The following is a 275,531-nucleotide window of genomic DNA, read 5'->3' on the forward strand; positions in this document are numbered from 1 at the left end:
TCAGATCCTGGGGCGGGAGCCCAAGACAGCACGGGTGCTCAGATCCTGCGTCAGGGACTGAGCGCCGGGACATAACCCCAGGTCAGGGACCCCAGGCCAGCACCCTGCGCCGAGACCCCAGGACAGGACCCTGCCTCAGGAACCAGGACTGGGGGCTCCAGCCTAGCCCTTCAGACCAGGACAGGAGGGCACTGGTGCCCCGACCCAGGACAGGCACCAGGTACCCACGCCCGGTGGCAGAGGTCCATCACCCATCCCCGCAGAGACCCGGCGGGGCTCACACTGCAGCCAGAAATGCACCGTTTCCGTCTCTGCATGGTCAGGTCGCTCCTGCCCGAGCCCCTGCCCTGCCCCACGGTGCGTGCAGAGCCGGAGAAGAGGCACGGCACTGAGGAGAACCCTCCAGTCCTGGTTTCGCCTGGTACTGATGCATTCATGGGCCATGAGCTCTGGTGCCAGGGGGAGTGAAAGCACAAGCAGCTCTCCCGTTTTTTCCCCACCTTGCTAATTAAACCGACCAGAAATAGGTCAGTCTATTTCCATCCAGAGGCTATAATGACTGCTCAGCAGAGTTGAGATTTCTTTTTTCTTTGTCTGCACTAACTCTCCACGTGCATTTCATCTACAGAGTGCTTCAGCTTCAAATACTGAAGTCCTAAACCCTTCACATTTTACAAGAAAAAAACCCTGCAGTTTTTATAGAAGAAACACACGTAGTACAACCCACTGATCTCCTGTTTATCATTGTGGTTTCTTCCATTTCCTACCCACTTTTGCATCTCCAATTGCCTGTCTTTTCCACTTTAAAATTTTATTTATATTGTGGGGTCATCCACAACGAGCTGAGAAGAAAGTCTTGGCAAAACGGCAGCCTGCACTTGAGCAAGAACCATTGCAAAAGAGGACACTGTACCAAATTGATACTGTACATTAATAAATCAGAGAGGCATACATGACAGATTTTTATGATCCTTGTACAGTTAGTAACTGTCACACTTCTGGGAACTAGCAGGTAATATCACAGTCTACTTAGCTAACAAACTCAATGACGTCTTGAAAAAAATGCTTTTGTTTGGTTTTATTGCTCTTGTGATGGTCCAATCCTCAGACAAAGGTCAGCACTGATGAACTCTTGTGGTGTCAGGAGCAACAAAAAACACAAGGAAATCACCATCACGATTTATGGTATTAAACAAAAGTAAATATAAATAGAAACAAGAGAAGAAATACGAGCAATTAGCAGGAAAGAAGAGCAGGAGGTCTCTTTTTGGTTGCCCGTGGGCAGAACACAGAAGTATTGAGCAAGATGTACGTTTATGGGAAGAGGAAGACGAGAACTAAATGGCAAAAGGGAGAGAAAGGAAGAGAAGCCCAAGCTGGAACAGACAGGAGGCAGGTAAAGCCAGGGAAGGACAGGAGCACCATCGCTTGGCAAAAGCTGGCTGGAAGGTGGTCAAGGCTGTGTGTGCCTTCCAGAGATGCAAAACACCGAGGAAGAGTTACAAATGCAGCAGTAGCTCAGGTGCAGTGAAGGTTAACAGTTTCCCAACAGCTTCATGTGTGCTACCAGGCAGAGAGGTCGATGAAGATCCCCAAAAGGGCTCCTCCAAGGCTGACCACGCATGAGGCATGGAGGCATTCCCACCCCAGAGGCATTGGGCAGGCCCAGGGCTGTGCCTGGCTGGAAGCCCCACATTGCTCTGACAAAGCCAGCACAAAGTTGCCTTCCTGCGACCTTCCTCCAGGGAACGGGACCCATGATCCACCTCAGTTCTTCCCCAGTAAAATAATCCCAAACCACTATTTATACCAAGAAAACCTTTTCTGCTATACTCTCCTTTCCATCCCTTCCGTATGGGGAAATTCCCCCTCCCCCCCCAACCACTACTTAATTCTTTTCTAATTCCTTGGATTTGCAATGTTCAATGTTTCACTGTTATTTATTAACTATTGGTGTCCTGATCCCTTTCTGCAAAGTGTGCAGTTATCCTCAGTGTGTCACTCTGCACACGTGAATCTTTTACTCCACTTTCAACAGCTTCTTCAAAAGGGACCTCAACAAACTCTGCTTCTACCCTCTCCCCACAAGCCTGATCATCAGGTCCTGAAATACAGGACACCAACAGATGTTTAAGCTAAAATAAAAAGGCCACTCCTTTCCAAGAGAGGGAGATGTGGCAAGTCTATAAGCAGGAACGTGATTACTCTCAGCATGCTCCAGATCAGCAGTAAAAACCTCCTGATTCAAGGGAAAGCCACTGTGGCCTATGAATTACAGGAAAAGGCAGAGCTAGCATGGTTAAAAGGCAATAAAAAAGAGAAGAGTTGGGGCTGAGGAACTGTCAGTTGGCTTCTTCCCATAAAGAAAAGAAGTTAGTCATCAGAATTGAACACTTCATGCGACTTCAGCACACATGGAAACGATGAAGCAGAGCAGCGTTAGATCTCCCTCTGCCCTGAGTTCTCGTTTGGCACGTTCCCACCTCCCTGCACCTCCAGAGCAATTACAGTCCTGGACCTCGCCACATGCAGGGGCTCAGCAGAGAGTGCTTGGGGAAGGGGCAGGAGAAGGAAGGGGCACTTTCTTGGTGCCAGCATTTCACATGGAGAGGAGGCACATTCAGAGTTCACACTGCCGCTGCGCGAGATCCCACCACTGGCTACGAGGCTGAGACATCCAGCTGTAAAGTGGGGGGAGCACTTGGGAACGCTGCGACGCTCACACAACCTCCCTAAGCACATCAAAGTGCCTCACTTTATTTCATTTATTGCGCCAAACTCACATTCCAAAGTGTTAGGTGGGCAAATGCCCCTTTTGCTGCTCCTGCCCCCTCCCCTGTCTTTGCATAGAGCAGCTGTTGTTTCCACTATAGGAAAAAAAGAAAAAAAAAAGGCAGATTAAGGGAAAACAGCATGGCTTAATTCTTCCATCTGAATTATAACCCTGCCATTACCGGCCTAGAGAATGTTTTTAATCTGGTTGGCAGAGAAAGGTCATACTGCATAATCACATTTGAGTGCCTTCCCCTATTAATACAGCTCAGTCTCAATAAATAGCTGGCACTATATATTATGTCTACTATATATTAAAAGGCATAGCATTTTTATCATATAACACTATACAGAAGCATTAAGACATTTTTATGCAGCATGTTTTCTATCCTACATGGGACTGCCTGAGGAAATATTCTGAGGGGTCTCCAAAACCTGAAGAGGATGCATGTCATGTGTGCTCCCAGCCCACTCACTCCAGTGAGATTAGCACCCAGACCAGCCGGCGAGAGCCCCCTTGACAGGCCCACACAGTTCAGATTCATAATCAGATTAACAAAACAGTAATCCTATTTTTAAATGATGAAAAAGCCAAATCCTTGAAGCGGCAAGCTGTTTTGTGCGCATACAGAATAGATGTCGTCCCTTTGGAGTAAAGAAGCTTAATACCAAAAGAAAAAAGTTTCTTCCACACAGGAGACTCTACCATATAGAGGAAAGAAGGACTATATTGCATTATAACCACTTCTTTTTCCCATCGATTTTGATCTCAAATTTTTCCACAGTGACAAACCCATTCTAATACAGAATGTACCTTCTACAATATATATTCTTTACCATATTTTAAAATAATAAAGTGAACTATTTCCCCAGTGCTCCAGAAACTTTAATTATGAATGTTCCAGTATTTAAACTGATACTTTAAAAACTACCCAGGCACTGGAAAATGAGCATACTTCATATATTCGAGGTAACAGACTCACGGTGGAAAAAATCTAGCTGGGCAACCAGCAGCATTTGTCTTTGTCACAGTATTTCCAGCACCGTTGCATTTTCCCAAATGATGCAGAAACTCCTTCCCCAGCTCCAGCACCCACTTTTTTTTTTTTTCCCCTCCCCATCCTCTTCTGGTCCTGCCACGGATCAGTCCCAACCTTTCCTCCCAGCTGAATCACTCAGAAGATGCCCGTTCAAAGGACAAAAAAAAAAAAAGAAAAAAAGTCACCGGTTGCTCCTTGCTGGAAAAGCCAGCCCAACATTGCCATCCTACGGCCCGGCCCTGCAATGCAGCTCCGGGGACGAGGGGCTGCCCTGGCGCCCCCTGCCCTTCCCAGCCAGACCACCCGATTTAGGGCTTTTTGGGGGGTGCGAGGGGATGGAAACCCCTCCTGCTCCCCGCACAGCTCCTCTGTTGCCTGCGCAGGGCTCCTGCTCACATCGGCTGGGTGGTGATAGCAGCGCTGCCGTAGGGCACCGGGGCGTTTGAGCCTGGCATCACGGAGGGGAAGGTGATATATTTTTAACATGCTGCCACCAGACTAGAGTCAACAAACCGTTGAAAAAGTCTAGAACATGTATTTAAAAAGTAAGTGGCGAGATGTAATATACCTAAGAAGCAGAACAGCTAATGGAGTGGCAATCACATTACCTAAGAAGCAGCAAACTGAATTTACAGGAACATTACCCTGTCTAGTATGTGATAAAGTAAAGCTTTGGGCTGGGTTTGGTTTTGTGGGGGGTTTTTTTGTTTGTTTTTTTCTGAAGGTACACCCCATAGGCCAGGCTAACAGTAACCCCCCCTTTTAATGCGTGCAACAGAGCACCAGGACTAGATTGAAAGGCCAGGTATTTCAGTATATCTATTTTCCTTCCATTCTCTTCAAACAGAATTTTCTAAGTTCTTTTCCCTGCCATCCCTACATTAATGTTGCCCACGATACGAGCTCCAAAGCCAAGCTCAGTAAGCAGCACACAAAGAATCTTGATTAGTAAACTGTGGTATGCAGAGGGAGGAATGAAATTAGTAACTGAACAGTAGAGATCTTGCTCCATGCTGAAAGTGCTTTTTAACAGGTATGGACTTCAAAACACAAACAGTCACAGAAAAGAATACTACACATCAGAGCAGAGGCTGCATACCTGCCAGCCCCTTGCAACAGAAATCTGCAATGAAAACGTGTACGTCCACCACCAAAACGGAGCTGAGGAGACCTATTGCACTACAGCCATTGGTTGCTTCATAAAAACTGATGGAAGTTTTTGAAGTCGCTGGCTCTGGAGCTGGGAATATGGGCAGGGTGTGTGTCAGGCTTGGAACAGCTGGCTTGGAAGCTCACACAAAAATCAGCTACAACAGTGCAACCGGGCCAGGACACCACCCAGCCAGCAGCCGTATGCTTTTCCTTTGTGGTTGCAGAGCTGTTCCAAAAGCTTAGTTTTCATTCCAGAAAAGAGGGGGAAGAAGAAAAAACAAACCCAAGTCTTCAGCCCATCTAAGTCTAGACCGGCTTTTCCTACAGTTGGAAATGATATAGTTTCAGTGTTCAGCGATAGCACGGACAGAAACATGCTGTGTCCCACTCTTGGCTAAGCTGATCCATGAAAAGGTGTCACTTTCAAGCCTGTAGGAGGGCAAAAATCGTCCAAAGGGATCTGATCTGATGTAGAGGTGTGCTGATATACAGCCAGACTTGAAAAAACACAATGGCCAGAGATGAGAACTGCCTGGTTGGGCAAAGGAGGCAGGAAGGAGGGCCTGAGGATGGTTTAACTGCAGCCATTAACTGTAGCACTTCTGGTAAAATGTACAGGGCACTGCCACACTGGACACCATCCTCACTCACTGAGTACTCCGAATGATAACGCTCACTAGTCATCTGCCTAGGGAGGGGAAAAAAGACACAAAATCCAAGAAAAAACACCCAAAACTAAACATCTGAGCTGAGTATCAGCACAGTCTAAGAAGGAAACCAGGCTGGGCATAGAGCAACTGCAGAACACAAGGTTTGAGTCAAAACAGTACAGAACTGCACAAAACACAGCAGATTAGATTTGTTAGTACTAACATCTCATGCCTGTATTCAGTCTCTGCAAGGAGAGCAGTTCCTTGCAGATACAGGCATAATTATCATTTTCATTCACACTGAGCTTTGATTAACACACAGGTAAACCCGGAACTCCAGGAACAGCTCTAACAGATTCCCCGTTTGCCCTCACTCCCCCAAGTCCATCTACTGTTGTTCGTTATTAAAAATTTCCAGTATAAGAAACATTTTTTTAAAACAACTAAGTATGGACTATCACTCTTAAAAGCCTTCTTTCATTTCACAATGTTTTTGAAAGGCATAAATAAAGCCAAATAAATATTATGAGAGTGACAACATGGGTTTTTTTGTTCAATTTTAATTCCAGTGCTCAGTACCTCCTGATGAATAGTTTAGAGAACTATGCATAAACTAGACCTCATCCGCAATTTAAAGAAAACAAAAAACTTTGTTCCTCCAGCATATAATTCATCTGAAAAGCAATGAAAAATACTTCTCTCCATTTATCAAGCAACTAACATCTTCAGAATTTTTTTGTGACTCTGAACACTTGCTTGACTTAGGATTTTTCAATACCACTCTTCAGTGGTTAAATAACATTATACAGCAGTTCAATAGCACTGCATTATCTCTTCATTTTTTAGCTAGCTTCTTTCAGATAGATATTTCCAGAACATCTGTATCAGTAGAGCAAGAGGCTTCTTGCATAACTGCTTTAAGTTGGGGAACAAAAAAAAAAAAATCTCCTGAAGGCTTTTTAATATGATCTTTCATAATTCAAGTTCTTGGGAATTCATACCAACGCAGGAACAATGGAGTCATTACGTAGTTCACTTTGACCTAATGCCTTCTGCATGCTCTGCTCTTAAGCTCTAAAGCAACAAGTAACCACCTTTCCATACTTGTTTGTGGTCAAGGGAGAGGTTTCTGTCTGAAGTCAGAAGAAAAACCCTTCCTTCAGCTTGTGCAGGCTGTGAGCCACTGAAGTTCTACAAACTTCTGTGATTCTTCTGAGAAGATTCTTCTTCCCACCCTGTTCAATAGCCTAGAAGTGTCTGATCAAGAAAAACTTAAGGACTTGAGGATTCAAATTATAAAGAGAGAATGTTGAAGTTTCCAGAAATATGTAAATCACTTCATTCTCACTGGATACATCTTAATAAATCTTAGAATTGGGCAAAAATCCATATCCCCACTCCCAGCCAGAAGCAAGTCTTGAGACACAGAGAAAGATTAGCATATGCTCAGTTCAGACCTGCTTATTTATTTCTTAAAATGTTTTTACTGAATTAAATCAACCCATCCTTACCGTTTCATCAACACATGGAATTCTGCTTAAGACAACAACCTCTCCCAGTTGTTTTTTTGAAGACAACACCTCAGTCTGCTTCCTGTTTCCCCAACACAAAGGCAAAATGTTCCCCAGAGGCATGAGTAAGGTAACAGCTTAGTCCTCTTTACTGATGAGGAATCCTCAGATCTTGAAAATATCCTAAATATCCTTCCCCACCTCTATTTTTTTTTCCTTATTAAAGATTAAAACCTGAAGTTACATATACCAGTCTATGTTACAACAATGGAAATTGAAGTTTACATACCCAAAATGCACAGAAGCCAGGAAATGAAAACTAGTTTCCATAGGAACATTAATAGCCTTCTCACTTCATCTTCTACATGCACTTGAACACACACTTCATGGGTCTAAAGCAAAAGGTTCTTTGCCTTTCCATTTCATGAGCTGGTAGCTTTAAAACTTACTAGTAACATGCTACTGTTACATTTATAGTTGAGAGAAGATCACGGATCTCTGTGGCACCCAACACAGAGAGCAGTATCTATATACATATAAACAGTGTATTCAAAGTTGGCACCCGTACCCATCAATGAACACAAATATTCCAAGTGCATTTAGAAACAAGCGTTCAAGCAGCCCTAAGCTATGCCTGTGAAATATTCAGATGTACTTTAATGTCAATGTACCAGCTCAACAACAGTACCCAGACACATTGCACACTGACAGCGACTATTTTACTCTTTATCAAGGACAGCCTGGATTTTACTCATCTGTCACATTTTGTGCTAGAGAACATATGAAGAGGGTGGGTCGTTTGAGAAGCTCATATACAATGACCAGCGCTAACTTTATTTTCTGTCCACAATGCTGGATGTACACCAGAAAGATGAAGACCACACACGCTTCAGTTCCTTACTCCCCACCTGCAAGTTTTACAGGTTTGGTAGCCGGAGGAGCTTTTCAACCCAAAGCCCCCTAAGCTTTCGTGCTGTGCAAGCTGGCAGCAGGGTCAGAACACACCTCAGCATCTAGCTGGGCTGTGCAGGGCAGCCACGCAGCCAGACTACGGGCTCCCACCCCAAGACACATCCAGAATAATTCATTTGATCTCTCATCTTGCTTTATACACATTTATTGCACTAGAACGTATGCCTTCTATATAAAAAGATGCTGTAGAAAACCACAAGATTGTAAATATTAGATTTACGATTTTTTTGCAATTATATTTAATATTATTTTGTTTTTACAAAGCAGTTGAAATTAAAAAAAAAAAAAAGGAATAGCAAGAAACCCCCCATCTACTGTCTAGCATCAGTAATCCTCACTGGTTTGCTTACCATTTATAAGGAAAACATCATTCAAGGTAGCCTGTCACAGAGACTCTTCTGCAATAACTGACCTTCAGTGCAAATCCGTGGCATTGTCAATTCACCTGTTTTTTCCCAAAGTGCCTCCACCTAAAATTCAAGGTACCTGCTGATGATAATATTCTTCCCCTCTAAAGTACCTTCCAGCCAAACAGAGTAAATCCGGTAACACATCTGATGATGTTAAATACCCTCATTTTAAAGAGGCAAACCGAGCGTAGATAATTAAATTCACCTGAGGCCAGACTTTTGAATAGCCAGACAGAGAACCCAGATCTCACAATCCCAGGTGATTAACCTTGGCTGAAGACTATGTGTTCCCTTAAGGAAGAGTGAAAATTAACTGGTTACACTGAAATTGTTTCTTTCTTCATCCTCTCTAAGAGGATCAGGTATTTTCTTGTGTGGTATCACCTTTTGCATTACTATTTGGAACTGGTGTAAATCCGTTTCCAAGTCAACACGTGCACTAAACCCAATCCAAAGGAGTCACTGTGACATGCAAACTTTAGGCAGTTAGACAGTGGGTAAGATCAAGCCTGCTAGTGACATGGGACACTAGGGAGGTTAGCCTCATCCACCTGCCGACGGGCCTCTCCGGCCTGGTCTCCAGGAACAAGTTCCACCTCCTTCTCCAGACAGGGGGTTATAGCCTAGAATTACAGAGAAATCATCCACCTTATTAATATTCATCCTCAACAGGCCTTCACCAACACACAAGGAACACAAAAAATTAATCTCACAATTATTTGCACCTTGTTCATGCTTACTACGCAGGCAGCTTTATAAGGAAAATGAAAGCAAAGAAAATATCCAGACTTGAAATGGTTTATTTTTGTAGTGCTAACAGTAAAAGCCATTGCAAAACACTTGGCTTTTAATTTGATCAATTTGGATTAAAGTCAATTGAAATTAATTATAATTTAATTTCTCTAAGTCTGTACTAAAACTTTAATGCTGCTCTGAAGAGTAAACAGAGCAGTAACAGTGACTCTTACAGTAAACTCTGTAAGAGTGTATCTGTTCTCCAAGAGCCCTAACAGTTAGGGACTTAAAATAATCTTTTATTCCAGTACTGCAAGGAATACTCTGAAGGTCAAAAGGTAGAGCTGCTCATTACTACTGTAAGATTTTTTTTTTAACTAATTTGAAAAGGCAAGCAGTAAGGCAAACAGGTATTTTAGTTGAACCTCCCAATGCCGTAACTACAGACAACTTCATTTTACGAGTATGTACTTGGAAAGATACAACTTGGCAAACGTCCTCAATTTGTTCGATACCAGGCAAAGAGAAAGACAACTGAAAACCTGTTAGCGCTGCTAACCAAGCAGGTTTCAAAGCAACCTGTTTCACTGAAACTTCAAGCATTACCTCCATCTTTGAAGTTTTTCTCAGACTAGCCAAGTTCTGCTTTCTAGCTTAATTCAGCAGCTGAACAGTGCAGATGGTTCTTTCACTTCATGCTCATCTACCTCATGAGAAGATCAGAGACCTCTAATTTTATAATCTGTTACTTAAGCAAAGATTTTTCTTCAGATGAAACTAGGACAACTGGGAGGGTGCCTCAATCCAGCTGCCCTGATCCTGGTTCTTAGCACTGCTATTACCCACACATTTCTCATCCCCTGTAGTGGTGAATATTCTGTGCAAGAGCCATAAAATGTTTGACAGTATCAGACATTAGGCTGCACTCCTATTAAACAACATAAGATGAATCAATCCATCGCTTCCTTCAGCTGTCGTCAACAGCTGTCAGTAAAAATATTCAAAGCAGAAATATCAGCACTGAACTATTACCAAGGTTTAAAATGTTTAAACAAGAATCTTCAGGTTTTGTACATTTAAGCAAGTGACTTAGGGCTGCACCTCAAGCAGGTTTCCCTTTTGGTCTGATATAACTGAGGCTCTCTAGGTCATCCTCTCCAGTACAGAAATTTTAATTAAAGTATTATACCCAAAATAGTGCTTGCAGGCAGGCACAGGCTGTATGACCAGCTAGAAGACTAGCTACATGGCCAATATACAGCAGCAATCCTAAAGGGGGCTATGTAAGGCCACAGAAAGCAGCTCATCCATCAAGATGATGGCAGCGTTGACAGCAAGTTTAATGACAAGACCCTCTGGGAGTTTGTAAGAGTTGGTAAGAGTTTATACATCTGCAGGATTTATATATTCAATAGATCATTACTGTGATATCTGATAAATAAGGTCACACTTTGCATAATGAAGTCTTTCATCTTCCTGAATCTACATAAGACAGAGTAAAATATCCTCTTCCTCCATTTAGTTAGTACTACAGGTGGTTGAAAGACAGACCAGATAATAAATTACATGACTTTTACAATAATGGGGGAGGGATCCCAGAAATATTGTAGGAATCTATAATTCTGAGTCACAAAAATGTTAGTAAACTATGGCAAAAGCATTTACAAAAAAACTGAAACACTTCCCCTGGGGAAAAGCACCACAGAATCTTCCTGCTAGGTTTCGCACAGAGCAGGTTGCACTGGTCAGAGGTAAAGAGCTCGTTCATAAGGCATATTTTGTTTCCTCCTTGAAGGAGAGAAAAATATGTACAATGACTATGTATGCAGCTGGATAAAGGCTCTGTTTCAAGCTCAGAACATCTTAAGGATTTTATACTTACCACCTCCTCGCAAGGGCTTTTTGTTTGGTTTAGATTTCGGGACTGCTGACGAGGTGGAGGCACCAGATTCTACTTCTTGCTGTTCACAAAAACGAAAGTTACCCAACATTTAATCACCATGACTTTCAGCTAATAATAATAATAATAATTTCACACAAATATAATTGTAATCCGATTAACACAGTTGTTACCTGATTCACTTTGAGGTTTCCTTTATAGCTTTTACCTTCTTGCATACTTTCCCACATTGCTATCTTCTGCCTTCGCTTCTCTTCTTCAAGCTAAGAAACAAATCCAGGATATGCAAGACTAAGATTTCAGAACTAACAGAATCGTCAGTGCTACAGAAACAGCTACAACAGACTCATCAAAACCCCAGGGATCTATCTTTATCTGACACAGTATCTCTGAGCTCATGGAAGCATTTACTTTAACACCCCTGTCTTCCCAATCACAGAACAATCACCCTTCCCTCAGTATATACAGACTCTGCAGTTTCTTTTGACTGCTTGATGCTATAAAACGTTTTGAAAGTAAACCAGAACCAAGTGGAAAGCTTGAATCCTAAATTTATAAAAAGTACTAAGTAAAGAATATTACATCATAGTAATGCAATGCAGGATTCTCCAGAAGAAAGTGTTTTTCAAGTGAACAAGACAGCCAGCTACATATTTACATCCCAATATACATTAACAACAGTTCTCCCAACTCTCTTCTAAAGCAATTTAACCACAAAACCAAATAAAGTAACGGTTAAGACTGACTGCCTTCATCTTAACAAACAGAAGGGGAACAAGGTAGCTACTCCCTCCAGTCAAAGAAAGCAAAGCTCTCTGAGTCCAGGCACACTAGACCTAGATTTTCTATACAGTAGCTATTTCCTTCCATAATATGACTTTTCATTTGTTTTTAACTGCCAATATTTCTTGAATTATCAGCTATAAACTGAAGTCTAATGTCTCTGACTGCAAAAGAAAAAACAGAAGAGCTGGGATTAACAAGCAGTATTATTGCTACGCTGCATCCACTTTTCTACGCTGCCTCACACAGCAATATGCTGTTCCTCATTAATTCAAGCTGTAGTTTAAACCATTAAATTACAGCAATGCTAAGCTACATTTCTAAGCACATGTATTTGCCATTAAGAACAGAAAATAGATGTATGTAGTAGTACAGTTGATCTAAATGCCAGTAAATCCCCTCCGGCCATTAATTGGGCATATAACTAAGTTTCTGTAGGTACAGATTTACCTGAAAAAAAAAAAAAAAAATATCGGGCTGACAGTGTCCCATGCACACAGTTACTTGTGGAGAAGCAAGTGACACAGAGGTGAATTACTTCAGGAAGGAGCAGAATGCTACACATATCAATCATTCTAATCAATGAAGAGCATGAAGACATCAGGTCAGACAGCATGTAACGTTGTGCTTGTGTTGCTGGCGGTGCATCGTGATACCCACGGCCCACTATGGCTTCAGATGTCAAACCATATCAAAGGTGGTCCAGGTGAGGGAGGGGGGACAAACCCAGCACCTACATTCTGGCAGAGAGCACAAGTCTCCTATTCTTCTGGTATGCATGGAATAAACCTTTCTATCACAGTAGCAAAGTACTTGATGACAAATTTATGAGTTGAAGAAAGAAACACTTTCTGGTTACCTGTCTTTGTTTTTCTTTGTATCTTTCTGCTTGTGCATTCAGCTCCTCTTGCATCCTGAGGCGAGCTGCCGCCAAAGCTTCCTGCCTTCTTACCACCACATCAGGTTCTAGGAAATTGGGAAAGAGTTTGCAAAGCTATTAAAAATACATTCTAGATGGTCTCCTCAAAGAATGGTAGTAAGGAAAAGTTCACATCTCTCCCTGCAGCTGTTTTGCAGAAAATCACAGTTTCCAGTTAATCTTTTACAGTAATTCATATGCCAATTTAAATTTCCTAACATTTTAATGTTTTTGGAGCAATTACTTTAATGGGATTTTAATGAGTAAGGACAACGAGGTAACAAACCCATAAAAAAAGTAGAATTCACACTTCTAGGACACTTGCTTCTATTTCTGAAGGATTTGTTTGATGCAAGTAATTTCAGAAATATCACCCATGTTTCGCAGGGATTCCATTTTTACCCAGAGAACTTCTTTTACGCAGAAGCATGAGGCAACCAGCCCACATTCACTCCTACTCCTTCTGGCAATTGGTCCTGCTCGTTTTCTTATGGCAGCAAAGCAGTAGCAGATTTAACATGCTCCATCAGCAGAGAAATTACTTGCAAATATCACACGTATCTCAAGAGAAAACTGGCAGCCTCAAAAAATCTACATTGAGTCACCAATTCCCTTCATGATTAGCCTTTAGGAGGAGTCAAAAGAAAAATTATAGCCAACCAAAGGCAAATATTGCACTCTTTTTTTTCCCAGTAGCTGAATTAGCTGCACATGTTTGTCTCCTTGTATGCTTGCTACCATCCAGTGACTAATATGTAAAAGCAATTTCAGTACTTTCAAGACTTCCACTTTATCCATAGTTTTGGCAATTAAATCAACATTTAGTTAGCATTACAAAAGAACACCAGTATGATAAGGGCACGTAAGTAATATTTTCTGGGGCTCCATGTGCTGCCATGCCAACATGCCACAGAAATCGGTGCCAGGCACTTACTGTTTTGGCAGATACATAAGCACAGCCTGTGCTTTACGGCACTGAGTCTCCAAATGAGGCAGGATCATGACTGTGTAAGATTTGCAATCTATGCTACACTTAAGAGGATAACACAGATGAGAGGCAGTTACACCCCAAATGTACACAGTCCTGTCAGAGTAGGAACTAGGAAGGAACAATTGAAAGGAAATACAATGAATATTAATTTAAAATTAATATTACTAAAATATTTTCCCCCAGCATTTAGATTTGGAGGTTTTGGGTTTGTTCAGTAAGTCTAAAAGTTATCAAATAACTGACCACAATTAATTTTAACAAGCATTCTCTCAGCTCCTGCACTATCAAAGACCAGCTATTCCCTTGCTCTGCAATGTCTCGCTCCTTCACTCCCAAACACTTTACTTTTGGACAGAATCCTTCTTTGACAGCCTTTTTAAAACGCTTCTCTTGCTTCAACTTTTTCCCAGCAATCTCTTCAGTGACGCTTTCGTGGGCCTGAACAGTTATCCAGAGTAACACTCGCCGTTAAAATCCCTCACAACAGAATCTCTTTTCTGGTTGTTATTAAATAAAGACTCTGCATGCGTGGATCTGAGCAGCTGTCAGACATCCCCTCACGGAGACACAAGCACCACCCCACACAGCTCTAGAGAGCCAGCGAAGATTTACTCACCCACAGCTGCGTCAGCTGCTCCCGGCTGTCTGCTCGGCCTGGCCGCCAGGCTCTGGGATATCTTCTGGATGAGAAGATAGATGGCGACACCGGCCAAGAGGATGTACCAGCCATAGCTGGACAGCAGGGAGCCCACTGGGACAGAGACAAGCCGGAGGTGAGAGCAGGTCGCTGGGGAAGGAGCCCACCCGGCCGGGAGGCGACAGGGGGGAGGCGGGGGGGGGGGGAGAGCGCGCCCGGGCCGGGCCCAGCTCCTCTCCTCAGCGGGTAGAGCGAGTCCGCTGGGCTCCCCTCGGCCCCGCCACCCCCCGCCCTCACCTCCCCTCAGCCCCGGCCGCCCCCCTCACCGCCGGCGGCCCCTCACCCGTGTGCTGCAGGAACTCGAGGCCCCCCGGCTCCATCGCCCGCCGCCGCCGCCTCACATCCGGGAACCGCCCCGCGCGCCCGCCGGCTGCGCCAATCACCGCCCCCCCCGTCCCCCGCCACCTCGAGGCCGGAGAACCAACCAGGAAGCGAGGCCTCCCCCGGCCGGCCAATGGGCGGAGAGGGCAAGGGCTCAAGGGAGCCAATCAGGGCCTTGCAGGGAGGGCTCCTCCCCCGGCCGCCGCCACGACCGTCCGGCCTCGTCCCCGCCCGCCGCCCTCTCCCGCCCCGGGCAAGGGGACGCCGCACCACGGCGGGGAAAAAGGAAACGTTCGTTTATTGAACCCCAATAGTGAACCCCGAAATGCGCAAGGACAGGGTACGGGCAGGGGGGCGGCTGCTCGCGGGGGCGCCGCCCTGAGCCACCCGGCAGGGAGAGAAGGGCCGCTGGGAAGAAGGGAGGGCCTGGGCCAGGCCCGGGCCTACGATCCGTTGGGCACCGTGTCTTCTTCCATTTCTTCTTCAGCGTCCTCCGAGGGGCCTGAAAGAGCACGTCAGAGTTTTAGAGCAGTCACTCCAAATGTCAAGTTTTCTTTCCCACAGAGACAGTATTAATTTCTGCCACCCAAAGAGGGGCATTAGTAATGTGGGCTCTCAGAAAACGACTACAAAACCAAAACTCTACATAGCACTAATGGAGAAAAAGGTAATACTGCCCATCTGCAGTTAAGTCCATGCAGAGACCTCTCAGAATACCCCTACCTAAGGCACTAACGCTCAAAACAGAGTCCAAATATACTCTGTAATTAATCCTTTTTTTTAAAAATAACACTTAGGGCTGATGTTTGGCACCTTGCTCTGGAGGGAGTCCGGTTAACAGCCCAGAACCGCACTCTAGAGGCCAGGCAGATGATCCACCAATTAAGAGTCTTATGGATGTAGTTCACAGTCATTCTAACTATTAATAAAAGTTATGCTCATTTTAAACAGTTTTTTCAACTCCCTACCTGACCCTTCCAACGTAACTCCCTACTGTAAGAACATAAAGCATCAGGAAGCAACAAAGAAACGAAGATTCTGTTTGGGGAAAAAAGAAATAGAAGTATAGAGTGACCTGATTTTCGCTCTCTGCCCGGAATTTGACCAGCCTGTAGTAAGCCTTTCAGTCGCTCCACTTCAGCTAAAGTCGTGGCATTTGCTATAGCAGTCTAAAAAACAGACAGACAAAAGAACAGGATGAATCTTCACATACAGTACATCACCCATCAGTCTGTTTAGAAAAAACATAAGAATGAGATTTTCTCCAGTTAAGTGATACTAAGCTTCTACAGAAAGTTCTACAAAACTCTAGAAAATTATACAATTGACAAAGTTCAATCTTACTTTCCCCCTTATTAAACAAACTGCTCTATCCTGGGAGAACTCTAAGCTCAGAGACCACTTAATTCTCAAAACCCAGGTATGTCATAACAGAAGAAAAACCACAGAAAAAAACACCTAAACCAAAGTTTATACACTGTTCTATTTGCCTGAACAGAAGCTGAGGTTGCCAGGAGGAAGGAAACATTTGTTCAGTTTGGTTCCACGACTGTTTTTCTCCCCTATTTTTGCCTACGTGTGCTGCCCTGACATATTTACCTTAATTGCCTCAACGTCCCCTGGGGAAGGCCCAGCTTTCTTCTTGTCAGTTGGCAGACCAGCACCTGGATTGAAGCTTCAAAGGAAAAATAAAGATCCATTACACCTTCTGAAGAGCACATGCTTCTCTTAGCTTCCAAACTAGGTTTGGAAGCGTTTAATTCAATCAAGTGTAGTATCTTATCTTTGTTAACAAACTGATACAGTGAAGAATTACCTCCTTCAGAAACACCAGCAACTTGTCCTCGCTGTCCCATTCCCCCCCACTTTTTCATCTGCCCAGAGGCAGCCCTTAACTTTATAAATTAAGCAGTTGACAAAAGCTGTTCGATTTGGATGTTGTTGAACACTCAGGTGGCCTGCCACCATTACAAAAGCAGGGTGGATAAATAAAAAGCAAATGAAATTGGGTTTCCTGTTCTTAAATGCCTAATACGTTATTGTAACAGCTTGTATGAAAGCCTACACTAGACTAGATGTAATATTAACACTCAAAAGAAAAAGGCTATCTGCTGCTGCTTTAAGAAAAAATAAAACCCTGTAGTTTGTGAAAATGGGTATTACAAACTAATCAGCTGGAAAGAATTTCCTTAAGTGCTGACCCATCATCAGACTGCTGGAACTGCTTTTGCAGTTTTGAAAGACCTTCTTCATGTTTATTGAGCTAATTAGTTCAATCATCTGCTTATTGTAAAACTATCGCAGAGCTGAACCCCTTTCCACACATAAACCAAAGTCCATCTATTACGGTTTTAAATGTTAAATATGTTCAAGATATTTTTTTATTTAACTATGAATTTGGAAATGCTGTTGCCAGACATGATTCAAAGTCTGATTTCCAAATCGATTGATAAAAGATAAAACAAAACATATGATGTACCACTTAAGAACTAAACTGAACAAACACATATTTGTAATAGCTTAACTAAAGATTTTCACCTGCATTTATCCTCCTAACTACAGCAGATTTTACAGTTCATATTCCCTGACAAAACAAAAAAAGTTAGTTACTAATCATCTAAGAAAAAAAAAAAAAAAAAAAAGGCAAAATAAACAATAACCACTTCTCCGCAGTTAAGTAACAAAAATTTTCAAATCAGATTAAGGTTTCCTGCTTGTTGACTTAAATCAATCCACCCTGACCAAATCTATCTTTCAAAATATTTCTGAGATGTATTCACCACCATCCAAAAATCGGGATATTTGGACAAGACACTTCTGGCTAGCAAAGCTTTTAAGGCATCCTGCCAGTAGCTGGTATTTCAGTTTACTGCCTAATACCGCACACAAAGAACGTGGTGTTTCTGAAGGAGAATGCCAGTGTAAATTTGGTTTTTTTATCTTACGTTTTTGTTCTCCTGGCAATATCCTTTGCAAGTTGTGCACCCCGTTTGCCCTTGAACATTTTCTCTGCCTCCTGTCGCTCCTACAGCGATATCACACATACAAAGTTAATTTAAGAACACTGCATTTTGCAAAGCTTCTGTCTTTGCAAAGAAAGACGCTTTGGCTCATCTTCATCAGTGAACATTGGCACGTGGAGAGCAGATGTAAGAACAAGCACATGAACATTACCCAAACGCTCAGACTCAAGATCTATCAACCTAGTGCTCTAAGAGTAAGAACTCTTTCCCACACTCCACTGAAAGCAAAGAACTCTATTGCAATCACTCATTTCTTTCTCTAGAGATCTGTCTTTCTACTAACCCCAGAGGGCCAGAAAAGAATCAGATTAAACAAACAAAGGTAGTAAAACTTAATTAGACACAATTAAACAGACTACATCCTTAACAGAATGAAACCATGAAAGAAGACAAAGAGCATGTTTTAGAGCCACTTAGGATATACAGTTTCAATAAAATCTATAACTACAGCATTACTGTTACCAATGAATTTGCAAGAACGTAACAAAAAAAAAAAATATCCATCTTGTGCAGAATCAAAAGACAGTAGACTTACTTTAAGTTTCACTTTTTGAAAATCCAGCACTCTGACCTGGGGAACTTTGTGGATTACATACAATCTGTAATGCTTCTTATTTGTTACAGGATTCCTTAAAACACTACAAAGTAAATAAAAGTTATAAGGAGTTTCTTAATAGAAAATATTTTAAAATACACTTATATTGAAACACATTAATATACTTAAAATGCATTCATGTACCTTCTGCTGTAACGGACAACAAATAACACCATTAAATAGCCTAGTGACAGTATTCTTTGATATTATGAAAACTATAGTAAAAACTTGCACTTTATTTTGTCAATTAAGTAGATTTTATTGAAGAACAACATAAAGAACAACTTCAAAATACTAAAAAAAAAAAAACCCTAATAACTAAAGCATAACATTTCCTACCTGGACACTGATCAACCGAAAAAATCACAGGACAAGTTGTTTTTCTTTTTTTTGGCCATTATACCAAACATAAACAATGCCTTTTCAGTAGTATTACATGTATTTCAAAGTATCTTGTAACAACAGTTTAAACCTTTAGTTTTTAGGTTTTTAAAAGTTAGGGTTACCTCAATGCTTGCATATTGGTTTATAGAGACATTACACCTCATTGGTCCAACAGCCTGGCAGTAATATAAAGCCTCAGCTATTAGATACCTGGTATTTCTGAAGTGTAGTGGAAATGTTTATCAATTCAATTTTTAGGCATAAAGAACATGTCACAGCTCATAAAAGGGAGAGCATTCCAGATCAAACCAAAGAGACAGGCTAGCAGCAGAGTTCAAACAGCAAAGAGTAGTTTTTCTTTTCAAGATTACATACCTCAGGTAAGTCAACGATTTAATAGTTGATAAGGGATCCAGTTCACCCTACGTAATAGGAACACATTAAGAAATCACCCATTTAGTGAAAAATCAAACATTTGAAAACAAAGCTCCTGAACTCATATCTATTTTAGAGACCAGTGAGAATTATTGATTGGTAGTAACTAGAATTACTGCAATTAGTTGAACAGGAAACCCACTAAGACTTTGTGACTGCTGTGCCACTGCATGCTGCAAATTATGCTCATTAAAATACGTACACCATTACCTATTACCAGAACCATACGATATTACTCTAAAGAATAAGAACCGTTGCCAAAAGCATATGACACTTACTCTCAGGAAAAACTTTCATTAGAAAGATGGCAAACACAAAATCTAAGCCTGTTTAGATTTATCTCCCATTGACAGCTTACCAATTCAGCAATGTTGTTGTTGGTAAGAATGAGCTCTGTCAGGTTGGGCAGAGCCTGTTCAAGGTTTTCACCAATCCGACTAAAGAAGAACAAAAAATAGGTTTAACTTATGCCCAAAATTAGCAATGGTGAAAAGACACACAAAGATACGATAACACAGCAGATCTCTCAGTAAAACAACCCAGTCTAACACTGGCAGAAGTTTGCGTTAGCATCCACTACAACACTTTTTCTATAAAGCTGGCAATAAATATCAGTCGTCACCATAAGATGCAATATGAAATTTATTATATTAATTCACTTGCAAGTGTCCCTGTTTTCTTGTCTATATGGGGGTGATTACTGAAATCCAAAGTTCCATCCAGATTCCAAATTCTGCACCTCACTGTCTTGTCTGAAAAATGAAGACTGACTTTTGTAGTGAACGAGTCAGGCAACTCAAAGAGGGCCTACATAGTCCTCAGTGACAATTTTTTTTTTTCCATAAAACAAGAACTTTTTACAGTGAAGGGCACACACACTTCTCTCCCAAGAGCATTTTCCTCTGCCGCAGGGTCCCATCTGGCCAAAATACAACTGCTTACCAAATCCTATTGTTATTCATCAGAAGAGTTTTCAGCCTTCTCAACAGAGGGAATCCATCCAGTTTACGGATCTCATTGTCAGAGAAATCAATTGCATCAAATTGGTCCAGAGTGGCACCCAAGTTCTCAATAACAGGGATTTTATAGCCTGGGGAGAGAGTGCAAGACAGGAATCAGATGATGCCCACAAGAGAGCTGAACAAAGCAAGAGACAGCATGTGTAGGAGGCATATCGGGATGCACCGAGAACGCAGAGAGTCTCAGTCAAAACACCCCCGGAACGACTCTCCTCCGCATCACTCACAGACCAAACTCTCCCCCTCAAAGCCAAAAGCCCCCGCAGCCTTTTCAAAGCATCCCTCTTCCTCCCCCTCAGCAAACACCCCAAGTCCCTCTCTATATGTGTCCCCTCAGCCCAAGCCCACCTTCCTGGGCACACCCCTCGTGTGTCCCACCCCCATCACTGCAGGTTCTTCCGACATTTCCCCCAACATCCCCTTTTATTCCCCACCCCCAGGTTGCCCTGACACTGGAACCTCTTTAACTCCCCTCCCCAAGCCCCCGGGCTACTGCAGGCCTCTCCAGCAACCGCCCCCATCCTACTGCAGCCCCTCCTCCCACTGAAGGCCCCAGGCCCCACAGGCCTCAGCCCTCCCCGGACAGGCCGCACCGCCCCCCCAAGCACAGCTCCCCCCCGCCCCGTCAGAGCCCCGCCGAGACCGCGCACCGCGCAGGTCGAGCTCGCGGTCGCGGACGGCGTTGGTGTATTGCGCCGCCTGCTCGATCAGCTCCGCCGTCAGCTTCACCATCCCGCCGGGCCCCGCCGCGCCGCGCCGCGCCGCTCCGCCACCAGGCCGCGCCGCGCCGCGCCAGGCCGAGCCGCCGAGCGCCGAGCCGCCGAGCGCCGAGCCGCCGAGCGCCGAGCCGCCGAGCGCCGAGCCGCCGAGCGCCGAGCCGCCGAGCGCCGAGCCGCCGAGCGCCGAGCCGCCGAGCGCCGAGCCGAGCCAGGCCAGGCAGCCCAGCCGAGCGCCGAGGCAAGCGAGGGGCAGGCACCGCCCCGCGGCCCGCCCTCTGCTCCCCGAGCTGACAGGAGCGGGGCCGCGGGCTCCCCCCAGCCCATCAGCCGCTGCTCCCCCACTGCCCCCGGGCTCCCCCACTGCCCCCGGGCCGTGCCCCCTCAGAGGGTCTCGATGCTGTTGCTCCCTGACAGGGGTAGTCCTGCACCACTACCCGACACTCCCCCCCCAAACCAGGCTGTTCTCCTCCGTCCGTGGTCCTCCCCTCAATCGCACCCCTTACAGGGCTGTTCACGGGCATTTTCCATGCAGTTGAAACCTCATGGCTGCAGTGAGGGCCGAGCCCCTGCGCCCCGGGCAGCCGCTCTCCTCCAGCCATGGCACCGGCAGCGCTGCAGCCGCTCGTCAGCAGAGGGACCCGGTGTCCTGCAAACGCCTCTTCCCTCAGCAAAAGCGGTCCCAAGGACCCTGAGGTGCCTCCCGGACACCCCAGTCCCCCAGAGTGGACTGGTCTGAAGGGCAGCGATACCTCCTGGGAGGTTGCTGGCAGCAAAACCTTCCCTTCCCCAGGAAGATGCGCTGCCCTCGGCCACCCCAGGCCTGCCTGCAGCCCACAGCCAGACGAGGGGAGCGCCCAAGGGCAGCACCCAGCCCTGTGCCTGAGCACATAGGCCAACAAACTCAGTAAGAGCTTGGCTTTGCGATCAACAGCACCCTACAGCAGCACAAAGATGTCACCTGAGCTTCCCTCTCAGCTTCTGGTGCTGCCAAGCACAGAGGAAGCCTGCAGAAAGGGAGGCAGAGCAGGCTGCTTTCCTCTGGACAGAGTTGGCTTCTGTGCGCTTAGCCGGTAGGACTGTGCTTTTCAAACACGTGCTACGCAGCCAGGACAGCCTCCCGCAACAGTTACTGCACCCCTGGTGCTTTGTCTCCTTCATCCAAGCAGAAGCTCAGTCTTTGCTCCTGGACATAGGGTTGCCCATAAACACCTTCCCCCAGCAGCATTTGAGACGGTTGCTCTGGCACTTCCACATGTGTTCCTGGTCTCAGAGAAGCTGTGATGAGCTGAGAACATGCCACAGGCTGTGGCGTGACGTTCACCCTTTGCCTGCAAGATATGACACCAAGCTGTGTGGTGTGGTCGATACACTGGAGGGAAGGGATGTGCCATCCAGAGCAGCCTGGACAGGCTGGAGAGGTGAGCCTGTGCAAACCTCATGAAGTTCAACAAGGCCAAGTGCACATGGGTCAGGACAGTCCTGAGCACAAATGGGCAGAGAATGGATTGAGAGCAGCCCTGAGGAGAAGGATTTGGGAGTGTTGGTTGATGAGCTCAGTATGACCTGGCAATGTGCACTCTCAGCCGAGAAAGCCAACTGTATCCTGGGTTGCATCAAAAGAGGCATGACCACAGGTCAAGGGAGGGGGATTCTCCCTCTTTACACCGCTCTTGTGAGACACCCCCTGCAGTGCTGGGTCCAACACTGGGGCCCCCAACATCAGGACACGGACCTGCTCAAATGAGTCCAGAGGAGGCTGTGAAGATGCTCATGGGGCTGGAGCACCTCCCTTATGAGGACAGGCTGAGAGAGTTGGGGGTGTTCAGCTGGAGAAGAGAAGGCTCTGGGGAGACCTTAGAGCAGCCTCCTAGGACTGAAAGGGGCTACAGGAAAGGTGGGGAGGGACTTTTTACAAGGTCCTGTAGTGATAGGAGAAGAGGTAATGGCTTTAAACTGAAAGAGTTAACTGAATGATTTAGATTAGAAGTGAGGAAGAAATTCTTCCTTGTGAGGGTGGCGAGACACTAGAACAGATTGCCCAGAGAGGTTGTGGCTGCCGCCTCCCTGGAAGGGTTCAAGGCCAGGTTGGACGGGGCTTTGGGCAACCTGGGCTAGTGGAAGGTGTCCCTGCCCCTGGCAGGGGGGTGGGACTGGATGATCTTTAAGGCCCCTTCCAACCTGAACCATTCTAGGATTCTACAAGTGTTACTACATCCCCTCTTACCTGCTTTAGGAATTTGAAAAACAGCAAGGAAGAGCTGGGGGTAGCACTGGGGAAGCTGAGCTAGCCTTGTCTGGCCAGGCAACTCCACTTCAAGGTAAAGCAGGTCATTAGGTCTGAGGCTGGCACTGCCCAGCACCAGTGCTGGGCTGCTGCGGCCGAGACGCTCGGCCCTGCTGGCAGGGCTGTGCGGATGATGTGGACTGAAGGTGCCACACAAAGGGAAGCAGTTGACCACCTGCAGGTACCAAATCCTGCTGAACGCCACCAAGCCACGGCTTCTGCAGCCCTGGAGAAATACTTCCCCCATCCTCAAGAGCTCCTGAGTGAAATGAGGCAGAATGATTTCTGGATCCACTGCTGTCGAGGGAAGGATTTTTTTTTTGTGAGCCATGACATTTCTATGAACCCAGAGGATGTGATAATAGGTTAAATACTGCAGCCACGTTTGGCACCGCACAGCGATGGCTCATACTTTTCTTTTGGGAGCATCTAGCAGCATCACCCTGAGAGTGACGCCTGGCTCATTCCCCAGGACTACAGCGTCAGAGCTGGCTCTGTTCTGCCTGGTGATCCCTGCGGAGGTGTCAGCTGGGGTCAGGCAGCTCCTGTGCTCCCTTACTTCAAAAACACCCTCACCAAAGCTGTATATGAAAGCACATAGTCAGGTTTTTAACATCTGCATTTGTTTAAAAGCAGTTAGGAGACCTCAAGAAAAAGAGAGCTGTCATAAGTAAAAATGAAGAATTAGCAGAGCTATTGTATGTGACTCAGGAATCATGTGGTGGTAACACAACAGAGTCTTTAGTCATTTCAAGCAGTCATTAAAAGGAGACCCTCTTCAGCCTCCTGGAAAGCAGGTCCTGCCTCTGACAAAGCCAAATAAAACACAGACCTTTCTCCCTTAGCACAATACAGCTGCATGCCTCAGCTCTACAGCCGTAATAGTATTGTAATTGGGAGCAGACAGATTCTTGGTTTCTGATGCTGTACACGAGCTCTTAAAAGCCCTTTCTTTGTAATGGAAAGTCAAAGCAACAATTTTTAAGATGTGTGCTCCCCACCTGCCAACTACAAAATGGCAGATGTCTGTGGATGCAACCTCACAGCCAAACAGCAAACAAGGAGTCAGGCTGCACTAAGATTTTCCAGAAAACAGCTATTATGGATTTGTCTTTGGTGCCAAAAGACAATAGAGAAATGGGCTTTAATAAATTGCCTAAATATGCATTTATCTTGAAGACACAGCCACTTTGATCCTCTGAGCATACCAGTGTCAGAGAGACTTTAATAGCTCCAAGCAAGCATTGCAATAGCTTGGATAAATAATCTGAATTTTATTACTTTCCAAGAATGATTTCTGAAGGAGTTAGTGCCCTGGGAAATGCTGGAAGCTGATGTTGTTGCGTGAACTTGACGTGTAGAATTTGTTTCTCTTTCCCTGTCAGGCTGGAGGGCAGCAGAAAGCAGGATAAAGCTGGGACTGCTGGGGATTGGTCATCTTAAATTGCATTGCTTCACCCAGTGTGTATTTTAAGTTATGCCAAGGATGTAAGGGTAAACATTATTTATTTTTTTTTTTAGCATTTCAGTACATCTAAATATACCAGTGAGCAGTATTTAGAGGCAGGCCGCTGTGAGCCAAAGAACTGAAAGGCAGAGCTGACGCAGTACTCCTGATTCACAGCTCCCAGTTTTTGACTGCAACAGAAATGAAAGTTGTTATTTTATAAATGAAAGTCTGACACATCAACAGAAGTGAAAGTTTGTTATTTTACAACCGAAGGAGCAGAAGCCAGGAGCATTTCACCCCAGTTTTGACCTCTGGTTTGGCCTGAGATCGAAAGGGGAATCCTGGAGCAACAGAAGGAATGACTGTATGTGATAAATCATCTGATTAATTCATATTTAACATCTGATAAATGTGAAGACCTATAAGATGCAGAAGCCCACAGCAACACAGCTCTGCGAGAGTATCTTCCCTCATACGAGGGCTCTCTTCTTTGCCTTTTTTCACACTTAAAAAGCTCCATTCCAGATATCCAGGCACTGTTCTGGGCACTTGGCCCGTGGTTAAACATTGCAAAACTAACACAACAAACAAAAGGCTTCACAGCTCCTTCACTCCCCGACACACCAGCAGCTACTCTCCTTCTCCAGCTAGTCAAAAGAAGGTGGCCCTTTGGTTCCCAGCTGCTGCAAACTGCAGTGGGGCACTGAGGGCTGCGGGATACTCCATGTTCAGGTGGGAAAGGGGAGCAAGCCCTCCTGCCAGCTCATCTGGGATCTCTCACAACAGGAGAATATGCCCAGCCATGCCCGAGCACAGCCCCAAACCCCAGCCAGATGGCCCTGGGTGCACCAGAGATGCCACCCCAGCCTGGCATGGGGCAGGTATTCAGGATATTAGTTTCCTCTGAAGGTAAAAGACCTTTATGAGAACAAAAGTGAGTTTTTTGCAGATGCAGCTCATGTTCCTAAGCCATTTCTCCCACAGGTGCTCTGGGCTGATCAGGAGATCCAGCCAGCACAGCTGCTTTGTCCAGCAAAATAAAGACGTGTGGTGCATCACTGCCCTGCCCTGCCTCTGATCAGGATGGCAGCTGCATGAATTTGGAAAAAGCACAGATTCATTTGTCAGGGGAGATCAACAGTTTATTAATTTAAAGTTCAGTTCACCAAAGCTCCATCTTTCCTTTTCCTTGGGTTTGGTCCAGGCAGGTGAGGACCAGTGACAGTTTGGCTCTCCCCTCTTCACCTGGCTGAGGTAAGCTCTAAGCAGGCATGCCCGGGCAGGACGTGTGTCATTGCAACCGAAACCAAGCAGGGATTATCCCAGCTCTGTCAGGAACTGGTGACAATTCATACTGTGAATGTCATTGGCAAAAGGTTTAACTCGTTAAAACTATTAACAATGAAAATCAGAACATGCAGCATAAGAAAGTGTTTACATACGTCTGGTGCAAAGAGCAGCTCTGCAAGGTCAGAGAGAAGAAAAGGAGGATGTAAGACACAAAAAGATTCCCCGCTCCCATATAAAAAATAGTCCAGAGAAAAAACAAGGATTGTATAAGTTATTTTTTAAAAATCTGTAAAACAACATAGCCAAGGATATTTTAAACACAATTATATAAACACCACATGACTTACTATTAAGAGAGAGCATGAAAAGGTTTGTTTCAGGGAAGGGTTTTGAAGAATTAAGTTTCCTGGCTGGATCCCTAGAATGTCTCTTTTGGAAACAGATGCCCAAGAAAAATCACTGCTGTGAATAGGAGGACTTCGTGAGAGAGGGGTATACCCAGAAACAGGGGAAGGATTGTAACGCAAAACACCAGAAAATATTAACTGGGACACCATCTTGTTTAGTGGAAGGATCTAGCTCATTCCAGAACTGAATTAATCAGCAACTTACTAGTAGTTCCAGGAGGGAAATACATTTTGTGGTAATGCTGTGACCCCACAGGCTGGACCATGCACATGAACCCCGCCAAGTCCCCAAGACTCCTTGTAGGCACAAGGGGTTTGCCTGCCCGCAGTTACCCACAGGGCAGAGCCCTGCCAGACTCGCTGGGCTGACCTGTCTGCAGAGCCATGTGGATCAGCTCTCGCTTTGGTCCTCAAATCTCCAGTTATTGCCACGGCCAGAGAGAAACAGCTACCGACCGAATCTGAACAGGAGTGCCAGAGCAGGCTTTAGGGCACTGCTCCAGAAACCACCTAATTCATCGTTTTATGTATGTACAGAGCATGGCACTGGCCATTTGCAATGCAGGTTTATATCAGCCGTCACCTAGCAGAAAAGGGTACCAAAAATTCAGCCAGAAACAGCTCTTTCTTCGCAGATGTGTGAAGTCCTGCATCCTTTGCAGCAAGGGCTCCCGCCAGCCGCTCAGAGCGGGCAGGTCAGTAGGATTTCTGCGAAGAACCAAGTGTGTGTACATGGATCATGCATCAGTCCCTGCTCACGAGGAGTGTTTGAGAGTATTAATATCACCGCTTGTCTGCTGCCTTTCAGGTCTTGATCATTCGGGGTACGATCCAATCTCTGCTTAACATATTGCTATAGAAACATACTGACAGTGATATTAAAGCTATCAAACTTACGAGCAAATGCTTGACAGCACCATGTAAACTCTCCCAAAGCTGAAAAAATAAACTTTTGTCCTAAACATTTGGCAAAACTGGGCTGGCAGTTGGTGGAAGTCCTGGATGGATGCAGCCGCTGAACTTTACCCGGCCATAAGACACGTCTGACAGCAGAACTGCACAAACAGCTTCTTTTCACAGAGCTTGTTTGATTTCACCATCTCACAGAAAGTCTTGTCAGCTGGGAGGCCGAGGCAAGGAACAAGAGAAAATGAGAGCAGATTAACATTTTAAATAAACAAACATTGCACGGAACAGGCAGTGCAATTCCTTCCAGTGTTGGAGGAGAGAGAATTGAAAAGGAGTCACTTTTTAAGGGCATCTTTCACATAACTTTAATGAAGGAATAAAGCAGCTTTGCAGCGAGTGGGAGAATTAGCCCCAAGACTAAACTGTAACAAAATACAAACGCTTGGATGTGTTTCAGCAACAGGCAGATATCCAGCAGCTCTGCCAGGTAACCTGCCTGCCCACCACAGCCAGAGCCCAGCTCGCTGCAGCCGTGCTCCAGCAAGCTCAGGAGCTTCAGCACTGTCTCAGCTTTACATTGTGAAGGGAATCCCCCAAACCCCTCATTGTTGCTACTGAGGAAGCATTACAGTGCCAGTGGTTCTGCCACAACTACTCACCATTGGTACAGGTTTCATTTGTTACACAAGATCCACCAAGGAGGCTGAAACCTTCTTTACACTTGAGGCAGTTTCCGCTAGAGCCCTCACAGGCTGAGCAGTGATCATCGCACCTGGGGACAGAGACCATGCCGTGGTCTGAACTCACACCCACACCGGACATCCAAAATGGGCTGTCAGCCAGAAAACGTGTCTGCTGGCATTGCGACCTCCAGACTGAACTGGAGGATATGGAAAACGGTGAATCTGAAGCTTGAAAAGTTATTGTAACCCTGGGAAAAACAGGCTCGTTGGTGCCAGCTCGATGCCCAGTGACAGCTAGACTTCCCTCGCCTGCTTTTAAGGCTCAGAGGGACATACACCTCTCCTCCCATCAATCCCAGTTAGAAAAAGGGCTGCAAAGGGAACCTGTGCTGCTCCCATCTGTTTCATCAGGAAAAATAGCCCAGCAGCTGTGCCTCCTGCCTGGGGACATTTGCTTGTGGAAACCATACCCAAAATCCCTGGAAAGGGATGCTGGTCCCTTGTTCCTCCCTGCTGGCAAGGCAGCACGGGTGAGTGAAACCCTGGGCAGGCAGGGACTGTGTTGTGTGTTCCCAAGTCACCTTTAATCCTTCCCTTTCATGTTTGTTTTAATGAGGCTGGATCCACTCCCTTCTTAAAGCCAGAGTGCCAGAGAGTGGGAGCAAATTGCTGCCTCCCAGCATCTCCCCAGTCTCCTGCATGCAATTTCCATGCTGGGCCAAGGAGCGGGAGAAAGCTCCTCCAACACGGCCACAGGGCAAATGGAGCAGGTTTGATTGAAAGCTAGAATATTTACCTAAACATTACCATTCCTCCCACTCCTCCTCCAAAGAGCCTGGGGCCAGGGCCGATTCCCTTCCACTGTAGCCTGAAGATATCTTGGCTGGCTGGCTTAGCGGGGGAGCATGCAACTTCACTGCTCTTAAATCTATAGGGCAGGGGCGTGTGGGGTCCAGCCCCACAGCTGCCCTGGCTCCCTCATCCCTATTTTAATTTCCCTAGTAAACAGCTCCAGCTGTGAGCTGTTTTCAGCATTTTTATTTTTTTTTTTATCAGCGCTGTCAGTGTTCCCCATCGGTCATGGCTTTGCTCAGGTCACGACTGGGGTGGCACCGTACCTCTTGCAGACTTTGTTTGGCAGCCCATGGCTGTCAGCGGGGTAGAAGCCTTCACGGCAGGAGGGGACACAGTGCCAGTGGGGTGCAGGACCCTCAGGGGTGCAGGGTGCACAGTCTTCCTCGCCTGGCCCTGCTGGGACAAGAGAGAATGCAGATGTGATTTTGGACAGTGCCAGTGGTGGCTGCAACCCTGTGTGAGATTGGTTCTGCCCCACTCATGACCAGGAGTGAACAAGCTGTTTGTTGTGCCACCAGGGTCCTGTGCTGTTGCTTGGCTCCCATGCCAAAAAGCCCAGTTCCCATCCCAAAAAATCCAGCCAGGACCCAGCATTCTGCCCCTCTGCAGAGCCAAGAACTGGCCACAGCAGCTCGGCATGGAACAGCACATCAAAATCCCCTCCAGGGCATCAGCCACCGCACCCAAGTGTGCACCAATTTGGCTTTCCCACCCTATGCAAAGTAAGGCGTGTAAAAAGAGATGCTAAATTGGGCTGCGGAGGAGCTGGAGGAGGGAAGGGCTCGGAGCTGGGAAAGCAGAGGGCCCCACTCTGATGCCAGCGTGTTGCGGCTGGACAGCAAACCTCAGTGATGGAGGTGGTATTATTAGAGGCCTTCCATGCACCGAGCTTGAGAAATGGTTATGCAGGAAAAGGAGACGAGAAAAGGCTTGAAAAATAATTGTGGTGAAGTACATTTACACTGACTGGAATAAGAATTAGAAGGGAAGTAATTTTCTTAAGGGATTAAGAGCCAGTTCCCTTCCATGCTTGCCAACAAGATCAATAAATATTTTGGATTTAGTCTTAGGAAATTGCCCATGTATGATAGATGAGATTCATGCCACTGAACATGAATTGTCTAGAGATCGTATTATCACCAGATCTATGATGATTTCAAGGGCAGATGCAAACATTAACAATGGAAAATAATTGGACTTTCAAGAAGTGAAAAAAGCAGTATTTAAAGGGAACGCCGAGTGACTTCGGGCAGCGGGGGGAAGCCGGCAGTGGCCAGTCCAGCCCCATGGGGCAGCCGGGATAATGTGCCTCAGCTGCCTGACATTTTTATATGCTGCAAAGCCATCTTCCATCACTCCGAGAGGGTTTTACGGCCTCCCCCGCAACCTTATTAAACCAAAGCACCTGGCTTCAGAGGGATCACAAAATAAAGAATGGCTCTAATAAAAATGTAAAAACTCTCTAAAAACCTTTCCAATATGAACATATTCCCAGCACCTCACAGGATGTGCTGGAGAGATGGGATTGCTTCTCCTCCGGCACACTCTGCCTGGGCTCGGGGTGGGTACGGTGGGCATTAGCTCTGGATGCACGAGGGTCTTGGGGTTTTGCATGGGGATGCTGCAGGGAGAAGGACATACCTGTGCTGGCGGGGCAGGTCTCACACTGCCGGGGCTCCCAGCTGAGGTACATGGTAGGCTGGCACTCTGGCACACAGCTCTCTCCTGCCAGGCTGCCAGGTAAGCAGAGAGGACGTTTGCACCCAAAGCTACAGGCTCTGGGGACACAACACAGCCCATCCCCATCTCTGCATCCCCCAGTGCCCTACAGCAGTCTCAGCCCACAGTGCAGGAGGTGTTGGAAAGCCAGCCAGCGCTTCAGGAGAAATTAAAGTCCTGTCTGGAACAAAGGGATGACTGCAGGTTCCTTAATTAAGTATCCAGTGGGAAATAAAATTGTTTTTTCCTGTGGGCAGACAGCCAGGCTCTCCCAAAGACCTTTAACACCATGAGGCTCACTGGAATAAAAGGAAATTGGTTCAGTGCTGTGGCTGGGCCGGTGCTGCTTCTCCATGGCAGGGATGATTTGAAGTCTCGGCTTAAAAGGATATTGGACAATAAAAAGCAAGCGCCGTGTGGATTATGTCTGACAAGTGCCTCCACTTTTGCTTTTCTGAGGGAGTAGATAATTTTTTGGCAGCAGCAATTTCCTTGTCTGAGAGCGCCCCGCTGCTACACCGTGGCTTTGGCCTGTGTAGAGCCCCTGAGCGAAGCAAAGCGCTACGGGATCATACTTCCATGTGAACTTGGGGATGGAAAACAGTTTCTCCCCAGTGCTGATGCTGCTTGCCCCTGTGGCTGGGCTCGGCATCCCGCAGGAGCCATGGGGCCAGCAGCAAGGGCACCTGGTGCTCCTCGCGGGACTGGGGCTGCCCCACCTGCACCTGCATTGCTGGAAAACCACTATCCTATACTAGCCCCACTCGACAAGTATATCAGATAAAATTTTCCTGCATGGATGAAGCTGAGGGAAGGGTTTCTGCACTTGTGGGGAGCATTTTCAGCCTGCCTGGAGCAGCTGAGCCCAGCACTGGCTCTGCCAGATGAGCAAACCCAAGCGACCTGTTTGGCTGGGACAGCTCTGATGGAGCTGCCTGAGACTCAGGAGGAAACATGCACTTTGCAACGTGCACTGTAAATGTTTTTGTTGCTTTTTTTTCCCCCATTTGAGACGCTGCGATGCTGGGAGCTGCTCTGCTCACAGGTCACCAAATTTGGATGAGCACTTCTGAGCTCACAGCAAAGCACCTACCCACCACCCTGGCAAAAGCTGGAGAAAAGGAAATTAAATTTAAATCATGCTTTTTAGCTAAGAAAGGGACACAAAGCACCACCTTTAAATTCCCAGCTCCATGCCACAGGATCTTGGGTCCTTAATTCACTCTCTAATTTCCCATCAGTTTTCCCAATTTTAAACCACAGGTACCCATGCTGCAGGTATAAACTCCTCCCATGCTGGTGTTTTACCTGAATCCATCTTTGCATGCAGTACATTTGTCAGCTTCGCCGACACATTTTTTACAGCTTTGATGACATTTCAGACAACGTTTCTGACCTTTCAAAAAACAAAGCAAGGCAGGGACAATAAAATCCGGACAGTGATTTGCAAGCACCATCGGAGCCGCAGAGTCCCACTGCAGCTCAGCACAAGCTCCCCAGGGAGGAGAGGCACATCCCCCACCGCGACGGGTCCCTGCTAGTGCAGATGACCTTATCTGTCATTGCTTGCTAAGAAGAAATATGCTTTGTAAGCAAGCTAGGATCATTAATTAGTCTTCTAATTAAGAGCTGAGTTGAGTGCCTCTGCTTTGCACCACCCTCTGAACGCCCAAAGGTTTTCCTCCTCCCTTCACTGTGCAAAGAGGGTTGAGGGGGGAAATTCAAAGCCAATACTCAAAAATCAAGGTGTTTTCTCCACTTATAGCACTTAAAATAGAAGCAACCCCTTCATATCCTCATACTACAGCTTGCAAGTGATAAACATCCTTACGTTCCTCGGCGTAAAACCCAGGTGGACACAGCACCACACAGGTGCTCATCTCCTGGTGGTGGTAGAGGCTCCGCTTGCACGCCGTGCACTGGGTCGGTCCCCTCCCAACACAGCGCTCACAGCCCTTGTAGCACCGCCGGCACCTCCTGGCACCTTTGTCGCCAAAAAACCCCGCGGGGCATGAGCTCACACACATCCTGGGGAAGGAACCAAGAGCATCCCAGCTTTGGTGACAACAGCCAGCCACATCCCGGTAGTCAGGCATCTGCGTTCATTTCTGTCTTAAGATTTAGGGTGTCTTGAATATTGTGGCTCTGTAATACAGAGCTGGGGACTCTCTTGAACAGCAGCCTCAATGGTGGGTAACTTTCCCCATGCCAGCCCAATAGATTGAGGAGTAGAACTCCAATTTTAGAAGTGATTTAGCACCTCAGCCAGCTGTTCATTGGGCATGGGTGACCCCGGCTGGTGGAGCCAATGCTTCTTCCCCAGCGCAATGACATGGCCAAGGCCTTTCAGGGCTCTCCAGCTCTGTGTCCCCCACACCATCACACCCTAGTCCAGGGATCCCCACGCTGCCTCCTCCCTCCATTTTCTCTCTCATATGCTTCTTCCTCTGTGCAAACATCTACAACCCACATCGCAGTGCCAGCCCCAGAGAAAGGTGCTGCCAGCGCCTGGGGACCCCATGGGGACACCCCACAACCCCTCACCTGCCGGTTTTCATGCTGCCCAGGCTGTAGTGGATGCAGTTCAAGCACTGGTCAGCGTTGGGGCCATCGCAGCCCTGGTCACCACACTCAGGGTGACACGGACCTGAGGAGGGAGAGACAGGCTCAGTGGGGAGAGAGACTGAGCCTCCCCCAGATCCCACTGCCAGGATGGTCTGAGCACACCTGCCCTGAACTGACAGACGCAGAGAAGGGGCTGGAGACCCTCCACTTATCCTATATCTATTATCTTATATATCTTATCCTATCTATCCCGTGGAGCTGCATGGTGCCGGGTGCTCGCCTCTCCTCCAGCTCATCCTCCCTGGCACAAATCCCACCCGACCATCCTCCGGCCGAACACCCTGGTGCAGGAGCAACTTTGAAAGAGGGGCCAGACCCACTCCTCAGGGACCAGCAGGGACACCCACCCATGCCCGCGCTGGGGCGGAAGGTGGGCAGAGGAGCTTTTTTTACTCCTCAGACAGCTGCACCACCAATTTGTGGTGGGAGCACTGGGACGGGGCGTTCTGCTACCTTCTAATTTCACCGTCCTGCTGCCCCATGCTGGCCACAGGCACTGCTCCTCCCAGCCTGCTTCAGCCCTAGGCAGAATCAGGCCTCATAGCTCCCTCAGTTTATCTGAGTCTGCATTTTCCTGGGTACTTTGGGGTGGACAATGCAGCGGCTCAGCTGGTGCTTACCCGCATACTCCTCCTCCTCCTCCACCACCTCCACCTGGCTCTGGAGGAAGGCAGCTCTTGACGGCTCCATCTCCAATGCCGGCACCTCCAGTGTCCTTCCACGGGACTGGGGGCTGCCCAGCGTGGTGTAGGGGTGCTCAGCCGTCCCATAGAAGAGGAGGCTCCACTCCTTCAGCTTCCCTGTGGGGTAGGCACAACATCATCCATCCCGCTCCCCATCCTGCCCCTCCCTGGGGGACCCGGATTTGGGGGAAGCAGGAGGAGAATGGACCACTGTCAGGGCTTCACCACTGGCTCAGCAATGCAGCAGCAAACAACAAGCACCCAGAAATGTTCACAAGCCCCTGAGCTGCCAGCCTGCACAAATGCAGCCGTTTAAACATCTACAAGGGATTTGTTATTCTATAACTCGTCTGATGAACCACAGCATCACCATAGCCTTCACGACTAACATGCGGAGAGAACCATTAACTTTAAAAGCTCCATAATGGAGGATTATATCTGTCTGATGAAAGCCGCCTGGCACACACTGGATTATTTCTTGCTGCTCTTGTTCCAGCCATCCCTCTATCTGACATGTCAGAGGTCTGAGCTCAGTGTCCCCTGAAACACTGCAGAAGCCACCAGAGCCTGAGCTGCACACAGGGGCTGGGGACCCCTCACAGCCTTACACCCACACTGGGGTCCTCCCCAACCCACACTGCTTTGGGGAGGGGGTCCAAAAAACTCAGCTTCTTCTTTCCAGCACTGTTTTCTTTCAATTCTCTATCAACACAAGTTGCTTCACACCGGCGGCATGCTCAGCCTTAACTACTAATGCCTGCATTTCCAGGAAGGGCTTAAAATTTCTAACACCTAAATCCCTTGGCTCTCCGAAGGGGCTGAGAGGACCCAACTGCTGCAAGCAAGCAACACCAGTGTGGAGCCTGCAAAGGGGAGAGCTTGGGTGGCATCGCCTGGGGAAGAGTCCATCCATGCATCTGGCAAAAGAATTAAATTTGCTTTAAATCTAAAATGTCCCAGCCTGGGCTGCAAGGGGCTGACGTTGGGGATGCCGCAAGGCTAGTGACAGGACACCCATAGTATTTAATTGGTGTTAAATTAATCTATGTAACTGGTTTAAACTAATGGTCTTAAATTAACATTTAATACCTGTTTCTGCCATGGGCTGGGAGCACTGTCCCTCTTTTCCCTTCTGCTTTGCCCTCTCTGCTTCAAACCCAGTGCAGACCCTTTGAGGGTGGTGACTTAACGTAACTCATTTTCATTTAGTATTGCAAAGCCAGGTAAAGCCAAGCCCTGACACCCGCAAGGGGCTCAGAAACACCCACCACAAACTGTAAATACAGGGAGAAAAGCAGCTCTGTGGGCGCTTCACCGCTGCTCTCCGAGTTCAAAAGATTTTGGGTGAAGGCAGCAAACAGAAACACTTTCTGCACAATGAACCCCCACGTGCGCCTCCCGCCAGAAAGTCGCGTGGGAGAGGTTTTTAATATACTCCTGGCTTCCTATCAATGAGCGTGTGGATTTTAACACCCCCGCAATGCACGCCAGCCCCAGGCAGGGAGCTTCATGCCCCACTGCCATCAGCCGGTGAGGCGGCTGCCCCTTCCCAGTGGGGCCGGATCCCGCCAGCCCGGCTCCTTTGCCGGGAAGGGGTCAGGGAACAGGCGGCCAAGTCAGGGAGGGAGGGACACAGCAGGGTTGGGGACACGCAGGGGGCCAGGCTGAGCCCAGCCACCCCCCGCCAGCATGGTGGCAGCCCAGGGAGGATGTCCATCCGTCTGCAGCCCGAGGGGCATCGTCCCCTTGCGCCGTTGCACAACCAGCCCACGCGCCAGATGTCCCAGCAGCGAAGCAAAACAAACAAACAACAATTACAGCTCTCGGGTTTCCTCGTTTTGCCTCATTACAGTTTAATTTTGGAAACCTGGCTCTCGGTTGCAACAAGTTTGTTGGTGAGAGAAAACCTGCTCCCAGCTCAGCCAGACCGGCAGCCTCCTGTGCTCAGGGCTCAACTTTTACTCCCATTTTTGAAAAATTTGAGCAATACCGTTTTGTTGAGGAACGTAAAACTTGCAGCAAATGATACAGCCAAGCGAAGCAGCTTTCAAAGAGCTTTGGGGGTGAGGAGGACTGGCAGGCACTGGGGGACTGGGATACTGGGGGACTCTTTACCTTGCACCGCAGGGTTGCGTACTTGGGATGGCGTGTCGTGGATCTCCAGAGTCCACTCCCCCGCCGCCCGCTCCCCCCAGCAGTGGACAGTCATGAACTCCCAGCCCTTGAACCCCTCATTGGAGTGGTCAAACACCCTGCAACAGTAAGGCCATGCATCAAGAAGTGTGACTTCGAATGTCTTATTTAATTAAAAAAGGTAGATAGGTAATTAAGGATTTTAGGGATCCTTGCATGCACCCACCCTTGCACAGAGCCCTCCTGCAGCTAAGACCCAAGCATGCCCCTGGCCTTCACAAAAAAACTGAGAAAACTTGCAGCAACCCCCTAAATGAGGATTACTGCCCAGCCCAGATGCGTGCTGGCTCAGGCTGCTCTCACCTCCTGGCAAGGAGCTGCGACCTCGTCCCTTTTGGAGAGATGAGGCTGATTTGGAGGTCGCCCCGGCGCGGGTGCGAGATGCTAAGCCGCACCACGACGTGCTCCAAGTAGAGCACGTGTTGGTCTCGGTGATCGGCGCAGGCGCTGCTGAGGGTGCTGGCACGCAGCACGTGGTCCGCACGGATGTACCTGCCAGGGATGGGCAGAGCATCACCAGTTACATTTGAACCCGGTCTCCTACTGCTTCACAGCAAAAATTATACTCCACCATTGCAACACAGTGTCCTAGCATGGGAATTTGCTGAATTGCTTGATGGTAACGAGATGGGTTTGAACTGCCTCTAAGATCTATGCCTTATGGGCTGCAAGGGCGCTGCTTTATTATAATTATCAGCACAACGCTCCTCTTTGGGTTGTAATTAGTGTCTGTATCAGATAAATAGTTTCATGAACACACTTGGCTCCAAATTCATTCCTGCTTTGCATGCACCACTCTTTCCAAAGGAACTGCTTTTCTGATGAACAACTCAACTTGCTCTACAGCCAGGCAGTGGTAATGGAAATTTGGGAACCCTTGCAACAGAGCACCAGCTTTTGGTGTCTTCCATCAAGACGAGGTGTTTGGTAGAAGAACGAGGAGAGCCCAATCAGTCACTGCTCATGTGGGACCCAGCAGGCCAGTTGATTTTGGTCTCTCACTGTCAGCCCTCAAAATTCCCTGCTGATCGCCCACCTGGGAAGCTAAATCACAGAAAGGGCAAAAATAAATCACCCGCTGTCAAAGCTGGTCCCAGAGAGCCCCCACAGGACCCACTCTGAGCCAAGCTATAGGCACAGAACCTGCATGGGCACTTCTGGGGCAATAAACAGACCTCGGGGCAATGGTGTGTGTCACTCTGACCATAAAATCAATGAACATCACCTCGCCTGCATATGGGGCTCATCTCGGCCACCCCAACTCCCAGTTTCCCTTTCCAAATGCTGGGAAAACAGCTGAGCCTTTGCATCGCAAGAGCTGGCTCCATCAAAACTCCTTCCAAGTATCTGCATGCCCTGGGAGAGCCCCCGTGCCCCACAACACTCACTTGGGCACTCTGTCCAGGCTTCCCACGCAGATGTGCTGGGGAGGGACTGCCTTCCACTTCTTGGCTTCCACCACAATAGCATCTGCATCCACCAGACCAAAGCCATATAGATGGCTAACTGGAAAGAGAGAAGACTCAGAAACCCACTGCCTTCCAAGCAGAGCCCAGCAGCTCCTCCTTGGAGCATTCTCCACCCACTGGGGAAGGCATGGAGTTGATCCTGTTGGATACAAGGTGCTCCAACACATGGAGATCATCCTCCTGCCCAAGTTACACCCCAAATCTGTGTTGGCACCACAGAAAACCTATTGATGGGAGCAGCCCACAGAAAGGTACAGTCAATGTTGCAGCTCAGGAGAGCCACCACCAAGGAAGGCTTCCAAGCATCCCGCAAAATTACTGCCCTCTCCTCCCTCTGCTCAACAGCCTGATAGAAGAAGCACCCAAGCCAGCTGAGAAAGGACATCCAGGATGAACGCTCCAACCAGAGAAGATCTGGTGACCTTTATTTTCCCTTTCATGGTCATTTTCACCACACTGCCTCTGCCCCTGCGGCCCCTCACCTTTATGCCCTGCACCATTGGTCTTCCAGTCGGCTGCTCGCAGGTGCACTGGCCGTGAGGTTTTGACCAGCAGATGCTGGACATCCCTCCAGGTGAGCAGGGGGCTGCAAGAAAACATGGCTCATGGGGATGGCTCTGCTGCTCCCAGTCTTCCCAGAAGCAGCAGGGACATCCAATTGGTTAAAAAGAGACCCCAAACCTCTTTCCTGCTCCAAACCAGCATGAATCAATGACTTAAATGCCGACGCACTGGAGGTTGGCCATCACCTGGGGTGCCGAGGCAGAGTGGGGTGCCCCAGGGAGGGATGCCACTGTCCATGGACATTGCAGCATTCCTGGCCAAAGGTACCTAGCTCTCATGCTCCGGGGTATAAATGGAGCAAATCAGGAAGGTTTTCCCCATTTTCTTGTAGGACATCAGGAACAAAGCACATCCTGAGGCAGGGTACCGGGGCTCAGCAGCTCGCTGATATACAGTGCTGAGCAAACTTTCCCTTTATTGGAATAACAGCAAAAGTTTCGGGGAAAAAAACCTGGGTTGTTCATTTAACAGAAAAATGAAGCCCAAAACGTTCCCTAGGCTGAGTTTGCATGAGGTTTGTGTTCAGGGTGCTGGACACTGAGCACTGTGTGCTTTTGAGCCCCCTCCAAGACCCCAGCCCAGGGATATTGCTGAAAAATTTTCCAGGCTTTTCTTACAGTCAGTTCTTCAGCATCTCAAGCTGGGATTTATATTGCTCTCAAGCAACATTTAAGAAAAGAAATTCAATTTATTTCTTCCCGTCATAATGGAGTGCCTGAGCACCAAGCTCTGGTACTTAATGTTGCATTTTACGCCTCAGCTAAACAATTCAAAAATTACATCTAAAGCTCATAATATATTTGTAATGAAAATGGCATCTCTGGAAACATGCTCACCCAACCCAGGCACTGGGATTAAACCAGAGGAGAGGGACTGGAGCCGACACACCATGATCGCTATCCATGGATGCAAGCGCAGCACTGCCCTGAGGCTTATTTGCAGCCTTATTTTTATTTTCACCCCATAAAAATAATATAAGTGATAAGCACGTGAGATGATGCTTCATGGAGGGGGAGCATCTGGGGATGCCCAAACTGGTCCTGTGCAGGGCTGCTCCTGGGCTGGGTATGGACCCGTGATGTGACCAGGATGGGACAAGAGGCAAAGACCAGCTTATTTGAACCAGGGAGTGTGTCACTGCCAGTACCCATGTGTGGGTTTTTGACATTATGCAAAAGTAGTCCTTTTCCCCCAGAAATGAAACACTTGCTTAAAACCATCACTTCTACAGACATTTTCCATTTTCTGTGATGTTTTCTGACATTATTTTTCCAGGAAGTATTTATAAAACTCCTGTTGGAGCCAGCTGCCAGTGGTTTCAATGCACCAAATGAAAAGCCTGACTTATCTCACCAACCTCAACTTTTCAACAGATGGCAACAAGTGAAGAATTAGATCAATAAAACACCTGCAGGAAGATTAGATGCAAAACAACAACGCTGTGTCAAACCTTGCCACAAAGGAGCAATTTAGAATAACTTTACCCTATTTTGAGTTGCTCCAGAGGAAAAAAAACATCTTTTTTCTTTCTGGTTTTGCTTCGCAGGTACTAAATGTGGGAACATTTCCCCTGCAAGCTGAGGGGAGGTTACACTTACTTTGCCTCCAAAGCCAAGGCGATGATGCCTGCGACCATGGGGGCAGACACGGAGGTGCCGGTGTGGCCGTCCGTGCAGCGGTGCCGGAGGTCCGTGGTGACCTGCGGAGAGAGGAGCTGCAGCCCCTGCACAGCCAGAGATGCTCCCAGCGTGGGTGCTACCCATCAAGCACCCCAGGTTCGCTTGGGGTGCTGCCAGTGGGGAGCAGAGCTTGCAGGTACCCAACCCCTGCCACAACTCCCATGCAATCGTGGTGCCCAGAGCCCCCCAAAATGGGCTGCATATACATTTGGCACATGAGTAAACACCCCTGCTTACATTTTCTTTTGCTCAAAGCTGCAAAAATTATTTGAAAAGGGAAAAAAAATTTTGCTGTGGGTCAGCTGGAGGAAAAGCTGTGGATGGAGTGGTGTGAGCAGGGTAGGGCTGGCATGGGTATGCACCCACAGGTGCATGTTGAGCTATGCCATATTAAAAGCTTTCCTTAAAAGCTCCAGTTCCTGGCATCAGGCAAGAATTTACATTTGCATGGGGAAAAAAAAAAAAAAAAAAAAAAAAAGGACAAAAAAAGCCATTTCCAGCTTTTTTGTTTCAGGGCAGAGCAGAGCATGATGCTTGGGTACTAAAAGCTGGAGGAAAGGAGGTAGGCAAAGAGATGCTCAGTTGGTTACATTTTTAAAAGACTCCTAGATTTTGAGCTAATCTTGTGATTTTTTTAGCAGGAGGAACATGTGCCACCCACTTTGTCCCCAGGGTACCCCTGGAAGCTGCTTTTTTGCCCAGCAATGCTTCAGCAGCACTGGACTGGTGCTGGCCTCAGCCATGCAAACACCCCTGAGTGCCACAGAAACGGCACTTGGAATCTGTTTTCTGGCTGGAAATTAATCTTTTAGGGGCCAAACAAATCAGTCCTGAATACAAAAAAACACCAAAACAAAACAAAAAAAAAGACTTGTAAAAACCCCACAGTTTTTGTCTAAAAATTAATTTGGGTGGAAAACTCCCTCCCAGCTCGGGTAAAGCACCTGCCAGTGGGTGATATTTTACTGCCTGAGGTTCAAATGATGCACAGGGATGTTGGTAATGAAATGCTTTGCTGTCACAAGAGTACAGCACTTGTTGGGACAGGGCAAATATAGCTTGGGCAGCAGGGAAAACCAGACTGCTCCACATGTGCACAGGTGTTCAGGCAATTCCTGGGCTCCGCAAAGTCTCTCCTCCCACTTGGGGTTGTCACATCCCTGCCAAACACCTCCATCCTTCCTTTTTTTCCTCTGTCTTATGTTAAAAATCCTCAAAATTCCCTTTTTATAAGCACAGGACATACGGCGAGCAGGCACTTTGTGGGACAGGTAAATATTTGCACTGGTATTTTTGCAAACCTCCAGCCCTTTCACCCATTTACATAGGGAAAATGCCACATCCCTGAGCTCTTCCCAAGGACCAGAGCAATTTTGGCCCCACCTTAAAAAAGCACGAACAAAACCCACTGCAGGGCTAAGGGCAAAGCCCGGCTCTTACAACCGAGCCACCATCCAGCTCAGCCACGCAGAAAACATCCAGGCAATGATGCCTCACTCAACGCTGGGGTAAAACTTACTATTTTCCGCTCATAAAAAGCCCCGCTGCTGTAGGTGGTGGCGAGGGTAGAGGCACACTCCTCTAGGTACCAGGGCTTGTAGCCATTCTCGGTGGTGCTGCTGATGGAGATGGTGTAGATGCTGTTGGTGTAGCCATCGCAGGAGCAGTAGTCGCCCTCTCTGCCACCGTTCCCCGATGCCCAGACAAAAATGGACCCCAAACCCCTGCGGCCCTGTGGGCAGAGAGAGGACAGGGGGTGAGAGGAAGTATTTGTCCAGGGTGAGAGACCGTCTCAGCACGGGGAGGAGGGGGCAGTCCTCCCCAGCGCTGGGATGCTGTCAGTTATCCTGATTTTTTCCATCTGGACATATTCTTTGGTTGGGGTGGAAGGACGGGTCCCATCCTGGCCAGCGCTAAGCCCTTGGATCAGCCCCTGCAAATGTGCCCCTCAGCTCAGCCAGCCCCAGTTTTACAGGCAGCGACTCCCCGTGAGGATGGGAGACCCTCGGCGAGGGGGATTTTGGCATCTACCACGGGGTCTCCTGGGGGAAAACATCTGGTATGCTCAGAGCCCTTGGACCAGGCAGTAACACCCGGGGCAGCGCTTTCTGGGGTGCAGGGATGGCTCTGTGGGAGGAGCCAAAAGGCAACACCCCGAAACCCATGTCTCCATCGCCTTGAGCCAGCAAAGCCTGTCACAAACCCACCCAAATCACCAGAAACCTTCCCTTGGCCTATCTTTCAGGTTCCTTTTGTTTGTTTTTTATTTTTTAATCCTGGCCTTTTCTTCCCTCCCCATTGCTTGGCAGGAACATCTGATGGAGCCGTCCCCACTGGGTACAGCTGCAAAAGCCCACCAGGAATTGGGGGGGCGGGAGGGGTGTGCCAGCCACCCGGACCTCCCCGGAGCTGGGGGAAAATCCCGCCCGGCAGCAGCGGCCATGGTGCCAACAAGGGGCCTTTAACAAAGCCGACGGCGCAGGGGCGAACCTCTCCATCCTCCATCCGAACCGCTGCCAGGATTTGCACCCCCAGGAATCACCCAGCCCCGTGGGTGTTCACAAACAGGGTGCTGCGGTCCCAAGGAAGGATTTTTGGTGACCCAGGAGGGTTCAGGGCAGGAAATGAAGTGGCTGGTTCGCTTCCCTGCCCCGTAAGGCAGGGCTCTCTGGGGAGGGTGGCGTGCTGCCGGGCTTGGCAGGCGATGGAAGCACACGGTGGCGGCGGTGGAGCAGCCCCATCCTCCCCACGGCTACTCCTGCCACGGAGAGATTTCGGCACTAGCCTGGGCAGATCTAGTGTTTACCTCCCTCCCACTGCTCTGCAGCGGCTTCCTCCACAAAAATAATAATAAACATAATAATAATAATAATAATAAAGCAGCTTTTCTCCAGAGGAATTCACTGGGATTTATTGTGGGTTTTAAGCACTGAGGGGAGAGGGATGGTTTATTACCTGTCTCGCCTTCCTCCTGGGGCAGAGGCTCTCTGAGCTGACCCTGCCTTTGGATACACAGGCTAAGTCAGGCTCTTTCCTTACTTTATGAAAGTTTTCATTATCTGGGCTGCCTCCCAGCCAAAATGGGTGGGTATTTCCCTAGCAAAGATTTAATAGACCTGTCTGGAGCTCTGCAAGAAAAAGTGTAATTGCAAAGGGAATTATTGCCCTCCCACATGTCACAGAGAGCTCAACCCAGTTTGCCAGCCCAAGTCTGCTACTGGCACCTCCAGTCCTGCTTTCCAGGGTTTCCTGGATCTCCAAGGCAGCAGCATCCCAGCCCATGTGCTTGGCACATGCAGTGATCATTCAGCTCTCCAACACAAAAATCCACCCATCTCCAAGGACCAGCCCTGCTGCATGCAACCCAGGCTTTCCTAAATCACTAATTGGAGGAGTAAAACCAGGCACTGATTGCCAAAGGCATGTGGAGATGTAGCAGAGATTTCAACTGGGATCAGCAGACAAGGGGCCCAGACCTCCCCTGCATCCCGCACCCTGAGCGTCGCAGCTGCGGGTGCTGAGAAAGGCTGCTCAGTCCTGGTCCAAACCCACGTCCCCGGGATGTCTGGGCAGGGCTGCACTGGAGGAAAGTGGGTTCGGAGCCAGCATGTCTGCACGAAGACATGAACAGGCACATAAATGACACTACAGCAATGCACATCTAACACCTGACAATGTTTCCTGGCAGAGTGAGAGATCACCACGTATTGCAACTCCTTCAGACTGGAAAAAAAAAATTCTTTTCCTTTGCTCTCAAATAAGCAACTACCGAGATTTCCGCAAGCAGACCCCGAACATCCAACTGCTTCATTTGCCATCCTCTAAAGCAACGTCATCCCAGCAAGGGGCTCCTGGCCACTATAAGATCTGGATCCAGGCATTATTTATACCAGAAAATCCCTCCCTGGCCAATGCTTGGGATGATCCTGCTCACCCCCGTAGCGCATCGGTGGGATGCGGGATGCACAGCACCTCCCTGCTTCTGTAGTGCTGCTGGGGCTTGGGTGTTTGCCCAACAGTACTCCATGAAAGCCCAGGATAAATATCCCCTCGTTAGCTCAGGAACTAATAAGGTGTGGCTGGAAGAGCGAGAAAGAAGATGATAAATTACCCCAATGCAGTCCTATCGCTAATAGATAAAGGTTATTTTAATGTTTCCATTAAAAACTCAATTTTAAGGATTTATAACTCAGTTACAGCTGTTTGCTTGGGCTAAAGGTGGCGGCTAACTATCTGCTTGCAGCTTTCCTCCTTATTTAAGGAAAAGTTGGCAATTAAGAGCTGTGCATGCAGGATAGTGGGTGCACAAACACGGGTGGCAGTGGGGGGATAGGGACAGGGGTGGCAGGGTCTGATGTCCCCGGGAAGACAGAAACAAGTATCCTGAAACAGTGGAGCTGTGCTGGGCAAGTACCCTGCTGCTGCCCATTTGCTCCTGCATGGAAAAATAAGGTCTGAAAAGCAGCTTGTTCGCCTGTATTTACATGGCGTGAACTCCCCGGTACTTCAATGGATTCCTCGGCAGGCTCACTGCCCCGGCAGGAAATCAAGTAAATAGTGGGAAAAACACTCCACCCTATTTTTAGATAACAGGCAGGCTGCGTCACCCTGGCCTGTGGCTGCCCCGAATCCCGGCATGCTGCGAGAAGAGGCAGCAGGGGCAGGAGTGGAGGCAGGGAGCAAAGCCGGGATTGGGGGTTCAAAGCCCTGCCTGGGGCTGTCGGTGGCAAAACCCCAACCCCAACTTTGCCGAAACACCCAGGGGACACCCACTGCAGAGCCTCAACCCGCAGCGCCCACCGAGCGGCCAAGAAAGGTCTTTTGCCCAATGCTTTTAGCCAATATTGGTCATTTTTTAAAAGTGCCCGAAGAGAAGAGGTGCAAAAAGGCCAGGGCATCCCCAGCAGGGATTGACAGCTGTCAAACATGAGTGATGCCAGCTGAACCCTCTCACTGGAGGACTTCAGAGACAATAATCTGAATTCTTCCTGTGCCCCCATGGCCAGATCCTGTGGCAGCACCCACATCCCACCCCAGTCACAACACAGCCACTCATTCTGGGTGGAAAACCAGGGAAATGCTTAATATGATGGAGGCCCCCAGGACAGGATACTGGGGGCCTGGGGAGGGTGAAGAAGAGGGGAGGGAGATGCTGGGGGGGTGGCTGCTCCTCTCTGCACTGTCACCCAGGGGGACATTTTGAGGTGCAAAGTCAACCCCTCAAGAACTGCTTTGGGTTTCTCAGCCCGGCAGAGCTTCGCAACTCAACCTGGGGCCTGACTGCTCTGCCGGAGCTCTGCCTGGCGCCCGGCGCTGCCGGATGCTCCCGCTGGGGCCGGCCATGCCGAGGAGTCCCGCCGGGGCCACGCCATCGCCGGGCACCTCCCGCCGTCAACACCCTCAGCCGCAAAATCCACTGGAGCTCTTAGGGATGCCGGGGAAAACTAGGAAAAATTAGAGATGATTCGCTCCCCCCCCCCCATCCCCGCCCCAGCCCTAGCATTGGCATCGCCTCAGGGGGCTGAGCCGCCCGTCCCCGCGCAAGACCCCAGGCTGGTTGTGGCCCCGGCACGCGTTCCCCACGGGGCACGCGTTCCCCACAGGGCAGGAGGAGGAGGGCGAGTGTGTCTGGGTGCTGTGGGATCCACACCTTTTTAATGCCATGCTCAAAAGCCTGTTTGGCCAATAGACCAGGTCCATCAACTGTCTTCCCATCATCATCTGGCCCCCAGCTCGCGCTGTAAATGTCAATGTAATCGGGTCTGATGCCAAGCGACTTCGCTTCAACAACATCTGTTACATCGCCATCTAACATACGAATGCCTAAAAGCACAAAAACATCAGACATTAGGGCTTAATGGCTTGGATGAAAGTGCGAGGATTGCAATCAAAGGGCTTTGTTAACTGCACGGCTCAGGCGCGCCTGGAATAGCTTCAACCCATGGCCCCGCGCGCTAACGAGCCCGGCAGCGAGATGCTGGGGAGCTATTTTGGAAAGTTTGCTGTGTTGCAGCTTCATGACAAGTGATGGAGAGGGGGGGTTAAAATTCACTTCCCCTCCATCAGCGAGGATTGGGCAGTGGGAGTGGTACTGCACTTCCCGGCGGCAAAATCCCCCCGCTAAAAACCTGGGTTTCCCCCATTTTAATTAATTGGCTAAATTATTTCTCCACCTGGAGGATATCAGTGTTTCCTGAATACTCACGGCCCCCCAGCTTTCGGCACACTGGTGGGATGAAGCCTCTCCCCACAAGTGGGGACAACTGTGACCGTCCCCAAACCCTGTCACTGCCCAGCTGATGCCAGCGGTGCTCGAGGTGGGGAGAAGCCCCAGGATAAGCCCCAGGCTGTGGGCTGCATGGCCAAAATCAGAGTCAGGACCCTAACCCATGGTGGGATGACAGTGCTGCCTGGGATAACCTCACTCACTGTGGCAGGCACCGGCCACAGCAGTTTGCAGGCAGAGCCCATCAGCTCTCACTGGGAAAGCTGCACATCTCCAGAAAACTGCTGCAGTATGAGGGTTACAACCCCCATCACTCCCCTTCACCCTTTCCCTGCTGGATTGCCCCCTCTGCACAGAGGGCAGAGGGTGCCAGGCACCCCAAAGGGCTGCCCAGAAACAGCCTCTGCAGGAAAAGAGATGCTGGAAATTTCAGCACCATATTTTGCCAGCCAGGAAGAGTCTGATTTATAAAAATGCATTTCCCCTTCCACAAGTATTTTTTCTTTAAGCAAACAAATGCAGGCAGATGTCCTTACAGCTGCAGCTGTGCTCTGGACACCAGTCAACTCAAATATCTCTTTTTGACACTGTCCCCTACAAGCCAAAAATAAGCTTAGAAACATAAAATGAGGGAGCAGAGCAGCTCACAAAAACTTCCTCTCTTTGCTGTGTACGAAGGGGCAAGAAGCTGAGCCCGGTGTCTGAGTTGCACTTGGTTGCAGTGCCGCAAGCAAAACCAGCTGAGAGATGTTTTTTTGTGCTTGCTAAATGTTGGCATGTTCATCGATGAGCCCAAAGTCAGCCCAAAGTTAGCTCAAAGTCAACCCAAAGCCAACCTAAATTTAGCTTAAAGTCAGCCCAAAGTTGGCCCAAAGCAGCCCAAAGACAGCTCAAAGCTAACCCAGAGTCAGCCCAAAGCCAACTCAAAACCAGCCCAAAGCCAACTCAAAACCAGCCCAAAGCCAACTCAAAACCAGCCCAGAGAAAACCACTTACGATGTGGGAACCCCCTGGTTAAATAATGGGGGGCAGGAGGGAGTGGGGAAGGATGCTGCAAAATAAATGAGCTCTTTGCCACACAGGGAGCAATACCGGCCTCCAAAGTGGGTGTTTGAGGAGAGGGGAAAGGAGGAGGAGGAATGGCAGGAGCCCTTTTTGTTTCTTGAGAAGCAATGTATTTTGCCCAGAGCAAATGAAAAGCAACGCAAGAGCGCTGAAGAGCAGCTGGTAAAATTAGATGGTAGCTCTCAGAGTGTGACAAATAGGCTTCCCCAACAACTCATGCTCATTAATCGCTGCTTTATTTGCGTAATCCATCTAAAATCACTCTCACTGCAGCTATAGCGTATTTTCCTCCACAATCCCAAACTTGATATGGCTACAGACTTTATTTTTCCCCTTTGCCTGTTCACATTGTGGGAAGCCCACGGCCCCCCAGCCCTCTGCCAGGTGCCTTGTCTCACTCAACACCTCCCCAGCACACCCCCAAGGCAAGGCACTTGTTAAAGGAAGCAAATTAAAATGAGACCCATAGGTCGTTATAAAGTCAACAAGTAAACTCGTCTCCATGGCTTCTGCAGAGAAATGGGCTTGAAAAGGAACATGAAGGCAATGGCCTGATCCTGTAGGGTGCAAAACTGCCTTAAACCCTGTAGAGAGCTTTGCCTTGCTCTGCTGCTGCTTGGTGTGTGCTTGGAGATGGGTTTTTAGAGGCAAGAAGTCTCTAAGAAGCATGAAGCTACCCCACTTGCACCAGAGGATGGGAGGGGATGGAGGGAAGTGCCACAGCCTTTACAGCCCCTGCCACTCCCCCATTCACCCTCCCCAGGGTTATTTTTTCCCTTGGGGGATTTTTCCAACACAGAGAACTGCTGATGGTGCTTGGCCAGGAGCAAGACTCCCTGCAGACACAACCCTAATGAAAGCTGCTTCTTGCATGGCCAGGATGAACATGCTGAGAGAAGGAATTAAGCCCAGAATCCATCCATGGGTGGTTGACAGTGAGGTCTCCCAGCGTGGGGTGGTAGGAAGGGGTTGCAGCAAAAGCCCCTCTCCTCATCCAGCCCTGCCAGGGATGGGGCTAAAAACCCGGGTGAGGGCCTGGCTCCAGGTGGTTTGTCCCCTACATGATCTCACCAGCCATGCAGACGGGACACCACGCTCCCACCCTCCCCAACACCCCCATCTCCCCAGCAGCTGCTATACCAGACTGGGCTGGCCAGACCAGCCCCGGCTCAACCCAGGCTCCAAAACCAGCTAGGCTAATGCAAATGAGCTCTGTGATACTAATTACCATCAGGCTCCCATTTGGTGATAAAGATTCCTTTGCTTCCCGCGCACCATGTTATTTGAGGGACTGGGCAAAGATCCTCCCACCCCGCACAGCCCCAGCCCCCCATCTCCTTGGTGCTTTCCGCACAAGGATATTTTGTGGATCCGCCCAGGTCCCCCCCCAGGCAGCTCACCTGCAGATGTTAACCTCACAAGTGAGCAATTTCAGCTCTGAAGCTAAACCGGCGCCACCAACCATAGCAAATGCAGCCACCCCAAGAAGGTCAGACCCCTGAGAGCAGCTGTGAACTTCTTGGGATGAAACTACCGTATCTTCTATCCACACACATCCTCACGGTGAGGATGCAGCCCCAGCAGCATGCTTCCACCCCAAAATATATGAAGCAGGAGTCCCCTGCACCCCATGTCACCCACCCTCCTCCAGGCTCCCTCAGGGCTCCCTGCAGCCAGGGCACCAAGGAGAAGACTTTTTCCTGGCAATATCTGGGGGAACAGCACCCCACCACCCACTCACCCCGGGAGCCCAGCGGCATGACCAGGGTGGCTGCGGTCCCTCAGGGGGACAGCGAAGGGCAGGGGAGCCGCAGGCAGGCGCCAGCCTCACCTCCGATGCGCGCGTTGTAGGCGATGCCCACGATGCAGTATGAGTTGTTTGCCGCCGCCGCCACTTCCCCCGCGCAGCGAGTGCCATGCCTGCAAAGAGAACCCCCCGCCCTGTGAGCTGATGTCCTGTAGCAAAGGATCCCCCCCCAGCTACCCAGCACCCAGAAACTGGCCCTGAGGCTGGAGCGGTGGAAGAAAGTGCCCCAAGAGCTGGAGAGCTCTTATCCAAAACCCACAGCAAGGGCTGGGGGACACAGGAAACTAATGCAGAAAGCAATTTGCTGTTCGCATTTTTGCACCTAGGTGCAATTTGCTTGTTGCTTTTTGCACCATGATACAACTTGCCCTTTGCATTTAGTACCTAAATGTAATTTGCTCTTTGCATCTAGCACCTAGGTGCAATTTGATCTCTGCTTTTTGCACCTAAATGCAATTTGCTCTTTGCATACCCATTTCCTTTCCACAGGTGCCACCATGTGCCCATCTCTCCTTAACTGAAGCCCAGAAAGTACGTCCAAGTTTTGCCATCTAAACCACCCAGCTCGACTCACGTGGTTTAATCCCTGACCGCTGCAAGGAACTCCCCACCCTGTGCCTCTATTCGATGGCTTGATGCTTTGTTAGCAATTAGCGTGGTTGCCACAGGCTGGATTGGTATTAAATGCAATGATTCTGTGCAAAGCCCATAACACTGCATCCTCTGCACCCCAGGGGGGACACCCAGCCCCAGGGACCCCCACACACCCCAGCCACGCAGACACCGGCTCCACGGCAATTAGCACCACGTACTTATTCTCATTGCTGGCATCGTAGCGCGGAGTCGGGTCGTGGTCATTCCCGTTGACGTCGTAGCTTGCAAGAGGGTCCTGAAAACATATTGCCACCATTAGATTCGATTTACCAGCACAGTGTGGGACAAAGCTGCCTCGGCAGCGGCGCAGTCCTGCTTCAGCTGCAGCTGACACAGTGGCCGACAGAACCAAGCCGAGCAGAAAATGCCATTTTCCCCTTATTTTCTAATTATCTGCTCAGGATGTATAGTTCAAGACTACAGCCCTGCATGTTTCCCAGGGGAAACATCCCACTACCTCAGGGACAACTCCTTCGAACCCCAAATCCTGCTGGGTCCTCCCCCCTCCCCACTCTGGCCGTCAGGTTTGAGCTGGGGCTGAGCGGGTTCATGCAGGTTTTTGGCTCTGCCCTGGTGAGCTAGAGGGAGGTGGCCACTTCCCAGGCAGCTGCAGAAAGGGAGTTTCCCCCAAACTCTCTTGTCTAAAAACTTTGTTTCCTTCTTAAAAACATCCTGAGCATTTTAAAAAAATTCCTTTTCTTCTAATCTGCCAATGCACAGACTTAAACTGTGTTTCTACACTGAAATTCTTCATAAATCATAATTCACCATGAGGACCAGTCCCAGCCCGTCCATCCCCAGCCCATCCAGTCCCCAGCTCACGTAATTTTGCAGGAGGTCGGGGTGGTTCCTCTCTATGCCGTCATCGAGGATGGTGACCACCACGTTTTTGCCGGTGTAGCCCCTCTGCCAGGCTGCCAGGACATTCATCTCTGACCTGCAGCGACTGCTTTTATCACCGCAGTGCTACGAGGGGGAAACACAGCTGCAAAAGGGCTGCAACCCCATTTCAGCCCATCTAAGTGAGCAGCCAGGCTGGGAGCCCATTTAATCAAGCTGAAAATATATTTACATCCCACGCCCTGTCATATAACTCCTAGATTTGTTATAACTTTACTCCACTGATCAAAGCCATCCAGCAGCAGTTAATCCAGGCAATGCTCTCTCCCTATTATTCTTTTCCTCTTCCATTTCAAATACTGCGGGCTCTTCAGTTTTGAAGTGCTCATTTCCTTTCTGCGCTTAATTTTCAATGAATTTCCCTGTCAAATACAGATCAATGAGGCAGTCAGGAGAAAAAATGATATTGTAAATAGATGGTTGCAGCTTTTGGATGGGTAAAATGCATCAGTGCTGCAGCCATGCTGCTCCCAAGCCTTCGCTGCACAGACCATTAACAAGGGGCTGCTAATGATGGTGCAACACTTCAAACTAGACTCTCCCATGTACTAATTTACAATTTAAAAATCCTGCTGCCAAGCACATTTGCTGATATTGAGGTGTTTCATTACTGGCCGGGCTGAACAAAGACCGATGATGCATTTGATTAAAAATAAATTAACCCCACAGTAAGGCAGTAGGCTCCTTGTGGGGTGGTGGTGGGGAGATACCCACCAGGTACCACATGTTGGGCCACACCGGGTCGTTGAAGGGCAGGGCATGTGGCTCGCCTCGGACCTGCCTCTTCACCCGCCGCTTCACCTCCTGCTGCTGCAGCCAGTCCACCTGCAAGCAGAGCCGTGGGTCAGCATTGCCCGTAGGCACAAAGATTGGCATCACCCACTGAAATGGGATGAAGGATGCAGAAACAGTGCAACCACAGCCTGGACACATCCCAGCATCACCCCACACTCTGGCAAACCCCTATTTCCTCTGCCAGAGCTGCTGCGGAGATAGCAGCTCCGTTTGGGGGGAGAAAGGATGGATGGACAGACAGACAGGCGAGTTCAGCTCTTTGTGGTCTCTGAGCCAGGGACCAGATTCCTCTCCCGGTCCAGCAAAACACTTGAGCATAAATAACGTTGCCTCTAAACGCGTGCCTAAACCCCCCTGGCTTAGCGAAGCACTGAAGCACGCGCTGAAGTCTCGCTGGAGGCGAGCCACATATTTCTGTGTTTAGTCAAAGTGTTGGAGAAGACTCAGGTGCTTGGCTTAATTTTGGGGCTTATCCTTCCCTGCCGGCCAGAAGGCAGCAGCAGCAGCTCAGCCTTGAGACTTTATCACGTGGTTCCAGGGCTGCTCATCCTTCGAGCTCCTCTCCTCCTGATAAAATAATAAAATTGGGGGCTTTAACCAAGTGCAATACACATTTCCCAAAACTATGGAAAGACCGCACAGGGCCGTGGCAGGTCTCGGGGGACGTGGCTGGCTCCAGAGAGATGTTTTGGTACTGGCTGTGGGCAAGGTGGCCTCGGGGCCGACCTCTCTGACATTTGTTTGCTTTTCAGTGGGGCATGACACGCAAAGAGATCAAACGGGAAATGAACCAGAAAAGGCCGGGATTGGGAAACGAAATGCCAGTGTTTGCCCACACCACTGCAGCAGGAGCTGCCTAAGGTGTCAGTTTGGGAGCAGCCACATCCCGTCCCTGGGAAGCGTTTTCCCCCCCCAGACCCTATATTGCCCACAAAAGGGGCTCTCCTGCCTTCAGCATGGAGGTGAAACCCAGGTTTATTGAAAATAGGTTGTAAAAATAATTTATAGGCCAAATCTTTATGCGTGCTCATGCTGGGAGGAGAAGGAAGGCACCGGCTGACCAGCTGAGCGGGCTCTGCAGCACATCCCTCCTCACCAGACACTTTCTTCCCAATGGCTCAGGGTCTTTTGGGAACAGCAGAGCTGCTCATGGGGTTGTCTCTACTCTTGTGACTGAGTCTGTAACAAAAAGAATAAAAATCCAAAATGCAAGTTTTTGTTGGGCTCATTTATGTGAAACTGTCAGCTGAACCGAGTTCTTCTTGCATGGTTTATAGCTCCCTGACTTGGATGGAGGTGGATGGGGAGCTGTGCATATCAGAAACCTGACAGTTTCCAGCCTAGAGCTTTGTTTTTAAACATATATATTTTAAAGAAAAAAACTGTTGAAAGGAAAAAAATATATATTTCATAGAAAAATTGAGTTTCCACGCTGCCTTGGCCGACAACAGCATGCTGCTTTGCTTATACGAGGATGGATTTAAGCATTGGAAGCAAACATACAACTTAATGGTCTAGTTAATAAAAAAAAATACGTTAGAGGATATGGCCAGAATACGCAACTTTTCCCCTTAAAGCAGAATTCCTCGTCAGTGTTACCATGGGTCTCACTGCCCGAGCCACAGCTATCGCTCTTCCCTGCAGCTTTGCTGGATGCAGGAAGGATGGGAAGATGTGGGATTTCACGGGCTTTTGCCAGGAGCTGTGCTGCCTTGCAGGGACATCTTCACTTTAAACATGCTCCCGATCAACCCCAGCACTGCCAGCCCGGAGTCAATGGAGAACTCTTGTGTGGACACAGAGAAATCAGCAGTTTAACGGCATCGATTTCCAGGGGGGTTTGCTAAATCGATGTGGCTGGTGTGGGAAGACAACGGGCAAGCAGGAAGGAGCCTGGGGCATCCCTGTAATGCTCCCACAACTTGTGAAACTTGGATCGACTTCCATCACTCATCCAGGGTGGGGGAAAAGCTTCTCGGAAATTTAAAAAACAACAACAACAACAAATCTTTTTGCTACTAGAAAAGGCCGAACTGTTACAACACAGTCCTGAGCCTGGGGGGTCTCAGCTCCATCCCTGCAAATCCTAGTTAGCAATAATGAGGTGACCCTGAGTGGCACCAAATGACCCTGCAAGGAGACACACGTATCACCAGGCCAAACCCTTCACCCTGCTGGAAACTGAGGGGCAGGTTTGATTTCCCCCTTACTCTGAGATTTTCAGTGGGTGATGCCCGGATCCAGCCACCCGGGTAGCTCCACCAAGCACAACCACCAGCACAGGCGAAGATTCAACTCCCTTTGCAGCTCCAGAAAAGCAATAGCTTGACTTACTCCAGCGGATGTACAGGAATTAAAGCAGAGATCCAGGACAAACAAGATGGCTCCAGCATGTGTTTGCCATAAAACACAGAAGAAATAATTTCAGTAGGGTTGATTTTGCTATGCTGCGTGGCCAGAGACACAGGGACTGAGGCTGTGACATCCTCTGGTGAGGATTAAGAGACTGAAGCAGTGAGGCTGAAGGCTCAAACACTGCGAGGACCAACAGGAGCATCCCAGCGAGCAGAAGTTTATGGTGACAAGAGCTGTAAGTGGAGCCTGTGAGAGGGGTGGCACAGCATGGTGTGACCCCACTCTGCGTCCCAGTGCCCCTGCACGACTCTTACTCTCACCACCACGACCTGACCCCAAAATTGCTGAATTTGCTACATCTCTCCACCCTTTCCATCACCTGCCATGTTGCTTGACTTATATCAGGCCCAAACAGAGCAGTCACCAGCCGCAGGGATCTCCTGGGGCAAGAGGGGAACTCGGCAGCAGCATGGTCCCACGGGGACCAGGACACTGGTCTCCCTGTCCCCAGCCACCCACGTCCTGGGGATGGAGGGCTTGGCCATGGTCCTCTTGCCAGGACCTGGCCCCTTGTGCCACCAACCCCCAGGGCAGAGCAAACCCGAACTGGAAACAATAGCCCCTGGAAGGCAGGAACCACCCAACATCTGCAAATGATTGGATTGGATTTGCTGGTTCTTCGGGATTTCTGCAAGATTTGTTTCCATCTTCCCTATTCCAGCTAGTGTTTCCTTGTGCCTCGAGGTGATGTTTTCCTGCATTGTGCATGCTAAGCCGGTGCCATCCAAATGCCAAGACATTCCCAAAACGATTTGCAAATGTGCATGGGAGATGGGGAGAAACAGCACCTGCCAAGAGGTCTTGAACTCGGAGTGATAAGGAAGGATTAAGAGAACAGGAGCTAATTGCTGTAGCTTGCAGTCCATAGAGCAAGGTAAGGTAAATGTTAATAAGACTAAAAGTCAATTGATCTGGTTTGCATTACAACTAGACTCATTTAAATGGAGGTATTTCAACTGCAGAGCTGAATTCATCATTTGCTGGGATGCCTGTGCACCTCCCCAAGGGTGAACAGCTTTAATTAGAGTTCAGCACACTTCCAGGGGCACCAAAACTCCCCTTGCTGAGGTTTTCCCTGCCGGCAACACACTCAGAAATGGGCTACAGACCCTGTCCAAATATTTAACAACAAATCTCTCGGAAAGCCGGCTGGCTGGGGAGAGCAGGGTGGCTGTGTGGGTCTGGAGAGAGGCGGGTGGGATGTGTTGTGCTGAGTGGGCTGGAAATGTCTCAGGGAAGAGCATCCCAAGGGAGGCCGGGAGCACCCCAAGGGTGGCCAGGCACTGGTGCAAGCACTAGCAGCTCGCTGCAGCATGGGTTTTTCACTGCAATGGCTTTTTTCTGCATTTATTTCTCCCCAAAACTCAGACCCTCCCCACCCACACATTAACGCTTCTCCTGCTCTGCAGAAGGAGCATCTCGCAGGGTTCAGGCACCGGGTGGAGCTGAGGAAGCAGAAAAGCCGAAAGAGAGCTGCAGCTCTTCCCCACCACCACAAGCCCAGCTCACCCAGGCCCTGCCTGTCGCTCCTTGCCTTCGCCCCCCGCCTCCCCATTACTTTCCTCAGTTCAGCTGTGCTGAAAATCCCTTTGGATGCTTGCTCTAGGAAAAGGCAATGCAGAGCTATTGCCAAGGATTTCACACATAGCAACCATTGAGGCAGCAAGTGTTGTGGCAACTGGATCAACACCCTGAGCATGCAACAGCCTTTCTATCCTGGAAAGACTTTTTCCCCCCTTTTTTTTTCCTTACAACTTTCAGGCAGATGTTAGCATTTAGTCACTTCTAAGTATTTTTCACCACCGATCGACGTACCCATGTCCAGTGAGTCACCCCGTGCATGCACAGGGCTGCGGTTCAAAGATAACATGTCGTCGCAAGATGCTTGGGCTCACACTATAACGCAGATAAAGCTAAGAGGCTTCTCTGGGGAAAGCGGGGACCCCTATCCCACCAGCCCCCACGGAGGCTGGGGGACCCCAGGCTGCCTGGCCCCATACCTTGGGGTCCATGCGGAGGAAGTTGTGCGGGCCCCGGCTGCTCAGCGTCGAGCGCTTAAACGTCCTGCTGTGGTGAAAGTGGTAGTAGTTTTCCAAGCTCCCGATCTGCAAAAAAGAGAGGGGTTTGTTGTTTTTTTTTTTAAATTAAGTTTTCCCATGGTTGCTCCCCATTTTAGTGCTGGCAGCATCCCTTCATGCATCGGTGCAGCTGTGCCTGGCACCACAAACCCCTTCAAGGAGGAGATGCAGGATGCTGGCACTAATCCCAGTGTCACCGCCATGGCAAACAGTGCTGGTGGCCAGATGCTGCACTGCCACAACAGAGCCTGGAAAATATTTTTATGAATTTTCACCCATTAAATGCATCTTTTCAAACTGTCTTCCATCAGCTCCCAAGCAGAAATGATGAGCTAAAAATGAGCTCAGCAGCTGCGATGGAGCCGGGGGAGCTGTGTCTCATCGTGCGGCCTTTCCCCACCCGACGCTCCGGCTTCGCCCTCACAGCAAGAACAGCCCCATAAGAAGAGGTGAACCCGATCCCTGCTAGCCCTGGGATGCTCCTGGGAACCACGGGATATAAATGTTTAGCCTGGAGTCAGCAACAGCAGCAGCAGGAGTCAAAAAAATATCTCCAAGCAAACCAACCATTCGTCCCAAGGGTTGTATAACACATGCCCCAGCCTAGAGTCCCTCCCCAGCAGTAAGTGCAGCCTGGGAGCCCCACCAGCTCCTTCAGCTTGGAGAAACCCCACACTCCCCTTTTACAAGTTTTTGCCCTTTTTTCCTTTGCATGGAGCTGAAACATCTTGCATTTGTGGGAAAACACTGTGCCAGCCACACCATCCTGCCAAGCCCCAGGGTGGCTGCACTGCCTCCAGCCCTCTCATCCCGGAGACACCACAGCTCCTCTTTTTCCATCCCAAAAGCATGGATAAAGTCCCGGGGCTATGCAACGAGCCCGGTGATCTCAGCCAGGCACCATGTGATGAGCATCCCACAGGGATTCAAAGCCATAGGAATGGGAATGACCCAAGAGCTGCACTCACTGGCATGCAGCTCCCAGGTCACACAACTTCAGTACAAATTTAGACTCCGCTGTAAATTCCCTTTTCCCTGCAGTTGGTTTTTATCCCCCCAAAAAACCTGTCCCATGGCCAGGAGCTGGATGCTGCAGGGACCCAGCAGCAGTCCCTGTGCCTGGCTCACAGGATCAGGGTGAGCCACGCTACGAGCCCCCATCTGCAACCCATGAGCCAGGGTGATGTCCCTGAGACCACGTGTGATCCAGGGACCAGGATGACATCCCTGAGGCCAGCCCAGGATTGGCTCCAACAGGACAGCGGGGAGCAAACAGGTTTGTCTGGACCAGATGCTGAAGCAGATGATGACAACTACTTGCATCTTTATTCACACTTAATACCTTGAGATGTGCCAGTGCCTCTTACGAGCATTAAATATTTAATTAGTTTTGCTCTGTCTTTTATGCCAGAATGTCATTGCACTGACTTTACTGCTGTTAGTGTGATTTCTGTTATTTGTTTCCACTCAAGTTCATTTAAACCCTCCCTCCCACCCCCTACCACTTTTTTCTTTGCATGAGAGCATAGCTGGGCATTTTCTTTAACATCTACAGGCAGAGCAGTTTCTCATTGCAATCTGCATTTGGCTTTAGGAATAAAATTGGCATTTATTCCTCAAATCCACTTGTACTTAGGATATGGAAAGAGGATGCTCCAACCATCCGGTATTTTAGGGAAACCTTGCGTGAGGCCACCCTGCCTCTTGTTCACTGTCTGGAAATCCTGATCCCACAGACTGGGCAGGTCAGCTCTGCATCCATTGGCTCAGCCTGCAGTTTCAGGTTTATAATATTCAGTTTATTCTCATCTCCAGTCCCTCTGGCACTCCTCGTAACAGGATCATGCTCTATAAACAAGCATCAGCTGAAGAAGTGCTTCTGTTCCCAACCAGAGCAGGCACAGGGCTTTTCAGAAATAAATGTGAAAGTACCACACAATGAAAAAGGATGGGTAGGGAGATGACCCCATCCCAGGCTCTGGGGATAAGTGGCCAGAGTGGCAGGAAAACCACTCTGTACCCCCGGTTCTTTATCCTCCTGGAATTTATGGAAGGAAAAAAAAAAAAAGGAAAACCATCTCATGTTGGGGCTAACTTGAAAGCCAGCTCCACTCTGAGCAGAGGTTGGACCCAGTGACCTCCAGAGGCCCCCTTCCACCTAAGCCATTCTAAGGAGAAAAATTTTTAAGTGCCATTTTTTTTAAATGGAAAAGTATTTGTTCTCTTCCTTGATGTTGGTCAGCTAGTGTGGGCTCTGCAGTGCAACCAAAACCAAAAGAGTTGGGTTTTCTCCTGCGTACAGCACCAGCAAGGCCACAGCCCCACGGCCACAGCGACGGCAACACTGGAAAACCCAGCGGAACACCCAAGAGGCACGCAGCAGGACTTTACCAAGGGCTGATCCTTCCTGGCTACATCGACAAGGAATCGTGCCCATCAGCTCCTGACCAGCCAGAAGACAGCTGCCCACGCTGAAAGGTCCCAGCTCCGCCACAGAGGAGGTAGTCCAGGTTGCCACCAACTGTGGTTACAAAGCCCACCCACCCGAAGCCCAGGAGACCACACCGAGCAGTTCCAGACACACTCCTTCCCTCCCCAGCGTGGTTACAACTATCAACCTTGACTTTTTAGACATCTAATTTATGCCAAGAACGTGCAGGGGAGATCGACCCCACAAGGGTTGATTTTAATTTTACCAATTGATTCGCAGTTTGGGTCTGAAGTTTCAGAGGGAACGTGAGATATTTTGAGGCAACTTAAATTTGTACCTCAACAAAAATGAGATGGTTTTCTTCCCCGCTGTTAATCGAGGCAGAGGAAGCCCTGGCTGGTGCTGCCCAGCTCAGCTGGGCTGCAGGTGGAGCAAACCAGAAGCAACATGAACACATTTTGCACCCTGCAATGCCACCGGCACTATGCCGAGGGTATCAGTGGCTCTGCTTTAAAAAAAAAACAACAAACAAACACAAAAAACCCACACACTTGCCAATGTCATCCAACCAAATGGTAAAGAGTTTGAAGCTGAAGGATCTACTCCTGGCCCCTATGGGATCCAGGCAGTCAGAGAGATGTGAAGATGCGTGGCAGAAGGATGAGAAGCAAGAAGTTGTAAGGGAAGAAATCCTAACTGGGTATAAAAAGAGTAATTTTTTGTGTAGGGTGATGACTCATGGGCCTGGGATCTCTATCCTTGGAGAGTTTTGAATCTCACCCAGCTGAGGCTCTTCACAGCCTAATTTAGCCTCAAAGTTAATTGGGGGGTTGGACCAGAGACCTCCAGAGTTCCCTGCCAACAGGAATTACTCTACAAATATGGTCCTTAACAGCATTAAAAAAGAGGTATAGTTGCAAGGGGTTTGGCCACATCCTGATCTCCTTTCACATTCCCCTTTTCCCCTTCTTCCCCAAATCCTGGTGTCACCTGCAAGCCCCCCACAAGTTGCCACTGGGGCAGGGAGAAGCACCCAGGAGATGCTCCTGCAGCAGCACCCGGCTCTCCCAAGGCACTGCCAGGCAGAGACGAGCCCAGTGCCTGCCCTGCTTCATTAATAGCCATTAGTATTTCGAGCAGGTTCGAGGTCACTTGTAGCTAATGAGACATGGCAAAGAAGAGCTTTTTGGGAGCTGGACACCACTGAGGGCAGACTAGAGGCAGTCAGGGCACTGCTGAGCCTGTTTCTTCCCTCCCTCCCCATCACAGCAAAGTCCTCCAGCATCTTGCCCAAACCAGCCCATATCTGCGAAATAGCTGCATTGGCACTGGTGTGCTCCAGGAGGACAGATCCACGTGGGGAGGCCATGCTTGCTCCTCTCCTGGGGACACCACCCATCCCCACTGGGGACACGGAGAGGACTCCAGCTGCTGAGCTCCTGCCATCAGGAATGTCATTCTGGGATGGTCACAGCCAGATTCAGCCCTGTAAGGACTGAGCCTAGGGCTGTGAGGACACCATTGCTCCAGCATCCCCCAGATGACAGGAATCTAAAAAAGCTCCAATTCCAGCCCAAAATTAATCTTGTCCACCTCCTGCACTGCAGGTGTGACCACTAAGGACCGCAAGCCCTCCAAAAACTTACAGCGTTGGACACTGCATAAGGAAAAATTCTTATCAATCCTGTTACTGGGATAGGAATAGGCTCATCACCACCCCCGGGAGAGCGGCAGAGGCACTACTGGGGCACCGGCACCGCACAGCCCTCGCAGCGCCCTCAGCCAGAGCCTGTCCTGGCTCGCCCCGGCACAGCGCCATGAACAAAGACCCGAACAAAGAGGGGAGGAATGAGCAGGCGTTTGGGGGTGTAAAAGCTTTTCCTTTTGTTTAGTTGTTTGCTCCACTTAAATGGAAGTTGATGCAAATCGTTTCCCAAGGGAAATGTCACTCTGCCATGACCCAGAAGGGTTTAAGGGTGTTTTGTGCACAGGTTGGGCACGGGCACAGCTGGGGCACGGGGCAGACACCTGTGTGTGCAAAGCCCAGCGATGCCCTTCCCAGCCAGCAGCATGCCAGGAGACTCTGAGGTTGCATCTCGGAGGAAAAGAGGTTACCAGCCACCAACGCAGGGCTGGCCGAGCCTTCCCGGCACCCAGCTGGGTCACTCCATGACAGTCAGCCCTCCTCCTCCTCCCTTGCCATGCTGGACTCCACTACCTGCCTCCACCTGATCATCTCCCCAGGGCAGGGTGATGTGCCCTCGCAGGCTTTTCCGGCAGGTTTTATGCAGGATCAGGCCCCCCGGGAGGGCACATCTCAGCGGGGACAGTGCCATCCCCAGCAGCTCCACAAGCAGAGGATGCAGCAGGGGAAGCTGGGGACACCCAGGCCCCGGCACACCATGAACCCCAAGCACAACTCAACGAACATCACCCACGAGCACACACACACAGGGAAAGCGGTTCCTCAGGGTTTGGCTGTGGATGAGCTCCCGTGGGAAAAGCCTGAGGGGCTCGGAGGAACGGGAGAGCTGAAGGCAGGGCGTTGTGAGCAGCTGGGGAAGCCCCAACGGTGCATGAGCTCCCAGCATCCGCGGGAAAGGCGGGAGCCAGGAACACCCTGATGCAACCACAGAAATATTTCCCCTGTTCTCCAGCCTGCGCCCGGCTGCCCCGGGAAAGGGCTTGGGGGGAAGGGATGGATGCTTTGGGGGGGCCATGTTGTGCCCATGGGCCAAATGCCTCAGCGTCGTGGAGGTGAGCTCGGGAAAGCCGGGATGCTGGTGGGGAAGCAGATGCTCCACAGGGAAGGGAGCAAAAGCCCGAACCAGGAGCTGACGTTAGGCTGATGCAAATCGGGAGAGTGGGAAGCTCGATCAAGATATTCTCTGGCTGAACAGGGACAAACACCGAAAAGCCCTTTGGGTTGCACAACTCTGTTCACCCAGCCCCGTGAGAGAGGCATGGGAATAATATAAGTGATTTTCCCCTTGGTGGGACGAAAGCCGAGCACGGCAGGTAGGAGACAGAGGGTGGGACGTGGGGGGTTATCCCCCACGGGAGGTCACGGACACCGGTGCAGGAGACAGTGCCCCCGATTCAGCCTCCCCCCTCCGCGACGATTTGTTTATGCAGCACCCCGTGACTTTAATTATACTTAAAAGCAGGGTTGGGATATAAAGGAAGGTTATAATTTATAGTCCAGGAGGTACCTTGGGCAGGAAGACAACCTGAAGTGCCACCCAGCCAGAAAAGCGCTGAGCAGCCGGGCGGCACGGGAGGCGATAGACTCCGGAGGAAACTCCGAGGACACCAGCCCACATTTGGATTTACAGAGAGGATGAAGAAATTGAGAGGAAAAAGAGCTGCCGTGCTGAAAGTCGCCTTTAAGCCATTCGTGTGCTGCGGGGGGATTGAAAGCAAAAGTTCTTCGTGTTCCCAAAATCTCCGATAAACCCCGGCCAGTGAGTCCCAAGTTCGTTAAATCCATAAATGTAACTTTCCGGGATGGAAGGAACTTGTGCAACGCCCCGGTCGGTGTGGGAGCGGGGTGCGCGGGGTGAGGACACCCCGAGGAGACCGGGAGGGAACGGCGCCGGGGCTGCCCGGCCGCCCCCCCCGGGCCAAAGCGCTCCGCCAGCATCGCTGCATCATCCTCATCCCGACCGCTGCGGGGGGCTGGGGGGGCCCATCGCCCGGTCCTGGGAACCCCGGCATCACCCCGCTCCCGGGAGACCCGGCACCTCCGCGGGACCCCCCCCGCAGCCTCCCGAAGCCGGGACCCACAGTGCGAGACCCCCGGCAGTTCCCCGGTGCTGAGACTCACGGTGCAAGACCCCCGGGCAGCTCCCCGCTCCCGGGATCCCCCACAGGCTCCCGCTGCCGGCACCCCCGGCAGCTCACCGGGACGCCCCCTGGCAGCTTCCCGGTGCCGAGACTCACAGTGAGAGTCCCCCGGCAGCTCCCCGTTGTCGGAACCCCCCCAGCACCTCCCCGGGACTCCGGGCGCCTCTCCGATTCCGGCACACCCCCCCCCCCCCCGGCAGCTCCCCGGGACCCCCGGCGCCTCTCCGTTCCCGGGACACCCCCTCAACCCCCCGCCGCAGACTCCCGGTTCAAGTCTCCCTGCAGGGACCCCCGACAGCTCCCCGGACCCTCGACAGCTCCGAGACCGTGGTGCAAGCCCCCCCTCTCCTTACAACCCCCACTCCCGGTCCCCCCACACCTGCCCCCACCCCCGCTTCCCCCTTACCTGCCCCAGGCTGATGTACCCGTAGGCAGCGGCGAGGCGGGCGGCCTCGGCGGGCCCCCCCCGTACCCGCACGGCCCAGTGGTTGGTATAGACGGTGCGGGAGGGCTCGGCGGCGGCCCCCCGCCCGCCCAGCGCCAGCGGCAGCGCCAGGACCAGCAGGCAGAGGCGGGCGGGGGGCGGCGGGGCGGCCGCGCTCCCCGGGCCGGGGCCGGCTGCGGCGGGCATGGTGCGCTCCGCGGTGCCGAGCTGGGCGGAGCGGGGAGCTGCGCCTTTTAAAGCGGCCCCGGAGCCCGGCGGGGGCGGGGGGATGCTCCGAGAGGGGGGGTGGATGGTGGGGGGGTGGGGGTGTAGTGGGGGAGGGCCCGGCCGTGCGGTAGCGCCGGGAAAACGGGCGTCCTGGGGACGGGGTGACTGCCGGGCACACGCACTCCCCCTGCCCCCCCTGCCCGCCGCTGGCACCCCCCTGCGACTCCTCCAACCCCCTCAGACTCCCTGAGACCCCTCCAGCCCCCTCCTGCGTGCCCAGGACTGTCCCCCGGAAACCCCCCCTGCACACCTCCGCAGCCCCCCCTGCGTGCAGCCCCCCCCTGCGTGCAGCTCCCCGGACAACACCCTGCACGTCCCTGGACAACCTCCTGCGTCCCCCTGCAGCCCCCCCCGGCATGTCTCCAGACAACCCCCTGTACCCCCCTGCATCCCCCTGCAGGTCCCAGTGCCGATCCCCAGACACCCCCCCTGCATGTCCCCGGGCTGCCCTCCGGGTTTCCCCCTGCACCCCCCTGCATTGTCTTTTCTGCCCGCACATCTCCCCTGCACCTCCCAAAGCAGCTCCTCATGTATCCTCCCAGCTCTGCCTCACTCCAGTAGTCCCCTGACCCGCCCCCCCCTACCGGACAGATCTCCCCACATCCCCCCTACATCACTTCAGCCAACCCCTCGTGCATCCCCCAGCTCCACTCCCTGCATAGCCCTGTGCACCCCGCGGGCAGCCAACCTGAACCCCCCTACCACTGCAACCCCTCTGGCACTGACCCCTCGGCATCCTGCCTGCATCCCTCTGCCTTTCCCCCTACATCCCCCCAGGCATCTCCCCATCCCTCTGCACTACTCCCACCAGCATCTCCCACCTGCATCCCTCCAGCACTGCCCCCCATATCCCCTGGGCATCTCCCCTGTACCCCCCCCTCCCAACTGGTCTCACACCCTGGGCATCCCCCTGCACCCCTGGGCCAATGACAGCCACATCCCCTGGGGCTCAGAGGAGAAGGGCCAGGACTCTTGGGGTGAAACCTGGCCACGGTGGGCACGAGGGGGGCACCATGGGGAGCCGTGGGCATGGGCAGAAGAGCTGGAGCACTGTCTTTGCCTCCCACAGATGCCACTGGGAGGATGGCAGAAAGCTCGTGGGATATTAGAAAACAGGCTTTGTTAGGGAGAAGGCGGCGGTGGATACAAAGGACAGGCTCAAGAGTGGGTCAATGATGCTCTGTTCCACAGCCCTCCCTGCCAGCACAGGCAGAGGCCGGCAGAAAGCTGACAACGGCCCAGAACGAAGCAGTGTTTAACTCACATCACATCAGAGCTTCACTTGCATCACATCAGAGCTTCAGAAATGCCCCTGTGCAGCCCCCGGGGCTTGCAGGGCCCCAGCGATGAGGCGATGAGCCTTGCCAGGCGCTGCAGCTGCAACCACAGGCTCGGGCTGGGACGGCCTCGGGGTGGCTGTGATTCCTGGAGTGGGTGTCATCTATTTTCCAGGCCCTGAAGAGATTTGAAGGGTATTTGGGGCACAAGCCCCAACCACCAACTAAAACTCTTACAAGATGCCCTTGCAGCTGCCCCCAGCCCTGTCTGTCTGAAGGCAAACACCTTCCCAAGCCCCAAACAGCTTTGCAAAACCCACCTAGGTGCAGCCCCCGGGTGAGGGGGCATCTGTAAAGCGATGCCAGCAGCAGGGAAAGGGCACAGGGTGGATAGAGGGGGGCACTGAGCACATACTGCATCCCATTGCTCAAGTTGTAGGGGAAAATCACAGTCTCATCACCATTGGTTTGTACTGGCCCTGCCAACGGGTAAGAGAGTTAGTGACAACCCGAGTTAACAGGGAAGCCCCCCCAGCTCAATGGTGAGATTAAACCAAGGGAAATTTATGGGGAGCCTGTTCTGCATCAGACAAGGCCAAAATCCTTCAGCAGCTCCTGCACTGGGCTGGGTCTGGTCCATCTGCAGGCAGCAAAGACACGGAGAGGAGCAGACGGAGGTGAGCCGCCATGCCAGCAGCAGGCTCATCCTGTGCAATTAGAAATATCAATAAAATGGGGATTTGGAGGGTTTCTGTGCACAAACAGAGGGCACCAGGGATGGGACAATTTGTTGCCACAAAGGAGAGTTTGGCAACTCTCTGCACCTGCCATAAGCTGTTGCCCGTGGAAATCACTGTGGATATCAGTCACGGCATGTGGGGATGCTGGAGCCACATGCTCGTGTCAGGGCTCCTCATCCCGTGCATCCTCGCAGGGCTGCCCCATGTGCTGCCCGGGCAGAAGCAATGGGTTTGTGCAGGGCCATTCTTCTGATGAAGCAATGAAGGATGGTTTCCATTAGTACAAGCACTCTGCAAATCCAGTCCTTGTTTCCCATCTGGTTTATGGGCTTTTCCTCAAGTTTCCCGTTGGTTAAGGTGTGTGAGATGGATGAGCAGGGCTGGTGGGTGCTGCATGTGAGAGATGCAGCAGGGCAGAGCCAGAGGAAGGGTGAGAACAGATGAAACAAAGCCCATCCCTTTGATCTCGCAACATCTGCCTTGCTCTGCCAGGGAAGGTTTGTGGGGGCTGCCCACTGTCGGTGGGGGCTGCCCACTGTCGGCAGGGGCTGCAAAAGAGGGAAGAGATATCGCTAGGGGGAGGAGAGAAGGAGGAATGGGCTCTGGCAGCAGCAGGGAGGTTTTAGGGTTCGATGGTGGTTAAAGCCTTCTGATGTCAAAGAGAGTGAAGATGGGAAAGGAGCTGTTGGGGGGGGGGGTGGGGATGCAAAGCGGCATCGCCTCTGTATTATGGGGTGAAAAAGGGGCAAATCCTAGGACAGCCAGGCCAAATCCATGCCCGGGAGCACTCTACATCCTGCTGCAAGCGCCCCATGGGCAACAAAACCCAGCAGCATCCTGCCTCCCAAACCTTCCAACCCGAGGCCATTGACTGCAACTCCCTATGTTTAACCCCGGGGGATAATTATCAATTATCAGTACCGGTAACACCTTGTGCACCCGTCGTGGGTCCAGCGGTGCCCAGCTCAGCCTGTAGTAGCAGGTGAGGGGGGTAGGAGCCTTGTCTGAGCACTGGCTGCCAGCAGGGACCCATGTGTTGGTGCCCCCCACGCCGCACACTCCTCCTGCCCTCTCTCCCTCTGGCATGATTTCAAAACTCAGAGTGGATTCCCTCATGTCCTGGATGGCAATTTTCCTGGCTGAGCCTGTGGGATTTACCAGGGGTGTCAGGAAAACCAGACTTTGCCCCCATGTGCTTTGTAATGAACATAGACTAAGGTAGAGGCTCCGTTTTAACTCTTTTCCTGGGATTATGTGAAAACCTGGAGAATTACTGTGAGACACTGGCGACGCAATAAATTTTGTGAGCCAAGCAGTTAAACAGAAGCCACTGCAAAGACAGCATGGAAAGAGGCGCTGCTGAACCAGTAACGTTCAAACCCTGCCAAATAAAATTTATAATAATCCTGGCATTTTTATATCTGTCCATGAATTACAGTTAAAATCCCACCACGTACCACGCACGCTCGTTGCTTCATACAGCAACGAGACTACAGCCAAGAGCTGGACGAGCAGGGGAGAACGTCATTTAAATGCTGTTTCTTTGAAAACCAAGCCCTTCTGCATCTTTTTAAGGCAAGTTCAGAAAAGGAAAGTGCAAATAAAGCACCCGAAAGCTGCTATTTTTTGCAGGGGTGGGTTGGCAGGGCTGGGCCTGGGCTTCCCGCCCCGGGCAGAGGGACTATCACCCCATCCCTGCCTGTGGCTGCGGGACAGGCAGAGGGAGCGGGGCAGTGGGAGCTGTGCCTCTGCGTGCTGAAGTGCAAGAAGTTAAGCAAACAAAAACTGTTTTGCAAACACACGTGGCCCAGAGGTGCCCCTGGGGTGCTGTGCTGGGACGGGGTGGCTGCTCGGCTCGGGGGCATGGGCCAGCCAGACCCCCAGCGTAGCCAGTGGGAGCTGCCTGGTGACACGCCGCAGGGCCCCGGCTGTGGGAGCTGGGTTTTATTGTTTGCGTGATGAGGGCCTGTCGACACAGAGATTACAGCAAAAATCAGGTTAAAACCCATTTATCTGACCAGAGCGGAGCCCGTGTGCATGTCCCAGGGACGTGCAGAGGCATGAGTGGGGCCATCACAACGCTGGTGGCTGCAGACCTGCCACGGCCAGAGAGCCCAGCAAGCGCCGGCCACGCAGTTGCAAGTGATCATTAACAAAGGGCATGCAGTAATTAAACCAGCACACCTGGAAATAGCTCTTTCTGTAGCTCCCAGGCTTAACCAAATGAGTGGAATTTGTGCTGGCATAATTAAAGCGATGTGGTTCACAATCTTGTCTGCACTGGGGAGTTACTCTGCAGCTTGACTCTTCGCTCTCCAGTGAAAGCCTACATGGAAAATCCAACTCTGGCCCTGACTCCAGTGCTGCCTATTCTGATTTCTCACCATCATGGTGCCCATTAACACCAGCCCATTAACATCAGTTCATTAACACCAGCCTTTAAACCAGTCTGGCAGCCCGATGCCTCCAGCATCCTCCCGCAGCCTCCCTGGCTCGCTCCCGGCACACACAGCGGTGGTGGTGATGTCAAAGAACGGGGCTCATCAGTCCCATCCAGGAAATCATAAATCTGAAGGAGAAATCAGTATTTTCGCATTTACATTCATGTCTCTCAAACAATCTCTTTTTTTCTCCGCTTGTCCTTTTAGGTGTTAACCCCAGACTCACTAGCGATCAGGTGGTTTGGTTTTGGTTGTATTAATGGTAAAATCCTTCACATGAGTGATCTGCTTGTGAAGCTCACCAGTGGAAAATAAGATTTGGAGCCACCGTGGAGTGGCACCCCCGTGGCTGATGTGTCACAGCAGCACATGGGTGCTGGCAGTGCCACTGCTACTGCCACTGCTCAGCAGCCACCTGCTTTGCAGCCAGGAAGCTCCGAGTGAATTCCCAGGAGATTCATGCTTGATGGAAAAACGTTGCCCCTGCCTTTTTCCTTCCCTTCCTAAATCTGGATTAAATTGTTTTCAGACCAAAGAGGTGACGTCAAATGTGTTGGAGAGGAAGGAGGGGATGTGGTGGAGGAAGGTCCAGGGAGGTGGGGGATGAGTGGCAGCTCTGTGCTGGTGGCCAGCCCTGCCCACAACAACCCAGGCATGGGGAAACTCATTTCAAAGTGTCTGAAACACTCATTTTAGCCATTTCTGATCCCTGACACTTCTCACTGAGAAATGGGCAGAATTATGGAGAAAAAAGGACTCCTGCCTGTGTGGAAGGGTTCAAAACCATGGGAATGACCAAGAACGGATGTGCTAATGGTTTTCTACCATCCAGCATCCCTCCAAGCAGCAAAAAGGATTTAAAATGGAGATTAGAGAAGCGGCCTGACTGCAATGATACACTCAGGGTATGGAGAGCAGAGCATCCCCAGCACCGGCCGGTTTTCGCTGTAATTACACCAACATCTGTCCGGCAACGGTCAGGACTTGCGCAGTCGCTGCGCTGCTCCAGGTTGGGTTGAAGATTTCCCGCAGGCTTCTTCTGCTCTGCTTTTCTGCAATTTCAGAGAAAACTAGATTTTTTTTTTTTTTTCTATCCAATACATTCTTCCTCTCTGTAAAGATTAAATCTTGATTGTCAGGAACCAGGGTAGTGGGCAAGAAGATTTCCCAGACTAGTCAAAATGTCATCCCAGTAAAAATACTAGTAATAAAAAAATAAAAAGAAAGGGCCCATGATGGACTCGGGCCTGTAAAAATATCTAAAAGATGGATCTAGATGTTTAGAAACAATTGAAGATCAGCAACAAAAGGACATTCTGGGGACTGCTGGGCCCAGCACAGACATTCACGGGGGGTGGGGTGGGGGTTGTGGAAATAAAAAAGTTTTAAAAAAAATTGCCTGTGTGCTTGGTCTTGAATTAAAAAGGAACAAACCCCATCTCAAATAGTTTTGGGGTTTATTGTTATTTTGGAAATTAGGGCAAGGAAAGAAAAGCCTAAGCAAGGGGTGGTGGGATGGGGAGATGCTCCAGCTCCTGCTGCATCCCTGTGAGCTGCATCAGGGGCTGTTGTGGTTCCAAATCCCCTCCCTGCCTACTGTGTTTTGGGATCCTGGTATGCAGGAGGGCTTATCCCCAAGGAGAGGGTGCTGGAACAGGGAGGGGATCCTGAGGATGAGTCCTGTTGGCACCCATCCCACACAACACTGCCGGCACATGGGTAGGAATCCTCTCCTGGTCCCTGCCGCCATCCTGCTCCATCCGAGAGCACCGTACCTGGGAAAAGCATTTGAGCCAAGAGGGAGCTTGTAATAAACCTGGGCCAACCCAACTCCACCCCTGGAATAACAGGTCTTGGAAAAGCCGGTTACGCCAGTGCCTCCTCGGGGCCATGTCGTCACCGTGCGGGGGGGAGGATATTTCGGGTTCCCCGCAAAGGAAGCACGACTGTTTCTGTTAGGATGGCAGCTCCAGGGCTGAAATTTGGCTCAATAATTGGAGTCTTGCAGGGGCTGGGGGTCATTGGGCTGTGATGGGTTCGTCAAATTGACTTACTTCCCTTACTTCATCCCCAGGTCGGGTGATGTTCCCAAGGACCTGGCTGTGACCAGCACAGGATGAGACCCCCCACTGTATTTTTGCTCCCCAGCAAATCCTGTTGCGCCAAGTGAACTCTGGGAGCAGGAACATGCAGGGAGAGAGACGAGCCTGGGGGTGGAGAGATGCAAAGATCAAACCAGCAGCAATTTCAAAATAAAATCCGACAGCCCAGGGAAAATATGGCGTGTCCCTGACGAGGCTATCATTTATGCCAATTAAAAAAAAAAAAAAAAAAAATTGGCATGGCACGAAGGAGAACTGCGTGGTATTTCCTGAAAAGGGCGTGGGGAGCATCCTTGGAAAGCCTTCCCTGCACAATGTGCTTGCTGTTTCCAGAAAAATAAAGTTTGCTGTGACCCACCTGTCCCCGAAAAGCAGCTATTTAGGGCTGTAACATGGTCAGCCCGGAGTCAGTGGCTGGGCCTGTCCGGCTGCAGAGCGGCTGGCACCTTTGCCAGGCTCTGGGGTTTGGCTCTTTACCTGCAGCTCTTTAATCGCTGCAGAATACCTCGGAAATAAATGCAGGGAAGCTGCACAAGCACCAAGCACTCCCAATCTGAGGTGTTTCCCCCACAGCTTTTGGCTTGTGGCCATTAAACGCCCCCTGCCAACCCCCGGAGCCGATCCTGGCAGTGCTAGGGCAGGAGGGGGCCAGGAGGAGTTTTTCTGTTTCACCATCTCAACTTTTGGGGGCATTTTGGCCCCAGCTGGGAATTTGCGGTTTCAGAGCCCGATGGGAAGCAGCTGCAGGAGCATCCCCAGGGGGGTGTGGAGGGGTCCTGCTACTTCTCCCTTGCAAAGGGACAGCTTTTTGCAGAGAAGAGGGCGTCCTGCGGGTTAGTGTCACACATGTCCCCGCGTCCCCTGGCAAGCCGAGGCCGGGACTCACCCCCTATCCAGCAGTAGGGCGTGCTTGGGGCTCACCAAGGGCGTTCCTGGTGGTTTTGGCAGTGTAACAGGCCTTGCCAAAGCCTAATCTCCAAGAGAGCTTACCTTTGGCATGGTATTTGAAAGGGGGAGCGTGGAAAACAAACATAAACCCACAGCTTGGGTGGGTTTTCTTTTGCCTGAGCTCTGCTCAGAAGCTGCAGCCAGGCGGTATTTGGGCGATCAGAGCAGATCCAGTGTTTTCTGGCCAGATGAGATGCTGAAGAGAAGCAGCTCCACCTAGGCAGGCGCTGGTGCTAAAGCAGAGCCGACCTCGACACCAGTTAAACCATCAACCATCGACCATCAACCACCATCTGTGCCGGGGACGCATCTGCTTCAACCTGCAGCTGGGCTTTGAACCAGTGCCAAGGTCCCAAGTCTTGGGGTCAGCCTGGGGCTGAGAATTCCAAGTTTCTCTTCTGTACATTCAAAAAAACTACAATGTTTATTTTCTTTCCCAAAAAGGCTGGAAAATCGGGGACAAACCCACCTATTTTCAGCAAATCACTACTTGCACCCTGCAAAGGCACCCCGAGACCCATGGAGGGGGGAAATCCTGCAAGAAACAAAACTCCACAGCAATAAAAACCCATCCCAGGTGGAAAAAGTCCCTTAAAAAAAAAGGCAGTCAAAGGCAAAGTGGAGTTTTATGGAGCCCTGGTTGTGTCTGGATTAGTCCCATAAAAATCAGCATCAGCCACTGGTGGGGAATATCAGTTTCCCCACAGGAGACAGCGGGAGAGACGCTAAACCCGGTCTCGTTTTGAAAGCTGCTTATTAGTCCTCATCACACATAATTATACTTCAAACCCAAGTGAGATGTCCAGCTGAATTTTGAACACACATTAATGTTTTTAAATGGAGGAGAAAAAAACCAAAAAACGTTTATTGAATCCCAGCCAGGCTCTGAGTGTTAAAATAGATGCTGCTAATGGCTCTGGGAAAGGGGGGCGGCAGCTTTGTTGCAGCTTTGCCAATTAAATGCTTATTACTGACCAATTAGGCAGAAATCAACCTGGTTTTAAGTGATATCTGATTAAGCAGGTCCTGCAGATCAGCCTCGGTTGTTAACCAGGGGAAAGAAACACCTCCTCTCTCCCCCCCCCCGCCAGATTCTCAGACTGTGCAGGGTTTCTGCTCACCCTGCCCATGAAAAATCCCATTTTCTTTCAGCACTGCCACTCTCCTGGGAGAAACACATCCCAAGGACCTACCCAGGTTTGGCAAAACCTTTTAGAGCTGGGAAGGAAATGGGAAGGAAATGAGGGAAAATGGGAAAATTAGCCACACACAGAGGGTGGCTTCTCCCCCCACTGCCTCAGCAGGTTGCTGCTGCCCAGCACACGCTGGGCCATGCCCATTCACAGGCTTTTCCAAATATTATCCCAATATTTTCTTTCAGTTACCCGATAAATGGGCCTCTTCAGCAGGCTTTAAGCCTGCTCTGTTCCAACATTTTCTTTAAGGCAGCAGAGGAAACGTTTGGGTTACGCCAAGCTGCTGAATCCTGCTTTCAGGGCTGAGCTGCAAGGGGTTTTCCAAGACAAAATAGGGGTAGTGTTGGGTTTTTTACTTGTTTCATCGGGAAATATGAAGAAGGCCACATCACCCCTTAATATTCCTTTCTTTCTACCTCCTCTCCCACACCATGGTCCATCTTTCCCATGCTTTCTTGTGGTTTTCACAGATTTCTGAGCATATTTCCAAATTTCTGACTCCATTCAGAGAGGGCACTTTGCAGTCTCTACCCAAAATGTGCTTCCTCCTTAGCTGTAATTGGTATCCGAAGTTAAATAACACAAATAAAACCCTCAAAACCCACCTTGAAACATTAATCCAGGGATCTTTCCTTGAGGTTGCTTTCGTTCTGGTGTCTCCAAAAAGCTCTGAAACTTCTGCTGACAGGACGAGACGGAGGAGGTTTTCAAGCCTGGTGGGACATGACCTGCAGCCACCAACCTGCTCCCAGCCCGGTTTGTCTTTGTGAGTGGCAGATCACGCCGCAATGGCCAGCACTGGTCAGAAGAGCACAGTTGGCTGTGATGCCCACAGCACCCCATGGGTGAACACCCCACTGCTGAGCATCTCCTGAGCCACGGGGAAGCCCCAGGGGGGACCCTGCATCCCCCTGTGGGGTTGGGGCAGCAAAGCCACAGCACCCAAGGGAGCTGAGAATAGTGCCCATGCAAGAGCCTGGGGGTGCTGGAGTCAGAAAAAAAAGGTAGGAAAGGACAAGAAAGAGCCAAATTTTGGAAAATTTCAGTGCAAATAGCCACTCCTCTCTGAGGATTGTGTGCAGCAACCTGCAGAGTCTCCATTCAACTGCAATTATTCTGGATGGAGGGTGTTGTAAGCCCAGAGAGCCTGGCGTGGGTGAGCAGGGGATGATTGATCACTGCCTTGTCCCAGGAGAGGAGTAGATGCCTCCAGATGCCCTGGGCCCTTGACTGCAGGGATGTGGTGGGTGAGAAGCTGCATGTGGCTCTGGGGAGCAACAGAGTGAAGGAGTGGAAGGAAAATTAAAAGACATTGTGGCTCTGGGAGTCCCCGATGGGCAGGAGGGCGGTAAGGGGAGACTTGCTGGGGGAGGGGGGCATTGCTGAAGGCTTTTCTTGGCCTCATTCTCTGTCCTAGACATCTACAAACTGGTGCTTCCTGGGTCTGGGGAGGAGTGATGCTCTCCAGGCACTGAGACACGTGGGGTCCATGGGGACACAGCCTCGGGAAATGCCACTGGTAAGGATCCCAAACCTGCCATGTGCAGAAGCATTCCCAGAGGGATGCCTGAGGGGGTCCAGTCCCTGTGCTGGGACAAGCTTCATGACTGGGGACAGGACGTGGCACTGTCCCTTGTCCCCAGCTGGGCTCCCGCTGCTGGAGGGGGGGGGGGGGGGGCGTCCCCTTTTCCACAGCTGTGGGATGGGGCATAAAGAGGCAAACGGCCCCAGGGGACGTGGTGGTCCCTGCCTGTACCCACCCTCGGGAGCGCTGTGGGCGTTGCATCAGCACGTTTCCTCCCACCATTCCTACTCCGGAGATCAGGACAGGAATGTCCCCCCCAGGGACGTGCCACGGGTGTCCGGGTGCAGCCGGGGGCGTCGAGGAGGTACGACGGCACCCTGATCCCGGGGATTTCGAGGGGGGCTGCAGCCCTGCCTGTACCCCGACACCCGCCGAGGCAGCCTGTGCGCCGGGCCGGCACTAGGTGGGGATGGCAGCCCGCAGCCGGGCTGGCCGGGGAGGAGGGCCGGGAGGAAGGCCAGGGAGAGGGCTGCAGGCAGGGCTGCCGCGGGCCCCTCTCCTCCCGGGGAGCAGCGGGGTCTCAGGGCTGCAGAGGACTGATGGGCTGGGCTGAGAGGGGCTGAAGGGAAAGGCTGCAGGGGAGGGATGAGGCGCGGGATGCGGGCAGCGGCGTGACAGGGATGCCGGCAGCAGCATGGCAGGGGGATGCTGGGGACAGAGTGGCGGGGATGCAGGCAGCAGCGTGGCAGGGATGCTGGAGATGGCATGACAGGGATGCAGGCAGCAGCGTGGCAGGGATGCTGGCAGCAGCATGGCAGGGGGATGCTGGGGACAGAGTGGCAGGGATCCCGGCAGCAGCGTGGCAGGGATACTGGAGGCAACAAGTGACCCAGTAGCACATCAGACTGCCGAGACAGGCATTACTGCAAAAGCTGCAACTTTCAGAAAGCCTGAGCCCCTCTCCTTGCTTCTCTCAGGCTCATAAATGCCCCAAGCTGGGGCAGAATTGCCCTCTACACCCGCTCCAGCCAGCATGGCCAAGAAAGGGCACAAGCACAGGCCAGGGGGGCTGCACTGAGCCCCCCAACCTGCCTGTGCAGGTAAATGCACCCCCAGCACATGCCTGCCAAGGACCGGTGTGCGGGGAGCACCAGGTGCTCAGATGGGCTCAGCCAAGTGTTGACAGATGCTGCAGCACACAGGTCCTGCAGGCAGCCGGGGGCTCTAAAAAGTATTTGAAATGTTGGTGTTTTGTCCTGCTGAATGGTACATTTTGCCCTCCCAAAGAGCCTTGTCACAGGGGGATGCTGCCCAACTTTTGGGTTCATTGGTGTTACACAGAGATCAGCCTCAAACAGCACTGGGAGGGATTCACACGCCCAAACAGGTTCCAGAGAGAAGCACCATAAAAAAAGGAAAATAATACTTTCTTCTGGACAGCAAGAGCCTCAACCAGGCTGCAGAAAGGCACTGGCAAGTGTCACTTCACTTACCAAGACAGTGTACTTGAGCCTGTACCTTGGAGGGATGCAAATGACCATAAACCACCTGAAAAGGGGGATGAAAAATTAAAATAGCCCAATTCTACATAGAGCAGAAATTTTCAAAGTTCACAGACTGGAGGAGTCGTATGCAAGCACATTTCAGTTTTTTCCCTGAAAAACAGGTGGAGCCAGCTGATGGCTCCTATGGGCCTGATCCTGCCCGAGGGCCCTGCTCTTCAGCTCCCCGCACCATGGGCCTCGTGGGCATTTTGGGACTGATTGAGGCAGACATGAACCCTTTGGTGTCACCTCACCGGTATCACCCGGGGCCAAGGTACTTCCCTGGAGGGAGGCTGAGGGAATTTGTTTTATATTTGATGGTATCAAGACTCTTTGAGGAGATACTGCCCACTGTGCCCCTTCCTCATCATCACAACCAAGGGATGAAGGCAGGGAATGGCCTTGTCCCACCACAATGGCCCTCATTTGGAAGAGACTGCAGCCTTGAGGCTGCTGTTAGCCAAGGAGAGCCCAGCCCTGCTGCAGAGCTAATGAGCTTCCATGTTTATGACCAGCATTAACTACATTTTGCAATTTCAGAAGGGAACTATTTCCCAAGGGTGCTTCTTGGCCAGACCTTCTCCCGGGCCCACAGCTTGTCTCATCCATGTGCCTGCATTGGATTACAACTAAGGTGGGCCACTGGCACAGCTGCAAGCCAAGCTCCTGGCCTTGGTGGAAAGGCTGTGAAGTCCAGGAGAGGGATCCGAAGCACTTGTGACCCCAGTGCTGCCTCACCATGGGGTTTAGAAGGGATCAACATGTGGCAGAAGGAAAACCCCATTGCAGGAGAGTGTTTCGCACTCCTTGCTTCACCTGGGCTGCTCAGCCACAGGCAGCACCTCTGAAACCTGTCTTGGACACAACACGCCAATGTGATAAGTCCTTCACATGAAAGGGTTTACTTGCTGTACGTCTCTCTGGAATCCACTTGATTCAACCCTACCGCCTGAGTCACCACCAAAACCAGAGCATGGCTGCAAATCTCACCCCCTCTCTGCTCATGCCAAGGCTCAGCTCATGTCCACCACCTCTGCACAAGGCATCTTCAGGGAGAGCATTGCCCCAAAGCCTGGATCCAGAGGCCAGAGGATTTTCCCAGCCCTCTCCTTCAGGGACCTGAGCACTGGCAGCAGGGACTGAGCATGCTCTTGGCCATCAGCATCCTCAGGGAAAGCCGGAGGCAGCTCTGACAAGGCATGGATGGGCAGATTGCACCCACATCCCACATTTCCCTGGATAATAACCTGCAGGTTGCCTCTCCATGCATTCACTGGGGATGCTGGGCTCCCCCACCGCAGCCTTTCTCCAGCAGCCGGACATGGGTTTCCAGCTCACTGTAGTTTTCAAAGCTCTTCACTCATTTCAGGCAAATTTGGAAAATACGTGGAGGTTAAAGAAGCTGGTTTGGAAATGTCACAACATTTCTTCTGGGGTTCCCAAAATGAAGTGCCCAGCCTCTGTCCCTGAAACTTTTCAGGAATGGTGGGGTTTGACTTTTTATTTGGAAATGGTGCTTTTTTAAAAAAAAAAAAAAAAAAATTAGAAAGGGGCTAATTGATTTGCAAACAAAAACTTTGCATTTCTTGACCAACTGACTGTTCTGGGGTGATCTAAAACCAGAATGTTTGGGGATTTTTTTTTTTTTATATCAGGTTGTTTCATTTTAAACTGAATTGAGTTTTTCTCCCTTCCCTCACTCTTATGTTTTCCAGATCTGCCACAAAATGAAAACCCCCTTTTTTCACCCTGCAGTGTGTGGCCTTCCCAAGCCATTCCATGTACTCAGCTACAGGACAAAACCAAACCTGAGCCAGACAAACTGCCCACAATGCTCCTTGCAAATCCAGCCACAAATAACCAATCGCATCTCTGCCAAATTCATATATCAGCATCAATTTCCAGCTAAATGCATGCACCAGCATCATCACCATCATCTGGGCAGGACACAGCAGCCAGACAATCTTCAAGCATCACCCTGGATTTGCTACTGCCTTTGAAATGCATCTGCCCTGATTTATTCCTGCAAATTTCTCAGACCTGGGGCATTGCTGCCCAAGCCCACTCCTGCCTTGGAGCTGACATACCGACTTAGTGGTCCAGCTAAAATTAAGCATCTTAAAGCCAGAGCTGGGATGCTGCGGCTCGGATTGTATATAACCATAGAATGAGAAAAAAAAATATGACAACCACAAACTATTTGCATTTCGAAACTGAAACATTTACTTCCTTTGAAGAGCGCTGAAGGCAGCACAGGCCAAGAAGGGCCATTGAGGCTCAAGTGGCTTGTGTGAAAATGCTTTTTGCCACAGAGGCTTCCCGTGAGATTTGTCGTGACACACGGCAGCTTAAACAATGGCATTTGGATGTTATCAGTGGAAGGGCTTCTGTATTTCCCTTCCAGCATGCAGGATTTTTGCATTGTTGGCCTCAGCTGACTCCACATGGAGTGGCACAAGATGGGGTCCCCCTGACTGACCATGCACCTTTCAAGCAACCCCAAAATCTATCCTATGTGAGAACAATCTCAAACATAAACTTACACAAATAGAGTGTTTCCATACATTTGACAGTTCTAAAGACCACGCATAGGGGTGAGCTGCAAGGATACGTCAGGGAACTGCAGTTGGGTGTGTGCCGGGAGCACCACATCCCTCCATGGCAGGGAGGTTTTGGACATGAGCAGGTTTCTTGGCTGACATTGGCCGTATTGAGACCCCTGGCAAAGGAATAAGAGGGTCCAGAGGGCTTCAGGGATGGAGAACTGCTCACTATGTGGGTCGATCTCCCAAAGGTGAAGGGTGAGCCTTAGACTGAGCTGGGGTCAGACCCAGGAGTCCAGATCCAGCCCCAGAAACTCACATTAGTTGCTGAAAGTATCTCTCCAGCCCCAGAGCAGCAGCTCTGCTCCCTCCCCATCCTGCTGCAGAGGGCTCTGAGGGATCAACTCCCTCCTGTGCCTGGGTGTCACTAGGGAGGGGACACAGACCCATCAGGTCAGTGAGCTCAGTCCATCCCAGCACCCAGGATCAAACTCCCTGAACCTCAGCCTCTCCCATTCCCACAATGCCTCCTGAGAAGCTGTGGCAGCACCTGCAGAGGATTAGCACCCTCCTCATTTCCAGTCTCCATTTATTCCTGTCTGATTTCACTCTCATTTCTTCTGGTGCCAACATTGTCTTTCAGCTGAAATAACTCTTCCCCTTTCCTGGTGCTTCCCGCCTCAAGGTACCAGTGAACATCTTCTCTCCCAGCCTTGGTCTCACCCCCAGAAGAGGGCATCTTCCTTTCCTTAGATGAGGATCTAAGGAAATACAGTACCTGCAGCTGCAACCACGCAGAGCCAGCTGGGCTGAGCAGCCCCAGCGCTGTGGAGCTCAAAACTTGCTGAAAGCACCAGTCAGGGCCAGATTCAGCTGCTCGGTGCAGCCACTCTGGCACCGCAGGGACCTCGACATGCTCCACCACCTGCTCACCTCTGTGGAAGTGGGGTGAGATTTTGGAAGCATGCATTCAGCTCACCAGAAAATGTGATTTTGGAACATCCCCAAAAAAGCAGCAGTGGGACATCAGCCTGTTTCAACCATCAGGCTTTCCTCTGAGCATGGGGCAGAGGACCAGGACCCCTACAGCAGCTGGTGGGAAGGTCGTGGTTCAGCTGGAGATTCCTGCCTGGACATGAGGAGCTGGCAGAACCGAGGTGATTTGAGGGCAAGGAGCAGGGACCAGGGATAGAGGAGGACCCTGCAGAAGGGAAAGGCAGGGAGGTGGCCCAGGGCTGTCTACTGTCCACTCATAGCATGGCTGGAGCACATCCTGCATCTCAGAGCCAAAGGCTGGCACTGAGGTCAGGCTGCACCCAAATGACCAAGGCTAGGAACTAAGGAGCCAAGATTAAGCCTTGGGCCCAAGTGATGCTGGGAAAGGCAAGAGCAAGAGGGGAAGCTGGGAAAGAACATCCTGCAACCCCAAAATAAGGTGAGCAGTCAGGAGCAACTGCCAACACTCCTTTTTACACCCGATTTTGGAGAGCTGGTCTCACCAGCTTGCTCAGTGTAGAGGCCACAGCCATGGTCAGGTTGTTGCTTCATTTTTGCCTTTTTTATTTTCCACCCACAAAAAAATCAGCCCAAATCCTACAGCATGTCAGCCAAAATCCACATTCACAACAGAAACGGTGGCTCAGACTCAGCCACTGAGGTCTGTGCCCTCAAACCGGGGTCAAAGGAGGGTGGCATCGCTAGGACAGGAGCATAAATCCAAATATTGATTTGAACATAAATATTGATTTAACCCCTTTTGCTGCTTCCCTGTGTTCCTCACATGCTCATTCAAATGACAGAAAACATTGTTTCAGACCACCTTCACGGTCATTCACTGTGCAAGTTATATGGTCCCCAAAATTTGCGGGTCCCTGCGTGCTCAGGGATGGCTGGCATGTCCCTGGCTTACACCTGTCTGAGGGCTTTTTTTTTTTCCGTAGCAAACAAAACCAGGTTCTGAGGATATTCTTGTATATATATCTATTATTTTTTTTTTAGAGAGAGATATATATCTCCCAGTAGCTCCAGGAGGACTCTGTTGACTGCATGCATTGCACAGAGGAAAGCTGGTGGCTGTGATGCACCCAGAGATGCTTCCCTACCTTAAACTCACGCAGAAAAATCCTTCCAGCACCTCCAGGGCTGCAGCCTTCCCATCTTGAAGTGGTGTGAGCAGGGCAGAGGTGTTTTGTGGAACTCCCCTGCCTAGATGAAGCAGGGAGCCAGCAAGAGATCAGAGCTGGGACACAGGATGCGATTTCCCCCCGGACTCATCCCAGCTTGAAGGCCCAGCAAGCACTAACACTAACAAACAGTCAGTGTGTTTATATCCCACCTTCCTGCCGGAGTATCCTTTTTTTGTCACTGCTGGAGATGTTGGTGAAGGCCAGGAATGGTGCAGAGCTGTGAGGAAAGCCCAAGGGTGACTGCCTTAGGCACGGGGCGATGGGGTGAGGGACATGGGAAGCTGCTCTGAGCACATTTACACAGGAATTGGGTTTAGTCTGCAGGACGTGGGGCACATCCCTGGCTTTGAAAGACCTAAAGATTAAAAGCATCATGGACAGGGGCAGCTTTTCCAAACCACCCCCTATTCCTGCCCCACGCTGTTCCCCTTCATCCCACGCAGCAGTGGATCAGCAGAGCCACGCTGAGCCTTGCCCACCAGGTGTTTCACCCCTTCCCACTCATCCTGTCCACGCATGGACATCACTGGGACATCAGCAGCAATGTTTTGGAATTGTCAGGGACGTCTTCCAGCTCTCACCCATTGCCTTTTGGCAGAGCTAACTGTTAACGGCCAGTTAAAACAGAAACGAAGAAGAAAGCACAAAGCGGCATTGCTCATTGTCCACTTGCCGTCATGCCACAGGGCTTGGCCATGTTACGCCAACTCACTGCTGGTTTTAAGATAATTAAAACCATCCACCTTCCCCATTTTGCCCCAGCAGGTAACCTCCTCACCCCCAGTTTTGGATCTGCTTTGTCCCCGCTATGAGCCCAGGCTGAGGTTGCTGGGCTGCAGTGGCATGTCCAGATGTTCTCTGCAGCAAGGACTTCTTTTCCTTGCAAAACCAGAAAGATCAGCAAAGAGAGCACATGAGTTCTTGCAAGTGCTCGCAGGCGGATGGCTTTGGCAGATAGCTGGGTCTTTTCTTTCAAGCATATAACTAAAATACAGAGCATGGGTGGCAGGAAAATCCAGGGTTGATTTGGACACAAGCTTGGTCTCATATCAGCCAAGAGGAAAATGGGTAAAACCAGGACCTCATCAGGTCAGGAGCTACTGGCCAAACCCCAAACCAGGTGTGCTAACTCCAACTGCCCCACTGCAGCAAGGACAATGGCTAGAAACACCATCCTTTCACGTGGCTTGTCCATAAAATGTAAGATTTAAGCCCAGAAAGCAGGTGGAGAGGTGAGGAGAGCCCTTCTTTCCACGCCAGCCCTGCATCTGCAGTCTCCCATCTCCTCCAGCCTTTGCTGCTGCTAATTCCCTGTGCTTCACCTGAGGATGGGGCCACCTCCCCATTTCTTGTCTGGCACAGGTAGTTTAGAGGACTTCACCTGAGAAGTGGTTTATCCCCACAAACACACTGCAGCTGTGAGGATAAGGTGCCATGGGCTCTACTTGGCATCAAAAGTTGGAATTCAGCCCTACCTTTGGACTCCATTCAGACCCAGTGCTTTCTCTGTGCCTCTTTATTTTAGCCTCAACTGGACAGATTAAATTAAGAACTTCCGCATTAATTTGCCGTGCACATGAAGGGGCTGAGGATTTCTCCTCTAGCTGAGGGCAGGAGCCCTGTGGCTGCTCCAAGCCCAGCATTGGCTCCCAGCCTCACTGGTGTGTCCACCTCCTCCTCCAGATAACAGGGCAGTTGCAGTAATGAGCCTCTGCCCTCCTAGCCCTGCTCAAAGCATTTAATGAAGCCAGGCACTAATGAATTTGGCTTCACAGAACCCAGGAGATGGATTATTGTCATTTGAGGTGGAGGGAAACCAAGGCAGGAGCAGGTGGAGTGGCTGACCCTGGTCACGAGGTACCTGGGGCTGGATGGAGGAGCTGGAGCTCCCTGCCTGGAGCAGGAAAGGATGGCAGGTAGACACGAGGACGACCCCAGCTTTTTCATGTGGTGCCTGTGGCTGGAGAGACAGGTTTTCCCATGTCTGGGAGGGCAGGGGGGGACTCTCCATCCTTCCTACTCCCAGCGCAGCCCCAAGGAGCTTTGAGGCAGCTGTGTCTCTGCGGCTGGAGCTCCCAACCCCCTGGCACTGCCGTCCTCCTCTGCATCCTGGCCCCCCAAGTTTTGCAAGACCCCAAATGCAGCCATCAAGGGGCAAAGCAGGAGGACTCACGGGTTTCCTTGCACACAAGCTTCCTCGGTTTTGTGAGTCACCAGCCCAACCTCCTCGGTGTCACTCGTGACTCTGTTTCACTTTGCTGGAGCAGCATAGTACCACCTCTCACCAATGAAGAAGACGACAGTCTGGCAGCACATCCCATGCCAAAGGGGCAGCCCTATCCTGGCTGCAGGTCCATGCCTGACACCTCTTCCCACAGCATTTTTGGACCAGCCTCCATGTTCTTGTGCAATGAGCATCCTCTTGCAGACAACAAGTCCCCCTGCAGTGGCTGCTCCTGAGTTCCTGTCGATAGGGTCACGGTGACTCTCTCCGGATCTGCCTGTAAGGGGGAGGACAGCTGATAAATCACAAGGATGCGGCCTCCGTGTCGCATGGTCTTACAGCACACACGTCCTCACATGCACATTGATGGCATGCTAAAAATATTCTTCACTTTTTCACCCGTTAAAATTTTCCAAGGGAGTCAGAACCACAGCCCACACACTATCTGTAAAGCCAGAAGTTTACTCTCACCTCTCCCAGCCTTGCTGGGAAAACAGAGAATACTGAACAACATTTCTGGTACTCTGGGAAGGTTTTTTGGTCATTTTAAAAGCCTGGCTAAAATATCACCTTTTTTCAATAGTTCATTTTGTGATGGCTGGCACCGTCCTGGAGCCAAGCTCAGCACTGCTGCACCTTGCCTTGCTCTCACGCACCCACCGGCGAAGGCTGTGGGTGAGCTGGGATGCTCCCACTCCCCACCTGAAGCCCCATTTTGATGGCTTGGAAAATTAAACAAAGAAAATACATTTTTAAACCAGCTCCCACCTGGTGTTAGGCAGCAGAGAGCTAACCCTGGCTTGGTGACAGCTCTGAAAGGCAACAGCCAACCATGATTTTCTGGTCAAATTTTTCAGAGGTGCCTGTTGTGCTAGGTAAAGGAGAAATCTGAAGAATCCTCACAACCCCCTGGCCACTGGCCAGGCCCCTCCGTGCCATTGCTGGCGCTCACAGCAGCATTTTCTTTGCCCAGTTTGGCTCTCGGCCACAGAGGAGGAGCAGGGGAGGCCACAAAAGGTGTTTACACAACAAGGAGATCATCTCCGTGAGCCTTTGCCAAACCTGGAGCTAAGCTGATACGAAGGAGACGCCATCAGCGTGTTTTTGCTAATTATCACTAATAATTATTTGTGCATAGTTGCTCTTAGGATCTCCAGTCCTGGCTCAGCCCCTGCTGCTCTTGCAGCCCTGTGCAAGTGAAACAAATAGCAGGGTCCTGCCCCAAAACCCTGCCGATGAGAGGAGAGGGAGTGCGAGTGCAGTGCTCGGGCAATGCCCTGACTGTGGCAGTGGCCCTGATGCATCCCCCCCTCCCCGTGCTGTCCTCTCCCCGCTCACACCATTGACAGCCAGTTATACTTCATCTGTCTTCCTTTCGCTTTTTCGAGTGCGTTCGGTGCTTCGGCCTCTTGTCAAAGTCCGGATTCATCGCAGCACATCTATTAGTGGCTTCCTCCCCCACCCCGTGCGGACTGTCTTTCTGCTGACATGGCAATCATTTCCCTGTCAGCGCGCCTTGACAGCGCCAGGATTTCTCATTTCAAATCCCGGTGTGTCCCAGGGTGGTTCCCAGCTCCTCCATTAACCCCTGGCCCTGCAGGATGGGGGCAGTCAGCCCTGATGGATGCTCTGGTATCTCTTCTACCTCTGGTTAGTGAAAGCTGTCTCCTCTTTTTCCTCCCAGCCCTTGCCATAGCTATGCAGAAGAGCATTTAACCTGGAGGTAACGGGTGTTGAGACTTCTTCTTTCCTGCTTGTCTTCTTTGCTGAGAACAATGGAGGCAAGGTTTGCAGAGGGAGGTAATATCTTTTTTTAGACTGACTGAAATAATTAGAAGAAAAACCAGGCAGGCTGTTGGGTACATGAGCCCTCCAGCAGGCCTGAAATAGAAGCAGAAGTCTGCAAAGCTGAATACCAGTGGAGAACAATAGCTCTGAGCGTGACTAGTTGTGTTAACCAGTTCTGCTACCAAAGACCATTCCCCAGCTGTTTCCACATCACCCCGCTGCCAAAACCCACTGTCCTGAGACCACCCCACTACCAGGACTCACCACTGGGGTCAAGGGAGCCACGCTGCCACGCGGACCTGAGCTTTGGGCGCTGCTCCAGACAGGCTTCATGATGCCCAGAGTGCCAAGACCAGCATCCCTCGCCTCTCTGCACCCTGTGCCCCGTCCTGCTGCTCCTGCGGCCTGACCTGACCCCAGCCCCAGGGACGCTGTCCCACCCTGGACCCTGTCTGACCCTGCAGACCCTGCCAGACCCTGAGGACCTTCCGATTCCAGAGACTCTGTCCTACCACGGGGGTCCAGCCTGATCCCTGGGGGCCCTCTCAGATCCCTGGGAACCCTCCAATTCCAGAGACTCTGTCCTACCACAGGGGTCCAACCTGATCCCTGATGACCCTGCCTGACCCTGGGGACCCTTCAATTCCAGAGACACTGTCCTAACACTGGGGTCCAGCCTGATCTCTGGGGACCCTCTCTGATCCCTGAGGACCCTCTCTGACCCTGGGGATCCTCCAATTCCAGAGACACTGTCCTACCACGGGGGTCCAGCCTGATCCCTGGGGACCATCTCTGATCCTGGGGACCTCCCCCACCCTCAAGCTCCTTGTCGCACGCCACAGACCCTGTCCCCCCTCCCCGGAGTACCCTGTCCCACCCCCAGTCCATGTCCCACCCCGCAGCCACCTTCTGTCCCCTGCTCATCCACGGCCCCCCTCCCTTGGGCTCAATCCCACCCCCCTTTTTCCGCAGCCCCAGCCAGTCCCGGGTGCTCCTAGCCCCACGCCCGCGGGGGGGTGTGGGGGAGCCGGGGCCGGGCCAGGCGGCGGGGGGGGGCCGGGCCAGGCGGCGGCGGGGCCGGGGCCGGCGGCGGGGGCATCCCCGCCTCCTCGCTCGCAGCGCCGGAGCCGCCGGAAACCCGGCGTTACCGCTGCTGCTCCCCGAGAAGTTGGTGCGGAGGCGAGAGCCGTTGGGCCCGGCTCTGCTAAGCTCTGCTAAGCTCGGCTCGGCTAGGCTTGGCTCGGCTAGGCTCGGCTCGGCATGCCCGCCCGTCCGGAGCCCAGCGGTGCAGCGGGGCGGCGGCGGAGCCCCTGAACGGGCGGCGAGGAGCGACCGGCCCCGGCCCGCCATGGAGCAAGTGAGTCCAACCGGGACCGGACCGGCCGGGACGGGGATGGAGAGGCGGGGGGGGACCCCCGCGGCGGGGACAGGAGCCCCTCGCTGCCGCTACCGGCCGAGAAGGGGGGCGGAGGATCGCACCGGCGACTTTGGGCTCTTTTTGGGTGTTTCCGCCGGCGTTGGAACATCCCCGGCCCCGCTCCGCCCGGGTCCGGCAGCGGGGGGGCAGGACGGGCGGGGCAGAAATGGAGACCCAGAGGATGGGGGTCCCTCCCACCGAGCAGCCCCCCGTTGTCTTCCCCCCACCCCGGGTGGGTTGGAGCTGCCGGCCGTCGCTGGGGCAGAGCATCCCCCGAGCTCTTCGGGTTTTAAACTTTCTAACCGGCCGGGTGAGGCTGATGGGCAAATTCTGGCGCTGCCGGAGGACGAGTGCTGGCAGACTTGGGCTTGTTCAAATGCCACGCTTGCTCAGGCCACCTTGTGCTGACTCTTGCTGGGGTGTTGTACTTCCGTACTGGAGCTGGGCCCTGGTCAGACCGCAAGCTTGGCCATGTCCACATACCTAGCAGCCTTCCCCCAAGTCTGTCCTCCTCCTCTGTCTCTGCCTGGGATGGGTTTAACTCGAAGGGCTGCGGTGCTTCTCCTTCACACGTAGGTTTTCTCGTCCCTGGGATCACACCCCAATAATCCATCCCTGTGCGGATTGATTAAGATGCCACAAATTTGTTAGCAAGTTAAACAGGTCGCTGTCTCCCTTCAGCTGGCTGCACAACTACTCCTGCTTCCTTTCCTTAAATGAGGTTCTGCTGCTCACGCACAAAGAAAGCTCCTGGTAGGGTGGACTGACAGAGGACTTGTGATGCCAGTAGCTGTGGCTTGTCTCCCCCCCCCCCCCCCCCCCCCCCCTTATTTCAGCTCCCAACGTTTTGTGGCAAGAATTAGAGCTTTTTTAAAACAGCAAGGAGATGGCAAAGCAGCCCAAGTTGGTAGCAACTGAGAGTTGTTATTATCCACCGGCATCCACGAAATTTATCCACAGCAGAGAAACTGCTTCCAGCTGGTGGCCGCTGGCCGAAGGGGCTTCACACCTACCCCAGCATCGACCAACCGTCTCACCGGCCGCTCTTCATTAATGATAAATGAATCCTTCAGTAATCGCTTGTGGGAGGGGGCATCAGATGCAGTTCCCCAAGTTTCATGTGGATCTGAGCTGTTTATTTCCAATAAGATGGTTTTGTTCTCGTGGGTCAGGGAGAAGTGGAAGTGCTGACAAGCTGGGCTTGGAAGATAGAACCTGAAAAGAAAGAAAAACTGTGGAGGTCTGGAGACACAGGTTGTCTCCTGGGATGTATTCATCTGTGCCAGTGTGCGATAAATGAGCTGCTTGCTTTAAACGAAGTTAACTGTAGCTGGGCAGGACACTTCTGTGCTACTATATGTAGTTTGTAAAAGCACCACTGTGATTCAGCTGTTGGTTTGCTTTTCTTTTTGTTGTTGAAAGACATGAAAAGTATGTGGGTTTGTGGGCCCTTAAAATACAGGGGCGGGGGAAGAGAGAAATAACTACCTGCTAAATAAAAAGCTGTCCTGTCCCCCTAATTTGGCACCTCTGCTGAGCTGCGAAACATGACTGTAAACCAGGCTGGAAGAGTGAAACTCATGTTTCACTTCTAATGGCACTGTGATATAAACTGCAAAAATGGCTTGTATGGATTGGTTTTGGGAGTGATGCCTTTGGCATGAGCCAGCGACGGGATAACTCAGTTCTTCCCTCATTTATGCTTGTTTGTTTGGCTGATGCGAGTGGGTTTCTTCTGATGGATCTACACCAGCACCAGGAATGAATCCAGCCCAAGAACATCCCGGAAAGACTATCTTAGTATTTCTTGCAGAAGGAATACCCGCATAAAGCTGAATTAACAACAGCAACTCATCTCTTTGTGCCATGCTCCAGATTTAATCATGAAATCACATGCAGAGAGTGCAGGGCAGGCAAAAAGTCCTGCTTTTGGTGCCTTTTCCTGGCCAACCCCCCCTTGCTGATTCGAGACAGGGGTGGCATAAAAATAATCTGCAAAAATGTCAGGCACCGTCTCCGAGACTCTTCTTGCTTTCACAGGAGCAAACAGTCAAGTTGCATCATCTGGTTTTTTACACCCTTAACCTGCAGGCGAGGGATGACAGAAATTGCAGCCCCATTTTGCGATGTGCTGTGTGGGGGGAGCTGCTGACCCAGAGCCTAGGCAGCTTGGGAGCCCCCAGCACCCGCAGAGTGCAGGATTGCACCCCTCACATCTATAGTGTAGTGGGGACCGGAGGAGGCAGCACCAGGCAGCTCAGGCTCAGGTGACTCCTGCGCAGTGCAGGGGGCAGAGCCCTTTGCTGGTGGTGCTGTCATCTGCTGAGACCAGCACTCTCCATCTCATCTCGCCTTCCCTCTCCTGGGCCGCTCGGAGTCATGGATCCTCCCTATGGATGCTCCCAGGTGCTGGCGCAGCCGGGAAGTCCTGCCTGGTGTGGAGGGAGCCCCACGCATGGCTCCTGCTCGCGAGGGGCCTGGGGAGAGGGGAGCTGGAAGGCCACTCTGTGATGCCACGGAGGGGAGGTACCATCCCTGAAAGGCTGGCGAGCCCACGGGGAGCAGGCAGGCAAGCAGGCAGCGCAGGCTGCCAGGCGAGCTCTGCCTTGTGCAGAAGTACAGGCATGAGCCCCAACTCCAACAAAAACGGTTACTGGGGCGGGTTGTTTTTTCAGAGGTCGATGTTAAGTGCTGCATCTTGACAGGGAGTACTTTTATATTAAAACCACAGGAGACAGGGTAGTTTTCACTCTGCAGAGCACTGGGAGAGGCCATGGATAGACGTATTTGCCATGTGATTTCAGAGAGCTTTTCTGCCAGGTAGGGTAAAAGAACAGCAAAAATTCATCTGCAAAGCAAAAAAAAAAAAAGCCTTAAAGAGTAAAACCATTTTGGCAGTTGTTGGTCTGGAGTCACTCAAATAAACTCTGCATACAGCTACATCCATGCAAAACTGCTACGAGGGAGGTTAAAGTCTCTACCCAGTTATCTAAAAATGACATCAAAAGGGTGCTCAATCAGGAAACCAGCAGGTCTATATTTGTGCAGCAATTGATGTTTGCTGAAGTCACAGATCACAACTGAATACAACTTCCTGGTAACCCAAAAAGTCAAGTTTAAAAAAAACACGCAGTCCTCCTCGTTTCCCGGAAAACTTTTTCATGCTCTGTCATCCTGTATTGTGGCTGTTTCAAATGTGCTTGGTACAACTGAAATAACTTCTACAAAGGGCGCCAAGGATGTTACAGGTTTCCGCCTGATTTTCTTTTATTTGAGATTTATTTGAGTTTCTCATTCCCTGTCTGCACCTGAGCCTACCTGCAAAGCCAAGCCTCTTCCTGACCTTAGTGGGGATCAGAATAAATGTGAGCACATGGGTATTTAATCTGTTTTTCCTCTTTTTATGGGTGTGAGTTCCCTCTTTAGAGTAACAGCTCACCCTGATGGCAGCTGCATGTTTGTTGGAGGCCTGCTGCATGAAAACAGATTTGTTAGAAAGGCTCTCCTCCGAATTTTTGGCGCTCGTCCGTACGCACTCGTTCTGTCCTGGCCATGGGAGTGTCCAGCTCTGACTCCTTTCCATGCACATGGGATTTCCTCATGTTATGAAACATGATGTCTGAGCTCCAGCCATGCCGGTTTGTTTTGCTTGGGGTTTTTTGCCTATGAGAAAAGGTTTCGTTCAGCAGCTAGTGAGGGCCATTTGGGGATGGTTGAGGCTCTACCTTTGTCACACATCTTTTTGTGAAAATGTGCTGCCTTTCTGCAGCAGGATTGCTGCTATTACAGATGGGGACATGGAGGAAACTGACTCAGGGGGGACAGTGGGGCTCTTGGGAGGAGGCTGGAGGATTTGGGGTTGGCCTCTCCTTACAAGTCACAAGGTTGGTGAGGTGCTTGGGTAAGGGGATTTGGCTCAGTGAGAGGTTCCCCTTGCCTTGGTCCAAGGAAAGAGGCTTATTGAGGGGTCCACGGGGTGTTGGGAGCAGCAGGGCACTCCAAGAGAGGGTAAACAGGGATCCTGCCATTGCAAAGGCTCTTCCAGCTCACCGGAGAGGAGGAAAACTCTCATCTGTAACCCAGTCTGTTGGTGAAGGCAGTCAACTAATAAGCCTGACTGCCCCTGCTCCCTGTCTTAGGTTTCCTCTCTCTCTTTGGTGAGAATATTGATATTGGATATTTTTTATGTTTTTTTCAAAGCAGGGAAGTTACGCAAGGCCTGGTAAAAACTAGGCCTGGAAAGCCAGCAGCCTCCCAGTGCAGGATGCTGGGGCTCCCCGTGTTGCTGTGGGTGGGTGAGAGCAAGCTGTGACAAACAGTGAGGAGCTAAAGGCAGAACAGAAAAAAAAACACTCTTGGTGCTGCCTCCTCTGCTGGTCCTTCCCTCTGCTTACAAACCACACAGGAGCCTGCAGTGAACATTTTAGTGTGGATGTAATGAAGTTCTGGCCCTCATGCCGTGGATTTGCCCACAGGAGTTGGTTTGGGGGCAATGACCAAATGTACAGACATAGAGAAGAAGCTTGCAGAAGTGGCTGTGGGCTAAAATATGAGTGTTTCTACTGATGTTAGCAGGATCCATCCTGCTGGGATTCATCAGAGAGCTGGAGGAACAAAACGGAGAGGAGGGTGCTTGTGTGCACAAGTGAGCAGGGAGTGCCTCACCTCCACAGGGAGGGGAGCAGAGGAGTCAGGTGGACTTGCTGCCACCCCAACAGTGTCCCCAGGGGTGGCCAGGGTCCATGCCCACGCCCTGGTCTTGGGGCAGCTCTGGGGTAGGAGCTGGTTGAGTTTCCTCTGGAACATGCCAGTCTTTTCCCTTGTGATGTGGTGGGACCATGTGTGGTGGGTGCTGAGGTCTTGTCTGGGCAGGCTTTCTGGTGACCTTCATTACATGGATGGAAAGTGCTTTTGGTGTAATTCCTTCTCCCTTTTCCCCTTGCAGGATACCAAGGAGGAGGTTTCAGAGAAACCAAAGTCTGCTCTGACTGCAGAGAAATACGGCTGGATTAAGAAAAGCAGTGGGGGGCTCCTGGGATTGTGGAAGGATCGTTACATCCAGCTACGGAAAACACAGCTCGTGGTCTTTGAGGATGAGGTACAGTTGCAGCTAATGGCCTTGAATGAGGGGCAGGATCAGGGTCTTAGTGACACACATTCCTGCGTTTTTCATTCTTCCCTCCAGCCCATTCCTTTCAAAAGGGCTTCTCCAGTTAGCTCTAGGAACGGTAAATTTTATAAAGAGACAGCTGCATTTTAGAGTATATTATGTATCATAAATGTCTTCACCAGTAAAGATTTTGACGGTGCCATTGCCAAAAAAAAAGGAAAAGGGGGCAGGACATCCTGTGAGAAGGCGAACAGAGCAAAGCTTTGGGCGGAAGCAGGATATGTGCTATGAGTTTTTGGCGTTTAAAGGATAAAACTGGATTGTAGCAGGCTGACTTCCCACCTGCCACTTGAGGGAATGCAAGCAACCCTGCAGCTGTTTGGCACCCCTCAAGCAGCTCAGATTGTTGCTAGCCATACTCTTCAGGGTTTTGTTTAGCCACTGATGGACACAGGGTGAGATTGTGAGGTTTGCTGTCCTCCTTAAGCAGGGACACCGTCTGGATTTGGCTCATCTTTTCCCTTTACTTGAGCCAGTACTGAGCAAAAAACCCCTGGGAGCCTTCTCCTGGACTTCCCTAGATAAATTGCATGCTTTAAGTTCATGGCCTCATTTAGAGCTGTTTCCAGTCAAATGAGAAATAAGAGCCAAGTCAAATCTGTCCTGCATCTTCATGTGAGAAGAATGAGAAGTTCAGGGCTGATCCTGCTGGGCTGCAAAGGTGGATCTTTCCTGAGTCGGGCCCTTGGTTCTTGGGCTGGAAAGGGCTTCTGCAAGAGCAGAGTTTGCCCTAGAGGCTGGAAATTACAGTGCAGAGCACAAGCTACAACCAAGAGAGGTCTGAGCCCCGCTGGTATAGGGTGGCTAGAAGTTTGTGTGTGATGGAGGATCCTCAGGATGGAGGATTTCTCACCGCATGGTCTGCGCAAGGACCGTGTGCCTGTACGGTGTCTGGCACAAGCGGATCTGGGCCATTCGTGGTTATCAGGATGCTACAAAGCCAAAGCCATGTAAAGCTTCATGTGCAATGTGTCAAGGGAAGAAAAATGGGGAAATGTTTCAGCAGCTGCATTGTTGCGATGGTTTCAGGAACAACAGGACTGACAAATGAGTTTGGTTCTCTTTTTTAAAAAACATACTATTGCCTAATAAAGAAGATTTGTTACAAACAGTTTAGGTTAAAGGGTATTACCTCCTCTGTATGCTTCTGGTCTTCCCGAATCCCAAATCTTTCTGGAGGCATTTGTTCTTAGTTTTGAAATGTCATGAAGAGGGCAAGAATCATGAAATGAGAAGTCAATGTCAGGTGATGAGCAGCTTGGAAAGCAGGCAAAGAGATGAGGGTTTCTCTTACACAGGGACATGCAGCCTGGTCCCACAAATAATTGACTCTCTGCAGATTGCTTCCCAGTGCCCTGGACACCTGTTGACTCCAGTTGAAGCTTCAAGAACTCACAGATTCAAAATCTATAAACATGACGTAGGTTTTTTTAAAGGGCATGTCTTTAAAAACGAGATATATGGAGGCTTTCATTACCACAAGGGAAGAGGAGGCTTTTAAAGTAAGATTAATTTTCACAGACGTTCAGAAGAAGGAAAAATCCCAATCATTTAAAGGGTTATTTTATTATCTCAACAAGGAAAATGGCATTTGTAACAACCAGGCATAATGTTTTCTGGTAGCCTGCCGATTGTGGTAACATCCTGTAATAAATTGCATCTGTAAGCTACAGTAGCTACAAGGTCCCATTATTGTAAATAAGGGATCATGTTAATATCTATAGGCTATTAAACTGGCTTACAGTGAAGTCAAATGTTTTAGGAGAGGAAATTGCTACAAAATTATCTGGGAGCACAATAGGATAGCATGTTATTGTGCAGACTCACTACAGGGCAACTAAAGGAAATGGCAATTTTCTGCACTCAGGAGGGGTCCTGTTGCACAGAATTGAGGCAGTTCATGTTTATTACTGTATTTATCTTCCTTTAAACGTGAGTTAGGGCAGTATTGCTGCCTCCATCTTACAACTGAGGAACTGAGTTTTTTGAGATGCGAAGGGCCTTGCCCAATGTTAAACGAGAGTCTGTAGTGCAGCTTGCTATGGTGGCTTTTATTTCTGGAGTTCCAGCTGCCATTTTCCTCACTGGACTTTCTCCATAAACCTGCCCTCCTTTGTGTGACACTGGAGACAGATCCAGCATCCCAGACTGTCCTCAGGCTGAAACATTTTACAATGGGATTGTTGAGTGCTTGTGGAATTGGGGCCCTAAAAAAAAAAAAAAAAGGCGATAAAGCCTCAGGTACGGAAATATAGGCATCTTTCTGTATGTATCCTAAGTTAGACCTACATGGGTTAAATGGGAGGGAGGTCAGCATCAGTGTGGGAGGGCAGGTTTAGAGGCTGAGTATTTCAACTGGTCTGAGCCCATCAGATTTCCAGGAACTGAGCTAGTGACTTGGACAAATTGTGCTTTTATCAGTCCCTCATGTGTTTGAGCCCTTCATGAAGAAGTGCTAATATTGCCTTTAGCAGTCCTGTCATAGGCAGGCTTGTTTATGCAATTGCATGAGGCTGGCTGCACTCTAGCTGAGGTCTGTGTGTGCAAAACAAAAGCAGAGGGGATGGCCAACTCAAGATGCAGGCAATAACATTGTACCGTGTCACTGGAAAGTACAGTCTGAGCAAAACACAAACACTGTATTTATCATCATCAATAGTAATCTTCTGGAATGTGCTCTTGACCTGGCCTGGGAGTGTGTTTCCTATGCTGCATCTGTTAGTCAGGCTTTTGGTTTGGTTTAAAGCAGAGCTGCCTCCTCCAAATACAAATTGCAAATGGTATTGTATTACCTGGAGCAGATGCGGGGTGAAAGTCATCCCACCGGGCTTCAGGTTTCTTTCAGCGGATGTAAAATGAAGGGAGATGGATTTCTTGTTATCTGCTGTGCCTCCATCTACAGCACCCTACATCTGTACCCTCACGTAAATGAAGACTCAGTTAAACAAGATGTTTATATGATATTACATGCCCAAATGTCAGGAAAGGAGGCACTGGTGCAAATACATACAGCTCTGGGGTGCTCAGATCCTGAGAAACTACCTGGAAATTTCAAGGCAGTCAGGTTGTGTGCAGGCCCATGTGGAACCAAGCAGGTTGTTTTCTAATGGGGTTTCTGTCTTCTTGTCTCTGCATATTCTTTCCAGAATAAAAATTAAGCCTTGCAAAACCATAGAGAGCATCTGAGGAACAGGCAATCCTATGCAGAGAGACTACACAGATCAGTATCATCACTCCATGAATTAGAGAGCAGCAGTCTTGGGTTTGGGGTTTTTTTTCCCCTAAACAGAGCAGCTAATGGTTAGAGGTGTTTTTCTGTTGTTTGGGGTTTTTTTTAAAGTGTATTATTTGATAGGGAAAAACCTACTAGACAAAGGATCTTCTAGAGACCAGAGGATCCACTCAGCATTTAACAATCATGCAGTTAACATCTGTGTTTTGCCCCTAGTAAAATGATGCCCAGAAGTGATTTATTAAAACGCTTTGAGGTCCTTAGAGAAGTAAATTATTATTTCAGACAGTCTAGATATTGTACACTGAATGGAGGGTTACACCCATGAATGTGTGTCAGTGAAGAGGTCTTTGTGGGAAATTCTACCTTCATATAAATAAAAATTTCAGTGGGTCTTTTTTCCCCTTTTTGCCAGCTTTTCATTAAGGAAATTGCCAAGCATGATTTTTTGGTTAAGTACATGCATTAATAGGTTTAGGTGTTTAGTATTTTTCTTCTTAAGGGCCAAGCTTACAGATGCATATGTGTTGAAGTCACAGCATCTGCTCCATGAATAGCTAATAGAATGGGTTAAACCATGAATGTAGGGGTTTCTGTACCAGGATTTTAAGAGTCTTGTTGATTGTCCCTTACAGCAAGCACAAAGGCAATTTAAAAAACAAGCCCTAAAATCTGTAGAGGAAAAGAGAAAGGTGGCCTGAAGGGAATTCCCTGCTTTGATCAAGGGCAGCACCATGGGACAACCCTTCGAGCTGTGTGCTGCAGGGAGGTTGTGACCACCGAGTGAGAACTCAACCTTTGTGTCTCGGGAGGATGTAAAAGGCTTGCTTTAACTTCTTTGGGACATTAGAGACCAAATGGAGTGGGAGTTTGTCGAGAACACGTGTCTGACACCTGTGTGTCGGGGCAGGACTTGCAAGCAATCTTGTCTCTGCATGATGCTGAGTATCCTCCAGGTCCCGGGAGGCTGAAGGGACCTGGAGACCTGTGACAGGGTCAGGTCTTTTGCTCTTTATCTTAGTGGTGCAGGACAAACATAAAGGATCTCTTTGTGACCCAGGTAGGCTCACAGAGGGAGGATGGCTGCTTGCCAAAGGTAAAACAGAGACAAAAGCCCATTCTGGCGCTCCCTGAACTCAGATGCTTTTTCTTTGCTCTCAGACATGTAGCTTTCTTATTTCTCTGGCTGCTTTCTTCTTCGCCTTCCCTAAAGAGGATAACTTACTCAAGAAGTTCAGGTCTTTGAGCTGAAGGAGCCATAGCTCACACAGTCAAGTCAGTGTCCCTGGGAGGCAGGGTCCTGCATGTCCCCATGTTTGCTGCCCTTGTTCCCTGGCCAGGCCAGAGTCCCCAAAGCCTCCCCAGGGAGGAGGGGGGCAGCAGGAAGTCAAGAGGCAATCTCATGGCAAAACAACAGCTCTCTGCCCTGCCAAGTCCTTCTTGTCCCCCAGCTCAGGGCTCCACTGTTCTTAGGAAGTGGAGGATGGCTTGCACGGGATTGGAGGGAAGGTTCCCCTCCAAGAGGCAGGAAGGATGGTGTGGACAAGGAGGGTGACACAGAGCCACTGGGCTCTGCTGGGGACAGAGTTGCTCTCGAGAGCAGGGAGGGTGGGCAGGAATCTTCATGCTGGTCTCCTGCCAGAGCACTGCCAAGCCACCTACGTCCTGAGCCCAGCAAGCTTTCACGTTGGAGCTGGTAACCGCAGCAGCCATGCGGCAGGGCTGTGATGTGGGCGGTCGTCCACTAAAGGCCGGGATGAGATCACCCATCCCCGAGGCATATATTCCTGACCTCACCCTTCTCTGTCATTTGTTGGCCGCTAAGGGGTTATTATTTCCATCCCTGTCCTTTTGCAGTGACATTGCGATACCAGGATTGCAGCAGGAGCCGTGTGCCTTCAAGGGGCTCAGTAATGTCAGCAGGATTTTATCTTCTAGGTTTTAGGTTTGGGCTGGATTAATCTCCTCATCCTCCTAGTATACATTTTCCCAGTTCTCTGGTCATGTTCACCTACTCAGTGTTAAATGAAATAAACAGTAATGTCATTAGAATAATAAACCTAAATTAGATTCAGACATCCCTCAGTGGCTCAGAACTTGCTCTGTGTACCAGCATCGGCTCTGCCGGGCCCCCATCCCCAGATAGGAGGTTAAAAAAACCTAAACACAGCCTGAACTCTGCACAGCGACTTAAATGTCAAGTGGTAAAGGGAGGAAATTCCCCTCAGCCCACTTCCCTCTGAACTCTCCATTCCCTGCCTCCAGCCACGCAGCGGCTTCCTGGCTACGACACATTTCCTCATCCCACAACCCCTCTCCGCTACAGGAATTGCTAAATACCAACTCATATGGGTACGAGGAGCTGCCTTGGGAGCGGAGCCTGAGCTGAGGATGATCACGGCCAGTAGTTTTGATTCAGGATGGTAATAGAGAGGTTCATGAGGTGTGCTGACTGAAGTACTTCACCAGCAAGAAGTGCTCTGCGATTCTCACTGCTTATTTGTGTAATGCTTAGCAAAAGAGAGCTCTGGTCTCTTCTGGGCTACTCAGACATGAAGAATATTATGTGCCCAGCGTTACGCTGCGTTTCCTATTAGGGATGGTGCTCTGCAGCTGAGCTGCGCCACGCACCACGTGTGGAATTTTAGTTATGTTACTGGGAGAAAGGAGCCAAGATCGTGGCCAGCAGTCATCGGTGGAGATACACCAGAGATAAATATTCCCCGCTGAGACGCTGGCCCTGACAGTTTTGCTGGCTGTATGGGACCGTATTTCCAATCCTAAGCATTTTGACAGCTCAGAGCTGGCTGCAAGAGCAGTGTGTCCCAGTCACACGTGGCTTCTGCTGACCTTTTTGATGTGAGGACCAGCCTGCCCCAGCTCAGCATGGTGGCAGGGCACCCCTCTTATCTCCCCTCTGCCTTAGGTGTCCTGGGGGGCTGCTTGGACCATCACGGTACTTGTGTCATCTTCCCTGTGAAAATGCAGAATAACGTCTCCTGTGTTCATTGTGGGGAGGAGGTAGAGGCGCTTCTGGCTGCAGATCCCTGGATGAGGCCAACCGAGATGTCAGAAGCTGGTGTTACTGTTCACAACATGTTATTTGCTCAGTCGCTGTGGACCACTAGCCACAAGTCGGCCTGTAGCTTAAAGACTAGGGTGTTTTCTTAGGGAGATGCCAGCCTGATTCATGGGGGTTTTCTGCCTGCATTCAGGCTATTTTTAAGGCTGAAGAGCTTTTAGACAGATGCAAGGGGAAGACATGCAGAGTTTGATGGTATATGATTGATTTCAATGCCTCCTATTCATAATAATGTTTCATTCCCTCTCTGCAGGATGAACAGAAGTGCATAGAAACAGTGGAACTGGAGAGTTATGACAAGTGCCAGGAACTGCGTGCGCTACTAAAAAAGAAAAACCGTTTCATTTTAATCCACTCCCCGGGTAAGAAGGTAGGACTGTCTTTCTCATCACCCTCAAGTCTGCTAACCCCAAAATGAGTTCCCAGGCAGCTGTGCCCAAAGTAGGTGCAAGGCTCTGAGATTTAGCTCTTTGGCAGTTGGAATAAGTGACCTATAGCTGTAAATGGTCTACAGTGTGTAAGGAGGAATGCTGCTGTGTTGTAGACTTTCTTTCTGTCACAGGGAAAGGGTCGTCCTGTGACTCCATCTTTTCCTCTTAATATTCTTCCTGCCTTATCTTTTTCTGTCTTCCAGTACTCCTTAGCAGTGGAGAATGACCATTCCCTGTGGTTCCCCCATGTGCTCTGGGCCAGGAAGTATCCCTGTCCCAGCTGTACATGCTGCAGCTTTGCCCAAGTTCCAGTGAAATCAATGACCCTGATCCATGTACTGAGACAGTTCCTGGAGCCGGAACCATTGATCTGAGAAACTCCAGTGCAAAGTTATTAGCAGCCAAACAGTTTCTAGGAGAAAAGATTTATTTTGCAGAATTTATGAAACTCTACATCTTTAGCTTCCTGCGCAGCATCTGGTTAGATTCAGAACCTAACAACCAGGCTGATGTTGCAAAGAAGCTATATATCCATCTGAGCACTGACTGTATGCAAGGACACTCTTCCCTTACTTCCTATGTAGGTCCATCATCACTACACATCTCTGGAAGTTCTCCTTAGTTCCTACTTACATGCTATCCATTTCAGCATCTTTATGGGCTAGGATGCATCTGTTGTTGCTTTGAGGCATCACGCCTTGACTTATTTCTAATTTCAACGTGATTTTATTGGCCTAAGAGATGTTATGAAATCTGCCCATGCAAATCTGATAGGTTGTGAGGGACAAAACATATTCTATTTCCATAAGAATGTGAACAGGCAAAAAACCCAACTTGTCTGCATTCCCCCATCACCATTTTGTTTAAATAAATGGAGATTGTTTAGTCCTTGTTGTCATTGTTGCTTATTCTTTCACTCCAGTCACTTAGTGTTTATTCGTATAATAAGACCCTAGCTGAGTTCAGAGCATCATTGTGCTGAACTTCATTCAGAACAACAAAACAAGGACTGTCCTGACCCAAAACACTCACATGGACCAAGGTGGGGGTGGAGAGAGAAGGTGAATCATGTTTTGCAAGTAGGCACAGTCTGTATTGGGGAGAAAAGTCATATTAAGCACCATGCACCAAAATGATGGTAGCCTGGAAATTTGTACCCTGGTAGCCTGGAAATTTGTGTTTAGTTTGTAATGGGATTAATCAGAAATAATGTCAATTTTAGATCAAAAGTGGCTAACTCTGACAGGCTTGGTGTGTTTTCTCGAGTCAATGACTACAAGTGCACACCTATTCCCAGGGAGGCAAATAAAAGCCTGTGTGCTGAGATGGGCAGCATGGTAGGAATTATTATCTGCAAGTGGAGAGAAGTATGTAATAGCTGCATACATCTCTGCATTGCTGCATGAATCAACACAGGGTATGAGACCTGTTCCTAAGATTTTAATTCCTTGTTACAAGAAAGATATGCCCAAACTGTGTCCCGAAAGGGTAACTTCATCCTTTTGGCATGCTGGCAAGTTTACAGCTCTGCTGTTTTTCATGCCACTGATTAAATGGCGACCTAGATAGAGGCTACTTTTTATAAGGCTCTTTTGGTGAAAGGAAGGGCTTTTATAAATGAAAAGTTCCCTGTTTGTAGCTCCCCTCCCACCCTCCTTTTGGCTGGGAATCTGGTGAGGGTGTTGACACACAACATACTTTGGCAGATGTTAGAACAGGCTTCAATTAGGACGCCAATGTACACAACTGTCCTTCTTCTGTTTTGAAATTGCAGCTGTGGCGATATATATCAGCTAAACATTTTCCATTTGGGAGGCTTGCTGCCATCCACAGTTTAAAATCACCCTGTGAGTTGCCTTGCCAAGCCCTGCCAGATCTTGTTAGGGGTTTTTTTTGCCCCCTCTCCTGAGCACAATGCTGAGGAATGCAGAAAAACAGTGAGTTTGTGGGAATTATGAATAAGCTCGGAAATATAATTTCTGTTTGTGGGAATTATGAATAAGCTCGGAAATATAATTTCTGTTTCAGTGCACAAATAGGAGTTTCCTTGTTGAAAACAGGGAGCCCAGTTTAGCTGTAGGGGAATCCCAGTTTAAATCTTGCTTCGGATATTACTGAAGAGCAGATGACATGAATCAGTCAGTTAAAACTACTCTGCAGCTAGAGTTTCACCCAAATAAATAAGTTGCCTTGCTAAACACTTGTCTTTGATGGATGTACCCCAGATTCTGCTTGCCCTGTTCATAAGGATGACATTTTTGTTAAGCTGTGACAATATGAGCATGTCACATGCCTGCACTGGTGCAGAGCTGAAACAAAGTGCTGCTGGAAGTGTGCAAAAGACCTCTTCTGCTTAGAAATCTCAAATACTTCATTCCACCCACATCAATTCAATGAAAACTGTTGGATGCAGAGAGCTGAGCTTGTAAGAAAGGGCAGCAGCCTTGGCCTGGAGACTTTAAAGTGTACTCATGATGCAAAAAGCAGTGTAAACGATGCTTGGTGTAAACTGCTTAGAGACTACAGAGATTGGCACAAGTCTGGTATTCAGTGGGTCTGAAAGCCTTCAGCTGCAGGGAAGTCTTAAGAATAGGAATAAAGAGGGTGGCAGTAAGGGAAAGAGTCCACGAGCAAGCACTGCGGCTCCCCACGCATCCTTCCTAGCATGGCCAGGCACAAACTCTGCACCTGTGGTCAGGGGTGGAAATTTCCATTGCTTATTCAACTCTGGAGGTACCTGCAGCTGCCTTCATGAGGTGCCCAGCCTGGAAGCTGCAGTAGATCACAGCAAGGCACGTTTGCCCTGTGCATGGAGGAGTCTGCTCCTGGGGTCTGCCAGTTTGGCAGCGATGCTGCATTATTCCCAGGGATGAGGTAGCTCTTGGTTCAGATGCAGAAAACCACAAGAATCCCCTAACTGACAGTGCCTTGGCTTCCACTTTTCCTCCATGATCTAACCTGACAAAGGCATGTAGAAGAAGGCAGGAGATGACCTCATATATCTGGCAGATAGACTCCTGGTAGTTTAAGATGATAGACCCGGATCTGCTCTGGCTTCTGCTGGAAGTGACCACCCCGTACCAAAAGTCAGCAGAAGGGAACACATTCCCATGCCTAAACCAGCAGTTCACCAGCGGTTCAGAGTCCAGTTTAGCCCTGCCCCACTAAACTGAAGCCAGCATCAGGCTTTGCCCTGAAACAGCTGAGGAGCAAGCACAGGTTTCTGTCACCCACCTCTGCTGCAGACCAGCAGCAGCTAGCAGAATTGCTCAGCAAAGAGCTAGTGTTGGTCAGGGTCTTAAGCTGCAGCTATACAGTTCTTCAGAGCTTGTCTGTTAAATCATTTAGAGCAGGTACCACAGACTGACCCCAGGAACACCTCTCTTTCCTAGAAAGCAGGGTCAGCATAGCTATAAGAGTGTCACTGCTTGAAGAGACTGATGTCTCCGAGAAGACATGGGGCAATCAGGGAGACTGTGCTCGCTGCCATCACGGACAGTGACCCCGTGTGTGAGCCTCTTGTTGCATGACATCTAGCCAGTGATTCAGCGGAGGCTGACTGGCCATGCTGTGCTCTGAGATAACTGACAGTAAATTGCATAGTCTGTATTCATGGCTTACAATGGTCACTATCACATTAGGTTTAGCCATGACAGCTTTTCCTGGCACACCAGCCTGTTGTTTATGGTATGATTCAGTCTCAGCTGGCTTAGCAAGAAGGAGAGCAAATGTGTTACCCTGCCTGCTGCCCTCTTATATTGGTGTCACTGACTCTATGTTAAATTGCTGCTGGAGAACAGACCCTGCTTAATGTTTGGTTGGGAGTATCCATCTTCAGGTGCATCCTCTGATACCTGTGAATACTCAAATGAGTAAAAATGCAGACAAGATAAATTCATTTGCTCCTTGTTTGTAGAGGACCTGGGGTGTCTCAGACTAGTGTACAGAGCCCCAGCACCAGGCAGGACTGAGACCAACTCCTCCAGCTTCTTCCTGCCTCTCTTCTGCAGCCGTCTGCTTTACAGAGAGCATGCACCCCGCTTTGAGTTAGCCTTCTCTCCCCAGTGCCATGGCTGAGGGCATGAGCCACAGATGGATACAGACAGACAAGGGACCGCACGGCAACAAAGAGCCTGGCTGGCAGCATCCCGAGCACCAGCCTCAGAGCCCCAGCAGCCTGACACTTCCTGGGTGTCTGTGGGTATTGTTCTAAAAGGAGAAAAAAGTTTTCAAAGAAAGATGACTGGGCATATTGGGAGGAACCTGCTGCAAGCCATGAGGCTGACTCTGTGTCACTGCCCCAGGGACATGCACAAGCAGGGAGCAGGGCTGCAGCAGCAAGACTCTGGCACTGCCTGTGCTGCCCCATCGCAGCAGGGAGCAGAGTCCCATGCAAGAGCTGCTTGTCCTCCCTCGCCCAGCCCTTTGGGGAACTAGAGGGGTCCTTCTGCTGATGCCTTGGGAGCATCTTTCCACAAGTCCCTTTCCCTCCCCATCCGCTTTGTCTGTGTTTGGTGGCCATGGCGGTTGGTCAGCGTTGCATTGTGTGGCAGAGGGTTGCATGCTGGAGGGACATCTTAGCTTCTCATTAACGATGAACCATCCCCCCAAGGCTTCGTTCTGCCCTGCCGCAGGGTTGCTGACACCAGCGCTTAGTCACAGTCTCAGTTCCAGAAGGCTGGAGGCTTTTGTTGAGAATGAGACACAGAAAGTGGCATTAGAAGAGGAAGCTTGAAGTGAGGCGGGAATCTTTCCCTTGAACAACATGTACGGAGATTTCTAAACCCTGGTGCAGGCTGCCAGGTCTTTGCCAGGCAGTGCAGCAGCTCAGCTGCTCACAAGTAGAGCTTTCTCATAAGCTTTTATAATCACAAAGCTTTGGGGCAAAATCGTTTCCAAACAAAAATGTTTTTAAGCACACACAAAAACTGGCCTGCTTGGACTAAACCAAAATCTGGCTGTCACTCTGTTTTGGAGCCTTGCCTTCCCTTAGGTTCCCTGGTTAGCGTGACCCTTCTGCACCCCAAACAAAGGGCTCTTTTTCCAGAGGCCTGTGGTTCAGGCCCTAACCTCTCAGAGCTCTGGGGAAGACATGTGGTCTCATCACCTTATGTGCAAACTAATCAAATAAATAATCTTTCCCCAAATTGCTTCTTAACTCCCTGCTTCCCGTGCTGATTGTGAGAGTCTCGCGCTTTGTTGCTGTCATGTGCAGATGTAAAATGATGGCACTGAAGAGAGGAATAAGTGCAGAAGGGAAGGGCAGTCGGTTTCTGGCTAAACAGCAGGAGTGGGTGTAAGGAGATGAGGCTTTAGTTCTGCAGAATTTCTGATGGTACCTCCAGAAGTTGCTGAGACTCAAAACTGCTTTGTTGTGCCGTAACCAAACCAGGGAGCTGCTAAGAGTATTTGACTGTCAGTCACCATTAGCTTTGTCATCCTCGTTTTATGTAGTCCCTATTTTATATAGACACTGCTGTGATTTCAGAGTGTGGGGCCTCATTTATAAAAAGGCTGAGACTACAACTGCTCTTGAATGGGAAGGTGCAGAATACCTATAGGATGTTAAATACCCAAAAAAACCTATTCTAAACAAGACCCCACTAGTATGTGTTTTAGATGAGCCTCTCTGTAGCTCACTTCCCCACCTGTAAGAGGTGGATAATTTCAGTTGCTCTGAAAAGCAATTTATGAAGCCCCCAGATACTGTAGGGATAAGCAGCAAAGAAAAGATTGTCAGGAGAATCAGTAATTCTGTTTTGAGGGCAGGGCTTGTGCAGAATGCAATCAGTAAGACATACTGACCCATGAGGATAAAATACACGATGGGATAGCTCAGTAAGAAGGCCTGCCCCTGTCATTAGGGATGGTGCTAAGAGGAACATGCACAGCAGGGTGAGTTAGGACTGTCCCGGCAATGTTGGGATTGTCTCAATTTTAAGTGCTTGGTTTCACAACTTTGATGATGTTCTTCAGCACAAGAGTATTATTTCTGTGTGCCTGTACAGTGCAGATTAGGGCACTGCATGGAGCTATCTGGATCCAAGCTGGTCTGCCATAGAGCCACCTCTAATGTGAAGATGACATTTTTCTCACCTGAAGTGTACATTGGGGAAAACCTACATAGTACTGGTGAGGCGCACAGAGAACACATCAGTGAAGGAAATAACATCCTACCTATTGCTCGTGCTGTGGTCAGAAAGAGATTTGAAACACTGAGCACAGCCATGGGACTGCTCTGGAGGAAGGGGAGAGCTGGCTGGCTGGAGGACAGGCCATACAATCACCCATCACCCCCTCATTTGTGTCCCGTTCTTCTTGCCAGCTCCCTCTTGTATGGCTGACTCTTTCCTTCTTAGGACAGCTGTTCAAACCCCAGAAAGTATAAGTCTGTAGCATTCACTGCTGTATTTCTTCATTTGCAAGCAGAAAAAGATATGGTTAATTTTTCGTTTTGTTGCCCTTATGCCTCATCACGTCGGTGCTCAGCTGAATCGGGGTTAGCGCAGCCAAGGCCAGAGCCCCAGATTCCCATCTCAGTTCTGTTCTGCAGAGCCACAGGAACAGGGAAGCAGGCAGAGCCCACTGCACACAGCCTTCCTGTTGCTTGCAGCCTGGGGGGAAGTTGGAGATAAAGTCCTTTATTGCATCTGGACCAGAATAAAATGTCTTGGACTTTCAGTCTGACTCTGTATACACAGTTTCTCTCTGGTGATGAGCGATAGGATGCAAGAAAATGGAATGAAGCTGCATCAAGGGAAGTTCCAAGTTGACATTATCAAAAGATTCTTCACTGAGAGGGTGATCCGCCACTGAAACAGGCTCCCTAGGGAAGTTGTCATGGCACCAAGCATATCAGAGTTCAAGGAGCGTCTGGACAATGCTCTGAGTCATATGGTTTCAGGTAGCCCTGAGAGGAGCAGGGAGTTGGACTTGATAATCCTTATGGGTCTCTTCCGCCTTGAAATGTTCTATGATTCTATGAACTCGCTGCTGCTTTAAGAGCTATTCTGAGTGTTTCACAGAAGGAAGAAACTCTTACTTTCTTACTACTTTAGTTACTAGTTTCAAAAATAAAACTAGAGCAACAAGCTGTTCAGCATAACAAAATCCTGGTCATGGGAGCTATGAAGTGAAGCACTTGACAAAGCACAAAGGAATCTGTAATTTAAACACAAGCTGGAACTGGAGGTTATATAGAAACTGAAGTGATACACAGAGAGCAGAGAGCTACCTCTCTGGTCCTGACAAGGAATGCTCAGGCAAAAATTGTCTCTCTGCTCTTGCAGGTTCATGATATCAAATTTCAAGCTCCAACTTTGGAAGAAAAGGAATCATGGATAAAAGCTCTTAATGAAGGGATCAATAGAGGCAAAAACAAAGTATTTGATGAGGTAAGAGAAACAGTCTTCAAAGTCCTGTATTTCTGTGTCAGTTCTCATCCACTGCTTTTTTAACTAAAAGCAGAACTTGCCCAGGCCCTCGTGCTCCCCGTCCTTCCTGCATGCCAGCCATGGTTGAAGGAAAGAGAAAAATAGTATTCAAGGCAAACCAGGTTGCATCTCTGCAGGCTGGGAGCTTGTAGCCACTTCAGTTCCCAGTCCAAGAAGGTAGAACATGTAGAGAGCCCTTTCCACATACCTTCATCTCGCTGCCTTTCCCTTTCTCCTGGCCAGGGTTAGATGCAGGGAGGCAGGGGCAGCTGGTTGAGTGTGCTGGAGGGATGGTCTTTGCTGCTGAGAGCTAACATCTCACCCAGAGGTGCAGGGGGGCACAAGAGCTCACCGAAATCAGTGGGTGTGGTGGCTTCAGCAGGTTTAGGATCAGCGAATGCAGCGGTGTTCCCCAATCCTGATGGAAACGGCTGGTGCAGAGAAGCAGCTGCAGCACTGAGTTGTGTGAAGCTGGGGCTTCCAGCCTGGAGAGACTTGTCTTCCCCACGTGGCTGTGATCCTCAGCACCAAGCAGCCTAGTAATGTAGGTATTTGGTTAGGACATAGCCCAGTCTTCAAGACTGGAAAAATCTGAAGTGACTCAGTCCACCAGCTATTCCGCCTGCAGACTGGAGAGAAGTCTGGTGGAAAGTTACTCCATGGCCCCGGCCAAACCTGCCTGGCTCTCAGCTGGCCCCAGCACACCTGCATTCTCAAATTCTTCTCCCATCCTGCTGCACAGAGAGAAGGATGAAAATTACACATCCTAGAGCCTGACTAACCTTGCCCTGCTCCCTGTTAGCTGGCAAATCAGCCCTGAACCAAACCAAAGGAGCAGCATCTATTCTGCAGTTGTTTCAGTAACTGAAAGGAAGTGCACAAAACCACCATCATGGGAATGAAACAAGAACAAGGGTTTGAAGCAATTGGCAAGATCTGTTTAGCAATGGAAGCCAAAGCAATAAGTTTTGAGAAAAAGGCTAAGTGCTTCAGATATGGTGCTAGAGATACAAACTCTGAGAGCTTGGGCTTTGCTTTTATTCAGCAGAGGGCAAAATCAGGAGAAGAGGCTGGAACATGCTCTTTTTTTGCCTTGGCAAATGGCACTCAGTGTCAGGTTTTTGCTGGCAGTGGGATGTAGCAGTTCCTCAGGCCTTTGGACCAAGTGCGAAGCAGCACGTGGAATTAAAGGGACCAGCTGGGACTAGCAGCAGCCTGAGAAGATAAAACCCAGCAGCAGAGAGTTTAGCAGCCAGATCTTCTCTCATGTTTCAGCGAGTGGGAGATGTGATGTCCTGTAATGCAGTGCTGCTCAACCCCTGCTGGAGGGACCCCACACCAGCTCAGAGCTGCCTGGAGGGGCCCGGATGTGGCTCACTGGTGGGCAGTGAGCTCTGCACACCCCCTCAGCAGCACAGCAAGGTGGGATCTCAGGTCACCTCCCTGCCCTGTGGCCTGGGGTTATCCTCCTTACAAGGATTCGGGTTCTCAGAGGGAGCCAGCCTCTAATTCTCATTCATTCCAGTAAGGATCAGACCTCAGATTTAAAGCATTTCCACACAAGCCAGGCACAAGCTAACGGGTCAAGCCCTCAGCTGGCTTGGATTAGCTGTTCTCCACGGAAAACTGTAAAACCACTCTGCCATATCAACCAGGGATTGGGACCCATTTTTCCCTTTAAATCCTATTTTACCCTCACCAGCTTTCCTATTGTACAAACTTGTGGTACGAAGGCCAGCAAACCAAGGACATGCTGATGTTTCACCATCCCTGGTCACTGGTGTTGCCCCTCTGCATGGAGCAGGCTCCAGCCCTCAGCCATTGCAGCATGTGTGGGCAAGTCACAGAGCCAGCACAGAGAAATACCTGCCAGGGGGCTGGGACCTCCCTCCCCACGTGTGGGAGACAGTGGATTTCTTATCTGATTCCAGGAAATAAATTTGTTAATTCAGCTAGAGTTGCTATTAATCCAGGTCACTGCTCACACCTTCTCTTCAGCATCCTGCAGTCATTAGAGCTGTAGAAGGGAAGGTCTGTAACAAAGCGCTGCTGATACAGTTCACAGTCAGGTCACAGTTATTAATGAGCTTTCACCTCTGAGATGGCAACAGCGATTTCAGTGCTGTGCTCTGCCACATGCAGGAGCTGGTCCAAGCCCAGGCCGCAGCGAGGACAACAAAGCTGCCTTGTGTCCTTCCTTCCCTGCCCCTTAGGTAGAGGGGAGGTTAGCCGTCACAAACCTCTGAAAGTTGGATGCTTTGCTTTGGAGTGTCTGTTAGATAAACATGGCTCTATATAGGACAGATACCTTAAATATCCATCACATACACGCAGGGCTTTGCAGGCATGCTGTAACTAAGGTCTGAGGCAAAGACTGTAGCGGTGAAATATTCATCCAAATGCTGAATCCCTTCATGTGTGACAGTGAGAACTTTGCAAACATATCTTGAGAAATTAATGACCCTCTTCCTCTTTTCTTTCCTGCCTCCTCCCCCTTTTAAAGGTGAAAGTAGACGAGAGCCTTTCCTTGGACCACGTAACTCGTGACAGAGTGAAAATGACCCATGGACGCAGGCCACCCACAAGAAGTCACCTCAAGGAGGTAAGTGCACCCCCCTGGGGTGAGCCATCTCCCCAGTTGGGATCACCAAGAGCTGCTCCTTCCACTTAGGTACAAAACCCCAGGGAAAACCCCAGGTACAGACAGCCCAGAGACAGCTGACACGGGAAACAGCTTCCTCTGGGAACGACTGCACCAGCACCTCTCTAGCGAAGCTCCAGGTTCCCATAGATCTGTAGCTGCTGCAACACGTTACAATATATTTAGCCTTCCATAACTCAGGAGCTTCTTCACCGTCTGGTGAGAGCCCTTATAGTTTCACTTTAATCAGAAGAGACTGAAGGTGCTATATTTATTTTCTAAGAAGTGATGATTTTGTAGCCACAGTGGTCTAAAGGTAGAAGAACTGCACGGCCTGTGGGGAGAAGCTGTATTTTTTATTAAGCTAACTGGAAAAAACAGACAAGCTTTCAAGCTTACAAGCCCTTCCTTAGGTCTGAAGCAGAATACATTATTCTCCCAGGCAGTTTTATGGACTAGCCTGTCTGCTCTTAACTGATTTTCTGGGTCTGTTACTTAAAAAAAAAAAAAAAAGAAAGAAAAACCACCACAAAATAAACCTGCAGTTCATTTCCATGGGAGAGGTTCTTACTAATGTTTGATTCCTGTGATTTATGAAAAAATTTCCCCAGACAGATTGATATTTTAGCAGAGCATTAATCTCAACCAAGGAAGGTTTTTAAATCAAATCTTCTTTCTTCAAACTTCCAAGACTCTGACTTATGTGCCTGCACAGCACTGAGATGACCCTCGTGCAGAAAATGAGATGCCCTGAGACTTTTTACTTTGCATAGAAATGGAGGGAGAGTGTATCTTCCAGAGAAATTCATGGGAATGAATCATAGATTCCCATCCACTCCTCCAGAAAACCGCAGAAGAAAACATGACAAAAGTCACAGCAGCAATAGTGTGGATTCTCTGTTGCCTAATATGGGTCTGGTAAGGTAGGAAGCACTTCCCTAGGCACTAAAAAGCTCTCTCTCCCCTACTTATCTCACTGTATTTACGAGATACCTCCAGTATTAACATCTATAAGACCTCTCACCTTCAGCCAAATTCAGGGGAAAATAGATTACAAATTCAGAAGGAGTAATGAGGGGAAAGGGAGGGGATAGAGCCTGCAGAAAGATGTGTATCACAGCTGCTGGCTGCAGTATTGTGAAGGAAATGGGATGAACGATGATTTTCAGTGTCAAAGCAGGCCAGGTGAGGATGGGTCAGGGCCAAACCGCCAGGATGCAGCTTGCCTCCGTCTCTCTGATGGGCTGAAAAGGCAAAGAGAGACTTTTAACTAAACTCTCTTCGCTGCAGCAGTCTGGCCCTGGATGCAGCTATGCCTTTGTGTGGTTTTGGGTTCTCTCCCATAGGAACTGTCACTGCATTTGTCCCTCTGGGGCACTGAGCTTACCCACTGCAATGTCTTTACTAAGTCCATCCTTTTTAGGAAACCCCCCCTACTAGAGTGATTTGCACACAGTCTGTGTTTGGAGGAGGTTTAACCAGATGAGGCTTGGCCCCAGTGAGACAGGAATGACATCAGGTTGGAGGAAGCAAGCAGGAGGCAGTGGTATTACAATAGTATCCCTGACCAAGTGATCTAAAGATTGACTTGTTTTATATGGTCACATAAAAATAAGACAGTCCCAGAAGCAGAAAGCAGGTGTGCTTTGGGTAGACATGTGGTAAATGAAGGGAGTAGAGGGTTCCAGCTACCACAGAATAAAGAATTAAAATATGGCAGAGCTCAGTGCTTAGCACTGACAGAAAACTAAGAAATAAGGTTATCGTGGTACAGACTTTGAGATGTTCTTCTCCAAGGAAGTAGTAAAATAGGTTCTGTGCTTTTGTCCTAATTCTCGACTGCTTATGGTTACTGGCTTTGATATTCTCATGCAAGTTGCTGCACTATCAGGCAGAAAATAACTTGGCAGCAAAACGCTCATGATGTTCATGTAATGTGTTGGTCTGGGGAAAAAGCAGGGCTATGCAGGGGGATGGAAGTGTTTCATGATGCATTCAAGATTTATTGCAATGTATGTGATTTGACACAACTTTCTTCTTTGTTGAGTGAAATGTTTGGTATTGGTGATTATCATAGCTCACTGAATTTTAGCATAGCAGATCACACTGGGTTTCACTTATTAGATTAATGCTGGTAGAGCTGGCTGCTGCTCTTAGAGGGTAGCACAGGGTGGTGCTGCATGAAAGAAGTGCAAGCTCCATATATTGCTCTTGAGCTATAGAAAAAGCTGCTCTTAAGAGCACCATTTTTTGTGGTCAGATTCTCCTTGCAGTTTCAACAGATTTAAGTATAAATGGGGTGGATGTGTGAAGCAGCAACCCCTCCCTTGCCATGCTGGTTGTGAGGGTCTTGTATTTTAACTTGAAGTTAAAGGATGGAGCACACGATTAACGATGGGATAGATGTTGAAAAAGTCCTCTATTGTGTTTCAGGCTGCCAAGTCTACATCAGATGGTATCCTGCGTCTAGATCTGGATGTAGTAGACAATGGACCACCAAACTTTGATTCCACTATCAGTGAAAATGACAATGCACCACCTCAGAAAGAAACTCCGAAGCCACCGATGCCACCTATAAAACCCACTGGCACAAAAGAAAGCCAAGATGCAGAGAACAATGTTCCTGATCAGGAACATAAAACACCTCTGTCTCCTCTGATGCCTCCAGATAAGAAGCTTAAGGCAGACATAGCATCAAAGGACAATGTAAATGCCAAGGAGGAGGACTCTCTAAGGTCAGAGGAGAATGTCGAAGGATCCCAAGCACCAAGTGAGGGGAACAGAGAGAACCTCACTGAGGTCAGCAACAGGGGTGTAGCAAAAGCTCCAATTCCTCTTCCTAAGAGTGTGCCAGACAAGCTAAAAGTAGCTTGGGACCAACCAGTCCCTTACCCTAAAAACACAGAAGACTTGAAATCATCGGGAGGTAGTAGCAAAGACAACCTTGCTGAGATTGTCGCTGTAGATGTTACAAAGCCTCCTGTTCCTCCTAAGATTCTGTCAGAGAAAATGCTCGCCACAATGAACTCCAGCCATGGTGACCTGGAAGCTGAGAGCGGGGAAGGCCTGGAGTCTGGCAGCTCCAAGCTCCCAGTGAACGGGATCACAGCCAGTGAAGTAGCAGAGTTCACATCCCCAGCAGTTGAAACTGAAGAAGGAAATGGGAGAACTTCTGCCGAGAAGGAACAGCAAACTTCAGCAGAAGAGACAGAGACTTCCTTAGCTACAGAAACAGGCAATGAGAGTGTACAGGCAACTACTGAGAAGAAAGAGTCTGTAGAAAGCACTTCAGGTCTCAAACTTCGTAGTTCTTCTCTGGGAGACTTGCTGTCTGATTCCAAAAGTACACAGAGAGCACTTCTAGGCCAAGGTTTCCTGAAGGATTCCCATCATTGCTTAGCTAAAATGGAAGAGAAAGTTGCTAATGAAAGGGAAAAGGCAGAAAAACTTCTGCAGAAGGTTTTACGTGAAGGGTTGGAACAGGCCCAGGAGGGGAATGGACCCCCAGTGATGGCAGAGACATTGCTCAATGAGGCAGTAGAACAACTTCGGCAAGCTACACAAGTTCTGCAAGAAATTAAAGGTCTTGGAGAACTGAAAAAAGAAGCAACACAGAAACAGAAAGAAAAGCAAAAGGATCTAGTGACTCTTTACAGGAGAAGTGCTCCCTGACATACTCTCCAACGAGACTTCTTTCTCAAAATCAAAGCTAAACATTTGCCATTTATGGTTTGTATCATTGCTAGGCCAGTGTTTAAAAGGTGGTGTTTTGCTGTGCACACACCATGTTTATGGGACAGAATTGAGCTTTCAGTTATAGCATCTTTCTCTCTTTCTTCATGCTGTACATACCAGTCAGTTCTAATCCTCTTAGCACAGCAGAAGGTTACAGGACATTGAATCGTTTTGAAAATGTGAATGCTCTCTGAGGACTCTGTCCCAAGTCCTTTCAATGGATCAGGCCTTAAAAATTCCTGGTAATCAAACTAAGCCAGATGTCTGAAAGGAGCAGAATGGCTGTTCTAGCAAAAGCCCCTGTCTCTGTATTTACAGACGAGCAGATACCAGACTGCACTGGCACCCATCGGGTTTTCCCAGTTAAATCATTTAAGGGTAAATGTAGTCAGTGTTTGTTCACTTGTTGGCAAGGTTTCCCAGACCACCTGGCCCAGTGACATCTAGGAATGTAAAGATATATGGTTTAATCTTCTCCAAAGATACTCATAAAACTACATCCACAGTTAAAAAGTGACCTCACACAGAGGCAAACAAAACTGGCCAACTCCTGACTACAGGGAGTGTCCTCAGATCTGGAGCAGCTGTACGCAGGCACTCTTCTGAGTCTGGCTGTGCAGAACTTTAGGTATGCTAAGCACTGCCTAAGTGAACGCAAATCTCAGTGCATCATTGCCAGGCGAGTATTAATTGTTCTTGTTTCATTAATAGAGAAGTTGAGGCAAAGAGGTTACACTTGGTCTTTGAAGGAGCGTCTTTTAGCAGCACAACAGGTTTATTATTGAGGACCATACCTATCTGGTAACTGATCCCCTCATCATTGTTGGGAACAAATAGCCAGGTGTTTGGAGAACTTGTGTCCAGGAGATCCCCAACAGCTAGCTAGAAGAGCTGTTGCTAAGAAGCTTTAGGGATGTGTGTTCCTTTAGCTGTGGGCTCGCTCCCTGTGTTGTCCTGGGATGTTAACTGACAGGAGCACACACACAGGCAGTAGGTCTGGATGAGATCCCTTTTCCTATTAATACTTAACACGTCTCTACCTGCTGTGTCCTGGTAGCCTGAGAGCCATGGTTTGGCACAGACATCTGTAATTGGAGTACATGGAGGGAAAGGCATTTTGCACGCACAACTCTGGGGCTGGTCCCAGTGGCTTAAGTGTACTAAAATAAAAATGCTTTGCTACAGAAGGGTCTGAGGAAGGCACTGCAGAAGGCGCCAGCACAATTCCCACAGCTTCCCTGCCCACCTGCTGAAAGCAACCACAGTACCTGTGGTTTTTAGTGATTACAGCTCTGATAAAATGTCTGCACCACTGCTGTATAGCCCCATACCTGAGCTGGGTCCCCTCCCCTATTCTCTATAGTTGCTCCGAGGAGAATCATATGACAGCCCAGAGGGCTTCTCCTTGACTTGAGCCAGACTCTGGAAGCACGGAAAAGGGCGATCTTCCCATTCTGGTAAGGAGCGGCATGCTGCCTAAGCTTTTTCTCTTATTTACCAGCACTGCTCTCTTAGCTTACCCATTTCTTTTTCTTCTTTCTTTTATAATTCCTCAAGTTCCACAAGGCTGCAATGGACTGCAAACACCTCCCATAGCAGCAGTCCAGTAAAGCTTCATCTGAGTATCTTCTTAGGCTAGGCAGTGGGCACTTCAGGTCTGAGCACAGAAATGTTGGCTTTGGGCTTACAAATATCCTGTTTTTCACCACCCGGAGCCAGCAAGACAGTGACTAGAACTGGTGCTTCTGCTTCTTGATTAAACCAGCCTTGGTTTCAGTGGTCTGTCCCCCTCTCAAGACAGCCATAAATATCGCATGGGAATTCACTTGTTATTCTCTCACGTGGAAAATTCTACACAGTCAAACACTCAGTGCTTTAGGTGCCAAAAAGCTTTGCTTTGAGACAAAAAAGTTTCCAATGTCCTAAGCCCACTCCCAGGCACACAGCCTGGAGCACCCTCTGGATCCGTGTCATTTGCTGCTGTAGATTCAATGTGAACCCTGGGTCTTACTTGCCTTTCCAGACATACTTAGGACAAGGGCTAATAACACAAACAATATTCAGTGCCTATCTGCTATCCAAATGTATTTTTCTGCATGTGCACTTTTGTTTACCGAACACTGTGTGGTATGAATGTGAGCTGTCAGAACCTGGTGTGCACTGGAAGTCGAGGGACATCAGCTTCAGAGAGCAGGCAGGCTTTTGCAAGATGCAGTTCTATAACACAAAATGAATCAGATGGGGAAAAAAAAGAGTTCACACTAACAGGAAGATACACAGACCAGAGCAAACTCTGGCTACAGGTTTAAGTCGCAAAGCTGAAGCCAGTCCTTAACTCCAGGGTGGATAAATCAAAGCCTGGAACTGAAAACCCAGGAGAATGAGAACAGGTTATGGGATAGCTCAGTCCCTAATTTATATACAAATGCTTTTGCTCTCACAGGTGTTTTCTTGTGGTGTGTTCTGTGGATACCCATCTGGCAAAGCGCTGATGAAAATACCCAGACATCCCTATCTGTTACAGCCAAACCTACAGGATGTGCTTATATTTACTGTATATTTTTATATTATACTGAGTATTCTAAAGAATAAATGTCTGACATTTTACTGAATACCCATCAGTAGGAATCCTAACAGATAAAAAACCCTGTATCTGTTAGGAAATGGGCAAGTTAAATCATTTTACAAGCTACAGCTAATTACTATATTTGCTGTACTCATGGAACTTACTAGATTTGTATTATGTCTTGTAAATAGGTATAACTTAAGTGGAATCTCTGTAGCACCCAGTAACTCTACTGCTGAAACCCCTATGTTAGAGACTCTTTGGTTTTAACTATTTTTTCTAATAGGGTTAGCAGTTCATCCTAAAATGTCTAGCCCAGCTGTAAGACTGATTCACATGGACTTTGCAGGAAAAAACACATCATGTTCCTTCTGCAGTTTTCTCACTTGTTCTTCTCATTCTTCTCATGAGCCAGGCCCAGCCTAGGGCTAGAAACTGCCTCCTGGGGTGTTCTTACATGCTCCTCTGAAAATGGCAGTGCTGGCCAGAGTCAAAGATGGGATCCTGGTCTGCTCTGACCTCATGCAGCAACTTCCATCTTCAGTGTACATCCTGCCACCATGCACTTTTGTTTAAATCTTCCTTTAAACTTACATCTAATTTCTGGCTGCACTAAGGCTGCTTTTTTGTGCCTGAAAACCCTCTGGGCATGGAGCGCTGGGGTGTGAGTCTGTGTTTTGGGCCGTGCCACCAGTTTACATGTCTGTGACAGGAAGGAAGTGAGTTTGCAAGCAAGCAAATGTGGATGACTATCTGAAAAGCAGCTGCTGCAGCCTGTGAAAAGACAGCACTTTGTCTCCTGCTTGTAAAGAGCTTTGAGATTTGGCAATAAACCCCTCTTTTAAATATCAGCTGTTTAAGAGCCATTTGTCCTAAACAGGAGCAAAGAAGAGCCACCAGGAGCGGCACATTGTGGCTTTGCTATGGAGGAAGGCACACTGCAGAGGCTGTGGTCAGGCTGGGGTAAGCTAGATGCTGTGCTAACCACAAACCCAGAGGAAGGAGAAGTGCTGGGGGCTGCAGCTGGCACAGAGCTGGAGCTGCTGCTGCACAGTGTGCAGTTCCAGAGTCATCCCTGCCCGCCAGCTTGGCTGCCCTGGCCAGAAAGCATGGCCAAGGCCAGAATCTGCTCCAGCTCCTTCTGGAAAGCAGTGGGAAGCATCCCCATTGCTGCATACCTCACCAAGTGCAGTCTCCAGCAGTGCTGTCTGGGCTGTCCTTGACACCTTCATGTGGACTCTTTGGTGTCTACAAAATGTTGAGCTCACTCAGCAGTCGTCTGCTCAGTGGTGAGCAACACCAGAGCCTCATTCCTCTGCCCAGATGCCAGTAAGCTACAGGAACATAGGAAGCTGGTACCATAGTGACTGCTTCCCTTCTGTGAAAACTGGGTAGAAACTGGTCAGTAGGTTCAAAATTTATGAGGAGGCAGGGAAAAGAGTGCAAGTATATGCACCCTCCTATTGCACAAGTTTGGCTTCATTTGGGTAAAAAAATGTGCTTAGGAAACCCTCTAACCCTTTGCTGGGAAGGGGGCTGTTCCTCAAAGGAATCTTGAAGACACGGGGTTGATTTCTACAGATATACTGTACAGAGAGGCACTCTTCCTCTTGCACTAAGAAAACAGAAACACTCCACATTTGGTCTTAAATTGATGGTGGTAAGGAAGGGAAGTGTCTAGCACTATGTGAAACATGATTTAAAAACCTACAAAATAAATCATAGATAGGACTGGCATATGAAACATTTGCCTGACTGCTTTTAATTCAATGGATAGTCCTGGGTTACCGGTTCAAAGAGACTGTGTTATCATGTAATCTGAAGTAGAAAATGCAGGTCCTAGGTTCCATCCAGTGATCCCACAGAACTCAATAATTTGCAACTGAAGGAGAGCAGAAAGAGCTCTTCCAGTCCCCGGGTGCCAGAAGATTTACTACAGCATTGGCTAGTCTACTCTGATGACTAATTATTCTTGCTATTAAAAAATGTCTATTTTATCTTAAATATGAGTCATCAGCAGTGAAGCTCTCCAACATTTCCCCTTTCCAGCTTAAGAGTTAGAAAATTTGCAGGCACAGAAGATATCCACTGTGTTTATAGAATCGAGATGCCTGTTTTGTTATGCTATGCAAGTTCACATACTTCAGAAAGCCAGTGCTTAATTTATTCCAGGAAACTTAGTCACCGTGTTCTTCTAGCGCCTTACCTCACAGCTAAGCAACCCACAGTATTCCTGTGACAACCACTGACGTGATGTTACAAAGCATTAACGATTTCATTCTCAGCAGCAATCCTGCTGTCTGAGAACAATGTGAGGTACTTTAAGTCATGTATTTTCCATCCCCTCCTGGGTATCAGAGACCCAGTCCCACCAGTTTCACTCCAGAGAGCAGCTGGAGGCTTAGCCTTTGCATCTCCTGCTGTGCAGCTTTAGTTCCCTTTGCCTGAGCTAGCCCGGCTTGGCAGTTTAGAGGTTGTAAAACACAACATATGAAGAAATGGTGAAGGAATCCTACCTTAGTGCATCTTTGCTAAAGATGATACATAAAGCACATGTATTTACACCTATAGAAAAAAAAAAAAGAAAAAGAAAACTCTGGAAGATTGCAAAATGCCATTTGTACAAGTTATTGCAGGAGGGATGGATGTCACATCGACCAGGTAAAGGGAAAAAAAGTCAGCTTCATTTGCAGCACAAAAAAGACTGAAGACCTCTATTTAGAAAAGTCTCCCAGGCCCAGGGTGGATGTATGCTACAATGGGGTCTCCAAGAGAACTTCCATCACTGAGATTCCTTAAGAGCAGATAGGCAGGGAAGGTGGGTATATGTCACCCTCTTCCACATGGAAAGGTGGATGAAACTGTTGTCTGAGTTCCTTCGCAAAATATGATTTCTGCAGGACATTGGCAGAAGCCTCAGCGACCAGTCTCAGGGGTTAATAAACCCCACATGCTATTCAGGTCTTTAACCCTGTTTTCCCTCTCACTGGAGAGCTGTGGGATGATAAATGTGGTGCCCTAGAAATCCCCTGCAGACTCTGCTCACACCTCCTCAGGTTGGCCTGCTTTCCCCAGATTTCTTCTCTTCTCTGCTTCTGCTCCATATTTCAGTTCTCCTCTCTCCCCACTTTTCCATCTTATGCCATTTCTCTGCTAGAACAACCAATTCCTAGAAAGCTTGGTGCAGTGTTGATAGAAGCTGTCCATCAGTTTTAGTTGTGTCACTGCCAAGAAAACCTCCTTATTCCTCACCACTGTCAGATTCACGAGCTGACTTCTACCTCCCCATGGGGTATAAGTTTACGCTTTGGAACATGGGCATTTTTCAAAGTCAGGAAGTGAATTTTAAAATTATTTGCTCAAAATGAATGAATGGAATCAAAATGCTGGGAACCCAAGCTAGGACTACCTCAATTTTTTTTTTTACTAACAACACTATTGGTGGTTCTTTTACAGCATCTTCCAGTACAAAGACCCGAAGGTGTTTTGTGGCCATGAATGAATTCTGCCTTGTAGTGCAGCCAGAAGAGAAAGGGGAGCTTCGCACCCAGCAGAATGAAGGCAAAGCCACAGAGCACTGAAGAGCTGGGCTCCAAACCCCTTCTTCTGCAGCAGATACTTTTACTTTTAATTGGTGCAGTAGTGACATTTTGCAGCAAACTTTAGATGACCTGATAATTAGATGACCAGATTAAGTGCTCCCAGTAACAGCAAACAAGCAAACAAAAAAAGAGCCAGTTCTAAGAATATGTCCTTTGATGACTTTTCTAACCCTTAGCAGGGATAGGAATGGACCTCCAAATCCTGTTTTCTTTGGGTGATATGGTCGTTAAAGAACTATTACTCGTAGCCCATAAGCAGATAAGAAATACTGTGCAAATACTACAGATAGCTGTTAAATCTACCATATTGCTCATTCAAAATGAGAAAGAAGAACTTGAAGTATTCTGGAGGTGTTCTGGGGGAAAAGACAAAGCCATCTGGAGCAGAGACTGTAAGGGGGTGTACTGGAGTAAAGGTCAGAGGTAGGAAGAGGGCAAGAAGTGGGGAGGCAATGCTAAGTACTAGCTCTCATTCATGGGTGAAGATGTATGCAACATGAACAGACCCAAACTCTCCTTCCTCTCAGAACTACACAGCAGGGTTGTACCGAGAAATTAAGATATTTGAAAGCTGGTTAGTGGCTTTCCCTTAACATTTATTGAAACATTTAATTCCCTCTTGTTCTCTAAATAGTTTCAGATGCTTGGTGAAGTTTTAAACTATATTAATATTTTTCCTTCCCACCCAAAAAAACCCCTCAAGTAGTTTTGGAGGAAAATTATTTTTTCCTTCCAGAGAAACCTACCTTGCACAAAAAAAAATGCTTAAAGGAGAAATGCTAATCAGTTTAAATGCAAGTTATCTAGCACACCACTGCACACTGGGATACTTATCACTGAAACTGATAAACACTAGAAGATCTCCAGAAGTCCAACAGATATGCAAGCCAGCATGACTAACTGGGTGAGTACCTATGCAAACAAAACTGTAAGTTCCTTGGCTATTTCATTTGCAACAAGAAGTCAATTTTGAAATACTGGCAAAATACTCCGGGTTTGTTTAGACCACATCACCATGACAGCAAAGCACTGCCCAGTTCTTCATGTATTGTATGTCTTTGCAAGAAACAGTGGTGAAGAGGAAATGAAGCTCAAAGGAAAAAACATGGCCAGATGTCATATGGGAGATCACAGAAGATATAGAGCTGAACCTACGTACTCCGGTGCCAGTCCCCAGCACGTGGATAACACTCCTGTCCAAGCAACAGAGCCTCTGATCAGCTTTTTCTCTGGAGCAATACTGAATTCTCAAGGGCATGGGTTGAAATTCCTGAGCAAGGCAAATAAATTCCACTTGTTTTCGAGTGCCAAGAACTAATGAACTTCTAAAAGGTCATCAGTTCAAACAATAGTTATGTATTCAAAAGACAGGATTGCTCTCATCTTAGCCACAGTTTTGCTCTTCTATCCAGGCGGCTTCAAAACCACCCACCTCCAAGGGTGGAATCAGGGCCTCACAGGAATTGCTGGTGAGACATTTTCTGGCAAAACATTTTCAGGCAAAACAGCAACCCAAAACCATTAACAGAAGATTACAGATGTGGAAAAGTGTCCTGTATTAAAAAAATGTACAAAAAAAGCTTTGAAAAGTTGGCATTTCAAAAGGGGACAGTTTTGCTCTGCAGCATGAAAACACAATTTCAACACTTTCGTTAATTTACAATTTTTAAAGTAATTTACCCTAATGTTTTTAAAAGTATGAAATTACATATTTTGATGGAGCTCATGTTATTGCTTCCTGTCTGCTTACATAGGTTTTAAAAAATTTTATTGTTTTTCCTTGCTCTAGATAGGGGAAGAGAATTCAAACCCTTGGGGAAGCTGAGAAGATGGGAAAGCTCTTTCAGTCCGATCTGGGCAGACAGAACAGGATCCCCGTGCATTTCATTCCGAATAGGGCACAGGGATCCAGCCTGGCTCCTCCGCTCCTCCAAGGAGCATCGTTTCATTCTCAGATGATCCAGTCAGACCATGGGCTGTGGTCCATTTGTTTTGGCTCAAGACAACAGCAGCTGCACAGGTATGGGGTTGTTTTTTCAAATGTGGCTGTCATTGCCCAGAGAAAAAAATGCCATTTTCTCAGACAATCACAGTAAACTTACTGATGTCAGAAGAAGCAGTCCCTAGGACTTCTTTAAGGAGTCTGGCCTCATTCCTGTGACAAGTTTGCATTCCAGTGTGTTATGTTCTTCTGGTAAGCAGCTCGTTCAGAATTAAAGTATTTTCAGCGCTAAACACAAGAGAAGTAAATTCGGGGGCTTGCAGCCAAAGCCACCATTCCTATAGAATAGAATAGAAAGAGCACGGGCTGTTCTCTACAGTTCTGCACGCTCCTGCTCTGCTTGGGGATGCAGAGGGCAACCTCCTCAGCAGCCCCGTCCTGGTTAGACATTGCCCCTGTGGACTTATGAGACACGTCAGCAGAATAGGAGGAATGTTTCGGCCTCCGAATCAGGACCCTTGGAGGTCCCCTCCAATTCACCACAGTGAATAACAGCAAATTGAAATGCAGCCACTGCCTACCCCAGTTTCCTGGCATTTAGCAGACACTTGCATCAGCTAATTATCACCAGTCATGTACTACCCAGAGCTCCCAAATACTGCAACAAACTCCTTTAAGGAAGACCATGGTATCTGCATATGACACCATTAATACCATGGGAATAGCATCTAGGTTTGATGATGTCATGGCCACAGACTGGTTCTGCACAAATATACTGGTGAGAGGAGCCAGCCCTTTGGGTTTTGACCCCAAATTCTAGATTCAGCAGACAGCGACCAACAGTTTATTGTTTTTTTCCAGAGTGGCTAGGTGCTCGACTGAGTTAGTGTGGCTGTAACTCAGCTGTGTTATAAGCCATCTCTAGCAAGAAGGCACTGGAGCAGGAGGTAATTGAGGGTTGGCTCCCAGAGGGAATTTTCCCTTAAAAGGATAACTACATTGTCATGATGAAACCAGCCTGCTTCCATTGCCCGCAGAGCTTTTTGCAAACACAGCTGCCAGAGCTGGGGGCGGTGGCGAGTATTAACAGCAGACAGCTAGGAGCAGCAGGGCAGTGGCTGGTCCTTAAATGCCGCAAGAACCCCCGCCTCTCTGAGCCATGCTCTCCCATGAAAGACAGCAGGACATGCAGGCAGTCCCACAAGGTCACTTCAGAGCCATGTAACAAGAGCCCAAGTCCTACCAAAAGAAACTTAAAAGTGAGGGATTGCAACCAAAGAAACCAGCCTCACAAGAAGCGCTTGCACTCAAAATCAGCAATATTTTCAGAGAGGGGCAGGCAGGATGCCAGCTGAAAGCGTACCAAGGCCACGCAGGAATTTTTCCAATTAAATATTTTTCCACCAGAAAATAACTGAAACCCCAGCTTTTCATTTGAGAGGCTGTGGAATGATTGTGATCAAAGCTCTTTAGATGGGATCAAGGAGAATGATGAGAGAGCAGAACCCTAGGGTGGCCTCTTGCCCAGCAGCAGGCTGCTGAGAAGGGAGAGCCAGGTTTAAGGCCAAGCTCTCCTCTGGAAGATTTAGACCAGTGACTTGAACCTCAGCTTCCCATAAGCCAGAGGAAGCTGCCTGAACTCTAACACAGCCCCTGCTCCAGGCCCAAGATTCCTCCTTGTCCTCTGGACAGCCCACCCACCTGGAGCTTTGCACTGTGCTCTCCTGTGCAGTGCAGGAAGGGCTGCACTGTGGGTTTTACATGGAATGAGGCTCAAATGGGAAAGGCAGGGTTTGGCCCAGCTGTAGTGGCAGGCACCAGTTCTCACCTCAAAGCTAAAGCCTCTCTATGCAGATTTTGGGTGAGGTTTTCAAATCTGACTCATGCTCGTGCGGTCTCTAACACAGAACAACCCACCCATCATGCTGCAAGAGAAGGAACCAAGACCCAGTGTTTCCCTGCACCCTGACGAGTGGACAAAATATGCACGAGTGAGCAACAGCCAGGCCTCAAGTGAGCAGAGACTTCTGAGCTGGCAGTACAACAAAGGTTCACACAAACCACCATCCCTTCCTCCGAGGACTAGCAGCCTGCAGAACCCCATGTAGTTAGAGGCTTTATATTACAGTGGGAGGTCAAGGCACGGGACAGAATCCCAGAGAGCTGGTGAGACAGATTTCTGGTCACCAACAAGCCATCATTGCTGGAAGCAGGATCTCCTAGCACTGAGCACCTTTAAGAGACAGACCACCAGCAACTCCCTCCAGACCACAGAGGTCAGCTCAGGAGCTGCGGTATCTCTGCAGCCGTTCCCAGCTCTGCCTGGTGGTTGCTTCATCTTGTCCCAGCCCGTTGCTACCCCTGTGAAGCGTCCACTTGAAATAGTCCCATTTCAGGAACTCCACAAGCAGCCATGGAGATTCAGCACACTTCCTCTTAGCTTTAGGAGGAGAAAACTTTATTTTTTAATCAGTCTTTCTCTGTAGAGAGAAGTATTAAAAGCTTTAGCAGGGTTAGTGTGTTAGTGCCGATAAACAGAAACTCATCCAGAGATTAACAGCAGAAAGCAGGAGAATTACAGGTGGCTACAGGCACAGACTGGTTGCCATTTGGCTTTCCCTTTCTATGAGTAACAGGATAAAGATGAGTCAGGCTCTACAGCTGAGTCACAGCAAGTGAATATTAACTTCCTCTTCAAACTAGGAGAACCTGGGCAGGTGGAGGGAGATCTCTGTATATTCTTCTGCCCTATATAAACACAGCACAGTGCATCCATGGAGCTGTGCAAGTCCTGCTCTGGGGCTTGGGATCTGCAAGCCTGTCCCAAAGGAAGACCCAGTGGTGGAAACATGATAAACATATGACAACATCTGCCTTCTGTTTCCTGTGCTCTGCACAGATTATGTCTCTCTACAGATAACCCTGTCCTTCTCAAAGAGAAAGCTGGGGTTTGTGCTTTTTAAACGCTACTGAGACCAGATACAATTTGAATCAGCTCATTCTATATCTGTGCTCAGACCACGTGCATCACCACATCTCAGCATCATCGGCTAGACACTCAAGCAATGGGATTACACATCTGCCTGGGGTTGTTTGTTCCCTCATCCCTCCTTCTATGAGCCAGAAGCAGGACAAACGCCTTCTGCATTCACATATGCTCTCTCCACAAACAGAGAGGAGATGATGCCCAGCTGAGCTCCCCCACCTCCTCTCCACTGATGTCATTATTTTCCATGTTGCTTGTTGTGCCCAGAAGTGAGGAAGCCCCTGGAATGCAGCAGCTCGTGTAGGAGCTGTTCCTGCACTGATCACCAGCAGCTCTAGCAGCAGACTTTAAAGGGAAGCCTGGTGGGCTGCAATAAAATAAAAGTCATCAGCCTGCGATTTGACATCAGCAGAGCTCCTTGGAGAGCACATGAGTCCGGCTGTTGTCCCAGCCCCCTCCCCCTGCCTTCAATTCCAGCACCGTGAAATTCCTCATTAGGCTTGGAACAAAACTCTTTCGGTGCACTCGCATGTGGCTGGACGCTGAGACAGATGTTTTGGGCTCTGGAAGAAAATTGCTGAGAGAGAGAAAAATTAAATGCTTCCAAAGCTGCACTGCTGCTTCCTGACAGTGTGCTTTCCTGCTCCTGTTGCACACCACGGTTTACCATGGTCCCCAAGAAGAAGGGACTGATGGCACCACAGTTTAGGGACCCTTTGCTTCCACTTTGATTAAGTCCTCAAACATAAAGATTTTTTTGTTTCACTTCAAATTTTGCATTGAGTCCTACAGCATGATGTAAGAGCCGCTCAGGGCTACTCTGGCAGTAGGTTTCAGCACTTCAGGTTTACAGTTATAAAATCTCAGCTGCACTTTTGTCCTGAAACAGGCAGGGAAGAGATTGCCTTTAGGAGCCAGACAGTCCTCAGAGGCCCAGGAAGCAGAGGATCCTCCCTCTTTTTACACATGCAGGAAAGAGAGAATAAAAACATTGCCTGCAGGCATGTCAGCAAGGGGATTAGGATTCAGTGTCCGATTATGGTTTGGTTTATACCAAGCAACCGTTCCCACCTCCCATAACCAAACACTTGCTCAGCTAACCATCGCATTTGAACCAGGGAGGGTTAGGACCCCAGCTCCATCACACCATTTCTCTTCTCAAATTTAAGGATTTTCTGCCCTTTTGATCCTTCCCTGCTATACTTGCTTTCCTTCACAAAGTAGATGCTTTAAGAGTGTCCTTGTTTTATATTCCTGGCTTTGAAAGACCATCCTCCACTCTTCCAGTAAGGTGTACAGTTCAAAGCAAGGTCGGGATGACCACTGTGACACCAGTAAACTCCCAGCTACTGCTCAAACCTCTCATGCATTAAGATTGTTTAAACACAATGGGCTCATATAGACCTTCTTCAGCAAAGCATCACAGAAATAACAGCTTCACCCCCCACATGTGGTATTTTGCTAAGATATAATTCAGGAACAAGTGATACTTAGCAGGTATTTTTTGGCTTCTCATTTGTTCCTTGCAGGATAGATGTCAGCCCAGTTCTACACAGCTGGAAGGAGAATATACTGAGTTGGAAGATGTAGTGAACTCATGTCAGCCAGCTCTATGTGAAGGTCAGGGATCAATAGGAGTGACCTGATCATCAGGAACAACCCCGACCACTGTGCTAACTGAGTGTAAACTTCACTTTCAAAGCTACATAGAAGCTTAAGCCCATTTGTCTTTTCAAGGGATTTAAAGGCCTATTGGCTTTGGGAAGTGAGAGTGACAGGAGAGGGGAGTTCAAAATCACCAGTTGAAACTTCCAGTTGCTGTTAACATGGACTGACCTATCTGTGTCAACCCCATGCAGCAGCATCTTGCCAGGCAAGACTCACTCACCCACCCTCTCTGACATTTCCTGGCTTCCTCGAGACTTTTCCTTAAAAACAAACAAACAAACTAACTAACTAACAAAACCTTCAATTACTCTTAAGTGTGGTTTCCTCCCAATCTCATAACACTGGATTATTCCTAAGCCTAAAACAGAGAACATCACTTTGTGATACAGGCTGCTTCCTGAGCTAGGAGCAACAGCTCTGCTGAAACACCTCATTCTGAGCTCTCTGAAACACTACACAGGATGAGCAGAGTCTGGGAAGACAGGAAAAATGGAATTATAGGCTCGTGAAATGGACACTGACAAAAACCTGAAGTGTTGAGCTCACTCACATGCCGTCTGTGTTTAATCCAGTCATCAGACAGTCTCTGTTTAACTAAATATTTGACTTCAGAATTGGACCTGAATTATTATTGGCAAAGCTTCCAAGCTCCACAGGTCCCTCTAACAAGCTGTTCCTCTGTGGAAGCCTTGCAAGGAGATGAATACAGCCTTTGAGGAAAGTGCTGGATCCCTTCTCAGGCTTCCAGAGGGGATTTGTGGAGTCCCGTTAGGTGTCCAGGGTTTCTGAAAGCTTCATATGTTGACTGTTAGAAGCTACAGGGCTGGTGTTTGTGTGCGTTGCTGGGATGTTCCCAGAGGAGTTCTGGCTCCACAGCATGTCACAGCAACAGAGTTATCAAAGCAAGCACCAAAAATAACCTAGTCTACAGGACAACTAAAAGCCTAACCCAGACAAAAAATAAATAAGATGGAGCCACACATGAAGCCATGTAGCCAGAGCTGTAACGTGTATTCCATCCTAATGGGACAGATCTGAAAGCGCAGTTTGCAAACCAGGACACAGAGCTGGTATGGTTAATCTCTTTCATACCCACAGCAGGGACATAAAGCAGCACAAACATACAATTTCACATGGCATCAATGGCAGCCGTGTACCACAGTGCCCAAAGAGTCTGGTTTAGGAGCTGCCACGCAGAGCCAATGGATGCTATCTCAGCGCATTCTGCTGTTTGACACCTGGTCATGTAAAAAGAGTCCACCAGCACTGAAAGAGGAACATGGTCATCTCCTCTCCTATGCAATATTCGCTTTCCTAAGTGTGGCAGCATATGCCAGAAAAGACAGTCCTCCAGGGATAGCTGTTCCCCAAGCCAAGCTCCCCCACTGTGGGCAGCTCCAGAGAAGCAGTGCCTTGGCTTCCTGGACTACAGGCAGCTGCAGGCAAACCTTCCAGTTTTGCTTCCAAAGGAAGATTATAAATTAAAGTCCAATTTGCTAAACCTTTAGGTAAGCAACTGTTTCTGCATAAACACATACTGGTTTGTGGGCTGTGTTACATGGCTAGCTGCAAATCTGACTGACTTTAAAATCACAGTGTATACAACTAAACCAGAGAGCAAACAAGAGGCACATTTCAAAATGGCATGAATTTAAGCAGCCTGACTCATGATTTTTGAATGGAGGTTGAAAATAATGATTATCCTAAACTAACATATAAAAACTGTGCATGCACAGTAAGAGCACAAAATGCTATGTCAGAGAGCTTCACTTGTAAGTGAGAAAAAGCACATAGCTGGCTTAGCTAAAATTATTCTTCAAGTGAAATAAAGTCAAAGACTTTAACACTTTTCTGAAGTTGGGGTCAATATGTGGAATATATTGCAAAAAGAGCTCAAATTACCACCTCCCCCTGTCATTCGTTATGCTACAACATTAGTGGAAAAATCCAAAAGCTCTTTTAGGTCTGTTAGCTAATAAATGGATCGCTAGGCAAGTGTTCAGCGTCATTAATAAATCCTTGCAGCATTCTGTACTTAGTATCAGCAGAAGTCTTTGTCCCTTCCATCCCTGAACACATACGTATTTAGTAAGGACAGAAGGAACTGCCTACATGGCTTTTTTTCTGCCTGCTGGAAACACCCAAGCCCACAAACAGATGAGAACTTTCAGTGCATCTGCGCTACTTCTCTTCCAAGGCCAGCATTAAGCAGCAGAAGAGCCGTAGGTGGTCAGTCCTGGCTGATTCAAGCTCTGGAAGAGGTGCAGACAATGACATTAACAGTGACAGGTTAAATCCGGACAGCTTTCCAGCCAAGGATTTCTTATAGCATAACAAAAGACTAGCAAGAGCCAGAGGTCCCACCCAAGGCTGGGATGCCTGGTACTCTGGACAAGCCGGGATTATTCCCTGCCCTACTGAGGGCTGTTTCCCCAGCCCCCAGACACTAGGGTACCCAGTGGAAAGGGCTCAGACTTTTTCAGTCATTCCTGCTGGCGCCATTCCAATTTGTCTAAAGACACTTAAATATTCATCGAGAGAGAGCAAGACTGTCTCGCCGGGTGCACAGACTGCTCTCCAGGGAGACAGGACACCTGCCTTCTCCACTCCCTGCTCCATCAAATCATTAATTATTTAAAATAACAGGAAAGAGCAAGAAAAAGTCTCCGCACCAGACATGCTCACAGCCTGCTGTTTGTAGTACTCTCTGGGGTCTTGTGGAGACCAGGGTTTGCATCTCCCCTCCGGCAGAAGCAAGGATCAAACCTAGCCTTCCCCCGTCCTTGGGGAGGATGCTCTACCCACTGAGCTATTGTACAAAAGAAGGGCTTTCCCCTTTATCCAGACAGACCTTATGTTTGCTTTTCCTACCAGAGAGGGTGTCTTTATTTTAATTCAATCTGAATAAAAGGAAAACAAAACACAAATCCAAAGCTCTGAGACCAGCAGCTAACCACAGACCCTCACACAATCTGTGCTCACTCAAGAGCTTAGGGTCTACTTCCCCTTGCACAGCCAGGCAGGCCAACCCCGCTCGTGGTCCCTGCAGTGGACCAGCTGCATCAATGCAGTGCTTGCCTACAGAGACCCTTGGCAGTGGGATTCGATTCGATGGAAACTACCCGCTCATCCCTGCTTCTCCCTTCCCTTAAGATAGTTCTGGTGTAGCTGTGCCCACAGAGAGGACGTTTCTGAAGTAGCAGAGGGTCTCCGCATCTCTGAATCCCCCGGGGAGGCTGCCTGCCATCTCTGCATCTCCCACCAGATACACACATGCCCCATGCTCTCTCGCAGGAGCAGCACAAGGGTCCCTGGGACAGGGGTGTCCCCCAAAACTGGCCTGAACCCAGGAACAGCAGCTACACGCTGGAGCTCATTGCTCACTGCAGCAAAGCGTGGCAGGTGAACAGCACTGGCACCCTCATGTGGTTGCTGGGATCAAAGCAATGGTACGGCGAGGCTGGAGGGCAGGGGGATAGTCCTGCTGAGGAGGAGAGAGGGCCCCTGACATCGGCCGAGTCTGACCCAGGTCTGTACGCCAGCGTGGTACAGGAAGGGAATGCAAAGCCGATGCTGCAGAGATTAAGTCGAGAAAATTAGGAAAAAATAAGGAAAAATTTTTTCACAGAAAAGTGGTCAGACAGTGGAATAGACTGCCCAGTGAGGGGGTGGAGTCACCATCCCTGGATGTGTTTAAGTGTCGTTTAGATGAAAGTTGGGGGCATGTGGTGTAGGGGAGAACTTGTAGAGTAGGGCTGATGATTGCACTCGATGATCTCAAGGGTCTTTTCCAACCTGAATGATTCTGTGAGAAATCAGAAAGTGGAGTTGGAAGACTTCTTGCAAGGTCACCCCTCTGTCCTGTGACCAGCAGCAAAGAAACCCCCAGTTCTGCAGTCAAATCCCCTTTGCTGTCTTGGCCACTTCTCCCATACACAGGAGAAACCAAAGTCCTGCCTACAAAGATTTAAGCTTATGCCTCCCAGTCTTGCCCATCCTGGATTTTTATCCTTGCACTACCTTCCTATGTATTTGAAGGCCAACAAACATTTACTCAAACCAAGGTGTCACTCAGTGTGTCACCCCATATCCGTGGCAAGACTGACTGCGAGCAAACACAGGAAAGGTGAGACAATACAAGGAGTGGGGAACAGTTATGTGCCACACTTACCCCGACAAATTAGATATGGGGAGAAAGCTGGGGGGTGGGGGGGACACAGACCCTTGCCAGTGACCTTGCACAGGCTGAACTGAAATGGCTGTGGCAGAAAGGGTATCCTCTCTGTAGCTCCAGTTTTCTGCCAGGAGAGCCATTACCTGTTCCTTTGTGAAAAAGCAGCAGCGGATCTCTAGTCCGGAGACAGACAATACTGATGGGACCAAACACAGTTTTCTAATTTTTTGACTGTTTTGGACCTTTTTTTCTGCCTACCTCAGACCTCCCTAAAATAGATACAATACTCCCCCAGCCTCAGCTCAGCCACTGTCTGGTTCTTTCCTCTTCATACTATCAAAATGAAAAAGAGAATAAAAGACAAAACCAGACCTAGATGATGAAACAGGAGAATTAACTAAAACTCTGAGGGAAGAGAGCTTTTAACCCCCTCCTGCACCCGCTGCTGTGCCCTAGCTCTGTGGTAGAATGAGAGCACCTGATCCCCTGGAAAAGCCAAACCCCAAACCCTGCTTTCAGGGAAAAAACAATAACCACTCACCGTGTATTTTCCACAGAACAGAAATCCCTCTCCTCCAAAATCGGTTTGGAAACAGAATTAAACCACCCACAGCCTCCAAGCGGCCACGCTGAGGTACAGAGTGACACCGGCCTAGGGAACAGCCGTGCGGCCCCCTGACCGCAACGGCGGTAGCTGGATTTCCCCCCTCAAGTCATCCCAAAACGGCCCGAAAACACCGTGTTTGTCCGCGGGAGGGCTTATTTTATTTTATTTTCCCCTAAATAACAGTAAAAGAGGCGCTCTGCGCGGCGGCGGCCGGGCCTCCCGTGAGGCGGCGGGGCCGCGCCTGTCAGCCCGCCTTGAGGCGGCGGGGCCGCGCCTGTCAGCCCGCCCTGAGGCGGCGGCGGCGGGCTGGCGGGGCCGGCGGGCCGCGGCATGGGGGACGACCTGGCCTCGGAGGGGGACACCCGTGAGTGCGGCGGGGCCGGGGCTGCCCCGCGGGGCGGGGGGCGCGGCGCCGTGAAGGGGGGATTTATGTGGCGGGAGAGGGCGGGCGCGGCAGCGGCCTCCCCACGCCCCGGGGGGAGCTCTGGGGCAGGGCCGAGATGCTTTAAAGAATAACAAGACGTATAAAAAACAAAGTCGGTGCATAACCTGCGCGGGAATCGAGACTGCTTTTGCCCCAAAGCATCCTGCATCCCTGAGATGCTGCATAGAACGCCAGTAGCTCCCACTTCTGCTTTATCGACCAGTCCCTGGCTGTACTGGGTTGTCTTTGTGTCCTGCAGACTCAGGTAGAGCCCAGCGGGCAGTTTCAGTGCGTTTCTGTGCAAGCCTTTCTTCTCCTTTGCTGCTTTTTTAAACCTCTTGCGTAATAAACTGTGAGTTGGTGCATTGCACTGAGGGTAAATAATTTAAATTGTTTTCCACGCTGTTTGGGATAACTGAATTGATAGTCAGTACCATAAGGTAATACACCAGAACCTGAGCTTGAAAGAGGAGGAAAACTTATAAATATCTCCTGATATGCTGCTGTTGGATGGGTGCGTGCCATGATGGGGAGTGCAATTACGTTTACAGGGTTGGCTTCACCACTGTGGACACTAAGTAGGAAACTCAGACCGTCAAATTGTTTCTTGTGTATTGCTGAGAAAAAATAAATTGCAGCTTCTGCAGCCTTAGTGATGCAAGGTTTGTTCCTGCAGGTAGAGGAAAGAACAAATAAGTCAAGAGGTGGTTTGGCATCTCTTGACAATGATGCTTTGTGTGATCATAAAATGTAAGAACGCATTTCTGTCACCTGCAGAGCAGGGCAGCAACATTTGCTTAACTGATACATAGGATTTACACCACTGAATGGAGATAAACATTTGCAAGGAGGAAGTATGTGTTAATAATTAATATAAACTCCACAGGTTTTTCCCAGGTTCTCCTGATATTTCTACTCAAATGAAAGGTCTAGTTGCTGTTGAACTGCAGTTCCATTAACACACCTGACCAGATGTGAACAGGGTCTCAATAAAAAATCCTTTTCCTGCAGAAATCAGTGTCCAAATCCTACTGAATTCACTGTGGCAACAGGTGCAACACTCATGAATGATCCTGTCTGGTATTGAGATTTGTGTTATTCATGTTTTTCTTGAGCTAAAGTTTTTTGTTTGAAGGTAAGAGGAACAGAAATTAGAAGATAAGGTTATACCTCTGCTGCCCTAACAGTCCACAGTAGGGGTGCCTTTCTTCTGTGCCCTCCAGAGAGAGATGGGATAGTGCTATTTAGACAGCGTCCTGTTTATCTCCTCAGTGTAGTGGAATGGGAGCAATAGTATGTTTTGATGATTCTTGTATGGCATGTGGCTAATGTCTAGTCGATACATTTATACCAACTGAAGTTGCACTGAGCTCATGCTACCCTCAAACTGCAACCTGAGATCTGCAGAAACATAGGAGAGAGCAGAGCCTCTGAGCCAGCTCTCCAGTGGGATGTAAAAGGCTGAGGGTCTGCCTCAAACACCTCTTGAAAGAATTCCCTAAAAGCACTCAGGCAGAGTGCAACAAAAACTGACACCAGCCTTTGTCAAAAACCTTGAGAGCGTTCCTGTGGGGCTGCAGCAGGCCCAGAGTCACAGCCTTGCTCTCATTTCTTGGCAGGAAGGTTTGTTCGATCAAGAAGATTGCTGGGGCAAGGCCCAGCGTGGAGAGTGAAGACCTTTAAGTTGTGCCTAACTGTGCAGGACAAATACTGCCAGTTGTGGTATTGGCAGAACAAATAACTGCCACAGTCTATTAAGAGATGCAACACTAATCTCGGGCCAGGCTACCAGTTTTGGGCTGCTTAGCTGATTCAGGTTGCCCTAAGGGGCACAGCAGGACCGTGTGTGAAGGCCTCCTTGTAGAGCAGTGGGATGTAGTGGAAGATAGGGTCTTGCCATCTGCCTCAGCCCTCACACCAGCCCTGGGCCTCAGAGCGTGCCCAGAGGACATGGACATGATGGATCAAAAGGTTTTGCAGATGGAGCAAGCGGAGAAAGGCACTGAATTAGAAGAGAAGCTGGTAGGACTGGAAGAGCACTGGTGTGGCACAGGGGTATTCAGGGAGGGGGAGATGGTGGGAGAGGACAAATCCAGCAAACATGCCCTGTAGGGCTGGGATTCTTGTTGGAAGAATCTGTCTGCAGTCATCCTTCCTTGCAGCCACCTGGTGAGATGAAGGGGAGGTTTGTTGGGGCATGCTGCTTTGTGCTCTTTGCCAGCACTTTTTTAATGCCTGCTCTTCTGTCTCTGCTGCAGTGCTTCATTCAGAGAAGGAGTTCCACGACGCGGCAAAGCGGAATGACACAGCCAGGATGGAGGAGCTCATCAGGAGAGGGGTCGACATCAAAGCCAAAAACAATGTAAGTCCCAGGGTTTTCCACCTCCAAGCTGCAGGAAGTGTTGAGGGTGTGTTTCAGAACTGCAGCTTCTTAACGCTACTCTTCTCATTAGCTGCTCAATTGGGCAAAGCTTTAAAATACACTGCCCAGTGCTAAATAGGGACTGTGGCAACTGAGCAGTTTCAGAACACACTGAAACCTACAGCACTGCCATGCTGACCATACTGGAAATTTGCAAGCACTGAGGGAGGGCGATAATTCATGGTTCTCTTTGGAACCTGTGTGCCAGATACACACAGCTGCATTGAAAGGCTTTGACTTCGCTATCTCAGTACACCAAGGTTGTGGGACTCACTCATTTCCTGGTGCAGGTCTCCCCTTCTTGACCTGTAGGTCCCTGGAAATACGGGGTTGCACTCATTCCCTCTGTTTCAATCTGTCCATCCACAGTCAGCAATATTTCTCCTTTCTGTCCTGTCATTACAGTCCAGAACTGCAGTTTTTGAGGAGAATGTAATTAGCACCTGTCTTCCTGACAAGAGAGCAAAGAGAGAGAGAGGGCTATGTCCAGAGAAAACCTTGCACAGTGTGATGAAATCTGGCTCCATGGATGGCAAAGAAGGTTTTGGCCTTCAGGAAGGCTGGTGGATACAGAGGCACTCTGCATACATCAGCCTTCCTTATCCCTTTCCAGACAGGCCGGACTGCCCTGCACTGGGCTGCAGGAGCTGGAAACGTGGATGCTGTGCGGCTGCTCCTGGATCACGATGTCCCGGTGGATGACAAAGACAGTGTATGATGGCAAATGTCCCTTGTGTGTCCTGCAAATGTGTACTGTGTTGGGCGAGCGCTGGGGACGGGGTGCTGGGCTGTCAGTTACAGAGCGCACCTTTGCTCTGGGTGGGTGGCACAAGGCGTTGCAGTGCATGGGAAGCTGTGGCCTCCCTGCTGAGGCAGGTGCAGTACCTTTCTGGAGCAGGCCTTGTTTTCCAGTTGTGTATATGCTCTGTCTTTTGGCCTTTTCCTTTCATGCACAGTGACCAGGAAGTAGGCTGGTAGAATCTGTTTTTCTGTATAGTATAGGGACGCTTGGCTTGTTCTGGTTGTGTGTCTGGGGCTTGTGGGAAGACAGTAACAGCTTGCAAATTCTCTATCCTCCATAACAACGAGGCTCATACACACCATTGATTAGGAAGTGGCAGCCTAGAGGCAGGTCTCTGCTCAGCTGCTGTAACCGTCTCTGGCAGGAATAATAGTAATTGGAGAAAGTGAGGCTGAAAAAAAAACCAGACAGAAAAATATTTGGGAAACTTCCTGAAGCTAGAGGGACAGCTTCCCTGTTGGGTGGGGACAGTGGTGGCTGCAGTTTAGCTGTAAGTATCTGTCTTCTCTTCCTCACAGTTTGGAATGAACGCGCTTCTCCTGTCTGCCTGGTTTGGCCACCTCCATGTCCTGCAGATCCTCGTCAATGCTGGGGCCAAGATTAACTGTGTCAATAGGGTGAGAGAGTCTCCCTACGTGGGTCCATCATGTGGCTCTAGATAGTGACAGGGAGGAGAGAGAGAGGCTGTGAGCTGCGGTAATCGTGTGTGACAGCATCTGCTGCGGGGGACTGCCATCTGCACTTCTGCCTTATTTCTAAAACAGGTGTCATAAATGTAGCTATAGAGATGTACACAGCTTTCTCAGCTCACAGTTGTGCAGTGGTGATGTGGAAGGTGTTACAGAAATGGGAAATGGGTTTAGTGAATCTGCAGTCCGTGTATTCTAAACCAGACCTTGGTTGGGAAAAGGAGCATTAATATTTCAGTCATGATTTGCTGTCTGCAGCACAAAGTGATTTAGCCCTAAAGGTGCAGGGGGGCATGGAATGGGTCTTTGCTAACAGGAACAAGTTGTTAAAAGAGACTGTCCCACGGTTTTGGACTTGTTGAACGCGTAGTCCATTATCTCCTTTCCAGAACGGCAGGAACCTGCTCCACTGTGCAGCTCAGAGGGGACATGTCCGGGTGGTGGAGTTCATCACGGAGGACCTGGAGGACATGTGTGTAGATAAGACAGACAAGGTAGGAATACTCTTCACAGCTTTGTTTCACAAGGTCTGATCTTGCTCTGTTGCCCTTGGTCTTGGGAAGAGTCTCGGAGTCAGATGCTACTCCCAGAAGTCCTCCTGCAGAGTGGGGCTTGGGGATGACGGGAATTCTAGCCCCAGTCAAGTCGGCAGCCACAGCTTCCCAATGCAGCCTTTTGTAGAATAAATTCAGGAATTTCAGTGCCCTCTCTCTTTCAGCTGTTGCTCCAGAGTGTATGTAATAACCCTCTCCCAGCATGTTCCAACATTGGCTGATCTGTTCCTGCACAGAGCACAAGAACACACAGGAGCTAGCGCACGTTATTCCACTCAATGGTCTTCACGGTTCTAAGAGTGATCCCCGCTCTTGATGCTTGGGAGTTAAATGAAGCAACAAGAGATCTGCCTTTCCCCAAAAGGGGTTCTGACTCACTCGATAACTGGGGTCTTACATAGTAATTCAATTTTTTTGTTCTTAGTTCCTTTCAGTGAACTATTTATTATCCTCAATTTGTATGAAAAAAACACTGAAAAGATCTCTTTTCCAGTGTTTGACGAGACCAAAGTGCTTGGAGTTGTTAGCCTGAGTGGGTAGTTCTGTTCACCTTGTTTTGTTAGGATCATCCCAAATGTAAGAAGAATAACTCCAATATATAGAAGATAACTAATTTTGAAGTGCAGTGCTTTTTCCTCCTGTGTACTGTGTTATCGCCCAAGGCATTATTATACTGCTTACAGCAGATGATCTAATCTTGTCCTTTCTGAGCCCTTCTTGGACTGTATTTCTCTGTTTCCTTTCAAAGATGGACAGGACAGCATTTCACCTGGCTGCAGAGTATGGGTGGCTGGAGGTGGTGGAGTTCCTAATTCGACTGGGTTGTACTCACAGTGCCAAAGACAAGGTACGGGCATAAAACCACACACAAAGGAGGTAAAGTCCAAGGATGAGAGGATGTGAAAGTCAGGGAACAGGATACCAAAAGAGGCTTATGCAGGCAAATTGTCAGCAGTTGTAACTATGGTTGTGGTATGTCAGGTCTTTTCTTCCCTCTCTGCTTGCAAGCCATTTGCACCTCAGTCCATGCTGGATTTCTCTCCAGGATTTTCAGATGGGATATGCCGCGAACCCGGTGGACCATGACCCAGTTTAAAGTAGCTGGGTTTCTTCCCTCCCTGCTGCACCTATTAGAAGATTATTTCAGACTCGTGCTACTGTTTACAACCTCCTTTTCATTCACACTGGATATACTCTGTGCAAGGTTGTGGTGTATGAACACTCAGTCCCATGATACATACATGTATGAGGTGATGTTTACTTTCAGGAAGAAAATACAGCATTGCATTTAGCTGCTAAAAATGGACACCTCTCTGTGCTACAGAAGATTATAGATGTTGGAGTGGACCTCGATGTAAAGAATTTAGTAAGTATATTTAAATGAAATAAAAACCATATCAGTTTTGCCCTTCCCCTTCCCAGAAATACTCTCCTGCCACAGTCATGAGGCTGAATAGTCAGTATTGACAGGAGACGTCTAGAAGATAGCTGATTTTATCTAAAACATACGTGTGTAAATGCAGGTCACGCTTGCAGAGTATCAGTGAAAGGCAACATCCTCGGACCCGTATGCAATTCTGAAGTGTTGCATTTTCTTCTTGCTGTATCTGCTGACCTACCTTATCACTTCATTGAATCTCCATTTTTCTCCCTGACCCTTGTACATTCAAGTGCTTAAATGGTTATTGAGTGTGTTTTAAACTAAACTTCACTATGCTTTATAGTATTGACTTAGTCACTGAACATATGGACCTTCTGTTTGAAATCTCTCTTTGACAGACCTGCTTTGGAAAATTATGTGGCTGGAACACAGTTAATGATTTAGATAGCAAATATTGGTTTACTAATGCTGTTATTTATTCCAGGGCACACTCCCAATTAAGTTTATCAGCAACTTTTTTAGTCTTATTTGGTTACTGGCTTTGAAAAGTGTATTTGATTGTGATTAAGATCTGAAAGAAAGGGGAAACCTCCTTCAGTGGTAACTCTGGTAGCATTTGTCTTCCCCCAGATGAGCTGCCCTTTGTGCGAAGAGCAATAATAAAACCAGATGAAATCACTTAGGCATTCTGCTTGTTTCTGTTTTCTTGTAAACAAATGAGCTGCAGCCCTCAGAAGGGAGAACCAGTGGTTGAGGGCCATGGGTTTCCAGTTCTGCCTGTGGCTGTCTCTGGGCTACTCCAGGAAAATATTTGTCTTCGTTGTCTCTGTGAAATCCTTTTTTGTTTGCTAATGGTCTGAAGGGAAGAAAAGATGGTGAACACAATGTCTGTCTTGTGGCCCATGGGCCAACTGTTTCTAGGGGCATAAGGACAGAGCAGTACTCTGATATGTCAGTGGCAGATAATTGTGTTTTTATTTTCCTCACAATCGATTTGGGATCCCTGGCCCTCAGAATTGGTATTTTAACATGTCATGGATTCAGAAGATGGGGTAGAGGCTTGCTCATTCCAGTGCTCTATCTTGGCCTTCTCTACAGAAATGCTGCTTGTCTCCTTTTTTTGTTTTGTCCAGGAAGGACTCACAGCTCTGCACCTAGCTGCTGAGGGGGGTCACAGCAACTCTGTGAAGCTGCTCTTGGAAGCTGGTGCCGATGTCAATGCCCAAACCCAGGTGAGCTCTGTGGAGGTGATTCCATTTCCAGACACTACTTTGTGGATTTTTGCCCAGACCTGTGGCCCGTTATCGGGTGAGGCCACGTGGAGCCCAGCACTTCAGAAATAGCTCAGGGAGTCCAGAGGAAACTACACGTGGCTTTGTACAAAGAGGCGAGTATAGCTCCCTGGGACTGGCTTGGCCCTGGAGACAACCTCTATGAATTTGTCAGTATGGGGGCTTGGGGCTCTTGCAGGAGGGAAGCAGGGAGGTCTGTGTGGACAGTCTGTAACAACTGAAGCCTTTGAGAAGAAACTCTGACTAATACCCATCTCTTTTGACATGCCTCAGAAGAAGATGAACTGCCTTCATTACGCAGCACAGCACGGCTACGAGGAGATAGCCCGGATCCTCGTGGATGCAGGAATCCACACAGATGCTGTTAATCATGTAAGTCCCACTCAACGCTCTTGTCTCTTACAAAAAGGCAAAGCCAGTTTGTGGAGTTGTTCAAAAGCACAAAGCAACTCGGTAAGGACCAGTGCTGCTGTGGGGTCTGTGCTTATGGGGCAGTACCATCCCCAGTCCAGGCTGGCAGCTGTCTTAGAATAAAACATGCTGTTCCTAAGCACAGGGTCTTCTTTCCACAGCAAAACGCATCAGCAACACACATTGCAGTACTGCAGAACTTCCCAGCTATGGTGAAGCTCTTCATTGACGTGGAGTGTGACCTTGACATTCCAGATAATGTAAGACTGCAGCTCCTGTTTTCTGTCTTTGAAATGCGAACCAGTTTCGTGGGGGATTTGATCACCTTGGGGACAGGATTAAAGAGGAGTGCTTTAAAACAGGGAAAACCTGGAAGCACAATTTAGGAAATGTGAAACCTGTGAAATGATTGAGTGTTGCAATGAAGTAATTGCTTGCTGGCATTTAGCACGTGGGCTGCGCCATGTCCCTGTACCTGTGTACAGCAACATTGCATCGTCAGGCTCTCTCCTCCCTGCTGGAAGCAGATGGGAGAAATTTCAGGCTGGAAGATATTCTGCAACATGTTTGGGGGGCTGAGAATGGGAAGAAAGCCTGGAGGTTGTCTCACCAAATTGTACTTTTATGAATGAGGAGCTTTGTGTAGCTTGTTTATAATTTTTCAGTTAATGTTCATTCTTGTAGTGATGTTCTCTCCTGACGACACCATAAAATCGCCACATTTTGTGTTTGCTTTTAGTTGTTTAGACAGTCTCAAGGTGCATACAGTTTACAGTGCATACACATTAACCCAGCCCTGGGTCCTGGGAACAAACAATTGGCACAGGTCCTTTCCTCCCTTGGCCAAACTATCTACCTATAGAAATTGTTACAGAAATAACGGGAAATAACATAGTTCTATAAGTGGCCCTAGGGAGCTCTACGGATCTGAAGAGGTTCCTTCTTTAGACTGAAAAGTTACAGGAAGGCTTCCTCCTGCTGGTGCTGGGACAGGGACATACCAGTTTTGCTCAGCCTCAGGAACCCAACTCCAATTTGAGGTAGGAGGGTGTTTGGCCCTTGGTTTAAAAAGGGATAGAAGGGAGAGGAGGGCAGAGCTGGCAGTGTTCCAACAGGCTTCCTCCTGGTATCATTCTGCCTTATCCTTGCAGCCTCATGCTTGATCTCTGAAATGTAGTCCTTTCACCCTCCTGCAGAGGCAGCAGACCTCGCTCCACATCGCTGCAGAGCATGGCAGGCAGGACATCGCTGAGATGATTCTCATTGCAGGAGTTAATCTGAAGCTAACAGACAAGGTAAATGTCTCTATGAGTTGAACAGATTCTATGGGGATATGGAGGGAAACTATGGGTGGTCTTTGCCACTGTTTTTCATCAGTTTCAAGGAAGGCTAGTAATAATACTAAAATCTGGATGTTTCTAGAGATAAGGCCTTCAAACACTGCTGAGTAGGTTATTCTGATGTGTTTTCCAGGAAAGAAGTGACTGGTTCTTAGGAAGGTAGAAAACAGTTCACACAATGAGCTAACTTTTTCTTCTCAGAGTTCCTTTTATAGTTCCTTTTACTTCTACTTGTACTGTCATGCACATTAGCATCATCCTCTTGAATAATGATAAATAATATACCTCAAGGATTACAGTACATGTTTTAGTAGGTTAAAGGTATCTGGTTGGTATAGATCTGGCACTGGTGTCCAGGGCTTTTGCCCTCTAATTAAATCAACAAAAGGAATTCTAAAGGAATCAGGCAAGTTGTGTGCAGCCCAAAAGTGTGGTATGTGCCCAGAAAATGCTGAAGCAGGCTGGGGCAGAGATTAAAATCCTGTCTGCCATTTGCAGTGGGTTTAAGCACATACAGACTGGAAGTCACCTGGCTGAAACAGCCTTCAGCTGTGGTGAATGTTTGCCACCTTCCAGCAGCCTGTGGAACCGCAGTGAGACTCAGTGCAGGGAACACATTTACACTTTTCAGTGGGAAATTGGGTTTCTGCTCACATCTGAGGCTAGAACCTGGTGTGCCTGATATCTGGGCTGGCTCGCTTTCTTTCATGCAACTTTAAAACTTGCTCCTTTCTGCTATACACTTTTAGATACGAATACAAATCCCCCCCCTTGCCCAATTCAGTCAGGTTTACTTGAGGAATGTAGTTACAATTTCATAGTCCCATCAGCTTCTCCTAGGAAACTGTTTCTAATCATGTATGTGGAGCCTATAAAATTAATGAGGTTGTATAAATCACTTGTTTCATGTGTCAGCAAACCTGCTGTGCAAAAGGCTATAACATACCTTGGATTGTAGTGCTGAGCTGGTCCATTGACGGTCACACCCATGCTGCTGGGAGCCTGAGAGCACCCTGCCATCACACTGCGGGTTACCGGGCACTCTCCTGAAGGGGCAGGTCCCCTGTGGCAGCAGAGGAGATACTGTAGAGCCTAGAAAATTATTCCCTGTGCCCTGCAGGCAGCAGCTGGAAGCTACCTCACATCCGAGCTGTTTACAGGTGGAGAACAGAGGTCCTTCATCCCAGCTGGGTGCATTGCTCCCAGCTCTCACCCCATGCTGCCTGCACTACAGAGCAGGAGTGGAGATTGTACCTCCTCAGTGTGCACGGTCTTTTCCAGCTCCTTTTCCACCTTCTCATTTCAGCAAGGGAAAACATCTCTGGATGTTGCCGCCCGAGGCAATCACATCAACTTGGTGGACATGATTATCAAAGCTGATCGGTTTTACAAATGGGAAAAGGTGAGCAGCTTACACCACCATCCCCTGCGCTTTTCAGGGCAGATGTAGCTTTATACTCTCCATTAAGACTCTACCAGCTGTCAAAAGGAAAAGAAATACAGGACATCCTGTGACAGCCTGACCTCTAATTTCATCACCTTACTTAAGAAAAACAAAAGTCTTCACCATGCCAACATCATCAAGGCTTTCCTTATTTAAAAAAGCCTCTGTTGTTAAAACGTCCAGGCTGTGCTGAAGGGAACAGGGGGTTGCAAAGATCCTTTGGCAGCTGTTCCTAAAGCCCTGAGGAAGGGACTGGGATAGCATTAATTCCTTTTCCCAGAAGGAGAAACTGAAGCACCAAGCAGGAAAAATGCTTGGCCCAAGGTCCCCAAATGGGATGTGGGGAGTTTTTCAGCAGTGGAAGGGAGACACCTCTTGCAAGCAGAGTGATCAGTTCTTGTTGGAGTCGTGCAATCGACTTTTCTCTCAAACTCCGCAGCTGGGGCTGTTCCTCCTGCATTTCCCAGCGTGGTCCAGCAGCCTCCCTCCTCTCACGCCCCCCTGTGCAGCTGCTGAAACCCTGCCTACCACAAGCCTGTGCCCAAACTAATCTGAGCAGAGCCTGTGCTGAAAGTGCAGCCAAACACCACACCCCTTGAGTCTTCCTAAGACCCCGGGCATCCTCTCATACCAGGAAAGGCAGTGCTTCAGCCAGGAAAGGAAAGGAAAGAAAAGGAAGGAAAGGAGGGGATACACCAGTGGCTTAGGCGCAGCTTCAGAGCAGTGCTGGGTATATCAGGCCCTTGCTGGGCTTCTCTTGCAGTCCTGGGGCAAGTCATTTAGCCTCTTCCCAGTCTGCCGTGTAAAGGAGGTGAGCATGAGCCTACATTGCAGGGGAGCAAGATTTAATGAAATGATTCTGCACACAAGCTGCAGATAAAAGGCACTAGAAATGCAAATTGTGATCTGCATGGGTTTCCACAGCAGAGCTGCTGTTAACAGCATTTGTTAGTGTGCATGAATAGAACAGAGTGAAAAAAGAATAAAAAATGTGAGGTGTGAGAATGAACTCAGAGTGACCCACAGAGTGAGGATTTGGGAGAATGCAGGACAGGTACATCTGCTGCATCCCAACTGAAACCCCTGCCCTGGCTTTGCAGGACAATCTGAACAGCGACTCTGACTCCTGGGTGGCAAAGCATTTGACCTTTAAGCAAGATCACAGGCTGGAAACGCAGCACATTCGCTCGGTGATGTGGAGATTGGCTACAAAGTACCTCAAACCTGGTGAATGGAAGAAGCTGGCACATTACTGGAAATTCACTGATGCCCACATTAGGGCTATTGAGCAACAATGGACAGGTATAAAGCACTGCCAGGTATTCTCCTTCCTCCACTTGGACTGTGTTCGTAGGAGATAAGTCTGCAGGATTAGCAAAGCATAAAAAACCCCTAACAACTGGCTTCTTTGAAACAGTCAAAACATTAGATTAAATATCCTGTTTTTAATTAATGGGGAGGTGTCTACACGCTGGAATTTGTCTAGGAGTAAAGCACATGGGGGTTAGCGGTCCATTGCTTGCTGCTCTGGAGGTACTGCCAGACCTGTTAGTCCTTGCTACAGAAATGAAATAAAAAATTCTTGTTCCCTAGGACAGGAGAAACTTGCTGGGTTTATTCTTTTTCTTTTAAGAAGCTGAACCAAGAAGGCAGTGAAGTCCCATTTAGAATTTAAGAGACACGTTAGCAGAAGCAGGTTCTGGGTTTCTGAAACAGATCACTGCTGGTTCGGTTACTGTGGGGACTCCTGAGGTTTGCGTGACACAAGCAAGGGGCCAAGCCGTGCTCTGAAGGCAGAAATTCTCTAGTGCCATGAAAGGTTGTCCAACAGGCCCAAGCTCACCCATGGCCCACTCCTTAACATTAAGTTTAATGTTAATGTAGCAATCACACCACAAGCAGGAATTAAGCTGAACTGTACTTTAGAGCAGCCTAGTCAAATCCAAAGAGGAGGGAGCAGTGTCCAAGCCCACTGATTCAGAAATCTGCTCTGGTTGGGGCTGTGCACAGCAAGTGCAGGATCTCAGCTGGAGTTTCATCTTGCCAGGCACTAAAAGCTACAGGGAGCATGGCCACAGAATGTTGCTTATCTGGCTCCACGGCGTGATCACAGCAGGAGAAAATCCAATCAAGGGATTGTATGAAGGCCTTGTGGGAATCGGAAGAAGAGATTTAGCAGGTAACACTTTGTCTTCCTTCAAATAATGCACAGTGGGCATGACCCAAACCCTGTAGTTACACAGAAAAACTTCAGTGAAGCCAATTCCCACAAGCTGGAAGCCACTCTGCCCTGCACCCTTGCTACTGTTACATGGCATTTCTTTCTTTTATTTTGATAAAATTAACACATCCTGCCACAATTTTACACTCTCTGTGCAGCAGAATGCTCTCTCTTTTACAGAAAGCATTCGGAAAAAAGCAAATGCAGACTCAGCCTCTCCACGGAAGTGTGTAGCAATGTAACCCAGGAGGGCACCGGTGACTCCTCCAACTCAGCTTAGTGCCACAGGAGAAACACCTGCCCAGAAAAACTTGTCAGAAGGCAGCTGCAAGGACAGGGCTTCTTGTCCTCAAGGGTTGGTATCACTGCTGCTTCCTTCCTGGCCTAAAACAAGGTATCAGCTAATGGTCTAAAATGTGTCTTTACACAGAGAAGGAAGATTTTTATCAGTTGTTTCATATGATCTGGGTACTGCAGGAAGAGTTCAGTGAGCAAACCTCACTTCAGGAAATCCTACACTATTTTACTGTAACTTGTTTACATCGCATTTTTGTATATAAATTTTAAATTCTTAATATTTTAAGTTATTGAGGGGAAAGCCTTTGTTTTCAGGAGTGTTCTTTACTTACTTACTTTGGGGGGGGTGTCTATCCCATGTGTCTTAGCTGTGTTTGTAACTTCCCTCTTAGGGTGGGAATTCAAGATAGTCAGTGCTACTACTCGGTCCTTTTGGAACATTAAGGGTTGTGATCTTTCATGTTTCGACTCTTCACAAGAAGTTGTAGAGAAGAATGTTAACATGCACTGTTTACAAATGTACATGAACATACATGTACTGTTTATAAATCAAAGAGGTAACTTATTTAATCCCAAGGCTACGGCTTGAAAAGTTTGAAAAGCTTGAAAAGATGAGAATGGTCATTCGTTATCTGCACAGCTTCTGACACAGACATACAGCTTTCTTAAACATCCCTTTGTCATGTAATACTTTGTTTATTTTTTACGTGTTTCCAGGGGAAAATAACATCTGTATTTCAAAAAATCCAGGTTGTACCCTTAAATGTGCTTCAAGCTACACCAGTGCAATCTTGTAATTAAAGCTGTTCCATCCTTGCGGTGAATTCAAGCAGAATGTGCTGGTTTTCCTTATTTTCTGTAGAGGCAAACCAGGACCATGGTAGGCTACAGTGCTGTTCTCTTATAGTCAAAACGAGACACTTGCAGAAATTGAAGTTTTATTGAAAACCATTTTTAAACAGCAACAAAGTTAAAAATTCAAACGCTTTATTTCAAATAGAAACCAGCAACACATGAAGCAAATAAGTGATGGCAACACTGGCACTTAAACATCTTATAAACCAAATATTCAACAAAAATAGATGTCAGCTTATAAGTACATGATCCACATGTGGCAATATATACAGCTGAGTGAAAAATATAAAAAGAAACACTGTTCTGCTTAAGAACATGATAGTGAAGACTTTGGTAGCAAAAATGTCTTTGTTTTTAAAACTGGAGTCTTCAAAGATGTTTCCTTGAATCCAAAGACTAAAAGTTAAACAGACCTATCCCATTACACTGCTGGAGGTTACTGTCCGTGGGTAGTTCACTGACTATTGATCCTGTTGGAATCGCACAGTGATAATCGGCTAACGCAAGGAAAAAGGCAGAGTGGGAACAGTTGATTGTACACAGGAAGACCACCAAATCAATCGATTCCTCTTCCTCACTGGCACACCAAAAACCTACTGCTCTTCTTGCTCGTGGCTGGTGTGAAGACTTATTTTTTGGACTTCCAGCTCTTCTGCACTGACCATGGAGGGATCGATGGCTGCATAGCGGGTACCATGGAACTGCAGTAAATGGATCTGTCGGACACGGAAAATAACACGAACAGGTATAGAAGCACAAGGTTTTGGTAAAAGAGGAACATTCCTTCTGAGTAGCTTCTGTGAGGGTGAAATCCTGGCTCTGGAGTACAAGAGTTCAGAGAAAGGACAGAGGAAACGGGCAACAGCCAAACGCCCAAAGCCAGCCCTCCACAAGTGTGGCTGCTCCCAGCCCTGCCCTTTTGTGTCGGCCATCTGGGAGCCAGAGTGAACAGAGCTCAGGCAAGTTCAGAAACAAGAGCAAGCACAGAGAAGCAGTCTCCTACTGCTGTTCTGGCTACATGTGTCAGTGCACTGGATTTGAATCCAGACTCACCTGAATATACAGGTTGACCTCAGCACTCCTGCAGAGATAGGGGAAGTTGCCTCCTGTTTTGAGATGAGCTCTTCTGGCATTAGGATAAAGCTTATACATTTCTTCTTTTGCTTCAGTTGAAAGCGCGCTTTGGTCAAACACCTACATAACAAGTCATGGCAGTTAGTTCTGAATCTAAGCAGATTTTGCTTATTAAAATCAGACTGGATATATGCTGCTCCTAGAAGCAATTCTCAGTTTCTCTGTACAACAGGGTTAATGAAAACAACCAAACACGTTAGACATCGACAGCTCGAGAGCTAACGCTGCGATACGTGAACATATGGCTGAGTTGTTGCACAGAATATCCAATTCATAATGCAACACAGAAGTATCACGCTGTTGCCCAGTCGGTAGAAGGCTTATCTAAATATGAAGTTAATGCTGTAAATATTTATTAAGTTGCTAACAGAATATCCAGGCCCCACCTGCCAAGGGGAGGAAACAGTGTTTAAAAACAAAACAAAACCAAACCAGGATTACATTGAGATTAACTTACATCCATAATGGTTACGGGGATGTCTCGAATTTTATGAGGTTCTACATAGGAGTTCTGGCAGTTGAGGGTAAGTCTTGAAGCGAGCTCGCTCTGGCCCAGACTCTCCAGCTTTCAGTAGAGAGAAACACAGATTAACAACACACTTCACTGCAGGAAGTTAATGCAATATTAACAATACACCCAGAGACGTCAGCTCCTTAAAGGGGAACATGACTGCACTTCAAATGAAGATTAGAGTTCCAACTTAGTATCTCTCTACATGAAACAAATGCTTAAAACATGTTCTATTAGCTGCTCCTGCCTCCCGAGCATGTGGCCTACAGATGTATCCCAGCGCGTTCTCCTCTTCCACCTCAGTTTAACTTCCTCTCTTCTGATCTACATAAACAAACTGAACTGTAAGGTAGAGGGTCACACCATCAGTTAAATCGCTGGGGCTGTGACAGCACCTGCTGAGGATCCATTCCTTACTCCTCCCTTACGGGTAAGTAAATGAAGAAAGCAGCGGCAATTATCTACAACCTCCTGCTAAGGAAATCTTCTAGCGAGACTGACATCACAGCAGTTAGAGTACACAGCTACCTACCCTGTCCACCATGAAATCAATCCCATCGGCCATTTCAGGATCTAGAGGACCAGATGCAAAATTCCCAAGGACAATTTTTTTCAGCATAAAAGCAGGCATCAGCCAAAAGCTAAAATAGAAAGGAGATGTAACACATCTTCAAGCACCCAGGACTCCCAACATTAAGACGCTTTGTTGTAAGCACTCCCTTTCCTTGCACTAACATTGTGCTTTAACTTCAAATGAAATCCTGAAGAAGATTCAAGAGCACAGAGATAGAAAACCTTGCAGCTAGGTGCTTGAAATGCTCTGGGAAGATGTTGGTCTTACATTACAAAAGGGTATTTTAAACATGGTGAATAACACTTTTCTCACTATAAATGGCTTTGCTAGAAAACAGGCAGAGTTCTTAAATCTGACCACACATCCACAGAGGATCACAGGACAACTCAGCTGTCAAATTCCACACTCCCAATTGTGAAAGTTTCCATTTTCCTCATGGGGTGGCTTTAAAAGTCACAAGTATTCCACCCTGCACCTCCCTCCCCCCAGCTGGGTACAGGTTAGACACACATCCAACCAGATGAGTGTGACATTTCATTACAAAAAAATTAAGGCTACAAATCTGATTGCTTGTCTCAGTCTTCCTTACCTGTTTGCTGTCCATGTCTGATTGAAGATAGAAGTGTCACTAAAGGAATTACACAGGATGAGAGATTGAACTCTGGGAGATTTGTGTGTGTATTCAGCAAATTTTTGAGCCAGAAAACCTCCCAGAGAAGCTCCAAAGAGGTGAACCTAATACAAGGGAAAAAAAACAGATCATGTTACACTTGTGAAATAAGCAACCTCTAAGCACAAAATTTCAATTTTCATTTCAAAAATAAGTCATGCAAGTTTTACCCTGTCCTCATAACCTGTTACTTAAAAGAAACTCTTCTATGCAGTTTTTGGTTTTATGTGTGGTATAAACATGATAAATACTGAAAAAAGGAAGTGTTTCCGGGTCACAGTTCAAATTTGTTTGCTCACCAAGCTTAAGAGAAAATTCAAACATTTCACTTTGTTTTCAATAGCTAGCCTAATCCAAGATACTTTACTGTGGTATTCTGTACTACATGAGTTAGGAAGGATAACTTCCACAGGATCTCATGAAAAACTAGTTAATCGGTACAATTTAATAAGCCTAGAACAGTAATTGAATTTAGACCAAGTATGAAAATTTTCAAGGGTATTCACCTTCAAAAATAAACTTGTTTCGAAAGTAAAATTGCAATACAGCTTCCTGATTTATAGGCTGCATTTTTGTATCATATTTTGTACACTTGCTCTTAAATGAGATGCTTTCAAGCAATAGGGTTTTATTGCAACTATATACACATTTCCCCATCTCAAAGCACTCACTTTATCCAGCTGAAGGTGGTCTAACAGTTTTCTGAATCCATCACAGAACTCAAGGTGATCCCAGTACACCGGATACTGCAACTAAAACGACAGGAAGTTAGAAAAAGCCGGTCTCTGATCAGTACCTGTCAGCTGCCCACTTGAAAGTCACACCAATTCTGACATTAAAGGTTTCAAGACAGCAATCTGCTTCTCCTGTACCATGAGGCTCATGCTCCTCAGCAAGGTCCCTACAGCCAGGGTGTGAACACCTCCCCCTCGCCTGCACAAAAATACACAACTGAAAGCACCCCAGAGCAAGTTTGCTGGGAAAAGTGCAGCATTGCTTCATCCTGTAATGAGGGGAATGAGAGGCCGGAATGATTTTTCAGCAATTTCATAGCATGTAAAGTTGGCAGGTACAGAAATCATTACTTGCTGCTAGAGAAACAGCAGTACTCCAAAAGCCATACTGTTTAGCAGAAATATTGTTGTAGAAAATCACTGCAGTTCAGCTTTGGAGCTGAGAAGCCACAAACCAGCATGCTGGGAGGATTTTAAGGAGTGACTTAGCATTTGCAGCCAGGCAGGCTAAGAGCCAGGTTATCCACCATCCCTAAGGAAAGCATGAACTAACCCAAAGCCTCATGACTAACAAAAAATCCAGCTGGAGGCAAAGATGTGGTGGCCAGGGCACACAAGGTTGAAAACAGACCAAGATGTTAATAATGTGTACGTGCAAGGGTGTGAGTAAATGCTGCTGTGAACATACAGCAGATTTCAGCCTGGATCTGCATGCTACATACTCTGGGGTGCAACTTAGCATCAGGTGGTGCAACTTAACATCCCTTAAAAGATGTTCACTTTCATTATCCAACCTCCAATTAGAGCAACAAGCACATATATGCTAACTTGGACACAGGACTGAGAATACTCACAGCGATAACTCTGTAGCCCCAGCCAGTCAGTGCCAAAATTTGCTGGAAAAACACATCTGCAGTTCCACTTACAGGAGGGAGAAATATGAGTGGGCACCGAATGCTCCTAGGTCCCGCGTCATACAGTGACCAGACTTTACTGTCATCATCGTCTACTATTATCTGGAAAGAGAGAGGTATGGGGGGAGCAGAAACATACAAGACAAGTGAGGTTCTTCAGCCAGCTCCCAGGATTGCTTCTACAAAATTTCTGTCATCTAGTAAATATTATAATACCCAAGACCCTTTGAACAAGACCATCTTTGACTTTTCTTCACAATAGCTTTCTTCTCCAAGGCTGTTTACCAATTGGAATTACAGTGTTTGTGTAGCTACAGCTGGAGCAGAACTGCAGCCAAGCGCTGTCAGACCAAATGCTTTGTGTGTCCTGACGTAAGCTGGATAATGAACACAGCACCTTGGGAGAGGGGTCACCATGCCACTGCCCAGGAGAGACCAGGAAGGTCAGTTCAAAGTACAGAGAGCAGCAGCTGTAGGCTGGAAGAGCCAGCACTGCCCCCGGGGACAGCTTTTAAAACAAGCATCCACATTTGCATTCACTGGACAAAAGATGTTACAGGTCTGGATACATGCGAGACCACTGAATTAAGCAACTAACACCACAAATTATTGATCTGAAACGTTATAGCTGCCTGCTGGAAACAGAGACACACACAACTCCCAAAACAGCACTGCAAAGCTGACCTGGAAAGAAAAATGCTTCCGTCATCTGGCAGCAGGTCAGGAGCATCTGGAGTGCCTAGGACACACAGCTGGCTGAAGCAGATTATTCACACATGAGCTGCTACACTTAACAAGCAGTTCCTCATACAGTGCCCATCTCAATGCAGAAGCTAGAAGTCCTAGCACAATTAGTACCTTTAAAAGTATAACAATTAGGTAAAGGTCTTTTGTAGCAGTGCTGGAGCCCAACTTGTTTCTACAGGGCCTATTCTACCAGCAAACCATTTTGTGTATTTAGGATGCTCTTCCAGCACTCCACAACCCAGCAAAAGCGTGCAGCTCATACCAGATTGACAAGCATAAACCTCTGGGGAAAGCCCGTGTCACACAACAGGAATTCATCTCCTCTGTAGCAAGATTTTATAGCTTTTTGAACAGCAATATACAAGCACAATTTGCTTTTCCATCACAGCAGTTAAGCTTCTCAGGGAATCGAAGAGCAGCGTATCACAAATCAGATTTGCTTGACTAACAAATCTGCTTGTAATAAAGCCAGTATTTCAGCTCTGGGAACATGTGAGCAATCACATGATACTGTTGTTTTGTAAAGTCTCTATGAAAAAAAAATAAAAATAAAGATCGCATACCAGAGCTTCCAGACCACTGAAACCATTTAAAAATAAACCTTGTATGAAAGCCCTCCCAACCCCCCATCAAAACAACCCTCTGCACACAACTCCAGAGCTCCAGGCCTCGCTGTTCTCAGCTGTTATTCCAGCAGTAATTTTGGATCCGTTCAGGGTGCCTGTCAGTGGCTACTACAAATTTTACCTCTAGGAATATTTCCAAAGGCAAACCATACTCCTTAAAATCACAAAACCAAAGCTGGTTCACATCAAGAGAGCTGAGGCTGAGCGATAACATTTCATTCCTCAAGCCCAAACAATGAATGGGTTTAGACAATTGTGCTATTTGATTTCTAGCCACATACCGGATAGTCTAACTCAACTCCCAGACAAGCTGAGCGCTGTGTAGTCAGTCAGCGCCGTGGTTAACTGCTGACTTGGTAGGTCACCAGCCTTTTTCTTGTTCTGATCGATCAATCAAGATCAGCTACAGTTTACACAAAGGGTAAAATCTGCACTGCATTGAACCAAGGGGCAGAACTCCCCCCGCCCTGAGTTTAGCAGAGCCAGGGTGTCCCCTGCTGAAGACTTTTAGGAAGGACTTATCTAAGACAGCAAGCGATGGATGAACATGGAGGCTCACAGGCAAAGCTGAAGACTTAGTTTAAACGTGTTGTTTTCTGTACTGTACTTCCTACAGCAGGAAGGGCGATGGAGCTGTGCATTTCCTGCTCCTGGCAGGAGGAACATCTCAGCCCGTTTTCAAACTGCTCTAACTCTGCTTCCTTAAGTCGATCTGACAGCACTAATGTGTGCTTACCTGCACTGATGATGGTTAGTCATTCCCTCCTCTGTACTGCACATGCCTTGCCTATACCTCTGGGGGGATAATGCAAGAAAATGTATTCCTAAAGACTGCTTCAGAGATTAATTATATCTTCAAATTTTGCTTTTTTTCCCTTCTTTATCCAGAAGCCAGAACTGATCTGTTTATTTCTACCATCTTCATACCCCACATTCATCACTGTAGCATCATTTTACTTCCGAGTAGACTAAATCACTCAAGAGTAGTCCTTAGTCCAAAGGTCACCAGGTCAACAGCAGCTTCAGTTTACACATGTCCCCATTTATGAAATCCTGAGTAGTCGCCAGCAGCTGAAGGCAGTGGCCCCTGGCAGCGAGCTGCAGCGTCACATAGTCCCCACGGCAGCAGCAACGTGTTCCGCTGTAACCACAACCTCCAGTTCCTTTCACTTACTGTACTGCATCTCATAAAACAGCACCTCAGAACACCCACATGTCTTTCCACTGAAATACTGCCTCCAGACTTTGCTGACCTGGCACTGCCTGGAGGCAACAGGATGGCACAGAGTCAGCAGATCTGTTACTGGCCAGAAACAGAAAGAAGCTGGACAGCCAAAGCCTAGACAGAGTGTGCACAGTCAACAGCAATGGATCGTTCTTATTTACAGAAGACAAACAGGCAAAAATGAATGAGAAACCCTAAACAGAAAATCCTGCAGTATAATGGTAATTTCTTAGAGAAAGCTACACAGCACTTGGTGGAAATAATACTAGGCACATTTAAGCATCTGTTGTTCCTTAGTTTAGGGTGGAGTTGAGAACAGTCTGTGTCAGGTTAAGGGTTGGACTAGATGATCTTCAAGGTCTTTTTCAACCTTGATGATTCTGTGAAAGGAAGTGGAGAAATCCAAGCAAGAAGGGAAAGTGGTTGGACAGTGTGATTAAGCATGCAGTGCTTAACCAAACTTTTTTTCCACTGTGGTTAAGGCATCTTTCCACTCTCAGGAACCCTGTGTGCAGTTCCACTGCCGAGAAGTTGCCTTCACACTCTGCTTCGGCCTGAAGAGGATGGGTAGGAACTGTGGAGGTGGCTCTGGCAGCACGGCCCCCGGGTCAGCTGCCCTGCCTGGTGCGGTGCAGCACCCACAGGCAGCTTTGGGAGAGGCCACGCACATGGTGCCCAGCCCACGCTCTTTCCTCGGCACGTGCTCCTCAGCATGACTGGCACCAGGGCTCCAGGCACCGCTGCCATGGCTCACAACTGTCAGCCTCTGCTCCTCACTGCCACGTGTGGAAGTGACCTTTGAGAAGCATGTGAAAATTAAGAGTGTGCTTTCATGCACTCATAGCACATGTGGGACAACCGTTCAGAAGATAAGCCAGGTCACTAGCACAGTCACAACTGTTATCCATTAACCAAACAGCTTAGTCTCCCGACTACAAAGCAAGAGGAGATATTTCACCCATTACAGTTGTACATACCTTTTTAAGAGGAACTGTGCTTCTGAACCAGTTATAGTCAGGAGAGACTTTAATCTCTCCCATGATGTTTAGAAAAAACACAGTTTAGGTCAGCCTGAAAAAAAAAAAAAAAAAAAAAAAAGAGAGACAAAGTTAGAAATCAATACAACAGCTTTACAGCAGGCAGCACTCAAAAGCTGTGCCGTGTACATAAAGCATTTGCAGGACAAGTTTGCTCTTATCAGTTGATTGTATTACCTCTGACTCATGCCAAGTTTACTTATCCTCAGTTTTCATCACAAACCATTTAATTATTCTCCCAAGAGACAGTCACCTGACTGCCTTACTGTACCGGCCTCATTATGAAATGATGACGTTTTTCTAACAGCATTCCCATGTAACAGTTGTACAGAAAAACAATTGTATTGCAGGCTGTAAGTGGCTTAAAAAGCTAAAGCATGTTTTCAGTTTGGTTTTAATTTATAAAGCACTCCAAATTTATATCTAATAAATATTCATACAATTTACTCCGCAGTTCAAACAAAAGACTTACATTATTTCATGAACCCACTGCCTAAGTATTCAGACCACGTTCTTCCATCTCAGTATAACTGACCCAGAAGAGTCCCAAAGCACATTGGGAATCAGCTGATCTGAGTCTTAATTTACGGAAGAGCCCTGAAGTTTTAATTCTATCCACACAGGAGCTGACTCATCAGGAGTTACCAAAGATATCTTCGAAGCACACCAATTAATACAGAACAAAATGGTTCAGAGTTGGGTCCACACAGGAATGCGACTAATTCACTCTGAAGTCAGAATGTCCTAGCATACATAAAGAGTGTCTTATAATGCCCCATTAATTAGTAATAAACACTTAGGTAATGTCTAGGTTTAACTTTTTTTTTTTTAAATCAGTGAAGGCCATTAGCTTCCATTTACACAACAGATGGTATCAAACAGTTTCAAAGCTTGCAGACTCAATAGCTTTACTCTGAAAGCCAACTGCCCCAGGAGATTATTTTCATGCATTCACACAGAGCGCTGAGCATAATAAAACAAAGCAACTTTTGCTCTTGTTACTTAACAGTTGCCAAGTATAAATCAATAGGTTTTGTCTCAATTCTTCATCAAATAAGACCTTGGTATGTTCTGTGAGTCACTCCAATTCATTTCTCCCGGCAGGAAAGCTGCCAGTGTGCAGGCTTAGCTAGCATATTGGGTTACAGCTGGATTAACAGTTATTACAATTTCCTTATCTTTCAGTCTTCATTTCCCATTTTCCAAGTACAGAAAACATGAAATTTAAAAGGGAAATTACTTTCTAATTTGCAAGACACCACACATCTTCCACAGAGTACATGTTACACTCTCATATCCAACAAGGGTTTCAGGTAGGAAACTGAGCTGTGTGGCCATTGTTTCAATATTGCATAGCTTAGTTTTGGTGCTTGCATCAACTATTCTGCTCTTTGTCCTAGTCTGGCAGCAGGTAAAATTACAGTGGAGATAAATATCTATTCATACAACCTGAAAAGCAGAAGCAGGCATAAAGATGCATCACTGGACTGAGGGGAAAAGCTGGTCATGAGAGAAAGAAGGCAGCAGTTCAGAATACCGATTCCTTTCTGTTGCCACACATCAACTACTTTACAAAAAGCTATTTAGCAAATGATGATGTGACGAAATTACGGCAGAAGTAAACTATAGCACATGCCTTTAAACAATAGATTCTCTCTGAGTATCATATTAGAAGAAGGCCAAGAAACACAAGTCATGGTCAGAGCCTCACTATGCAAGGCACTGGGCAAACACAGGGGCACGGGAAAGGAAGACTTTCTGCTAATAATTCTGGTTGCCTTAAAGGATCGTCAATATTTTCCTGCTGTGATCACCTCTCTTTTTCTGCCACCTCAGTCTTAATGCACCATTAAGCTAATTTTTGCGGGCTGGCAGATCACTTGGGAGCACAAAGCTGTCTATTGTTAGACTAGGTAAAGTAAGGGTATGATGCAGATGAACTTTGTCCTGTCAGCATACCTCAGCTTGCACCACTGTGAGTTAAGAGTCTATCTGAAACCTAAATTTTGAGCTTCCCACTTCACCTCTTACCACTCATGGAAGCAAACTACTGGCCACCAACACCTGGGCTGATTTCCTCCAGCAAATTTCTTGTGAAGGTGCATCTGTGACCACCACTCCTAAGGACTGTTCCTTTTTTAAAGCAAGAACTTTCTTTGATTATAGAAGTTTTTGCTGAAGTCGATGTCCTATTACTGAATTTCTTTTTCCTTGGCACAGAAATGCAGCATTAAATTTGCGCACACAAATATCCATGTCAACAACAACTATGTGCTCTTCCAGCCACAGAAAAGCTGAACCATGAACTCAAAACAGGAAGTCAGCCAAAGGTAACTCAAATCAAAGAACCTGATGCTGTTCATGACCCAGCCTCTAAAAACCCGTTTCATTTTCAGTAAAACCAGACAATCTGAAGAACTCTAACCTCTTGAAAACAATTCCTCTAAAGGAAGACTCACCTAAGGATACACTGAGCAAGTAATAATATTCTCCTTGTGAGTTATCCCCACTACACTAGTGACATGTTCTATTTGTTACCAATTTAGAAAGACCTTGATCCTGCCACTCGAGAGAAAACCCCTGTCAGAGTGGATTAGACGAGCGGCGACGCTCTCTTCTGCCCCACGCTGTGTCTGTGCGAGCCAGGGCCGCTGCGCAGCCGCTCTCCCACTGAGATGGCCACAAAGTGCCCACTCCCACTCCCAAGACACTTGAATCAGCAACACCAGCACCGACAGCTGATGCGGGCTGCAGGCAAACGCCAGGAAATGCAGGGGAGACACCAGGGCTACAGGGGCTTTATGAAAGCCAATTCTTCAGGCAGTGAAGAATTACAGACAACTGGGACGCAGCACCAGTCACCTTCCCCGCTTCCTCAGCACCGTCCCCAACGACCCCAGCCCCCGCTCCATCCCCCCTCTTCAACCACATGCGGCTCCCCCAGGAGAAGGGGGGGGGGGGGGGCAAAACCCCACTCAGCACCCCCAGCCCAGGCTCTCCTCCCTGCAGCCCAGGCTGAGGCGGCCCCTTCCCCTGAGAACCCCCCGGGACGATGAACCCCCAGGGCAAGGCCCCCTACAGGCCGCGTCCCGAGCCCCTTCCCCCACCCCAAGCCCAGGGACACTCAGGGGTCGTGACAACCCCGCCCCGGGGCCTGAAAGATACACCCTCCGGCCCGACGCCTCCTCAGAGCCCCCCGACCCTTCAGGCACAGCCTCGCCCAGAGGTAATGCTGCACCGCAACCAGAGAGATCCCCTCGATCTCCTCAGGGCGCACCCAGCCCCTGATCGCTTCCCTCTCCCCGGGCCTTTAGGGCCCCCCCGGCCCCTGAGGGCCCCCTCCCGAGATCAGGGCCCCGCGAAGAGGGGCAGGCCTGTCTCCACAGCGACGACCCCTGGCCCCCAACCCCTCCTCCGCCTTCCCCTTTCGCTGCTCGGCCCTCACCGGCTCAGCAGGGCCCGGGGACGGCGGGAACCGCTGCTCTTCCCCTCCTCCCCCAGCGCACCCAAGCGCGGGGCAGCCGCCACCGGCCGCTACTTCCGGGTGCTGCACACGCGCCGACCACGTGACAGAGGGGAGGAGCGCAAGCAGACCGGAAAATGGACGGCCGCCATTGCTACCGAGGCGGAAGTAAGCGGTCGCGGGGCCATGCTACCGAGGCAAGAAACACGTGGTCAGGCTGTGAGGCGGTGATTGGTCGGCGGGCTGTGAGGGACCACGGCCTTCATTCCTGCCCCTCAGGCCGGAGCGTCTGAGGAACTCGCAGGTTCCTCGCAGAATTGAGTTTTAACGTAGAAAAAAAGATACTGCGAGTCTCTAGTGGTGCTTTATTCTGCTCTCTGCCGCCTCTTTGCTTCGCGCAAGCGTCACTATGACCTGCCCCTGTCATCCAGCGGGAGAGAGCATCCTTTTTTTGATAAATGTGAGAAATCCCGAGCGATTTCTGTAAAAGCAGTGGTGAGTGAAACTGCGTGTGTTCAAGTCGGGGGTCTTCCTTTTAATATAGCAGGTTTTATCCAGCTCTCTTCCTCCAGGTGCTGTGTAGTGCTTTCTCCTCTAACCTGGATCTTTTAATCAGCTGGGTCTATTCAAACAAAGTTTATTTTAAAAAAGCTAAATTTAAGGCTCTGCTGAAAAATGAGTTACATAAGGTAAGTTAGCAGGTACAACAGCACTTCTCGCCTTTTGTACATAAAGAAACATTTGTAGGTAAAGCTCTGAGCTGAGAAAATCGTTCATTCAAATAGCTTTTCATAAGTAACATCTTAATGGTTTATTTTCAGTACACCAAGTTAAAGGGGAAGCTCAGAGAGGCAAGTTGGGATCCCCAGCTGGTGCCGTGAGTTAACCAGATAGCAAACCTGTATTTGCTTCAGCATGCACATGGAATCCACAGAAGATGCCGCCGCTGTTCCCTCCATGGTATCGTAAGGTGTGATCGCAAGGCAGGCTGCTTCTATTGCTATGTGTCAGCGTGTCCCTGAGCCTAACCTGCTGTTCCTGCCTAACTCCCTCAAAAAACTCCCAAAAGGAAACACGGTGGTGGTTGTAATGCAGGTTAAAATTAGACTGGCAGTTGTCCAGCTGTAGGTGGTGGTGTTAAACCTGTATTTCATAAGGGTTAAAATCCATCCAGACCTTGGCAGAAATTAAAAACGATGTTCAGTGCTCCTGCTGTATGCAGCCGAGCAGCACAGTGTGTTGCCTGCTGTTTGTGGGGTCTAATGGTGTTTGTGGTAGGTAATTGAGGAGTGGGATGGGTGATGCATCCCTGTCTCTGAGTCCTTCCTCTAAAGACCAGTTGGGATCAGTTCGCTTAATTTAATTAATGCGTGACAAACAGGAGTTGAAGGTGAGTTGAAACAGACCAATAGTCACCTGTCAGTTGTAAGTTCATTCTCCACAAGGTATGTCTAAAGGATAAATTTGATTAGATAATACATATATTTATGCACAGTGTTGTTCCCTGGCTGAAGATCATCCCGTGACACAAAGCATCATTTTCATCTCTTTCTCCAAGTTGCATCGTTTTGCTTAAAAGCTTTCAGCTGCCTTTTCTGTTTCATTATTCACAAAAGGCTTTTAAAAAAATTATTCCAGGAATCTAAGGGAAATATTTTTCTCGTGTTGTTTTTAGGAAGCAGAATTAAAAAGCAGGAATCTCCCGAAATAACGTGCGTGTCGGGGAGTCCCCGGGGGGCCGTCGCTGCCCGGACTATATTTCCCATGATGCAACGCGGAGGAGCCGTGGTGCCCCTCGCCCCGTGGACTACATCTCCCATGAGGCCCCGCGCGGCAGACGGGGCTGTGGCCTCCGTGGCGCCCGGCGCGCTGCCTTCTGGGAGCGGTAGTCCGGCGCGGTGTGCGTTATGACGCTCGGCGGCAGCGTGTGCCGTCAGCGAGGCGGCGCTGGGCGGGGGAGGGGGTGTTTACGGCGCGGGTGGGGCGCGCAGCACCGCCGCCAGCGAGGCCTAGTCGGCGGCGGGGGGGAGCGGGCCGGGCCCGCGGCCGCACCATGTCCGCCTGCCACAGCTGTGCCGCCGCCGCCCGCCTCCTGGGCTCCACGCTGCCCTCCGCGCGGAGAGGTAACCGCCGTCCTCCCCTCGCCGCGGCCCGGCCTGACGTTGTCCCCGGTGGGGCTGGGCCGGGCCCGGCCCTCCGTCCCGGGGCCCTCACGGGGCCGAAGCGCGGCGGCCCTTCCGCTCCCCTGAGGGGGAGCCCCGTTCCCTCCCCCCCACCGCACGGCTGTCAGCGCTCCGCGCCCTTCCAGCCCGCCGCTGCCGGGGGGTCCCGGGAGAGGGGAGCCCGCCGGGTTACCGCCGGAGCGGTGTCAGCGGGGAGCAGCCGCGCTCCGGAGGCGTTGCCTGGAGCTGGGAGACGAGCCCTCCCGTGGCCGCCGGCTTGGGGAGTTCCGTGCTGCAGCGTTGTGATAAGGGCTTCGGTTGGGCAACGGGTGGCTGCTTCGGCCTCCTTTTTTTTTTTTTTTTCCTCTATTAATCTTTTGCTAGTGTCACCCAGGGTGGTGTGAAGGGACGGCCGGTGGCATGTCAGGATTAAGGCAATATTACATGGTGCGAAGTTCTGGAAAATTAGCCCACGCTGAAATATATTTTGGGAAATGTAATGCGAGAATAGAGTTTATTTCCACGGGATTGATTTTCAGCAGTGGTCGTCCAGTGTGCGTTACCCTGCAGTTCTAGTAAATGAGCTTAATTGTCTGACTGATTAAAAGCCTGAACTTGAAATATTTCTTCGTAAAGACTTGGACTCAGCAAAAAGTAATTATTTTCAACTTGGTAGAAGGGTGAGACTGTGCAAACCACTTAGAAGTTGAAGCAGAGGGTGGCTGTTACTTTTTTACTACTTTTATCCTTTTTGTGGCGTTCTTGTGGGCAGTGAGAGTTGACATACCATGTGCTGCTTTTAGTGAACAGCAGACCACTCCCAAATGGTGCTGAAAATCGCTGCTACTGCCACATATGCCACAGGGTTTTGAATGATTGTACTCTCAGCAATAGCCTGATAAGTCTGAGATGATTTATTTCTTTAAAGAAGTGAGTTAACTTACTGCAGTTGACTTTGCATTTACATCGCTGACCTCACCTGTGCTGAAAGGCTTAAACCAGTAGTTTAAATTCCAACTTGTCTGGCCTTATGTAAACCCACTGAAAAAAATAGACTTTAAAGCAAGTAACAGTCTGAATTAACTTCTGGATTATCTTTCTTAAAATGTATATATTTTTTGTCAGAACTATGATTGAAAATGGGTATGTAAAAGAACAAATGAAACAGAAATGCAATTACAGAGTAGTAAGATTATTATGCATCAGCTTTCCATGAAGGTTCTTAAAAAAGAAATCTTATTTTGGTGTATTTTTATTGCAAGAGATTATGTTTTCTGCCAGGTACTTTGCTGTTGCTGGTTGGTACAGACTTGAGGGTGTTTGGAGTGCATGGATCAGTCGGGTTGATCAGGTGATGTGTGGGACAGAGAGGAGACTTCTCTTTTGTCATAATCTCCCTGTGGCTTCCTTGGGCAATAGATTCTGCCAAGATATTTGAAGCTTGGCTTAGAAGTCAGTGTTTCTTTCCTCAAGTATCAACTAAAGGTCAATAAGGTGTAAAGGAGCCTCCCATTCTTTCTTAACGCTAATTTGAACACTCTGGATAGGTGCCATTGCTGCTACCAACATGCCTATGTCAGGTACATAGCCTTTAAATTTACCATTTCAAAAAACCATCCCGGCCCTGACTGCCAGTTGTGTGTTTGTGAGCAAATACCGCTGTGCTAGCTGGCTGTTGCAGATTTGAACATTTATCAGTGTCTGGATCATTCAGTGGAAGTTGCCAGGCATTGGGCTGGAATGTTGCTATCTCCCAGGAATCTGCCTCTGGCCCAACTTATATGCAAGAAAGTAGTGATAACTGTCTTACTGCTTCATTCTTTAATTGCACAATGATATTTTGTCAAAAAAGTATCGCTCACACCTCATGCTAAGCACAGGGATAAGGCTTTTCACATTTAGCCACAAGCTGATATAGCAGTAATATGCTTTCTTTCTTTTCCTGGCTTAGCCTATCTACACCCTTTAAAGTTCAGCATGTGTAGCAGGGTGAGTTTAATGTTCCCAAAAGACTGGCTAGCTGAGACTTTTGTAAGAGTGAATTTAACAGCAAGCAAAGTGTTACAGTGTGGGTTCTGGTTAGCCTGGGTCTGCTGTGGGTGTCCTGGCAAATGCTGGCAGTGAAGCCTCACAGCTGCAGTGTTTCTCATCAGTAGATAGGCCCAGTCAGTAATGTGGCATTTACCAGCTCAGTACTTGACACTATGTCATGCAATACAGTTCTCAGTGTATTTTCTGCATTTCAGGGGCTCTCTGAATTAAAATCAGTGATCTTAGTCCATGTGCAGTGCATAGTGGTAAAAATGTTTTAATTCCTGCGTTAGTGCTTCATCCTTTCTCCACAGGCCAAATCTCCCTGTATCGCAGAAAAGTTTTGTGACTTTGGGTTTTGTTCAGGGGAGGTGACGTGGTTTGTTTTTTTAATTTTGTTAAGGAGTCTTCTACCACCTGCAAAGGGAACTGAGAAAACACATCTCAGTAAAGGAAGCATCTATGAGGAATAAGCTTGCAAGACAGGGAATTAAGGCAGAACAGCTATTGCATTATAAACACCAACCACAGCTTATTCTCTACTGACAAGTGCACTTGGTGCACGTACTCTTCAGCATTCTCTGCAGATTTGGTTGAAGGAACATAACTGCCTGTGAAAATGAGCCAGTATTTTTGAGATATTTTCTTAGTTTATCACATATAATCTAAAATGTCTTGCTGTCTTGTGGTGGCACTCAGCAGAAGAATTTAAAATTGGAAAGCACATTGATCATTATTCCAGAAGTATTGCTATTACAGATTTTTAAAAGATTACATTTTTAGTCATGTTAAGAATAACTGCAAATCTTCAAGTTCAGGAGTCTTAAGCAGCATTTGAGTTGTTAAAACAACTTCAGATCTAATTTGACACACTCTTCTTGGTTGTGGCTTTTCAGAAGCCTGTGAGAGTTTCACTGGTAAATTTAAGCTTGTCTGTAATGCTTCCCCCCCCCTTTTTTTCTGCTTTCCTGTTATAGTAGAAAGGTGAATTTTCTTAGATGTCCTCTTTCAACTAAGATTCCAGCTCTTGGTTGTCATTGTTAACTCTTTCCAAGCAAATGAACTGTACTCCACTTGCCCTTCTTACTGTTTTTATTCATTTTTCAAAAGAGTTTTCAGAAGGATTCTCTCATGTCTCTAACAGTAAAACCATGTATTATCAGCAAGTTTTTAATTGTCATTGTTGCTATGTAGCTCTTCTGTTGATAAATCACAGAGTTCTTCTCAAAATGAGAGAGCAAGTGAGAAATTTCTCACTTGAGAGAGATGAGATGGATTCCAGGCTCTTGTCTATGTTGAGAGATGTTGCAATCACAGCCACAACATATACCTAGTCATGAAATGTAATCCTGCCTGCTGTTGCAAGAGGAGGAGAAGGCTGTTTCGTTTCTCAATGAGTTTTCATGTTGGCAATAAGCTATTTCAACAAAGTTAAGATTACACTGAATTTACTTGTGCCTATCTGTCAATGTGTGCCAAATACGACATGACCTTTCAGTTTTCCTCAAGACAACTTTTTTTTTTTGTCAAGTGGTACCTCGAATTCCTGGAGACTAGTCTTTAGTAGAGTTCCCAAGTGAAAACCAAATTCAGATGTGCAGTCTGAGTCCGAGACGCTTCTTTGATAATTTTTGCATAATAAGGAGACACTGCAAAGGTCTCTCTCTTACTTTATCGGGTGAGTTATTTCACAATAAGTTCTGGATGTTGATTGCTTTTATCATTCTGAGGATCAGTTTCATAACTGGGATGTTGCCTATTTTATGACACAGTTGGACTCTCAATTCTCTGAAATTCAAGGACCTGGGATTACTTTGGGGTCATTTTAGACAGGCAGCTTTTAATGAGATGAACATTAAGGTGGCAAAGAGAATTTATTTTGGATATCTGAAGTTTGGATGTTCAGAGTTGAGTTCTGTTGCTGAAACCTTTGAGCTTCATTTAATGTAAATACATTCTGGGGTTTGGTGGCATAGGGATTAGAACTAGAGTGTTTTTAATATTTAATTTTTATGTTTTCAATTTATTTTAGGTATTACTTGTGGTCGTACACGCATCCCTGTCTTAAGAAAACTTGGGACTTTTGAAACTTGTTCCTTAAGACGAATTCCTCTTAGAAACTTTTCAGAAACACCAGCATATTTTGCCTCAAAGGATGGTGCAAACAAGGATGGTTCTGGGGATGGAAGCAAGGTAATCTCCATGAATTAGGTTTTTCAATAGTTTATATAAAATGTTTCTTAAATGTTTTTAGTAGATTTTTTTCCTTACTGAAAGTTAGAATCATCATGAAATTTTTGCTGACTCTTGACATTTCCTTCAAATTGCTGCAGCTGACAGTGAAGAAAAAACAAATTGTATTGTGAATTTGTTAGCAGATAAAACTTCTGAATATCCCATGATGCCTTTACCAGTTCTATAAATATTTTTGCCTAGAGTAAAGAGACACTTGAAAACTGTAGGATGTTATAAATCCTCAACCAGTTTTCAGGATCTCAGAAAAGGGTAGCAATCAGAATTATTCTCCTTCCAAAGCCTACTACTCTCAAATAGGCTTTTTAAAGTAAGTACGTTTTAAAATGTTTTTGCTTTCAGAGCTGATTTAGTAGTTGTATTAAGGAAGACAAGTTTGTGAGAAGACTAGCTTTATTCTTGTTAGTAAATTGTAATCTATTTTCATCCTTGTCTTTAGTGTTAATAAACAGTTTCTTCAGTTAAATGATTACGTGAAAATAAAAGTGCTTTTTAGTCAGCAAATAAGATTTTAAGAGTTCACAGGCTCACAAGGGTGTGCCTTAGTAGGATGTGTTGTGACATCTGAGGAACTGTCCAGATGACACAGGGGTGTTCTGAAGGTTCAGATGAAACTTTTTTAAGAAATTAAGAAAGAAAAAATCTTTAATAGTCTTTTTTTTTTTTCTTGAGAAGGGTTGTGAGGAGACATGAGTAGGTAAGCAAAATTAAAAAAAAAAAATAAATCGGGAACTGCTTTAGAAAAGGGAAGAGATTTTTGCTGTTTCCTAAAATGTAATAGCTTTTATTATTAATCAAAGTTCAGAGGTACAGAATGGATATAGATTTAAAAAATGTTAACCTTGAACACCACTAACCAGGGTGACATGGAGAAAGGCAAGTATGTGTCTGTCAGGGAACTCTGCCTTAGTAGTAAAAAGTAAAATATTTTCAAGCCATTTCTGAGATGCTTGTTTTATAGGCCGTATCTACCCTACAGCCATCTGCCAGCATAGCTACATCTGTCAAGGACGTGAGAAGAGTTGTGGCTTCAGAAACCCTTAGAGTCAACACAGTTGCAATAATGAAATTACTCTCTCTATAAGTATGATTTGTTTTCTTTCCTGGGGTTAGAATAAATTACATTGAAATATACTATTAAAACGTTCTGGACACAGTTGAGCTTGTTATTGTTCTAGTGTCAGTGAAGCAGTTCTGATGTAGATGTGGGATGCCTCTTCCATGGGCATCCAAAATTGGCAGACATGGGAAATGCAGATGTGCGTACGCTTCAAAATGTTTATATCGTGGTGTTCTAAGTTTTCAAAGCCTTTAAAAAATCCTAACAGTAGTTGTTTTGTGATTCAGCTATTGCAATATTCATATTACTGGATTCCATAAGCACACTGCTAAATGCCTAATGTGACAGCTCCATTGTTTGAGGCTAATTGTCTGGAAATCTTTTTTAGAAGTCTGTCGGTGAGGGGGGTGGTAAAAAGTCAAGCTCTGGAAGCTCTGGGAAAGGAGGGAACCAGCTGCGCTGCCCGAAGTGTGGTGACTTGTGCACACACGTGGAGACCTTTGTGTGTAAGTTTTAATGAATACTTTATTTCTCAAATAGACATAGATATGACTGTGTCTGTGATCTAATGTAGTTCTGATAGCTAAGTTTTAGCCTACCTACTTATACAATGTCAAAAATTCTGTTATGCTTACTTTGGCCACATTGGCGTAAGTGTATGTTGTCTCTATGGATACATTTGTGTAATTTCCGAAGATGTGTGGTGGAGCAGAATACGGTAGTGGAATTCAGACCGCAACTGTGAATATGTAGTTTTAAAATAGTTTGTTACATTTTATACAGTGGAAGAGATGCTCACATAAACACCACCATTTTAACTACCGATACTTCTTTCTGTGCATTATATAAATACATACTTATAAGTACATTTGTAATGTCTGTCCTTTGTTTACTAAATTATAAAACTTTAAGCCTGTGTGTACTATAACCAAAGCGCTTATCCAGCAGAGGAATTAGTACATGACAGATGGCTTGCTAGAATGATCTGCCGGTTACGCTTTAGGTTCTATCAGACTTGAAGACATTTCTCCTTTATTTCAGTGCTAACAAGACCAGCCTAGAAAATAGTTGTCAGAAAGCAAATACCTGTTGTTAGTTGGTGGGGCTCAAGGAGGAGGTATCAAGTCATAATCAGACTTGTGCACTAAGGTGCTTAAGACAAGGTCAGCATAAACTTGTTCAACAGTTGTTAATATTGCAGTTGATAAAAATAAGTGGATGTGCTATTATTTGCTGCTACTTATATAAATGACTATTTAACAAAAATGGTCAAACATGAATCACAAGACAATTCTGTAATAACTATGTATTTGTTAGACAAAACCATCAGATACAAGCTACTATTTTTTGTTCAAGAAATAGCAAGCTTCTTTTTTTTAAACTATAGGCAACAAGGTTTTCTGAAAAATCTGGCACTAGTTGATAGAACTAGAAATACGATCTGTTGTGATGTTCAATATGTTGACCTGGACTAGGTGTGGTTGAAAACAGTGGAAGGATTTTTAATTTCCTTTACTTCCTTACCACATGATTCATGAGCGGACAGGGACATTTTGAAACTCTCACTTCACTGGTGTGTTTGCTCTCCTTGTTACTGAAGTTTATGCTTTTATCTGGAAATACCATTCAAGCATTGCCCCAGGGTAGAACAATTGCTGTGTACCTCTGGAAAGCAGATATGTGATGTTGTCAATGTCACTAGGAATCTCTAAGCATGCTTGAAAACTTTCTTAGAGGATTCATTCATGCTAATGTTATGGGAGAAAATGTCTAGTATATGCAATCTCAGATTCACAAGTAGTGATACCACGCTGGAACTGCTGTATCTGAAGACACATGCACTGTAAGCAGCTTGGGACTGGAAACCCACTTTGTCATTGTAAAAACAGTGTTGCCACTGGTCAAATTTGTCAGAAGCGTCAAAATATAAGAAAGTCTGCTTGTGAGTAATTGTTCTACTCTGAGGCTTTAGGACTTTACAGCCTTTAAATGAAGTCTGCTACTAGTTCAAACTAAGCACAGTGTCACCAGACAGTAGAGTAGAGCAGACTTTCCTTGTTCATCTTGAGAACAGCAGTCATCAGTTTTCTATGAATTGGTAACTTAAAAAAAAAATAAGCCAAAGAACATAATTGCTCTAATTTCTCAGAAGTTCCTGGAAGTCATGGTCAAGTTTTCTCTGACCTCTGTCTTTCTGGTTTAGTCTGTTAATTTGAGCACACTGCTTCCCAGCCAACAGTAGAATATAAAGTGGTTAGAAAATGGAAGAGCTAAGTTCTAATTACCTTAAAAACAATTTCAAAAGAGAAAACAAACTTAAGGAAAAAAAAAAAATCTGTTCTGCCCAAAATAAATGGGTTGCAGTTTGTATTAAACAGACTGGAACTTGATTTTTCAGATAAGCCTACGATGATGCTTAGTCAGGAAAAATGATGAATTTGTTCAATTCTGGTTTGAATTACTGAACTGCAGAGCCTTAAGTAAATATCTAAAGCCAAAGGGAAGTATACAATTAGCATTTGTATCAGTTTTTAAATGTTAGTTTTTCAGTCATTTTGAGAGAAGTAGGGGAACAAAATACTGAATAAAAGCCACCCTTATTAGTAAATTAATTGCCATTGAGTGGCAGTGTGACAAGCTGGTTGTCCAGTGGAGTTTTTAATGGGGCTTTACTTTGTACAAGGTTTGCAGATACAAGCAATTGCTTGGCAATGTTTTTCCAGTAATTAACAATTAAGGGAAGAATATGATGCAAGCCAAAGGGAATTTTTGCTTTGACACACTTTCTCAGCACTTCCTGTATTGTTTTAGGTTGTAAGACTCTAAGGAGAATTTTGTGATCAGTGAAATAAGATGTGAGCCTCAGATGTAGAGTGAAATCCAACAGCTGTAAAGCTGATTGACATAAGCCTTATCTAGGCGCTGCTTTTACTGTCTCCACTTGATGCCATCAGGTTGGCTTCCATCCTCCAAAGCAAGATTTCCCTGCTACTCAACGTACTTAATAGGCAAGAAGCTTCCCTGCTGTCTTTTTAACTTACAGTGTTTAATAGTAGCCCATTATCTCAACCCTACAAGTGTTTTCAAGATAAATCCTCCAATTGTTTTGGCTTCCTGTATGTACTGTAAAAACACGGCCTTTCTCTTTGGCAAGGTCTTTGCATACGGACTTTAGAAATTTCTTTGCATATGCAGCCTCTGTGGTAATGTTGCCTGAATCAAAACCAACACTTGACTTGCATTTTACCACACTGTAAATATTTGCAGACATCTTAAGGATGGTAAAGTAATTTCACATGAAGGCTCTTTGCTGTGCTTTTATGTATTTGTTGAAAGAATATACAAAAATATGGCAGTGTTTAAGGATGGCAAAGTTGCTTACAATTTTGAATGCTCAATTTCAGGGACACAGCAATACTTAAACTTGGCTTCCTTGCATTTCAGAGCAAACTTCTCTAATTTCTTTGTTTTGTTAAAACTCATATGGATACCTTTTTCCAGATTGCTGTGTAGATGATAGAAACTGGCTAGTTTCACAGCTGTGTTTTGATAACTGAGTCTCCTCCCCAAGGCACCCCATACATCAAAGTTTCTCTGTAACCACAGACCCCATTTGTCTTCCTCAAAATAGGAAGATCTCTAATAACTTTCCTATGTGCTGCTTGAAGTAATTGATAAAAGTGTGCTCTGCACAATAATTTTTTTTCAGTGAATGTTTTAAAGATGCACAATAGTATTCTTACAACCTCCTCTTTATCTTCTCTATTTTTTTTTTTAACTATTCCCAATAAAGCGGACTGCTAGCATTGCATAAGGACAAACAGCCTTGTGGCACAGTAGTCATCAAGAGTATCAGAGGTGTTTTGAGTGAGCGTTGGAAGAAATTGTTGTTTTTTTTTTCTGCAATGTTGTTGGTAAATAATAGCTATGTAAGAGGGGTGGGTGCATGCAAGTGGTTTTCCATCATGTTCCCATCAGGCAGATAACAGTAATTGGGAAGGTTGCCAGGAGAACTTTGCAGCTGTTACACAAATTTTCTTTAGAGTAGTGCTAATAAAGCTATGATGGTCACAGTATTATGTGCTGCATTCTTAAAATAATCTGCTGGTATTACTTACCCCATTGTAAGTTGTCTTTAATACTAAAAAAACCTCACCCGCTCCTCTTCTGCTGATGCCAGCTCTATGGGAGGCAACAAGTTATAAATAAGCAGCTTGTTTATTGCTAGAGGCTGTTATTGAAATCAGCTGGTATTACAGTGTTCAAGCAATTTTATAAAAACTTTTCATGATTTCAGAAGTTTTGACATTGAAATTTTTCATGTGGTTTTGCTACATTGCTTTTAATTTAATACATTTACTAATATATTTTAAGTCAGTCCTATTGCACATGATTTGCATTTAATAGCATAGTAATATGATCAGAAAAGATCTGTCTTGAGTTACAAATTTATTCTTCTGTTTATTTTTGATTATTTCAACTTTGTTTTTCCAAAGGAACAAAAAAAAAAAAGTGCAAGTTCTAGTTTGCAGGCGTTTGAAACCAGCCTTTGCCGATAACATGATTTCTTGAGACATACTTCACAAAGTTGTCAGTAGGAGGGTTTGGCTTTTTGAATCTGAAATAAATTTGTTCTACTATTGACAGTAAAAATAAATAAGCAACAGATCTTGCAAAACAAAGTTCTGATTGTCTGTTGCATACCACGGCTGCCTCTTGTTGGGATGAGCCCTTTGCGTGACCCTGCTGTGCTCTGTGTCCTGGGCTTAGGTGACTGGAACACACTCCATAGTGTTCCACAGCCAGTGGGGTGCAAAGACTGGGAGAAGCCACAGCTGTCCTTCCCCAAACCTGCTGCATGCTCTCATTGAGACTGTGCATGGCTCCCCTGCACTTCGGAGTGCTCTGGCCCTAACCACAATTTTTTCTTACTTGCTAGTTTGAGGGTTAGCACCAATTCCTGCATAGTTAGAAGTTCTCATTAATTTTGCATCTCTGAGATGCCAAGTATTATGAAACAGATTTTTTTGCTTTTTAATCCCTTGTTTGATTGCTGCTTTGCGTTGTGACTTTATGGGCAAATTGCATTCCTTCTCTGTCAAATTTCATAGTCCAATAATTGCTTTTAAAGCTTCTAAGGTGAAGGAAGGGGAAGTGTTGTGTAAACACAGAGGTGGCTGTGCTGTCTTACTGGTGCTTGTCCTGTGTATGACAAACTTGAGCAGTTGAATGAATGCTATCTAAGCAATTCCTCTTAACCATTTTGTTTTACTTTTTCTGCAGCTTCCACCCGTTTTGTGAAGTGTGAAAAGTGTCACCATTTTTTTGTTGTACTGTCAGAGGCAGACACAAAAAAGAGCATCATTAAAGAGCCCGAGTCAGCAGCAGAAGCTGTGAAATTGGCATTCCAGCAGAAGCCGCCGCCTCCACCGAAAAAGGTAGAGTTCTTAATTTCATCCCAGTGTTTCCTTGTATTACAGCATGGTGAAATGTTTTATTTCTTAATCTGCATCAAGTGTGTAACAGTCTACTGTAACAGAGCAACAGACAAGAAAGACAATTAGCTCAAGGTTAAACCTTTGAGAGCTATGTGACCTGACAGAGCACTGATGAAGGGGACGAGGAGAATCATAGAATCACAGAATGGTTCTATGATTATAAAGGGGGCAGGAATCATAAGAGTGGTTTAGGTTGGAAGGGACCTCAAAGATCATCTAGTTCCAACTCCCTGCCATGGGCAGGAACACTTTCCACTAGCCCAAGTTGCCCAAAGCCCCGCCCAACCTGCCTTGAACCCTTCTGGGGAGGGGACAGCCACAGCTTCTCTGGACAACCTGTGCCAGGGCCTCACCAGGTCAAATTAACAGGGAAGAATTTCTACCTAATATCTAATCTAAATCTACCCTCTATCAGTTTAAACCTGTTGCCCCTCATCCTATCACTGTGCTTCCTGATGACGAGTCCCTCCCCACCTTTCCTGTAGCCTCTTTAAATCCTTGGAGGCTGCTCTAAGGTTTCCCCAGAGCCTTCTCTTCTCCAGCTGAACCCCCCAACTCTCTCAGCCTGTCCTCACAGGGGAGGTGCTCCAGCCCCCTGAGCATCTTCGTGGCTTCCTCTGGCCCTGCTCGAGCAGGTCTGTGTCCTGATGTTTGGGGCCCCAGAGCTGGACCCAGCACTGCAGGGGGGTCTCACGAGAGCAGAGCAGAGGAGAAGAATCCCCTCCCTTGACCTGTTGGTCGCACTGCTCTTGCTGCAGCCCAGCACACGGGTGGCTTTCTGGGCTGAGAGTGCACGTTACTGGCTCACAGTCAGTTTACCATCCATCAACACCCCCAGGTCCTTGTCCCTGAGGCTGCCCTCAATCAGCCTTACCCAGCCTGGCTTTGTGTTCTGATTGCCCTGACCCATGGGCAGGACCTTGCCCTTGGCCTTGTTGAACTTCATGAGATTTGCACGGGCCTTTCCAGCCTGTCCAGGTCCCTCTGGATGGATCCCTTCCCTCCACAATGTGACTGCACCACACAGCTCAGTGTTGATGGGGAACTTGCTGAGGGTGCCTCGATCCCACTGTCCATGTCACCAACAAAGGTGTTAAACAGTGCCAGTCCCAACCCCGACCCCTGAGGAATGTCACTCATCACTGCTCTCCACTTGGAGATTCCTTATCAACTGAGTGGTCCACCCATCAAATCCACGTCTCTCCAGTTTAGAGACAAGGATGTCCTGCAGGATAGTGTCAAATGCTTTGCACAAGTCCAGTTAGATGATGTCAGCTGCTCTTTCCTTATCCACCAACACTGTAACCCCATCACAGAAGGTCACCAGATTTGTCAGGCATGATTTGCCCTTAGTGGAGCCATGCTGGCTGTCACCAACCACCTCTTTGTTTTCCACATGCTCTTGCACAGTTTCCAGGAGGATCTACTCCATGATCTTGTCAGGCATAGAGGTGAGACTGGCCTGTAGTTACATGGGTCGTCTTTCCCTTTTTAAAAACAGGGGTTATGTTTCCCCTTTTCCAGTCATCAGGAACTTCACCAGACTGCCACAACTTCTCAAATATGATGGACAGTGGCTTAGCCACTTCATCTGCCAGTTCTGTCAGAACCCATGGATGCATCTCATCAGGTCCCATGGGCTTGTGCACCTTCAGGTTCCTTAGATGGTCTTGAATCTGATCTTCTTCTGCAGTGAGTGGGTAGTTCTTCATTCTCCCAGTCCTTGACTTGCTTTCTGCCCCTTGAGTGGTGTGGCTAGAGCACTTGATGGTGAAGACTGAGGAAAAAAAGTCATTGAGTACCTCAGCCTTCTCCATATCCTGGGTAATAAGGTCTCCTATTTCATTCAAGAGAGGGCCCCCATTTTCCCTAGCCTGTCTTTTATCACCAACATACCTATAGAAGCTCTTCTTTTTGTCCTTGACATCGATCAGGGCTTTGGTCTTCCTAACCTCATCCCTGGCTGCTTGGACAGTTTGTATTCTTACCAGGCTACTTGTCCTTGCTTCCACCCTCTGTAGGCTTCCTTTATGTGTTTGAGCTTGTTCAGGTAAATCAAAGTAGTTGGGCTTGTTTCCCTCTACCGTTGTCTTGTGACTGAAGTCCAGTAACTTCATTTTCTCCTTGTGACCCTGAGGCTAACCTTAACCCTTGCCAACTGCAGTATCTTTTGTTTCCTGGTATGGCCTCATATTAAGCAACCTAATGTTAGCAGCTTCCTTCTGTAGCTGCAGAACCTTTTATCTGGCCCATTTCTGGGCTGATCGGCTTGTGGCTTTGATCCATCTTACGTCGTTGGGTTTCCCTCTCTCAAATAGGGAGGTTATTGTGTTTCAGTTTCTAGTGGACTGTAATGATTTCTGAAGCTGTGTACGGCTTCTGAATAGGATTCTTAAGAAATTAAGTATTCTTGAAACTTCTGTTCCTCTTACAAATTTGGGTAAAAATGATAATGGGTTTAAATATTAATAGGAGAGAACTGCAGACACAATGTGACTGCGGAAGTTCCATGTTTTTAAGTAAACTTATCAACAGGAACATATTCTGTATTTTAGATGCTGGGTTTCTGGTTCTTAGTGCTGTAGTGGTTGGTTTAGACCAAAGTCCATCTTTGGCACAATATACTGTTCTTCTTTTTTGCTGCCTGGTAGTTTAGAAGTGTTACTAAAATTGAGTTCTTTTTCAGATTTATAACTACCTCGACAAATACGTTGTTGGTCAGTGTTTTGCCAAGAAGGTGCTTTCAGTTGCTGTGTACAATCATTACAAAAGAATCTACAATAATATCCCAGCTAACCTGAGACAGCAAGCAGAAGTTGAAAAGCAGACTTCTTTAACACCGAGAGGTTTGTACGATTGGTGTTTTTCTAGTCAAATAAAACTTAACACTTCAGCGCTCTAACTTAAGAAATCTGAGAAACTTATTACCTTGACACTAGGTGTTCTGTAATTAGAATGAGCTAAAAAAGTTTCTATTAAATTTAATTTTCACTGTATGTAGATTTCTGTGATGTATTTAAAAGTAATCCAGAAGGTTTATGATGCCATGGGTATTGCCCACCGTATTCCATGGTTAGCATTTTTTACTGACATGTGTTATTAAGTAATTTCCTTTAACTTTATAAAGTGAGCCTCCTAAATTTCTAATCTTATTTACTGCTTAATGGTAAATCTGCAGCTTTTAATCTGCACACAACGATGCAGATCATGAAGACAATAACTTGCATAGTGAATGTGATGAATAACTAGCTTTCTAGCCACATTTGCTGCTGTTGGCAGCGTCTCTTGGTCACCATAGTATTGTTCCATATCTAGCAAGAGTTGTAGGTGTAGATGGAGTTACTCTTGGCAGTACTTTTGCTACTGAGTAAGTGTGTAGCTATGTTGATCTAACTTATTTTTAGAAGTAGGATTAAGTGACTGTCTCTGATTCAAAGTATACCTTGATTTTTTTTTTAAGGTGTTTTGTTCTGTCTTGCAATAAATAGTATACTGAGTGATCAGTCATCTTTGTTTTTTGAATTTATGTGAATAAGTATTTTAACTAAGAGGGAAACATTAGTAGCACTTTTCTGGTAATGGTAGGAGAGTTGTGTACCTGGCACAGAGAAGTTCCTGACCCTCCACAGGAAGATAAAATGGTGCACACCCAGAGGGACTGGCACTGAACATTTAGAATGGATAGTACTTTGAAATATGTGAAATCTTACATTGTAACATTCAGATACAAATGTGAGTGTTTAAGGAAGCCTTTCCAAAACAAAAATTATCTTACAGCATTTATTTTCCCCTTCTATAAGTGGCTTTAAAATTAAAATCTAATCAGAGGTAACAGACTTAACTGTTTTAAGTAGTAGAAAGCTTGCTATCATTTTAGAAACATGCAAGTTGGGTTTTGGATTAGTTTTGACAGGAAAAAAAAGATTTATGGGCATTTCTGGTTAGAAATACATTCATACACAGTGCTGAGATGTATTCGGAAGAGGGCAAGAGGTGGAGAATTTATAAGCTTTTATAAACTTATTTTTTGTTACTGTTTTCATCCTCTCTTAGAATTAGAAATCAGAAGACGGGAGGATGAGTACAGATTTACAAGTAAGTGAACTCTCTCCTCATGTCCTCCTCTGTAACATCTACTCCTTTGGTGTTAATGTAGATTAGTGACCACTAGTTTGAAATGCTAGGTAAAATCCTGTTTGCTTTTCTTCTGTAAGTAAATTTAATTGATGGCACTGAGCATATTTTTAGGAGAGGTTACTAGGGTCTGACTCTTTATCTAGTTCTAGGTAGAAAGTAATTAAAATTTAAAAATGCCTTTTATGAAGTTGGCTACATAATTACCTGTCCTTAGAGTTGTCCTTAAAGTGGAAATTAAGATTTATTTTTAATTTAGAACTGAGGTCCAATTATATTAATAATGCCACACAAGATATGATAGGAGGTAGTTAGTAAGGGAAGTTAGGCAACTGTTTTCTGTAGGATATTTCTACTCGTAAAAGGCACTCTCACCTTGAACCTCAGAATGCCTTTTTTTTTTTCCTTCCCACCCACCCTAATCCAAGTGAGGTCAGTTATGTTTGTTTTCAGTTCACTGGAACTCTCACTGGCTATTGAACTTCTTCCTTGGTCTAGTGTGGGTCAGTTTGTAATCCCAGTTACATCTCTTCAAACCAGTTTTCTTAATCTTCAGTATTCTACCCTGTGAACCAATGAAAACTCTAGTGCTCTGAAAAAAGAAAATTCAGCTCAGTGTCTATATCCATGTGTACAAAACCTGTAACAACTGATCTAAGACAAGTTTTTAAGTCCTGAGAGTAGACCTGTACATTGCTTTTGTAATTGTTACAGTATACCAGCTCTTGTACCTTTTTATCATAGAAATCAACTGCTTGGATTTATTTCTTCTTATCTGTTAAAAATAAAAAATTGCAGTTAAAATGAGTCAATTTGTAGGGACTGAAAATTTCTCATTTTTAATGGAGTATTTTTGGAGTATTTTTAGATAATCCACTGTACCACTGTAGATTATTTTCATATGTTCAAATATGTGCTTGTACAAAAATATGATTAAAACTCATGTTTTTGTAATAATTGTGCCATACTTCTGTTGCAGTCCTATCTGTAAACTTCTGTACAGATAGAATTACAGGTTTGCAGAACAAAACAGAAGAATCAAAGTTTTATTGTGTATTTAAGGTAATGACAGACCTTGTCAGTGCTCAAACAGTACTGTTATTGTTCTCTTCAGAACTACTGCAGATTGCTGGCATCAGTCCACATGGTAATGCGTTAGGAGCATCAATGCAGCAACAAATGAACCAGCAGATACCTCAGGAAAAACGGGGAGGAGAAGTATTAGATTCACCCAATGACGACATAAAACTTGAAAAAAGTAATATTTTGCTGCTTGGACCAACTGGATCAGGTATACAGCTGCATGTTTTTATAGGTGTCAGATTTTTCTTAGACTTGATTGTTAATGAGTGATTTTCTTCTTTTGTGATTATTCTAATTTGGTGTAAAAAAAAAAAAAAAAGCTAAACGGTGCTTTCATGCCATGGTAACAAGCTGAGCTAAATACTGTGAAAAGGAAGGTCTGGTCATGTGGTTTTCTTTTTGATTTTTGTTTTGTTTTTAAACACCTATATTATTTACTAACTGACTAAAATGTGCATGTTTCACTAAACTGAAATGACACATTTAAAGTTTCTCTGCTTTGGACGATGAGATGCTGTGGTTAGCGTTGCTTGACCTCTGGGACAGATCACTTACAAGGAGGCTTAAAAGAGAAATCATATTTGTGTGTTTATAAGTGAAGTGATAAACATTTTGCAGACTATTCGGGAGAACATTCACTAAATAATATTTTAATTTTTGTTTCTTCCCAACTTCAAAGCAGGAGCAATTAGACTTTGTACTGCACCTTGAGTGTCTGCAAAGTACTACTGATTTATTTCATCTTTAATCTATGCAAGTATGTGTATTTTGGTTTCTATATTGTGTGGTATTTCTGATACTGCATACATTTCAAGCTGCCTCAGATGTGTAGTATTAGTCTAATTCAGAAATACAGCTTGCCAACAGAAAACACTGTTCATGAACACTGACTGCCTTGGAAAATATTTTATATGAATATATGAACATGCTGGCATAATTCAAAATGTCTAATGGTGGTGATGATGATCCTATAGTAAATGTTTGGTTTGTGTGCTCTAAAGAAATGTATGGAAGTGACACAAGTTTTATTTTATCAGGTAAAACCTTGCTGGCTCAGACTCTAGCTAAATGCCTAGATGTACCTTTTGCTATCTGTGATTGTACTACCTTAACTCAAGCTGGCTATGTTGGTGAAGACATTGAATCTGTCATCGCAAAACTCCTGCAGGATGCTAACTATAATGTAGAAAAAGCTCAGCAAGGTAAACTTTTACAATACATTTCCTGAAGTTCACTCTTAGACTCTGTTAATTTGCCTAAGTGCTCTAAACTTTGAGACCACCAGCATTTCTGTAATTTATATTCCTTGCATGTACCTGAATCTTAACACTTGAAATCAGAAGTAATAAACCCACAAAGAGCTGTATGGATATCTTGTGGGTTTTGTTCTTGTCCCTAGTTGGACAAGATTGTATATATACATTTTTGCAACCTCCAGTGTGGCAGTAGAACAGACTGCTGCTGTCTTGCATTACATTCTTTCTTGTATATAAGTTCTTGCTTCTCTTAAAAAGTGAAATCTTTCATAAATGCATTTTCTGTCACTGCAGGAATTGTTTTTCTGGATGAAGTAGATAAGATTGGCAGCGTTCCTGGTATTCATCAGTTACGGGATGTTGGAGGAGAAGGTGTTCAGCAAGTACGTACTACTGTGGAGTGATTTTACTTCATAAGCAAACAGCCCATCAAGTCTGAATATCATCCTATCATATGTCAATTAGCATGGGAGTGTATAGAGTCATAGTTCTTCAGTTGCTTAATTATTAACCTTTGAAACCCTCATCTTTCCTCTTTACTTTATTCACTAAAAAAAAATGTCTAAACCAACTTGAGACTGCTTCATAGAAACATTTTAATTGAAAAAGTCTGCAGCATTCAGATGCAAGTTGCATGACATAGGCAAGAATAGATAACACTTCCTATTCTGACAAAACTTGAGGTAACTCATTACTAATTACAGCTCATAGTGTGCATGGGAGTCACATTAGGGAGATTTTTGTCTATCCTTGAATGAGATTATTTGTCTCGTATGGAAAACTGATTTCTTTAGACACTTACTATAAAGACATAAGGGATTAAAAGAATGTAAATCTGTGAAAGTAAGCACAGTATGGTGTGCCACCTTATGTGATACCACACAGTGAAATTTTATGTTGATTATTTCTTCTTTCCTCCTTAGGGCTTGTTAAAATTACTAGAAGGCACAATAGTAAATGTTCCAGAAAAGAATTCTCGTAAACTACGTGGAGAAACGGTGCAGGTTGACACAACAAACATCCTCTTTGTAGCTTCTGGTGCTTTTAATGGTCTTGACAGAATTATCAGCAGGAGGAAAAATGAGAAAGTGAGTGCATCAGGCTGTATTTGAACTGAAAAATTATCATCTTATTTACTGTTCACACTACTGACTCGTAAAGGTCTTGCTATGTTTGTAGAGCTGTGGTTTACCATCTGTTATCTGTGAACCTGAGGTCAAGCCTAAGAAAGGTAACAGAGAACAAGCTAACTGTTAGTAGGCTTAAGTAGCTTGCAGCAGTCTCTGCTTCCACAGAGAAATTTTTAGCATACACAAATAGAGAATGGTTTAATGGTTGGAATAGATGATCTTCAAGGTCTTTTCCAACCTAGATGGTTCTGTGATACTGTAATAGAAAAAGGGCGGGGGGGGGAGGTTTTAAGCTGTTGGTAGAGGACTACATACTTAAGTGGTAGAATTCTTTACATTGCTCTCATGTCCTATGTTTCTTAAAAACAAGATGTGAAACAGTCCTAGGAATTATAAGACTTTCAGTTGCAGTGTACCAAGTGTGAAACTGAGAAGAAGCTTTTTTACTGATATCCAGATGTTTATTGATGCTCAGACAGTTTGAGCAAATGGTGTTAAAAGCTATTATCCTAAAATATCTTGTCACACAGTTTACTCTTCTGTGTGTTAATGTCTGGGGACAGATCTTTTCTGGCAAAATCTGTACCCTGTTTCTAACAGGGGAGTAACTGAAATCCAAATTAGTGTTTATGATAATTCATGTAGCTTTTCACACAAGTATTCTTGCATGCATTTACTTCACTTCTGAAGAGCCCTTTTTAGTGTCACTGGTATTTATGAACTTACCAGGACATGTTACTAACTTTTTTTATATTCGGAGAAACTTGCTCTTAGGATGGTGTATTGATACCTTACTGAGGGAATTAAATGTTAGAAGAACCTGAGTGCAAGAGGTCTAATTTTACTGTAAGTGATTTATCAAGCTTGAGTTAATATATAATGACATAATCAGTCACTCTTTTTTTTTTTTTTTAATGCACATGGAATGTGATTTAGTTACATAAGGAAAACTTACACTTAGAGAACTGTAATAGTTAACACATTTGTTTTGCAGTATCTAGGATTTGGGACACCATCTAATATGGGAAAAGGCAGAAGAGCTGCAGCAGCAGCTGATCTTGCAAATATAAGTGGAGAGTCTGATCCACATGAAGATATTGAAGAAAAGGATCGCTTGCTGCGTCATGTGGAAGCCAGAGATCTCATTGAGTTTGGCATGATTCCCGAGTTTGTGGGACGTCTGCCTGTTGTAGTTCCTCTGCACAGCCTAGATGAGAAAACCCTTGTACGGATTCTTACTGAGCCACGAAATGCTGTGGTTCCTCAATACCAGGCACTGTTCAGCATGGATAAGGTTTGAATTTTTATTTGATGACTCTTCAATATTCTTGTTTATAAATACAGTGTTAAAGTGATCTAAAATATCAAGTGACATCACTTCTTGCCCCCACATATTCCCTTCCCCACTCTGAAAATAAGTAAGCTAACTTGTTAAAACCTGACCAGTTTAGACTGGATAATTGTCCTTGTGGGGCAAATGATCTGGAAGTAATTGAGCTGCTCTTCCATGTTAACATTCAAATGAACATCTGTGACCCTGCCGAATAGACATCAAGAGCTGCTTCCTGTGCTGTAGAGATACTTGTAGTAGTTATATGTGAAGGGATCGGTACTGGTAATGTTAGTCAAATATTAAGTGTAGCTGAAGCTTTCTGTGTGTAGCTTAAACGTTAAATGTTCTGGTCTGTAACAGACAGCTACTGTTTGTTATTTTCAGTAACGCGCTGTTGCACTCAACACACGTGAGTTATGAATTAAATAGTTAGCTTATTGTTTTTCTCGATACAGTGTGAATTAAATGTAACTGAAGATGCATTGAAGGCTATAGCCAGACTGGCCCTGGACAGAAAAACTGGTGCAAGAGGTCTTCGATCTATAATGGTGAGTAAATTGTCTCATATTGAGTAAATGAAGCTACGTATATTTGCGCGTATGGACCTAATTGTGACAATTTTCAGTCAAAACCTCACTTAGTTCTGGGTCTTGTGCAGTAAGTCTCTTTCTAAAAGTTTGAGTATTCAGACTTCTTCCAAGAATATCCTGTAGCTCTGAAAATCACTTGCTAACCATATTGTTATATAGAAGAGGGCATACAGAAATATTTTTTCCCCTCTATTTTCTTGTAGGAAAAGCTGTTGCTGGAGCCCATGTTTGAAGTGCCCAATTCTGACATTGTATGCGTGGAAGTTGACAAAGATGTTGTAGAAGGCAAAAAAGAGCCAGGATACATTAGGTAAAACAATAATGGAAGTATCAGAACAGATGAGTAATACAGCTAGACAGGTATTCTGATGTTTGCTATAGGAACAAACATATAAACACAAAATTGTGCACACAAGATGAAAAGGATCAATTCTCTGTATATTGTACACAGCTGAATTAGTGCTTATTCTGTCCTAGACACTTTGGGTTTGTATCGCTTTAGTTTTTAAATAGAAATTTTAAAATAAACTTTTATATGAAGTTACTTTAAGCCTTTTGTGTGTGTGTGTGTGTATGTATACCTGTAGAAATAAAAGTAGATTATAAGCATTGCAAGTTAACAGTAACAATCTGAAATTTAATAGCAGCTGTACTGAAATTTCTGAAAAGGAACTTTTTCCTTCTTCCTGCTTTCTACACTGAGGTGGTTTATTTTAAATGCAAGTTCCAGGCTGCTGTAGTTTTCTTCTCCCTTGCTTTTGGAGGACTGGAGAGCCACAAAGTCACACTACTGATTTACTGAACCCTTGCTAAAATAATAATTTTAATGTTGTAAGGATGGTATTACGGTAATAATGTGGTGGAATGCTGAAAGCACTGGACAAAACTGGATTTCAAAAAAAAAAATAAATTTAGTGAACAAAAGATGGGGCTGAGAGGGAATGGGTCAGGTTAAAACCTCAGGTCTGAAATTTGGGAACTCTGACTTGGTTTCTACCCTGACAGCCTTTTTGAGTGAGTTTCTCCACTGAGGTACATGCTTCATTATATTCATCTGTGTCTGTGCTGAAGCTTGGCTTGGCACACCTAGTGTCTTGAGGGGGGTGGTTGGAGTGGAATGTACTATGCTTAGACTGATTGATGGGTTGCTTTAAGTGGTTTTGTAGAGCACGAGCATTCATGTTTGCTGTAAATATTAAATTTACTGATTAAATCAAATAACTGAATTTGGTAGCATTTTGATTTTCAGTAATGAGGCTGCATACTGGTAGTAGTGTAAATCTGCACAGCACCATTTTCAGACCAGAAGGTCATTTAGCAGATGGATCCTTGTCAGAGCATTTGTCACTGGGGTACTTTGCAGGTGGCATGTTTAACAGAAGCTATAGAAACTGTTTTCCATTCTTTCCTTCCATTTCTAAAGTATCTGATCAGTTTGTTTTAATTATAGGGCTCCCACTAAAGATTCATCTGAAGAAGAGTATGACTCTGGCGTTGAGGAGGAAGGCTGGCCTCGACAAGCAGATGCTGCAAACCATTAAATACTGTCAAAATGCTCACCTGCATAAAGCACACGGTTATTTCCTTACGATTGTCTCTGGCTTCAGTCTGATACTACAGGCATTGGATCTCTCTCGGATACAATACGTGATGAGGAACTTTATTAGATAAATCAGATCTTGTATTTTATTGCAACATCACATTGATTAATTGATGGACATTGTGTGGACTTGGATGGCATAATGTTCAAATATGAATTGTATATTACACTTGTTCAATTAAAATGTATAGCGAATATAGTAGCACCTGGATTGCTCTTTCTAGAAGCTAAACCAGCAATGTGGGTGCTGCCCATAGTTAGGTTTTACAATAATGTTACTCTACAAATGGGAAATCAAGATTAAGAATCAGTAGATGGTGAATAAACTATTAGCTCCTCATATGAGTCACAGGGGGTTATGTTCAGGTCAGTGTTAGATTTCTGCTGGTGTTTGAAACCAGGTGGGTGCTGGAGTGACTTGTTACATTGGTGGGGGGAAGCCCTTGCAACAGGGTTTTGGAAAAAATGGGATACGCTTTCTGACACTGCTGGGAGATTTTGCAAAAATGTGACACTAGTTGTTACAGTAATTTGAATGCGATATCAAATAATATCTTCACCTCTCCGTTAGGAGTAAGTTTCAGTCACCTTGAATACTGTGAAAGAAGGTGAAGTCAGTAATTTGCTGATTTTTCCAGAGGGGTAAACAAGATTTCTAGGAAGTGGTAAGCCATCTGAATTTGGATGAGAAGTCGACATAAATTTTTAAATATTAATGTTCTAATATAGTACATTTTGTTTAACGTATTGGAACTATCATGCATCAATTTTTTGGTGCCAGGTATTTGCCCAACCTATCTTATAATGTTAAGAGATGAAAGAAGTAAATGTATAATATTTTTGATGTTACCAGTAGTGACTGTTCACATGACAGTGCTTTTTAAGTTATATGCTCAAATGCTAGTTTTGCATCGTGGTTTTGTCTTTGATTTTTAGTCTCATGGCAAAGCAACCCTCCCTTTCTGTTCTACACCAAAATTATTTCAATCCTTTAGGAAAGTCTTTGTAAAAACACTAAAGGACCTGTATGTTTTTAATTTGTTTCAGGAATTAAAATTGCTGCTTATGACTTTTGTTTTGTCCTTTGGTGATATGTGGACTTAAGTTTTACTAACCCTTTTTTCTAAAATTTTAATACACCATATTTAAATAAAACTTCCATTATTTTCAGTCTAGTGGATGTGTTAGGACAGGAAAGGATACTGCAGATGTGTTGACCCTATTTTTGTTGTTAATTTGTCATGTAAATTTTATGTAATACTTATGTTCTTACCTAGCAACAGTGTGATGTGCAGTTGTAGTCAGGTGCAACAGATACTTCCCTTAGGATTTCACTTGTTTTCAGGTTAAATGACCCACTAATGGTTCAGAAAAAGCTGCGTTGGGAGTTGAGGATATTTCTAGAAACTTTAGTCCCCTCAAAATGGGAATCTGTAGTGAACTATCTGTAACTGCATCCTCACTTTCCTTTATGTAGAGTGAAAAAAAAAAACCAACACGCTTTTACTTCCGAATCCTTTAATTCAAATCCTTTTTTTAAACGCATTAAAAAAACCCAACATTTTAGGCGAAACTGTTCAACAACTTCGTTTTGAAAGTTGTTTGGAATTATGTAACCAAGATCCATTTTTAAGGACACAAGATGCTGTAACTACAGTTTGTACTTCACTTCTGGCGTTTGAATAAAACAAAGCGAATAATCAAGCAGCGGAGAGTTGTCATCTCTAACGTTGTCCCCAGAAATTTAAAATTTTATGGGTGTGTTTATTTTTTTTAAGTCGATCTATATTAAAGAAAAGGTGCTCTGGCGGGCGGGGCGGGGTGCGGCGGCCGCTCCTCCCGGCCGCCAGGGGCGCTGCGGCGCCGAGCGGGGCGGGCCCAGGCGGCAATATGGCGCAGCCGCCGCCCTTCGCCGGGCGCTTCCCGCCGCCGCCGTTCCGGGCCTTCCCGCCGCCGGCGGGGCCCTTCCCGCCGCCCGCCGCGCCCTACCCCGGCCCCGCCGCCCGCCCGGGGCCTTTCGCGGTGACGGCAGCGGCGGCGCCCCCGCCCTTCCTTCTGCCGCCGCTGCCGCCGCCGCAGCCGGCGGGGCCTGAGAGCGACGCGGGGCCGCGGTTCCCGCCGGGCGGCGGCCCCTTCTTCCCGGCGGCTCCGCCGTTCCCGCCGCGGCCGGTGGGTGAGGAGGAGGCGGCGCAGCGGCAGCAGGACGAGCTATGGCTGTCGCAGTTCCTGGGCCGGCGCCGGGCCGCTCCCCCGCCGCCGCCGCCGCCCGCCGCCGCCAGCCCCAGCAGCGCCCGGGAGCTGGCGGTGGAGGCGCTGGGGCGGGTGGCCCGGCTAGCCGCGCTCTGCCGGGCCCTGCGGCGGCGGGAGGCCGAGGGCGACGAGGCGGGCTGGGCCCAGGCGCGGGAGGAGGCGGAGGCGACGCGGCGGGAGCTGCAGGAGGTCGTGCGGCCCCTGAGGGAGCCCGGCTATCGGGACGCGCTGCGAAGGAAGGCCGAGAGGGCGAGGAAGAGGAGGCTGCGCCTGCAGCGGAGGAAGCAAGAAGCCAATGCAGCCAAGGAGGAGGAGGCGGCCCGGGCAGCCGAGCGGGAAGCCAAGATCGACCAGTGGAGGGCCAAGTGCATCCAGGAGGTGGAGGAGAAGAACCGGGTACGGCCCCATCCTGGCTGCAGTGTCACCTCCCGGGAACTCCTGCGCGTCCCTCTGGGGCTCAGGGCAGCGTGTCAGGGCCGGGGGGAGACCTGCTGGTAACGGGCTTACAGCGGGTTGTGCCTGCCCGATGGCACCTGGCTTTGGCCCACGAGGTTCAGTAGGTGCCACTTGGGTGCTGCGTGGGTTTGGCTTGCTTGGAGACACGCTCTTTCCGAGGCCTGCTGCCCTGCTTCTGCCTTAAGAGCCTTGGTGGGCATCTCAGCTTTGCCACGCTCATGTTCTAGGTCTTGCCAGTTGGGATTGAAGCAGTTTCTGAAATTTCAGACGCACGTGGAGGTCTTCCTCTCCGATCCCAAGCTGTCAGCCTGCCTCACGCTGCTCACAGCTACCTTGTGGTGGTCGGCGCCATTTCAGTCACAATAAGCCTTCCCTGTTGGCTTCGTCCTTGTAAAGCTTGTTGTTTGCAAGCTTTTTGGTCTCATCGGGACATAAAATGTCTAAAGCAAAAAAAAAACCCTCAAAGTAGGCTTGCTGGGAAGTGCTACAGGCACCTTTGTGTTGGCTGTTGGCTAAAGAGCTGCCCTTCTGCTGGTGCTAGGTCTGCCTGGGATGGTACAGACCAGCTGTTGGGAAAGGTTTGTGTTCAGACTGGCATGTTAATGGCCTTTAATTGCTGAGCTGTAGAATCGGAATGGTTTATATTTATTGTTAATGTTTTTTCTAACTTTCTGTAGTTAAAGGTTATAGGCTTTATGTATTCTTTAGCCATTTGGCCCAAATTTATGAGTTGGTCAGTATTCTTTTTTGTTTCTTGAAGTCTATCATGTTTTAGCTTTTTCATAAAAAGGCAAGGTTGCATGGTTGACTTAAAAGGCTATGGCTGTGTTAGTGAGAAATAAGATCTCCGGTGCTTTGCTGATGTTTTTGAAAGTACCATTTCATTCTTGTCTACATGGGATATTTCACACATCATGTCTTGGTTTTTTCTTTCTTTCAAAGGAACGAGAACTTAAGGCTGCTGCAGACAGTGTCTTATCTGAAGTACGGAAGAAACAAGCAGACACAAAGAGGATGGTGGACATCCTGCGCGCATTAGAAAAGCTTCGGAAACTGAGAAAGGAGGCCGCTGGCAGGAAAGGTTAATTATAAGATTTTTACCAAACTTTTTTAATTGTGCACGTAGGAAATAAGGTGATGTGCCAGCCCTTTGCTGACTAGCAAGCTTGACAAAACTGTCAGTGATTTTAGTTACATTGTTATCTGAGAATAACTATAAAATGCTGAACACAGTGGTTGCATTCCTACATTTCCAAGCTCTTTCTTAATAGAAGAATTACTCAAGTAAGATAGTTGTTAGCAAGGTTAAGCTCATGTTCCTCTGAGATTTTGCCAGCTCCACTCTCAAGTCTGATGATAGAGCGCCTTCTGAATTTGGAAATTTTAAATTGATTCTCTTTCTGTTCAGGTGTTTGTCCACCCCCCTCAGCAGACGAAGCGTTTGAAAGTCAGGTGGAGAGTCTCAAAACATTGCTCAAAAATCGCACAGAGTTGTATGAAGCTGAAGAGAGAGCATTAAGAGTTATGTTGGAGGGGGAGCAGGAGGAGGAAAGGAAGAGAGAAATGGAAAAGAAACAGAAGAAAGAAAGGGAAAAACTCCTACAGCAGAAACTCGAAATTGATTCCAAGCTCTTTGGGGAGCCAGGTAAATTCTACATGCCATACTCAACAGTAGTTTTCCACCCCCCCATCTCATAGACACTAGGTTTAAAATGCAGACACAAAAATAGTTGAGAAAGAAATCATCCACTGGAGTAATTTATGGTCTGAGGAAAAGATGGAATAAACATAGTGTGCTGTTAACACATGTGATATAAGAACTGTTTAGCTCTTCGGCAAAGACTGCAGTATATCTCAAGACGATTTCATGATGTTTTGCAAGAAGAGGTTGTAGATTAAGCTGAAGTGAGAATAAACAGAATAGATTGAAGACTTCCAGCACCCAACAGATGCTTTGGTCTGCTGATTTGGTAAGTGTGACTTGGGTAATCTGTAAAGATTCCGTGTCCATATGTTCCCCTTGTTTAGAGGATGGAGGCTGGAAAGTTTTGCTAGTCTTAACTTGCCTCTGACAGCTCTGGTAAGGATGAGGAGACATGCAAAACACGTAAATAGTCTTTCATGTACTACACAGGGAAGTGATTTCCAGTTCTAGCTGGGGAGCAGCAAATGAGTTGGCAAATTTGGGATTTCTGAGACTTACTAGAATTGAAGGTCTTTCTGGTTTATTGAATGATTTTTGTCTTTGTGTTTTAACAGATGAATTTCCTCTAGCCCACCTCTTGCAGCCCTTCAGAGAATATTACTTACAAGCAGAGCATTCTGTAGCAGCTCTAATCCAGATCAGGTAAAAACAAAGTCTTTATCTTATTAGCAAAGATGAGAAGTGTTTGTTGAGACTGTAAAGTTATGGTCCATTTTAGTTCGTTAACTTCCAAATATGGTTATGCAATGAATTGTCCTGCTTTTTTTCAGATAAGGATCAAGCTTCTGGCTTGATAGAGTTGTATCCAAGAGCTGCCTGTGTGAGGCAGAGTGCACTTCCATGCATAACGGTTCCCTTTAATAGATTAGTACATATATTTTTCACACTTGTTTTGAAAATCAAGTCTCAGAGTGCAATTTATAGTGTTTTCTGTATTGATCAGTATGGGAAAAATATCTGTGTGGGTATATAATAAATTTTATTGCAAAACTCATACCGGCTCTCCTCTCAGACAACACTTTCTCTGTTAAAGGCATGAATGGGATCAGTACTTGGTGCCAGCTGATCACCCTGAAGGAAGCTGCATCCCTCCAGGATGGGTTCTTCCAAGTCTCCCCACAAATGACACTTGGGCCACTGCTGTCAGATAATTCAGTAATAAATTCTGTTACTGTTGAAAGAATGTTTCATTATAATTGAGTGTATGAGGGGGTCCGAAGAGGAAGGCTCATCCTCTGTTTTGGTAGCCACGTACTGGAATGTCTCAAACTAGAGCATAAGGACTGTTTTTGCCATCTGACTAGCAGGGAGCTACCTGAGCAAGCCCAAAGCTGCTGGGCCTCCCGTGGTATGGAATTACAGTCCCACTGCGAGTTTTTATTAACAAATCTCAATCTTAATAAAGAAACACTGCTGACAAGGGTATCTGTGCCAGTGTTAACATCCTATTTTTAGTGCCTTTTATCTTTATAAGCCTAAATCCATATGATGAAATCTCCAGAAATAAAGAAGTTTAAAAAAAAAAGATCATTAGTAAACATGTTTTTCTTCTTAAATGAAGCATGTCAAGCATCACTGTCAAAATAGTTCTTGTATTTTTGTGTGTAGAAATGAACCTATTACAAGTTTAAACAAATTCTGAAGTACAAACAAGACAGGGTTTTTTCAAGGCTGATTAAAGCAGCTGTTGACATTTTACTTTTGAGGACTAAAACTGGTACCACAGCATGGAAAAAATTCCCAGTTGTGGTGAATTAGGTCAGACAGCCATGAGAATATAAATTTGATGAATTTGGAAAAAAAAAAGTAAAATCTGAAGTCTAACCTACTGTAATCGTTCTTGCCTATATAGCTATTTCTGTATAGGGACAGATCATGTATGTAATACTTGATTAAAAAATGCAGCTCTATTTTGTAAGTTGGTTTTTGTACAGAATAAATAGAGAAAAATTGATTTTTTTTTTTTTTCATTTGAAGCCTTTTTTCTCTGAAGGAGAGATTTATTTTAGTACTTGGCATCCCATATGACTCCAGTGTGGAGAGAATTGCTGGCAAAAGGTTTGTGTGAAGGAACTTCTCCCTCCTACAAGGTGACAGAGGCATCTGATTTCAAAGCCTTCCATATTCTGGACGGTTTGCTTGGAACAGCCGTGGGCCATACGGGTTTGGGGCTTTGCTGGTCTTGTCATGGCATCTTCCCACAGCCGCAGTCACTATTCTTGCTTAGCCTGGTTTTGTGGGAATGGATTTAATCTCTCTAATTCCTTACCTCTTCACATCACAACATCGTGTAGTTCATGGAGGAGGCAACATCAGTTGCCTAAATTCAACACTTGGGCCTTTATATATATAATGTTAATAGTTTCTCATGTGAAGCTTTGCATTGATTTCTGTTGGTAAGAGCACACAAACTAGTAATTTCTGGTAGAGTTAGAATTAATCTGGGTGCACAAGCCTGCAGTTCTGTGTATCACCTACCTAGAGCACCCCAAAATACAGATTACCATGAGGTCCTTGGGGGGGGTGGGGCTTCCAATTTGCATGTTCATGCATCCCCTCCAATCTCATTACTCCGAGACCTATGGCTGGGTCAGATCCTGGCAAAAGTTCAAATAGCATAAAAACAACTGCAGAAATGACACTTTCAGTGCAGGAAACTTAGTGCCTGGAGGTTGCTCTGCTTAGATCGTTAGGCTCCTTATCCCATCAGCACGTCTGACGGGACAGGCTAACTGCTTAAGCTACGATAATCCCAAAACTCTCAGTCACATGCTTGTCTGACACTGCGATAATGTAAAGGTCTGAGCAGTAGACAGCAGGCAGCATAGAAACCATCTGTTCTTCCTGCCTTGCAAGAAGAGCTCCATGATTTCGTCTGATGGTAAGGGTAACTTCATATTATTAATAAAAATAGGACTTGAAAATGCCAGCGGTTGATGTGCGTTTAGGTATATTTTAATCCCTCAAGCTTTCTGTGGTTTATTCTACATATTTGCTCTTGTCTAGTGACGTCTGCGTTAAAATGTTTTATATTTTTAGCGAGGAAGATGTTGAAGCCACAGATGGAAGAGGAATGTTTAAATCTTAACTCATAAAATACATGGAGACAGGGTATTGATTCTTAAAAAAACCTTCATGTATTCAGATTTAAGATTCAAAGTTGACTATAGTATTTCCTACTATTTTTAAGTTTTCAAAAATTATTATAGCCCAGAAGAAAAGAGGGGTTGGCTCTGAGTTTCTGAGACTCGTGTGCATCCTATTCCTTCCCTGCTGCCAGTGCCATTCGGGTTTCTCATGCTTTTAAGGCCCATCCTGACAAGAATTTGTTTTTTGCCAGTCTGTATCTCTGATGTGAAAGTGGGCAGGGCTGGCCTGAGGTCAGAACCCTTGTGGGAATTGCTTTCTGGTGTGAGTTGGTGTTTACGACTGACCCTCTTTAATTTTTGTCTTGTAGCTTTTTTGTTCTCAGCACTTCTCACCCCAACGTACTTCTTTTTTTCTGAGTAGTGATTTTGGGAATTAACACTTGTGGGAGCCTTTCTCGGAGTACAGTATTTATGCAGTGAAATACAGTGAGATGCAGTACTGTAATCTCTATATTTTCTTCCTCGTGGCTTCAGATGCATTTTCTGCCCATCCTCATCCCTTAAAGTGGTATTTAAAACCAAGTAAAGCCATTCTAGGGGACGAACAACCAAATATTCTTTTCCTTTGCACCTTTGTACGACACAGCTTTTGGGAAGAGCTTGATTTACAGCATAAGCTGCAAGGAGTGTCCATCCCTCCTGCAGGCACGGCCACGCAGAGGAGTTGGAGAAAGCTGGGGGAAGGCGGCTTTGCTTACGGATGTTTTCACACGTTGTCTTTGTCAGTGCTGACGTGAATTGTAATTTAGGCTGAGCCCTCTTAGACTGGGGAGCAGATGGCCTGGCTCTGTGCAGGCTCCCCACACGTTGCGTGTGTCGCGTGTTAGCAGCAGTACATGTGCGGGAGCCGCAGAGCTGGTTGGGGCTCTGCTCGCGCTACAGCCCTGGGTATTAACAGCTCCTGGCGTAAGCAGGCGAGCAACAACTCCTGTAATTCTGAGAAAAACAACTGAATTGAACCATATGATGGTGCGTGTCACTCTTCCTCTGTGATCTAGAGGCAGTTTGTTAGTCCTTTGCTCACATAAGAAATGACTTTGAATACCATTTCCCATTAAACTCTTATTTTTGCATTAAACAGGCAGCTTTTTCTTCCTTGTGTACTTTCATCTGCTTATTTTCTTTTGTAGAGTGTTTATCTTCACTGTCATAGAAGCCATTTCTTTTTAAAGGAAAAAAAAATAATCGGTAGCAGCACTTAGGGGTGTCACGGGAAGTATTTACTGTTTGTCTTGAGGGTGACTGCTAAGGACTTCAGGATAAACAGGCACAGGCTGCAGGTACCAGAACTTGGTGGAAGATTGACCATCAGCTCTTGCCAATTGACAGTGTATAAAGGAAATTATTTTCCACACTGTCATCGCTGAGAAACTGGGGACTTGAGGCTTCATGCAGCATGGAGTGGTTTTGTATTAAACCAAGACTTTTATCCAGAGCTGATGGCTACGCTACTGCAGTAATATTTTCCATGCCACCATTCCCAGTTCATCAGAAATTTTTCTCTCTTTCTCAGTAAGCTGCTGCAGCGCTGGAGGAGCTGCCCTTGCCCCATCTCCCCTGGGGCTGCTTTGTGTGATGGCTTTGCAGCACATGGCTACATGCATGAGCTCCATGACCACGGATGCTCTTGGGTCCTGCAGAGAGAGGGAGGACCTCTGAGGTGTCCTCCCTGGCTGCAATTTCTTGCTCTGTAACTGGAAAAAGTGCTCGGTCTGTCCCCGGCTTGGGAAAAGGAGTGTGTGATGGGCAGTGGAGGGAGGGAGAGGCAGGATGAGGGATGGAAGGCACAGGGGCATGCACAGAGGTGGAAATGGAGGAGCAGAACACTCAGGACCTCTGCCAAATGAAGCTGTCAGCTTGGTCAGGTCCTGCTGGATCAAGCTCAGAATAGCAAGGTTAGTTCGGACAAATCTCCTTGGTGTCAGTAATTAAGAGCGTGGATTGCAGACAGCAGGTTTTACTCGTCTGGCTACATCTCTAAGGGCTACATTCCTTTTGCCAGTGTCTCTTGAAATAACTCATCTTTCTCCCACCCAACTGAAAAGATGCTAGTCCTGGCTTTTATGGTTTTGTTTCATCCCTTCCTCTGGCAGTAAGAAATGAGGCAGCAGTGATGAGCTACCTGGATGAAGTTCCTTTCCGGATGGCCAGGAGCCTTGACGGGGACTCAGGGGGAGAAAACCCTTTAATCACTGCCCCGGCCATCGAGCTCCCTGACTGCGCTGACATCCTCATGAGCACCATGGTGAGTCAGCTCTGCTTGCGTCCGCACCCGGATTCGCTTCTGGGGGGACGCTCAAGGGGATGTCAGCAGTGTTTGCCTTTTCTTGTGAAGGAAGGGAAACCTCTCCTCCTGACTGATCCTCTTAACTGGCTGGTTTGCAGCTGGAGTGGGAGGAGGTGAGGACGATTCATGGTGGGTGTGAGTGAGGAAGGGGTTGGTTTGGAGCTGGTTTTTTTTAATCCTGTCCAAGCAGGAGGGTTGGGTCTTTCTGGGATAGGAAGACAAACTTCAGGCTCTGCTCTGGGATTGTTTTCTACTCTGGAATTGTCACCATCTCATTTATTAATAATATTTATTAAATATTTATTAATAAATCTAACAGATGTAAGCAGGCAACACTGCCTGTGCTGGTGTCATGGTTTAACCTCAGCCAGCAACTAGGCACCATGCAGCTGCTTGCTCACTCCTACTCCCTGCAGTGGGATAGGGATAATTGGAAAAAAAAAAAAAAAAAAAGGTAAAACCTGAGGGTTGAAATAAGAACAGTTTAATGACTAAACCAAAACAAAATATAATAATGATAATAGTTATTAGTGAAAATTAATATAGCAAAAATAGAGAAATAAACCCAAGAAAAGACAAGTGCTGCACAACACAATTGCTCACCACCCGCTGACCGATGCACAGCCAGGTCCCAAGCAGTGATCTCCTGGTCCCAGCCAACACTCCCAGTTTCTATACTGAACGCTACATTCTATGATATGGAAAAGCCTTTTGGCTAGTTTGGGTCAGCTCTCCTGGCCATGCTCCGTCCCAGCTTCTTGGGCACCTGCTTGCTGGCAGAGCATGGGAAACTGAAAAATCCTTTACTTAGGATAAGCACTACCTAGCAACAACTGAAGCATGGGTGTGTTATCAGCATTATTCTCACACAAAATCCAAAACACACTGTACCAGCTACTAAAAGAAAATTAACTCTATCCCAACTGAAACAGGACAGCTGGCAACATAGATAGATAGATAGATAGATAGATAGATAGATAGATAGATAAAAACCATCTTGTGGCACTGTCATCTTCCACACTGCTCAGACCTAAACTGCTTTTGAATCTACACCTATTACTTTAACCGCTTTGTCTGCAATTTTAAAGCCCGGCATAGCAATTCAAAGGAGCTATTTGTACTCTCAAAGGGGTTTGGAAGCCCTTCCCTGTACATTGGCACTGAAAGCATGGAGCTGACTCTCTGGGCTTATGTGTAGTGCTAGCACAGCTCCAATTGAAGATAATTTCAGAAATACTTTGTGTGTTCAGCCTTAAACAGTCTCACCCGTAGATGGGGTCAGTGCACTTCATGGGGGAAGGCGAGCTGGGCGATCCCAAACAGCCTCCGCTCCCTCCTGGTGATGGGTGAACCAGCAGTAAACCCCACATCTGGCTTTTTTCTAGCTCAGCCTTGCTCATCCCTCCCCTCAAAAATGACACATCTCAAATCCGCGGGACGTGTTTAACATGAAGAGTCGTCACGTTGTTCATTTTAAGCAATTTCTCTAACGTAAATTTAAATGCACACGGGTTTTGCCACCCGTGTAAAGGCAGGTGATGGTCTGCATCCCCGTGGACCAGCTGAGGTGGTTCACCACCCTGTCCTATCCCGGGAAACCCCCAGCCCTGGGTTTCTCCTTGGTCAGGCACATGTCGGTGCTCCCCGCCAAGGCCGAGTGATTGCGCTGGTGGCCTGACTGATCCTTGTCGAGGCACGTGGTGGTGTTTTCCTCGGGGAGGCTGGTTTGGGTCCACAGCTGACAAGTGGCAGGGTGCAGTAAAAACAGCATTCCTGGGCTGTGAATGTACTTGTCTGCCTGTCCGGAGGAGACCTTCTTTGGAGAGCTCTGGGACAGGCAAGGCTTATTTGTTCCAGGAAAACCCTCAGATTTCAGTCTCAAACATGCTTATATTTTAAGCTGGAGTACATGGAAATGACGACTCTGTTCTGGAACAGCCTGAGCCCCCAGTGCCACGGGAGATGCCCACGGCCAGTCTTCCCTCTGCTCAAGGTGGCATCTCCCCCTGTGGTGGCTCCCGAGCCGCCATGCCTGAGGTGGCTTTTCCAGGTGACACTAATGGGTGCTGTCCCCTTCCACAGTAGCCAAACTGACACAAAACTGCCTCCAAGCGTAAAACGCCTACCAAAAGAATGGTAGCTACAACTCAAAATAGTAATAACTTCATAGACAGGTTTTTTTCAGGTATAAATTTTGAGATTCCCTATAGGGATGAGGCTGGCACTGCCCAATCCTACAGCCCTAGTCTCTGCATCCAGCCCTGATGCTCGGGGAAGTAGGAGCCAACATGGGAAGGATGCGGCCCTCAAGGTGCCCTCATGAGGCGTGTGGTTTGCTCTGTGCCACATGGCCTGGTTTCAGATGCCCTCAACAGCTGCATCTTGCTCTTCTGCAGCACGACTTCTCGCTGGAAAGAAAAGTGCTTTACTGGGTCGAGGTGGCCTCTCAGCAGCAAACCCCCCGACATCGGGTCACCTCCGAAGTCATCCCCACGGCTCCGCCATGCTGGCTGCTGCTGGTGGACCCCGCTGACAGCTACGGGGGGAGACCACGGGACGGGGCGGTGCGGCGCTGCATCAGCATGAGCGCTGCCAACAGCAGCTATGGGCACACCAAGGGCAGAGGTGCCTTGTCCGACACCGAGAGTGAGATCCAGCACTCGGAGGAGGATGAGTACGAGGAGGACGACGAGTACTCCTCGACCTCCTGGGAAGAGAATGACAAGGATGAAAAGGTTTCCAGGAGGAGAAACACTGGGAGAGGTTTGAGTCTGCATCCCGACTTTTACCAGGCCCGACCAAAGACATCGCCTGGCTTGCTGGAGCCCTTGCCAGATAATGGTGGCTGCAACCCTGCCAGCCCAGACCTGAGCAAGCAGAGAAGATCCATGGTGATATTTAACAACATGAAGAATGAGCTGGAAGCGGCCAGAAGGAAGCTGGCTGCTTTGGTGCATCCTTTGAATAGAGCTGCTGTGATGAGGAGAGGGGTCCCCGTGCCACGGCTGCTCCCCCCGCGCCGCCGCACCAGCCGCAGTGTCAAGTACGGGCCAGCCCCAGACGTGTCCCATCTGGGGACCTTGGTGCCAGCTCCTCCGGCCACGGCCGCACCGATCCCCCCGATCAAACGGCATAAGCCCACAGTCCCGGTAAGGTGTTTCCTTTTGGTAGCCCTTTGCTTGTTGTTGAGACAGGAGGGAGGTGGAGGGAGTCAAATAGGTCCCATTTGCTGGGGTCTGACCAGCAAAATGGAACCAAAATGGGGCTTTGGGAACACTAAATCCATGAGAAATTGCTGACGACTTCATAGCAAGTGAAGGTAGGCGGGGTTTTTTCTGCCAGAGTTTAAAGGCAAGCTTTCTGAGAGTGCATTTACTTGCTCTGTCCTAGCCAAAACTTACCAACGAGCAAGGCATCTTATTTGAATTTCAACTGAAACACTAAAAAGAAAAGTGAAATAAGTTTTTTTCACTTTCATTTCAATTTTTTCCCCCTCTAACAGTTATAAATGGGGCTTATGGGGAAATGCCCCCTTACAGCTGTCATGTCTTCTCTAGGAAACTTTGGACTTTGTAGTCCTACTAGAAATAGATCATCTAGTGAGAGAAGCAGTGATGTGAACTGGTGGAGTAAGTATTCTTTTGCCACCTTAAATCTGAATTGCACCATGTTTTTTAAGAAACCACATATCATCCAGATACTTGGGAGATGTAGGAGATTAATTACTGAAAACCTGCAATTAAACCATTGGACACATGAAAGGCTGGGTTATTTATATGTAGCTGCATTAGACGTAGGGTAATTAAGGAAAGATTAAATGCCCATTTGTATTTGGACATGGCCCACCCTGCTCAGCTGCTGTTAGACATGCATCCCACTGAGTGCTAAAGCTGCAGGAGCATGCATGTGCAAGGTCATTTCTGGAGATGGCTTTGTAACAGAAACTTAAGTACATCTGATAAACATCACAGGTACAAATGGGGCGTCAGGGGAGCATCCTCTGCCCAGGCCGCGGCATCGGGTGTCCTAGGCAGCGCTGCTTCTCCCATGGCTGGTCAGGGACAAGCATGGCATTTATTGCTAGGGACATGACCAGGATTCCCAGGGAAAGGAAGCTGCTCTTGTTTGCTTTGCCCCATGAACCCTCTTGAGCACTGTTTTCTCTGATCTATATCTATAACTGAGCCTGGATTTAATTAAGTCCAGTCTCCTTTGATGCCCAAGGGGGTTTGTTCCATGTATGGGAATTTTCCTCTTCTGGAGAGAGCAAGGTAACTGCGGGCATTTGAAAGCATTGCTTCAGCCTGGGTTGTTTAATATCATTTCCTGAGCTGGAGCAAGAAGACCATCTGCTGTTTTTTTTTTTTCTTGCAGTCCCTCAGCCCCTACGCCTGCCTCCCCCCTGCCTCCACGCCTGCGCAACCTCTCGGCTCCCACAGATCCCAGTCGGATTCGGCAGCTGACCTGCTCTCAGCACTGAGCCAAGAGGAGCGAGACCTCATCGAGCCTGTTATAGCCTTGGGCTACCCCCCCCACAAAGCCATCCTCACCCTCCAGAAGACTGGAAGGCAAAGCCTAAGTCAGGTTGGTGGAGCTGGCATGGCACCGCAGAAAGCTTTTGGTAAAGAAAAACTTGATTTTCATGGAGAAAAGGATGGCTGTCTTGCTTGGGGTGGACTTCTGATGGCCTTGGGTTTCCCACTTTGGTATCAGACCTCAGTTGGCAGGATTTTCCATGAGATCACACATTTGCACTTTTGCTGTAATAAAATAGCAATGAGTCGCTCTCAGCTTTTCAGCAAGTAATAACGTCCGGGTAACGTTATCTGTTCAATCTGTTGTATGGAGCATGGTGTCCTTTTGAAGTATAAATTTTCCCCCCGTATATGGAAACTTTTTGCACATCATTTTTTCCTGGCTGTTAGATTCGTATGATTATTGCCATGGCTCATCCTGTCAGAGCTGGACTGTACAAATACCTCAGAGATTTGTCTGGGCTGTCTCCAAAACACAACTTCCCCATGTTGGAGCAACCAGGGTCTCCATGCAGGCATTGTGGCTGGGTCCCAGAGCTCTTTTCCTGAGGAACCCTCTATGATAACCTGGAATTTATTGAAAATAATTAACATACAAGCTCTTCCTACCCCTTGTATCTGAGTACATCTCAGCCCGCTGTGCTGCATCCTGATTCCCAAGGTCTCTGCTTGTCCAGACAAACCCTTTCGTGGTCCAGGTGGGCTCCGAGCATCTGTGCTATGAGGGATGCTGCTGGCTCTGACCCTCTGGCGTGGCAAGCTTGGGGCTGGACCTGCCCATCCCAGTGGAGGATTTAACAGGGCTAAATTATACAAGTAGCTCTTACAGAGAGAGAAGGGGCTTAATCGCAGCTTAGCAAGAAGGATGTCCACCAGGCTGTCATGCCAGGGAGCAGGAGCAGCCCCTGGGCAGAGGTGTGAGCAGGAATGGCACTGAGCAGCCACCAGTCTCCTTCCTGTGCTCCCGGGGAGCTGCCTGTGCTGTGTGGGCCAGCTCTTACCCGTCTGGTCGGTGCACAAAGCTGCTCTGCAGCTGAGTCATCCTGCAGCTTCTGGCTCCCTCCTGAGTCAGCCCCGGCTGGACCAGCCTCCCCAGATGCTCGCTGGTGTTTTAGGCGATCGTTGCTGCAAGCCAAGGTGGGAAGGGAAACTTCATTTCTTCAATTCATAAAGGTTTCATCTAGGCAGAGAGAGATGGGCAGAGCCCAGCCCACGCTCTTTGCATGCAAGGATGTTTGGGAGCAACTGCTGTCTCAAAATGAAGGAGCAGCACATCTTATTAAGGATGGAAGTGGGTACAGTCTGCTCCCTTCTGTGTAAACACAGGGACTCCCATCCTCTTGGAGAGGTGCTTAATGCACCAAAATACACAATCTGCCCTACATTCTGTGCCTTCTTCAATAGAAGTTCCAACCTTTCTCATTTATGCACAATACAGCCAAAATAAAATGTAAGGCATAGCCCTTCGTGCGTCTCTTACAAGTACAAAACTGCCAAGTTAGACTAAAACTTCCTAGAAAATATGCTTCAACTCAAGTTAAAAACAAGAACTGTGGGTGCTCTTCATTGCTTGCTGGTGTCACACGGGGTTTCAGTGTGTGACGATGACAGCTTCAGCCATGAAGATTGATTGTAGTACCAGATGGTAGCCAAAAATTGCTCAATTTCTTTGCAGTGTCAAGTCAATCTGGCAGAGCCCACCCTGGGGAAGGCAAGTCTGCTGCCTTAAAGAGGCGATGCCTTCTCAATTTTGGTGGAAGAACCTCTCTAAAAGGCTCAAGCAGGGTGAGCTGTCCCAGCGCGCTAGAGGTTCATCATCTAGGATGTCATGGGCAAGGGCTAAACCAAAAATACATCATTACGTCTTGATCAATAATCATTGATCGATCAAAAATGCATCATTGATCCACGGAGCTCTCAATGTGTGTGTGAGAAGCAACAAATGGCTGCGGCTGGTCAACATCCATCTCCACAAATAGCCACGGGGTTCAGAGCAGGGTGTTCACCGTGAGATGCAGCGTTCTGCACCAGCCCCCTCCTGGCCGTGTGCAGGTGGGGACCCTCTTCCTATGGACTGCTGGATTCTTATGAAGTTAATAATACAGTAAAATACATGTTCATCTGTGCTTCTATAATGTGGTCCTGGCCCTTTCCTCCTCCAAAAGAACGTGTTGTCTTACCCCAAACAACAAATCGAGATCTTCAGCGCTTCCTGCAAGCCCTGCGTCAGCCATCCCCACTGGTGGTGGCTCCCTGAGCCTCTCTGATGCTTACAGAAATTGCCTCCTTGGTGGTGGTGCTTGCAGCAGTGAGTTGAACAGGGCTGTCTGCTGTGGTGCTGGCTGGGGTCTCCCTGTTCCCCCAGAGAGCCTCTGTCCCTGGAAGCTCAGCACCCAGTACCCCACCAGGTTTCTGCATCCCTGGCTTGAACCCTGCTGCAAGACTGGGGAGATGTTTACCCTGTTCCTCCACGATGAAATCATCATTTGGGTCTTTGGTGGTGTTTGCTCATGGTTTTTTTCTGTGCTGGTCCAGGTGGGTTGGTGAGATGGTTGGTGGTAAGGCTTTGCTCTTATTAAGCAGGCAATCGTTGGAGCACCTGAGGTGGGGACCTCATGGGGCCGGACCTTTCCGATGGGAGCCAGCCAAAGTGGTATAGGGATGTGGAAGATAAAAACCCACCGGAGAGGGAGTTTCCTTTACATCACTGTATATGCTCATCTTTGATGTGAAAAGCTAGATTGCCACACATAACATCAAGTAGCAGCAAATGAAGGAAGAGAGAAATCAGCAGGTTACTGATCTACCAGAGCCTGGAGGTCTCTTCCCACACTAGCAGTTCATGACGAGGTAATTGGGTTGTCCGGGTGGTGGATAAAGCTGAGCTCTCCAGGGGTGCCTGTGCTGGAGGAACTTCACAGCTCAGCATTGTGAGGAGCCTCCTTGAGAGCTGCCAGGGGAGAAGGAGCTTTAGGAAGGCAGCAGCACCTCCTCCTCCTCCTCCCCAGTGAGCAGTGAGGCCAGTTCCAGACTCAGGGGTTTAACAGGTCATAGTATTTAAAAACCTGTTTTTGTTTAGTCTTGAGGATATATATATATTATTTTTTTAATGATAAAAATCATTGAGTTGACAACGGTACCGATTTCATGCTGGGCTTGAACAGGCTGCCAGGACTGTCTGTGCTCTGCCGTGAGCACGGCAAGCGACTGTCCCTGCTGCAACAGGGCAAGAAACTACAGCAGTGATCTGTGGTTTTTAGTTAGTAAGGTGACGAGAAAAATAAAAACAGGTTAGGAATGCCAATGACAAGTGACTATCTCATTTTTAACTTAAAAAGCTGCTCCTTAAGGCTGACGTTTCTTAAAATCCTTACTCTGCTGTTGAGCCAAACTAGATCAACTCAACATTTGAGGGACTTTTTTGGCTTTTTCATGTTTTATGGTCTTTTACTAAATACTTCTCCTTGGCTACAGCGATGCTTGGGAGGGTGGAGGTCGGTGCTGGTGGATCTAGGGAGATATGAATCAGCTTCTCCTTGGATGAAGATGGCACGGCTTCAGGGAGACCTGTGGGATGTTTTTATTCCCCCTGCTATTGTATAGCTCATTTATTATTGCTTGTCCCATATGTTTTTGGACAGTGAACGATTCTCGTGGTATTTAAAAGATACCGCTGGGAATAGTGCTGTCAGCACTCCAAGAACAATGAGGAAAGCCAAAAATAACTGTTTACTTTCAGTAATGACAGCACACGAGTCTCCCCTGGGGTGGGTTTTGTGCTCAGACCCTGAAGTGAACCCGCAGGCCCCCGAACCCCGGCGCATCAAAGGGATACTGGCTCAGCCGAGGGTAGGCATCTCACCGGGACAGGCTCTGCCTCACCCCACAGCCTGGAGGCCACCGCTGTGTGTCTCAGATGATTCAGATGTTTGCTCCTCGTCCTTCTTCTACCTTGTTCCCGTTCCCACCCTGGGAGCCTGAGGGCGACCAAGATGTTTTCTTCTCCTGGTGGAGTCTTGCTGACGGACCGCCCTGACTGATCATCAGACGGGAACCAGCAGAACAGTGGTGGCCCAGGTCCTCCCCATGAGCATGTGCCTGGGAGGTGACAAGGTGGGCTCCTGAGTGTACTCACTCACCACGCCTGCAGGGTTGGATTAACCCCTGTTGTCTTCTTCCGCAGTTCCTGAGCTACCTGGGTGCCTGTGACCGGCTGCTGAAGCAGGGCTACGAGGAAGGCCAGGTGGAGGAGGCCATGGAAATGTTCCAGTACTCGGAGAAGAAGGTCAGAGCAGAGTGGCACAGCCCAGCCCTTTGTGCTGCATCCTCCGGGCTCGCTTTTCCAGTGGGCTGCACAGTCCCCTCCTCCTCCTCCGCCACCCCTCGCGCAATCTCCCGGCAGGTCAGACCCATTGCCCTGCGAGCAGTGAGCCCACACTTGCAGCAGACCCCCGGGGAAGTGTCACCATAAGGGGCCCTCTCCATTGCTCTTCTCCATCCACCCTCTCACTCCGCCACACAAGCACGATGCTCCCTCAGCCCCTGCGCAGGGAATCCTACACCCCGAGCCCACTGTCACCTGTGCTCGCCACCTCCCTCCTGGCTCCCCCTTTGCATTCTCCCCCCAGGGCGAAGAACCATGGTGGCATGCTGGGTGTTGGTCTCCATCATCACTCTCCTCCTGGGGATAATGAAGAGCCTGGCGGGGGGCAGAACTGCTTGAAATTTGGGCTGGGGGGTGTTTGACGTGATGCTTATAGCACGTAGTATTGTCGGCTCACCGCTCCTTTGGGCTGTGGCAGCAGGAGGACGCTTGGGTCTCGGTGTCAGGCAGGGGGTTATTTATTGAGGACACGGCTCCAGGAGATGTTGTGGTGCTGGGGCCCAGCCTGAGCAAGGAGGGAAGCAGGACAAATTAATTCCAGCTTGCACTCACTGCCTCTCCCCAGTCTCTTAATAATGCAGGCAAACACTTGCGTGGAATTTGTATTAAACTTTATAAGGAATAAGTGAAGCTAGAGGCTGACTTTTTAAAATATTTCTTATTTTAAAAGTTGATGTAAAAGCACACTTTTAAATGCTAGCTCTGGTATGCATGCCCTCGCCCTGCTGTTGGAGTGCCCTTCACCAGTAATACAACCCGGCCAGGTCGTTTGGCTGCAGCCTCGTCACCCAACACTCTTCCTGCTGCAATGCTACGATAAATCTATCCTTAAAACCCCATGATAACATCACTCCTTTCTCTTCCTTCTTCCTCCAGGCAGCTGAATTCTTGCATTTGTTAGCCCAGTTTAACGATATGGGTTTCCAGCAAAATGAAATCAAAGAAGTTCTTTTGCTTTGTGGGAATCAGAGGGAGAAGGCGCTGGAAGAGCTCGTGATGAAAACCCAGTGACCAGTGTTCTGGACCTCAGTCACAGCTTCCCCTCTCCAGACCAGACCTCCAAAGGACTCGGGTGGGTCGGTGGGCGCTTATCCTTCTGCTGCTCCATCCCCTCCCCGAGCAGCACGGCTCAGCGGGCACAAACCTTTGAAGCACTGGCTTGGTGTCTCATCATTTTGCGGACATCCATCATAAGCATGTTATCACTGCACTAAGGCAAAGGCTTTATAGCAGGAGTGTTTATCTCTTCACCCACACATCTCCACCCTTGGTCATCTCAGTTGTTTAGATTAGATGCAATAAGATCCAAACTGCCTTTGGCTTAGATTTTGCAAAACCCAAACCACACTTTGCTCCCTCCACCTGGGGTGATGGATGTGTTTTCAACTACAATCAGATGTGGATTCTTAAAAGATTTTATAAACCAACAGAAGAGATTGTTTTCATAAAAACTGAAAGCTCCTGCAGAAACATTTGTCAGTCCTTGCTTGGGAAGAGTCTCATGACTGAGTCATGGTTGAATATTGTAATTGAAATCCAGTCCGATCACATTAACTTCTTTTAAACCAGAAACTTGAGAAAAATACACAATTCAGTGAGGGTAAGGGTAGAAAACAGACTGCCCTTGCTTTAGAAATATGTGAAGTTTATCCAGTGCAATGAAAAGTGGCTTATGCAAGGGTTTGTGCTTGGGGAATTTTATGAAATCAGAACAGAGAGATGGGGAATGGTTCGGATGCCCTTGTGCTCTGCCCAAATCTGGAAAATTCAGGGGATAGTTCCCTAAACTGTGGAGACAGTGGCTCCAGATGAAGTTAAGCATGAATGTCAAGAGTCAGGAAGATCTGGATGCCCGGGGTAATTTTTATATATAACTGAAGGATAGAGATTCAGATCACCTTATGGGACATGTCTTGTGGCTTGGCAGTGGAACAGCGGACAGTGTTTTCATGTAAAAAATATACTGGTTTCCTGTGAATTAGATACAGATGTAATTTCTTTGAGTAAAGATGGTTGGAGGGGTTCTTCTGAAATGTATTTGTGTCTTTTCCTGTGAAAATGCCAACTGGCACAACCTAGCAGAGAAAATCCTTAATTAGTCGTATTAGTACCATTTTTCCATTGTATCCTTCCAAACGATCTCCCAGCCCAATGTACTGCCATCACATTAAAACACTGTGTCCCTGTATCTCTAGGTAGGTGCCAAACACCATCAGGAGGGTACAGCCCTCCATGACTGCCTTCATCCTCGCCTGGATGCAGCAAGGAAACTTGGCATCCAGGTTTTGGTGGACTTGACCCCTCCATACCCAAGGATGTTTCATACCTGCTCATCTTTAATGGCACTGAAAAGGAAAATATGGCACCTTGTATGGCCAAAGGAGATATTCATGAGGAGCTCTTCTTGGAGCTCCCAGCCCTATTTTTCCTCCAGCTTTCCCTTGGTTATACAAGCTTTTATTTTTGATACAGCCCTTATAAGGCAAGTCCATTCTACAGACAGCTTTTCGTTACGTTCATCCTTGCCAAGATGATGTCACCTTAAAAAAGAAACTTGCAAAAGGTTAAACTGTGATTAGATAGATCGCTTTGCCTCGCACTGTAATCTTTGGCGGAGTAAACAGCATGAAGATTGAAAGGGGAAGATAACGGTGCTGCGCTGGTGCCAGTAAGGCATAACACTGAGGGCTAAATTCTGGTGGAGTGAAGCACATTTTCAGCATCGTGCCCACTCACTGTGCATGTGCAAAGGCTGAGCAGCCTCTCACTCTTAGAGATTTGCTCGGTCCTGGCTCCTCAGTTTTTCCCCCTGCTTGCAGAGGTAAGAACTGTATCTTTTTTCCTCCCTGTGCACCTCAGATTGCCTTGTGTTACTTTCTGTATCATGGTCTGGATTGATGGATGCAACAAATTACTCCTGTCTTGGGAGCATCCATGCCATAGCCAACAGTGCCTGCCAAGACCTGCTCTTTTCGCCAGGTGCTACACTTAAAATCTTAAAACCTTTTGAATTTTGTCAGCAAGTATCTTTGTAAAGCCCTGAACTATCAAAAAACCAGCATGTGAAGGTGGAGGGAGAGGTTGTATTGCTTGGTGGTGTCAGAGCTGGAGGGAAGGGGAGAGCCTGCCAAGTTCAGCTGTCCCAGGTTAGCCACAGGAGCCTGTCATAAATATTTTAGTAACAGAATTGTTTTAACTTTATTTTAATGGAGAGTTGAAGCTGTTTGTTCAATTTAAAATGGTTTTGAAGTGGCCTGCTTCCATGTGCTGCTTCCAGTTAGGAGAAGGCAACGTGAAATGTTGATTTGCTTCGTCTAGGAAGGGAACAAGGATTTGACTTGATGGGCTTTCTGCTAACGGTCCCCCCGAGGATAGTGACGCCACTTAGCTAATGCTGTGGCACAGTGTAGAGCTGGGTGATGTCCATCAGTGTTCCCTGTCTCCCCTGAGCCACCATCAGACCTGCACCTCCACCAGCTGTGGTCCCCGTCCGAGGGGTGACAGTGGGATGGTGGCTGACCCAGTGGCAGAGGGCAAATGGGGACAAGGCACATCAAGCAGGTTTTAATCTGGCCATGGATGTGAGCTGCGGTTTTCTTGTTTGTTTTGGTTTGTGGTTGTGTTGTGTGGGTTTTTTCCTCAGTTGCGGTAAGTGTTTTGAAATTGCTGAGAACTTGGCAAGGGTCAACAGCGGAGGTATTTGAGGCATCCCAGCTGGTATTCCCTTCCGCTCTGCTTCGGCCAGGATGGCACGGGCAGCCCAAAGCCTGCCCCACAGAGGGAAACCAGCTGAGCCATGGGCTGGGTTTGCTGCTGGCCTGGTCCCTGCAGGTCTCCCAGCAGTGCTGCGGTCACAAAGGGCAGCTCTGCCTTCTCCAGCCATCCCCGAGCTGGTGGTGAGGGCTATCAACCTCCAGTACCAGGGAGTGGTATCTCATGAGAACAGCTCATCTGCTTACAGAGCTCTGTTAGTGGAGAAGACCTCTGCAAGCCTGGCATCACCCTTCAGCGGTGGTGCGCTCTCCCTTCCCTCCCTCTGTATTTCCAAGCTTTGCCATGTCCTAAAAAGACTCTGTCTTGGCTCAAATGAGCCTCCAATGAGCGCCAGCACTTGCCACCCCATTGGGTCCGTGCTGGGGCTTGGCAGACAAGCCTAAAGGAGACGACAGCTGGCTAATGCACTTTGGGGGGGGGTGATGGATGGGCCCCGGAAACCCCTCAGTGCATTAAGCACCCTATGCCCAGCACATGCTTTCCTCACTCCCCCACCTCCCCACCTCCTCCCAGGACCCTGGCTACGTCTGGGAGCGGCCATGGAGATCTCCCCAGGGAGCGCAGGGCTGCATGGGAACCGTGCTCCCACGTACGACTGAAACAGAGCCGCAGCTGAAAAAGCATTCAGCGGGTAGGAGGGAGCCTTGACGTGGATCCTGTTAGGAGGTATTTTCCTTCAGAAAGGGGGGGGGCAAAAAAAACCAAACCCAAAGAGTAATGAAACCCACTTTTTTTTTTATAGCTTTCCTTTTAATTCTGGGATTTCCCATCAGAGCAGAGAGGAGGTGGGATGCTGCACACCTTCAGAGTGTGGTCAGAATAAATAAAAACCATATTTGCATCTCTCTGGTATCTGTCCTCTGCAGAAGCCACAAAACCCTACCTGCGGTTGGCTCGTGAGCCCACGTCTGGTAGGACTTTGCACACAGCCCATGCAGTGCAGGTAGAGGCAGGCAGCAGCTGCCTGAAGCCGCTTTCCCTCTTGGCAGGGTCTAGTGTCACCTCCAAGGCCCAATATGACACATCCCTGGACCTGAGCATGGCTCCTCGGAGGAGGAGAGAAGCCCGGGGGAGCAACAGATGTGGAGTCAAGGCCACGTGCAAGGAGAGAGCACCCTGATGTGGGATGGGTGGCCACCTACATTGCAATGTCATGGTCACGTCTCGGCAGCCGCAGGAGGAAGGTCTGCAGGGAGCCGCTGCGCGGGAAACCTGCCCGCTCCTTCTTGAACCTCCAGGTCTCCTCTTCCACAGAGTAGAGGAGCGTCAGCATCTTGTTGACAGTGTAGACAGTGTCACCCCTGATGACGGCAGTGAAGAGAGCTCCTTTGCTGTTCAGGAACTGCCCAGGCAGAGCGGTCCACTGCCGCGATGTCAGGTTGAAACAGTCAATGACGCAACGCAAGAAGTCATCTGAGGGGCCGTTGCGCATGACATAGAGGTTGTCACGGTGGGCCACCATGCAGTGCCCGTAGCTCTGGTGCCGCTTGAGCTCAGTGACAGGAAGCCATGCATCTCGCTGGGTCTCGTACTCATAGATGACAGTAGTGTCCAGTGGCTTCCACAAGCAAACAAAGATCTGCCCCATGGCTTGGGCACAGGGGGCTGCCGCGCTTGGCTGGGGCAGGTCAGAGATGAATGTCCAGGTGCTGGAGGCCACGTCATACCTCTCCACGGACTTCAGTGAGATCTTCTCATACTCCCCACCAATGGCGTAGAGGTAGCCCTCGTGGCCCACCAGCCGGACATCATAGCGCAGCTGATGAGGGCTGGGGAACTCGCTCCAGGCATTGGCATCAGCATCGTAGCAGAAGCTGCTCTCCACCACCTGCTTGCTGGCCCCATAGACGCCACCTACTATGTAGATCTTATTATCCATGGTCGCCATGCCGGCTAGGAATGTGCTGGCGCTCAGCGGCAGGCAGGAGAGGGTCCTCCATGTGTTGGTCTCCTCATCCAAGTAGCAGATGGTTCTGGAGAGGTCCTCCAGGAACTCGAAGGTGGGCGTGTGGGCTCCCACTGCCACGAAAGTGCTGGGCAGGAGGGTCTCCACGTAGGCCAGCAAGTCAGTGGAGAGGCAGTCCAGGTACTCCTTCAGCTCGGCGTAGCTGTCCCTGATGTAGAGCGCGGCGCAGTGGAAGAGGTCCAAGAGGCCAAATATGGCGGCAGCTTGGTACAGCAGGATGCAGTTGTCGGAGTTGATGGAGTGGATCAGGTACTTGGCCAAGGGCTTCACCTGCAGGAAGGCGGCACACTCAACTGCCTGGAAGGTCTCCTCACTGCTGAGGATGGGCCTCTCACCCGCCAACACCCGCAGCATGGCGAGGAACCCGGCTGCGCTCAGTTCCCCCAGCCCGATCTCCTCCTGCGTGCTCTCCCTCATGCCTGAGCGGAAGAGGGCACGGAAGTACTCGCTGCTCTCCACCAGCAGGGTCTTCTCCACCCAGAACGACTGCTCTTCCACCCAGATACACACCCGCTCTGGGGGCCCTGCCTGGGAGCCTTCCTCCTCTGGGGTCATCCTCAACCAGGGGCTCAGCAGCTCTTGGGGGGTGTGGGGCAGCACCCGATGCTCCTCCATGCCGTGTCCCGGCGCAGCCCCCGCTGCTTCCACCACCCTTTGATGCCTTTTCTGTGCTGCCCAGCGGCCGCCACGCCACTGCCTTGGAATATAAATACCTTCAGCTAAAGATAGCCGAGCTCGTGACCGGGCCTTTCAAAGGCATCCGCCGAGCTCAGCTGCCCACCCAAAACACAGGCAGGGCCCCGACGTCACCGGCCAGCGCAGGTCACAGCGGAGATGCCCGGCTCTATCACGGCTCCTCTGCCAGGGCAGATGGGTTTTGCTCTCCCCACTCTCAGGCATCATCCTTGCAATGTCCTGAAGGGACGGTCCCCACCTCAGGGAAGGCAACATGTTTGCATGGCTGGGAAGAGCACGTTGCCACACAATTTCCCACCCCCACCCCCCCCTTAAAATGTGGGGGTTATGGCCACAGGGAGGTAACTGATGCCAGCAAATCTTGGTGTGGTCCAGCCCAGCTGTGGGAAAGGGGCTTGCTGCCCTCTGAGTGTGGCCACGGGCAGAGAGAGACCTTTATGGGGCCAGTCCCTTTGCCACCCTCTGCAGGGAGGAGGCATCGAGCAACCTGAGAAACATCCATCCCGGGTGCAAGGACCCTTAAACCAGCTTGATCTGAGGATCCTGTGGCAAGGAAAATGAAGTGCAGCAACCCCTTCTCGCCAAAAAAGTCCCCTCCAGCCCCATTCTCCGTAAAGCCCGGCTGCGGGCAGAGACAACCCCTGTGATTCACGTGGAGGTTGATGGTGGAGAAAAGTGTTAGTTTGTGGCACATCACTCGTTTGTGTACTATTCACAGCTTTTGCTGGGCAGAAACCCCATTTGGCCTCTGCTGTGGGGTGCCAAGGAGGGCCAGCAACAGGGCTCACCTGGGAGGCTGCTCCCCGCGTCTCCTCATGGCCACCTGCAGCTCATGTTTAGTTTTAATGCATAATTGAAACCAAGCAGCCCACCCTGTTGAAGGTATATTTTTTCCTTTCTCCTTAACCCCCCCATCCCATCAGCTGGGAGCTCCCGGGGCACCATGTGACAGCAAAGTAATTGCCCCAGAATTATGGCCTCAGCAGGTTCCCCCCAAAAAAATCTCAGTTTAGGGGAGAAGGTGAGAGCTTTGAGCTTGTGTTACTGTCATTGGGCCTTTTGAGTACCCAGCTTAAAACACCACATTTAGCTCTGATTGCTTTCAAGCATCTTTGACCTGTGTCCAGAGGGGTCTGGGAGCCGGGGGTCCCCAAGGGGCTCTGCATCCCGCAGAGCAGTGATCCCCGTCCTCCCCATCCCCGGGGCTTGCAGGGACTTCCACACTCCCAGACTATTTTGGGAGGGTTTAAAAATATCCTGCCTGCATTAACGGGCAATAATCCCAACGGCGCAGCAGCCCCGCATGGCCACGGAGCAGCCTTCACCCCCCGGCTACGGCCCCCCATAGAAATCCCTCGGGCCGGTTTAGGGGCCGTATCCTGCGGTCCCGGGCGCTGAGCCCCATCCCAAATGGCTGCGATCGCCATGACAACGCTGACTTCAGCCTCCGCCACCTACTCGGGCTCGGAGCCCGCTGGGTGCCGGCTGATGGCTTGGTGCGGGCAGCGGTGAGTACTCCCTGTGCTCCCCTTTCCCCCTCGGGATTGTGCCTTTTGGGTGGAAAAAGGGCTTTTTTTCCCCCTGCAAAGCCTCTGCCAGCAGCAGAAGGTGGCTGTGCTTCAATGCATGCGAAGGAGCTGGGCAAGCGGTGGGCACGGTGGCAGCGCAGGCAGCATCGCTCCCGGGTGCCGCTCCCGCCTGTGGGAGGTGTAATGAGTGCACCGGCCTCAGCCCAGGGGAGCGGGACCTGGCTTTTGCTTGCTGGGGACACGACAAGGTGCCAAGGACATGACGAGGTGGCCGCTGAGCGGAGGCGTGGTGGGTTTGGGGACTGGGGGCGTCACTGCCCGAAGCCCTGGGAGCTTGGGGGGCTGGCGTGTGCCCTGCCGGGGGGACCGTCCTCGGGGTGGCCAGGGCAGTGTGTCCAGCCCGGCGCCGGCGCGGCAGCTTTCCTTACAAGGAGTTTGGCTGGGGCCCGGGCGGCGGGAGCTGCGCTCGCCTCCGCCTGCCTCATTCATCGGCAGTCCCGCGGTGCAGCGCCTGCTGCTCCCCCAGTCCCGGCCTCGGCCCCCCGAGCACCCCGGCGAGCCCCGCGTCTCCTCCGGCGGCGGGTTCGAAGGTGGGAGTCTGCGTTTCTCTTCTCTTTCTGGGGTGCGAAGGGTGGGTGGAGGGATGAGGAGGAGGGGGTCGCTCTCTCTGCTTGGGCGGGATGGTGATGCCGGCCACTCTGACTCCAGGCTGCGGATGGAGGCGAGTGGATCCCCCTCCCTGGTGCCGCTGAGCCCCCCTTTCCCCCAGGCTGGGGCACCCCACGAGCCAGGCGGCGAGAAGGTCCCCATCCGGCATGGCAGCGGGTGCCCCACGTCCCCCCGGCTCTCTCCCGCAGGACGGAGGATGTCCTCGATGTTCGGCAAACCCCGAGCCGGTGGCGAGCGGCCACCCCAGAGCCCCCTCACCGAGTGCAACGTGGCCATCCTGGGGTGCCGGGGGGCCGGCAAGTCAGGTGAGACGGGCGCCCTGCCGCCACGGGGATGGCTGGGCATCGGGAGGGTGCCAGGGTGCCGGTGCCAGGGGGGACACACCTGCCTCACCCACCTCTTTCACCTCCTGCAGCTCTGACCGTGAAGTTTCTAACCAAGAGGTTCATAAGCGAATATGATCCGAACTTGGGTAAGATGCTTTCTCCACGGGTGTTTCTGCTCCCCCCCCCCGGTGTCCCTCATGAGCTCCCACGGAGCATCCGTCCCAATCCTTCCCATCTCCTGTGTTTCCCACGAATATGGCATTTAAGGGGAAAAAAACCCCAAACCACCCAAAATTACATGAAAAACAGCAGAAGGGCTGGATTTGATCCAAACTCGCCTGTAAAAACAGAGGTGAAAGCAGCACGCTCTCTGCGGTCATGTCCCACGGGGGAACACTGGCAACTTACATCACTCCAAAGAAACTGAAAGCTGAATTATTGGGGGTCCTTGGGGAGCATCTCGTGATTCTTACTTGCTCCTGGGGGTGTTGGGCAAGGAAAGGGCTGGGGGAGCGAGTGGGGGCTGCAGAGTGGGCAGCCCCGGGGCTGCGCTTTGCAGAAAATGGTTCTGGGCATTTTTTTTTCCACTCGTTTGAGTAATTAATAACTATTTTCCTAGGCCTGACTCCAGGGTGCAGGGAAGAACCATAAATGATTTATCGGGGACATTACGGAGATATGGACCTTGTCCAGGAACTGACTCCAGCCCCTAATAACTCAGCGACTCTTAGGAAAGAAGGATAAATCCTTTCCTTCTCAGATCTTTTTTGGGAATGTGGTTTCATCTTCCCACGTCAAAACCTTTCCGAAATGCATCTGTTAGGACCCGGACGGAGAAGGCATCATTCTCCCAGGGGAACAGCTCAGAGGCTCTCCCTGCCTGCCCCCCTTCCAAAAGAAAGGGGTGCTCTTTTTGCCTGATTTATTGGGAAACAGCCCCAGTGTCAAGCCCCTAGCTTGCTTTATCTTGCCAGGTCGTGTCATTTAGATAAGGGCTGAGCTCCGGGCACAGTGATGACCGTGCCGGGCTCCTTCCCCTCCCTCCTCCCAGGGGAGCCCACGCTTGCGACATGGAGGGAGAAGTAACTGCTCCTAGATGGCATCATTGCCAGCCCCCCCCGCCCCAACATTGTCTCAGGAAGGAGCGAAGTGGGAGGCGTTGGTGGAGGATGCTTCTCATCAGGGGCTGAGATTTTTCCATGGTGTCCCAAGCATCCCAGGTTTTGCTTGGCTTTGGAGAAGACGGGATACCCCAGCCCATCCTCACAACCACCCTTCTCCTTGCAGAGGACACATACGCCTCGGAGGAGCTGGTGGACCAGCAGCCTGTGCTGCTGAAGGTGATGGACACAGCCGACCAGGTGAGGCACCGGGGCACTGTGGGTGCCAAACGCCCAGCGTGACGTGGCTGGACCACGGCTGGACCATGGATCAGCCACTCCTCTCACCCCCAGGATGGCCCCGGGAACTGCGAGCGCTACCTGTGCTGGGCCAGCGCCTTCCTTGTCGTCTACAGCATCGATGAGAGGAAGAGCTTTGAGGGCTGCCAGAGCTACCTGGAGGTCCTCGCCCTGCATGCGAGGGGCTGCCAGCGCCGCTGCCCCGTGCTCCTGCTGGGCAACAAGCTGGACATGGAGCAGTACAGGTATCAGGTGCAGGGCAAGGCTATTTTTTCTCAGCGGGGGGAGAGCTCACAGATCCCCCCCATCCATCCAGCTGGGTTGCAAAAACCAAATCTAAATTTTTTGTGGTTATTTCCACCCCCGTCGGTATTTGCCATGTCTTCCCACACCTCTGAGGTTCCTGTTCTTGTGCCTGGGGAGGGTTGTTCTTATTTTGAGTCTGTTGGTATATTCAGCAGGATGATTTTGGCTGCGTGGTAAGGCAGTGTCACTGTCCCTGGACGGGCCTTGAGCCCGCTCCAGCTCCTCGGTCCCCTCTAGATGTGCCCTTTCCCTGGAGCGCTTCCTCGCCCCATTCCCGCTGCCAGGACTGGATGTCCCCGGTGTGTTTTTCTGGCCTTTTGTGCCACTCCAGGGCCGTGCTGAATGTTGGTTCCACGGGTCCTTGAGTCACATGAACCCCTCCCACGCATTGCCGAACCTCCCCACACTCCCAGCATGAATTCTGGCAGGAGGCTTCCCCCTCCCCGCGGCGAGGACCTGCCCCATCTCCTCCACGCTGCTCAGCGTGATGCCATCGCATCCAGCCCCCCTGTGTCCCTGGCACACGTCCCTGATGGGCATGACCCCCCCAGGGACCCACGCAGCCCATTACTCCGGGATTTCAGAAAAGACAAAACCCTTTTGGAACCATGTCCCCTGCTTGTCCCAGGATGGGGGACAAGTGGGTGCTGCCCTGGTGCTCACCAGGAAACAGACAAAGGGTATGGAGTCTGCTGCTCCCCACCTGCACCCCTCGCTCCCCTTTTTGGATGGTTGCAGTGCCCCGAGGAATGCTGCACCCATCCCCTCCGCTCTCACCAGGCAGGTGCCCGCAGCCGAAGGGATGTCCCTGGCGAGCCGGTTTGGGTGCCTCTTCTATGAGGTGTCGGCGTGCCAGGACTTCGTGGGGGTGCAGCACGTCTTCCATGAAGCTGTGCGGGAGGTGCGGCGCCAGGCGGAGCGGAACACGCCTGCCCGGCCGCTCTTCATCACCGAGGAGCAGCCCTGCCCGCCGGTGGCCACGCCGCTCGCCCTGCCCACCCGCCACGGCTTGGCCAGCTGCACCTTCAACACCTTTTCCACCGTTAACTACAAGGAGATCCCCTCGGTGGCCCAGGCCAAGCTGGTCACCGTCAAGTCCTCGCGGGCTCAGAGCAAGAGGAAAGCTCCCACGCTCACCTTGCTGAAAGGCTTCAAGATATTTTAAGACCCGTCCCTGCAGGCTGTGGAGGGGGTGGCAAGAGAATCCCATGACCCCCTGGCTCCACAAGTGCTGAGACCAGCCATGACAGACTCATGGGCATCGCAGCAGCCACTGGTGGACGGTGGCCCCAGTCTCCGTGTCAGGGCAAAGCCTGCGGTGGGGATGTGGTGAGCAAATGGGGTGCCAAGAGGATCACTCCACCTGCCCCTGCCCCAGCTCACGTCCCCACCTGGACAAGTGCTGCTGCGGTGTTTGCACCCTGTCCTGCTGCAGGCACCGGGAACCAGCCCGGCTTTCCCTGCGGATCTGGGTGGTTCCCTGAGCAGCTGGAGCCAGGGGCACCACCGGGAGGGCAAGGGACATCCCCAGGGCCCCCCACCTGACTTGGGCACCTTAGAGCCCAGAAAGGGGGAATTAATCATTAATCGAGCACAGAGGCACCCGTCTCGTTTGTCTCACGGGTCCCCCAACTGAGCAATAAGTAGGAGGAATTATTTTTTTTTTAATCCAAACAAGAAAGGTGCAGATATTGTTTCAGTTGACTAAAGGCCTCATGTGTCCCGAAACTCATTCCCATGCATTGAAATAAGTCATACCAAAATAGCTGGGTTTTTTAATCAACTTTTTACACTATATTGTTCCTTTTCAAAGGCTTTGCAAGGAGTGATGCTTCACTGACAAGGACATGCTCTGAATAAGCCTTTGTTTAAAAGACTGATGTCTTTCCAAAGAGCTCTTAAATTATTTCATGGCTTCTACAAGTGCCCAGTGATAGGTGTGAATGAATCCTAAAAGCAGACCAGAGTCTACCTGTGCCCAAGCCAGGGCCAAGGGCTGCGCGTTCAGTTTCATTTGCTGTTTCAGGTTAAATGCTCTGCTTCTCCCTGGAGTTGCAGTTATTCTGCAGAGTAAAATATCCACGTGTATATTTGTACATTATATATATATATATATATATATGTCCTTATCAAGAGAGAGAGATATTCAATATGGGTTTTCAATCAACCACTTTAGAAAGTATTTTAATAAAGACAATTTCTGAAAAGAACACAAAAGCACCTCCGCTTCAGCGTGGCTGTTTTCCTGATGGGACGTGACAGCACGTTCCCTGGCTGTCCGCAGGAAAAGCTTCTCACTTCTTCCCACTTCCCACTTCCCACCTCCCGCCCCGGCTCAGCTCCCACTGTTTGCAGCGGGGGCAGGTGGCATCTGAGGGTGGGGTGAAGTGGGTGCAGGAGAGGAGGCTGGAGGCAGCTGAGAGCAGTAGGTACCGACCAGCCAGCCAGGAGCTGATCCAGGGCACACACAGCTTTGCCTCAAGTCCAGAGCCGCTTCTGCTGCTTTTTTTTCCTGTTTCTCCAGGCTAAACTGCATTTTTAAACTTCCACCACTATGAATTGAGACATTCTGATATATTCCTTAGGGCTTTGACTTCAGCTGCCATTATAAGGCATCCTCAGAGCTCTCTGCATAGAGAGACGTGATGGTCCCATCCTTCCACTGGACCACCACTTCTCCCAATCTCTGATCCTGGGGCACTGGCTCCTGCTTGCGGGGTTCATCCGGGCTGTTTTCCTGCAGAGGCATCAAGGCTTGCTTGGCTTCCAGCTCAGCCTGCTGCGTGGTTTGCACTGCTTCTCTGAACACGTAGATCTTCCTTTTTCTGCAGGAAAGACATAAAAAGGAAAGGCGGAGTGAAACAGCAAGCCTCCGTGTGGGGGCAAGTATCTACCCCCCGTGATGGTCACATCCATCTCTTCACACCTCGGCCGTGGGAAGGGGCAAACCCTGGCAGCTGCACTGTCACAGAAATAGTCTGAAATGTTTGAGTACACACAGCCACGGGGTTCACACATCGCCCAAAGTGAGGCAGTAACACCTGGCAAGCCATCATTAAACTGAGAGCACGGCACACTTGTAACATTAACTCTTTTTCTCTCATTTTAAGACAAAAACTCTCACCCAGATGTAACTTTTCTTGCTGTAGAAAACACCAAGTTGCTCCTCAGCTGCAGGGTTGTTGTACAGCAGTATAGCCCAGGGGAATATTGGGGAACACAGCTGGGAAAAGGCTGGGGAGTCCTTCTCCAGAGCCCCTGTATTTATGGGAGAGCACCTCACACTTCACATTGCATCTCGCTTCCCTCCCAACAGCCCTGAAGAGCTGTTGCAGGTGTTTTACTGCTGAGGATCCGGGGCCTGGAGAAGGAAAGTGGCTCATTCTGAGTGACACATGAGGAGAGCAGGGAGCCAGGCAAGGTTTTACAATGAAGCACAGGGAGTTTCTCTTTGCTCTTCTCCCCATCACTCAGGGCTTGTCCTGCCCTGCGTCTCAGCACACTGCCCTGCCCTGCCAAACCCACATCTGTCTGCCTGGGGCGGGGGGTTCAGCACACCACCACACACCAAAAGACCCTTGAATTTTCATGTCTCACCTGTTTTTCACAATGTTAATGGATAGAAGGAAAAGACCCAAAATCATGGCCACGAAGGAAAGCACAAGGATGGAGTAATTCCACAGTGATGCTGGGGGAAAGTACAGAGAGGCAGCATTAGCATGCACAGAGCAGTGTGACCCGCAGAGCACAGCCAGGAGTTTTCTGAGGATACTCAAGCTCAGAGTGCCATGGCTGGGCTGTAGGATAAGGGCAGAGGTGCTGCTGTCCAGCTCAGTACTCAGAACAGAGCACCCAGACCACATTTTTGGGGATAACCTCAGGGAACTCTCCCTCCCTGGGCAGGAGACTTACACAACTGCTTTCTGCCGCTCCCAGTCCCTTGCCTTGGGCTCTGTCTCTCTCACTCTGACCACATGTGCCTTTTCAACCCTGCCTGAGAGCTGGGAGTGGCTGTGCCCCAGGGTGGGAGCAAGGCCAGGAGCTGCAGCATCCCACCAGGAGCGCTGCTAGAAGGGCCTCTCCACCATGCAGCCTTTCTTGCCGCTGCCATGCTCTGGCGGGTAGATTTTGCCTTCGAACACCGGGCGGGGTGTGCAGCGCGGACGGCAGTGGATGCTGAGCCCTTGATTTTTGTGGCTTTGAAGACGATCCTCGGGCCACTGACCTGCTCATATCAACCTGCTCCCTCCACCCTACCAAAATCACTGGTCATTCCAGACCTTTGCTCTCTTGGCAGGATATATGCCTGGAAAGAGGTTGAACCCCTCACTGGGACAAGACACTCAACAAAGCCTCATGACTGTCTTCACCATGGCCTGCTTCTTCTGGAGAGATTTGTATATCTGGGGTAAATCACCTCCTTGGGTAATTCCCTTGGCACCTCCATTAAGCAGAAGGGTTAGCAGCCAAGGACCACGTATCTCTATTTCAACTCTCAACCCAACAACATCAATGCGACTTACGGTCTTCTCTGCGGAAGAACCAGAGCAGCTCCTCCAGCTCTTCTTGATTTATACCCAGCACAAGGGTCGCGTTGCCTGCTGTGTGGTCATACACTTGTGTGCTGGCAAGGGCTGCAGCGTAGTACCTGTCTTGCTCTGCCCTGGCTGTGAAGGAAAAGAGCAGAAGGATGCAACAGTCACTTGCTGCGATACTTCAGGCTAGAAATGGTCTTCCCCATGGCTCCCAGGGCTGCCCAGCATGTCTCTCCAAGCAGGCAGAACACAGCCACGAGGGCACAGCTTTATCTCAGGCACTGAGAAGCGGAGAGCATTTCTAACTCACACTGCAGGTCCCATTACAGTGAGGCACCCAGGGTTAGAAGGACCCCAGGGCACTGACTGTGTCTTTCCACATTCCCCAGCAGCATGTGTGTGTTTGTGTCTGTGTGTGTGTACATACAGATGTAGATATGTACCACTGGTGCCCAGGTGTGCAGCACTTACCTGCTTTCTCCTTGCACACGCTCCTGCCTGCAACATCTTGCCATCGGGCCTTGAGACCTGTCATGCTACTGAGAGTGACTCCTTTCTTGTTTGCCACCAGGTAGCCCTGGCTGCTGCCCAGAGGAGAGAGCAGCGAATTCAAGCAGTCCCAGCTCGTGTCGCCCCCACTGCCGCAGAGACTTGTCTGCACTCTGTCAGCCCCCACCGCGGAGAGACAGCTCTGCGTGCCATGATTCATCAAGGAATTGCCTTGCCAAGACCAGTCCTGGAAATCTGACTCTGGATTACAGTCCTCCAGCAATAAATTCCCATTCATCGGGCTGGCTTGTAAACACAGCTTGACTTTAGCATTTTTCATCAGAAAAGCTCCAGTGTCTGCAAAGAAACCAGCACATGAGTGTGGCCATCCCGTTAGCACAGGACATATATGCACACAGAGTGTATAGGGCAGATGGGAATGACAAAAAACTCTGGAATTGGGAACAGCCTAGGGCAAAAGACATTAAAGACACAAACTTCCTCCAGTCCAGCCTCTCTCTGTCAGGACCACTGGGCTTGCAGCTGAGCCCTCCCTATCCCATGCTTCTCAGAAAACATGGCTCAAGCACATCCTTTTAGGTGGGTCCTGGGAAGCCCAGCTAGACTTGCCCTTGCAACTGGCACTGAGCTCTGTTCAAAGCTGAATCTGTAGCTGATCCCCAGAGAAGAGATGATAGTAAGCTCCTCTCCTAGACTTGAACTTTGCTGGGCCCTTTGGTGTGCTGGTACTGTCAGCCCACAGCCCCATGCAGCCTGGCCCAGGCTTAGCCCCTTCCTGCTGGTCCTGGGAGGTGGGAGGCTGCTCTCTTGGTTCGTTCCAAGCGGCAGAGGAAGCTCAGACCCTTTGGTGAGCCTCATTGCTGGCTTCTGCTTTGCCTCTGGGAACAGACACCCTGATGTCTTGCTCCAGCTTGATGAACTAGGAACTGCCTCTAACATCTGTTTCTGGAGAGCCAGAGGAGCAAGGGTTTGGGGCTCAGGTCTTTCCAGTTTGGCTGTCTAACCTTAAAGTGTCAGCTGGAACATCCCTCTGAAGAGCAGAGGTGCACAAAGTCCCAAACTGGATTTTAAAAAAATCAAATCTCCATGTGTCAAGTGTCTTCCTTGGTGTCAAAGAGACCGCAACTGTGCTGTGGGTGCAACCTTCTCCATGGTGGATCCAGGCTGCTGCTGGTGTATACTGAAGAAAATGTGCTCATGGAGAGGAAGAAACTGTATTTCCAGAAAGTTAAGGTCTTTAATATGTCTTTGCCATAATACTATCTGTATGTCTTTTCCCTCAGCCAGTAAGGTGTTTGTAAGGTCATAGAACAATGCTGGAAACTCTTGCACATGTACATCCAGCTCCTGTGAACTCACTCTGCAGTCAATGTCTTGTCGTAACCCATGCTGAGAGCCTGTGAGAGCCTGTGAAGAGACACAGCCTCGGTACATGTGACCTACTTTACCCATGCCATAATCCTATAAGACAAGACTCTACCTTGCAGCAGGAAAAATGGGATTATCCAGAAGAACTTCATATTTGTCTGTGAGCTGGGATGGATCACGTCTTCACCAGAGTTCTGTCAGTGTCCAGATGCCTGGGAAAGAGAGACAAGAAGGGAGGGATAACCTCACAGTGTCCCCTGCTAGCTCCCACTGTGTGGTGCCACTGGTTTTATCAGTGGAAACCCTGGAAGTTACACAAATTATTACTCAGAGGGACTGGAGATGGCAGGCCAGAATGTTTCTCTTCTGGTGTCTACAGCAGATGAAATGAGACAAAAGCACAGTGATGATATTTTAAATTATGCTGCACTTATGCTGATTCTCCTTCCTACTCCAGCTCTGTGTTCAGAGAGGGATCTGATGTACCCCCACAGCTGTGACATTGTTCTCTTCTGCGGATGTGAGTCAGGATGGGGTGCAGACAGATGGTGATTCTGGGAGGCACTGAGGCGATAGCAGAGTGGCTCTGGCACAGGTCTACTGCCTGGGGTTGGACCCCTTGCCTAGGTGACCCTGTGCAGATGTGAGCTTGGCTGCTGAGAGCCAGCCCCTCCCCAGCCAAGCTCACCGCCTTCAGTCCCTCATTTGTCAGTGGTATCAATCCATTTTTTATGGCTGCTTGTCCACCTCAGTTCTTCAGCCTCCTCTGGAGGGAGCTGACCCAAGCAGAGGCTTCCCTGGCTGTCCATGGTGAGTTACTCTAAGACAGTTGGGTTGGCTCTCCCTAGCCCACTGCTCAGCAAACTGGCCTCATCTGAACCATCACCCACCTGCAGGTGAATGACACCACAACACACATGCATCCCTCAGACATACTGGCCCCACAGGCCATTAATTATTACATGAAGACTTAGACTTTTATGACTGTCTGATACTCTCAACTTTTATCCACCTTTGTAGTGTGCCCTGACGCTGTCTGAAACTGTTCCCTGGCAATCGCTCACAAGAACATTCCACCGTGCCAGGCGTGTCAACAACGCTGCTGCTGACTCCTCAGGGAAGCATTTGTCCTATCGGTTATAGACCTAATGATTGCTACTATTTTCCCCACTTCTCAATGTCTTCACAATTCAAAGTTCACATTTTATAGCCAACCAGGCATGCAGGCTTGCTCCCTGCTGCCAGAAAACCACCTGTTAGCAATTCTTTGAGAACAGGACTCTCAAACACGTGGTTCACTTTGACGCTGTTTTTCAGAAAATATGGGTAAAGCTGCTCCCTGCAGTTAGGTATGCCAATTACCTTACCATCCAGGTAACCTTTAGCTTATTTATATGGATCACTTCTCAGAAAGGAGGAAATAAAGCCTTGGTGCCGATGAAATCAAGTTATAAGTCTGTTACACCCTACTAAGAAGTGCCACTTGAATGTGCTAAATCTTGCTGTGCAAGGCTTCTGTCTAATCCTTTGTGCAAACAGGAATATTTGACATGCATGTTGCTGATTTTCTCCTAAGGCGTTTCATAACTTGCTGGCCACCTCCTGGTGTCCACACTAAAACTGCCACGCACAGCAGGGATGCTGAGAACGCTTCTAGAAGTACTTCACTACTTCATAAAGTCTTCGGCATCACCAAATCCCTCCCAGACATGGGAGGCCAAAACGTCTCAAGTACAATACAGTAGCAGAATGGATATTTATTGTGCGTTACCAGGAAATTTAGGTGAAAGACTTTAAGGGAAACCACTGTTATTTTAAAGATCTTTCACATCTACATCAAACTGAGCAAACTAGTTTGGAAGATTCATTCATCAAAGCTACAAATCAAAGTGTTCTCAGGCCAGTGTATCTACCGCAGTGGAGAGCCTGAGCAGGACTCAGAGCACTGTCTGCACCACCAGTTTCCCCAGTAAGGGAACAGTGAGTCCCACAGTTGGGCTGGATATGCTCTGGAGAGTTTGGATCTTCTAGCTTGAAAGAGAGATATTTAGTCACCTCCAGCTTTCCCCACACAGTTGCTCTGCCTTGCTGCCCACATCCCGCTTGCCCAAACAAGCTGAGAGTGGATGACGTCTTCCCTGTTGCTCCTCTGCCTGCACGTCTCAGTAGTCACTCTGGCTGCTCTTGCATGGGGATGAGCCCCTAGATCCGGGCCTTAGACAACTCTAAGCTGTGGACTTTGGTCTCCTAGCCCTCTGAAGCCACCCAAGACCCTTCTGAGGTTGTTTCCCAGATTGGGTTCAACATGGGAAGCTCAAATGAGAGAAGGCTCCTGTGTTTTATGCTCGTATGGAAGGAGGTACAAAGAGGCCAGAACCTCTCAAGGAAACATTCTACCTCTTATTTTGAGTTTATATTTACACCTGAACAACTCTGTAATTTCTTTCTTTTTGCAAATGGGATTTTCACATCAAAAGCTGCAAAATTTGTATGCTGTACATACTTCAGGAACAGTCACTCACCAATGCTGCCCCAAATCCTCCTGTTCAAAACCAAGATCTCTGGACTTTGGTGGTCCTCAATGACATCTTGGGAAAATAAAGAAAAATGGCAAGTGGCTGCTTTTTGCTCTACATATTGATCCCAGCACTTAAATAGTAAAATCCTTCCTCGTGATGGAAGCCCTTTGAGATCTGAGACCTGTCACACACACAAGGCAGAGGTGAGGTATCGGTGCTCTAAAGGGTGACATAACCCGGTGACCGGCCTGTGCCATGCAGGAACACACATGTCCCCAGCTGCATGGGGACACTCTTCATCCAGGGCACAGCACACAGTGCTGTGAAACCACCATGTGCTTTCTGTGTTGGTTTTTATCAGGATGAATATTCAGCTGCTTACCAGGCCAGATGATGCCCCCACTCTGCAAATGAGAAATCTTCAGATAATTACTATATTGATGTAAGTAAAGATGGGGAAAAAACCTCTTCTGGGAAGACCATCAAGTAGAGCTTTTGCTAAGATGATAATGTCCTTGTGGATACTCTACCCACTACATAATATGGGACAATGCACCTATAACATCCCAGTCTTTGTAAAATAGTCCCCTCTTGTCTTCCAGACTCTCTCTCTGGTGGTTATCTTATCTTAACTAATTGTATTAAAATGCATCAGTTATTCCAAACACATTATAAAAGTGGGATGCCCTGTCTTTGGGGTTCATAGAGGATATACAATGGCACACCAGAGAGATACAAATGGATAGGTTAGTTTATAAAGGTACATTAAGGACTGAGTTCAATTAAAGAACACAAGAAAATGGTTTAATATTTAAAAAATTAGAGCAAGAAGGCAGTCTGTACTATTTTTTAACCTTTGTAAAGTCAAAAGTTAAAGAGCAAATCTGAGTTATATTAAGTATTTTCCTTTGACTGCTTTCCAGGCTGTTCATATGCAGGAGTTATCCCAGCCTGCTTCTCATTTGCCATTCAGTCTCTCTTTAAACAAGTTACACAGTCTTCTTAAAATTTCCAAGAATCTGAGCTTTCTAACTGAAATAAATAAATAAGCCTTTCTTTACAGCTAGCTATAAATTAACCCACCAGCTAGTGCAGCAGGAATGTCTGTTAATCTCCGCTAACTTACCAGAAACATGCAGTTCCCAGCAGAGAGGAAGTTACATTTCTTCTTTAAGCACTGCTGTCTGAAGATGCCTCCTCTGAGCACTGGTCAGCGCCTTACTACGGCGACAAGGTTGCCTTTCCTCCTGCTCTCAGTAGGCTACGAGCTGTGATTCATTCGGCTCCTGAGTCATGTGTGAAGGCCGGTCCAACAGTTGAGGTTCACTCCAGTCCCTGAAAAAAACACACCTCTTTAGCGGGTCCATCTACAGCATGAGGTGAACGACCTTTTCCCAAAGAATGAACCGCAGGAACTTCCAGCTTATTTGCTCAAGCTATTGGCGTAACCGGTATTAAAAGGGCATGTTGAGTAGAATGACACTCAGTAATAAGTTACCCTGGGGTTAAAATAAATGATAATGTTCACTCTGCCTGGCTCAGTCCTCATTACATAAAGGAAGCATGTCCTGATAAAGCAGATGAACCCTTGTTTTTTTAGTGAACAATCATTCTAAGGCTCTCAGAGCATCTTATAAGAGCAACCGATTTTGCAGGCAAAGCTCAACTCACCCATCAGAGATTTTGCCTCCCTCTTTCACAGGTACTGGCAACAGTTGGCTAAGTCTGCTAAGAGGCTTTGCAGTGTCCCAAGGCTGATGTGCTGTCCTTTTATGCCAGACACATTTGGAAAGGAGGATTCCTCCTCCCTGAACTACCTGATCCATGGGTGGAGCTGCACACAGCAGAGCAAGCTAGATAGCTCTTGGTGATGGGCTTGGAGCACACAGCTAGTACTGGTTAGCATAAGCTTAATGGGAGATGGACACAGTCTCCATCTGTTTGTCCTGTTCTTGGTGTTTTCCAGCTTGAAATAAAGTGTCTTTGGCACTGTTCCCGTTCCTTTGAATCCCACCTCCCATCTGATTCAGAGCTTGCTCTGGCTGCCCCTGTGAAATTTCACCCAGCAGACACACATACTCCCCAAACAGAGATGTTCTACTGTTCAGCATCAGCCCGGCAACAATCAGATGGGAGCTCTCACTCAGAAACACATCCTCCAGGAAAACACAAGCTCCTCTCTGCTAGGAGAGGCAAACTGAGCTGGGACATCACACCACGCTAGAAATCGTGGAAACTTTCCTCCTTATGTCAAGCTGGATAATTTAAGAAGTGCCATCACACTACACAATGGTTTTTTAGAGTGTCATTGTGAACTTTCCATTGCCAGGGACAGGATACAGTGACAGGCCAGCAAGCGGTCTCCCAAGCTACACACCCAAATCCTCTGGCTCACAGCCTTTGAGAAAGGCACAGAGAGAATGCCTGGCCCCTGTAGTGCAATCTCTGAGTAGAGGGATGGAGACACTAGCCATGGTGAAGAGGTGACTGTAACTGGTAGAGGGTGACTGCAAAGCCCCAGAAGGTTCCTTTTCATCCCAATTTCCTAAGTGGCTTGATTTATGTATCTATATTTTAATTTAAAAAAAAATAATTTCCCCAGTTGCTGTGTGGAAGATGGGGATAATGGTGTAACTGGTATTTCCCTCAGCCAAAGTCTCTGAAAGCTGGTGGAAAAAGCTGACCAGTGACTGCAGCCCCTGGGAAGTCAGAGGCAGCTCTGTAGCTCCTCTGTGGCCGTTTGGGTCCCATCCCACCTTTGGGCTGTTTGCAGAAGAGGTGTCTGACAGCTCCTTTCACACGGGAGGCCCCCAAAGCCCTACTGCAAGTTCAATGTCCACCAGCCAGTGGTGAAGCGATGGACCACCTCTGCTCACCTCCCTGGGCTGGAGTGGCGTGGGTCAGGGACAAGCCTTAGGGCACTGGCACAGTGGCTCCTATTTCATTCCCCACACCCCTCAGAAAATAGTGTCAGGATGCAGGTAGGTGGCCAAGATGCCTTTAGAACTCTGTGTGATGTACATGGAAAAAAAACTAGTTTCCCACTGGTTAGAGCTGGCCCTCGTGCCCAGTAATCCTCTCCTCCAGAGGACTGCGAACACGCTCAGGAGCAATCTCTTCAGCAACAGCTGTGTTTTATTTCGTATTTCCCTTGACAACACTGGCACTCTTTAATGGGAGATATCTTTTTACTTCTTGGAGACACTTTCAGTGTCTTTGGCTAGGAAGCAAAGTGGAGATTAGGACATTGATTTGTGTTCTGCTTCCTACTCAGATTTGTCTTCACTACTCTTAGGAAGAACTTGTCTGACCTTGGCGTTTTAATTTTGCTTATCTTTTTTGATCCCTTCTGTGTCTTTGACCTGAAATGCCTGGTTACAGAATAACTAAACATTCAGGGCTGGGTTTTCTTTTTCCATGTAAAAAAAGCATAGTTCAAATGCAGCAGGAAAGCAATATTTGTGAGCTTTTTTGTGCACGTGTGTGTGAAATAATCAGATTGTTTCTTTCATTCTGCTGGAAAAAATTACAGTGAAATAAATCTTCAGTTAAAATTCATGCACACTGTATCCAAGGCATAATACTAAATAATAGCCATAATCTGTTTGAACTGTAGAGTTGTATCAGAGCTGAAGATGAATTACTTGGGAGCAAGTATGCTGGAGTAAATTTAGGTTCACTTCATAAACTCATAGCAAATGCAACATTACTTCATGCATAAGTCTGACAAAAACTCAGCATGGAGTTTCAGTATTTTCAGGAGCTTTAACTGCTGCCAACACTGAGAATCCATCTCCAGGGTTTAAGACCCCTGTCGAGCAGCAGGTGAAGCTCCACACAGTGCAGATGTGGCGCCAACACCTTCAGTGCCTTCCGTGCCAGGATCCGGTACCTGGAAGTTAACACAGAGCAGCAGCTGGATGCTGGGTTCAAATTCCCAGCTTTCAGGCCATCCAGACACACATGCTATGTCCCTGATATTTCTGAAGTGCTGGTGATAAATCCAGGGTTTCACCCAAGACCTCGAGAGCTGGCATTCACCCACACAACACAGGACGTCTCCTTCCAGCAATTGCGCTGTCTGCTTCTGGAAACCATGGGTATTTTTCAGCATCTGAGATATTATGTGGTCAAATTTTTTCAGCATCTGAGGTAAGTAGCCAAATTACACACTGTGTGGAATGCTGCTTCCGCTCTTTTGGGGCTGATACCTGTAAGTGCCTGATAACACCGTTTATAATCACTTAGTTATTGTGCAACGATAAACAGTTCCCTGCTTACTACTTCCATACTATTTATGATAAGACAGACTGCTTGTCTGTTCTTCTTCCCCCACCCGCTTTCTAAGATGAACTGTGCTGGTTCCCTTAATCTCTTCTCAAGCAGAAGCCATTCCTTCATCCTTGCTACCCTCTTGTTTATATTTTTATTTTTTTACTGTACCCTTTCAACTATGCACCCTGAGATAAGGCAGCTGGAATTGAAGAGTGTGTCCTGGATGTGACTAAACTGAGAATTTTCATGGGGCTCCCCAAGTACCAGAGAATTACATTTTCTGGATCAACTGATTTCTACGTACTGAATATCAGCTAGGAAATTACCTCAGTATTTGTAATGTATTCTCCCTTTCTCAGGGTGCAGGAATGTAAGCACCTCAGTTAGGATGACCTGACTCATTTTTTTTACCTCTAACAGCACTTTCTCATTAGTTTTCCTTTGTTTCTCTACCACTAGAGATGAAAGCATCTTCCATGTCTAAGAAAGCCCTAATGATGAGCAAAACAGATGTGGAAAAGGGAATGAATATGCACAGTGCTGCTTGGCACAGCACAGAATTTCACTTTCCTTACTGAGCCTTCCCTTGTCTATCTGTCTGATGCAAATTGTCATCCCATTTCCAAGTATTTTAGATGTTTTCACTAGCATATAGGAAATGTTTCCAGATTCTCACATTCCATGTTTTAGAAATTTTGAGTGTCAAAGACTGTAGGATATACTGTGATTTAGATGCATAGGGAATTTCTGTATGTAAATTACATTAAATGAAAAGCTTCACAAATAAACCATCTTCCCATTGGGGAAAAGAATGTTCTTAGTAGAATGATAAAATGTTTTTATTCTTATGTTACGGAAGAAGATAGTTCTTTAAGTGGTTTACAAGAAAACATTCTTTAAATTATCATCACTATTAAAACAAAGCTGTCCACACAGGAGACACAGAAATTAGCTTTTCAAACACTGCACTGGAGCCAGCAGAAAATCAGCGGCTGCGGTGTCAACACCCTTTTCTGACCCCGACATTTTTCAGCCTTATCTTCGCACTGAGGCAGAGCGGCCAATTTACGGTCATGAGGGCCAGGGTTACGGGTCCACCGCCACGGGAGACGCTCGCTGGGGCAGCACCAACGCTGTGGAGAAACAGGAACCAGGACTCGGGCTGCGCTGCCGAGGCCGCGGCTGAGGCAGAGACCTGGCTCCGCTCCCCAAGACCGCTCGCCTTTCCCTCGGCATGGTGCCACCGCCGCGGACCCGGGAGGCGCTGCCCGGCCCCTGAGGGAGCGCCGCTCCGAGCCCGCCTGCCCCACCCCAAGATGGCGGCGGCGGCGCCTTCACCCCGAGTGGCGGCTGCGCGCTCTCCCGCCCCGCGCGCCTCTGTGCGTCATCGCCCGGCGCCGGAAGTTCCGTGATGCGGGGGCGGCTGCTGCGCGCCTGGCGCGAGGGGGTGAAGGTGGCGCGCGGGGCGGCGGGGCGGGCGGCAGCGCCGCCATGGCGGGTGCTCTTCTTCGGCACCGACCGCTTCGCCGTCACCACCCTGCGAGCTCTGGAGGCGGCCAGGTACCGCCCGACGGCGGCTGAGCGGGGGGGGGCCGTTAGGGGGTGTGGAGGGAGGGGCTAGGGAAGGTGAGGGAGGGCCGGGCACTGAGGGGTGGGAGATGGGGGCTGGTGAGGGGGCTCAGGGGCTGTTGGGGGATGAGCCGGGGTCGGGGGAATCAGGAACCGGGGACCTTAGGGTGGGCCAGGGACCGTGGCGTCACGAGTGGGTTCAGGACTTGGGAGGTGGGAGGTGGGAGGGTAGGGACCGTGGGGCTGGCGGGGGTCTGGCATTGAAAAGAGGAAGCTGGGGGTGGTGGGGTTGGGAGACGGGACCGAGTAGGGGGTAGGAGTTGGAGGGGCAGGTGCTGCGGAAAGGGTGACACAGTGAGGGGTGGGGGCGACCTGACCTTCGCTTCTCCCTTGCTCTGCCTGCGTGATGTTTTCAATGCCTTGTCCACGCCAGGGAGCCCATCGAGGACTCACTCGTGTCCAGGCTGGAGGTGGTGACCCTGCCCTCCCGCCTGCCTGGGGGTCTGCCTGTGAGGAGCTGTGCCCGGGAGCTCCAGCTACCTATTCACGAGTGGCCACACACGGGACCTGTGGGGCAGTTTGACGTGGGTGTGGTGGCATCATTTGGACGTCTCCTAAGTGAGGACCTTATTCTGCAATTCCCATAGTAAGTGGCTTGACAGGGCATCTATTGCTGCCTTGTTAGCAAGGTTTTTGAGTCAGCACCTTTGACTTATAGCAGGTGAAGTCAACTTCTTTTCTGGGTTTGGCTGCTTAGTCTGAGCCCTACTTCTGTTATTGTGAGGTTTGCTGTTGTTTAGCATGTTGATGTAGATCTATGCAAATGTTCAGCATATGTGTTTACCTTTATTCCTCTCATCTCTTTTTCTGTGTTCACTGAGAAACCGAAGGTTATATAATGTGAATTTTCCTTTAAATATATATTTAAGCTAGTAACACTTCAGAAAGTTTGAGGAGTTAATTCTTAAAGTAGTTTTAGTGTAATAAATATTGCACATCCATTTACATATGGGTTCAGCTTCAGGTACTGTTTCTATTCTAACTGTAAAATATTTCAATTCAGCGGCGTGCTGAATGTCCATCCCAGCTGTCTCCCACGATGGCGTGGTCCTGCACCGATAATCCACACAGTGCTTCATGGTGATAAAGTGACTGGGGTGACAATTATGGAAATAAGGCCAAAAAGGTAGGTTCAATGTGCTTCCCAAGACAGCTTACTGCTTCTGTTGCCTCTCAGGACTTTAAAGCATCACCACTTAAGTCATCATTTAAATAATTTTATGTAATCACTTTTTAATTTTTTTTTTTTTAAAAGTGATCGTGTATTTTTAATATTAAAATTTGAAATGCTTAGAGGCTTTCATCTGACTATTTGAGACTTGCCACAAATGCAGTATTTTAGCAAGTGTGTAGTTTGCACTGTAGCCTCTAGGCTTGTTCTCTAATTCTTATTATTACAGGGAGCAGGCAGAGAATGGTCACACAGCTAGATGCGTAGGCTTGGTATAACAGAACAGAAAAGATCTGGTTTTCAGACTTCAGAGTTGCTTGTAACCTCCTGTAAATGAAACAGGACAAGCCACTGCCTGTCTAGGGCTGAGAGAGAGATAGTTTATGTTTTAGTTTCAGCACAAACTCTGGCTTAAAAGGCTTGTAAAAACACATTATCATAGTTGTCTTTTCTTTCTTGGATGCTTGTCTGATAATAGATCTCAGGAAAGTGCAAAACAAATTTCTTCCGAATATTTCAGGTTGCTTCTTCTGAGCTCTTATGCTTCTGAGCTGTGAATTGTGTATTCATAACCATCTCAGCTTGCGGAGGTGAATCTTGCTTGCCAAGATTTATCTGATATTCTTTTCCCTGTGTTGTCTTGTGAACCAAATGTTGTTTGATAATGTGTGAAAAGTAAAGTTTTAGAGGAAAAAAGGGATAATTAATAACTGAGTTAATATATTGAACATAGACTTTTGAACTGCTAATTGAGTTATAGCTTCTCTTCCAGTAAGCTTGTGTGTTTTCTGCCTTATAGGTTTGATGTAGGTCCAATTATTAAGCAAGAAGAGTTTGCTGTTCCCCCGCACTGTACTGCAAAGGAGCTGGAAGTGATGTTATCAAAGATGGGTGCAAACATGGTAAAGTCATGCAAGCTAGTGTTGCTTCTGATTAGTTCCTTGCTTTTAACATGTGTAAACAGAATTCTCTTTAATCATGTTCTGAGTTGACTACAACTGTTAAGAAGAGAATGATCTGAAACTGTCTTTGTGAGCACTTTGCCTTGCGGAGAGGGAAGCTGAGTGGTGTGTGATAAGCTGTCAGTGTTGGTACTGTGCATTGCTGTTTTAATGAAGAACTCGAGTGCTTTGTATGGAAACTGCAGTTCCTACTTTCATTAAAGTGAATATCTGCTTTTTCATCTTAATATTATCAGCTTTTGTCCTGTTCTAGGATTAATATCAGAGAGGAGATCATCCATAAAAGTATACTTGTGGGTTTTTAATTGTGATTTGGTGGGAAGGATGCGTTTAGTGTGTTTGTGTGTATGATGCAAGTATTCTGAATATACTGACCCAATTTTCTAAAAGCTCACAAGAAAGTTTTACTGATGAAAAATTAAGTACTGTATTTGTATGTGTTGGATTTACTGTTACTATTAATAAATATGCTCTACCTAGCTTTGCTAATACTCTACAAAAATTAATTTTGCAGCTGATATCAGTTTTGAAAAACTTGCCTGAAAGTTTAAAAAATAAAAAAGAGCAACCAAAAGAAGGAATAACATTTGGTAGGTATGCATCATATTTAATGCAACTTGTTAATTTTTTCTTTTACCAGCTGAAAAACTAGGTTTCTTCCTACTGTGCTGGGTTGTATTCTTTTATATACCTTTCTTAGTATGGTCTCTTCACTGCCTTTTCTGGCTTAAAGTCATACAGAGGGAAAAATACTTCAGAATTCTTCAGACTTACTACATTAATGGTTTTTTTTTCCAGTTGCATGTACAATATCAGAATGACTAGTGATGTCACAAAATCTGAATGAGTTTGTTATTCTTTGTGGTTGTAACGCACACAAAAGTGTTATAGCTGTGCTTGTAAATACATGTTACCAGTTTGCAGTGCAGTGGGTAAATTAGAGAACAACTAAGAAGAAAGTATAAGTAATCCAAATTGAGGTTTTTACAAAATCTTTTCTCCACTTGTTGTTAAAGGTACCTATGGCTAGATGGTAGACCTCCCATTGGTCAGGATAAACCTGGGTTTAAAATAGAATAAAGTAGTACAGCTGTTTGTTTGCAGGAAGATGCAAAACAAAATATGAAGTCTTCTAATTTCTTTTTTTCGCCCTAGCTCCTAAAATATCTATAGCTAAGAGTTGTATAAAGTGGGAGGAGCAAACGGCTGCCCAAATAATTCAGCTGCATCGTGCAATAGGAAGTATGGTAAGACCGTGGATTTTTTTTAACCCTTTTCTGTCCTCTAGCATGTCTTGACTTTCCTGTAGATATTTTAACTAATGACTAAAACTCATGTTTAGTTATTTTAGCCTCTAAATCCTAGCATGTGTTTTAAAAATCCCAGCACAGTTTAGCATTAGAGGTGGAATTAGTGTGGAGGAGAATTTTCATGAACTTGATCCCAAGTGTGAAATCAGCTCAATAATTTTGTATTGTTCCTTTAGCTCTGAGATTTCCACTGCTGGATTTGAGAGGGTTTCAGAACACTGTAGTGACATGTTTGCATGACAGTAAACAGTGCAAACTGCTACAGGAAACAGCTGTTGTAGCTACTTGCTTAACTCATTTTGCATCTGCTAACGATTTGCTTGTCGATGAGATGAGGAAGAACAAAGAAAATTAGATATTACAAGGAAAATCTCTTATTTGGACATATACCTAAATGTTTCCCTTAATGTTGTTATCACAGGTATCTTGCATAAGAAAAAAAAAATAGGCTGGAAATGATGAAAATTATTCTCAATGTGTCACCTGCTTCTGTTTCCAGTTTCCTTTGCAGACACTCTGGCAGGGCACTACTGTTAAGCTTCAGGATTTTGAGGAGGTGGATAATATCCCTGGTTTTGCTGGTATTTACTTTTAAATTAATCTGTTAAGTTATATTTTCCTGTCTTTTCAAACACTGACTTGGAGATCATACACAATTGTACTAAACAATCACTTTAACTACTACTTTCTGGAACTCCTGTAGAACTAAGTCAGTCTCATATATGCTCAGAGCGCAGTAAGTTTCTCTGCCCAAAGATGAGCATAAAATGGGTTTTAAGGACATTACTGCATTGTAATGCTGTTGAGCGAGCAGCAGGTATAGTCCTGTGAATCCTGAGACAGAAGGATTTTAATCCTCTAATTAGGAGATCCTTGTCTAGTCCATTGTGTGTGGACCTCTCACTAGGAAAGGTGTCCCTGTGTACTATCACTTAAACTATTTTCTGTAGTAGCCTGTGAGTCTGAGAGCCCAGTGGTGTGCCAGAGGGCTTCATGGGTCAGGTATGGAGCAGTGCCTCATTCTCCCCTGCTCATTTGGGTATAACAAAACAGAATACAATAAAACACTTTTTGAGCAAAATAGTGACTCAAGGTGATTATCATGCTTCAAAGAGACATAAGTGTTTCAAACTTTTTTGTACTTGTCTAGCATTTTTATGCCAACAATCTTGCTTTGCTTTTAGATCAAATATTAAATGACTGTGGAACTGTTCCTGGTTCTCTACTATACCATAAAGTGTCCCAGACACTGATAGCTCGTTGCAAGGTAGGTTTTTCCCATTTGCTTTATAGTCACTGCCTTAAAGATGAGGTTTTTAGTATTTGTGTTGCATAACTTTTGTCTTAATTGTCCATCATTATTCACTGTTTAGATTTGCATCAGTCTTTTTGTTTGATGCCTTGAAGAACTTTTAATGTCCACTAACAGGCTTTTCATTTGTAAGTGAGAACTTGACTTGTAATGTAAACATGGTGACATTAAATAAAATGTCTTCTGTAAGTCAGCCTATTGAGAGCTAAAGATAATTTTAAAACATGGAAGAAGCTTACCACCATTTTTTGGTTTTATTTTTAGGAAGGCTGGGTTGGAATCAAAACAGTCATATTAAAGAAGCAGCTTACAGCAGTTGACTTCTACAATGGATATATGCACTCTTGGTTCCAGCAGAACTCAAGAGCAGTTCATCAGGAATGCAGGTTTCAAACACTCAAACTTAGCACGGCAAAAAAGACTCTGAAAGAGAGGGAAATACTGACACAGGATATAAAACAATAGATGTGTTTCAAAATGTGAAAGAAGATGTCTGTAAGTTAATAGTAATATAAAATATTTCAATGCCCACCTGTAACATTCCACTTAAGGGGTTTCCCCCTAGAGTGTTTGCACTTACTGTCATCTGTGCGTTTTCATCGTGGATTCCTGATACTCATTTCTCTTTCCCCCATCAAGGAAAAGAATCTCTCTGAATGCTGAAGATAGTGAATAAATCCCTGTTCCTGCTGTTAATAAATTTATTTTTTAATACATTTTTATGCTTTCAATTTCTTTTTGAGGACTTGGGTATAATTTTTTCAAGCATAAATTGTGCACAGTTACTTTTATTTGGAAATACTAAAAATCCATGCTTCTATGCAGTTCAGAGTTTAGTGTTCACTGAGACTTTTAGGCTGTTTGATCTGATTTTTCTTGTGGACCTTTAAACTACCTTCATATCCCCCTATTGAGATGAATAACTTACGCCTTACTTGGGAACATCTAGAGAATTTTTTCCTGTCCATGATAGTTCTCTTTGTCAGCAACACAGAGCATCTCTTATTTCTCTCTGGAATTTGCTGCCACAGTTGGTCATGTGCCTTTGTTGGGGTGGTTTGTTAGGTGTGGTTTTCTGAGCACTCTGATATTGCATCTGATCAACCTGTGCAATCATTGCCAGCTGCTTAATTACCTGTGCCTTCCTGCTTATTCTCTTTAAGTAGTCTCAGTCTACAGGTGTCTACTTTCACTGTGCTGGAATTCAGTTTAAATATATCTTTGATATAGAAAGGAAATAAACAGAGTATTCCTAATCTATTCTAATCTGAGATCTCATCCAGTTCTTTTAGGACTGTCATGTTGTTTGTTTGGACCTGTTGACTCTGAAAATGCTGTAGTAGTAAGTACTGTTTAATGTCATCCATGAATGCCAGCTGATTGATTTTAGTCACCTGCATGTGATGTGAACACATTTTGCTTCCTTTTAAATTCAGAAAAGAAGAATTTACTGTGTGTATTTGCTTTTCAATACAAATGACTTTTAATCTCACTGATTCTGTTTATAAACTGTTTCTAATATATGAATTTGTAATTCACCTTGTTCAGGAGGTATTTTTCTTTGATATCTTTAGCTTTTCTGATTTCTTTCCTATTTAATCATATTGATTGCCATCTCTTCCTTCTTTTTGTTTTCATATCCTAGAATATATTTTACTTAATATTGGTCTGCCATCTCTCCAGGAAACTTACGTTCTGGTGTCATACTTCCTCTCCGATGAGAGAGGTTTTTACCTGATGAGTTGTTTAATCCAAGTTTTTCCTCAACCTACCTTTGGTTAATAGCATGTATAAGGAGAGTTTTATGAGAAGAACCCCAAAACTGATGACTTACTTTCTTGCATGTGATGTGGGGATAATAGCAAAACAAAGACTGGTTGCATTTTAGGAGCTGCTCTAGTGTTTCGCTCAATTTATTTCTGCTTTTTCTGAATACTGCTGAAGTAAAAACAGAGGTACTGGTGCTATTCAGACTCCGGGAGGCACTGTTCTGTTAGCTTCATATTTATAGCATTATCATGGAAATTTTGGAAGCCTCAAATCTTGCAGGAGTTCTGTAGGCTTGGTGTTACAGTGGTTCTGTCTTCCTCATGCTCATCAATAAATGCCAGCACATCCTTTTCCACACATCCTTTTAGCTCTTCACTTTTCAACACATTCATGTTTTTTCAAGCAGTCATGTCTGGAACTTAAAGCTCAAGTCAGGTGTTGAATTCATGGGACTTAAAGTGGCAGGAAATTTATGTGCTTGAGTGTGACTTGCTGAATGAAGGAAGGCAAAATAGAAAAATGTGTTGTATCACATGGGTTGAAGTGTTTCTGAAGAAGCATCTGTTAAAGCAGATGCTGCAGTATTTTTCTTTAATTGCCATTGGTCCAACAATTAATCTGCCTCTGACAGGTTTTCCAGAACACATGATCCTCCAGGAAATCCAAGCCTATGAATCAGAGTCAAAAACTGGAAACAACACCAAGGTGGAAGTCAGGCTCCTGCGGAGAATTCCTTTTGTCTCTGACCGCAGACTTGAGGGTGCAGTTTGTGCTGCAGAAGTTATAAAACTGGCAAGTTTGTTTCCAAGCAAATGATGTAGTTTTGTGTTTTGCTCCCACCTACTACTTGCAAGTAAAGGTTGTGAAGTCATTTTGCTTTTACTGTGTTCTGATCACTCTATGACAGGTTAGTTATCACCTTATGCCAATAGAAGGGATGGTGCGTGGGTGGGGTTTTTGACAGTGGATGGGTTTGGGGTTTTTTTGGGTTTTATTACTTCACTGGTGTCAACTGTATGGCTGCTTGCCTTGTTTTCCCTGCTGGAGCTTCTGGGGAATTTTTGATCTGTTATTTTTAAAGAGCACTTGTAGGCATCATTGGAATCCAAATATTCAATGTTTGCTCAGGATAAGAACATTTTCTCTGAAGTCCCTTCCTCATAGACAGTGAGGTTCTTGACACTAATCAGCTGCATGGTAGGGGTCTGGCCTCAGGCATGGATTGTATCAAAAATTGAATTAGAGAGAAATTAGTATACAAAAAAAACCCCACCGAAAACCCCACCCACCACAATTTATAGATAACTTTAAGCACAAATGATAAAGAATTTTGGACTTCTGAGAAGTGAAGTATTTGAGTTACCTGTTAGCATGGGTGGACCCAACTTTTCTCATGTACTAGGTCCCCAGGCACTGGAAAATAAATTATAACCTGATCAAAATGAGCAGGGAGATGTGACTCCCACAGAAAGAATATCAAAAGTTCAGGCAATTTAAGGTCAAAAGCTTTTAGATGACCAAACTGTAAAATCAACTGCTTTGTTCCTAGGAATGACTTCTGAGGAAAATTCTTCCAAAGTTCTTTAACTCCTTTGCTTTTTGGAATCTGCTCTATCATCATAAAGTTGAAAGCAAAGAATAACTGTTTCTATCCTTTGCATCTCCAAAATGATAATGGAACAAAGCAATATTATTGCTGGGTGGTGATAATGTTGCTAGCTGGAATATCAACTTCCACCCAGCAGTGTCCATGTTAGATGTTGGCGTTGGAGAGACCTGTGGGGCAATTTGTACATCTCTTGCTGACAGTTTTAGATTTCGCCTTGTGTGAGATCTATTGCTGTTAGTCATTGCTGGCAGGCAGTAATTTCAGTTCTAACTAAAGCATAAAGCAATAGTGAAGAGTTTCCCTGCGACTTTGGAGGAGTTTGAGATGGCATGTGCTCAGAAACCCTGTAGATGGTGCTCGCTGCATCTCTTTTAGGGAAAAACCAAGGTCAGCTGGACAGAGGATTGTGAAAATCTGGTACAGAATGTCGAATGTCTTCAGTTAATTGTTTAATACCAAATAATTTCTAAACCATATTGTAGCCAGGATACCTATACTTGTAACTTAATCTTTTGTTCTGTGCAGTTTGCTTTAAAGCTTCTCAGAACTGCTTTCTATGCAAGAGGTTATAGAAGATTAGACAGATCTTTGTTGCTTAACAGTTAATGTTCTAGCTCTGAATATGCTCAACTTTATCCCAGTTGTTTTATGGCAGAAAAATGGGTAAGATTAATTTATTTTTTTATGAAGGAAATCTTTGGCATGCTATTTTTGGCATCGTAGAGAAGCTTTAAAGGGAATTGGTGTTCCCTAGGCAGCTGTTAGCCAAAATGTCTTTTTGGAAACTTTGCTTTCACCTAACTCTGTAGGGATTTAACTCGGTAGGTAATGAAAATCTGATTATTTTTGCAGAACAGGCAAAACAAAAATGGGGTATTCACTGATGAGGTGTGGAATAGCATGTCAGGGTTGACTCTGGAACATAGACATGGTGATTCAATCCCCAGTATCACTGCTGAGGTCAAGTACAGCCACCCTAGCAATTGGAAAGTGATACTAGCAAAATAAAACAGCTGTCTGCCTCTCAGACAAGAGGGAAAGTACGAGGGATATTCATAGACCCAGCATCCGCTATGGCTCAGTTTAAAATGACTGGAGCCAAATTACTGGTAGAACTGCAAAATGTTTGGGCACCAGAAGGGCTCTGGTGTTGGATAGGGATGATTTCATCTTGAATTTCAAATAAATGTTAGAGAGAGTGATATTTTCTAGTATGCTGGTGACTCGCAGTTACATGCATCTGTTTAATGATCTTACTACTCCCCCTGCTTCCTAGGAAACCTTTATTCCTGTTTTTTGCTGAATAAATTACAAATAAACAAAAAGTGTAAGTGACTAAGCACAGGAGTGCTTGAGTCTTTTTAAAAAAAGTTGATTGCAAAATGCCTGAATAATTTGAAGGTTGAAACGACAAGAATATCTCCTTCTGTTTATCCTAACTGCTGACAGCCTGCTAGCTTCTGGGAAGTTTTTTCCCTTCCTTAAAAACAGGAGGAAGGATAGGTCACCAGATTTATCTGAGGGTTGGAAACTAAGTGACCTCAAAGGAAGATGCTTGCCATTAGCCTCAAACCTGATGACGTTTAGGAGCCAGGTCTCCTGCTTCAGCCTGATTCTCAAGGTTGGTGGTCTGAAGGCTAAGGTTGAGGGAGTAGCTGAGTCGCAGCCTTCCTGCATTCCTCCAGCTGATGCTCTCCTTTGGTACGTGGGAGTGTGGGTGAGGTTTCAGGTTGCAGAAAAGACACTGCAGTACACTGACCATGAACATAAGCACTCAGGAGCTGGAGAAGTTCAGATCTGACATTGAACTATAGCATAAAACTTGTGTGAGGGCTGGGTGCTGGGACCTGCTAGATAGACTTTTTCTTCTAGATAGACTTTAAATGTATTTGGCACGGTGGCTCATCAGTAATGACAAAGTGTTAGTACTGTGTGGTGGTTGTTGGGCCAAGGTCGTTTTCTGGAGATAGTGCTTAAGCACCCGTGTTTGAAACCTGTCTTGCTCTGTCTCCACGTACTCTGCCAGCAGCTTCCTCCAAGAGCTCAGGGACTTGCTGAGTGTGGAGATTAGTTTGTTCCTCCAAGTCAGAGTTAAGTTGCAGTGGGGGACAGATTGGGGAAACTTGGAGAGCTTCTGGCTGTTTCATGGATAGGCAGAATGTCAGGCTGTAGGGCTGTGACTATTTCATTCCTGTTAAACATTTCTTCCCAAAAGGAAGAGCCCTGAACACTGCTGCATTTTGCTCTGGCAAGCCCACATGCAGCACAGGGACCAGATCCCAAACCTGCTTTCATCCATGTATCTCCTGGGTTGGTCTGTAGAAGTAATTTGTGTTACTTCACCCTTGAAGTGATGAAACCAAGTTTGGGATTTGGCTGTCTGCAGAGGAGGAGGGGAACAGAGGGAAGAGACATTTCTCTGCAAGTCTGCAGCGCAAGCCAAGAGCTCTGTGGGAAGGTCCGAGCTAATGCTCCCCACTGGCTGCCTTGGCCCCAGCTTGCGCCAAGCCCTTGCAGCAGACTAAACACAAAAGAAAACACAGAGTCTAAATTCACTGGTATGAAGAGGATGTGCCAGAGTATTCCACAGCTCTTCCTTTTCTGCTTCTCTTTGATGACTATCAACTTGCATAAAAACATGGATTATTAAGGGAGGGGTTTACCTTTTTAAGCATAATTCAGGCTGCATAGGTACTCGGTCCTGCACAGCTCTGTGCTTAATGCCTGGATGCCCCGTGTCAGACCTGAGAACCTGTTCTGAAGCTTACTAAATGCTATTGACAGATTCCTCATGCCCTTGGTGGGCTGTAGGTAGGACAGCATAGATCTAGAACTGGCTTTGTACCCTTAGGAGGGGATAGGGTAGGAGAGGGAAATCCATCCTTGAGCATGTGTTTGAAATCCAATTTTCATTCAGTAGCACTGCCCACCTTCTTGTGATCTCTTTCAGTGGAAATGTCAGTGTTGGAGGCTTGCTGGTTTGCCTGCACCCCAAAAAAGTGTTTGGGTGTAAACCCAGGATGTGTTTTGTGCTGGTGATGTGCTTGATTCTGCTCTAGAAGTAGTAAGGGTTTGATAGGGCAACTTAATAGGTCACTTGGAGATGGATCACTGTCTGTCTGACCCCTTCTGTGGCAATCTGTACCTTCAGCTAAGAGCAGCTTTTGCTCAGCAGTGTCCTGCTCGCTGCTGCTGAATGTGGAGGGAAGTCTGTCTTCTCCCTGTCTCTGCACCTCCCAGCCTGACTCTACAGCACCTGGTTTCCTGCCACCCCTAAAGCACATGTTCCCAGCCCCCTTCTCCCCCCACCTTGTCCCGCTCCGGGAGTCCTGCTGCTGCCTCCTTACTTCATCCCTTGCCCAGACCTGCTGCTCCCATTTCTCCCAGTGCTGCTGCAAGCTGGGGCCAGATTCCCTGACCACAGCACACCATGGCCAAGCCCTGGGGAAACACCAGCTACCCACCAAACCCCTCACACATAACCAGGCTCAGTCTCACACTGATAAAGTTGTGACCTGTTTGTGAACAGAAAGGTGAAATTTTTCAGGTTATTCTTTGGTCAACTCTACATGTGGTTTATTTACTTGGACATTTCAAACACAAAAGCAACACAGCATTGTCGAAGTTACAAAATGACCTTTTTTATTAACCTACCCTATCAGAGAGCATGGATTTTCTTGTCAAATAATGCAAGAAGCAAGAGAAAACTAGTTTTATCCATGTGGAGCCTACAAATCCTCATGGCTTCTCCATGCTATCAAGCATGTGAGTTCTTAGAAATGCAGCTGCCGGTAGTTTAGCTTGAATAGCCATTCTAAAACAGGCTAGAAATAAATAAAATACTTACATTTCAAGTACAAAACCTTGCAGTTGAATTCAGTATGAGGAAATCGGTTTATTCCTTTTCATATTACCAACTACTGTACAGGTACTTGGGCTGTCAAAGTCTGCAGATGCAGAACAGAAGAATGTTTTATGTACATGACTTAATTGAATCGTGTGTTTAGTCTTCCCTTTAGGCTATCATGTGAAGCTGTTTAATGTCAGGCAGAAAGAAGATTTCTATGGATGCATTTAATAAGACACAAACTCACTACCGCTACTGTCCCACAAGTTTTGCCTTATGTCTTTCCTTTCTGTTGCCAAAAAAAAAAGTGCACCTTAATTCTCAAAAATAATGACACCTACCAGCTTTGAATTAGGTTATGAACAGGTAGATGTTACTTTCAAATTATATTTAATCGATTGTGAGCAACTTTACTGAGGCTTCTATAAAGCTCTAGTAGGTGGGAGAACGTTGACTTCGCACTGGGATCCTGCCTTGGGTGGTTCGGCGGCTTGTTGGCTGCCTTCGGTATGCGGGGCTCTCCCCTGGCAGAATCAGTATGGACTGCTGGCCTGAGTTCCTCTGAGACTGGAAGATGCTTTGCTCTGCTGTGCTCTTCTCTGAACAGGTGAAAGTCAACCCGACACCGATGTTGCTCTTCATGGTTCTGGAGGTGCCATCAGATGTGCCATCGAAGCACCTGCCCAGGGCAATTTCCTTGGCTATCCTCGGGTCTTGGTCAGTGACGGTGTAAATGCCGTAGTTGTGTCCCAGCGGGTCAAGAGGAGCCAGCATCGTGTACTCACTGGAGTCGTTATTTGTAGCCATGGGGAGGTGGTTGACCAGGTACTCGTGGAGCATGCTGTTGACGCTCTCTCGGCGACAGCTGCCTTGTGGGACCACTTTCACCAGCGTGCGGTCCACACGGTCTTGGTCAAAGAGCATGCCACTGCACTTGAACTCCAGGCAGGCTGCCGACACATTCGGCTGCTCGGAGTCACGAATGCTGCGGACATCCCTGATGCCGTAGAGCTTGCCGATGGTACGTGGGTGCGTCCCACCCATGTTACGAGATCTTACGTTCACCTCTTGCGGTCCATTTATTTTCACTTTAATGTAGCAGGCCCTGAATTCCATGGGCTTGGGCCACCATGCCAGGTAGTCATCAGTCCAGCTCATGAGGTCATCTTCGCTGAAGGGAACGGTGTTGTAGTCGTACCGGTCTCCCTCTATCCTGTAAAACCTGAAGTGAGCAGCGCTGTATGGAGCTTCCTCACATTCTCTTAGGTTTTCGTAGGCATAAATAGGGCCGTTGTTGTCTTCTGGAGAATTGGGGCTTGGCTTGGCCATGTTAATGCTGAATGCTGTTTTCTTAGTGTTGGAGTCCTCATGGTCTGTTCTCCTGTAGTTGAGTCTGTTGAGATATGGTTGTGGAACCCCAATAGCATTAGGGTTGAGTTTTGGAGCAGAGGGGACAGCTTCGAGCTCTTCACCCCCCATGCTTGCCAGAATATAAGCTGCATAGGCCTCAGGGTTTTGCTCGTCACAGAAAGCGGGCACGCAGGCGCCGTTAGGACCAGTGACCACACTGTCGAAACGGCCCCATGCTCTGGGGTTGGAGGAGAACCCTGGTTGTGGCTCCGTGTTTATAATGGAAATCACAACCCCTTGGATCTGCTCACTTGGCAGAAATCTCTCGCTTCTGTAGGCTCGGACTTTGACATAGCACCGTCTGCTCTCTGGGACGTCCAGGTTAAAAAGCCGCCTTTCTTTGATCTCCATGTTCCCAACCAAAAAAGTTCTCTCCTCCCTTTTGCGCCGTCTGTTTTTCTCAAGGTTGAAGTCCCCTTCTTCCTCCCATAATCCTGTCTCTGGGTTCAGGGACCAAAGCTTCATCTCTTGCAGGTGCTCTGGCATCTTGACCTGAGCAGCATCCAAATGAACCTTCACCTCTTCTGCATTAAGAGACTCGGTGCCCTGTTCGTCAGTGAAGTCCACAGAAAACATGCCGTACGTGCGGAGTGGAAACACATCTCCTTCCTCATCTACAAAGTTCAGGTCACTTTGTGTCACAGCGGCCGTTGAGATGTTTCTTGGGTCCAGAAATGTCACGCTGGCTTTCACTTTGCCTCTGTAGGATTCTCCATTTTTCCTATAAAATGCATTGGGAGGAATTTCTAATTCGGCAATTGGATCATCTTCCATTTCTCCCAAAGAAATCACATTGGTTTCAGTGGATTCCAGTGTAACAGGGGCTTTCTTTCTTAGTAGCTTGATCTCATGAAACACAGCACCTCCATTTTCCTTGAAGGGCAGAACTTTTGTTGTGTTCACAAACTTCTGCAGCCGATCGACGAAAGTTAGAACTAGTCTTTCTGTGTCTGCTGGCACGTGGATGGAGAAAGTTCCCTTGTAGCCAGTCATACTCACTCTCTTGTTTCCCATGTAGATGTGGCCAAACCTCAGTGGCTCACCATTATCTGCTGCTGTGGCTCTGCCTCGAACCGTTATTTTGGTCTCGGTGCATTTTTTGCAGCCACATTCTACAACAACTTTAGTGGGGAGCACGTAGCCATTGCAGGAGATGTCTCTGGTTTCCATCTTGGACACCCCGCAGCAGTAGGCAATGTTGTCCTTACACCGGAGTCCCTTATCCAGCTTCCCAGCACAGGTCTTTGCTGGGCACTTGCCCACGTCGTAGTAGAAGGAGTTTGTCTCTTTTTGGAAGCAGTCGTGAGGAAGTCGGATGAGGTGGCTTTGGGGTTGGGAGTTGCAGGCTGCCTCTTGTCTTCCTGTTGAATAGGATTTCTTAATGAGAAGCATAAAATAATTGTACACTCATCGCTATGTGGTCTGAAAACCTCAGAGCTAAACATTGCTTCCAGGAACTGAGGTTTTCACAGCCACAAACCAGAATTTTGGTTAGCTGAATTCATCTGGCCTCTGTTTCGTGAAGCAGGTGCTCAGCTTTCACTTGAGGTACCTGATTAAGAGCAGTTCTGTTTTCAGGAGCATCCCAGCTCTTGCTTACCCACCACTGCCATCCAACTCACCCTCAGTTAGGTGTTCTGCATCTGCCTGGCTTTATGGCTATGGACAGACAAAAATGTGTCCTGAGGTTTAAAAAAAAAACCCCCAACACCCTAAACAAACAGAAATATTCACATGTCAGACAGCAAGTACAGTGAGAAATCTGCTGAAACCAGCAGATTGAGCTTGGCAGGTCACCTGCAATCCAGTGCTCCAGTTTGTATAGAGCATCTGGTTCATAACCAGCTCACACGAGCTTATCTGCTAACGGATGCATGAAATAAACCTCAAATATTTTTCCTGTGACTTTTCTTTCCCATATGTATCACAGTTTCTGGTTTCTGCTCGCCACCACCTCCCCAGCTGCTTGGAGAGCATCGTGCACATTTTCTCTTACCTATGACAGCAAGCTTGGCTGACTGGGACTTTGCTGACCCCCCAGCGCTGCTGGCCTTGCAGAAATAGTCTCCAGACTGGTCTCTCTTCAGGTTCTTCAGAATCAGGTTGTTTTTATATTTGTATAAGGAAGGATCCAGCAATGAGCCATTGTGGTACCTGCCAGGAACAGGCAGCCAGTTAAGGGGACAGAGGCTGACTGCCTAGCTGGAGCAGAGCAATCCTGCATCCTGCCATGTGGATTTTGCCAGACTTCTTGCCTCTGTTTCCCCCTTTGTAGTCTGGCTAGGTGGCATCACCTAAAAGTTACTCCCCTTCCCTTGGCAGTACTGAGATGTAGCTGCTGGGTGACGGGCAGGCAGGCAGAGCTGCCAGTTGTGCCTGATGAGGTTTTTCAAACTTTTGTTTGTACTTTTTCCCAGTAAGTCCCTCTGCAGATGACATTACTGCACCCGACGAGACATGCCAGCTCTGCACATCTCGAGGAAACCAGTGTATCTAGCTGGTTTATAGCTAAAAAACCATCTTTTTGGAGATGGTATGGAGATAAAAATTGAATTTGAGGGACAGGTTAAGACTTCTGTCAGACCAAACTTAAGGTCCTTACCATAGGTATCGGTCAGGGGCCGGGCTCCCAAGGGCATCGCAGCAGAACGACACACTCTGTCCCACTCTTCTGGCTTTGTCCTCGGGGCTCCTGAAAATGTAGGGTTTGCCTGTGGGAGGAGGAGAAGGCCATCATGTTACTCTTTCCCCCCTAAAATCACCATTTATTTCTGATTACTATGTAAAGTCTCTTACATTCCCCCCCCCCTCTTTGGGGCTACCTGATCGTTGCAGCTGCACCTGGATCGCCAGGTTTCTTCGGTTGCTCTCAGGCACAGTGACAGTCGCTGTTGCATATTTGGCTTTCTTTATTTTAAGAGTGTTTTTGCCATCGGGACAAACCCCTGGGATCCTAAACATGCCTCTGTTATCAGCTGTTGTCAACAGCTTGAGATTCTTGGCTTGCAGGTAGACCCGGGCATCGGCAGCGGGTGACCCATCCTCGAGAGAGACCTTCCCGTGCAGGGTTGCATCCTCGCACATGCAGGCGTCGCAGTCGGCGTTGACACGGCCCATGGGGCAGGTGATGTTGCAGGCTGAAGGAGAGGCAGGCAAGTCAGAAAGCAGCCCTGAGTCCCCGTAATACTCATGGCACGGTCTTGTGTCTGCTTTTAATTTAGATGCAATAAGGCAGATACTGTATAAGGAATAAATTGTATCCAAAACACATTTTTACTGATTATCAACAGCTGCACATTAGAAACACAGGGACGATGTCATTTTGAACCTGACAATTAGTAGAAAGCAGCCACGTGGATATAATTACAGCAAGGAACTGTTATTTACCTTCCCCAAAGGGCTGAATTTCTGGGAAATTTGAATCCAGATCAGCATGTGAGCTCAACCCTGCAAAATTACAAATCCAAATGCCTTAAACTTTTTTGTTTTCTGTTACGAGCTCATGCCCAAAAGTCATGACTTTGGTCTGTCTTAAAAGCTGTCTCCCCTTATTCAGTGGTATCCTGGCTTGGGCAGGGCATAGGCTAATTGTGAGACGATCATTACCTGATGGGATTAATGAATGGTCTCCCAAACAGTGATTCTGAAACATTTTCATTACTTACAGAGATTAATCCTAAATAATAATCTGTCTCCTCCCAAGGCAAGGGCTCAGGTCATCCCTTTTACAATCACAGAGCATCCTTGTACAGAGCTACCTGGTAATTTTTTTTACAGCTGGAAATAAATGGAAGAAATCAGGGAAAACCTGAAACAACTTTCCTGGAGAAAACATAGACTATTTTCAGAATTATTTGTTTAAAAGGGGATTATAAGAATATCATAATTAATTACAAGCCCGTTCAGCAGGGGCTGTGACAATTCAATATTCCCAACTCTTCTCCTTCCTGGAGATGGCATGGAGGCAGCTGCCTGCAATTGCTGACTCCACCTTGAGAGCTGCTGTTAAAACAAGATTAATGAGACTTTTTTTTCTATATTCCCAGCGTATTTATGGATCCCTTATGATTCCTCATATCTGGATCCCCCCCTTATCTTGCTATTTGGCTATAAACTCTCCATGCTCTGCTCCCTTAGTATTCTCCAGCTCTGCTTGGGAAGGCCTCATGAAATTCTGGCAAGGGAAAGATAGATAGTGAAATGACAGTGAAGGGAGTACAATGCCTACGTGGTGGTGAGATCAGGACATGATCCCCTGCCCGTAAGTGAGGTTAGAGGAGCACCTGAGCAAACATGTCCAATGCAGAGCCGCCCTTCCTCAGTTGCTTCATTACAGTGCACGCCCCGGAGGCGCTCAGCTAGGCAGGATCTGGTACGCTTCTGCACACCTGTTTGGCCGCACTTTGCTGAGCACTCGCTCCATTTCGACCATGGAGACAAAAACCTTTTTGTATCTTGCACCAGTGGACCTTGAATAACATCAGCGGTGTGTTACTGAGACGCACATTACACGTACGACTGCCCAAAAACGGGCAGTTGATTTCTTAGCAGCTTCTATATAGCTCAGACTATGCATTTGGATATTATGCACCACATGGATTAAACAAACTCAAAGCGTGCTCAGGGAGCTGGGAAATAAAGCAGGAGAAGGCATCTGAAGGCTTTTGACTTAATTCCCTGCAGGCTACTGAATTCAGGATGATTAAGATAAACTTGAGGGGAGCAAAGTGCATGCAGCTCATGCTTAGTGTTGAATAACTTTGGCTTAAAGGAAATCAAACACACATTGTCATTTAAATGCTGTCTGAGGGGCCATGCTCGCCTGTGTCTCAAATGTGGTTAAATAAAAACAAAAAAAATCCCTCCAAAAGAGTAAAATTGTTGGTATGATCATGTTGAAAGTCTAACCATATTTCAACATATGTTCTCTACAGGGGGACTTTGTCCCCTATTGCGAGCACCGGTTTTACTGCGTGCAAAACAGAAGCCCAAGATGCTACTGAGCAGGCTGAGCACGTTAGGAGCCAGCCGATTTGTAAAACACAAAGAGGGTTTATTGAGGATCTAATATGCAGTTAGATTTTTAAAGGAATTTCTTTAACTGGGCTACTAGACGGTATTAATTTAAACTACTTGGAATGGATGAGATCCCCCCCTGAGTCTGTGGTTTGGATTTATTTTTAAATGACAATGTTCTAATAATGTTTACGAGGATGCACTTGTGACTAAAGTTTCTAAAAATGAGATTTCTTGGAGACATGTGCTGTGTCATCTCCCACACCTACTCTTCCACCTGATTTGTAATAAACCAGGTTGGGTTATTTCCTAGACAGGCACACAGCTGGGCTGTTCAACAGTGATGGTTGAAAACAAACCCCTGCCTTACAAAAGGAGGTGGCTAGAAAAGACCATTTAAATGACAGCAACCACAGGGAGCATCATGTCTGGTTTGGAGCAAGCACTTGGCTTAGATGGGCAAGTTTTTCATCTGTTGGCATGTCGGCATCTCCAGTTCAGCATCCCAAGTGGCGCAGCCATAGACCTGATTTAGCAATGTGGGGGATGCAGGAGGAGGTGAGCTTGGAGACGTGGTCCCTTCCTAGGTGCCACATGGATAAATGTCTGTCTGTACTTGCCCCAAGAAAAAGTTTAACATGCAACAGATTAAAGTGGAGTCTCCAAAGTCTGGGATTGGCTGCTTTAACCTGCAGGGTTGGTGATAAGAAAGGAGAAGGACAGTCCTGTGGAGAAAAACAGCATTATATGGCTCTGGGCAGCACATTGACAGTAGAAAAAACAGAAAGTGGAGGATGGGGGAGAAGCAGAGGGGCTCGAGGGCTGGCAGGGACATGGGGAGGGCTGGGGCTACCCCGTGGCCCTGGCCAGCAGGAACATACCGCGTCTGGCGTAGGCGAAGGTCGGGTCTCCCCTGCGAGAGCTGCTCCTCGTACCTGTGGGCAGAGGACGTGCAAGGTGGTTGGGGCAGGGTTTGCCTGCTCCCTGGCCGAGCACCAGTCCCTCCACCGGCCCGGCTGCACCGAGCCCAGCTGCTCAACGGAGCAAGTCTGGCACACCCTCTCCTGAAGGTGAAGGCTGAGTTTACAGCTCCCTGCTGCCAAGGGCATATACTTTAGTTTTCAACTGCATTGGTGAAATAAATAAAGATTTTGCTTTACTTCTCTCTAGAGAAGCAGGAGTTAGCCTCTGCTCCACAAGCCCCAGCCTTGTGTCATCTGCTTCGAGGGGAAAGCAATTTTCTTGGTAGTTTTCCTAAAAATATCTCTCAGCAGGTGGAGGGGACCTCTCTCTGAGTGTCTGTGTTTTCGGTGCTTTGATTCTTCTCAGCGGCTAAGAGAGCTGCTGGGAGCAGGACGGGAGGCTGGGAAAGTCCCCTAATCCCTCAACTATGGCATCAGCATGTCCAGCCCTTTCAGTGCCTGCTGGAATTTCAATCTCAAGCCAAGCTTTCAATCCCCAAATTTGAGGGGTTGGGGTATTTCCTGGGGACTAACGAGCAGAGCGGTCTTTTTGGGTAATTAATGCCCCCGCCTGGCTTTAATTTTAAAGCAGTGGTGTCACAAACTGGCCCAGGTGTGGGGACCAGCTGGGCAGGGGATGGGCAGGTTGGAGCATGTGCTTGCCCATCCCTGGGCTCTCCTCGCCCTCCCAGCCTGCACGTGCCTCCCGCAGGGAGTCAGGGCTGTGGTCACGCACTTGACCTTCATTTTTCCAGGAGAGGAGCCAACAACATGTGTCAGCAGTAGCCAAAACCCTACAGGTCATGGATGATTAATATTTATTCCATTGCCTAAATATTGTCATCTACTCAAATAATATTGTTTCGTTGTAAATTAAGGCTGAAAAAAATAATACACGTCTAAACACCCCTTGTCCCGGCAAGGGAAAGTCATCTGAGCTGGGAAATAACTTACTCTCCAAGCTGAGCATTACGAGTGGGCTGAAGGTTTTCTGTCCTATCTGGATCCTGCTGAGGCCTGGTTTCAGAAGCCTTTGACCTAAGGGTCAATAAATTAGAGAAGAAATTAGATTCAAGGGAGTGGGCATCCTTAGGCTCAGTTTTTCAGCTTTTCCATTGGGTTGTGGCTGGTTTGAACCACCAGTTAGAGCTCCTGTGGGATGCAATGCCAGAGATGCCGAGTGAAGGGCATGATAGAGATGTCCCACAGATCACTGCAGCTCAGGTATGACGCAAATTTGCCATTTCCCTTATCACCCAAGACAAACTTTTTTCTGTGCTTTCTGCATTGGAGCAGCTCAGATCAAATAATCTTTTTATAGCTGGAGATATAAAACATATCCTGTGCGGGGAGAAACGAACCCAAGGTGGATGAGGTTGGTTGTTGCTATGGGATGTGGACTGGTTTCTGCACTTGCTAGCCACCCATGTGCCTGAGGGGAGCTGGTGATCGTGGCTGGTTCCTGGGCTGCTTGCTGGGACCAGTTCCATTTAAAATGAGGAGGTAAGCCCAAAGCTGCCCAGCACTGCTTCTTGCCTGTGCCCAGCTCCTGGGGGCTCAGCAGGGCTTCTGGGCATCTCCCCCAACAACAAATTGACTCTCCTTGTTCTTATCCCTGGGCATCTGGCCAGAGCACTTCAAAGTAAAATTTCTCTATAGCTTCAGAAAGCAGATCCAAAGAGCCTGCAAATAGGTTTTCTCTGCAAGACCCCCAGAGCAGAGGGACAGGTTCCTCAGCGCTTTGGTATGTGTGACCTGCAGACCAGCAGTGGACAGATCCTGCTGCTCCAGAGCATCTTCTCCTGGAGAAGAGCCACGTCACTGCTTCCCCAGGGCTCCGCTCAGAGCCTGGGGTTGTTTTGTGCTCTGGCGATGGTTGAGGCACTGGCCAGGGTGGTTTGCTTGGGGAGCTGAGATGGGAGCTGGTGGGCAAGTAGGGATGGTCCCAGCACAGCCAGTGGGGAGGGGGGGCCTCATCCCTGGTCAACCAGAGGCTGGCTGACTCACAGACGGGCTCTGCCCGTGGTGCGGGGGCTGGACGGGCGCCAGCCCTCCTCTGGAAATGGTTTGTCCAGGCAAAGGCTGCCCTGACCCCAGGCAGCGCCTGGCATCGCTGTCAGGCCCATGTCTGCTGGCATGCCTGTGGGCAGGGGACAGCACGGTGAGGGGAATAGAAATGTTTAACCTTCACCTAAAACAGATGTGGCTCCCAGAACGAGGAGGAGGATCCATCCTTTCACGGTGACCATTGTTGTCTCCAGAGGTGACCAGGGACTTCTTGGAGTATCCACAGCCGTCCCACCCCTTCCCCAGACCTGCAGAGACAAACCCGGCCACGTCAAGGCTCATCCTGGGTTTCTGCTGCTTTCAGGGAGCTGCTCCCAGGCTGAACCAGTCCGAAACATGCAGTGGAGCTGTTTGTACCCCCTGGCCACCCACTTACCCCCCGAGGGGGGAGCAACAGGGGCTCCACATCTGTGCTCGCATCCCCTCTGCTTCTCACCGTCACATCTGCGCCTAAATCTATTCTGCAGAGCACTGGTTTGTAATGACACCTCCTTGAAGTGCCTTGCAACAGCTTAATTACTTCTGCAGGGATGCTCTCGCAGCCCACAGGGCTCCACCAGCCCTCCAGCACCCCACTCTGGCCCCCAGTATGAGCAGGGACACCACACCTCCATCCCTCTGCCTGCAAACTGAGCTTAGTGTGACGTTAGCGTCTTATCCCAGTACATCCCAGGAGCGTGGGGAGGGGAAAGACTCCAGAATGCCTCTGAAAGCAGAAAACCCTGCACACAAGCCAAGACTTTGCTACAAATGTGAGCAAGAAGCCAAATATTTTCCTTTTTCTGCATGTGGAGATGAGGGACTGAGGCTTTGTGTTGCTCTTCCACAGCTCAGTGACTTCAGATTTTGTTCTGGAGTCCCTTAATCCTGTGTTGTCAAGCATTTGGGTATTTAATTTCTGAAGGTACCCATGGAGCTGGTATTATCCCAGGTGACACCAACTGGAATTCCAGGTGCTTTATTTATGCACCCAAAATTAATGAACTTGGGGTGGAAAATATTGCCTCAGCCTTTCAGTGCCTCAGTTTACCCACAAAATGAAGCTCATAAAGAGCAGGCGAGAACACCGTTATTTGTAAGCGGTATTAACCATCCCCTCTGAGACCAGGGCATGTGGGACTAGGAAATACTTTGATTATGGCTCAGCAAATCCCAGTCAAGCAAAAATAACAAGCAACACATGAGCGGTGTTCTGTGGGCTTGCGAGGGGGGTTGTGAACTTGCAGCCAGACAATAACCAGGAAAACTTAATCCAGGCTGAAAGCCTGTTTCCCACTCGGTGGCTGTTCTGGAAGCTGGTTGTGACTTGTTTGGCACTGGGTTTGGGACAGGATATGTCCCCGGGACACGCAATGCTGGGAAAGAGGGGAATCAAGTGGCTGGATCCTGGTGGCAGGGAGGGTTCGGCATCACCCATGTCCCCTCTCTGGCTGGGGGAGCCACTGTGGGATAGAGCCGTGGGAGATCGAACAGCCCCGTGTAAGCAAAACACCATCCCCCTCCGAGACCCCCGCTCCCGCCATCCCCATAACCCTGCCCCAAACCCACGAGCTGGGATGTACAGCAGAGAAGTGGGACACAGAACCACGTCCCCACTGATGTTTTCCAGCCCGCAGCCTCTGCACCTTTATCTGTCCATCAATTAATTTCTACCTCGCCCTCAATCACAGACGCTCTTAATTATGCTGCCTTAATAACACGGAAAATTATATAACTGCTAGCTGTGACAAAGGGGAAAAACTTAGCAGGGTTGGTTTGTTTTTTTTCCTCTTACCTACAAAACCCATAAAAACCCCAATTAAGGAGAGTCTTGTCCTCTCACCACAGAGCTGCCAGCTGAGCTGCGGTCCGGGGGCGAAGCGAGAGCTTGTCAGCTGCGGGTTAAAGAGATTTACAGCCGGTTGGGAAGAAGAGAGAAAGTTGCAGCTTACCGAAACCTCCCCTGCACCGCCACTGATCCGGGCTGCGCACGAGTCTCCCCGCAGCCAAGCAACGAGGTCGCTTATATAGCCCGGCGTGTAGCTTAGGGGATGGCAGCGAGCCACCGGCTGCCGAGCAAAAACAGATCGGATGAGCGAGGAAACCGCAGGCTGAATAATCCCTTAGCAAGGTGATGGTAAACACAAACCCTCGGTGAAACAGCAGCCGTCGGGGCTGGTGGTGATGCCATGGCGTGGCAGCGTGCTGCTGACGGCGGTGCAGGGCAAGGTGTGGGTACCACGTCCTGGTGTGGGCATCTCATCCTGGCACAGCACCATCACTGTTAGGGATTTGCCCTGGGTCCGGATCCAAAACAGATGCTGCTGAGCCTTGAAGATGGAGATACAGTGTACAGACACACCGTGCAGTGAGTTTCAGGGATGCTTTCGCTCAGTCTGGGACAAAGACGGTGCCCACTCAGCGTCATCCATGGGGTTCTCACGTCTCACAGGCAGGGGGCAGAGGTCGGCTGGGTGCTGTCCCCCATGCTGCCTGTGTTGCCTGTGCTACCTGCTCGCCTCTGCGCCCCACACTGGCTCTGGCAGAGGTCAAATGAGGGTGCTGCAGCGATGTGGGACAAAGCCAGGTGGATTGGTTTGGACACAGGGTAGCAGAGAGCTGCAGAGGCAGGCCCATCCTCGCAAATAAATGTGACTGTGTCTCACTTGAGCCATGGGAAGATCCTAACAAGAGCCCCCCAGGCTGGCTTTGACCCCACCACATTCTTCCTCCCTCCACAGCCACGTTTTTCCTGTGTTAACTCATGGTAGTTGGTCCTGACTCGGGGCTCCTGGGTATTGCACAAAGTATGGGGCCATGCATGAGCGAGTACCACCCATGCACACAGCCTCGGAACTGTGGGGCTGTGCTGCCAGTTTGCTGCAGGAGTTTGGTGTGAAAACATGTGCTTTACATGGCAGGAGGCATCCCTGAAGGCTGGGGATGGGCGTCGGGCAGCCAGCAGCGTGCAGGATGTGCCGGCAGTGTCCTGGGCTGCCTCTTAGTAATCTTTGCCGGCTCTGCAGCCAGAGGGAGCGGTGAAAGAGGAACGTAAATCAAGATGTCACATAAAAAATAATTGGTGCTGGCCTGCAGCAGCTCCTGTTTATGTTTACAAAGGAAAAAAGAGCTCAGATGTGCCAAAAAATGGCAGAATGTTTATCTGGTGGGCAAGGAGTGTCTGATGAGCCTGAGGCCCCAGACCTGTGAGATAAACACAGAGCTCAGCTGCATTTCCCTGCCATGATGAGGAAAAGATGTGTGAAAGGTGCTAAGACTGAGAGCAAGGATTTCATCTTCCCTGGACGGTACCTGCCTCCTGCTGCAGCCGCCCCATCCCCAGCACAGCACTGGTGCCATGGCGGGCAGCTTCGGCCCTGCTGCTTGCTTGGCACATGCTGGCTCTGGTTTCTATGGGTCGCACTGCGAGGTAAGGAAACATTCTGTTCTGTAAAAGGAAAAATACATTCTTTATTTTATGGAAACCAGGTGATAGCTCTAGCCCAGCACAGCTGCAGGCATTTCTGCAGGGAATTTTGCAGCCTCCTTAGCATAGGTGTCTCCTCCATAGCATGGGTGTCTCCTCTCCAGCGTGGCTCCTGCAGGACAAGTGGAGGAGACGTGTGTGGCTTCTGGAGCAGGTCTGGGACATGTGAGTTCATGCAAAAACGAAGTCTCTAGAAAAGTCTGGTTGCACAATCTCTTTTGGCTTGGCCATCCTTCGCTGCAGCTCTGATGTGTGGCTGACATTGGATGGAACAGCATGAACAGAACCCCAGATGTTTCCAGCACTGAGCACCACCAGCTGCACCATGGCTCCAGGAGGCGCTCGGTTGCTTTATATCAGCCCAAGGTGGATGATGTCCTGACCCATGGGGTGGAGGGAACAAGCGGGTGCTGCCCTGTGCCCAGAGTAGCCACTCTGCAGGGCTGTAGCACCCTTGGCTGGTGGGGAAGGATGCATCCCACACCATCTTTCTGGCTCTGGGTTCAGCTGTCCAAGGCTGGTGTTTCCTAACCAAAGCATTAATGCAGCAGAGCCGCAGCTTCACGGACACATTCCCCTCCTGGGTTAACCCCAGGGGCCCTGACTGCCTTTCATGAGATTTTTCCATGGTTTCATCACCAATGTGTAAGTACAAAGCCATAAGGTATTTATGTGAATGCTGCCATGCTTAGTGCTTCCCCTGACCAGTGCCAAGGATGGGGCAGTGTAAGATAACTGATGGTGCAACACCACCTCCCTCTCCACACTCCTTCGTGGTTGTCTCCATTGTTCTGCTTGTGTGCCTCTAATAAATCCAGAGGAAAACAGATTAGTGATGCTCATCCTGGCTATTTGTGCCTCCCAGCCTTTCCAATATGACATTGGCAGAGTGACCATCACCAAAAGCCGACTGCACTGTGCTGGGAGGGTGGCAGGGATGGTGGGGCTGCTCTCAGGGCTGGGCATGGGATTTACAGGCTGTGGAGTCTGTGAAATGCTCTGTGCACACCATGAAATGGCCTATAGGGTCCATGAAATACCCTATAGGGTCTATGAAATGCCCTTTGGGGCCAAGGCTGTCTTCAGCTCCCTGCCGGCTGCCCCCATCCTCCCTCCCTGCACCCTCTTCACTCCACCGAAGGGAGCTGACGGTTATTTTCCCCTTCTGCGTGTTTCTGGGCTTGCTCCTGTTTACGGAGATGTGAGTTAAAATAACTGATTGATGACTTTGTTCCATCCCAAACATTTTGGGGAAGTTTGCGTGGTTTAGGAGGGCGAGCTGGGAGCTGGGATTTCGTTAAGCACTTGGCTCCCAGCACTTCTCCAGTCATGCTCCAGGGGTGGCTAATGTTGTTTTTTAAATCCTGTTTTGCTGTCCCAGGAGCTGGACTGGAGATTTCCATGGTTTGTAGGAGAACTTAGAGATGTGGTGGGTCCCCGGGGTTCACTCTGAGCTCTGAACCACCAGCAAACCTGGCAGCCACTTCAATATTGTTTCACTTAAGCCCTCCTCCACCGCTTCATCAGCACAAAATCACACTCCAGCTGCCTAAAAGCTTTGGAAAAGAGCCCAAAAAATAAACTACTGGACTTTGTTTTTATTGTGCAGATGAGGATTTACAGACTGTGGCTGGGAGAAAAGGAGCAAGCGGACGTTTCCCCCCTGGCAGGATTTACTTAGGAGCTAAAGCCTCGACTGTGGCTGAGCAGTGCTCAGCTCCGTGTACATCACTTATGAAACAGATGCAAAAAGCACCACCCAGGGGGGATGACATGAAAGCCAGGAGCCAGAAAAAGACTGATTTTAGCTCTGGAGGTCACGAAGGCATTTTCTGGAGCAATGAAAGAGCCAGGATCTGGGGAAAGCAAGCGGCTGCAATTGCACTGTTCATGGGTCTGGCCACGGGGTGAGGCCCCAGATGTCTGCAGGCACCAGCACAACGTGACTGACACCCCCGGGATGTAAAACCAGGGGTGTCCCCTGCTCTGTGATCACATCTGTCAAGAAAAAGGGCTTTTCCTGGTGCTTTTGCAGGGCATGGCTGTTATCTGAGTGCCCAGGGACTGTTACCTGCATCCCTGCTGCACACATCCAGACCCATGTCACCTGGAGAGGGGTTCACTGTTCACTGGGATATCCCATATCACCGAAAGGTCCCTCTGGGGTCTCCCTCCTGGACGCTGTGTCCATCCCTGCCATCTCTCCTTCCCCATCACAGCTTGGAAAAACAGAGATGGGAGATGCTATGAGAGTGCCAGAAGTGTCTCAGTAGTGAATCCCCTTTTAATTGTATTGCTGAGCTGGGGAAATTAAGATAGCAGATGCCGGCTAGTGGCAGGGCCTGAGTTATTGCACAACATCAGATCATTGATGGCAATGCAACTGCAGGATGCGGGTGGGCACAATGGGAACATGGCCAGGTCTGAGCCCGGGCAGCGCCTCAGTGGGGACATTTAAACCGCAGAGGAAGAGCAGGATCAGAACACCAACCCACAGCCTGCTGCCTGTTTGCTTTAGCTCTGCACAGGGTTTGGTGGACAAAGACCATCCTGTGTCAAAGCACATGTTATTTGGGCAATTAATTGCTCCTGAAGACATCCTTAATTTATTGCTCTCATTTACGGGCATTAGCTTCGGGCTTGGTTGCACTCCAGGCTCTGCACCCGTGCTGGTGGGGAGGGCATCCTCCCACCCATAGCATGGCCATCCCTGGCCTCATCTGTGACTTTCCTTCTTGATTTTCTTGCTATAAACCAGGTGGAGGTAGGCAGGTTTGCAGCTGATTTACATGAGCCAGCTTTTCCTAAAAAACAGCAAAATACTGCATGACCCGTGAGCGTGCAGGAGAGGGCTTGGGTCTTCCAGCACACCATGGTTTGTGTCCCTCCTACTCTGCAGGGATTCAACCAGCAGCACGTAGGAGAGTTGTAGGCCACATAAGCCAGACCAGAGGCAATGGTGATAGAAATGAAAGCGGAGCGTCAGGCTAAAAACTACTTTTTAGTGTGTGGATGAGCATCTACTTGGGATGGACAGAAAATGTGCAGGGGATGGAGCTGGGCAGGTGGTAGATACTCCTTGTTGAACCATGCATGAATTTATTTCAGATCAGTTATTGCACTGAGTGACATGGAGCTGAGACTGGGCGGGGGTAATTGGGGCTGATTTGCCTCTGAGTTTCAACTCTGAAAGAGTTTGCCAGCATCCGTGCTGGCAAAAGAGGACATGGAAAACCCTCCCCTTCCCGGAGCTCCTGTGATTGTGGGGGTGACTGGAGCCATAAAATATCTCACAACCTCATGCATCATGCCAAGGGCACGCTTAGAAAGGCTGGTCTCTGCCTGGGGCGGTCATGGCGGTATCAGCTTTCGCCAGAGGGTAAATGTGGTTTTGCTGACAGTGCAGACAGAGGTGTTTGGTGGGGGCCAAGCGCTGGCGAAGGGGAGGGCTGGCAGCCACCTGGTGCGAGCAGCTTGGTCTGGCTGAGATGAAAACTGGCAGGAGCAGGTTGAGAAGGCAGCACGGGAGGTAAGCTCTTCCCGAGAGAAACTCAGCACAATGCTCCCTGCATTGGATCGAGCACTGCCTCCCAGAAACGCCTCCCCCAGAGGCCACATCCAGCCCAGGGGAGATGTCAGCGCTGATGCTCATCCTGAGGGACACCGGGGTCCCCCAGTCCCAGGGCTCGGCTCAGAGCAGGTTTCTTGCAGGAGGATAAAAACAGGGCAGGGGAGCAGAAATTATATCCCATCAGCTCATTTAGTTCAACAATAACGGCATCTCTCCCCACCACTGATCTTTCCCTAAAAGCAGTCATGTCCCTGCATAAAGCTCACCCAGTGGTGTTTTTAAGGCTTGAAAACTGCCTGGAGATACAAAGCACGGGGCAAAGAGGTTCTGGGGGAGGTTTTCCCTGCTTCTCACTCCTGCAAACCCCAGGTAATGCTGCTGAGGGTCCCACAGGGCTTTCAGTTCTCCCCACATCGCATCGCTACCACAGTGAACTGAAAGAAACCAGCCCTTGAGTCTGGCCCGTGTTTGGGAAAGAGCATCCAAAGGGAGCACTGAAATATGGCCTTGGGACACACAATCCAATTTGGGAGCGTGGAGAGAGGAGAATATTTGATGTTTGGAGCAACTCAATGTGCAGGTCCCACAGGGAGGAAAAAAAAGCAGAGGATAAAAGAGGGCATGAAAGGCAAAGACAAGGAGAGCAACTAAAACCCATCCAAAAACAAGAGCAAAATTGTTCACTTCCATGGGTTAGTCACAGTGAAAACATTGGAATTTCATCATTTCTTCCAGCTCAAGAAAAATACCCAGTTAGGGCAGCAAAAGCCCTGGCCAGGTCAGCGTGTGCCAGAGCTGAAGGGGATCCATGGCCCCTCCATCGACCCCATGGGTGATTTTCCTGGTTTATTGGGGACAGGAGCATCACAGGACTGGGGTCCCGGGTGAGACTTCCCAAACAAATCACCCCAGCTGGGTTTTCCAGCCTGGGCAAGGAAGTGAAGCTGCTGTGGGAAAGATGAATTGTGGGTGGAGTGGCGATACACGCACACACACAGGTTTTATCTCTTGGCAGTGAGCGGACAGGGCTCAGCACCAAAGCTCACCTCATTTTCTGGAGCTTGACCTTAGAGTTTGGTCTAGGGTGATAAATTAACTCTTCTTGTTGTCTATCTTAGAGATGGGGAAGGGGGATTTTGTTCTCATCAAGATGTCCTGGTGAAAGATGAAAGAAAGACCCTGAGAGCTGCTGTTCCGCATGGGAAGATGTAAATTTGGGGAACCTTTGGAAATGATGCTCAGGACATCTGGGCTCTCCTGCCAGTGGAGTCCTCACCCTTTACACCATCCTGGCCGGCTCTGTGACTTGGATGTTCAGCGTGATGTGCTGGGTTCAGCAACACCAGAAGCACCAGCCAGGGTATTAAAAGAGGGGAATTGCAGTGGGTTTGAGTATTGAGAGCATGTGTTTCTCAGCACTGCTGTCTGATGGCATGATACCCCCTGGAGAAGGGCTTTTACTGGTGAGATCTCCAGTGAGGTTTTGATATACGAAGCTGAAGCAGAAACAGCATGTTATTTCACCAAGAAATGGTCCAAAGACACAGTGTACCAAGATATTGAGCCTGGTGGGCAGAGGAGATCCCTCCCTCTGTTTTAAGCAAGGACTTTTAGGAGGGGGCCAGAATGACCCAGATTATCCCCACGAGGGACAGCAATTATCGTCCCTCTTGGCAGGCTCGGCAGAGCAGCCAGGGCTGGGTGAGCAGACAGAATGAGACAGTGGTTTATCCCCAGTGACTGCTGAACTTTGGTCCTCTGCCTTTTGCTGCAAAGATTTCAGAGAATTTAGGGTGATGCCCTGCTACAGACCCATCTGTATCATACAGCTGGAGGTGGCACCATGCTGCACACAGCCCCAATACAGTTTTTTAATAAGGATGAAAACTGGGAACTTCACAACCACTTGACTTGTGAACTTTGGGTAAGAAGAGAAGCCGTTCCAGAGGTGAGCTCATTTCTAACCCTGGGAAATGACTTCATGGATGCTGGTATTTACTCACAAAAACACTGCATGTCAGATGTCCCTGACTAGACTTTCTGTTTCGAGTCCAATATGAGACAAAAATTTCCTTGGATGAGCTGCTCCTGAGACAATTCAAGGTTTGAAGGAGGAGAAGAAGAATTTGAGGGAAAAAAAAAAAAAAAAAAAAGATCAGCATTAAAAACTCTGAAATCATGAGGTGGTTTTTCTGAGCAAAGGGGAATTTTTGGACACCAGCCAGGCAGAAGCACCTGCCTGGGATGAGGGTGCTGGGGGTGAGGGTGTAGGTGATGTGCTGTGTATGATGGCTCTGCTTGTAAAAGAGCAGTCATTATCCCCCATAATGCCCATCAGCAGGAGCTTCTCTCAGAGGTGAAAATACAAGTTTTTCTGTTTTGTGAAGCCAAGACCCTGGTGGTGATTTATTAGGATAAATGGCAGCTGGTTCCCTGCCCTGCATTTGCACCAGGTTAATGGAAATTATATCCCATGCCGCTTTTCCTGAATGAGATCCCAACTTACAAGGGATGTCTGATGGAGAAACACAGACTAGCATTTTTGTTTAAGGTCTGCTCATGCAAAAATTGCCACTGAGGCTGTGCTACCTGTTGTGGCTTTTGGGTTTCTGCTTTCTCCAGCATCCTGGGATGATCTGTATGGATTTGGGGAGAAAAGTCCTATTTGGGGATGCCTGGAGATGCTCTGACTCCTTGTGACCAAGCACTGGGCTGCAGCTCCAGGGATGTTCTGGGGCAGCAGCCCAAAAGGAGGGGATTTCGGAAAGAGCCAAGCCGAGGTGCATGGAAACAAGCCCTGCCTGCCAGCAGTGTTTCCTAATCCCGGGGACCAAAAACCTCTGATTGTTAAACCAGTGTTCAGAGATTCAGCTGAAGGCTGCTGAGCAGACAACATCCAAGCTGACCTTTGAGATGAGAAAAAAAAAAAAAAAAGCGAAAACACAAGGGGGTTACTGTGCAAATGCTGGAGAAAAATAGTAATGTTAATAAGGGGCCCCACCCTTAAAAGACGACTTATTGCTAATACATGCCCAGGACATTTCTGCATGATGGCATGCTAAAAAAATCCTCTCTGAACAGGGACCAAAAGCTTTGTTGTGGCATGAGCGAGGCTTACAGTTCCCAAGAAAAATCCTGTCCCTCTCTTGCGTCATACAGTCGGGGATGGAGAGGACATTTCTAGACAAAAAGGCAGCCAGCCGGCAAGGAGGACAAACAGGGAATACATTCCTGAGTTGCTATTTAATTGCTTTTAGTGCAGGTGCAAAGAACTAAATGAAAGGAAAAATAAGGATGAGCATGTGGGGCCACATTAATCTCGGCTCTAACCAGGAGACTCATGCGAGAAGGAGTCGGCTGCTGTAATAAATGGGCTTCCACCCAACTTCTTGTGGTTTCTGTGATTTTTTTCCCCCCAGGGACCTGTCTCATTCCCGTGGTGCTGGCAGGTGATGCTCTGGCCAGGTAAGGAGGTGGTGGGGAGGGTCCCCTCTGGCGTGGCAGGGGTGGCTGGTGCTTGCTGGCGCCTGCCCTCCTGCTCTGCCCATGGTGGCTTTAGGGTTTCAGCTAGGCTCAGGCAAGACCAGAGGGACGTTGTTGATGCCAGCTGTTAATCAGCCTCAAAACTGAGTCTTGGCAGGACGGTGTCCCTTCCCTCTCAGCTTGATACCACATTTTAGGTGGAGGGCTGGCAGTGCCAGGGGTGGGTCTGATTTTCTCTTTCCCCTCAGATATAAAGCACTTCAAGTGCATAAATTGAGTTCTGTGGCTCTGTGCAGAGTTTCCAGCCTGGTCCCTTTTAGAGGTGAAACAGGTGCAATGGAGGGTTTAGGGGACTCTGATTCCTCAAGGGTTGATGTGGTCCAGCAGCTGCAGCATCTCTTGAGCCTCAGGAGCCCATTTCTCTGCCACACAATTTGATGCTTAAACCCACAAAAGGGAAAAAAAAATCCTTTTTTGTTGTGCCCAGGAACACTCCTGCAAGCAGAGCAGCCTCAAAGACAGGGCAGCTGCTTCCTGGAGCTCAGTGATTTTGCCCAAAAAATACGCGGGAATGGGTTTAACGACAGAAACCCTCCTATCCCAGAAAACAAACCTCAGTCTCTCAGGGAACAATGCAGAGCTGCCGCTGCCAGCCTGGGACCAGCTCAGCTGCGGTCCTCCTGTACGCTGTGTACTTCTTAATTTAATAGACTGGGGAATGTGAAGGTCTGCTTCCATGTAATTAAAGTCCCTGCGATGCCCCTGAGAGCATGTGTGCTGGCACCAGCCTCACCAGGGCTTGAAGCTGGCCCTCTGTCATCCCCACAGCTCTTTTGCTGGCCGAAGGAGCAAGGTATCCTCAGTTTCCCTCCCTGCATTGCACATCATATTTTTTAAGCTCTTGTGAGCTCTTTGTCCCTCACAGGGTTACACTACACATTGAGCTCTCACTGCATTATGCTGAAAGAAATACAAAAAGAACAAGGTGGGAGCTGATAGAGTGCAGAAAAAAGTATATTATTAAAATGGCAAAATGACCCAAGTTTCTCCTTATTAATACCCTCCTTACAGCAGTTCCAGTCCAGGCACATACCTGTGTTCATCCGTGATGCTCCCACGGACCTGTGTGATCCAGGAGCATCGCTGGGGCGTGTGTGTGTCTGTGTGTGCTGTGAGTCTCCTGGTTGTCTAAGCAACGGGGCGTTCATCACTAACTCCAGGGATAATTAACTCATTTTCCTGTATTTATAGAAATCCGATGCAGGGAGTGTTGGCACTTATCCCTGATGGGGCCACATTTAGCCACACCATCTTGAATTTTGGCCATTTCTTGCAATACAGCAGCTTTGTCATCATCCCCACTGCCTGCTCATTAAGCCTGAAATCGAGAAGTTCATTAAGCCCACAAGGACGGGGGTGGTGGCCCCTGCCTGGGGGTGAAACACCGGCAGCTGCCTGCACCTGGCTGCCGGTGGGTGCCCACCTCCACACGCCCCGCTCCTGCTTTAGCAGTGCAGGGGATGTTTGCATCAGCGTTGCCATCTCCTGATGCCTGCGTACGCCTGGGCTAAAAACAGCAATAGCTCCCAGCTTGGCTGGCAGTGAAGGGAAATTTTGCTGCTGCGAGGGGTTTGTTGCAATGATGTGATGCAAAGACACGCTGGAGAATCCTGACTCGGCACCGCGGCAGTGGGAGACCCATGGGGAAAGCCAAGGAGCATCTTCTCAGCGTCAGGGCATGCGTATGCCAGGTACGTTCCCCATCAGCTGGGACAAATCCAGACCTGGACATGGGTTTCCCCTTGTTTCTTCCAGACAGACAGCAAGCAGCTTGGTACTTTTAGACTGTTTTTAATTTTCACTGCTTGCTAGTTGGGTTGGTCTTTGGGGAGGGAGGGGGGTGAAGGCAGCAGAGGGGCTCACTCAGGGGCTCAGTGCGCAGGTGGTGGAGCTGGAAGAGGGTGGTTTGTTGCAAGGTGTCAGCATCTCCATCCCGCGGGGCTGGGGAGATGGATTTGATCTCTGCTGCTTGTGTTATTTGTGCAAAGGTGGGGAAGGCTTTATTTTGGTACTAGCAAACCAGAAGGTGCTTGAAAGAGACATACCCTACCTGCAGCTGGAACTGTTAACAGCTCATGTCCCTAAGAGTTGGAAGTATTTGCCCTTGAAACATAAGTTGTCCCCAAGCTGGTTGTGCTCAGGCAAAAAGGGCAATTAAATCAAGCCATGGCGGACTCCCACGCTGCTCATCACCCCTGAGCCACCCCCCATGTGGGTGTGTTTCAACCTTTACCTCCTCCTCCTGTTTCGCCTCCAGAAGGCAAAGGGACAGAGGTGTTGAGCTGGTGCTGCCCAGGTTCTGGGAACGTCCAGGCTCCTAAATGCTACCGTGATCCTCTCCCGAGAGCCACTGTCAGTCCCCAGAAAGTGTGGGATCCCCCTTTTCCCCTCTTGGCCTCCTCCAGTTGCTCCCACTCACAGCCTCAGATCTGGTGCTGGAGATGGATGTGGACCATTAAGGTTTAACACACGAATGGAAAGTGCTGTGAGGTTTCTAAAACACTGATCCCTGCTTGCAAAGCCCCTTTGGAAGGATGAGTCCTTGAACCGAGCACGGCCGCCCCAGCACAGGCTCAAACAGCTCCGGTGTGACCCATTCCTGTCTGGGTGCTGGTGGGCAGCAGCTTGTCCTGGCCACCGCTCCCGCTTCCCAGCTGCTTAACCACCTCATAAAGAGCTAAAAATATATGTCTGTGAGAGCAATCACTATAGCTACGGCAGGGGTTAGCCAAAGAGGGCAGCTGGGCAGTATCACCGCAACTGGGAGGTGCGGTGCTTTGGCAAAACAGGCAACATGAAGGGGACAGGCAGGGACAGGCTGGGACCGGCAGGTTGCTGCTGGTTCCTCCAGTGCAGATCCCACCATTTCCCCATTTCTCCTTATATTGAAACTGCAGCACATGACACAGTCCCTAAGAGGGGGTTCACTTTGCCGCTTGCATTTCGGCAGGGGATGAGTGACGAGCAGCCCCTCACATCTCCCTGCCACCCTGCCATGGAGGGGGACACCAACGTCTCAGCCTCTGGCTGCCCTGAGCACTGGGTCGAGCCTCGGTTCACGCAAGCGGCAAGGGTCCGCGTGATCATCACGGCCATCTTCTTCTTGCTGGCGGCAGGCAGCAACACGGTGGTGCTCGGCAGCCTGCTGAGGAAGAGGAGGAAATCCCATGTGCGGCCGCTGATCCTCAGCTTGGTGCTGGCCGACCTGCTGGTGACGGTGGCGGTGATGCCCCTGGACGCGGCGTGGAACGTGACGGTGCAGTGGTACGGCGGGGACCTCTCCTGCAAACTCCTGAACTTCCTCAAGCTCTTCGCCATGTATGCGGCTGCCTTGGTGCTGGTGGTCATCAGCCTGGACCGGCACGCGGCCGTCCTCCACCCCTTCTCCCGCGCTCGCCGCCGCAATGGGCTGCTGCTCCGTGCTGCCTGGGCTGGCAGCGTGCTTCTGGCTTTGCCCCAGGTAGGGCTCGGTGCCCTCCCCATGGGATTTGCCCTGGCTGGGGTGGTTTTGGAGAAGGGCTTCTCCATGACCACAGCCCTCCAGGGTCCATCCCAATCCATGGGCTCCACCATCACTGGCTTGGCTTTGCTGAGCAAAGCAGTGTGGTTGCTGCGTTGGGTGCTCAGCATCTTCCTTATAGCACCACTCAGAGTGTTATGCTAAGGGCTGGGCAAAAATTGTGTCCACTATCTTTTATTCCTAATGCACATGGTTATCTTCTAAAAATGCATCACTGGACTACTGCAAAGCATCTTGGAGCAGACCAAGACAAACCTGAGCAGTTCTTGACCAAAATAACATGTGGTTTGGCCAGAAAATGGGATTTCACAGGCATCAGATCCCACCCATCCTGGCCATAGCCATGAGTTAGGTGCCCAGAGAGCCTCTCCCAGTCCAACAGCAGCAGGGAGGTGCTCTCCATGCACAGCCAGGAGCATCTCCAGGATGTGGTGCCTTGTTCCCAAAGCCTCTCTGACTTACTATTCTGTTCTCCGTTTCAGCTTTTCCTCTTCCACCTGCACACAATCCCAGGAGGGAACTTCACCCAGTGTGTTACTCATGGAAGCTTCCGAGCGCACTGGGAGGAAACCGTCTACAACATGTTCACCTTCACCACCCTCTACATCACCCCCCTGAGCGTCATGATCGTTTGCTACATCCGGATCATTTGGGAGATCAGTAAGCAGCTAAAGATCAACAAAGGTAAGCAGGTTCTAGCCCTTTAGTGTCTACCATGACTCCATGATTGACCCTGCTCCAGCTTGGAGCATTGTTGGATCTCTGCCAACACCTATTGAAGAGTAACCTGAGGGGTTTGACACAAACTTCTTGACTCGCCTTCTTTCTGTGTTCTGCTTCCTGTGGGCCATGGACCAGACCATGGCCTGGTGGTATCCCTTCTCTGGCAGAAGCACAGTCATAGATGGTTATGTTTTGGTTTTCTCACATCTCCAGCTATCCTTTTGACTCCCCCTCGCAGGTTTGATAAGAAATCAAAATGACCACATCTCCAAGGCACGTATGAAGACTCTTAAGATGACCATAGTGATTGTTGCCACCTTCATCATCTGCTGGACCCCATACTACCTCCTGGGCTTGTGGTACTGGTTCCAGCCAGCCATGATCCAGAAGATGCCGGAGTATGTCAACCACAGCTTCTTTCTCTTTGGCTTGCTGCACACCTGCACCGACCCTGTCATTTATGGACTGTACACCCCCTCCTTTCGGGAAGACGTGCAGTTGTGTCTCAGGGGCATTGAAACAGCCATTACCAGGCACGAGAGACACAAGCCCATCTCAGTCTCAGAGAAGAACATAAAGGATGATGCTGTAAATGGTGGGGTGGCATCAGGGGGCTCCAACGGGACAACTGTCAACACAGTCTGCTGAAGAGACATACCCACAAGGAGACAGGAGGCACAGCTTTGGTGCTGCTTTGTCCCATAGTATCATTCTGGAGACTGTCATAAGGAGGTTTGTGACCCAGCTTTGGTGGGTGAGGGTCTCTGGCCAGAAACGGGAAGTGTCTTCTGCCTGTACTCAGGGTGAAAAACATTTGGGTGTCATTCTTCTATATTCTAGCAGCCCCGTGGCAATTAGAAAACCCTCCTTTTTGTACCCTACGCATACTCTAGCCCTAATTCTGGGATGAAGCATCGGCCACACTTCCAGCATCAATTCTTGGGAGGAGACATGATGGCTTCTCCATGGCCCAGGGCCATGTGTCTCAGGGTGGCCAATCTATAAGTGCCCTTTGCACTGACACTGGAGTACAGAGCTGCACAGATGCACAACGCTATGTTGTGTCACATTGAAAGGCTGCAGAGGTGCAATCACAGGCTTTTACTCCATTTTCTCCACCCACTGTAGGAAAGGGTCTCTGGAAATTTTGGTTCTCTTGGCTCAGAGCCTACCTGCTTATCCCACAGCTGTGTGTGAAGCCCTGGGAAGGATGTAAATCTTTGGGGAGTGACTAATGCAGAGGCACTAGTCCCCTTGGGCTAACTCCATGGTGGGAGGGACAAGGTGCTGTGAGGATGGAGGGGCTTGGGCAAGAGGTGCATGAAGAACCACAATGGGATAGGATGGGGTTTCTTCTCTTTCTGAACACATTCAGAAGGGAAAACAGTCCCTGATGCCTTGTGCTGGCATGCAGGGGTGGTAGGAACACATCCTTACGTAGCAACTCTCTGGGACACAACACTGACCAGGAGAGAGAGTATTTGGGGTAACCAGAGGGTGACATAGCCCAGCCCCTCTTGTCTGTCTTTATCCCCAACCCTTCTCCAGAGCATGATCTGGCAGGTCTCAGACCACGTACTGGGCTGTCCCCAGCAGCCAGCACAGGCTGATGGGAGCAAACCCCACATTTTCTCCTCTCTGTTTTCCTCTTTCATTTATACACATATGTCTTTACCTTAATGACTTGACCCAACACCAGCACCTCACCTCTGCCCTGAGCAGAGTGGGTGCAGCCACTCCACAGGTGATGCCTGGGATATCCCAATGAGGAAGGTGATGGGAAGCACCTGTGGACAGAGGGGCCCATCCACATCCATTGGTGCCAGGTGGGTGCTGATAGTCTTTAGCTGCACTATGAGAGCAAGGGAGGCTTTTGGAGGAATCAGCTGAGCTGTGATGAGTAAAATGGATTTTTCGCTTTTCACCAATGTGCCAGAAGTTGTTTACGAAGGTGGTCTCTTCTCTGAGTGTAGGTTGAAGAGATGGGTTTATTCAACTGTGTTGTTCCTTTTCATGTAATTAGATATAGTGAATTATTTCTTTGTTTATTCTCTGCTGATTGTTATTAAATGCATTTTTCCTTTTGAAGAGACATTTATTTTTGAGCTAGGTGGATTTACTTTTCTAGTTTTGTGAAATCTTTGGGTAGCTCAGGAGCTCTGGACTTGGCAGGAGGCAGTTCCCTGAGCATTTCTGTGGTGACTGCAGTTGTGAATGAGCACCTGGACTTTATCAGGATGAAAGAGCTTTGTTTTAAAACCACTCTTGACTTGCTGTGGTTGTATGTGTAAGGAAGCTGGGAGATGTCTCCCACCAAAGAAGCAAATCTTTGGGCACCAAGGGGGTTTTCTCCAAGAGGGGCTGGATCCCTATCAGTCAGAAAGGATCTATACTGGTCTCCCAGTGCCCCAGCTAACAAATTACTAGAACTGGAGAGGTAGCAAGTGGTGTTTGCAGATTGGCTGAGGCTGGGCAGTGAGAATACAGGAAGCTACAGTGCTCAGGGTGATGCCAAGCTGTGGATGGGTGTGAGTACTTGCCTTTCCCCGTGCAAACTATAATTTATGCTAAACATGCTACCCAAAGAGAAAAAAATTCAATTAGAGCTGTAGGAGCCCCGGCTGACTGGTAGGAATTAGCATGAGCCCTTTAGGAAGCATCCAAACTCCAATGAGATGCGTAATCGCCATTTGGCTTTCCTGGGCTCATTCTGCTCAAGGTTAATTACACAATGCTAACAGGATCAGGGCTTGCTGCTGCCAGGATGGCTTGGCTTGACTAGTGCAAAAGAGAGTTTCTTGTAAGGTGATGGGAATGACTTGCAGTAGGGGAAGCTAATTTATTCATCAGACACTCATTTGGTCTCTCTGTTTATGTTACTGATAATCGCTAATGGGAGGCAGAGCTTGAAGGTGTGTTGGTTTTCTGGGAAGCCTCATATAAGCAGGAAAGTATCTTTAATCTCCTGTAAAGAGTCTTCATCTGCTTTCTGCTGGGTGGGAGAGAACAGGTCTGGCATTGCTCACACACTTAAGGCCCCTGGTTCCATCCTCCATGGCAGCAGGAGAGCTTGGAGACCTCTGAAGAGCAAGAAGCATTTCTTCCCTTGTGGGAGGGACCCACCACCTCTACACCCCATGGGTATGGTCAGAGGGCAGAAGCAGGTTTAGCTTTAGGTGAAGAGTAGGAAAATAGGGATATTGGTGATGATATGTACCTCAGTCCTCAGGGGAAGCATGGCACATCCCTCAGGATGCTTGCAGGCACTCCAGTGCTGCTCCTTCTGCCCACCTCTCGATACCTTCCTTCCCACTGCTGGTGCTCAAGGCTGACATTTTGGGAAGCCTAGAGTGTGGGCAAGGTGCCCAAAGTGACAGCTTTCACGATAGAAGGAAAATGTCACTAAAAGAGTGTGCTGCCAAGCTGTGTGCCCAACGTAGGCAGAAAGGGGGAGCGAGCAGGTGGGTGGCACCTCCCCAGGGGAGCTGGGGATCAACCAGGGTCTAGGTCTTGTCAGAGGTGGACCGAAGCCCAGGCCTGGTTTGAATATCGCCACAGTTCTGATTCTGCATTTCTTAAATCCCCTCATACTTTAGAGAGTAAAAGATTTTTGCATTGCTCATCAGGAGTGTGAAACCCAGAGCCTTGCTCCTCCTCACCCCAGGGGTGGTCCTGCTTTCTACAGTGGTTCCCTCTCTCCCCACATTGTCTCAAACCCCTGGTCTCCCACAGCATCTGCCTTCCTCCTCAGCTGGCTTCTAAGAGCTCTCCATATGTATATTTTATATAAAACCACTTATAAATATATTATCTATTTCCCTTTATGGAAGGAAAACTCTCCCACTTCCCAAAACCTGCCCATTCCCCCCGTGAAACACCACCTGCCATGCTCTTCCTTGCAATCACAGCAGGATCAGATTTGTCTGACTTGGTAACAGTTCCTTAATATTCACCACAGTAATGTAACGATCATATTAATAAGCACAGATAGCTTTATATTTTACAACTCCTCGACCTCACCCTGGGCTGCCTGCTTCAGACACAGCGGTCCTTTGTTTGGGAGGAAATTCTGATTCATTCCCCATTAGCATTTTTATAGTACTGTGCATGTTCAAAGAGCCACGCAAGTGGCTTAAGAGGTTAATGTGAACCTTGGGTTAATTCATAATATTGTTAGTTACTCAGCACAATACTCACATTAATTCAGCTGACTGCATCTCGCCACGTTGGGAAACACATGCTGAAATCAGCAGGGAGCACAGAAAACAAGCGTGGGACTAGGATATTAAGTAATTCGCCGGCCTGCTAAGGTAGAATCTGAGCACCTTAAATGTATTTTCCTTTGCTTGGAGGACAGCGTTACCCTGCCTCACAGATATGGAGCTGAAGCATGGCGGAGGCTGCGCCCAGCATCCCTGAGGGTCTGGGAGCGTGAGGGATGGGACTGCAAGCCCTCTGAGGGGCACTTGAGACATGTTCATCAGGACTCAGCCCCTACCTGCAGCCACCTCTTTCTTCTGGGTCTATTCAAATGGTTCAAAGTAGAAAAAGCCACTTTTTTCCTTTGATACCTGCTGGTTTAATTGCAGTGCTGGACTGCGTGTGTCTGCCTTTTCTCTCTGGGGATATAACCTGGAGCAGCTGGTGCAGCAGATCAGCCTGGGAACTAGCACCCTGCACCTGTGCTGTTGCCCCATGCTTGGGAAGAGCTCAGCTGAACAGTTTAGAGCCAAATAAAAGCCCAGACAGACATTAGGAGATAGCAGCTGTTCAGCACTATGTGCTCATTCCTTTTGCTTACTCTTCAGAAACATTCCTATGCAAAGAAACTCTAAGAAAAGAGCCTCAAAACCCTGCTGTGTTCCTCCCCATCTGTTCCTTTTACAGACTCCCAGGTTTGGGCCTTTCTCTGCAGTGCACCCATCACGCAACTGCTGCCGAACCGCCTTTTCCAAAGGGCCCCCAATGCCTCATCTGCTCTGAGAAGTCTTTCATTTGCCTTTTAACAACACAATACCCTTTAGATAGCATCAAATACCTCTTGGCTTTCTGGCTGACACATCACCTACCCTAAAATGACAGATTCATGGCCCAACATTATATACAACATGCTGAGGTGGACCAAAAATGGGCGAATATTCCCAGGAACCCTGTGCAAGTCTCAAACCTCAAGTTTCTGCATTGGAATATCAAGGAGTAAACTGCTACAAAGTAGCTGAATCCACTGTGCAATAAATTGTTAGTTTATGTATATTTTAATTGCAAATCAACGCTATAATTAGCATGTACATTTCTTGGGCTGAGGCAATGCAATGTGCTTTAACAGTGAGCATTATTAACGACTGTAAAAGGCAATGGGGAATTGGATTATAATATTCTTGTTTTGCAAGCTGTATGGTGAATAAATAAATTTGTTCTGGCAGCAAAATTAACTGGAATAAATGCTTCTATCTCCATCTACCAAGAAGAGGGGTTGCTGTAAATGAACTCATTCTCAGCCTTGAGTTAGAAAACCTGATTACCAGGTCATTATTTCTGGCAATTAGGTACCAGAACAACATCAGAGAAAGAAGAGATTTTCTTTGAAATATTTAATGAGTAAGGTAGTAATCATAGACTCATTTGCTGGAAATATGTGATGAGGGGTTTTTTTTGTGTGGTTAGGGTTCACTGTGCAATGAAAATCTGCGTTTATCAAGTCTACTAGTAAAAGCTAGACTGCGAGCTTGAACTGTGGCACATATCTAACTTTTCTTTGCCTAAATCCCTGGGCTCTTCATCAGGTTCACTCCATACCCAGACACTAATCAGAGGACTGTCCTTTGCTCCTTTTTCAGGTAGTTGTAGGTTGCTTTGTAACAACAGCAAATGCAAAGGACTTGGGCAGGAAGGGAAGAGTGCTGCCCTGTTTGTTGCACAACTAACTTACTCATGCCTACACGTGTGTTTCCAAACAAACCCCCAAAATGCTCTTCAAGATTAGAAAAGATTAGTCTCAGAGATGCTGAGGTTTTACACACCAGAGTTAAGCCAAAGCACTTTGCAAACAGCATTAACTGCCATAATTCTGACCACAGAAAACTCAACCTCTTTGTGAGAACTTAAGTGTGGACAGTCTGTCTTACAAACGTACCATATTGTGCACAGGTTGGCACATGGAGGCCTAAGTCAAGTCTACGTGAAGTTAACTGTACTAAAAGTGTTCACAGAGGTAAAATACAACCCTAGAGTTTCCGCTGCCATTTTACTCTTTCTTACAAGTGTTTCAGGACATAAGCTGGGATGTACTGCTAGTTAGTCCATTTGTTCATAATGGGAGGCAGAAAAAGTTCAGTACAAGCAAAAAAGTTAACCAGATCCCAAACCCCAGGCAGCCCCACCCCAAAAAGCCTGTCAGGTGGCAGCATAAGTGGAATCCTTCACCTTCCCTCTTCTCGGTGCAGAAAAGGCAGTCTGATAGGAATAACCCTTATTCAGTACTGACACTGAAGGGCCTGACTTTTATCTGATCTGCATGTTAACCAAGGACAAGACAGATCATGGCTGACAGCACAAATCTTGTAGATGATTTATAAGGGGTAGGGGAAATACTAGAAACCACTTAATTTCTTCCATTTCGATCTTTATTTCTTGTTGTTTTCTTACAATCATTATGCTCAAATATAAAAATTCCTGGCCAAAGCCAAAGTTAGTTTTAAAAGTGATCCCATCTGCACTGATACATGCTAAACATCACTAAATTCAGTTTCTGAAAAGAAACTGCTAAGACTCCCTACAGGTTGCTTTGCCTGACATTCAGAAAAATCCTCCTTTCCAACTTGTGCAAACATACCTCAGTTTGACAGCAAATAGTACCACCTGAGTGTTTCCACACTTAAGTTTTATTAACTTTAAATAACTTTTTCCCATGGACCCTTAATAATTGGTTCACACTAAGCTGCACCACTGCAACCCTTTTCAGCTGTACTGGGCATCCTCATGAATCACAGGAACACAGAAATTAGAATAAATGGAAAGATGCCATGAGGATAATATATTGGTGACAGAACTGGAAAGCTCCAGGCACCTTTATTTCCAGAGCTCTGGAGCAGACGCAGTGCATTGCAGATTGGCTATTATTAAGGCACGTGGTGAAAATAACAGTTTATCATCTCGGACAATTCATCTCTCAGAGTGAAACATTCTGTGCCAGTAGTAGACGAAGGTTGGCGAGTTGCTGGCCCCTATCACTATTAGCAGCAGTAGGTACAGCATCATCATGACAGCGAAACGGTGGGTGTAAAACCAGGAAGATTGACTAGAAGGCCTGAAAAGGGAAAAGTGCATGCGTTCTGTCAGAGATGCACAAATACCTTGGCAAACAGTATCTTTATTTTAAATGGTTAAGCTAATGGAGTAAAAGCAGAAAGTTGTTCCACCATCCCTGTAACTAACAAATCCTGGTTTCCCATCCCCTTTCCCAAAGTCTCCGTGCACAATCCTGTTCTTTCCCCCGTGTTCACACCTTTCTCTGTGGTTTGGAGCTGTGACTGCCCGGCCTGTACACACACATTGATTGGCTGGGTGAATGCTGCCACTTAGGACAGATAAAGGCAGAGTTAAAACTGTCCTACTTTCAAGAGCTGCACTCATCAGTGCTTCACTCTTTGTTTCCGGCTGCAGATTATTAGAGCTCTCAAAGATACTAAGTGCTTACAGGCATAGTGAAAAAGCAAATTTAGCTGAGCCTGGGAGTGTAAGAGTGGGACAGAGGCAACACCATGGTGTAAGCCTTATTTTCACAGGAACCAGGCTAAAATCAATTCTGGCAGTGCAGCATCTCTTTCCTGTCATTTTCTGTTGTTTATCAAAAATGTGATGTGTTTATCTGTCTGTTAACAGCATGCTCATCACTCTAGACAGCTGAACTCTTACCTCCTATGCTGTTTTTGTGAATATACTAGCAAGTATTTAACTCGTAAAAGCTGATTGTTTGTGACAACGAAGTATTTCTGTGGTACATCACCCCCTTCACTGTTTTTCACTCTTGCTCTTTTTCTGTCTATTTCTTCTGAATCTGAATGGGAAGAGGAAAAAAATAGAAGTTTGGGGGGAACAGAAAAGAAAAAAAATGCACAGCTTCAAGTAACTGTAAAAAAGCAAACAACCAACATTTCCCCCCCCCTGCCCCCCCAACCTCCCCCTCTACCAGAGTGGCGATGAGAAAACCAAAGACCTAGTCTTGGTATTCCCCTGAATCCCTTAGCATCCAAGAATAGACTGAAAAGTTTGCTTGAGGCTATAGCACTCCTAGCCATCCTTGGTATGGATGGCATTAAGGCCCAGACCAGGGTGGTAAGGAGGTGGGTCTCCCACACAGTAAGCACAGTAAGGAGCTGCTAATATTAACAAGAAAAGAAAAACAACATCGAAGGACTGATCGAGCCCTGCAAGCAGGAAGAAGTCAAAGGAGGACAGCCCGAGCAGAGGCTTCCCAGACATCTATAAAGCTCATTATCAATACATTTGTGATGCTTCTGCTCCACCAACACAGGTGAAAACACTGGGCATAATGGAACACGATTTTATCATACTGCTGAAACTACGAAAAACAAATGACGCCACCAAAATATTTTCTACCTCTTAAATATACTATTCTGAGAGACGCTTCACATACAACAAAGCTGTTGTGCATTTGTTGATGGGTCAATCAGAAAATGAGCCAGTTTCTGCTGAAGGGTATCAACACTCCATATACTGCACTTTTATACAACAGTGCATACGCACAAAGCTGAAATATGAGAAGCACCAAGTAAGAGATGAACTACACGTAGCAGCAATAGACTCACCTTTCTTTTTCACCTGACACTTTACATCTGGGTGGTCAATGATCTCGCAAACAGCTACGCAGCTAAGGATAGAGCCCAACACACTTCGCTGCCAACCAAGACCATGAGGGCTATAAAGGAGAGCCAGGCTCAGGTCACTGGTAAGATAGGTACCTTCACCAAACAGGGACGTCTGAAACGGAGCAGAAATATATCCTAAAATCCTGCAGTGCAAACTACAAATGACATACAAGTGTTCTTTACTTTGAAACTGGCAGTTCTGTATCTGAAGGTAAATTAAGAAAGGCTTTTCTGACTTGTATTGGGCCTGGTTCATGCACTGTTTTTGTCCTGGCACAACTTCCTCAGGGTGGGGCAGCTGCCCTCTCCCATCCCTCAAATTAGCTGCTTGGCACAGCCCTTGGTGTGGACAGATTCATGCTTTCCCGGATTTGGATTCAGCTTGCCAGCATAAGTATTTTATATCAACATGACTGCACTGCTGTTAGAGGCATTTCACTGATTTATTGAGACTGCCATCATTCAAATAATTCAACCTCCACAAACAAGGCAAGGCTTTAACTTGCATTTAAATCCATGCTTTTCTAGAAAAGAGGGAAGTAGTTTTTAATTGTGAATCTCTTCAAATATAACTGTTTTAATAACTTTGATTCAGAATTTGCCACACTGGCGAAAATTATTAATCCAGTAAGTCCACTGTACCTGATAAGCCATTACTCATAAAGAACCTGGGTAAAAAACATAGTCCAGGTTGACTGGAAGGTTAAGCAGCTTTTGTGTCAGAGCAGCTTTACAGATGACACAAAAAACCGGGAGTTCCAACCGCCTTTCTGTTGAAATCAGAAGAGCTATGAATTCTATGGGATGTCTCCCTTAACCAGGCCATTTAAAGGCCATTTAAAGAAGGCTCCATTTGAAAGTAGTACCTAAAACTTACTTGATCTAAACTTGAGGCCAGGCAGAAAGAGAGAATCTCTATGTTGCCTGGGTCACTATCCTCCTTCTCTGTGCACAGGCACTTTTCAGCTGCAGGCTGTCAGACAGGCCAGTATTTTCAGAGGCATTACGCTTCCTTACAAAGAAGCGAAGGACAGCTGTAATTCATCACACTGGAGAAAAGGGTTTCATGTCACTTCCAGTTTTTACCCTCAGGCTGCACTAGAAACTCCAACACAACCATCCACGAAGGCCTACACTGAAGTGAAAACAGCAGTGTAAGATCATCAGCACATTTCATATCCCTCAAGGAATCTGGGCCTATTTTTAAAAAGTGTCACTAGCTGCAAATGATCAACAGAAGACAGTGCCAGTACCAGGAGCCTCACCCTGTTCAAATGGCAGTGCAGGCCGTTGTGCAGTATGGAATGGAAGTTCTCAAGGCGGCTGCCATGGAAAGCATAGATGAGGTCCCGCTCTCCCTTGGTCTCAGCAAACTTGGTATTCATTTGATCGCAATATACGATTTCAAAGAGATAGTCCGGAGCAGGAACCACAGCCCCAGACATCCCTGTGAGCTCCTGGATCTTCTCATACTTAAAAACAGGAGGGAATATAAGTGTTGGTTTATGGGGTTAGATTACTCATTGGAAATTCTGCTTACTGTCCCTTAGTCTTTCATACTGTTTTATGCATTTTGATTATGCTTTCTGCGTTAGAATTCAACACTGTCACAATTCAATTGAAGCAGACAGTAAAAATTCTTACAGTTTCTTGCTATCAAAGCTAAATCCTAATCCTTCTTTCCAGAAAAAAAGCCCTGAGTTGTGACTGCTAATTAACTGATGATGTAAGGACAGTATCACAATTCTACTTTGGCTACTAAGACAATATATTCATCAGCTGATCTTGGAAGATGAAAAAAACTGGAAACAGAGGTTGTTTTCATCTTGCTGCTAATCTTTACAACTATTTTGATCCCTGTTACAGAAGTACTTCAGTGGCTCTCAACCCTTCCATTTTTGGCGCAGTAGGCAGAAGTACAAAGTTGTCTTTCTCAGTGAGAAGCAGGACTTCGGTCTGTGACACCTGCGTTGGACTATTTTGGTCGTTCTAGAACATGCAGGTATATTCCATGTTAATAGGAGTAACCAACTACAATCACTGCCCATCATCAATTACTGACAGGGAACTATTTCTTCCAACCAGTGTTCCTTAAAATTTTATTTAAAAACCAGAACAACCAGCCCTCTCTGTATACGGAAAAAAATGCATTCACGTTGAACTGTCAAGCTCTCGCAATAGCCAACTAACTTCTGGCAGGAGGAAATACTCTTTGAAGTCTAAGTTTGCCCTAAAAATTCTAATCAAGATTTTCAGAATTCAAAACTCACCTCCTGTTTCTTAGTACTTTGTATCGTGAAGACCCTAGATGATAAAATCCAACTAAACAAATCCCAGGTCCTTTTCTCTGTGTTTGTAACAGACTCCAGGAGTTCTTTCAGGCTTGGTAGGGCATTGGTATCTGCAAGCTAACAAGACAGGCATTTAGTACAAGCTTCTTCTTTCCATTATGATTAAACAGAGACCTCTAGTGAAAACAAAACAATATTTCACCCTAATGGGTTGTAAACTATAAACAGTTTCTGTTCTGAGATATAAACATTTGTATCCAGTTTGTAGGAAAGTTTGTCACTAAAAGCAAATACCAAACAAGTTATAAAATATTTATATTTACCAACAATATCTGTAAGGTACATACAAGAATAATCAGACTCCTGAAGGAAAACAAGGTCTTACAGTGCAGTATCTGCAGTGGGATAGATGCAGCGGGTGTTCAGGCCATGTAGAACACAAACTGTTCAAAATTAATTTGAATTTCACGCAGGGCAAGCTCTTCCCACACTTCATACCCCAACACTGGATGCGAAAGCTTCCATGGGTGGGTTCATTGATCAGGATCCCAAACGTACTTTAAAACCTGGACTCCTTGACCAGTTAAAGAAATAATTCTGCTTTATTAGTAACTGTGAGGCACCGCTGCCCTCGCCTCCGAGGGCCACCTCGCCTGTTTCTCCCCCAGACCAGCCCAGGCTCGCTCGGCCTGGGCTCCCCACCTATCCAGCCCTCTCACAGGGCTGTTTTCTCGCTCCAAAGGCCGAACACCGCACTCGCTGCTCGGCTCCACACCCCCGGCCCGGGGGCACCGGCACTCACCAGCCCCTCGAAGTCCTTGGCGTCGCCGCCGGCGTAGCGGCCCGGGAAGGGCCTCAGCGCCGAGTCCCGCTTGTAGCTCTGCAGCGCGGCGGCGAAAAGGCTGCACCGCAGGTCGGCGGCCAGCGGGTCCCTCCCCGCCGCCTCCCTGACGCGGGAGGCCGCCTCGCCGGGGCCGGGCCCGGGCGGGGGCATGCCCGGCGGGGGCTGCCGAGCTGCGGCCGCTCCGAGAAGGCGACAGCTCCCGCCCGGGCGGCGGCGTCCCTTCCGCTTCGCCGCCGGGACCGCGGCCTGGCCCCGCCGCTCCGCCCCGCCGCCGCCGGGCGGCCGCCTCCGCCCGCCCCGCTCCGCTCCGCTCCGGCGCTCGGTGCGCTCACGGCCGGGCTGCTGGGGCCGCAAGGGCCGCGGCTGGGTCCTTTCCTCGGGGAGGAGGGAGACCGGGCGGAATGGCGCCGGCCCCTCGGGTAGAGAATGGGAGAGAGGTGCAGGGCAGAGGGGGGAAATGGCGCCTTCCCCTCAGGCATAGACCGGGAGAGGGGTACAGGGGGGAAATGGCGCCTTCCCCTCGGGTAAGAGACCGGGAGAGGGGTACAGGGCAGAAGGGGGGAAATGGTGCTTTCCCCTCGGGTAGAGGAGACTGGGACAGGTCTGTGGCCCGTGGGACAGGGAGGACATGGAGGGGCAACTCAGCTCCGTACCCACAGCAGTACCACGGTGGGGATGGCGGCTGGCGGGGATGGTGGCAGCGTGCTGGGGTGTGAGTTGCACCATGGCCCTGTCAGTCGGCTTGTTCCCCGTCCCTGCACAACGTCGGGGGGTCCCAGGCCCTTGTCCTCGGCTGCTGTGGCATGGCAGATGCAAACTCCAAGCTTGGGCATTGCATTCATGCGAAACAGCAATGCTGATTTGCCAGAATGGTCATCTGTTTCTGTGTAAAATTTGGTTTTATGTAGGTCTAATATTAACAGACTTCTGTGATAGTAAATCAAAAGCACATAGATGCCATTAGTACTTAGCAGTTCCGTTTATTATCAATGCTTGTAGCCTCAAAGAACAAATCCAGGTTTGAGTCATTTTCTACAGGCTGGCATTGCAGAATTAAGGGAGAGGAATTTGTGTTTTAATTTAACCGATTACCAGTGGTTTCACCAGGTTGCATTCACTATGTTGCCTGAGATTGGGGCTCAATCTTCCTCTCTGAAATACTGGCAGTGTTAGTGCTCAGAGCATCTCTCCAGTTCCATTAGGAATCACCATCGGCAGGGTGGAGGTCTCCTCAACCCAAACTCTGTGGTCTCCTGAGTGCAAGTTACTCAGAATGACAAATTTTGGAAATGTGTAGCCATTATTAGATGTCTTCATATACCCTTCTTGGATTCTTCATTTAGGAGGGATATTGCACATATCCATGGAGTAACTGATGCAAGCACCACACATACAGACTATTGCAAATGCTCAGAAAAACATTAAGGTCGCTTGTGGGTACCTGTTACTGGGCTCTCATCTTGCAGCTGGATCTCCAGAGATTGCTGGAGCTGCAATTTGCAGCCTTACTCATAGCGAACAGGAACACCAGCTGTATTAAATACTGTCTGAGGGCAAACTGGTATCAAAGCAAACAAAATGTGAACTTCATTCCCAAGTGCAGAGGTCATGTTCTTACTCACCCACTTGAATGGCTTGGGAGTACAAGGAGGTTTTGTAATTTGGGATAGAACCAGATAGATCACAGACTCTGCACAGTTATATTAAATTGAAAATGATTCCACAATAGTGTACATAAATCGAATTGAGTTGTAGGTTTGTTTACTTGCTTTTTACAGTTTTATCAAAAATGCATCTTTCAATAACAGCTGCATGAACAAGCCTGCAATATGAAGCCATCAATTCTAGGACAGCACAAATACTTGCTTGGGTCTGACATATTTAATGGCAACATGTAGACAAAATTATTTTAAAGGTACCTTTGGTTTAGGTTACTCAATTTACTAGATATCTATACATGTTTTTATCTTTAAAACATGATCCATGCTATTTTTTTCCTTCTTGACATATTGGTAAGGGGTTATTATTGTGCAGGTTTTGAATGAAACCTTGAAAGCTAGATTTTGTCTGCTCTTTGTGGAACTTCTCAGACCAATAGAGGTTTGTCTGGGTGTCACAGCAAGCAGATTTCCAATTCCCAGCTGTATTTTGTGCTGTGGGCTTTCTTAGACTGGGTAGCAGCCACGCTACCACACACCAGCAGCATGGATGGGTGACTTTTAAGAAGAGGTCTAGCACCACACAAAGCTTTTTCTCAGGCAGTATGTAAATTACACAACTTGAAATGCAGCCAGAAAGATTCCTTTCCATATTTCTATATCCTTGAGAGGATGTATTTTACTTTATCTGATGTGGTGCCTTATTCTGCTGTAAATATCTGATATATCTGACAGGCTGTTGGCAACATCATTCAGTGATTCAGCCCAGGACATGTTTATTACTTTGCATTATATTAAATTGTTCTGTGCGATCCCTTTGAATATCGGTCTTTGGCTAATTGGCTGATTTCATTCACTAATAAATCATTAGATGTAATAATTTTTGGTGCCTGTTAAAGAACAATGTTAGAGAATGGTAGAGATGTCAGTTTCAGCATATTTGGGGGGAAGTTTACATTGCTATTTTGAGCTCTTGAATTGATGTAACTCCAGTGCCCTCATTTAAAATACCAGTTAGTGTGGTAGAGGAGGGAAGAGCACTGCTTCTGTTATCCCTGGGACAGGAGGAGGCACTTCATGTAGCAAAACATGTGTTGGTCTCTGTTCAGGACTTTTCTGTGATGGGCAGCCTGCTGTAGCTTTTATCTGGCTGTGTGTGTGGGGCTGTGATCTGGTAGCAGAGTAGGGCAGGACCTGTTTGGCACTGCCAGCTGGGGCTCTGCTGCAGGAAGCATGGCATCCTGGCTTGCTGTTAAGGAGTGGGGACAGGCAATTGTCTCTGAGGAGAAGCTAGAAGAGGACAGTGTGGTGAAATGGGGTGGGAGAGCTGGAGGGAAAAGGGTTTCCTTGGCACCACATCAGTTCTGGAGATGCTGGGCTCACCGTGCCGCCACTCTGTAACTCTAAGAGTCTCTCAGACAAGTGAAGGTGTTTTGGTGACTTGTCCTGGCGTGAAGAAATTAACCCAAAATAGACTTAAAACATCACTGGCATCATAATAGTTAATGGAGATTCTGAGAGCATTGATCCAAAACTGATGCCTTCCTTTGAGATTTCAAATGGATGGTGCTCCCATTACGGCGAGCTCAGCTGCGTTAGGCCATGACAGATATTGATGAGATAACAATTTTGCTGTATTGATGCTGACTGAGAGTGCTGTCTGGTCAAAATCATCTAACACCAGGCTGAAATCCTGTTTTACAAAGTGGCACCTAAGCCAGAGATGAAGTACTGAAAGCTTTTGGTACTAGTTTTAAGGGAGATGCACTTTGTGTGCTGGTGATGCTGAACATCAACTGGCTGTAGACTCAGGCCTGCAAAATGCGTGAGGATAAGCCAGAATAAAGTTCATAATAAGCCTGAGGTTAGCCACAGCAGATACGGTCTTCCAGCCTGTACCTTGCAGAAACCCCAAACTCAGAAGATCCCATCTCATCTCTCTCTTCCAACAGCTCTAACCCACACCATGTCGGCAAGACTTTGGAGTCAGAAGAAATGCAGAACAGCTGCTGGTTTAGCTCGCGTGTTGCTGCTTTTTAATTAAGCGCTGCGAGTATGTGCCGTGGGCTGGAGGCTGAGAGTCAAAAGCATCTTTCCAATCCTCTTAAAAACAACCCGATGAGCAGCCTTTGAACAATATGGCACGCACCTCGGCATCTCTTAACGACTGCATCTCACACCGCCAAGGTAGCTCATGCACTTTTTTTGAGGGCTTCAATACCTACAGGCAGGCAATACTGGCTGGGGGCACTTGCAAATTCTCTTTTTTTTTTTTTTTTGAGAAGTGCCCTGCAAATATATTTCCCTTTTCCAATTTTATTTTTCTAAGATAGAAAAGCTAGCCTTGGTGGTTTGCTACAATTCAGTGCAAAGATGGTTTTCCAAAAGGTTCTGAAAGGGTCATATTGCCAGTGGAGGAGTTTGAATAACATGGCTGTACGGCTTCTTATGAAATTGAAGATCTGATTATTTAACATAGACTGTAATAAAAATAGTTTCTGGTGTTGGTGGATGCATTTCAGCAGAGAAATGTGGCTTAAATGTCTTCATTTAATTCCAGTGTATTTAAAATTGATCTCATGGACCGGAAAAGAGATTTTTTTCCCCTTAACTAGGGTCTGTGAAGGAAATTAATACAGGGAAGGGAAAACAGAAATACAATACTACACTCAGTGAAACAAATGCTTATGACTGAGGGGTTCGTTACTTGCTAGCACCACTGGAAAAGCCAGCTGTATAAGGTATGTTTTATTATAGAATTAACCTTGACCTAGGGTTCAAAGAGAAAGGTTAGTTTGAAATAAATCAGTAGTATGGTCAGGTCACTTCAAAGAGTCTAAAGCTGAGCTTGAAGATTACATGCTGTTTATGTGTATCCAGTTGGAATAGAACATATGGTAAAGATAATAGAAGTAAACTATTTATCTCTTCCCCTGCCCCCCCTTCGGATTTAACGCCTTTTTGTCCTTTGCACATATATGCTGCGGGGGATGTTTTTGTCCTGAGATATTTATTGAAAACAGAAATGTGGAATAAAGCAACTTTCTTAAGTCAGCTGGGTAAAATAGTCTTGCCTTTAACGTTTTCCCAGTTGCTCAGATAAAAGTAAGAACTATTTTGGAAATAGTCCTATGAATATGATGAATCATATTTCTCTGTCATTTGTCTGAGTGCATTCATGTAGTCATAAGGAGTTCAAAACAAAATGTGTTCAGCTTTCAATTATTGTGGTTCTAATCTAAAAGCAGGGCAACATTTAATTGTTACATGTGAGTTACGGGGATTTAAGTGCTTTCCAAATACCAGATAATTATGCAACACCCCAGCAAAATGGGCACAAGTGTCCCAGCTAGCATGGGGAGTGGGAAATGAGGTTTGTTAAGAAATTTATCCAAAGTCACTCATAATCTGTAGCAAAACTCAACTTAGTCCTCAAGGCTACAGTTGATTCCCATGCTT

The 275,531-nt window shown here is 47.8% G+C and overlaps 15 protein-coding genes across 27 annotated transcripts; 8 read left to right on the plus strand and 7 right to left on the minus strand.

Annotated features, from left to right (window-relative positions):
- Positions 1 to 6,065: 6,065 nt before the first annotated feature.
- Positions 6,066 to 14,938, minus strand: SELENOS (selenoprotein S). Its single transcript, XM_074916850.1, has 6 exons — positions 14,816 to 14,938; positions 14,452 to 14,586; positions 12,785 to 12,891; positions 11,316 to 11,405; positions 11,125 to 11,203; positions 6,066 to 9,130 (listed from the first exon to the last, which is right to left on the minus strand). Exons 1-6 carry the CDS (start codon positions 14,850 to 14,852, stop codon positions 9,051 to 9,053), a joined length of 528 nt encoding a protein of 175 aa, XP_074772951.1. The 5' UTR covers positions 14,853 to 14,938; the 3' UTR covers positions 6,066 to 9,050.
- A 194-nt stretch (positions 14,939 to 15,132) lies between these two features.
- Positions 15,133 to 21,109, minus strand: SNRPA1 (small nuclear ribonucleoprotein polypeptide A'). The gene is made up of 9 exons (XM_074916849.1): positions 20,960 to 21,109; positions 20,233 to 20,380; positions 19,649 to 19,727; positions 19,231 to 19,277; positions 18,412 to 18,514; positions 17,799 to 17,878; positions 16,453 to 16,528; positions 15,929 to 16,022; positions 15,133 to 15,355 (listed from the first exon to the last, which is right to left on the minus strand). The coding sequence occupies exons 1-9, from the start codon at positions 21,039 to 21,041 to the stop codon at positions 15,297 to 15,299; spliced, it is 768 nt and encodes a 255-aa protein (XP_074772950.1). The 5' UTR covers positions 21,042 to 21,109; the 3' UTR covers positions 15,133 to 15,296.
- A 4,153-nt stretch (positions 21,110 to 25,262) lies between these two features.
- PCSK6 (proprotein convertase subtilisin/kexin type 6) lies at positions 25,263 to 62,686 on the minus strand. 2 transcript variants are annotated; one of them, XM_074916956.1, is made up of 21 exons: positions 62,462 to 62,686; positions 55,701 to 55,805; positions 51,205 to 51,315; positions 50,413 to 50,556; positions 49,749 to 49,825; positions 48,961 to 49,049; positions 45,489 to 45,661; positions 41,358 to 41,570; positions 39,758 to 39,858; positions 38,078 to 38,181; positions 37,515 to 37,632; positions 36,430 to 36,618; positions 36,049 to 36,185; positions 33,871 to 34,050; positions 33,170 to 33,272; positions 32,457 to 32,653; positions 31,934 to 32,021; positions 30,548 to 30,639; positions 29,170 to 29,299; positions 28,028 to 28,140; positions 25,263 to 27,579 (listed from the first exon to the last, which is right to left on the minus strand). In XM_074916956.1, exons 1-21 carry the CDS (start codon positions 62,684 to 62,686, stop codon positions 27,482 to 27,484), a joined length of 2,787 nt encoding a protein of 928 aa, XP_074773057.1. In that variant the 3' UTR covers positions 25,263 to 27,481. The 2 variants fall into 2 exon arrangements, with proteins under 2 accessions (XP_074773057.1, XP_074773058.1); XM_074916957.1 differs by lacking the exons at positions 55,701 to 55,805; positions 62,462 to 62,686 and having other exon boundaries at positions 29,170 to 29,302; positions 51,205 to 51,474.
- A 21,749-nt stretch (positions 62,687 to 84,435) lies between these two features.
- On the plus strand, positions 84,436 to 116,603 carry PLEKHO2 (pleckstrin homology domain containing O2). Of its 2 annotated transcripts, XR_012634482.1 has the most exons (7): positions 84,436 to 84,638; positions 89,644 to 89,796; positions 96,436 to 96,552; positions 103,903 to 104,007; positions 106,550 to 106,648; positions 109,121 to 110,416; positions 116,445 to 116,603. XR_012634482.1 is itself a non-coding variant. In XM_074917383.1 (6 exons), the coding sequence occupies exons 1-6, from the start codon at positions 84,630 to 84,632 to the stop codon at positions 110,357 to 110,359; spliced, it is 1,722 nt and encodes a 573-aa protein (XP_074773484.1). In that variant the 5' UTR covers positions 84,436 to 84,629; the 3' UTR covers positions 110,360 to 113,917. The 2 variants fall into 2 exon arrangements, 1 of the variants encoding a protein (XP_074773484.1); XM_074917383.1 differs by lacking the exon at positions 116,445 to 116,603 and having other exon boundaries at positions 109,121 to 113,917.
- An 11,628-nt stretch (positions 116,604 to 128,231) lies between these two features.
- Positions 128,232 to 142,074, plus strand: ANKDD1A (ankyrin repeat and death domain containing 1A). 3 transcript variants are annotated; one of them, XM_074917330.1, is made up of 15 exons: positions 128,232 to 128,331; positions 130,650 to 130,753; positions 131,427 to 131,525; positions 132,134 to 132,232; positions 132,694 to 132,798; positions 133,607 to 133,705; positions 134,126 to 134,224; positions 135,373 to 135,471; positions 135,805 to 135,903; positions 136,104 to 136,202; positions 137,139 to 137,237; positions 138,589 to 138,684; positions 139,827 to 140,028; positions 140,774 to 140,905; positions 141,128 to 142,074. In XM_074917330.1, the coding sequence occupies exons 1-15, from the start codon at positions 128,298 to 128,300 to the stop codon at positions 141,187 to 141,189; spliced, it is 1,527 nt and encodes a 508-aa protein (XP_074773431.1). In that variant the 5' UTR covers positions 128,232 to 128,297; the 3' UTR covers positions 141,190 to 142,074. The 3 variants fall into 3 exon arrangements, with proteins under 3 accessions (XP_074773431.1, XP_074773432.1, XP_074773433.1); XM_074917331.1 differs by having other exon boundaries at positions 135,808 to 135,903; XM_074917332.1 differs by lacking the exon at positions 134,126 to 134,224.
- A 91-nt stretch (positions 142,075 to 142,165) lies between these two features.
- Positions 142,166 to 153,816, minus strand: SPG21 (SPG21 abhydrolase domain containing, maspardin). Its single transcript, XM_074917333.1, has 9 exons — positions 153,717 to 153,816; positions 150,212 to 150,305; positions 146,577 to 146,738; positions 145,660 to 145,740; positions 144,908 to 145,053; positions 144,277 to 144,385; positions 143,691 to 143,798; positions 143,153 to 143,293; positions 142,166 to 142,815 (listed from the first exon to the last, which is right to left on the minus strand). The coding sequence occupies exons 2-9, from the start codon at positions 150,272 to 150,274 to the stop codon at positions 142,693 to 142,695; spliced, it is 933 nt and encodes a 310-aa protein (XP_074773434.1). The 5' UTR covers positions 150,275 to 150,305; positions 153,717 to 153,816; the 3' UTR covers positions 142,166 to 142,692.
- Positions 153,817 to 155,711: 1,895 nt separating this feature from the next.
- CLPX (caseinolytic mitochondrial matrix peptidase chaperone subunit X) lies at positions 155,712 to 178,933 on the plus strand. 2 transcript variants are annotated; one of them, XM_074917164.1, is made up of 14 exons: positions 155,712 to 155,857; positions 159,960 to 160,120; positions 161,629 to 161,746; positions 166,524 to 166,678; positions 169,425 to 169,584; positions 170,792 to 170,833; positions 171,987 to 172,163; positions 172,993 to 173,157; positions 173,506 to 173,594; positions 174,135 to 174,299; positions 175,336 to 175,635; positions 176,130 to 176,222; positions 176,468 to 176,574; positions 177,715 to 178,933. In XM_074917164.1, the coding sequence occupies exons 1-14, from the start codon at positions 155,788 to 155,790 to the stop codon at positions 177,803 to 177,805; spliced, it is 1,893 nt and encodes a 630-aa protein (XP_074773265.1). In that variant the 5' UTR covers positions 155,712 to 155,787; the 3' UTR covers positions 177,806 to 178,933. The 2 variants fall into 2 exon arrangements, with proteins under 2 accessions (XP_074773265.1, XP_074773266.1); XM_074917165.1 differs by lacking the exon at positions 170,792 to 170,833.
- Positions 178,934 to 179,741: 808 nt separating this feature from the next.
- Positions 179,742 to 183,698, plus strand: PDCD7 (programmed cell death 7). 2 transcript variants are annotated; one of them, XM_074917574.1, is made up of 5 exons: positions 179,742 to 180,510; positions 181,513 to 181,651; positions 181,979 to 182,215; positions 182,830 to 182,917; positions 183,309 to 183,698. In XM_074917574.1, exons 1-5 carry the CDS (start codon positions 179,755 to 179,757, stop codon positions 183,424 to 183,426), a joined length of 1,338 nt encoding a protein of 445 aa, XP_074773675.1. In that variant the 5' UTR covers positions 179,742 to 179,754; the 3' UTR covers positions 183,427 to 183,698. The 2 variants fall into 2 exon arrangements, with proteins under 2 accessions (XP_074773675.1, XP_074773676.1); XM_074917575.1 differs by lacking the exon at positions 183,309 to 183,698 and adding an exon at positions 183,046 to 183,243.
- Positions 183,699 to 185,059: 1,361 nt separating this feature from the next.
- UBAP1L (ubiquitin associated protein 1 like) lies at positions 185,060 to 198,646 on the plus strand. The gene is made up of 6 exons (XM_074917287.1): positions 185,060 to 185,156; positions 187,518 to 187,669; positions 190,108 to 190,860; positions 192,086 to 192,295; positions 196,430 to 196,531; positions 197,507 to 198,646. The coding sequence occupies exons 1-6, from the start codon at positions 185,141 to 185,143 to the stop codon at positions 197,639 to 197,641; spliced, it is 1,368 nt and encodes a 455-aa protein (XP_074773388.1). The 5' UTR covers positions 185,060 to 185,140; the 3' UTR covers positions 197,642 to 198,646.
- Positions 198,647 to 201,191: 2,545 nt separating this feature from the next.
- On the minus strand, positions 201,192 to 203,043 carry KBTBD13 (kelch repeat and BTB domain containing 13). Its single transcript, XM_074917316.1, has one exon. It carries the CDS (start codon positions 202,983 to 202,985, stop codon positions 201,543 to 201,545), a length of 1,443 nt encoding a protein of 480 aa, XP_074773417.1. The 5' UTR covers positions 202,986 to 203,043; the 3' UTR covers positions 201,192 to 201,542.
- Positions 203,044 to 204,355: 1,312 nt separating this feature from the next.
- Positions 204,356 to 209,491, plus strand: RASL12 (RAS like family 12). Its single transcript, XM_074917173.1, has 6 exons — positions 204,356 to 204,574; positions 205,304 to 205,569; positions 205,680 to 205,736; positions 206,878 to 206,951; positions 207,045 to 207,235; positions 208,077 to 209,491. Exons 1-6 carry the CDS (start codon positions 204,477 to 204,479, stop codon positions 208,459 to 208,461), a joined length of 1,071 nt encoding a protein of 356 aa, XP_074773274.1. The 5' UTR covers positions 204,356 to 204,476; the 3' UTR covers positions 208,462 to 209,491.
- A 12,421-nt stretch (positions 209,492 to 221,912) lies between these two features.
- Positions 221,913 to 229,514, plus strand: MTFMT (mitochondrial methionyl-tRNA formyltransferase). Of its 5 annotated transcripts, XR_012634494.1 has the most exons (11): positions 221,913 to 222,063; positions 222,506 to 222,718; positions 223,136 to 223,258; positions 224,103 to 224,205; positions 224,780 to 224,855; positions 225,421 to 225,512; positions 226,075 to 226,156; positions 226,760 to 226,842; positions 227,152 to 227,382; positions 228,171 to 228,229; positions 229,289 to 229,514. XR_012634494.1 is itself a non-coding variant. In XM_074917572.1 (10 exons), the coding sequence occupies exons 1-9, from the start codon at positions 221,915 to 221,917 to the stop codon at positions 227,350 to 227,352; spliced, it is 1,122 nt and encodes a 373-aa protein (XP_074773673.1). In that variant the 5' UTR covers positions 221,913 to 221,914; the 3' UTR covers positions 227,353 to 227,382; positions 229,289 to 229,513. The 5 variants fall into 5 exon arrangements, 4 of the variants coding, with proteins under 4 accessions (XP_074773673.1, XP_074773672.1, XP_074773671.1 ...); XM_074917572.1 differs by lacking the exon at positions 228,171 to 228,229 and having other exon boundaries at positions 229,289 to 229,513; XM_074917571.1 differs by lacking the exon at positions 229,289 to 229,514 and having other exon boundaries at positions 228,171 to 229,215.
- A 4,275-nt stretch (positions 229,515 to 233,789) lies between these two features.
- CILP (cartilage intermediate layer protein) lies at positions 233,790 to 245,646 on the minus strand. Of its 2 annotated transcripts, none has more exons than XM_074916978.1 (9): positions 245,500 to 245,646; positions 243,693 to 243,816; positions 242,456 to 242,539; positions 241,421 to 241,474; positions 239,807 to 239,992; positions 238,346 to 238,660; positions 238,126 to 238,234; positions 237,520 to 237,677; positions 233,790 to 236,884 (listed from the first exon to the last, which is right to left on the minus strand). In XM_074916978.1, exons 2-9 carry the CDS (start codon positions 243,748 to 243,750, stop codon positions 234,546 to 234,548), a joined length of 3,303 nt encoding a protein of 1,100 aa, XP_074773079.1. In that variant the 5' UTR covers positions 243,751 to 243,816; positions 245,500 to 245,646; the 3' UTR covers positions 233,790 to 234,545. The 2 variants fall into 2 exon arrangements, with proteins under 2 accessions (XP_074773079.1, XP_074773078.1); XM_074916977.1 differs by having other exon boundaries at positions 245,391 to 245,646.
- Positions 245,647 to 257,101: 11,455 nt separating this feature from the next.
- LOC141965600 (gonadotropin-releasing hormone II receptor-like) lies at positions 257,102 to 259,039 on the plus strand. The gene is made up of 3 exons (XM_074917397.1): positions 257,102 to 257,608; positions 258,151 to 258,352; positions 258,630 to 259,039. Exons 1-3 carry the CDS (start codon positions 257,102 to 257,104, stop codon positions 259,037 to 259,039), a joined length of 1,119 nt encoding a protein of 372 aa, XP_074773498.1.
- A 5,761-nt stretch (positions 259,040 to 264,800) lies between these two features.
- Positions 264,801 to 270,660, minus strand: PARP16 (poly(ADP-ribose) polymerase family member 16). Of its 2 annotated transcripts, XM_074916951.1 has the most exons (6): positions 270,373 to 270,660; positions 269,550 to 269,687; positions 268,545 to 268,751; positions 267,220 to 267,391; positions 266,306 to 266,447; positions 264,806 to 265,697 (listed from the first exon to the last, which is right to left on the minus strand). In XM_074916951.1, exons 1-6 carry the CDS (start codon positions 270,562 to 270,564, stop codon positions 265,553 to 265,555), a joined length of 996 nt encoding a protein of 331 aa, XP_074773052.1. In that variant the 5' UTR covers positions 270,565 to 270,660; the 3' UTR covers positions 264,806 to 265,552. The 2 variants fall into 2 exon arrangements, with proteins under 2 accessions (XP_074773053.1, XP_074773052.1); XM_074916952.1 differs by lacking the exons at positions 268,545 to 268,751; positions 269,550 to 269,687 and having other exon boundaries at positions 264,801 to 265,697.
- Positions 270,661 to 275,531: the final 4,871 nt, after the last annotated feature.

Source organism: Athene noctua, chromosome 13 (assembly GCF_965140245.1).
Source record: "Athene noctua chromosome 13, bAthNoc1.hap1.1, whole genome shotgun sequence".
In the NCBI taxonomy this organism is placed as follows: Eukaryota; Metazoa; Chordata; class Aves; order Strigiformes; family Strigidae; genus Athene; species Athene noctua.

Excerpts from the sequence above, each read along its gene's own strand:
- KBTBD13 (XM_074917316.1), bottom strand. The coding sequence starts at position 202,985 with ATGGAGGAGCATCGGGTGCTGCCCCACACCCCCCAAGAGCTGCTGAGC.
- MTFMT (XM_074917572.1), top strand. The coding sequence starts at position 221,915 with ATGCGGGGGCGGCTGCTGCGCGCCTGGCGCGAGGGGGTGAAGGTGGCG. Across the intron at positions 223,259-224,102 it reads ATGGAAATAAGGCCAAAAAG|GTTTGATGTAGGTCCAATTA; the intron begins GTAGGTTCAATG and ends TCTGCCTTATAG. Across the intron at positions 226,843-227,151 it reads CACTGATAGCTCGTTGCAAG|GAAGGCTGGGTTGGAATCAA; the intron begins GTAGGTTTTTCC and ends TTTTATTTTTAG.
- PARP16 (XM_074916951.1), bottom strand. The coding sequence starts at position 270,564 with ATGCCCCCGCCCGGGCCCGGCCCCGGCGAGGCGGCCTCCCGCGTCAGG. Across the intron at positions 269,688-270,372 it reads CCAAGGACTTCGAGGGGCTG|CTTGCAGATACCAATGCCCT; the intron begins GTGAGTGCCGGT and ends CTGTCTTGTTAG. Across the intron at positions 265,698-266,305 it reads TCACAAAAACAGCATAGGAG|GCCTTCTAGTCAATCTTCCT; the intron begins GTAAGAGTTCAG and ends TTCCCTTTTCAG.
- SNRPA1 (XM_074916849.1), bottom strand. The coding sequence starts at position 21,041 with ATGGTGAAGCTGACGGCGGAGCTGATCGAGCAGGCGGCGCAATACACC. Across the intron at positions 19,728-20,232 it reads ATGAATAACAATAGGATTTG|TCGGATTGGTGAAAACCTTG; the intron begins GTAAGCAGTTGT and ends GTTCTTCTTTAG. Across the intron at positions 15,356-15,928 it reads GGGCAGAGAGCGAAAATCAG|GCCCCTCGGAGGACGCTGAA; the intron begins GTCACTCTATAC and ends GTGCTCTTTCAG.
- SELENOS (XM_074916850.1), bottom strand. The coding sequence starts at position 14,852 with ATGGAGCCGGGGGGCCTCGAGTTCCTGCAGCACACGG. Across the intron at positions 12,892-14,451 it reads AGCAGCTGACGCAGCTGTGG|AACCTGATGTGGTGGTAAGA; the intron begins GTGAGTAAATCT and ends CCAATTTCCTAG. Across the intron at positions 11,406-12,784 it reads ACAAAGAAAAACAAAGACAG|CTTGAAGAAGAGAAGCGAAG; the intron begins GTAACCAGAAAG and ends TTTGTTTCTTAG.
- PDCD7 (XM_074917574.1), top strand. The coding sequence starts at position 179,755 with ATGGCGCAGCCGCCGCCCTTCGCCGGGCGCTTCCCGCCGCCGCCGTTC. Across the intron at positions 181,652-181,978 it reads GGAGGCCGCTGGCAGGAAAG|GTGTTTGTCCACCCCCCTCA; the intron begins GTTAATTATAAG and ends CTTTCTGTTCAG. Across the intron at positions 182,918-183,308 it reads GCAGCTCTAATCCAGATCAG|GCATGAATGGGATCAGTACT; the intron begins GTAAAAACAAAG and ends TCTCTGTTAAAG.
- ANKDD1A (XM_074917330.1), top strand. The coding sequence starts at position 128,298 with ATGGGGGACGACCTGGCCTCGGAGGGGGACACCC. Across the intron at positions 132,233-132,693 it reads AGATTAACTGTGTCAATAGG|AACGGCAGGAACCTGCTCCA; the intron begins GTGAGAGAGTCT and ends TCTCCTTTCCAG. Across the intron at positions 134,225-135,372 it reads ACCTCGATGTAAAGAATTTA|GAAGGACTCACAGCTCTGCA; the intron begins GTAAGTATATTT and ends TGTTTTGTCCAG.
- UBAP1L (XM_074917287.1), top strand. Across the intron at positions 187,670-190,107 it reads ACATCCTCATGAGCACCATG|CACGACTTCTCGCTGGAAAG; the intron begins GTGAGTCAGCTC and ends GCTCTTCTGCAG. Across the intron at positions 190,861-192,085 it reads GGCATAAGCCCACAGTCCCG|TCCCTCAGCCCCTACGCCTG; the intron begins GTAAGGTGTTTC and ends TTTTTCTTGCAG.
- CLPX (XM_074917164.1), top strand. The coding sequence starts at position 155,788 with ATGTCCGCCTGCCACAGCTGTGCCGCCGCCGCCCGCCTCCTGGGCTCC. Across the intron at positions 170,834-171,986 it reads GGATGAGTACAGATTTACAA|AACTACTGCAGATTGCTGGC; the intron begins GTAAGTGAACTC and ends TGTTCTCTTCAG. Across the intron at positions 174,300-175,335 it reads GCAGGAGGAAAAATGAGAAA|TATCTAGGATTTGGGACACC; the intron begins GTGAGTGCATCA and ends TTTGTTTTGCAG.
- SPG21 (XM_074917333.1), bottom strand. The coding sequence starts at position 150,274 with ATGGGAGAGATTAAAGTCTCTCCTGACTATAACTGGTTCAGAAGCACA. Across the intron at positions 143,799-144,276 it reads TTGATTTCATGGTGGACAGG|CTGGAGAGTCTGGGCCAGAG; the intron begins GTAGGTAGCTGT and ends CTCTACTGAAAG. Across the intron at positions 143,294-143,690 it reads TCCCCGTAACCATTATGGAT|GTGTTTGACCAAAGCGCGCT; the intron begins GTAAGTTAATCT and ends CTTGTTATGTAG.
- PLEKHO2 (XM_074917383.1), top strand. Across the intron at positions 96,553-103,902 it reads TCCACTCCCCGGGTAAGAAG|GTTCATGATATCAAATTTCA; the intron begins GTAGGACTGTCT and ends CTGCTCTTGCAG. Across the intron at positions 104,008-106,549 it reads AAAACAAAGTATTTGATGAG|GTGAAAGTAGACGAGAGCCT; the intron begins GTAAGAGAAACA and ends CCCCTTTTAAAG.
- PCSK6 (XM_074916956.1), bottom strand. The coding sequence starts at position 62,686 with ATGCCCGCCGCAGCCGGCCCCGGCCCGGGGAGCGCGGCCGCCCCGCCG. Across the intron at positions 49,826-50,412 it reads CCGACCTCCTGCAAAATTAC|GACCCTCTTGCAAGCTACGA; the intron begins GTGAGCTGGGGA and ends ATATGTTTTCAG. Across the intron at positions 36,186-36,429 it reads TCGCAGCTCCTTGCCAGGAG|GGTGTTTGACCACTCCAATG; the intron begins GTGAGAGCAGCC and ends TTACTGTTGCAG.
- LOC141965600 (XM_074917397.1), top strand. The coding sequence starts at position 257,102 with ATGAGTGACGAGCAGCCCCTCACATCTCCCTGCCACCCTGCCATGGAG. Across the intron at positions 257,609-258,150 it reads TGCTTCTGGCTTTGCCCCAG|CTTTTCCTCTTCCACCTGCA; the intron begins GTAGGGCTCGGT and ends TCTCCGTTTCAG. Across the intron at positions 258,353-258,629 it reads GCAGCTAAAGATCAACAAAG|GTTTGATAAGAAATCAAAAT; the intron begins GTAAGCAGGTTC and ends TCCCCCTCGCAG.
- RASL12 (XM_074917173.1), top strand. The coding sequence starts at position 204,477 with ATGGCTGCGATCGCCATGACAACGCTGACTTCAGCCTCCGCCACCTAC. Across the intron at positions 205,737-206,877 it reads CGAATATGATCCGAACTTGG|AGGACACATACGCCTCGGAG; the intron begins GTAAGATGCTTT and ends TTCTCCTTGCAG. Across the intron at positions 206,952-207,044 it reads TGATGGACACAGCCGACCAG|GATGGCCCCGGGAACTGCGA; the intron begins GTGAGGCACCGG and ends TCTCACCCCCAG.
- CILP (XM_074916978.1), bottom strand. The coding sequence starts at position 243,750 with ATGGTCACCGTGAAAGGATGGATCCTCCTCCTCGTTCTGGGAGCCACA. Across the intron at positions 241,475-242,455 it reads CGTAATGCTCAGCTTGGAGA|GTACGAGGAGCAGCTCTCGC; the intron begins GTAAGTTATTTC and ends CTCTGCCCACAG. Across the intron at positions 237,678-238,125 it reads GCCCCTGACCGATACCTATG|GTACCACAATGGCTCATTGC; the intron begins GTAAGGACCTTA and ends TGTTCCTGGCAG.